This window comes from Rattus norvegicus, chromosome 7 (genome assembly GCF_021556685.1).
Source record: "Rattus norvegicus strain SHRSP/BbbUtx chromosome 7, alternate assembly SHRSP_T2T, whole genome shotgun sequence".
Taxonomy (NCBI): domain Eukaryota; kingdom Metazoa; phylum Chordata; class Mammalia; order Rodentia; family Muridae; genus Rattus; species Rattus norvegicus.
In genome coordinates, this window is record NC_141540.1 from 120,223,280 (window position 1) to 120,478,695 (window position 255,416).

Consider the following 255,416-nt stretch of genomic DNA (forward strand, 5'->3'; position numbering starts at 1 on the left):
TTGTAATGACAACAATAAAAGGACTGGCTCTAAACCTTGTACTTTTAAACTTTTTTGACAAATAAATTCTATACCCAAACAAAGATGATTTAAGCTTAGTTACCAAATGAGATTATGACTGTACAATTCAATCTAGCTGTTAAATTACAACCAATTTTAAATTCCTCATAAAAACAACTTTAGAATAACCACTTTCAGCCCCAACAAAGTCCAGGGAATTAGGGCGACAACTCCTCTATAACTTCTTCAAGCTGTACATGGGCGTTGAGATATCCTTGGGCGTAGGGAGGTAGGAAGAATGAAGCAAATGCTGTAGCCGATGTGTCTGGCTGGACCCAGCTGAAAGTCCTTGAGACCAGGAATCCAAGTGGGCACACTCTGTAACATATAACTCTCAAGACAAACATTTAGAATCGAGATATCTTTTAGTTTGATTCTCCTGAATAAATTTTTCAGGTGGCCTACCTCTATCAAATCTGATCAGTATGACTCTGTGAGGTTTCCAGAGCCTGATAACACTTTTTAAAAGCACAAAGACAAAAATCTTTCTCCCAAAATACTGTGTTCCTTAGTCTGAAACCAGAAAGGCTTGTATCTTGCACTCTCTCCCAGAGTAATAATTTAACCATAAAACTCAAAGTCACACCCATCATGAAGACTAAACAATTTTTTAAAAATGAAGTAAGCTAAACAATGAGCCTGATAGGCTTTTGTACTTTGTGATATCAGGAAATTAACCCAAAATTCCCGTGGAGCCCACGTTAAGAGAATCCGAGCTTCCTGTTGTGTTAACTATCAAAAGTAACCACAAACCCTCGCTAGCCGGCATCAACGAGCCATATGGTCTTTAGCGGGGTAATTCATAAAACAAACCAAATACTTTCTATCAATTCCAATATCAATAAGGAACATATCAAACCAGGACTTTAACCCAAAATATCTCAATCTGTCAAGCTCTCTACCTGGAGCCACATATTTTTATTTAACCTCAATAATTTCTATAATATATGTCTGCATTCACTCTCCCTGGTGTTACAGACAATTATCACAACTCTCTACTTGGAGTTAGTGACCAATTTTTCCCTATCTAAGTTCCGAACCATAGATGAAAATCCCCACGTGATTCAGGTAATCTCTTTACTCTCTTTAAAACAAACTTAAACACCTTCTATCAATTCTAAAACCAATAAGCAACTTAAAAATCAGGACTTTAGCCCAAAATATATCCATCTGTTAAGCTCTCTACCCGGAGCCACATATTTTTATTTAACCTTAATAACTTCTATAATACATGTCTGCATTCACTCTCCCCCTGATTCAGGTAATCTCTTTACTCTCTTCTTTCTAAAAACAAATTTAATCACCTTTTAATAATACCTATAATTAAGAAGTAGCTTGTCTAACTAGGATTTCAACCCAGAATTCTCGTGGAGCCCAAATTAAAAAGAATATGAGTATCCTGAAAGACTTTCTAAACAAATTTCTTTAAAAAGCAGCTTTTAATCTTTAACTCTCTGAGCTGCCATTACATATCACACAGCAGGGGACCGACAGTCTGCCAGCCCAGGCTGCTTCCCCTCTCTTTGTTTGAATTCCCGCCCTTAAGATATCACATGACTTAAGATGGCGCTGGCCTCCTCTTGGAAAATAAAAACTTTCTCTCAACTCTTAAAATTACTAGTGGATTCTTGCCCATCACATTGGTTCTCCATCTGTTGTTGTAAAAATATATAAAATAGAAAGGTATAGGTGTCTTTTACCTTGCTGGGTCCTGCACCAAGGTGCCCAACGTATCTGCTAGATATCTTGGCGGAACACATCCCAACTCCTCAGTGGCCCAGAGTCTCCTGCCGCCACACACTTTCCTATACTCAAACCATCACATAAAAGAACACACAATAATCTTTGACCCAATTGATAAGATATAATTGCCCACTTAAACATACAAAGCCTGGTACCATCCATCCCTTAGGAACATTGATAACAACCTGTAAATACACAGAGCAGAATCTTAACATCACCTGCCATGGCTTCTCACCTTCTCCTCTCTTGACACTTAGGTTTTTAATGTCTGTCTGTTTGTCTTTATGTTTTGGAGACAGGTCTCACTGTATAGCTTTGACTGTCCTGGAACTTGATGTAGACCCGCCTGTCTTCAGACTCACAGAAAGGCACTTACCTCTGCTGCCACTGAGCCCTGATGACTTCACCCTGTTTGGGATGAGTCAGGACTCATGGCTACTGCTTCCACCTTTCTTTGCAGAGCATGTATTCCCGTGTGCCTGAGTGCCAGGTCACCACCTACTATTATGTTGGTTTTGCATATTTAATGATGCGTCGATACCAGGATGCTATCCGCGTCTTTGCCAACATCCTCCTGTACATCCAGAGGACCAAGAGTATGTTCCAGAGGACCACATACAAGTATGAAATGGTAAGAGAAGTCTGTCTCACCAGGCAGCCCACTGCTCAGCACCTGTGCCAACAGTTCTCCATAAACACCACCCAAAATTTGCTACTCTTAAACTACCTCACTTCAGTACAGTTTAAATTGGGTATATTTGTGGGATATGTGGTAATTAGATTTTAAAAAGAGAGATAGAAATCAGAGCTGGGTTTGCTGACACAAACCTTCAATCTTAATCTTTGTGTATGGGAAGCGGAGACAGGTGTATCTTTAAGTTTGAGGCTAACCTGGTCTACAGAGTGAGTTCCAGGACAGCCAGGGCTATGTAGAGAGACCCTGTCTCAAAAGAAAATCTTAGTGTTTCTCATCCTTAACTATTTATCATTTGTTTGTGTTGAAAACTTTCAACCTGTCCTTTGAGTTCGTAGGTTTGGTTTTTAGTTTTTCAAGACAGATTTCTTTGTGTAGTCTTGGCTGTCCTAGATCTTGCTCTGTAGACCAGTCTGGCCTCAAACTCAGATCCGCCTGTCTCCCGAGGGCTGGGATTAAAGGTGTGCTCCACCACCACCCAGGTCTCCTAGATCTTTGTAGCTATAAAGTGATATAAAATAGTGCCCTGCTGTGCTGTAGATAGACTCGGTAATTTCTTTTCGGTCTTTTATAAGCTTCTTCTCTGAACACCCCCGCCTGCCTTCTCCCTTCTAGAGCCGTCACAGGGGCTGTTGTTTAGGAACTCCATTGATGGCTGTGGCCTGCTACTGTCTCCCTGTTCACAGCAGCTCAGGCTCTGGGGTTACGGGAACACCACCCCTGCCTGTTCTGTCTTTTTAAAACAGTGTGATGTTGTTTCTAATCATTTGATTTTCATGCATGTGTGCAAAGTATCTTCATGTTCTCTCCCTACTCCTCCCTCTTAACTCCTCCCAGACCCCAACCCTCTTAACTCTGTATCTTTTGTTTACTTAATTTTTATTTTATTACTCGTTTCTATTTCATAGCCCAGGGAGTAGTTGTGCTCCCACATGCTCATGGGTGTGGAGACACTGAAAACTGGCCCTCAGAAGCCATCAGCCGCTAAAGGCCCCTCAGCCAGGGGTGTGGGCTGTTGAGCTCCTCCCTGATCCATGGAGGAATGTTGACTGGCAGCAAACCACAGTTGCTGTCAGTTCATGCACAGGGACCCTGCCATGGGACACTACTGTGCTCCAGAGCCCTTACAATCTCTCTGACCCCCCTCCTCCGTGGTCTTGGGTGAAGGGGGTGTGATACAGATGCTCCATTTGTGGCCGAGCAGTTCACAAACATTCCTCTGGATTCACTTGAGAGTTTCTTAGTTAGCTGCCCTCCATTCTACACTGGGACTTCTTTGATAGAGTTGGTTAGATACAGATTTAGAGGGCATGGATGCTATGTCCATTTAGCAAACTAATAGTAGCTGGTTCACCATTGGGGCTTATTGGCCTCCCCACTGTGGGTTCTTTGCCACTGTTGCTCCTATGGGTATATATTGCCATACTGGTCATTATTTTAGCTTAGGAGACTTGAGCTTCTTTCTCTGTGTGTGGACCGGTTGCAAGGGCCAGGGGGCTTAAACTCAGGGTCTAGTGCTTGTTAGATCAGCAATGCGTCATTGAGCCACATTCCCTGGCCCACGCCCAAATTATTTTGAGAGAAGGTCTCAGCTAAGTTCCCCAGACTAACCTTATACTCAACTCTGTTGCCCTAGCAGACCTTGAACTCGTGGTCCTCACTTCCTTAACCACTGGAGTAGCTAAGATGAAAAGCCTGTGTCCTTCAGCGGGACTCTTTAGTTCCTGCCTGGCTAAGCATTTCTCACCATGACATTTACCTTAGATTGCTAACAGTTTTGTGATACGGGCCATTTAGAAGGTTTGTGGCTGAGCTTGATGGTAGAGCCCTTGCCTAGCATGATCAAAGTCTGGGAATTCAGTTCTCAGCACTGAAAATAAACATTATCTGAAGCAGTGAGTAGGGGGATGGCCTGAGGGTACTGGCCCAGTAGATCTGTAGAGTAGTATAGGCTGTGGTGTTTCTGGCTTTGGTAGTCCTCTGTTATCCAAGTAAAGGGTTTTCTTTGCTGTCCACATCAGAGATTTTTACTAACTTAATCTTAGTGAGTATTTTAGAATTGGCTTTCCAGTAATGTGAGGCCAACTGGTAGGGCCTTGGGGAGGAGTCTAGAGACAACCAAAGATGACTTAGCGCTGGGTGGGAGCTTGGGGGTCGGTGTTGCAGGCTGTCAGGAGAATGCAGTGACTGGTGCGTGCAAGGCAACAGGAGTCACTATGCTGTGTGCGGGTGAGGGCCAGCAGGTCCGTGGAGGGACTCAGGAAGTGTGTGTGTTTGACTTCTCCCAGATTAACAAGCAGAATGAGCAGATGCATGCTCTGTTGGCCATTGCTCTCACCATGTACCCCATGAGGATTGATGAGAGCATACACCTCCAGCTGCGGGAGAAATATGGCGACAAGATGCTGCGCATGCAGAAGGGCGACCCCCAGGTCTATGAGGAACTTTTCAGCTATGCCTGCCCCAAGTTCCTGTCGCCTGTGGTGCCTAACTACGACAACGTGCATCCTAACTACCACAAAGAGCCCTTCCTGCAGCAGCTGAAGGTGTTTTCTGATGAAGTGCAGCAGCAGGCCCAGCTCTCCACCATCCGCAGCTTCCTCAAGCTCTACACCACCATGCCTGTGGCCAAGCTGGCTGGCTTCCTGGACCTCACAGAGCAGGAGTTCCGCATCCAACTGCTTGTCTTCAAGCACAAGATGAAGAACCTGGTGTGGACCAGTGGCATTTCTGCCCTAGATGGCGAATTCCAGTCGGCCTCGGAGGTGGACTTCTACATTGATAAGGTATGGTATCCCTGGACCAGCAACCCTCTGCTTACCCTCTCAAAGGTGTGAATGATAGATACCCTTACATCAGAAGGGAGTAGGTTAGGAGTGAGTAGTGGGAACAGGGAAAGGGTGGTGGGAGACGAGAGCACACACCTCAGTTGCAGGAGGAATACAAGGACTTGATGTTATGCATGCAGAAGGGTGATCCCAGGTCTGTGACACCTTTTTAGCTATGCCTGGCACAAGTTCCTGTTGCCTGTGGTTTTTAACTGTGGCAGTACGTCCTGCTGGTTACTGGCATAGGATGGTATGGCTTTGTTTAGACAGTGAAGTTCAAGCTGTGACAGAGTTTAGCATTGGCTGTGAGGGAACATTCAACACTCTGACTGTGTGTACTCCATTCATCTGTGACTGCCCTGAGGCATGGGCGACATGCCACCTCCCCTCACCTCCTGCGGCCATTCTTCTGCAGTTCATCTGCTCTGCTGTTGATGGGCTTATGTGTGGTTTTGGATTGTTTTTGTTTGGTTGGTTTTTTTTTTTTTTTTTTTTTTTCCTTTTTATTTTCCCCCGCAGCTGGGGACCGAACCCAGGGCCTTGTGGTTTTGGATTATTAAGTAAGGGCATATGGGCTTTTTTGAGAGATGGATGGGGTTTTGAACTTAGTATCCTTCTCCTCAGCCTCCCTCCTGCTGGGATCATACATGTCTGTCATTGTTATGTACATCCGCCACTGTCTGCTTTAAGTAAGGCTTTTGTAGTTAGCTATCAGTAGTCTGTAATGCATTTGTGTATATGTCTGGGTATATGTCGAGTTCTTTCTAAAGTATTAACATGGCAGTGGCTTCCTTGGGACAGGAAGTAGGATGAAGAATAGTGTTTTCTTCCTGTGACACTTTGTCAAAGCCAGACATTCTAGTGTCCTATTTAGTAAGAACACGAAAGTGAGTTTTTGTTTGTTTTGTTGGTGCTGACTGCTGTGCTGAGCCTGTGTGTGTTAGGCAAGTCTACCCTTTGCCATATTCCCAGCCCTGTTTTTCATTTCATTTTGTGAAATTGCCCAGGCAGGCCTTGAACTTGGGTCTTCCGAGGTCTGTGCCACTGTACCTGTTATTTGACTACTTTTCTATGGCTGTGACGGCACCATCACATCAGCAAGGCTGCTATGAAAGCACTTAGTTTGGAGCCCTCTCAGCAGGAGCGTGGTGCCAGCGCAGTAGTGGGGAGCTCACATCTGACTCTTGGGCGTGAAGCAGTGGGAGGGAGGGTACGTGCTTACCTGGGAATGGTACGGACTTTTGAACCAGCCCACTCCTGGTTTCACACCTACTGCAAGGCACATCTCTTAATTCTTCCCAAAGGGATACACCAACTAGAGACCCAGTGTTCAAATAGATGAGCCTATGTGGCCATTTTCAGTCAAAACACCACTGTAGTTTTCATTCATATTTTTCTCAGAAGCACAAAACAGTGAACATTTTATATGTCAACTATTGCAGTCTGTCTCCCTCACCATTTATTTCACTTGATGTATTTTATTTATGTGTGTGGGGGTCATAGGAGCGTATACATGTGGGGGTCAGAGGAGTGTATACGTGTGGGGGTCACAGGAGCGTATACATGTGGAGGTCAGAGGAATAAAGCTAAGCAGCAGGCCCCCACCCCCACCCCCTTCCCTCAACACTATCCCTAGTTCTGAGGGTAGCACTGTAGATGTTAACATTGACACCATTGGGCTTTGCAGTTAAGTGGCTTCACACTAGGTGGCCCTCTCTTGCGTCCCTAACCTCCCGTCACCACTCCCGCTTTTCCCACAGGACATGATCCACATCGCAGACACCAAAGTTGCCCGACGCTATGGGGATTTCTTCATCCGGCAGATCCACAAGTTTGAAGAGGTAAGACGCCTGAGAGTTACCTGTAAGCCTGAAGGTGGAAATGGTGCTTTAAATTCTTCCTCAGCTTTAAGAAACTCGAGATTGGCCCTTTAACTCTCTAAGCTCGTCTGGCTGGCAGCTTGGGAGCGAGCGGATTGGGCCCAGGAACTGCTGTGTCAGCCCTTTCTAGGGTATCCTTCCAAGATCTTGGTCTGTGGGTGGCCCTTCGAGGGGTGCTGCTCTGCTTGCCCTTCTTGGTATTTCCTAATAAGGGTGGATTTGCTGCTGTGCTCCTCCTTCCCCACTTGGGGTGTTCGCCCGCTCAGACAGGTCTGGCCAGTGTCTGGAGGCTGGAGGGCTGGAAACTGTGTTTGACAGACCCGGTGCTCCTCTGTCTTGCCCTAGGAACTGTCTTGTCTGTTGGGCCAAAGAACACAAAATTGTGAGGCTCCCTCTTGTCTACCTCTGAGCCTTGTCCTGGTACCTGGTATCCTCCAACAGAGGCCATGCTCCTTCAGTGTTTTGACAGTTGGGCATTGTTTTTAACCCTCTAGTTGCTAGGCAGTGAGAGGGGACTATCTTCTAGGAAGAAGAGGTTGAAGCTCAAATAATCCAGCCACACCAACCCTGTCCTGTCTATTAAATGGGCAAAGCAGTCTAGGCTGTGGGTTTGCCAAGTGAAGGCAGGAAGAAAGACCGTAACTGCTTTGAGATCTAAGACTGCCTTTTCCAGGACTCAGAGGGGCTGCTGGGAGTCTGGTTTCTTATTGGACACACCGTTGGGATAGGTACCAAAGATTCCATATCTAATTTAGCTTTACTTTCCCACGTAGCTTAATCGAACCCTGAAGAAGATGGGACAGAGGCCCTGAAGATGCTCATACACAAGTCAAGAACCTATTTTGATATTATAGATGGGAAGTATTCTTGTCACCAAGAAGCCTTACCTAAGTCAGCCAGCAGCTGAATTGAAACTTGTTCAAATCAAGGACTGGATGTTTTAAGACGCTCTCAGTAAAGGGTCTCTGTCGGAGCTGGGTGTGTGGTCTCATTATTACCGGCAGATCTGTGCTCTGGCAACAGTCCCGGTTCCTGTGTATCCTGCTCTCCTGGTGCATCAGACAGTGTGCAAACGGAATTCCTTTAGTCCTGTGTTCATAACACACTTCATGCTTTATAGAACATTTGCATGTCCTGTGTCTGTCTTGTGCCCCACGAGTCCCATGAGATTTAAATGACCTGCCAGAATTTGCATAGCACCTTAGTGGTGGGTGCCGTGTCCTGGGGCATCTCTTACTGTCTGTCAGGAATCGTGCAGAAAGGGCTCGGACGTGTGTAACCGTTACAGCTCAGGCTTTGTGCCCCTTCACATTTTCTTGTTTAGAAACTGGATTCTGAACTGATTTTATTAGTTCTTCTGTCCAGATTAGTACCTGCTGCCAGACAGAGTTGGACTTCCTCTGCGGATACATTGTAAAATCTTATATGTGGTGGAGGCGGTGTTTGAGACAGGGCTTTGTATCCTAGGATGACCTCACACATAATCCTGCTGTCTCAGTTTTCATACTAGGAGTATAGATTTTTCATTGTGGAGTTTTTGGGGGAAGGAGCTCTTACAAAGCTTTATTTTATGCATATAGGTGTTTACATATGTCTGTGTACCATGTGTACAGTACCTGCAGAAGCCAGAAAAGGTCATCAAATCCCTCTTCACTGCTGAGCCATCTCTCCAGACCTTTTTTGGCTTATTGAAACAGAGTCTTGATATGTGGGCCAGCAAAGTAGCCCAGAATGGTCTGCCTTGCAGTCATGCTTCTTGGTAACTTCTGGTGGTTAGCAAGCGCTAGAGCTCCCTTCCTGGGTGTTAATGATGTATGTGTTGCCTTGGTGCCTTGCCTTGTGATGCAGTGCCTGAGTTTGGTGCCTGGTGCAGAAGGTGACTGTAGGACAGCTTGTGCTTTCTGAGTCAAGGGTAGGAACGGGCAGGATGCTGTTTGTACCCATTTGTTGCCTGGCAAACAGTGCATGCTCACTTGTTTACCCTCCCCTGCATTTGGAATTCATAAGCACTTCTCCTTCTCCCACTGATCTGCCTAATTCCTGCAAACTATTAATGTAACCTTATGCGGAAGGAGGTCTACGTGGACGGGTTAGGATCTTGGTCATCCGGATGGGCTCTGATCCAGTGACAGGGATCTCACAAGAGGCACAGGCATTGGAGTTCCTCAGCAGAGAGCTTTCTCCTGAAGAGCTGACCTCCATCTTGATTTCGGGGTTTTGGCTTCCAGAACAGTGTGATTTCTGCTCTAAGCCTCCAAGTGTGTTGCGATTTGGTACAGCAGCCCTGAGGACACTGTAAGACTTAGTGAGAGGATGGGGTCCTTTTTCCACAAGGAAACTGACCAGGTGCCACTAGGCAAGGAAGAGGTCCATGTATGGAGAAATCAGATCCTGTCTTTGGAGCTTAAACTTTGACAGGGTGATAAATTATGCTTACCATGAACGATGATATTACCTATGGGGAATTATGGACAATTCTGCAAGGATAGTTTTGACCCAGGTAATGGTAGCACATGTCTATAATCCACACACTTGGGAGGCTGAATGTGGTGGGTCAGTGACAGTTCGAGACTACCTTGCATTTTTGACAAGATGAGGTGACACAGTGGATAGGGGGTCCCTTTGAGCAGATATTACAGACGCCTGGGGAAGTGTTGACCTGCAGAGGAAACAAAGGCGCCGAGACCAGAGCACATTTGATGCTGAGGGAATGCAGAAGGAAGCCACTTGGTGCAGATGTGTCAAGTGGGAAGCCAGAGACTGCAGGGTCTGTCGGTGGTGATGAGGGGACACAGCCTGAGTGGGGCTGGACAGGTGCCCCATCAGAGAGGTAACAGCTCTTTGCCAGTTCCAGAGCTAAAGGGTGGAGTTCAGAGATAAACCCAGGTCAGCCCAGTCTTAAAGACGGTTGTTGTCCTGGGACCCAGCCCCACTTCCCAAAGGAAAAAGACCAAGCGCATTCTCAAAACAAGAGAAACATCCAAGCTCTTGTAAAGCCCTTGAGAATTCTCCAGGCTCTTTATCCGTGACTTCGCAGGAGCCTTGGACTGGAGTGAGGATCTGCCAGGCTCTGGACTCCCCATCTTCCTGTCCAGGGCTGGGGGAGGGGCTGTGCTCTGATTCCTAAGTATCTCCTGCTGTTGCTCCAGCAGCCCTGGCATTGGGCAAAGGTGTGTGAAAAGTGAAGTCCCCTGGGCTAATCTTTTCCCCAGTTGTTTTTAAAATTCAGCTGTAGGACCGTGCATGGTGGCATAGGCCTTTAATTGTATCACTTGGGGACCCCCCACCCCCAAATTTTTAAAAATGTTTTAAAGTTGCCAGATGGTGATGGCTCGCCCCTTTAATCTCAGCACTTGAGAGGTAGAGGCAGGTGGATTTTCTAAGTTAAGACTAGCCTGGTTTACAGAGCAAGTTCCAGGACAGCCAGGGCTACACAGGGAAACCTTACCTCAAAAAAAAAAAAAATACATTTTAAAAATTATATTTGCCAGGGAGGCACCTGTGTAGGATGTTAGCTGGGATAGCACCTACCATATAGGTGCTGGGATTGAAGTTTTCAGGTAAGTGGCAAGTACTTTGCACACAGTCTCTTGGGTCAGCCTGACAGCAAGGACTACACAGAGAAATCCTGTCATACAAGCAACAAAAATAAACACAGCCCCTGGGCTAACACCGGAGTTGCAAGTTTTTTCTTTCCTTTCTCACACTGGATCAGGGGCCTGGTAATTAAGACAGCTCAGTGATTAAGAGCAAATACTGTCTTGCAGAGGATCTGGGTTCAATTCCCAGCACCCATATCTAGTGGCTCAAAACTCCCTGTAAGTCGGATTCCAGGGGAACCCTGGCCACCTGCAGGCACAAGTTACATAAAAGCTACGAGTCTCATGCATGTACATAAATAAAACTGGTCCAGTTGAGGGGTTTTTCCAGATCAGCTGTAGGCTGTCTGGCATTGCTTCCTGGCCCCCAGCTTTCCTGACGCAGGGTCACACACGCTGTGTGTCTGACTCCAGGTCAGCCCAGTGGCTGTCCGCCCTTGGCAGCCAGCAGCTCTGGTGTGGGGCAGGCACAGCTGAACTCTGCCTGGCACAGGGAGGAATGCAGTGAGCTGAGCAGCTGCTCCCAACATGCAGGGGCTTGGTTCTGCCTTGCCCGGAGCAGAGCGAGCTGCCTCAGAATCCTTCCGTACATGGCCAGAGCAAGTGCCTTGTTATCAGGGAATGAGAGTTCTGGGTGGAGCTGCTCACCAGAAGGTTCTGAATCAGTAAGAGAAGGCAGCGTAGAAGAGTGTGGTGGTGGCCAGACTTGAGGTTTAAGCCCTGCCTGTCTCTAGCTGTGATGACAGCCCAGGTTACTGTTCACTGCCATAGTTTCTCATCTATAAAATGGGAAAGGCACCTGCTTTACGATTGTGCTGATGAGCAAATTACATAAAAGTTCTTAGAGCGGCCCTCACTGTGTAATTAGGGAATGAAAGCCATTATTAGTGTCTTGTGGACCTGACAGTCATAGACTAGGCAGAAAGGTCATGTGTGCAACAGCCTGGCAGTGTCCTGGCAGAGCAGGGACCCGAGGCCTCCAAACACCACCTAAGGGCTTTTTCTAGTCTGCTTCTCCAAGGACCAGATGGAGGACCAGGCATGAGCATAGCACACGAGGGGCCTTAGGGGGACTCTGGGTTCCACTTCCTGCAGTAAAGGAACGCCGGTGCAGGGGCCAGTTCACCAAGAGGCTGAGGCACTCGCTGGAACAGCCCAGCAGTAGGCACAGAAAAATTCAGGGAAGTCCGGTGTTACAGGGGACAGGATTAGACTGTAGGGGCTGCTAGGTGGGAGAAGCTCAGTTTCCTGACTCACAGTGAGGTGATAATGGATCAGGTGAGGCAGGGTTAGCCAGCAGGGGAAGTGAGGAAAGAGCCTGTGTAAGCCTAGCAAGGTGCCAAGAGTGGAACAAAATGGAGATGAGGAGCCAATAGCTGGGATTAGGATCCGGAGCACTAGATGCTGCCCCACCCGAGGCGACTGGAGCTGGCCCCTTGGCCCACTAAGAGACTCCTCAGCAGCCTCTGAAGGCCTTGGGGAGCCTTCAGGCCTCGTTGTTTCTCCTTTTTTTCTTCCCTCACTCTCTGCCTCTTCCACATTGTACAGTGACCCTAACGTAAGAGTTAACACACCATTATCAGGCTGAGTGACTGGTGTGGCTAAGGCCTGCATAGAGTGTAGAGCCATAGGACAAGAGCCATAAAGCCGTGGCTAGAGATTGTAAGCTTGCCTGCTCGATCAGAGGCTGAGCCCTTCCACCCAGCCTGCACTGCACACAGGTCAGGACTGGCCTTCCGGGATTCTCAGAGGTTCCAGGAAGCAGCCGACAGGGAGGCAGGGGACCCAGCCAATGTCAAGGCTCAAAACCTGACCAGCAATTTCCTGAGGTTTTGCAGAAGGAGGCGGGGATGGGAACCAGGAGTGTCTCCCTGCCGGCTCTCTGTTCCCGTCAGGCTGCTCATCTCTGGCTCCACCCTACCCCTGGCCAGGTTCTTCTCTCCCTAATCCACCACCCAACCTCCAAAATGGGAGTTGGTGAATCCTGAAAGGTGGCTTCCTCCTCTGATCAAAGCTGGGAACTCAAGGAACCTCCAGGATCCCCGGCCCCTTCAAACTTGTGCATTCACATTGCAGAGCCTCTTGCTCCCCAACCCTTGGCCTTTCTATTAGCTCCTGATTCCAGGGAAGGTAACATAGCTGTGTGTGTCCCTCATATCCCTCCAGTTAACTGGTGTCCTGGGTAACCAGGGCTGAAACCCACCCTAACTCCTGGATCTTGGACAGAAAAGTGTCATTTTTTGTTTGTGACAGGAAGAGATACTGGCTCCATGCTGTACAGAGGCAGGCAGTTAGGAAGCAAATGAACCCTTTCCTGTGTGTGACAGCCCTTTCCTTGTCATCTGGTCCCGAGAGAGGCCATCTTCCTGTGTCAGGAAGGCTCGGAAACCGTCTCCGCTCTGCCCGCCTTTGACTTAGAGGGGCAGGTTGTACTGAGAGGGAGAGGGCTCCCCTGTACGGCTGGAGCAGTAAGAGAACTTGCCAGGCACACAGTGCTAAGTCAAGTCCTTTGATTCATTCTCCTCCAGGTAAATTTTGTCCTATCTGCTGCATACACAGGTCTGTCTCCTAGGGCCGTCCATACTGGCCCAAAGGGCAAATAGTGCCATTAGTAGATATTACTGCTGAAAGCGGGGAAAAGAAGCTACCAGAAAGCCTGAGTTGGAGGTGTAGGGGATGTCTGTCCAGGCTTGACCTTTGACATCTTAAGGCAAGGCCTCTGTAAATGGCGCATCTCAGGGTGGCTTTTGTTCACAGCATTCTGGAAGCTAAATCTGAATGTGACAACAAGCTATGCAGCTATGCAGTTATGCAGCTATGCAGTAGGGACTTGGACACTGTCTGCTGTGGTCTACCAGGAATACTTTTTTTTTTTTTTCTCCTTGGGTAACCCTGGCTATCCTAAAACTCTCTCCATAGGCCAGGCCAGCCTCAAACTCACAGATCTTTTGCCTCTGCCTTTTAAGTGCTGGGATTAAATCGTGTGCGCCGCCACCACCCGGCTATGATGAATTTCATGATGACATTTTCATGGTTCTGTGTGAAGTATTCTGGTCATATTCACCCTCATCACCCTCTTTTGTCTGCCACCCAACTCCTGGTCACCTTCCCAGCCTCCAACTTGTCCCCTTCTATTTGGTATATGTGTCTGTAACCCTGTGAGCTTGAGTCGGGTTATTTATATGAGCTTATGTAAGGGTTAACATCCCAGAACATGGACCCCCTCACCAATGGCCACACCTCTGAAAACTTCCAATAGCTCCCCAAGGATGCGACTGCTGACGGTCTCTGACCCCAGTACTGCATGTTAGTGACAGAAATGAGTGCAGTTTTTGGATTACACTTGAGGCCCCGTGAAGTTTACTTGCGTATTTAGCATCTCTGTCCAATGGGTAAACTCCTGTGTACAAAGAAACAAAACAAAACAGTGTGGGCGGCCACTGAAATGCACCTTTGGGGTTGACCCTTAGTCTCCTGCAGAAGTGAGAGGACCCTCAAGTTCTTCACCCATTTTCCCATCATAGTCTCATCTTTGTGTGACAGTTTCCTGTGACCGCTTGCAGATCTGCCTTGCACACAAGCTGTCAGTTCCTCCAGGGTAGGCATGTGGACATTCCTGTCTGAACTCAGCATGAACACCCCCTTTGAGGCCCTTGTCATTCTGAGGGTACGTTCTGTGAGAAGAGCTGAAGGCCTGGCTTTAGTCTGGGCCTGTCAGAGATAGCTTCAGGGAGAGGTGGCATCTGGGCCAGATCTGAGAGACCAGATACAGTTTAGGAGAGCAGCAATGGGCATCTCAGAACAACTTGCAGCCTCAGCGGCAGTCTGCTGCATAGGAGACAGTTGGGCTCCCTTTAGGAGCACCCTTGTGCCCCTGAACAAATATCTTTTCCTTTTGCTCTGCTCAGAATGTCAGGGGAGCTTGGTAAATTACTGTGGTGGCCTGTTGGGTCTTTCAGTCAGTTCTCTGACTCGGGCGGTCCCAGATAACAAAGCATGCTCAGTGACAGACAGCACAGGGTCCTCTCTTCTCCCCAGAGCTTAGTTCTAGAATGTCGTAGGTAGGAGCAGGCTGATCTGGGAGACTAGGCCTATCTGGCATTCCAGGGTTCAGGCTTCCTCAGGGTAGCAAGTGTCCTAGCCAATCCTGGGCTGTAGCCCAGGAGGATGGTGAAGAGGGAGAAAACTGCCATCCTGCCCCCCGGGCATCCCCCATGCCTGCTGCTGGCCCCAACCCTGCCCTGCCCCAGCCTCTACAAGGCTCCCATTGTCTATTGCTGTGTCAGGCTGACCCCGGGGAGCAGCTCAGAGGCTGAGGGACAGCTTGGGTGGAAAAATTGAGGATCACACCAGAAGCAGCCATGGAACTTGGGGAATCCTAAGGCTAAGAATCTGGAATCTGAGGGTCAGGGGCCCTTAGAGAATGCAGTAGTATCGGTGGTCCGGCTCCAATCTCAATCTCAATCTCTCTCTCTCTCTCTCTCTCTCTCTCTCTCTCTCTCTCTCTCTCTCTCTCTCTCTCTCTCCTCCCCCAATCTCTGTTTCTTATAAAGCTGTGTTTGCTCCTGAGTTACCCATCTTCTCAGTGATTTGCTGAGTGGGTAGATTTGTGCTTCCTTGTTTGGGGCTGACTTTATTTTTCCCATCAGAGCCTAGGCACTGGGAGTGTTGTGTTTGAGTAGAGTGAGGTCCAGGGCGAATCCTCACCAATAGTTATAGCAACCGTGTAAAAATGCCTGCTTTCCTCCCAAGGGAGGTTAACCGAAAGCAGTGCTCTATTGATATGAAAAGGTTAAGATGACATTTTCGTGTGTGTGTGTGTGTGTGTGTGCGCGCGCGTGTGTGTGTGCGTTGTGTCCATGTGGGTTTGTGTGTCTTGGAAGGTGCTCATTCACATGGCTACAAGGCCAGAGGTTGATATTGAATATCTTTCCTGGCCACTCTCTACATCGTTGTATTCATTTAGTCTGTGGATTGGGTATACATGCTACAGCACAGGTGTGGACACCAGGACAACTCAAGAGAGTCCGTTCTCTCCTTCTACCGAGTGGGGCTCAGGGATTGAACTCAGGGAACCAGGCTTGGTAGCAAGTGCTTTTATCCACGGAGTCATCTCCCTGGCTCTACCATATCTATCATCTTTCTGTCATCTGTCTGACACAGTGTCTCTACATAGCTCTGGCTGTCCTGGAACTCATAGAGGTGGTCCTACCTCTGCCTCCTGAGTGCTGGGATTAAAGGTGTGCATCACCACGCACACACCCATCTTATTTTAGACAGGGTCTCTCCCTGACTTTGGGTAAGCTGGTTGAGCGCTAGGGATCTCCCTGTCTCTACCCACATTAGTGTTGTTACAGGCACCTGGCTCTTTGTTAACTTGGGAGTCTTGAACACAGGCTCCCCTGCGTCAGTATCCAGCACTTAACCTAGTCTGAGTCTCAGGATGTAGTTCAGTCTGGCTGTGAATTTGCATTCCTCCAGCCTTAGCCTCCCACACAGCTAGAACTGTGCCCAGCTTCCCATGGCATCTTTTGAAGCCACTGTGTGTATCTGTATCATCCAGCTGGGCTGAAATGTAATCTGAACAACAACTGGCTCGTTTCCAGAGCCTTGTCTTAGTGAGCACTGAAGATCACTGTGTGTTCGCACTGGAGCTCCTGGAGCATCACATCTGGAAGTCAGTCCTAGAAATCGACCAGCTGTCTCACAGGTGGAGCTCCCTTCCCTTTTACTCATGCTGACGCTGAGCCTTACACAGGTGGCATTTTACCCAACGTCTTCCAGGAAGTCACAGCCAAGAGAGCAGTTGGTATGTATCTATGCCAGACAGGTACCTGTTCCCACACCTAGAAACACACAAATCTTTGGCTCCAAGATGGGAAGAACCCCGGGCCTTTGAGTGGCCACATTATCTTGTGGATAGAGGTTTAGAGACCAGAGGCTCCTGGGTGCCAATAATGTTTTTGTGTTTTTTAGATGAGGTCTCACTGTGTAGCCCTAGGTGGCCTGAAACTCACAGAGATCTGCCTGCCTCTTCTCCCAGGTTGCTCCTGAGCCATCTCTAAGATCTAACAGGTGGTTCCTTCTTGAGGGGCGGGGGAGGATGAGAGACTGGGATTGGGCCTAAGGCCTTCTGATTGTTAGGCATGAGTTCTGCCTTTGATTTACCATCTGCAGTCCACCCATCTCCATTTTTATCTCTCTGAATCTCACCTTGACACGTGTGTGAAAATAAATGGGAGCTCTGGGAACTAGGTTATTAGTTCATTCCTTCTCACCAGCATTTAGTAAATGCTCTCCTCTCCCAAGCTCCGTGGGGTTTGGCTGTTGTTTCTGGCGGTTAGTTTTCACTGCCAACATACGAGCGCCTGGCAGAGATACATCTGGGCCCATCTGCGAGAGCCAGGAAGATGTGCCTTGAATGTAGGTGATACCATCTGTCTTAGGCATGGTCTACTGCTGAAGAGACACCACGACCTAGGTAACTGACAGGAGAAAGCATTTAACTGGGGGCTTACAACTTCAGAGGATTTTTGCATGATTATCACGGCACTGGAGCAATGGCCAAGAGCTTACATCTGACCCACAAGCAGGAGACAGAGAAAATGAGAGTTTGGGCCTGGCGTGGGCTTTTGAAACCTAAAAGCCAACCCTTGATGACATACTTCCTCTAACAAGGCCACACTCCCAAATCCTTCCTAAATAATTCCACTAACTAGGAACCAAACGTTCTAAAATGTGAGTCTATGGGGGGCATTCTCATTAAAATATCATGCCATCCCATATAGTCCAGGGCTGTTTGAAAAGGAAAAAGTGAAGCTGGGGAGATGGCTCAGTGGGTAAGAGCATTTACTGTACAAGCATGAGGGCCTGAATCTGAATCACCAGCAGCACGGGAAACTCCAAGTGTCGCCACAGGTGCCTGTAACCTTAAATGCTATGGAGACAGGAAGATGACTAGAATTTGCTGGTTGCCAGCTTAGCTCCAGAATAAGGAAAAGGCCCGGTCTCTGAAGAATATGGTGGAAAGTGACAGAGCAGAGCACTGACAGCCTCCCCTGGCCTCGGTGTACATGTGTGCACATACTTGTGCATTATACACCACACAGACAAAAACCAACAGAAACCAGCAAAGCACCTGCACCATCACTCTCCTGGTCAGGATGCAATGGTAGCAACTCCTCATGTTCCTGAAGTCATGCCTCCCCTGCTGTGATGGGCTGTACCATCATACTACGAACTAACCAATGTCCGCCCTTCCTTCCTTAAGCTGCTAGAGGAGAAAAAAAAAAAGGAAGAAAGAATGGAGAACACACGGTTGTAGCTTTTAAAACCTCATTCCTATCACCCTTCAGAGCCCTTCTATGGAGCAGGTTGGCTGGCAGAATGACAAGTGGAAGGCACAGCCCCAAGTTCCTGCCTGGGTCAGCCACAAACTGGTTGACTCTGGCTCTTTCTCTTCCCATTGCTCACTCTCTTACACCCTCCCCGCCCCCCTTTTTGAATCTGGAAATATAACTCAGTGTCTTGCACATGCTGGGCAAACATGATAGCAGGGAGCTGCATTCCCAGGCTCAGTGATTGACATGAAAAATAAGATAATGGGGCTCATCTGGTAGAATATAGACACACAGGGTCCTGGATTCACTCTCTAGTACAGTAGAAATAAAACATGCATACATAAATATCAAAAGTGCTAGCGAGGTGTGGAAGCTCACACCTTTAAGCCCAGTGTAGCAGAGGCAGACAGAGGTAGGCGGAGCTCTGAGGCCAGCCCGGTCAAAAAAAAAAAAAAAAAAAAAGTGCTAAAGACCCTGAGTCCTAACCCTGAATCATGGGTTTACCTTGACTTTGCTGGGGAGGCCAGACCTACCTATCTGTCTGTGGTTCCTGAACCTCACCTGCAGACAGGGACTCTACAGTGCATTTTTACCACCACTATCACACATGGTTACCCACAAACCAGAGATGCAGGCAGAGCAAAGATTACTGTCCCCACCTTACAGGGCGGAAATTGGGGCTCACTGGGGTGAGGTATCTGGCCTGCAGTCACATAGCCCTGGTCATGCTGGTCCATCCTTCATGACCCAGCAAGCTGACTCAGGTAATGGGTTTTTGAAGCCACAGATGGCTGTTGGGTACCAAGGGCTGAGCCGTGTAAACTATTATTAAAGCAATGGAGAGATCAAGGTCAGGTGAACGGCAATGTAACCCAAAGGCAGCCCTTTGGGACAGCAGTACAACCATTTCTGGGGTTTTAAATATGTTGGACAGGGTTTTGCTACGTAGCTTAGGCTGACCCCTTCCCCCCCAGAATCAAGATCCTTCTGGGTTTTTAGTGAGAATCCTGGGTGATGTTTGAGGCTGAAGAAGCTAGTTTCAAGATCAGTGCCTGGAACCCTGATTCCACAAGGGACCTCGCAGGAGGTGGGAGTGAAGGCAAATCGTTAGCCTTTTAGCTACAGATTTACTCAGAGGTGTGAGGCTGGCCCATGTCCCCTCAGGCCTGTACTGTGAAATGTGATTCTGTGGGCTTTGAGGAAGCAGAATTCAACCTCTTCCTTTGGTAATTGACCCCAGAGGTCCAAGTGACAAGTCAGGTATATAAGTTTCAATCCGGGGTTGGGGATTTAGCTCAGTGGTAGAGCGATTGCTTAGGAAGCGCAAGGCCCTGGGTTCGGTCCCCAGCTCCGAAAAAAAGAACCAAAAAAAAAAAAAAAAAAAAGTTTCAATCCATCTCACAGAGTACTAGTATCAGTGATTTAACTCATGGGAGTCAGGCATACATACTTTTTTTCTGGAGCTGGGGACCGAACCCAGGGCCTTGTGCTTGCTAGGCAAGCGCTCTACCACTGAGCTAAATCCCCAACCCCATACCTTACTTTTTTAAAGATAAATTTTGTATGTCTGCATACCACATGCAGGCAGTGCTCGTGGAATCAGAGAAAGTCAGACCCCCAGAACTGGAGTTACTGTGATGTTTGCTAACCGACGGAAAATCCAACCCAGCAGACACAAGAGCAGCAAGTGCTCTTTAACAGCTCCATACATTTATTTTTGTGTCCATATGTGTGTTTACGGTTGTGGAGGCATTGTGTGCCATGACACTTGCGTGGAGGTCAGAGGTCAACTTCTGGGGAGTTGGCTCTCTTTCCATCATGTGAGTCTAGACAACTGAATTTAGATCAGCAAGTTTGGCCTTTACCTGATGAGCTATCTTACCATTTATTCGGAGACAGGGTCTCTATAACCCTGGTTGTCCTGGAACTCACTATATATATCCAGGCTGGCCTCCAAGGTCCAGAGGTTCACCTGACTCTTCAGATGTTGGGATTAAAGCCATACCAGGCTCCAGTTTACTTCTGAGACTGTTTTACATTGTAGCTCAGGCTGGCCTGGTACTACATAACTGAGGCTATCCTCAAACTTAGGCAAAGGGTTCTTCCTCCCTCAGTATAAAACTAGAAGGCCCTATCTTCATTTTCAAGATATGAAACTATAGGGGCTGGACAGATGGCTTAGTGGTTAAGAGCACCGACTGCTCTTCCAGAGGTCCTGAGTTCAACTCCCAGCAACCACATGGTGGCTCACAACCATCTGTAATGAGATCTGATGCCCTCTTCTGGTGTGTCCGAAGACAGTGACAGTGTACTATATAATAAATAAACCTTTTTTTAAAAAAAAGATAGGAAACTATAATTCAAGGTGACACAAGATCACATGGCTGGGGAGTGAGGGAATCAGGGTTTGAGCCTGGGTTGACAGACCTCCAAAATCCCGTTCCAGATGACTAAGACCCTGTTCATTCCCTCAGGGGGGAGCAGTAGATTCTCCTACAAGCTACACTCAGGTCAGAGTGATGTCACCATCTCTGCAGCTGATTCATCATCCTGGGCTTAGTTAGGAGAGGCCTCTGGGGGAGGGGTCTACTGGTGAGCTCTTGAAGAAACCAGCAAACCAGGCGATGAAGCAGAGGAGCTTTCAAAGTGAGCTGTGGCCAGAACACACCATTAGATAGAGTCATCTGTTTCTACGTCCTTTCAGCAAGGGCCCAGCCCATCGCAATTCTATTAAGTTGAAGGGACAGGGCCCTAGAAGGGTATGTGCGCACGAGATCCCCTGGTTTACCCAGAAAAGGGGAACCAGAAAGGACCAGCTTGGTTGTGGGGTCTCCAGCCCGTCACTACATACCTCTCTGGACTGGTGGTAGTAAAGGGATTTGGGTCCCCTAGGCTGATGGTAATAAAGGTTTTTGGGTCCCCCTGGGCAGGCCGTGGGGGGAGGGGCGGGCGATCGAGGTGGTGGGGCATGGAAAGAAGCTGCTGGCCATCTCGAGGTTTGAGATCTGTGGGAAAAATGCCTCGACTTTCAGACCAGGCGTGGGTGTGGTTCAGAGAAGTGAGGAGAATCTGAAGGTTCTTAAGGGTGAGCTTGAGACTGGAGTGTCCCGCCTCTTGGGGTAGGAGGGCCTGGGGAGCCGGCGGGGTGGCGTTGGGGAGGGGCTAGCCAGTAAGGAGTTGTCCCATCTTCCCAGAGGGGCTCTCCACGGGACGGGTTGACTCGGTCTGGAGGAGAGAGAGGGGCTATGTGGGGCGTCCGCCCTTCCGGGGAAAGGGGCTCGACGGCGGGGGCGTGGTCGCAGGGTGGGGCCCCATCCTCCTCGCGCTCCCCCGCGACGCGGGCCGGCAGGGGCGGGGACGGAGGCGGTGGGCGCCCATGGCCGGCCCACAATGAGGACAGCGGGCCGCGGTGAGTAAGCGGCGGCCGGCCGGGCCGGGCCACGCGGGGCGGAGGCTGCGCGGGCAGGTCGGGGCAGGCTGGCCGGGCGGGGTCGGGAGCCGAGTCCGCAGCCCTAGTCGCGCCGGAGCCGAGCGAGGACACCGAGGCCCCGCCCCGGCCGCCGGTGGCGCCCCGACCTCCGAGCGGCGCCGCAGACACAGCCGGAAACTGGCCCCGCCGGAGCCCGAGCGCCAGCCTAGTGCCACCTGACCCCGAGTGGGAGCCACACGAACCGCAGCCCGAGTCCGAGTCCCAGTCCGGGCCGTCCGAGCCCGGCCTGCCATGGCGGGGCCGCGGGGCGCGCTCCTGGCCTGGTGTCGCCGCCAGTGCGAGGGCTACCGCGGCGTGGACATCCGCGACCTGAGCAGCTCCTTCCGGGACGGCCTGGCTTTCTGCGCCATCCTGCACCGGCACCGGCCCGACCTGCTGTGAGTGCCCGGGGCGCGCGAGCGAGCACGCGGGGCTGGGGACCGCCGCCCCCCTCAGTGACGCGGTGGCACACGCCGCCTTGAGAGGTCCGGGACCTCATACCCGCCGCCTCTGAACGCGGAGCAGGGCCACCAAGACCCCAAGACCGTGCACCCCTTCCCCTACCTCGGGCCACTGGTGACAGGCTCTGACCTCTAAGAGGGAACTCTGACCTCTCCTTAGGGACGTCCCTACTCTAGGCTCCAGCAGACATACTGAGCTTCTCTTCCTCCATTGGCGTCAGAGCATAGTACTCCCAAACTTGGTTGTAGGAGATGAGAATATGCCACTCCCCCACTTAGGCTTCCTCTGAGTTCGAGCTGGTGTGAGCTGGGTGCTCTGGGAGTCTGTCTTCTTTCCAATAGGAATTTACATCTGTAAGGGCACCTACCGGAAGGGTCCTCAGGAAGAATGCTGCTCCAGATCACTTCCTACCTGAGAAGCTTGCGGGCCTCAGCTTTATTCAGTTCCCCATCCTTCCCTCCCCTAGGAGCCTAACCCCATTCCTTCTCTATATAAGCGTCTGTAAGTCCCATATTTTGTGGGACTCCCGTGGGAATATGGGTCATTAGTTTTAATTCTCTCTTCAGCTGTTTTGCCATTTACATTTAAAGTGCAAAGAACCTAGAGGGATGGAGGAGGGAGGCTTCTGTAAGGCGCTTTGGGCAGATAACTCTGTAGGGCACTAACCTACTATTTGTGGCACAGGGTTCCTAGATAAATAGCTGTCAGGTGACTGTGGATACCTGACTTCCCCAAACCACGTCGACTAGGAATCTGTCGAGGTGTATACCCCCATGGCTTTGCTGTTCACAGTGGGGCACAAAGATGGGCAGAGAATGGGAGCCAGGCAGGGGAAAACTAGTACAGTTCATAGTCGCCAATCTGTAGCTTCCAGCTGAAAAGTGGGCCCCAGCTGCTCCGAAGGGTCTCCCCAGAAAACGTATCCAGACCCACAGAACAACCAAGGTGGTCTGACTTCTAGTCAGCTTTCTTCCCTTAGCCCCGGAACCTCTTTCTTTCATTCGTTCATTTATTTCTTCATAAAACTGAGAGCAGCGGTTCATCTGGTGCTGTCTTCCTTTTGCTCCAGGTTTCAGTAGAAAATCTCATAAATCAAATACAACAGTTGGTACTGTTTTATTTACAACCCCCTGGGAGGGCTCCTCCAACTCTCAGAACCATCTCTCCCCCTTCCTGCTCCCTTGCCCCAGGCTTGTTTCCGTAGGAGGACAGGGTGTGTGGGAAGGCCCTGAAAGGATTGCCCAACTCTAACTTGGTTTGCTGTGTTCAGTGGTCCAGTGTCTAGGGGTCCAGGAAGATAGGGTTTTGGTCATGTGGATGCAGAAGGGAGCCAGGTTTTACAGCCACGGTACCCAGTGCTAACAGACGAGGGTTGTGGGGCTCGGACCTTGAGCTTACAGTAATGGAGGAGGATGCTGGGCTTGGCCCTGCCTTGGAGGTGAGGCTCAGTGGTCTTCTGGTTTTGCTGGGAACTAACCCTAAGGGGGAGGTCAGGATGAGCCTCAAGGGAGGAGAGTTGGTGTCAGGCTGCTTGGTGCTGAACCCCGGGCTCTAAGTGCTAGCTACCGGGTGCTAATGTTTAAGCTCTGGAGAAAATCATTGGTTCTCTGGGCATCTGGAAGGTGGGGTTGATAAGAAGACCTACCTCAGCCCTGTGGTGAGGGTTTTAAGTGAGATAATAAGCATTTAACTGTAACCACTAGAAGAGGTGCTATTAGGTGGTGAGGGGTGGGAAGGACTGTTTAGCCCCTTAGCTAGTAAACAAGTATGTTTAGAGTCACTTCCACACAGGGTTGGGGATTTAGCTCAGTGGTAGAGCGCTTGCCTAGCAACCGCAAGGCCCTGGGTTCAGTCCCCAGCTCCAAGAAAAAAAAAAAAAAAGAAAGAAAAAAAAGAAAAAAAAATTTGCTTCCACACGCTGGAGTTGGCAGTGGAGATCTCAGCCAACAAGGTACAAATCTACAATCTAGCAGGGAGGTGGCTCAAGCCTTTAATCCTGGACCTTGGGAGGCAGAGGCAGGCGGATCTCTGAGTTCCAGGCTAGACTGGTCTACAGAGTTCCAGGACAGCCAGAGCTACACAGAGAAACCTTGTCTTGAGAAACAGCAACAGTACAATGCCAGCTTACTGTAACACACATGTGAGCCTAGGGGACACTTCCTAAGGAAAAGGCAAAAGACAAGAGAAGCCTCAAGGCCCCACCTGAGGACTTTCAAAACCTGCAGGTATCCAAAGAGGCAAGTGTGAAGCCATGTTTCCTCCCAAGCAGACATCTAGACCAAATCCAGTTGTCCATTTACTTAGGGAGGCTGGGGCCTAGACCATGCTCATTACATGAGAGGCCAGGTCCCTCCTACAGCACAGAGAAGAGAATTATCTGTCCTGTATGTATGCATTATTTGTTAGAGATGTGCATGCTAGGCAAGCTCGCAGTCCCTGAATGATACCCTCAGCACTTAAGGGCAGATCTGTGTAAGAGCAGAGGTTGGGTGAAAGCCAAAGCCATTTGACAAAGTGGTTCAGGGCTCTGAGGCTGCTGGTGCTGGCCCAGGCCTCAGTGTGAGTGTGTGTGTGTGTGTGTGTGTGTGTGTGTGTGTGTGTGTGTGTGTGCTGTGTTGGCGAGGGGCCCTTCTCTCCTCCAGGATTTTCTAAATCCCTGTGAGATCAGAGTCCATGTGGCATTCATTTCTGTGCTTTTGTTGCCTCCAGAGTCAAAGGGAACTTTCTCAACCTCTGGAAGTTCTCTGAAAAGAAAGATCTGTGTTATCCAAACCCAGATGTCATTTAGGGATAGGGATGGAGTGGAAGGAATTGAGGGAAAAGAAGGTGTAATATTGTGTGTGTTTATGCGTGTTTGTGTGTGTGTGTGTGTGTGTGTGTGTGTGTGTGTGTGTGTGTGTGAGTGTGATGATATTCTACCTTTTTTTTAAATACTGAGACGAGAGGCTGGCTAATCTGGCTATGTTGACTGTCTACCGCATCAGGGATCCGGATTACTAGCATGTGCCACCATGCCTGCATTTTTCATGGTGCTGGGGCTTGAACTGAGGTCCTCAGGTTTGTGTGGCAAGTGCTTCACACACCTCCCCAGTAAGCTGCCTCCCCAGTCCCAGTTACCACAGTTTAACAGTTATTGCTCTGTATTCTTTCAACAAGCATGCGCAAGATCACTTCCTAAACACCCAGAAGCAATGGGGACAAGCTGTGAACCAGCTTTCTAGGGACACTGCTGAGGAAACCAGATTGAACCTTCCAGACAAGTTACCGTGATCTCATTGGTTTTGGAGTACCCCCTTCCCCCCTTCCATGTTGGGTACCAGGAAACTGAGGCAAAGGGTTCAGCAGTGGCAAAGCTTGCACACTTTGCTGTATCTAGGAGACCTTTGCCATTCTCAGATCCTGCTGGCCCTCACTGCAGCCTGGGAGCAGGGGCTGAGGCTCCCCTGAGTTTCCAGGGCAGCGGAGGCTGGTAGGGTTCCTGACCTGCCCACAGCCAGTCACACAGTCAAACAAGCCCACAGGTGTCCTACCTGCGCATGCTCCAGCCCACTGGTTTCCACAGATGGGTGAAGCTAGCAGGCACCCGTGTTTCCCACACCAGTTTGTGGATGTGTCTTGCCACCGCTTACCTGCCCCACTTCAGAAGCTTCGAAACCCCTTACGAGGGAAGTAGGGATGCCTATCTACTGTAAGGAAGCTGTCCCCAAGAGCAAGCATCTCAGCTGACTACCAGGTCTGGATTATGTCCCTTTCTACTCTGTTTCTAACTTCTATTTGGGCCCCACTAAGAAACATGTAGGCCTGGGGGCCATAGCGGCACATGCCTTTAATCCCAGCACTCTGAAGGCAGTTCGAGGCCGGCCTGGTCTGCAGAGGGAGTTCCAGGACAGCAAGGGCTACACAGGAAACCCTGCCTCAAAACAAACAAACAAACAAACCCAATCAAACAAACTAAAAACCCCACGTGGAGGGGCCTAAGAGTTTGCTCAATTCTCAGCACCCATGTGTCTGTAACTCTAGTCCCAAGGAACCCAGTGCCCTCTTCTGACCTTCTTGAGCACCAGGCATGCACAGAGGCACAGACACGCATGCTGTGAAAACTCATACATTAGGTAAATAAACAAGAAGATATATCCACACACATACACACAAAATAAATATATACTATAAGCTTAATGAAACAAACAAAACAGAAAAGGAAATATTCCTCTTGGAGTTAGGTGGGGTTTCAGGTTTTCTGCTAGGTGTGGCGTGTGTGTCTGTGACATTCAGAGGACGTTCCAAAGGCACAGGCTTGCAGAGCTGGCTGGCTTCCCCTCTTGAACCTCAGCACCTTCTGTAAAGTAGGGTGAATGTCTGTCAGATGAGTTGCTGTGACCTTCAGACCTACATGGGCATGCTTGGTTGGTCTTTTTTTGCCACTGACTGAGAAAGCCTCCTGTGGAAGCTTCGCTTGAGCCCACCCCTTCTCAGTGATTTCCCAGGCCTTGCTTGGGTGCCTCCAAGGGCTCAGTCTCCTCTACTTAGAGCTGACAGCTCTGCAAGTCTGGGCAGGGAGTCTACAGGTTCCTGAGGTCAAGCTCCCACCTCCTTTCTGACCCCGCCCCTGCTTCCTGACCCCGCCCTCACGCCTATCATGACTCTTGACTGTTCTCTTGTCTCTTGCAGTGACTTCCAATCTCTCTCCAAGGAAAATGTCTTCGAGAATAACCGATTGGTGAGTCCTCACACAGATTGAAGCAACTGTGGTGTGGTGGGAGAGGGTAGGGGTCTCTCGGGGGCCGCTGCATTTAGTGAGGGGGCTGGTGCAGGTCCTAGAGGAGACCCTGGTTCTCCTCCTTCCTCACCTCTTCCCCTGGATGTCCTTCCCTGAAGCGGCAGAGCTCTCCTTCAGGCCACCACGTGGGGATGATACCTTTGTCACCCTGTCCCCATTATAGTGAGCTGGGACTAGTCTGAAGTATTCACTAACACTGCCATCTCTGTCCTCTCTTCCCTGCGGCTGCTCCTGTTTCCCCCTTTGCACCTAACTTCACCCTAGGCCTTTGAAGTGGCTGAAAAGGAACTGGGCATCCCTGCTCTCCTGGACCCCAATGACATGGTCTCCATGAGTGTCCCTGACTGTCTCAGCATCATGACTTATGTGTCCCAGTACTACAACCACTTCACCAGTTCTGGCCAAGGTGAGAGGGGACCCAGCCCTTCAGGGAGGCTGCCTTGAGCTGTTTACTTCTTTTCCGAACAGTAAAGAAATGGCCAGGAGACAGCCTGTCATTGAGTCACTGACAGTGGGTTCCCTAGTTCACATATTTATTGCATTAAGCAAGCGATGGTTTAGGTAACCTGCTCACACCTGTAATCTCCACCCTTGGGAGGCTGAAGCAGAGGGATCACCTCAAGTTTGAGGCCAGCCTGGGCCACAGAACCAAACCCTATCTGCTTTGCCTGGATAGGGGAGACAAGCACTAAGCCCAGGTGAGCTCATCTGTGAGTTCACCTCTCCTCACCCACTGCACTTCCTGTCTGCCGTTTCCTGTCCTCACACTTTCCACAGCTTTTTCTTCCTGCCACGCTGGTCTCTTCTTCTGTGCTGTTGCACAGCGCTGTTGCAGAGCCTGCCTCCTCAGCTTGAGAATTAGACACTGGAGGAGTGCGTCCAGGAGGGGAAGACTTCCTTTCTGTTCTGGTCAGGTTCTGAGTGTCCCGGGACAGTGTGGGACTCCCCTCTGCATAGGGGAAGTGAGTCCAAAGAAGGGGAATTGAAGAGGTCAGGAACCCAGCACAAAAGCTGAGGGGCAGGGCTGAGGATCTGGGTGTCCTGAGTCCTGCACTGGGCAGGTGCTGCCACTGGGCTCTCAGTAGCCTCACATGGGCCATGTTTCCTGTATCTGCTCCGTGTGGGGAACATCCAGTCTGTCTCTTTAAATGGGGTGGGGCTAGAGAGATGGCTCAATGGTTAGGAGTACAGTCTGCTCTTTCAGAGGACCCAGCACCCACATGCACGTGGAGGCCCACAGCTATGTGTGGATGCTTTCTTTTGACCTCTACAAGCATCAGACATGAACAGACACACAGGCATACATAATAAAATAATAAAAACATATTCTTTAAAAAGGCTGAGGATGACGGCACAGGCTTATATACCAGCTCAGAGGAGGCAGTGACAGGCTGGTCTCTGTGAGTTCAAGGACAGCCTGCTCTGCAAAAGGAGTTCTGGGCCCGCCAGGCTGCATTGTGAGACCTTGTCTCAAAAAAATGAAAGAAATAAAATACAAAAGAACAAACAAAGCAACATGTTGCAGGGGCTGGGAATGTACCTCAGTTGGCAGAATGTGTGCTCGTATGCATAAGACTCTTCCGTCCACAGTACCACAGAAACTAGTGATGGCTGCTCACACAGCAGTAATCCCAGCATTTGGAGACGGACACAGGAAGGTCAGAAGTTCAAAATCCCGTCAGCTGCACAGCCTGGGAGACATGAGATCTTGCCTTTAAAAAAAATCAGGGGTTGGGGATTTAGCTCAGTGGTAGAGCGCTTGCCTAGCAAGTGCAAGGCCCTGGGTTCGGTCCCCAGCTCTGAAAAAAAAAAAGAAAAAAGAAAAAAAAATCAAATCAGATCAGGTTTTTGAGCTGGCACTACTACCCAGGCTGATGACTGAGTTCAATCCTGGAATCCACATGGTGGAAGGAGAGAACTGACTACCGAATATGCCTCTGACCTCCACCTATACACCATAGCTCTTTCAAGCCCTGGCCACCCCTCCACCCCAAGTAAATAAATATAAAAGTGTTATGTGAAAGAATAAATTAAGGGCTGAAGAGATGTCTCAGCGGTTAACAAAGACTGGGTTCAGTTCCCGGCACTTCGGCCAGGCAACTCCCAAGTGCCTATGACTCTACGGGCATTGCACTCCTGTGCACAAACCTACGTGTAGACGCATACACATATTCAAAACAGGAAACCGTAAAGTCTTAAGTAATTGGGTACACAAACGGGGATGCATATGCTGACTTAGGCATAGATCTGCATGTGCAGAGGACAACTGCACTGGGAGACCCCACAGTCACTGGTGGCACGGAGATAAGAGCGTAGGCTCAGAATTTTCCCTTCACTTCTTTAGTCTGTGAGGAACGTGAGCCTCCATTTCCCCTTTGTGATAGGGTTGCGCACAGAGCCCACCTCGCACGCACGGTTGCTCTGAGGAGTAAAAGGGCTTTGTGGAGAGCGTGTGTGCCTTGTTGTTTAGGAGTCGGGATTTGTTGTTCACTTGTCTCCGGCCTGGGTGGCACAGTTTCGTGACTGACTTTGATGGTTATATTGGATGGACGCCCATCGTAACAGAGGAGCACCGTGTCTGTACACTTAGCTTGCATAACAGTCAGGAACCACGGAAGGACTGTGACCCTGATCATTTCCCAGGCTGCTCTGCTCCCTTGCCTTTGCCCCACCCCTTTCAAATGGGCTCTCCATGTAGCCCAGACTGGCCTGAAACCTCGGCTGCTTCTTTTTCAGTCTTCTGAGGCAGGGCTACAGATGACTGTAGTCACGTTTGTCACTTTATTCCCCCCAGTGGTCTTTGTGGACAACCATGGATCTCTTGTAAGCCCTTCCTTCCTAGAGGGCCCTTCCTAGACCTGCTTGCAAGGTTGGGCTATGCTGTGAGGTTTCATTGATAAAGGTACAGTTTGTATCTTTTATGTCAGTCAACCCCTAGACACTAACCCTTTTTATCCCATTTGCCACTGCCGTGGTGTGTTCCAACCCTAGAGGCTGTTCTCTTCCCCAGATGGCCCTGTGTTGTACTTTCTCTCTGTGTGTGTGTGTGTGTGTGTGTATGGTATATGGCCAGTTCTTTCCTGTCTGTACAGTAGCTGCTGCCGTGTGCTCCAGGAGCCTCTTCTGGGGAGCACACAGAATATACTATGTATGTACAACCCAGGGCCTTACACAATGTAAGTAAGCACCCTAGTACTGAGCTGTTGTTCCAGCCACCATCTTCCTCCTTCCCCTGCAGACCATCTCTGTCTGTACAACTGTTGCCCTAGCACCGGGCACTTTCTCAGGCTTTTAGAGTCCTTGCTGTGTGCCAGGCACTGTGTTGTTTTTTGGGAAGAGAGGAAGTTTCAGAGACTGTTGTATCATGCTGGAGGAAGGGAAAGAAAGCCTTTAGTAGTACATTTCTCAGGAGCTGAATGGAAGGCAGAGTGTACTGGGGAGAGCAGGCTGCTCTCCTCTGGTCTGGGAGGGCCTTTGCAGTGGGATTTGAAGTGAGCAGCAGACAGCCTAGGCAGCTGTGACGATCTGAGGAGGCACATGGCAGGCCAAAGCAGAATGGGTCTGTGCTTCTGGGGAACTGGGAGGAAGAGACCTCTCCAAGAGAACCTTGGCAGGGAGCTGTCTAGGCTGCTGAGTTTCCAAACTCTGTCACAGGACTCACAATAAGATGAGCATTTCAGCCAGGCATGAAAGGGGCAGAGGCAGGCAGATCTCTGAGAGTTCAAAGCCAGGCTAGTCTACTGAATGAAATCCAGGTCAGAGTTATATCGTGAGACCCTATCTCAATAAAATGAAACAAAACAAAAAAATAAATACATTCTCCGCCAAACTCCCAAATTCACACACGTGTGTGAGTGACACAAGATTTAGGAATCACTCCTTCCCCGTCTAACACGATGGCCTTTGTCTTGAGCAGATGTTTCTCTCCTGTTCCATTGCTCAGCTAAATGTCACCTGCTTTGTCCTTGCAGGGTGCCGTTAAGGCCTGGGACTAGGGGTTTGCTGAATGTGTTACCGCAGATCTCCGTAAGGAACTTGTATTCAATTGAATTGTATTATCATCGTTATAAATATTTGTTTTGTATGTATATGTGTGTGCTTGATGTGTGTCTGTATATCATGTGTGTTTAGTAGCCTGCAGGAGACCAGAAGGGCATTGGATCCCTTGGAACTGGAGTTACAGGTGGTGGTGAGCGGTCATGTGTGTGCACAAACTCAAGCCAGGTCTTCTGTAAGAGCACTTAGCCTCTAAGTCACCTCTCTAGCCTGTTATCATCATCAATATTATTATTATTATTATTATTATTATTATTATTATTATTATTATTATTATTATTTTGGGGTTTTTTTGGAGACAGGGTTTCTCTGTGTAGCCCTGGCTGCCTTAGAACTCACTTTGTAGATCAGGCTGACTTTGAACTCAAGAGATCCTCCCATCTCTGTCTCCCAAATGCTGGGATTAAAAGCGTGCACCACCACTACCACCGATAATTGACTCTTAAAATTACCACACAGGGACCATTTTGTGATACACACTTCTCAAGAAATTCAAGGTTGGGTTTCGTTTTACTCCTTGGGTACAGGAGGTTCACAACTGACAGAGCTGATGGAAGAGGGAGATGGTCTGGGGAAAGCCCTGTGTGTGTGGGAGTTTCCTCTGACTCCAGGCCACATCTCTCACTTGGAGATAGGCAGGTGACTGTTGGAAGTAGGCCACTTCCTTCAGGTCAGGCTTCATCCCTTTGCCTCAGTGCGAAGAAAGCTGGGGGCGCCTGGCCTGCTGCACCCATGCCCTGCACAGTGGGAACCCCTGGCTCCATTTTAGGGGGGACTCAGCTGGGCTGAGCGTGTGGCTTGCCTGGCACATGGCTTCAGAATGAAAGTGTTCTCTGCTCTGTTACATGGAGTCTTGTTGCAGCCAGCGCTCTGCCCAGAGGGGGTGGCTGTAGACTTTGGGAGGGTTGACTCCTCCCTGGGCTTTGCTTCTGTGCCTGCCTCAGGGTCTTCCCTGTCTTGTAGCTGCTGCCTCACCACCCAAACCAGGAAAGGACCCAGCAGCCCCCTCCCCCACATCCACATCACCTGCTGTGCAGCCAGGAGAGGAGGCTCAGGTAGGCAGACTTCTTGGGTGGAAGAGTAGGTGAGGGGCACAGGGTCATGACAGTGACCATTGTGGGAGGAAGTTGGTTGGCTCTGAGGATATTCAGAGGGTGTTCCCTGTTCTTGTCCTGTTGGTTCCCAGGGCCAGGGCGCTAGCCCGCCAGCCCTATTTTGTGGCAGGGAACCCGAATGTTTTCCCTAGAGTTTGAGTGAGTCAGGTTCAGTAATGGAATGGACAGAGCTCATGCTGCCCTTGCTGTCATGGGACTATCAGGAGGTTTGTTAACAATGACACACAGTGATAGGAATATTCCCTGTACTCTGTGGGGTCTGAGGTTTGAACCACTCAGGGAGAGTTCACGAAGGCTCCCCCACAGCAGGCCACAGTCTCTCAGGCCCTGTTGTCCAGACAGGAAACATTGGCTCAGCGAGGTATGGCCCTTTGTCCAAGGTCACTCAGTAAAATTGCTAGTCCCACCTCCAAAGGGCATCAGCTTTTCACAAGCTTTAGAGAGAATGCCCAGAGAAGCTGATGGAGGACCAAGGGCCAGAGGCCACCCAGAGGAAAGGAGGGTTGGCTAGAACAGCTACCAGGAGGGACTGTACACTGAGAGTTGCCTTCCCTGGGGCAGGGGCCCTTCCTTGGAAGCCGGAAGTCTGGCCTTCTCTGTTTCCTTACTTGGGATGTTAAACAAGTCACCCTTTTCTGGGCTTTGGCTACCTCATGTGGCAGAAGGTGACAGTCTCCTGTCCTCTGCTCCTCCTAGGACCCTAATCTTCATGTGGTAGCACCATGGAGCGTGATGTACATTTGAGGGACACAGCTGTGATGGGGATGGGAAGGGGACAACAGAAGCAATATGGCTGGTGACTGTACCCCATTCCCTGCAGGGTGATGACCTCTCCCCAGACAGCCTGTCCGAGCAGGGCAAACCGCAGCCCCCCAGCAGTGCATGCGCAGCCTGTGGGCAGAGGGTGCACCTGGTGCAGCGGTACTTGGCGGAGGGCAGGCTCTACCACCGGCACTGCTTCCGGTGAGTGCTATGGGCGGGGAGGGCAGGCTCTACCACCGGCACTGCTTCGGGTGAGTGCTATGGGCGGGGCATGTCTCCCCAGCACCTGGGAGGGTGCTCCCTCGGGGTCAGCACCCACTATACCCGGTTTATGGCTGAGTGCTCAGCCTGTCCTCACCTTATTTATAGAGGGACAAACTATGTCTTAGAAGAAGAAGGCCTGCCCAGTCACTGGCTCTCCCTCCAGGTCTCAATTTTGAAGATTTATCTATTTGTGTGCATGTGTATATGACTGTGGGAGCCTCTGCCATGGGTGTGTGGATGCCCTTGGAGGCCAGCTGGAGTTACAGGCAGTTGTAAGCTGCCCGGTGTGGGAGCTCAGGACCACACTCTGGTCCTCTGTAAGAGCAACAGGTGCCCACAGATGCTGAGTCGCCTCTTCAGCCACAGCCTTTTCTGAGGTGCTGAGGCTTGAACCCAGGCCCACACCTGAGCTAGGCAAGCCTCCCAGCACAGAGCTTTGTGCCCAGTCCCGACATTGTTAGAGCTCAGGGCTCAGGACTTGTGCCTGCATTCTCTCCAGCCCCCCCTTTTTTTATTAAATTTATTTTTATATGAGTATGCTATAGCCATCAACAGACACACCAGAAGAGGGCATGGGATCCCATCACAAATGGTTGTGAGCCACCATGTGGTTGCTGGGAACTGAACTCAGGACCTCTGGAGAGCAGTCAGTGCTCTTAACTGCTGAGCCATCTCTCCAGCCCTTGTGCTGCATTCTCAGTGCTCCTGAATTAACTACCTGGTGCTCACAAAAGGATATGCACCCTACTCTGTTGAAAGACAAAGGACTTTAATTTAAGTGATTTTTCTGGGATTGCCAGTTTGTTTGGTTTTGTGGTGCTAGGACCTGAGCCCAGTCTTGTGCCTGGTGAGCAAGCAAGCACTCAACCACTGAGCTACACTCCCAGGATAAGGATTTACTTTTTTCTTTTTTCTGTTTTTCAGTCAGAGCCTCATTATGTAGCCCAGGCTAGCCTGGAACTGGTATTTTCTGGCCTCAATCTCCAAAGTGCTATGATAAAGGTGTGCATAACCTTGTGGGGTGGCACATGCCTTTAATCCCAGCACTCAAGAGGCAGAGGCAGGCACATCTCTGTGAGTTTGAGGCTAGCCTAGTCTACATAGTGAGTTACAGGACAGGTAGGGCCACATAGTGAGACCTTGTCTCACTTTAAAAACAACAACACCACCAACAAAAAACCCACCAGAATTGTTCATCACCATACCTGACTTTTAAAAAATGCATTTGACGGGCTGAAGAGAAGGGTTGGCAGTTAAGAAAGTGGCTGCTCTTTCAGGGGCTCAGGTTCTACCCCAGCATCCACACGGTAGCTCTCAACCTTCTCTAATCTAGTTCCAGGGGATCTGATAACTTCTTTTGGCCTCCTCTGGCACCAGGCATGCATGTAGGCAAAACAGTCAGTCCTACACATAAAATAAATAAATCTTAATAAGTAAATTTGCATGATGTTAATAGATATAAATTTATGGCGGGAAACTTGTGCAGTAAATGGGTAGCCTGTACAAGAGCTTCCTGCAGATACATTGTATTTTATTCTAATATGTATGTATTCATTAAAAACAATCCAGCCTGAGACTGGGGTGTGACTAGGATCCTAGAGCACTTACCTAGTATTTATAAGACACTGGGTTCTGTCCCCAAATCAATAAACCTGTGCTGTGGCCCAGGACAGCAGGCGGCTTTAACAATTTTTGAGGCCCTGGCCACAGTCCCCAGCCCTAAAAAACAAATCAAGCAAAAACTTCACCAAAACAAACCTGGTAGGTGGAAAGCCAGGCTGACTTCCTGAGTCACTGGTTGGTGGCATTGTCCCCTGGGCCGCCATCACCTCTTCCCCTTTCAGTACAAGCGGGTTTCACAATTCCTCTTGCTAATTTGACATGGTTTATTGTTCCCCTCTAATGCTAACAGTTGCCCTGGTTGTTTTTTTTTTTTTTTTTTTTCTGGGAAGTGAGGGTTTGGAGCCAGGAAGGGTCTGGTAGGTGAAGGAGGGAGTGAGGGAATAACTCTGGTCTCTGAAAGAGGGCTTACCCAGGGCCCAGCTGGCCTGCCCTGCTCAGGGAACACCTGCCCTGTCCTCTGCAGATGTCGGCAGTGCTCCAGCACGTTGGTCCCAGGCTCTTACAGTAGTGGGCCCGAGGAAGGCACCTTTGTGTGTGCAGAACGCTGCACCAGGCTGGGGCTGGGAGGCCGGTCAGGAACTAGGCCCCTTTCACTGCAAAAGCAACAGCCGGCGGCGGCAGCAGAAGCCAAGGATGGAGAGGATAGTGACCTGAGCAAGAGCGTGGTTGTGGTGGCCGCTGAGGCAGATGGGCTCCAGGCCAGCTCTGAGGTACAGCCCCACACCCTGACCAAGCCACCTCTTCCCAGCAAGCCCCAGGAGCTGGCCAGTCCCCCTGTTAGCAGGCCCACACCTGCCCCCAGGAAGGCTTCTGAGAGTTCAGCCTTAACGCCTCCAACACCGCGGCCTCGGTCTAGCCTGCAGCAAGATGGCATGGTGGAGCAGAGTGTCAGCGGTGACCTTGTTAACGGTGAGTGACTGAGTGACGGTGCAGTGTTCCAGCTTGTGGGCATGTAAATAGCCAGGAATGTTGTCAGCATGCCCCCTTTGTTAAAGATTTATTTTAAACTCTGTGTGTGTGTGTGTGTGTGTGTGCGCGCGCGCGCGCGCGCGCGCGCGCGCGTGCGCATGTGCACGCTTGTGAGTGTAGGTGCCTATCACGTCCAGAAGCAGGGCGCACATTGGATCCCTGGAGCTGGGGTTATGGGTTGTTGTAAGCTGGTATGGGATGTGGGTGTTGGGAACTGAACTCAGGTTCTCAGGAAAAGCAGCAAGTGCTCTTGGCTACTGAGGCATCTCTCCAGCCCTGTGAACTGCTTTTTGAGCCAGTACCTGTTTGTGCTGTGTGATTCCATTACCTGTTAGCCACCTTGTGCTTTTTTATGCCACTGTCTCCAAACTGGTACAGCTCAAACCACAGGGCACCCGCCACTGTCCCTGTGCCTGTTGTTTCTGTCTTGTGGTTTGGAGTGTGGAAGTGTACACACATGTGTCCTCAGTGTCTCTGAGACTGAGTATTCAGGTCAGTCATGTTTCCTGGCTTGTCCCCAGGCTCGCCCCAGGTGCCTTCTACTCCCATCATGTCTGTCTGGTATCTGTCCAGGGCAGTGGTTTTCATTCTGTGGGTGCCAAACCCACCCTCTCACAGGAAGGTCGCCTACAATCATCAGAAAAGACAGATAATTACATTATGATTTATAACAGCAACAAAATTAAGTAGCAATAAAAATAATTTTATGGCTGGAGATCTCCACACCATGAGGAACTGTATTAAAGGATTGCAGCCTTAGGAAGATTGAGAACCACTGGTCTAACCAGCTAAGGGTCTGGGGAGGGGAGTGGGGTCAGGTGGTCTCCTGAGTTTCTCTGGACTGCAGTGGAAACTTGTGGCCTCCTGTCTGCAGAGTATTCTTAGATGACCTCCATGTATGGTGTGAGCTCATGGGGTCACACTCTGGAAATTGAGATACACTGAGCATTCCTTATCAGTCAGACAAGGCAGTGAAGGCGCAAGGGAGAGAGCACCCGGGGACTTGTGCCAGAACATTCTGTGTGCTTGAATCTGCTCAGCACTTTTGGAGGTTGGCCTAGGTTTGGATACTGGGGACACAGATAATGTTTGGATCTTCTTGCACTCTTTTGGAGGAACCGGTGTCTGAGGGTGACAGGCACGGGCAGACACACTGCTGGGGTGGATGGAAGCAGGAATCAAGGGAGGCTTCTAGGTGAAGGTGGCACCTGTGTAGATACCCTAGTATAGAGGAAGTGACTGAGGGGATTTGGCTTGGGACGTAGCTAACATGCAGTCGGGCCTGCCAGAGGCCTGGCCACAGCCTCTGACTGATCATTCACCCATTCACCTTCCATATTGTCTAATCTCCCTGAGAGCTGGGCAGGGAGGGGCTGTGGTCACACTGGTCTGTGACCTGCCAGGTAGGTCACAGCACCCGAGCTGCTATGAAGGCCTGACTAACTGTCCTTTCGTATCTAGGAAGACTACAGGAACTGCCTGTTCCCAAGCCAAGAGGGACACCCAAGCTGTCAGAGAGGTATGCTGGCCCCCTAAAGGCCTCAGTGGGGGTGGAGGTATTTCTAGTTCCAGAAAGGACTTCCTAGGCCCACAAGGAGGCTCTTGTGTGGCTGAGGAAGGAAGGCCACATCCTTGACATGTGCTCCAGGTGGAGATAGCCACCTGGAGAGTTACTTCACCTCCGAAAGCCTGTGCTTCATGCATGACATGGGAGTCTAGGCCTCATTCATAGAGTCCAGAAAGCCCGGGAAAGCTTAGCTGTTGTGTCTGACTCTCTGCTACCCCACTGTGGGGAGGACTTGCTTCGGATGAGAGCTGTCCTCATCAGGATGGCTGCCCTGAGAGGGGCTACAGCGTCCTCCTGGTGAACATTTGTATAGCCCCTGATGTGTGACCATACTCAGGGGCAGGATGTAGAACTCACTGGACCCTAACCATGGCCCCGTGAGACAGGGAATGTTAGTAATGTCTCCATGGGACAGATGAGCCTGAGGCACAGGGTGACATCATTAAATGTCACTCAGTCCCATTTTGGGGGCTAGATTAACAGTGGCACTGTGGTTGAAGATTTGTCTTCTCTGGACCTCAGGGTGCCCTATTGGAATGTGGGTGTTGTAACCCATTTCAGCTTTGTGCTTGGCCTGGCCCTGGGGCTGGGCTTGGGAGAATAGAGGGCTCAGCTTCTCTTCCCCACACTTGCCTTGGCCTCCCTCTAGGATGACAGCACCAAGGAAGGACCCCCCCTGGATCACATTGGTACAGACAGAGCCAAAGAAGAAGCCAGCCCCACTGCCCCCCAGCAGTGGTCCTGGGCCACTGAGTCAGGCCAGCAGGCAGGTGGAGAACGGAGGCCTGGAGGAAAAGACCCAGAAAAGCCCAGCAGCTGAGCCAGAGCCCAAGCCCTACAACCCCTTTGAGGAGGAAGAGGAAGAAGAAGAAGCGTCTGTCCCAGCAGTACCCAGCCCTGCCCCAGCCCCACCAGAGACCACCCCCAAGTCCCTGCACCCCTGGTACAACATCACCCCCACCAGCAGCCCCAAGACAAAGAAGCGCCCTGCCCCCAAAGCACCCAGTGCTTCCCCACTTGGTGAGTGCAGGGAGCTTCCTTTCCTGTGTGTACACTGTGGGGTACATGGTCTGCCATCTCATCCTAGAGCAGGCCAGGAGAGGGACGGCACTGCTGCCACATCACAGGGAACGCTGAAGCACTGGAGGCAGAGTTTGCACCCCAGCTTTAAGGCTTCCTGTTAGGCTAATTCAGTGAGGCAGTGGAGGGGGGAGTCAGGGAGGTGCATGGCATGGCTTCTGAAAGGTACGAGGTGGGGGTTAACTTGAACCTTGCCTCTCTGGGTCTCTGTCTCTCCAGCCATTGAACAGCGTGGCTCCTACTTGGCTATTTGGTCTCCTAATGCGTGGTAGAGGTCAGCTCCTGCCTCTCCTTGCCTAGTAGTCACTTTGGCACGGCACACCATGTATCTGAGCTTTACCTCGGATTTGTCTTAAGCTCTTGGTCCCCTTCCCACCCCTAGACTGTGGCTGCCCTTTTTTTTTTTCTTTTTCTTTTTCTTTTTTCTTTTTTTTTTTGGAGCTGGGGACCGAAACCAGGGCCTTGTGCTCGCTAGGCAAGCGCTCTACCACTGAGCTAAATCCCCAACCCCTGTGGCTGCCTTTTAAAGCTCAGTGAGACCAAGTGCCTGTTAGGAGCAATTACAGGCAAATGCTCTCACGGTCTGAGTCCCCTTGCTAGGTGGGTTTGGGGTAATGGGGGCATGAGCTCCGAAGTTGGACAAAAACAGGTCCAAAGATGACCCTAGCTAGGGAGAATTCTTCCCTGAGTCTGCATCTTCACCTGGGAAGTATGCTGATGGCTGTGGAGGTGTGGCCATGCCATCTGCAGGAGCAGAAAGCCACACCTGGCAGTGCCTGGCCCAGCACCGGCTGCAGCAAGGGTTACCCCTCCCTCTACTGGTGTCTTCCTTCCAGGCTCTGTTCCAGAGGCCCAGGCCACCCTTACTCTTCTTGCCTTCCTTGTACTAGAGTCTCCACCTGCCCCAGCGCTTGCTTTAGAGCAGTCTTAGGAACGGGAGGATCATGGGGCAGGCTAGAGGCAGCTGTCAAGCTGGATGAGAGGTTAGGTTAGGGCCAAACATGGTGGTGGCGCACACCTTTAATCTGAGCACTCAGGAGGCAGAGGCAGGCAGGTCTCTGAGTTCAGGGCCAGCCTGGTCTGCAGAGGGAGTTCCAGGACAGCCAGGTCTACACTTAGATATGCCACAAGGAAGCACACTAGAGCATCGGGGGATACAAGGTGGGGTCTGAAGGAGTGCCTTTGTAACATAGGTCCTGACAGGAGTTTGGTGTTCTCTGGCCTCTTAGCCCTCCAGATGGGGAAAAGCTTGGTGTTCAGGGAGCAGGATGTGTTGGGTCAGGACAGAAGTCCTGTTCACCGCTTGATCTTGCTGGTTTACTTGTTTGAACAGTTCTCCACGCCTCCCGCCTATCACACTCAGAACCTCCTTCAGCAACGCCGTCACCAGCCCTCAGTGTGGAGAGTCTGTCATCCGAGAGTTCCAGTCACACTGCCAATACAGAGCCTTCGGAGCCACCTGCCGTGCCTAAGAGCTCCTCGGATCCTGCTGTGCACGTGCCTGGCACCCCTGGCACATCTGCGAACTCTGTCACCCCCTCAGCCCACTCTTCCCTATCGTCTTCTGGGGAGCTAGGGCAGCCTAGTGGTGAACAAATGCCACAGGCCAGGACAAGGGGCAGCCCAGGTACCCACTCCACCAAGCCCTTCAGTGGTGCCACCCCCACGCCCTTCTTGTTGGCTGGAGATCAGAAGAGCCCTGCACCTCCCATGGGGAGCTCTTCACCACAGATGCTGATCAAGGTGAGTGCTTCCTGGGGGACAAGAGCAGCCTTCCTTCCAGCCAGTGGATGTGCGTCTCCTCACAGGGCAAGGGTGCCTATCTTCCTGCTTGAGTGGGCACACCATCATGTGAGATACAGATGTGCGTGTTCACCCCTCTGTCTCACTGCTCACCAGTTGGTTTACTAACACGGTGGGATCGGTCCACCCTCCGCCCGTCAGCCACACCTCATCTACCCCTGCACTCACTGGCTTCGCTGATGCCATGCCTTGAGCATACTACATTAGGATGCTGTCCTTGTCCTCTCCGGGACCCAGTCTACACAAGGTGACAGGCATATGATTGCTCTAGAATGTAATCTTGAGTGAAGCACAAACAGGAAAGACAACTCCTTCAGTAGAGACAGCACCTCTCGCTGACCACCTCCTGTGTGTGTAGGCTCCTGAGGACACAGGTCTCTGTTCTTGAGGGGCCCATGGTGTGGTTGGCAAGTTTTGAAGTGACTCCCGTTTGTAGCCACACTGCTTTGTAGGAGCCGAGGTGAGCCCCCATCAGTTTCAAGGGTGCAGGACCTCCTGGGCTCCTTTTTTATGGGCCCAACCCTTTATGGGCCCTTGCTGGTCTCTGTCTCCTGTCAACATGAAGTGGGCGTGAGGAGGATCTCCTGGCTCCTCTCTCGGCATCTGGGTTCTGTAGTTCTAGGCTCATTTGTTTCTCAGAACCTGGGCTTGTCCAGTCTTATACATATTGTGGCTCTACAACACATGTAAGGCGGCTGTCTTTGTAGCTGGCATTGATGGCCCACTTTTTCTATATGCCTGGCCCTCTCTGGGCCACATCCACTCATGCAGGCTCTGCCGCCTGCTATTGACGTCGAGGAGGCCTGCTTCTAATAATAAGCCACTGAGCATGCCAAGTTTCCAGACTGGTCTGAAGAGCGTCTTGGTGGTGGCAAGTGGAGTGCTAGGGGAGCTTTAAGTACCCTCCCAAGACCATTATTCATAGATTTTCGTGTTTATTTTAAATTCTGTGTATCTATGGGTGGGTTTATGCATGAGAGTGCAGTGCCGATGGTAGCCAGCAGGGGCGGCGGCGTGTCTGATCTCCAAGAGCTAGAGTGACAGGTGTTTGTTAGCCATCTGATGTGGGTGCTGGAACCCTGACTTTGGTCTTCTGGAAGAGCAGTATGTGCTCTTAGCTATTAAGCCATCTGTGCAGCCTACCCAGCTCCATTTGTACTGCAAGCATGGGCTGTATGGAAGGCTGCCTTGAGGCTGTTCTGCAGCTTAAAATGCCTGGAAGGGCTCAGAGGCCTTGTGCTTGGCTGGACTGCCTTTGGGTGTTGATACTACAGAGAGAGAGAGAAGGCAGAACCCCAGGGGTGCTCCTAAGGAACCCAATCCCACCCCTGAGAGTAGGAGAGAATATCAAAAGCAGTTGGAGTGGGAAATGGGGGTTATAGGTGACCACAGTGTCTCTGTCCCTAGGTGGGAAGCTGCTCCTCCATGATGCTGCTGGGCCCTTGGGAACATAACCCCTCTGAAACATAGCTCAGCTGTAAAGGGGCAAGCAACAAGTGAGGCTTTATGTGTGTTTGGTACCAGGTCTAGAACCCAAGGCTTTGTGTTTGTTAGCTCTCTCTCTCTCTCTCTCTCTCTCTCTCTCTTTTTTTTTTTTAAGATTTATTTTATTTATTATATATAAGTACACTGTAGCTGTCTTCAGATACACCAGAAGAGGGCATCAGATCGCTTTACAGATGGTTGTGAGCCACCATGTGGTTGCTGGGAATTGAACTCATGACCTCTGGAAGAGCAGTCGGGTGCTCTTAACCGCTGAGCCATCTCTCCAGCCCATCTCTCTTTTTTTTTTAAAGATTTATTTTATGTATATGAGTACACTGTAGCTGTCTTCAGACACACCAGAAGAAGGCATCAGATCCCATTACAGATGGTTGTGAGCCACCATGTGGTTGCTGGGAATTGAACTCAGGACCTCTGGAAGAGCAGTCAGTGCTCTTAACCACTGAGCCATCTCTCTAGCCCTCTTTTATTTTTTTTCTGGTTTTTTTTTTAAACTATTTAATTAAGTGGCGGTGCTCAAACACTCAAGAGGCCGAGGTAGGTGGATCTCTGTGAGTTCAAGGGCAGCCTGGTCTACAGAGTGAGTTCCAGGACAGCCAGGGCTACACAGAGAAACCCTGTCTCGGAAAACCAAATCAACAAACTACCTTCCTTTAGCTCTGCATTTTGGACAGTCCCACACACATGACACGCATGTTTATGGGAGCAGTGGGTGGGAGTCTGTGTCTAACAGTTCAGTTTATTTTAGTTCCCCACCCTCTAATCTCTGCTCAATCTTTCAGCCCCAGCTCCTGCATTCAGACGAAGGGTTTTTTTTATTTTTCCCACCATGTAGACCTGGCTGGCCTAGAACTTACAGTGATCTGCCTGCCTTTGCTTCTGCCTCTCTGCCTCTCTGCCCCTCTCCCCCTCTGCCCCTCTCCCCCTCTGCCCCTCTGCCCCTCTGCCTCTTCTCTCTCCCTCCCCTTTCTCCCACCTCTCTCCCTCTTCCCCGACCCCAGTCTCTCTGCTCGGCCACCACATCTGGCTCAGACAGAGCCGATTCACCCAGCCATGCCCTTGAGCAGACAGCCATGTGAGGTGTGAGAGCTCATTGGGGAGCAGTCTGGATGAGCAGACAGCCATGTGAGGTGTGAGAGCTCATTGGGGAGCAGTCTGGATGAGCAGACAGCCATGTGAGGTGTGAGAGCTCATTGGGGAGCAATCTGGATGAGCAGACAGCCATGTGAGGTGTGAGAGCTCATTGGGGGAGCAGTCTGGACGTGGAACTGGAGCTGAATGAGTGTGGAAAGATGGAGCTTGGGAGGTTCTGTTCTTGCCTGACCCTCCCTCCTGCCACTTGTGTCCTGACCTGCTTTCCATAGTCCTGTATGATCACACTTCTCTGATTGAACTGTCTCTCATGCCTACTTTTAGTCTTCCTGCAAGGAGAATCCTTTCAACCGGAAACCATCTCCCTCCACATCTCCAACTGTAAGGAAGGCCACCAAAGGAGCCAAGCCTGTGAGGCCACCTGCCCCTGGACATGGCTTTCCACTAATCAAGCGCAAGGTGCCAGCAGAGGGACCCTAAAACCCATCTGGCCTAGGCCCAGCACCCTCCCCTCAGCAGCTTTTGGCTTCTGGGACCTGTGAATGGCCCAATAGGAAGGCTGACCCGAGCCCAGGGATCCTGCTATCCAGGAGCAGTGGGTGGGTGTTTGTGTGTAACAGTTCAAGTGCAGAGCGTAACCGTGGGAGAAACTTGTGCTTCTCAGAAGGGAGCTTCCGGGCTTCTCCCTAACCTGTTCCACTAGCTCACTGCCCAACAAAGAAACCCCTCCTGAGTGACAGGGCAGGGGAGGCTTCCCTCTGGAGCAAGGACTTACTTGAACCTCTCATGGGGAGTTTGTCAGACCTTGACTTGGAGGGTTCATGGCCATCCCCACTCCTCACACCCGTGGTGCTTTCTTGTCCTGCAACTTTGGGACAGGACCTGGGTTCCTAGAGCCTGCAGTGCTAGGGGACCCTGTGAGCTGGAGGAGAGCCGGTGGAGGGGACAGCCACCGCTCTTTAAGTGACCAGAACATTACTGGGCAGGTCCAGGCTGACCAGTATATTCCTGAAGAGGACATCTATGGTGAGATGGACAGTATTGAGCGCCAGCTGGATGCCCTGGAGCACAGCGGAGTTCTGTTGGAGGAGAAGCTGCGTGGTGGAGCCAATGGTGAGGGAGCTGCCAAGAGGAGCTGGCTGAGGGTTGTGGGTTGAGGGGAGCCCCTCCACCTGGGAGTGCGGAGCTGTGAGGGATGCCAGCTCTGGCCTTAGTGGGGTTCTGGCTTCCAGAAGGCAGCGAGGACGACATGCTGGTGGACTGGTTCAAGCTCATTCACGAGAAGCATCTACTAGTGCGGCGAGAGTCGGAGCTCATTTATGTGTGAGTCCTGACTGCCCTGCCTGCTTCCCGCCGGGTCTGAGGGGAACTGGGAATTTGTGCCGTCTGCCATGGCGGCACTGCCTGCAGATGAGCGTTCACTGCCTCTTCATCCCACCCTTCAGCTTCAAGCAGCAGAACCTGGAGCATCGCCAGGCTGATGTGGAGTTTGAACTCCGGTGCCTTCTCAATAAGCCAGGTGAGCCTGGGACCCAAAGATCCAGGAGACCCTTGCCAGCCTGGGCCACAGGAGCCTGCCTTTAAAACTAGGGAGGTTGCTTCCTAAGTGCTCTGGAACTAGCTCTGTAGGCCAGGCTGGCCTCAAACTCACAGAGATCTACCTGCCTTTGTCTCCTGAGTGCTGGGATTAAAGGTGTGCACCACCACTATCCAGCCTCCAAATCTGATTCTTAGAATCCACGTATTTTTGACTCTGGGCATGGCAGGAACCTCGGGTGTGCTGAGGGTTGAGGGCTGAGCTGGGAAATGGAGTGGAAGAGTGCTTGACTTGTCTGTGGTTGTGGCATGTACTGAGCCATAGCTGCTGGCAGAGATCACAGAGCCATGGAAGGATGCAGCGCTCTGACGTCTTTCCTATGTGCTGATGTCATCAACCGTCACTGCCATTTTAGAGCTGAGGTTATAGAAGACCAGGACCAGAGCCCGGGCTTTTTCCTCATTTATGTAGGAGATGCTAGCTCTGTCTGCCCATGCCTGCCCCACACCAGTTCTTACTGACTCTGTGAATGAAGTATTGCCTTTTCATTAACTTGGGCACTTGGAAGGCTGGGATGGCCCCAAGTCACAGAATGTCCTTGGCTTCCTTTGCCAACTGTGAGTCACTTTCACCTCAGCAGGAGGCTGGGAGTGTGGCCACCTCTCAGGAGCCTGGTGTAACTAGAGTGAGTATGACCGGCAGCCCCAAGGCTGTGGCTACACACCCTGCCCTAGTCAGCTTGCCCCTGATGCTGCTTTTGAAGATTAGGCTAGTTTATGGGACCCTGAGGGAGATGGGCCCATAGATGCCACAAAAGGCCACCATGTGAGAGGTCAGGCTGCTTGGGTTCAATGACTTTGTCTGGGTAATGCTGGCAAAAGGCTTAGTTTTCTAAAACTTCAATTTCCCTGCACGTAGACTAGGAGCTCAACCTACCCAGGCTCCAGGGGTGAGGACACAGGAGAATTGGAATTTGGGTAGTGGCTGTGAAGCCATTTGCTGTCCCCAGGATTGGGCTGGGTTTCCTGTCCCTCAAGGTGAAGTGGGAATGGGGTAGTTCCTGGTAGCTTAACACATGAGTGGCACCAGATATGGGCACCCAGCCTTGCAGGCCCTGAGGGTGGTCCTATTGAGACATCAAGCATCAAGAGGCCTGGAAGAGGGAAGAATCTGGAGGGTGGCAAGTGTTAGTGACACCAGGGGGCCCATTGTCCCTCCGTTTGCCCTCCTCCATGGCCGTGGGGGCACATTCCGCTTTGTGACTTGGACTGAACTGCTTCTGCAGGTGGACTCCTGGGAGTTCCTTGTCCTCCCTGTGCTTGTTCACTCAAGCCAGTCCCATGTTGCTTTCCACAGGAAGCCACCCTTTGAGCATTGCTGGCCCTGCAGGGTGTCCTTAGATGGTATTTGGTGGGCACCCTGGGCCTGCATGGTGTCTTTGACCTTTGTGTTTTGTGGGCAGGAAGCTCTTGAGCATTTTTGGCTCTGCAGGGCATCACTTGAAGGGTATTTGGTGGGCAGCCAAGTGTTCTTCGTTTTTCCCTAGGCCTACCTTCATTTCCCTACCAGCTTGTAAGTGGCACTCTGGGTCCTTCTCTTAATCTCACAGCAAGGATGGCCTGCTGTCTTCCGGGACTCAGGATGTGTGTGCTGTCCCTGTGAAGAGGTTCCCACCACTTACCCTGGTTTTCTCCCTTGGCAGAGAAGGACTGGACAGACGACGATCGGGCCAGAGAGAAGGTGCTGATGCAGGAGCTCATGACCCTCATCGAACAGCGCGATGCCATTGTCAACTGCCTGGACGAGGACCGGCAGAGGTGCCACACCTGGGATCCTGTTGGGGGAGCAGCTTCCTGGTAGAGCCTAGGAGGGCACTTGCCTCATCTCGCCCTGTCCTGTGGGGTCTGGAGCTTGGAAGGGACTCACAGATAACCTGGTTCCTTCCTGTGGTAGACACTTAGCTTCTCTTTTTTACCCAGGGAAGAAGAGGAAGACAAGATGTTGGAAACTATGATCAAGAAGAAAGGTGAGGGGGTTGGGGATTTAGCTCAGTGGTAGAGCGCTTGCCTAGGAAGCGCAAGGCCCTGGGTTCGGTCCCCAGCTCCGGAAAAAAAAAAAAAAAAAAAAGAAGAAAGGTGAGGCTCCCCTGAGGAGGGGCCAGCACTTGCTTGTGAGCTGCAGCTTGTATTTGCAGCAAGCAGCCCCATGGGATGCTTGGCTGTAAAGCAAACTCCCAGCCCTCTGGAGCAAGGGAGGCCAGTCCTTGCCAGGTTTTGAGGGTAGCCAGGGGATTCCTTTGTGTCCACAGGACAACTGTGGTTTAGCAGGGGTCCTATGCCCTCTGCTCTGCAAGCTGACTTGGGGGTCTAGGAACCCGGAGCCTGTTCAGGATCAGAGTATCTGTCGTGGCTAAAGGATGCATCCCTGAGAGCTGGGGCTTGGGGCTTGACCTCAGTTCCATCCGTGACTCACTGTGCCCTTGTGGCCATGTGGCTGAGGCTAGAGCCAGACTGGCTCCTGGTCCCAGCTTGGGCACATGAGCTTTGTGATGGCACCTCTTTCCAGTGTGGCTGGGGGTTACAGAGTTGACTATATGAAGTGCCAGCCTGAGCTTAGGCACCTGTAAGCAGCACAGTTAGTGTTGGTTCCTTTCAAAGGCATACGTTTTACTTGGGAAACTGAGGTTGAGGCATATGGTTTCTGAGGTGTCTCGGTGAAAGGATGGCCTGGAGCCCTTGATGGTTGCATACCTGCTCAGTGACACTGGCCACTGCCCATCCTATCCAGGTGCTTCCATCCCTTCCTATCTGAGTCTTTGTTCTTTGCTTCAGATTTCCAAAGAGAGGCAGAGTCTGACAGTAAGAAGAAGGGCAAGTTCAAGACCATGAAGGTGCTGAAGCTTCTGGGAAACAAGCGAGATGCCAAGAGCAAGGCCCCTACGGGCAAGAGCTGACAGCCAAGGAAGCTGCCTTCCTTTCCTCTCCTGGATCCTGGAGGCCAGAGCAGCACTCTGCTGCCCCTGGACCTGCCAAGGGGGACAGTGACCTTGGGAAGGAGTCTCTGGGTGACCTTTGCCCTCCTCAGGGGTCTCCAGCTGGTCTGGGCTAAAGATTTTTCCCTCTTCCCTGTGTCCCAGACAGCTGTGACTTTGCCCTGACTCCAGATGCTGTGATGTGCCTGGGGACAAGCAGGGATGCAGGCTCCAGGCAGAGGCAGTGGCTCTCCTTGTTGCTCTCTGAACCAGGCCAGATGGGGTCGTCATCAGTCCTGCTCACAGCAGGCCCTGGCTTAGGGCTTGCATACCTTGCAGCAGGCCAGCAGCAAGGTTGGCTGCCTCGCTGCTTCCTTCCGCCCTGACCCTTGGCCCACCTTCCTGTCTAGTGCAGATGCCCTTGAGACTCTGTCACCTCACCCTGGAGCTTTATTTATGAAGTCTCAAGTCCAGCCCTTGAGTGAGTGCTCTGTGTAGTGTCAGAAGGGAATGGACTGATGACAGTTGTTTCCTCCCCCTCATCTCCCTCCATCTGTGGAAATCCTCATCTACTACACAGGGACCTCTGCTGGCTGTGCTGGGGCCGTGACTCAGGTCAGCCTAGGAAGGTGTGCTTTGGCTGGAGGTTCTCTAATTCAGGCTTTCTGCCCACTCTATGCCCAGGGGATGGGCCCATTCCTTTTTTGTGGTTGGTGCAGCCTGTCTTTTCTGTTGTCTCTTCACTCTGAGGTCTGCTAGCCACTCACCACTGAGTGAAGTGATGGGATGCCTCTTTTTGCTGTGGACTGTGCTAGGCAGCTTATGGTCCAAGCACTGTTCTTACACTCGCAGACTTCAGAGTTCCTCCCTCTGTGCATCCTGGGAAGGAACTCACTATATCTCAGTTGCCGGTGCCCTACAGCCTTGGGCACAGCCACATCTGTGCCCTCTTGCTTGTCTGAGCTGTCCACTCAGTTGAGAACCTGACCCATGTAGCCTTTGGTGGTCTCTCCAGATGCATCTGCTGTCCTAGAGCCAAGGCCACCACCTCAGAGGTCTTTCACAGGAGCCTTATGACTCAGTTGCTATAACCCAAGAGGGCTCTACCAGGCTGTTTCACTGTCAAGGAAAGTTCATATCTCAGTGGAACAGAACAACCTTTCTCATAGTCACCTGTGTTCTGTGAGCATGGGCCCAGGGTTGCCAGATCTTGCCCATTTTTTTCAGAAGAAACTCAGAATCCAGTTCTCCTACAGGTGTAAGTTGTAAATGTTGACATCAAAGTTGAGTTTCTCATTGTGGACTACACTTGTCCTGGGTTTTCCATTGCGCTAGGCCTGTAAATTTGAAAGCTTGTCCCTACTAATTGAATGCTCATCTGCTGGCTACTGCATAGACCAGTTTATTCTATGACAAGGACACAGGTCATATGTTCTATTGGAATTATGGGGAACGTCCAGCAGGAGCAGGAAATATTTTCATTTATGGGATAGGAAAATGACAATATTGGTGAAGGTCAGGCTGCTCAGGGTCAACCGCCTAAAGGAAGGACACTGATGTGCAGTGTACCACCTGGGATGCAGGTGGTGCACCTGGTGGGGAGTGGGTGTACCAGCTGGGGAGCAGGTGGGGTGCCAAGTATCGAGAAGGGCTGCTTTCCTTGTCAGGTGCTGCTTGACCTTCAGGCTGAGGCCTCAGGGGCCCTGGAAAGGAACTGTGGCATCTGCCAGGGCCCTTTTGCATAGGGCCTTCTCTTTTGCATTTTTCCCAGTCTTTGGATGCCATCCCCGTGACCTTTGCCCTGAGTGGGCTGCTCTGCAGTTAATTACTTGAGTATCTTGGTGAACATGAGTTTTCACACCGTAGTCCTGAAGGTTAGCACTGGTTGCAGGCTGCTTATGAACCTTGTTAACCCTTTCTTCTGGAAATTTGCAAACAGCCATTAGACTCCACCTGTGCTGGACAGATTCTGAATCTGAACAAATAAGCAGTACCCTGGGGAAACAAGGTGCACATGTCACGGCCAAGTGAAATGTGTTTATTGGCCAGTTAATCATTGTGGTTAAACATTTGCCTAAGACTACAAGGCGGCAAAGACTTAGATCCTAAGGAAGGAAAGAATCATGTTCACTTTTAGGTTCAGAAAGGCAGAACAGAGCACCTGAGGCCAGCTGTGACATCAGAAAAGCCGGAGAGAGGGTGCCCTCAGGCACACGTCCAAGGTGGTGAGCCTGAGCTTCACCATGGTGTGCCTGGGCCTTTCCCTAGAAAGGCTTCAGTACAGTAGCTGGGACATGGACATCCCACTGAGGCTCTGCATCCCTGGGCAGCGTCTAGGGTACTGTCTCATGCCCCAGGACAGTGCCATATCATGATCTGGCATGGCCTGTGTGGGTGGACAGGCCTGGGAGGTGACACTGCAGAGTGAAGGGCTCCGGTTCTGGCTGTTGTGCTAGGTTGGCAGTCTCACTGGGCGAGCCCGCCCTAGTCTTGGTCTAAGTGGTGGTGAGGGCCTTCCGAAGCTCCTTGCTCCTCCTGCGATCAATGTCCTCCATTTCCCGGAGTTTCTGCAAAGAGCCGCCAGGAAGAGCTGTGGTCATGGCAGGATGCCTGAGATGCCACCTATCCTTGAGGCCTGGGTTCCTCCCATTTGACTCTACTCTTCCCCTCTTTGGTGGCCTCTCCTACCTGGGAGATTTCAGCCAGGATGATTCCTCGGTATTGCTTGCCCTGTCCCAGAGCCTCCATGGCAGCCAAGAATTCTTTCCTGTCCTGGATTTCCTTCACCACTGCACAGAGGGGAGGGGCCATCATGTGCACAGGGCAGTGTGACTAGAGTGCACAGGGTCTCAGGCAGTGCATGGTCTCTGAGGGAGACTGGGTGTCTATCAAGCCATGTTGCTCTTGTTAGCCCCAGCAGTTCTACACCACACACTACACAACACACACACACACACACACACACACACACACACACACACACACACACTAGCTCACGTTCGTCAAACCGGTCCAGCTCAGGAGCTGGGTCTTCTTGCTGCACGTGGGGAACCTTTTTCCGTTCCTCCATGTCCTTCCCAGTGGCAAAGATATTTTGGAGTCTTCGTTTCTCCTTCTCCAGATCTCCTGTGGGGCCCAGAAATGATCTTGCTAAGTAAGGTACAGAGCAAGGCCTGCTCCCTTGTTCCCATTAGCGGCTGTGTGCACTGTGGGTATCTGGGTTGTGAGGAGTGGGCCTCTCCAGATCCCGCTCTTCACTGGCTGTTCCTGAGCAGAACTTGTTAGGCTAGCAGTGGAAACAACCAAGAAAAGGCACCAGTGCAAAGCTAATGGGTAACCCAGAAACCAGGCCTCTGAAATGACCTGTGTGTAGGAACTGTGGGGATGTTAGTGGGTCTGGGCCAAAGGCAATGTTAGAGGAGGAGGGGCTCCCCAATGTGGCCTCAAATGCAGGCAGATGAACTTGAGGGAACAGGAGGATAAGCAGCTCACAGCCACATGTCCCTCTGGGATTGGGAAAACTGGATTAATTTGAAGGAAGTTCTAGGAAGATAAAGGGGGCCACCTGCCTGGTTTCCTGCCAGAGTTTGTTACTAGCTCGTTTGAATGATACTGTGTGTCCTGGGCTGATGTGACCCCAGAAGAGAGCTCTACGGTCACCACTTACTGGTGGCCTGAGGCTTGAATTGCTCACGACTGTATGCCCCATTGGCTTGACACAAGCTGGCGGGCCTGAGGTGAGTGTGGGTAGCCAGGATGGGAGGCAGGTAGATGGCTGCAGCTGATTTCTTGGAGGGAGAGTCCCTCTGGCTGGATGTCGGGTTGCACTGCAGGGGTAGAGGGGCTCCTCCTGGGAAAAAAAAAGAGCAAGTGGGAGCACCTGTTTGGCTTGCTTTCAGAGAAATAAGGTAGCTGCCAGAAGCCAAACAGTGTAGACAGTCTCCAAATCCGTCCAGGCCCGCTCCTCTGAAAGCTATAGTAACAATTAGGTGGTTGCTCCTTGTTCTTGAAGCTTCTAAAACATCCAAGGATTGATCGTTTGGTATGTACACATACGGTTCTTACACTGGATCATACCCTATGGTCAGTAACAGATCCTTTCACTTAGCAATTTATCACGGCCAGCTTCCTGTAAGCACATGCACAGGTAACTTATTTTTCATAGCTGTGTACTAGTTGTAAAAACGTTACATTATTTATTCAGCTAGTCCACTTCTGGACATTCTGGTTGTCCCTGGTATTTTGTTTCTTTTTTGTTGGCTGGATTTTTACTACTTCTGACAATGCTGCAATAAACATTCTTATACACTGAAGCTTCAGCATGGCCCTCTATTTCTGTTTCTTTTTCTATTTGTGTGTGTGTGTGTGTGTGTGTGTGTGTGTGTGTGTGTGTGTGTGTAATATGTATACAGATTTCAACCCATTTGATACAGCATTATTTTGGAGATCAAAGGACAACTTTCAATAATCAGTTCTCTCCAACCAAGTTTGTCCCAGGGATGGAGCTCCGGTTGTTAAACTTTGTAGCAAGCATGATTTACCCATCTCACCAGCCCAGTGTTTTGGGTTTTTCCTTTTCTTTAAGGCAGGGTCTCTATCCAGACTGGCCTCCCAACTCCTATGAAGCTAGAGAGGACCTTAAACTTTTGATCTTCCTGCCTTTGCCTTCCAAGTACATGGATGACAGCTATGGACAGCCACACTTTTTTTTTTTTTTTTTAATAATAGCTACCATTTATTGAGCACCTACTCTATTATGTGCCAGGCACTGTGCTAGGCACTTTTCGTACAATATCTAATTTAAATCCTCACAACAACCCTGTGAGGTAGGTATTATTATCATCATTTTACATATGGGAGGACTGAGGCTCCAGAGAGGTTAAATAACTCTATTACACAATCAAAAATGATAGAGCTGGAAATCAAGCCCAAACCAACCTGACTCCAAATCCCATGCTCTGTAATGTAAGGAAGGGAGAGGAACAGCTGAACTTCAGAGTGTCTGAGTATAAGGGTGTGAGATGCTGACTAAGCCCGTGTAGGTGTGGCTTGTAATGAAGGTCACAAGGGCAGGAATTCGAGAGGAATAATACTTGGCTGGGGACATATGGACAAGCCTGGGGAGATGTCCAGTGGGGAATAAAAACAGATCTAAAGAGAGGGGAAGCTGGGGTGGGAGATCCAGATTTAGAAGTGGCCAGCATATCAACAGCTTAAGAAGAGAGTGGCTGACCCTATGGGGGAAAGGGGGGAAGAAAGGGACATGAGCCAAAGGCAGGATAATGGGAGCACTGGTGAGGGATTCTCAAGAGAACAGGAAAAGGCAGAGTCAGAGAGAACTGAAGACAGCGAAGATCAAGTCATGCTTCTAACATAGCCCTTTGTTCATTAAAGTCCCTGGAAATATGTTAAATGAATGTCAAAATATCCCTACCTCAGGTTGCCCCCAAACCTGGGCTAAGGACATCTTGATGGGGGAGACATTTGCTGGGGCATGCTAGGCAAGCACTACACAGCTATTTCCTCAGACAGCCACACTTTTATGTGGTGCCAGGGATGCAATCTAATGCCTGTGTGTAAGAGGCAAGGGGTCTCTCTACCAGCTGAGCCAGAACTTCAGCCTACATGTTAGTGTTTGTCAGGGAAGTTCCTGTAAAAAGGTAACAGTGGGGGAAAACCATGAAGAGGTGCTGGGGGTGTGTGTGCCCAGGTAACTAGGCAGCAGCCAAGAGGCGAGCGGGGATTAGAAAACACTTCTGAAGCTTCTGGAAGGATGGTTTTTATTCTGCAATGTAGGAGGCCATGGGAAGGTGTGGGGAAGGGTTACCTCTCTGGGTTGCTGTTCAAAGTCTCATTCATGGCCAAGGAAAACAGTTGTTCATTTTTCACCCAGCATTGGTGGGGAGCTGGGCCCGGGTAGTGACAGATGGGATGAGTGGTTAGGGCATGGATATAGCTTATGGGCTCAACAACTGCTGCTTCCTACGTGCCTGCCCCTCACCGACCTGAGAAGATGCCTTGTTCTCAGGTGATCAGCTCCAGCTCTAGCTCTTCCTTGGGTGCGGACTCAGCAACTAGTTATGGCTGCCATGATGCTAGGTGTTCAGGTGAAGGAGAGGGGTTTGTTGTCCTGAACCAAGCTCCAGAACAACTTAGGGTTTTTGTTTTGTGGTTTGGTTTAGTTGTTTTTTTTTTTTTTTTTTTTTTTTTTTTTAAAGATTTATTTATTTATTATATGTAAGTACACTGTAGCTGTCTTCAGATACACCAGAAGAGGGCATCGGATCTCTTTACAGATGGTTGTGAGCCACCATGTGGTTGCTGGGAATTGAACTCATGACCTCTGGAAGAGCAGTCGGGGGCTCTTAACCACTGAGCCATCTCTCCAGCCCCCCCCCTTTTTTTTTTTTTTTCTTTTTTGGTTCTTTTTTTTTTTTTTTCCGGAGCTGGGGACCGAACCCAGGGCCTTGTGCTTCCTAGGTAAGCGCTCTACCACTGAGCTAAATCCCCAGCCCCAGTTTAGTTGTTTTCTTGTTTTCGTGGTTGTTTGTTTTTGAGACCAGGTTTCTTTAACAACGGTAGGTTTTAGTTAAAGAGAGGCAGAGTGAATCCCCGGGGCAGCAGCCAAAGCTATGAAGCTTCAAGGAAGATTTGTCTCTTAAGGTTTATTTGGTTTTGTTTTATGTGTATGAGTGCTTGCATAGATGGATGTATGTTGTGTGCATGCCCGGTGTCCATAGGCGGATCTCTGAGACCAGCTTGATCTACAGAGCAGATCCTAGGACAGATAGAGCTACACAGAGAAACCCTGTCTTGAAAAACAAAAATGTATTTTTAGTTATGTGTGTATACACCATATACATACATATATACATACATACATATGTACGTACATACACACATACGCCTGTGTGTCTGTGAACCACAGTGCCCAGTGAGGACATAAGCTGGAGTTTTTGGTGACTGAGTCACCCTACACGGGAGCTGAGAACCAAACTCAGATCTTCTACAAGAACAGTACCTGCTCCTATCTTAACCCCTGAGCCATCTCTCCAGCCTGCCTCACTCTCTCCAACCCTTTTTGTTTTTTTGAGACAACCTTTTTTTCTTTATTTATTTATTTATTTTTTTGGTCTTCCATTTTTGTGTTTGAGACAGGGTTTCTCTCTCTGTGTAGCCTGGCTGCCCTGGAACTCACTCTGTTACCAGGCTGGTCTCAAACTCAAGAGATCCACCTGCCCCTGCCTCCCAAGTGCTGGACCACCACCATCGCCGGCACCCAAGCCTTTTTTGTGTAGTCATGGTTGGCCTAGACCTTGCTAAACAAACTCCCACTGCAATAAACTCCCACCTTTATATAGAGGAGCATTGAAAACCTATCCCTGAGCTGTGCACAGTGGCACACACTGTTAATCCAAGTACTTGGGAGGCAGAGGCAGGCAGATCTCCTAAGAGATCTGTTTGAGGCCTGCCTGGTTTATAAAGTTCCAGGACAGCCAGGGCTACACAGAGAAACCCTGTCTCAAATATAAATAAATAAATAAATAAATAAATAAATAAATAATCCCTGGTTCTGGGGTTGGGGATTTAGCTCAGTGGTAGAGCGCTTGCCTAGAAAGCGCAAGGCCCTGGGTTCAGTCCCCAGCTCCGAAAAAACCAAAAAAAAAAAAAAAATCCCTGGTTCCTCTCCCCAGAAAGTCTCTTGAGTGAGAGTGACTGTCCTTACTTTTCATGGTGTCCATGATATGGCGTTGCTGGAAGTTTGTCAGTTTGGACTCCTTCATCATCACTGCAAAAATAAAGCCATCTTTGAGTTCCGGAGCTTCAGCAGGCACCCTCCCCTGACCATGACCCACCCCTGCAATGCCCCACTGTAGCACTGTCTCCTCAGCTCTGCACCGAGCTCTCCCACTCCTCTGCCTACTTCATCTTCTCCAGAGTGCATGCCACTTCTGGTTTTTTCCTTTTCTTGTATTTATTCATTTGTTTTCTACCTTTTTATTTATTGGTTTATTTATAGACATAGTCTCACTATGGTCATAACTTGGTATATACATTGGGCAGCCTCACACACACGTCCACCCACCTCTTTCTCAGAATCAACGACATGAGCAGCTTTTCTTCCCTTAAGAGAGAGAGAGAGAGGGGTTGGGGATTTAGCTCAGTGGTAGAGCACTTGCCTAGCAAGAGGAAGGCCCTGGGTTCGGTCCCCAGCTCCGAAAAAAAAGAAAAAAGAAAAAGAGAGAGAGAGAGAGTGAGAGAGAGAGAGAGAGAGACAGAGAGAGAGCGCGTGTGTGAATGTATGTGTGTATGGGTGTCTGTGAAGGCCAGAAAAAAGGCACTGAATCATAGGAAGCTAGAGTTATAGACTGTTTTGGCCCACCTGACATGGTTGTAGGGAATTGAACTTGGGTCCTTGAGACTAGCAGTCAGTGCTCTTAATCTCTGAGCCATCTCTCCAACCCTTATATTAAGGATAGGTTCTTACTATATTATACAGACTCGCTTTTCTTGGGCTCAGGCGATCCTCCCAAGTAGTAAGCTTGCATAGCTTTATATCTGCCTAAGACAAACACACACTTTTTTGGTGACTGGCTAACATGGGTGCTGGGGACTGAACTTTCAAAGAGTAGTAAATGCTCTTAACCACTGAGCCATCTCTCCAACTGTAACATACACACTTATTTTGGCGTGTGGTGTGCTGGGACTGAAATCCAGACTTCACATCTGCCTAGAATATACTCTATCACTGAGTGACACCCCAGCTCTATAATTTTCTATTGTTAATTTTTCTTGTTACCCTCCTGTACTATTAGCTCTATAAGAGCAAGAATTGGCTTTCGCAATCCTCTCAACACTCTATTCCGAATACCTAGGACAATATCCAAATCATATATTGGCTTTTTAGTCGTTGAATAATTAAATGCATGCAGGTTCATTCACATAGCAGAGTCTGGAGCTACAATTGTGTGCGGAAGCTGGCTCGTTCTTTGCCTGGTGGCATTCACCATTTAGAAGATGATAGCTGGGACACTAAACACCTGTAAGACTATATATTATGCTAAACCCGGTGAAGGGAGTTGAATGTGGTACTGTGAAGGTCCTACTGTGGTGGGAAGGAGATAGGCTTCATTGAAAGTGCACGTAAAAGATGAGCTAACCATTCCAAAATTCTCCATCTCTGGCCTTTGATTCTCCCCAGAACCCTTCTGAATCCCAAGCTCTTAAGGGAAAACCGCACCGCTCAAGTCTTTGGTCCGCTAATGCACTAACCTCTGAGAAGCTCACAGGTCCCCGGCGTGTAAGCGGCTTGCTTACGGCAGCGGTGGAACCCGGTTCCGTTTGCCACTGCGTCCACCCTCTCCTGTGAAGCCATGGGAGGGTTCTAGGAGGGAGAGAAGGAATGACCAGCCCTCTTCCCGCGTCGCAGACAGACCTCTCATCGCTAGCAACCTAGGAGACTGAGAAGCTGGTGCTCGACCCCTCGGCTCCGGACAGCGCGGTGACCACAGTCCTTATCCTGACGGTCTAGGGCGGAGCGCTCACCATCAGCGATGACCCGGGCGTGACAGAGCCTTCCTCACGGAAATCCTCCGGGGAGCCAGAGTGTGAGCGTCCTCACCAAGCACTCCTTATTACCATGGTAACTAGCAGACACGCCCCCACGCACGCGCATTAGCGCTCGCGATCGACTGCCTCCCGGAAGTGATTGCGCCTAGGTCACGGCGCAAGCGCAAACCACACGTGTTGCCGCAAGGGGCTGAAGCGCGCGTTTCTCTGCTCTGCGACCCGGACCGGCCAGTGAGGAGAAGGTATCATGTCAGACAACGAAGACAAGTGAGCGCGGGCCACGGAGGGACGGAGGTTGTGGTGCAAGCCGGGCTCCTGGAGTACAGGCTAGTGGGTCGGTGGGGCGAAGTCTTCAGAACTTATTACCTCGCGGAGCAGTGGGGACAGTGGGCAGAGATTTCGTCCGTGTAGCCCCTGCCCACCGAGCGCTCCCTTTCTGGAAGTGAATGCCAGTGGTGTAGCTTGCGTAGTCGTGGAAGTAGGGAGGAAAGAGCAACCCAGAGAATGGCCTGGAAGGCTGGGAGCAGACGCGGACTTGGACTAGGTGAGATAGTAGCAAAGGTGGCCAGAAGTGGGAGTGGACTCTGGAGAGCTTGAAGTTTAGTGTTGTTTGAGACAAAGTCTCACTCTGAAACCCAGGCTGGCCGGGGATTCATGATGTAGCTAAGACTAGCTTTGAATTTGCTACAGTCTTTTGCTTCAGCTTCCCAAGTGTTGGTATGTCTGGTATGTGCTACCAGACCCAGCTGGATTATAGACATATTTTTATTTTATTTATTTGGAGAACAAATATAACCATATATCAGGTGGTTCGAACTTAGAGATCCATCTACCTCTGCCTTCCAAGTGATGGGTATTTTTGTTCTTTTTTGAGACAGAGTCTCTCTACATAGTCCTAGCTGTTCTGAAAGTCAGTGTGTAGATTAGGCTGTCCTCAAACTTACAGAGATCTGCCTGCCTTTACCTCCTGAGCACTGGATTACAGGCGTGTGCCACCATGCCTGGCTCCTGATATATTTTAAAGATAGAACCTAAGGGATTCCCTGATGGGCTGGCTGTATGTGTTAGGTCAAAAGATAAACTATGGTAGTCCAGCTATATCAGTAGTATAGATGTATCAGTCAGAACTCAGAGGCTGGGTGTGGTGGCTCACAGGTATAATCCTAGCACTTGGGAGAGGCTAAGGCAGGAGAATTGCCATGAACTAGATGTCAATCTGTGCTAAATAGTGAGTCTCAGGCCAGCCAGAGTTACATAGTATTCAGGAAAACTGACTTCAACACAAGCAGACAAAACACAGGCAAAAATGCAATGAAAGCAGAGATGGCAGTGCTGACCAGGGCAGAGTGCCACCAGAGAAGAGATGGCTAGTTAGTGACTGAGGGAAGAGAACCCAGAAAAGGAGCCCCTTCCCCAGAGTGGGAAGCAGGAGGAAGGAGCCCGGTGTGCTGGCTGTCGGATGAATGTCTGTGGCAAGGGTTCAGCACTGTAATGATCGTTAGTGAAGCTGGGAGTGGTGCAAGTGTTTGGTCCCAGCACTCAGGGCAGACAGGGGCAGAGGGATCTCTGAGTTCAAGGCCAGCCTGGTTATGGAGTGAATTCCAGGACAGCCAGGCAGCACAGAGAGACACTTTGGGAGGGCTGGGTTAATCGGTGAGCACACAAAGGGTGGCTTTGGAGCTTGAGGGTGTGTTGAAAGTCTTACTGAGGCGAGAATATGACAGGGAAGAGAAGAATTGGCAACAGTGGGTTTGGCAGCTTCCTCATACATTTTGTGCCACAGGAGGCTGATGGAATGGCTCAGTGGTAAAGGTGTTTTTGCTGCACAAGTAGAAGGAGAGAACAGGAAAGGTTGTCCTGGTGGTGTATGTGGACCCGGTAACTGGAGGCCATGAAAATGGCAGTGTTGTCTTGGCCTTACGTTTGTTTGTTTTGTTTGTTTTCTCCACCATAAGGGAATATGGAATTAGACTGTAGCAGGAAGAGAAAGAGAATAATGATTGGTTGGCTGGTTAGTTGGTTGGTTTTTTTGTTGGTTTATTTGTTTTTTGTTTTTTTTGTTTTTTTTTTTTTTTTTTTTGGTTCTTTTTTTCGGAGCTGGGGACCGAACCCAGGGCCTTGCGCTTCCTAGGTAAGCGCTCTACCACTGAGCTAAATCCCCAGCCCCGGTTTATTTGTTTTTAAAAGAGGCCGGTGATGCTGGTAGTGTGTTGGTCCTGAGAAGGCTGGGGATTTCATGCATGCTGTATATACACTCTACTTTTGAGTTACAAAAGTAACTCCAGTCCTGGAGTAAACTTCATTTGCCTTTGCTCTTGAGACAGAATCTTACTATGTAGCCCAGGTGGAGTTCAAACTCCTAGTTCTCTTACTTCCACTTTCCAAGTGCTAGGCATACTGGAGTGTGCCACCACACCATCAGATTTCTATTTCTCTTCTTACGATAGGCTGACGAGAGGGATGGCTTAGAGGTTGTCAACACTTGCCAATTTTCCAGGGAGCAAAACCTTCATTCCCAGCACCAGGTAGAACAACTCCAGCTTCAGGGAATCTCACCCTTTTCCGGCTTCCACAGGCACTTGTGTGTGTGTACACTCAAACTTACACAAGATAAACATTGAACAGTCTCCAGACCAGAAAAGTATCCATTTACATGCTGACTAGAATAGTTCACAAAGAGGGAAACCACAACAAACGAGTCCTAGCAAAATGTAGGGACATATGGGACAAAATTGGAGACATAAAGTGACCCACCAAAGTTTGGTTCCCTTGTTGGGGATTTGTCAGTTCCACGTCCGTCTGTCCATCATAGCTGAGACAGTAGGCTGTGTCTCTGCTTCTGGCCAGTGATGCCCTAACCACTGGTTTCTTCTGGCAGTTTCGATGGCGATGACTTTGATGACGTGGAGGAGGACGAAGGGCTTGACGACTTGGAAAATGCTGAGGAGGTCAGTAGCGAGCTCCAGCCTTGGCCCTGCAGCCGGGGACACCGAGGGATGAGCAGTGCTCACCAAGAGCTCTCGCTGCCCTTTTCCCAGGAGTGAGCTTCCACAGATCCGCTCTGGGCCTTCTGAGTGTCACCTCAACTAGGTCTCGGGATTATTGTGTCTTATTATGTATGATTTGTTGTTGTTGGTTTTTGGGACTTGTTCTCAGTAGATAGCCTGGAGTTTACTATTTAAGCCAGGCTGACTTGTAGGTCACGAGAAACCAGCCATCCTCTGCCACCCGAGTGGTAGGATTAAAGGCAGCCCAGGCAGAGGTAACTTTGGTTTTATTCACCACTGTATCCTAGCACTTACAGTACAGTTTGGCATACAGTAAGCACTCAACAAATAGTTACTTTTTTTAATGTGTATCTTTATGCACATGCATGTGTGCCATGTGTCTGTGTATGCAGGCACACTTACCTGTGCAGCACACATGGAGGTCAGAGGTCACTACCAGGCATGGTCCTCTATCGTTGTCCATCTTATTTTTCAAGACAGGATCTGTCTAAACTTGGAGCTCAGCTAGACTGTCAGCCAGCAGGCCCTAGAAACCCTTCTGTCTCTACTACTAGTTCTGTGTGTATGGGCACACACTGTTACAGCATGGAGACTGAGATCCAAATTTGGGCAGTAAGCATTTTACTCTCTGAGACAAACCCTAACCTAATTCTTGGTTTTAGGATCATGTAAACTCGTCCTGGGCTGTGCACCTTCCTGCCAGCAGCCATTGCTCTAAGCTTTTGTTTTCTTTGCTAGTTCCTAGCTCTGCTGTCAGAAACTCTTTGCTTTGTGCCTCGGCATCTGTGCTAGTCTGGCCAGATTATTATTACTGTTACTGTGTGCACAAGAGCTGCAGGAGATGGGACCCAGGGCCTTATGTGTTCTCTGTCTCTATCCTGAACAGAGCAGAGTCCAGCGGGCTGTGCTCAGTATGGGTTTGACTCTTTCTCATTTACCATGACTGTTCTCGTCACTTGACCCATTGACTCATTTGCCATATGAAAGATCAGGTGTTTGTCCTGAGCTTCTGGTTCAGGGTGTGCTCATCACGTAAAGGGCCAACCTTTCGGGCAAGGCAACTGGTTCTATAGTTCTGAACACAGTCATCTTTAGTGCTAGCTCGGAGATTTTGGTCAGGTCAGCTAACTTAAAGCTCCTGGTAGGGACCACAATCCTCGCCTTACAAGTTGGTAAAAATTAAGAAGTAGTGTGTAGGGTGTTAGTGAGTGGTTGCACCATCCATGACACCCAGAAAGGACTGATGGTGGTGGGGAGTGTCTGCGTCATTGTCTTCCTACCTGATCCAAAACTTACCCTAAGATTTCCCCTCATTGTTTGTTTGGTATCCAGGAGGGTCAGGAAAATGTTGAGATTCTCCCATCTGGTGAACGACCGCAGGCCAACCAGAAGCGTATCACCACTCCATACATGACCAAGTACGAGCGAGCCCGAGTGCTGGGCACCCGGGCTCTCCAGATTGCGTAAGTGTTACCCGTTGGCCGTCTTCTGGGTCAGCCACAGTGAGCCCCAGGCTTCTGGTCCTGCCCAGTCCCGGTGTGGCAGAGCTTGTGATGTGCTTTAGGTAGCCTATGGTGTAATGTAAGAAATAGACTTGAAAAGTGACAGTAAAAGCCCTGGTCAGGCCTGGTGGCACAGACCTGTGATTGAAGACACTCAGGAGACAGGAACAGGAGGATTGTGGGTTCATAGGCCCACCTGAACTACAGAGTGAGTTCAAGGCTAGTCTGGGCAACCAGCAAGATGATGCCCCAAGGTAAAGAATGAAAAAAGGTCTGGGGTGGAGCTCAGGTAGGGGTCTGCCCAGCTCATGTGATTACCTGAGTTCAGATAATTCCTGTCAGTTGGTCAAACAAAATAAGAGTGAATTCAGGCAGGGTTCCAATAGCCCCTTCAGGCTTATGCTTGTGTTGGGGAGACTGGCCAGCCCAGCGAAGTGAGCAGGGCCCTTCACTTGGGAAAGCCTAGGAGCAGCAGGCTTCTGGGTTCTAGGACATTGAGTAGCATTTTCTGTTTTCCTAAATTTGGGTGGTAGGCAGGTTGTTGCTATAAAATTATAAAAAATGACACTTGTTCTGGTTCCTGCGAGTTCCCACTCCCGAGGATCCGCACACTCTAGCTGTTTCTCTGTTACCGCTTTCACACACCGTCCCCTTGGTGGTTGTTACCACGCATGAGACTTACATAGTGTTCTGCAGGCTTTGCTAGCATGGCCTCACACCATGCTAGCCCCAAGCATTCTATAGACTAACACAGCTTCCTGTCACAAACTGTTCACACTCCCAACACCCAGTGAAATCATTACTCAGCAAATTGGAACCCAACAACCAGATTTATGTGTTAAATGCTCAATGTACAATACATCTACACAATTGACTTACAACCAATTGATAATGTATAATTGTCCACCTAGACACATAAAGCCCTGTTCACATCCATCCCTTAACAATATACATAATGGACTGGAGAGATGGCTCAGCGGTTAAGAGCACTGTCTGCTCTTCCAGAGGTCCTGAGTTCAATTCCCAGCAACCACATGGTGGCTCACAACCATCTGTAATGGGATCTGATGCCCTCTTCTGTGTGTCTGAAGACAGTTACAGGGTACTCATATAAATAAAATAAATCTTAAAAAAAAAAAAAGAAACAAAAAAACCGGGGTTGGGGATTTAGCTCAGTGGTAGAGCGCTTGCCTAGCAAGCGCAAGGCCCTGGGTTCGTCCCCAGCTCTGAAAAAAAAAAAAAAAGAAGAAAAGAAAGAAAAAAACCAATATTCATAACAACCTGTAAATGTGCAGAGAGGAATCTTAACATCTTCCTCCATGTTCTCCTGGCTCCTCTCTTTCTCTTGCTCCAGTCTCCTCTTCTCTCTAAAACTTCTCCTGCCTATCCTTCCTTCTCGTCCAATGACAGGCCTCGTTCTGTCTTGTACCTGCCTTCACCTGTATGACATCATCGTACAGCAGATAGGCTCAGCCCATCCAGTGATTGCTATAACCTCAGAGGAGGCAGAGTGTTAATGGAACTCTAGTGGGAGACCCAAGCTTGATCGAAACTGCTGACTCCTCACATGTTGGTATGTGGAATGGTGGGTGCTTCAGGATGGACGAAGGAGAAAGAAAAGGACAGCAGTGGAGCATTCTCCCACAGGGCACGTGGAGGCCAACTTGTTGGGGAGGCATAGTGTTGTGTACATCCCCTCATAGCGGTTCATACCGCCCTGGGTAAAGGGTTTTATGTGTAGACAAGGTCCTCAGTCATTTCTCAGCTATAGACCTTTCTCCGGCGCCCTCTTCTGGCCTCTGTGGGCATCCACACACTTGTGGCCTAGCCGCATAAACACAAGCATACCTAAGTGAAAATAAAAACATTTTAAACTCTTCACACACAAGATAAATACAGTCTTGTTTCAAAGGGCTGAGAGAAGTTAAAAGAATGTCCTGTTCTTAAAGGGAAACTGAGTCACAGCCACCTGTAACTAACTTCAGCTTCAGAGTCTGAACCTTCTGGCTCCATTCCTGCACACACCCCAACATAGACACACGAATACAAGTATTTTTTAAAATTGTAATAAATAAATAAAACTAGTAAAAGATGTCAGTAAACCTACAGGGACAGGTTCAAAACTGACTCGTGTCTGATAAGCCAGTGTGGAACACTCACAGGAGTGAGGCGTCCTGACAACTCAGTCTAAGCCAACTGGATGGTCATACTCTGTGGGAGTAAGATGGATCCTGCTTAGTCCGGGCTTTAGTGTTCCTTCCCCTAGGGAGCCCATGCCCTCTGTTCAAGCACAGCCAGGCTGGATTCTGTACACTGAGGCCTGGGCTGTACCTTTGCTTAGGGGCTGAATGAAATGCCATCTTGGATAGCTTTTGGCGAGTCCAGCCTGGCCTGCGTGCGCCACCTGCTGGCTGATGTCACTCACCTCATCTTCACTGGATGATGGTGACATGTTTATTTTAGTAGCTGCAGCACAAGACAGTCACTTCAAAGCCTGCGCTTGCATGTCTGTGGGGCACTGATGAGCGATGCCCTTCAGTTACTGCTGTGATGTGAGGAGAGAGTGGACACGGCCGGTCAGGTCAATGGTTACTTATGTAAAGCACTCTGTGTATGTATGGCAAACTAAACAGGACCTTACATGTTTTACTGCTGAGCTATACGTCAAGTTTTGGGGACATTTCATTATGTCAGAAAAGACATTTGGTTTCTGCTCTTTGGAAAATTTCAGGATTTTAGGATTAGCAGAGACCAGAATATTTAGTCACAAACTAATAAATGTCAGTCTCAAGGTGGTCCCCAGAGTCACCCAGGTACCTCTGAAGGTATAATTCTCAGACCCCCTCATGAGCTGAGGGATTCTGTCTGGATCAGCAGTTAAGAGCACTTGGTGCTCTTGTATCCAGTGTCCTCCAAAGGCACTGGAAACCTCCATGTAAGCAAAACACCCATACACATAAGAAAATCATTGGTCTTTTATGGCCTGGAGAAGGCACTGGCCCTTGATTTTGGATGCTTGTTCGTAAGTCTGAATCTATTGGCGTCAGGCTGTCCAGGGTTATTAGAAGCGTCTGTCTGCAGGAGACAGGCCTGGAGTTGATGTGCCCTTGTTTGCCATTGGAAGTTTTGCTTGGACCAAGCATTAGCTGGGGCCTGGGCCCTCATAGTGGATCATGTGTGGTTCTGGGCCACCAGACAGATGTTCATAGTCTGGTGTGGACAGTAGTATGGTGGCTTTGATGCCAAGAAACGCATGTTTAACTCACCGGGGGCACAGAAGACAGATTCCCAAGGCTCAATGGTTGAGAGCACAGACTGCTCTTCCAGAGGTCCTGAGTTCAATTCCCAGCAACCACGTGGCAGCTCACAACCATCTGTAATGGGATCCGATGGGACACTCTTCTGGTGTGTCTGAAGAGAGCAACAGAGTGCTCACATAAAAAAAAAAAAAATTAAGTATATCTTTAAATAAAAAAAAGGAGACAGAGGTGGGTGAGGACAGAGAGTAGAAATGAAAGGGATCTGTGCCTGTTGTCCATGTTGTGACAGAAGTCCAGAGGACAGGCTTCTGGCTTAGTACATTTGGCTCACAGTCCTGGAGCTTAGAAGGTTCAAGAACATGGCAACTCACCTGTGGGGCCTCAAGCTGCATCGTAATATGGCAGAGTGCTGTTATTTGGTAGAACTGAGCAACCTTGCTAGCTTGGATTTCTCTTCCTTTAATAAAGCCACTTAGGCTATCATGGTGGTCACACCTTTGTGGCTTTCTTTCTTTTTTTTTTTTTTTTTAATTTTTTTTTAATTTATTTATTATATATAAGTACACTGTAGCTGTCTTCAGACACACCAGAATAGGGCATCGGATCTCATTATAGATGGTTGTGAACCACCATATGGTTGCTGGGATTTGAACTCAGGACCTCTGGAAGAGCAGACAGTGCTCTTAACCACTGAGCCATCTCTCCAGCCCCTTTGTGGCTTTCTAAGAGCTCCTTCTCCAATACCGTCGTCATCTTAATTTGGGGGACACTTAACCATAACCTAGGGGAGGCATGGAAGTTTGTTCTGGCTTGAATGAGGGGCCAGGCTGGAAGAGTGTCACTCTTCTGGGGGTGTTGCTATGCAGGGCCTTCTCTGATGGGGTATGACATGCAGATGACTTCAGTATGTTACCTGGGACATATCCCAGCACAGTGGTGAGGAGCAGACCTTGGCTCTGCCTACGTGACCTGGGGCAGGACACCTTTTATATTGGATAGTTTATGTATTTACATTTCAAATGTTATCCCTTCTATGAAGATGTTCCCACTCCCACCGCAACACCCTGGCATTCCTGTACACTAGAGCTTCACCTTTCTGTACCTAGTTTCCATGATAGTAAAGTGGAAGTCAAAGTAGGCCTCTCCCACTGAGGCAGAGGTCATGGCAGGTAGCTGTCAGTGTCTGGCGTGCAGAGCCTGTCTGCTATCTGGTTTTTGTCATTGTTTCCCCAGTGAGGTAGGGATCTCTTCTTCAATTTTAGAAGAGGCTGTTGGGATGTGGAGAGAAATTCGGTGACTTGTGCTTACAGGCACAGTTTAAATCCAGTCTGCCAGCCTTCCCTCTGCTCAGTGGTGGCTCCCTGAACACTGCTGCCACCAGGCCTGCCTGTCCAGGTGACCTTGCTAGATGAGGATCAGGACAGCAGATCCACCTTCTCTGAGCCTTGTCTGCTGTCTCTCCAATCTTTCTCTGTCTCTGCAGGATGTGTGCCCCAGTAATGGTGGAGCTGGAGGGGGAGACAGACCCTTTGCTCATCGCCATGAAGGAACTCAAGTAAGTCTGCCCCTCCTTCAGAGTATCTCGGGCCTCTTTAGACCTGTGGCTCATGCATGGCCAGCCCCCGGGAGCCAAGGGAGGGCATTTCTGTGACACGTGCTACTACCACCTGTTCTCTGCTGGGAGCCAGGGCACCAGCTCTCACTTCATTCGACTTCTCCCCACACAGGGCCCGGAAGATCCCCATCATCATTCGCCGTTACCTGCCAGATGGAAGCTATGAGGATTGGGGCGTGGATGAGCTCATCATCAGCGACTGAGCAGAGCTGTCAGGCTGTGCCAGGCACCATCTCTATGCCCATTTTATACATGTAAATAATAAACTTCACTCTTCACACCCCCTCTGCCCCTGTTGCCTGCATGCTGACACCTGCTGCTTTCTTGTTCCTGCCCTACTACAGGATGGGCATACATTGAGGTGACCCTGTGACTGTTAGCTCTTTCTAAAGCACCAGGGCCCCCATCCCATCCCTCCATCTCTCCCCATGCACCAGAGCAAAAGCTGCTGCAGGGAGACACCTCAGCTGCCTTCTCAGCAGACAGATGAGTCTTTGTGCCCAGGGAGCTGGTTGCCACGGAAACCCCCAATTTCCTTTCCAGTGGGGACTGGCTGCAGGGGCTTCTCCCTTCTCAGGAGTATCACAGAGCAGGTTTCATCAAGCCAGCCATTGTTCCTAGGGACCTGCCTTGAGCTCTTATCGAGGACTCAGATCCCCTTTCAGGAGCGGTGCTTTAGCAGGAAGCGTGGGGGTGCAGTGATCCCCCACTGTCCCCAGGCAGAGCCCTGTTGGGCAAGGCAGCAACTGCAGCCCTATCACCACTCTGTCCCAGGCCAGTGCCACTCAGTGCCCCCATGGCCTACCTTTCTGATCTACTACCTTGTGCCCTCTGCTCCTCAGACCTGAGTTTGAGTCCCTCTCCTGCCTCAGTGGGCCCTCTTGTGCATCCTGCCTCCCACCTCAGGAAGTTCCTTTCATATCCTGGGGTAGAGTCAGGGATGGTAGGGCACACCTGTATTCCCAGTATTGTGGAGGTGGAGGCAGGAGGTTTGCAGTGAGTTCAAGGTCAGCCTGAGCTACATGAGACCTTGTTTTAAGATTTTTTTTTTTTTTTTTTTTAGAAAAGAAGGTAACCCTGGACACCCACATAGTTGGAAGGAAGAATGGCTTTTGAGTGGCTCAGCCTGACCTCTGGCCCACTGCAACTCTCAGGAGACATGGTGTGCCACATGGGATTGGGCACCCTGGTCAGGGTGGAAGGAGGAGTGGCCACAGTAATAGGAGGGGTGCTTGCTGCTCTGGATAAGGGTTAATTCTGGGAGTCATAGACTTCGCACCCCTACCACCCTCCTCCAAGCCTTTGGAATCCTTTAATCAAGTTGGGTGCTGAAATTTCAGCTCTGAAATGCCGCCTTTGTGCTGGCATCCAGGCAGCCGCCCCAGAGTGCGGGGGTCACTTTCTCGGCCCCATTTCTCTAAATGGTGTCTTTGTTCCCTGCTGGGCTGCTCAGTATCAGATGTGATTAAGGGAGATGAAGCTTGGATGGGGGGGGGAGTTAACCCTTAGGGGATAGGGTGCAGGGAGATGGGAGAAGTGGGTGCTTTTCCTCTGACCTTCCTCTGAATTCTGCTCTTCTTGGGCAGCCCCTTGTTGACCTGGCAGGCCTGGGGTTGTCTCCTGTGGGATATGTTGTCACCTGCCAACATTGTAAAGTCTCCCATCTCCTTAGGTTTATGGTCATCTTGTCAGTCATTTAAAAACACCTGATACCAGAGCTGCTGCTATGCCAGAGCACATCCCAGCCTGTGTTGAAGGGATGAACAACCTAACTGGCTTCCATTTCGTCTTCCCCCCATGGCCATTTTCCTGCAGCCTACACCAGTGGTGATGACCTGGGCGATCTCATGAGGTAGTGGGTCCCTCTATTTTTGGGGCCCCTCCATCTTGTCAGCTCTGTTTAAAGTTCCCCCTTGGAGCAGGAGTCCCATAGACTGGAAATGGAAACATGTCCTGCTTTTCAGTAGAGGGACAAGTAAGGGTCCCCATGAAAGGCTGGTATGAGGTCACTTCGTATCTTACAGTGTTGGTGTCATAGATGGAAACCTGCAGCCAGGAGTGGGTCTTAGGAGTCGGTATTGTCAAATCAAATGAAAAAATATAGACTTTTATGGTATCTGGTCTGGTAGGTCAAGAGACTGCCTCAGCCCTGGTTTTACCCAGGGAGTTGGCAATCTCCTGACACCTGTGATGGGTGAAGGACACATTCCACGTGTGAGGAAGAGAGCTGATGTGGAGGGGCACTCAGGGTAGTGGCTCCCCTTTCACTTATGAGTGACTTCAGTGAAGATACTCAGATGTGTAGGTGTATTTACTTGGACCCCAGCTCACGGAAGGCCAGACACCAAGATTTAGCAGAGGTGGAGGAGTGGGTCAGATTCAACAGATAATCTATTAAAGATCAATAAAACACAAAAACAGTGTCTGTGTGGTTCACGTGGTCCGCTGCTGCATCAGATACTGTTGAGAAGAGCAGGGGCTTCAGATACCAAGCTTCGAGGCAGCCAGCATTGGGGCAGGCGGTGAGAGAGCTTATGGGTTGTGGGGTTAAGATGGAATCGTAAAGTGCCCATCTCCCATGGGCCGATGGGGATGGAGGGACGGTGTGGAGCAGTGGGGCCTAGAAAGCAGCTCGGGACAAACTGTTAGGCACCAGCTTCCCGAAAGCATCAGACAGCGAGAGCTATTCCCTCAGGCCAAAGGATGGGTACCCCAGGGAAAGGGAGCAACGGGGAACACACTAAGAACTTTGTTACTATGGGAACGTCCAGCTGTTGGCACTTCCTCAGTACAGCTTGATAGAGATTCCCCCTGACTTTGGTGGTGTGAGCTTGGCAGTGGCATAGGCCATGGCCCCTAATAAGGACAAACAGGGAGCACAGTGGATGGGGCTTGGCTTAGACTGAAACAATCTGCTGCTCTGGTGGCTCAGCTAGATGCTGGCATGGGCGGTTTCTCCCCCTACCCTCTCTGAGTGTGTGTGTCTGTGAGGCATCTGACTGTGTTGGGGGAGGTGATGGGTGGAGGTGTGCAGCCACAGAAGGTCCATCCATACCCATACATTCTATAGAACCAGGCCTGACCGCTCACCTCAGGAACAAGGGAGACTAATCCACTGCTCCTTTTTGAAAAGCTGTCCCTGAGTTCCTGGCCCACTCCCCTCTGTCACATGACAAGAGTGGCTACAGTGAGCTGAGCAGAAGGTTGGAGTTAGAGCTGGACCTGAAAGGAGTGGGTAGCCCCCATGGTGGCTTTCTTCTGAGGCTTAGACCCTAGACGTAGGTCCACCCATCAGGAGGCTGGTTGCCCTGACTTCCTTCACTGTCCACATGTCCTTAGGGGGAAAAGATCCTAAGGAATCTCTCACTTTTGCACTCTGCTAGCTGCTTGTGGAGAACCTTTGAGGAAGCATAGGAAGGGGTAAGAGACCAAGAGACAGGCCAGGTCAGGCCACCAAGCAGGCAACCAGAAGCTTTGATTTTATTACTTGGAGTGCTTAATGCAAGTTAATTGGGGCTGGAGTAGCTAGAGGGATGGGAACATGGTGACTGTGGAGATAAAGGGGCAGCGATGTGTTACGTGTGGACTGGGCTGCAGACAGGAGATGGGGAGACAGAGCTACGTACTTTATTAAGATATCGCTGGAGCAAAGGGTGCGAGGCAAAGGTAGACTGTACATGGAAGGGGTTTAGTGTCCAGCCTGCTGCCAGCAACCCAGGTACTGGGCTCTGGGGCTAGGGCCCGTGCAGTGCTAACTGAGGCTGACAGAAGGCGAGAGGAAGGCTGGACACCTCTGATTCTTTCCTGGAGCCCCTGCCTCCTCACCTGGGGTGGGCCTTGAGGAGTGGAGGTCGTGGGGAAGAACATGAGGACTCTCCTCAGTTAGGTGAGGGATGAGGTTACTAATGCAGAACTGGATCTGGGGACCTCGGCCAGTTCCCATTCAGGTGAGGAGGGGGGTGAAAGGATCAGAGTGTCCATTGAGTGTCCCACCCTGCTCTTCACAAAGCTGTTCAAAGCTGTCCTCAGTGAGTCCTTAGTGACAGGACAGAGCCAGCTCCAGGCTTTGAAGCAGGTCCCTAGGCAGCCTAGCTTTTAGGCACAGTGACACAGTGGCACACAGGCCCTTGAGCCCCTTGCTCTCCCAGGAGAGAACAGGAGCAGTGAGGTTTCCCACCCTACCCTTTTCTGCCTCCCTGAAGGACTTGAGAACGACTTCTCAGGTCCTGGGATAGAGGGTTATTTCTGGGGATGGGTGGCCCCTCACCCTCAGTCTGGGATGGCCACCAAACTCCTCCTTTGCCAGCTCAGTCAGGGCTTGGCCTCCCGAGCCAGGGTGGGTGGAGGTCATCAGGGCAGGAGCTGGCAGAAGCCTGCCTGCTGCTGTCAGCCTCTGCAGCCTCCTCCACTGCCACTGCTGGGCATGAGGCTGATGAGGAGCAGGGCACACAGGCTGGGGGAAGGGGCCCTGGGCCACGTGGGCACCAATGGTGACAGGGCCCCTCTAAGGTCGGGATAGAGTCGTATATACTGGCTGTTCCCAGTGTGTGGGACTGTGGGACTGGGGCCCTGAGGGGCTGGGGTCAGAGATGGCCGTGTAGAGGGGCCGCTGAGAGGGGCCCATGTAGGAAAAAGCTGAGTAGAGGCCAGAGGCCTGGCCTGCGTGGCCATAATAGGGTCCTGAGGGCTGATGGTCAGAGTAGTCAAACTGGGGGCGTGAGATGGAGGGGAAGGCGGAGCCGTAGTGGGGCAGACTGAGGGAGGTGTAGGCGATCTGGGAAGTGGACGGCTGGTCGGTGTAGTGTGGGGGTCCCTGGGGCCCTGTGGTCTCTGTCTTCACCTGGGCTTTGGCATCCACAGCAGGGGGCGAGACCGTGGGCAGAGCCACACCTGGTGGCTTGGAGATCCAGGCAGAGTGTCCACTGGCCACAGCCAGGGCACTGCTCAGCCCGTAGCCAGCTGCCGAGTAGCTGCCCACGTGGCCTGGGTGCCCATTGGGCGGCAGGTATTGGTCCAGCTCAGTCACATCAAAGGTCTCCATGTTGGACATTACCTCATGGCTGATCTCCCCGATGTCCACATTGCCGAAGTCGATGTGGGGCTTCCCGCCCTCCCCCAAGGAGCGCCCATCCCTTTTGGGATCTGCCTTGCCGGACTGCAGCTCTGTCTTTGGGGTGGTTGGAGGGGTAGGAGGGCCATGGCTCTGGCCTAGGTAGGAGAAAGGGGAAAAGAGTGAGCAGGTTAGAGGCAAGTGGGCCCTAGAAGGTCTTACGACCCATCTCCAGGCAACAGGATGCTGACCTGAGGCCTCCTGTTTCCCGTTCATGATGCTTAACACTCTGGGCCATCATCCTGGGCCCTGCCTATTCTTCAGAATACCCTTGACATCTGTTGGTGACTCTCCCTTCCTAGCGCAGCCTGGCCTGTTCACTTTGGACTGTTAATCTCTTACCATGTCCAAACAGCACTGTGTCCTCTTCAATGCAACCTCAAGCCTCCTACTCCTTGCCCTGCCAGCCCTTTCTCAAGGGGGAACTTAGACTACTGCCCCCATTTCGTTGTTAACACACATCTCAGTAAATGCTCAGGGCACTGCTAAGTGCCAGGCAGTATGCCAGATGCTGGGAATACATGGAAATAAATTTGGATCCTGGCTCTAAAAGCTTGCAGCCATGGAGAGATAAGAGGCCCACGGGGCTCTCGAGCAGAACATGCTATATGGGGGAACATGCAAAGGACTGTGGAAACTAGAGAAGGAAGCTAACCATTGTCCCAGGGATTTGGGGAAGTCTCAATAGGTGCGTCTGAATGTCCCAGAGGCTGTGAAGAAGGGATTATGTGTGAGGAAGGTGGCTAGACTGAGGATCCCATCACAGAGACACAAACCCATGGCACTGTGAGGCTAGCAGCTGCTGGAGGCCTCCAACATCACACCAAGGCAGTGTACAGCCCTTCCCCGGCCAAGAACTCTGAGCTTCAGGAAACCTTCCTAGGCCTGGGTTTTGGCGCTGCCATTTACTCTGTGACTCTTAGGCAAACCCTTGACCTCCTAAGCAGTTTGTTATTAAAACAGAGATGAGTCCAAGAAACCCACACACTGCATCCTGGAGAGCTCACACATTGTATCTTGGGGAACCCACACACAGCATCCTGGGGGGCCCATACACTGACTCTTGGGGAGCCCACACTGCATCTTGGGGAGCACTCCTTAATTACAGTCTAGAGTGGGATGTCTCCTGGAGACACTTTTGGACAGGTAGGAGCTAAGCCTTAAGCTTCTCATATACGTTTCTTCCTATATGTCATTCATTTGATCCCCCCTCTGTTCCCCCCTATAGACAGTAGGCTCCTGAGCTAGGGACCATCTTCTCTTGGTGGGCTCTGGGGTCCTGTCCAGTTGGTGCCTGAGGAAAAGTAGGACTTAGCTTGCCTTCTGATGGCAGAGCTCTCTGCTCATGAGGAACACAATTGGTGCACCCAACAAGCCAACCGCAAATCCTGGGGTCCAACCATCTGGCCTCAGATGACTACTGTGGAGCAAGCTCCTCTTTCCAGTCCCTCATCTACAGGACGGTGGAGGTCAGACCTAAGCTGCTGAACCATAGTGTCTTAGGCTGAGTGGTTGGCTAGCGGAAGGAATCGGTACACACAAGGAAACCAGCCTGTGCCTGGTACACTGAGTGCTCAATGCCAGCTCATGTCCTTAATGAGAAGAAAACATGAGTGGACCACGTTTGGCCCCTCTCCCACGTTTGATCCCTCCCTACTCTGTCTCTCTGTCTGTCTGTCTGTTTTTCTGTTTTGTTTGTTTGTTTGTTTGTTTGTTTCCTCTTTCAAGACTAGCTACCCTGGAACTTACTCTGTAGACCAGGCTGGCCTCGAACTCAGAGATCTGCCCACCTCCTGCCTCTCCCTCTGCTTCCTACCTCTGTCCCCTATGTGCTGGTCCTATGATTAAAGGTGTGCACAGACACCTCCTGCCAAACCCTTCTGGCCTTGGTTTTGCTTTGTTTCTTTGTCTGTTGGCTTTTGCTTCTGTTCTGTTTGGTTGTCACTCATCTCTCAAGAGCACCCTCTGCCCTTACCCTGTAACTACTCTGGTCTCTTCTCACCTCATGGCCACCATGGCTCTCTGAACTGGCTTTCTCCACCCAGCATCACGTCCCCACAACCACCATAAGGCACCAGAGTTCCCCCACTGAGCTCTGGGTTCTGTACCCCAGCTACGGTAACTACACCCCTGGCCAACCTTTCCTAGGTCACAGCTCAGGCTAGACCACTCTCCATCACCTGGCTTCTTCCAGCACACTGGACAGAACCCAGCACTCACCTGAGGGGTGCTCTGGGTTCCCATCTGACATGGGGGAGCCTTCTTCTGGGTGCCGGTGGTCCAGGTGGGCACTCTTGTAGTGAGCCTGGATAGCAGCAGCCCCTCCTTGGTCGGTCTCCCCGCCTGGGCACTCTGCCTCCCCCTGGGCTGCCTTCCCATTCTTCCGCCGCCGAGGTTGGTACTTGTAGTCCGGATGGTCTTTTTTGTGCTGCATCCGGAGCCGCTCGGCCTCCTCAATGAAGGGGCGCTTGTCACTCTCGTTCAGCAACCTGAGGGGTGGAGGACACCAGAGCCAGTGAGAGTACTGTAACAACTGGGTGAGCTTCCCTCTGAGTTCCTGGGATAGGGGATCCAGAGAGCAGGACCAAAGTAAGGCTGTGCCCTGTGGTTAGCACCCAGAAAATGCCAGACAAAGGAGCCTCAGCCTGAGATGGTCATGATCCCTGCCCCTCACCTTTCGATGGCTGGAGGGCACCAGGGGCCAGCCCCTAAGCACTAAGTCAAAGAGGAGTTGCGAGGGGCAGGTTTCAGTTGAGGGTAGGGAACTGTTCCTGTCACTGAAGCTTTCTGTGAGTAGAACTGGCTGCCTCCTTGGAGGATGGGCTCCCTGTAGTGGAGGTGTGAGGAGAGAAGTAGATGGCTGGGGAGGGACCAGTCTCTGTTACTTACTAGCTGTATGCCAGACTGCGCATGTTACTTCTCTAAGTCCGAGTTTCCTCACCTAAAACAGGAGGATGATAACACCTACCTCCCTGGGTGTGGGGTCGCCAGGAATATGTATATATCAATGTCTGGGGAGGGGGAAGCCTGGAGAAAATAGGTGCTACTCTAATGGCGCTTGGAAAGGAGTTGCATAAGAAAGCCCAGGGATGACTCCTCAACTCTAGAAATTTTAGTACTAAGGACTGAAGGTTTTAGGTGTGAGTCCCCTTCAGTATGGTGGGGAGCAGTGTCTGCAGAGAGATGATCCTGTACCTGGGACCTGGGAATGACAGGACAGAGGAAGCTTGAGTCTGGGACAGCCTGTGGCATGAAGACCCTCATGGTAGTGCCTCCACCCGTCCAACTGCAGCTCCAGGTCAAAGTTGGAGGGTGGACGGGGGTAAGACTGGCCTGCCCCCGGGTAAGAAAGACAGGGTGTGGTGCCATAAACAGGGGACAGAACAGATTCATAGATTTTAGACACAGGAATCACTAGTCCACTTTGGTGTTCTCTTTCTCCTCAAGTCCCTTCAGCACACCCAATTGGTGCTCTCTTCTCCTAGGCAACGGAAGACCAAGCCCCCTCTCCGGGCTGGTTATGCCAGGCACTGTCTACCCAGTAGTAGCATTCCTTTGCAGCTTAGCCTCCTGGTCTGCCCTGCACCCACCCAGCATTCCCCAGAGGACCCTCTAGCTGAGCCAGACTCCTTAGGGTCAGTGCACTTTCAGGACAGATGGAGAACCCAAGGCTAGACCTGAGAAAGAACCACATAGTAGAAGGGAGGATTCTGCCTGCATGAGCTCCCGCACAGATGCTCCAGATGTGGCTAGAGACACTGGACACTCTCCCCTATCGTTCTCAGTGTCTCCTGCCTGGCTGACAACCGGAAATCGCCAAGAAAATGGTAAGGGATGCAGGAGAAGACTACACATGCCAGAGCAGGAAGATCACAAAGGTGAACCCCAGCGTCACCTCCCAAGCTGCACTGTACCCAACCAGCCCTAACAGAAACCTTCTGGGGATGCTGGGGTGCCAACCCCAATCTTTGCCCCTCCATGCCCACTCCGCGCAGGTCTCCTCATCCACTCCAGGCCTTGCCCACAGCCAAGCTTCACTCCTGTGCAAGTCCTCGAATTCACGGCCCTCCTCCTCCTTAGCTACCCCTCCCCCCAGTTCAGTCCTTATTTGCTCCAACCTCTTGGTTTGGAATGGTGGATGGAGAGAGGAGGGTGGTTTCCAGCCCCATGGGCAGCTCCTGGTGGGACACTATTGTAAGTGTCCTCCTGTCAAGCCAACAGCACAAGATGACTGGGCAAGAGCCTGTGAGACTTAGGGCAGGGGAGGCCAGATGTGCCCCTTTTAGGAGGAGCTCCAGCCTCAACCTCCTTCTAGTTTCTTGGCTCACACTATGCTTCCCACACCAGTTAAACAGCATTGAACATCCCATGGCTCAGTATCTGATGGTTCCTCCCCAGACGGCATCTAAGGTTAGTGTGCCAAGAGCCACTCAGGGCCTGTGTTCAAGTCCACTGATTACCAGCTCAGGCAGAGCTCAGGAAACAGGTCAGTCTGTTTTCCAGCGCTGTTGACCCATTTACACTCCTGATGTCCTTGGAGTCATGAGCTTGGGACAACTGTGTTTAGAGCCCTGGAGCAACTGGCCAGCCACATTCAAGTGTCTCCAAGGACCCCTCATCCAGGGCTCAGGTAGCCACCATCTGTTGGCACAGCCTTAGCTCCTTGGCATTGTTTTGCCATCTCCCATCCCTGGGGCTGGATCCTTGGCCAGAAGGCTCTGCTGCCTTCCCTGCCCCTTGTGGTCTGAGTAGTAGCTAGAGGGGGACTCAGGAAGTGGAACTGGGGCAGAGGCAGTGGGGGGGATTCATTAAACTCTTGGCAACAGACGGTGGAGGGAGAGCGGGGTCCATCTCTCAGTGCTCTGGGATACACCTAGATGGACCTTGGGCAAAGGAGCGAACTGCCTGCCACTGCTGTTCTTGGGCAGAGCCGGACTCTGAGTTCATAGCCGGCCATCCAGCCACTGCCTGTCAGAGTTGAGGGCCGAGAGGGCTGGGGGAGGGGCGCCAGACCTTCAACAATCACGTGGCCAGTCCAGACCAGGAGGCTGCTCACCAATCTCTCTGTTCTTAGGGAACCAACTGCTCCTTCTATGCTTCAAGCCTTTGGTCTTCATACTGGGCCAGCAAAGTGGAAGGAGCCAGTTCCTCTCACAGACCCCCATGTCTCCTCAAGTATGGAGCCCTCCATTCTCCTGTCCTCTGCTTAGCCCCACCACTCCAGAGAGTAAAGTGTGACCCAAAGCGTCCACTAGGGATGATATGGGGATAACCTCTGAGAAGGCTGGTGACTGGACTCTGGGTCTGACTCTGTCACTGACTGACCCAGGCCATGTCTCTCTTTCTTGGGCCTTTCTCCTGGACAGTCTAGTAGGGAGTCAGGTGACCTCAGCAGTCTAGCATCTGCTGGAGTCCTTGTTTCTTTTGGACCTGGCTGAGGGTGCCTGCCGTGGGTAGGGTGCCCCACATATCTGTGACCGGGCCAGGAGAGCATGAGGGTCAAAGCTGCTCCCTGGGAAAATGTTGCCATAGAGCCTTGAGGTCAGCCTGGGCAGCCTGGGGCTCTGAGGGACCCTGGCATGAAGCAGGCTTCCTCCTGGCTAGGGTGCTCAGTTCCAGTTCTTGAGCATAGGGAAGAGGTTGCTCAACCATTGGGTGGAGCCCAGGGAGGGAAGATGGCGCTGGTGAAAGTGGAAAGTAGAGAGTAGCTTGGTAGCTCAGAGACACAGCTGGAGGGGAAGGCCTTCTTTTCCTGTGTCCTCTCCTGAGGATAAAGAAGCCCTCAGTCTAGAGGCTGGGGTCAGGAAGGTTCCCCGGGACAGCTGAACAGGAGATCCCATGGTAGCAGGGAACCAAGTTCTTCCCACTCCACTTTCTCTGGATTCCTTGTTTTCCTTGCAGAGCCCCCCTCACCCCCACTGAAGCTCTCCATCTGGTTGCTTCCGTTTCCCAGCATCTACAGCTAGACCAGCTCTTTCCCAAAGCTTTCCCCAAACTCCCGACCCCACAAACGGGTGGCAGCGGCACACTGTGAATGTGGGATTGAGTGGAGGTCTGGTGAGAAGCTTCCCTCCGTGAAGCCCTCTCTGCCCACCACCCACAGAATTCCAACCACAAGGGGGCGCCTTCCCGCCCGCCGTCCCAGGATGGGGAGGCCCAGCCTAGGCCGCCGGGGTTCTGAGTTCCAGAGCGGGCAGCTAGAGGAGCCCCCACAGGGGCACTTTGAGTAGCTGGGTGGGTGAGATCCCTAAATCTGTCTTCTAAAGAGACCAAAGTTCTATAGGTTGGCCTTCCCTGGAAGAGAGGGCTGGGCGATTCTGTTCTGGGGTCCCAGGCTAGCCCTAATGCCTATGAAACTAGGACCTACAGGGGTGGGGAGGGGCGTTGGGGCGGGGCAGGGCTCACCTCCAGAGCTTGCCCAGCGTCTTGCTGAGCTCAGCATTGTGGAGGTGCGGGTACTGGTCGGCTAACTTTCTGCGTGCCGCCTGTGCCCACACCATAAAGGCGTTCATGGGCCGTTTGACGTGCGGCTTGCTCTTGCTGGCACCGTTGACCCGCACGGGCATGGGCACCAGCGTCCAGTCGTAGCCGCTGAGCACCTGGCTGACCGCCTCGCGGATGCACACCGGGAACTTGTCATCGTCTGCCTCGCCGTCCTGCTGTTCCTTCTTGACCTTGCCCAATTCGCCGGGCCCTGGGCTGGCTCGCAGGCCTGAGCCACCGCCGCCGCCGTCGGGTCCCAGCGACGGCGCGCTGCTTGGGGACAGGCAGCGAGGTTCCTCCGAGCCCACGGGGCTCAGCTCCACCTCTGATAGGTCTTGCTCCTCGGCCATGTCGCTCCCGGCCGCCGCCGCTTCGGCCGCCTCCCCCGGGCCCGCCGCCGGGGTCCTCGTGAAGAGCCCAACGCCCACCTAGACGGGAAGGAGGGCGCAATGGAGAGGCGCTGTGCGCCACCCTGGGCACACGGGTGCAGCCCCGAGGTGGCGGCTCTCCCTGCCTGCGCTAAACCCACTCGGGCCTGGGCCCGTGCACATGCCAGACCCTAGGTGGGTGCGTCCCGCCTTCACGTCTTCCCACCCCCTGATCCCAACGGTCTTTAGGTGTGGGTGGTTTTTTTTTTTTTTTCGTTTTTCCTCTTAAACCTCCTTTTGGGTGGAGGTTTGTTGATGGAAAGGAAGAAAAACGGACCCTTTATTCGGCTCTAATCTGGGCCCCTGGAATTTCCCACCTTTTCGCTCACCTCTCCTTCCCCTCATCTGTCCTGACAGTCTAGGGGAGCAGGGTGGGGGACCCATGCCTGCCTGTGGGGTGTCAGACTCTCCCATCACAAAGCAGGGGTAACCCAGACCCCCTGTTGGCAGTCCGGGCCCAGGGGACCAGTGCGCACTCACCTCCTCCGACCTCTCCTCCAGTCTGGGGCTCGTCCTGAGGAAGTGGAAAACCGTGTCCCAAGGTGTGCGGTCCAGCTCGGGGCTGGGGAGTGACGCTGATGGACTGGGAGGGAGGGGCTGGGGGGCCCTGAGCCTCAGGCCACTGCCTTGTCTGGACGGAGCCTGAATCCTCACCACCAAACACCCTGGCTGGACAGCCCGAGACTGACTGAGCGACTGAGCCGCTGCAGACGGCTGGGGAAGGAAGGAGGGGGAGGGGAGGGGGAAAGGAGGGAGGGAAGGGCAGAAGGTGGAGCCTCCAGCGCTGCCTTCATCCCCAACACCCAGGACGCCTCCACTCTGCCCAACCCCCTCCCCCCCCCCAACCCCAGTCCTGCGGCCTGCACTGCTGCCTAGGCCGGTCTCCCTGTACTAAGCTTGGGTTTGGGCATCTGGTGTGAGAGCGTGGGTATTTTAGGTCTGGAAGGGAGAGATACAGGTGGCATAGTCAGAACCTGTTGCCTGGGACCCTGACCACTGCTCTGGGTGGTGGCACAGGCAGTTGACAAAGGACTAGAGGGAGGCATGAGGAGAGGGAGTAACTTGAAAGGGTTGCGGCCTGTGTTACTTCATTTAAGAAATCCTACTGAGTCCCACTGTGTGCTAGACACCGCTGGCTGCCGTTGGTCTCAGACCCTCGCCCCCTCCGGTCCTCTCCAACAGTCGACCCAAAGCCCCCCTCCCCGTGGGGGAGGACAGTCGATGGACAACCTTTGTCCAGTACACATGCCCCAGATTCAATCTGTGATCCCTTCTCTCTAAGATACTAGCATCCAGAAGGCTGACTGGCCCAGGGTAGAGACACAGGAGGCTGAGGTAGGGTGGGAGTGGGTACTCTTCAAGAAGGGTGAGGAGGACATTGGGTTGGGGGGAGGGGTCTCACTTCCATGCTGAGCTCTTCCTCTCCTGGGAAAGGGTCTCAGCCCTGGATGTAGTGAAGTCCCTCAGTCACTCTTCCCCACTGAGAAAAGACCCCCTCCCCCTTTTCTGCCCTTCAAGGCTATTCTATGTTCTTCCTCCCGTTGCCCGAGGGCTCCTATCCTTGGTCTCACCTCTACAGTCTAGTGTCCCTTTCTCTTCTTTTTTTTTTTTTTTTTTGGTCTTTTTTTCCGGAGCTGGGGACCGAACCCAGGGCCTTGCGCTTCCTAGGCAAGCGCTCTACCACTGAGCTAAATCCCCAGCCCCATCCCTTTCTCTTCTTAGCGAAGGCAGCCTTTCCTTTGAGTGGCTAGGCGGAACTGGGGTGCCCACGGAGGGACAAACAGAGGAGCATGGGTTACACCACTGACAATGTGTGGCTTCTCTGTCCCTTTTAGCCAGGCAAGGCCCTAGGCCCACACTAAACAGGTACTTTCTGGAGTCCGGTTGGAATTGGGGTCTGGAGAATCAAGGCCTCATGATTGGGAAGGCCTCAGGGTGGATAGTGGGACACAAAGAGATAGTCACACAGGGCAAAGGCATGTCGAGGGGGTGGCAGACATTGGTAACACACACTCACACATGCTCACACACACACAACCAGCCAGACAATTGGGCCAGTGTGTCTGGGGCTGCAGAGCCCAGTGAATTAGGAGTTTGATAAGGGTTTTCTCTTTCTCTCGCTCGCTGGCCTTGGACAATCTCCCCCCAGTTTTCCTCGACGCCACCCCCGGCGCTGCCAACCCTCCTCCCCCCGCCTCCCTTCTCTTCCCTGTGCCCAGACTCTTGTTCGGGGCCTTGAAACAGTGAGCTGTCTTTGTTCGAAATACAGGTGAACGGCAATCATGTGATTAACACACACACACACATAAAAAGCTTTTTAACAGCGCCCGCCCGGCCTCAGAACCGCCCGGAGAGAAGCCGCCTTGGATGGACAGAGGGACGGAGCGGCGAGCATCCGGCCAGTCGTGCCCCGGCTCCCCTGCAGCGGTCTCCAACTGCTGTCTGCCGTCTGCCCGCTGCCCGCCTGCCTGGCATCTCTCTCCCGGTGGGTCCCTGTTCATCCCTCCACTCTTTAGTCCCTCCTCTTGGAGGGAAGGTCCTCTCTGCTCTCTGTGTGTCTGTGGCTGAGCCTGAGACCCCTGGGGCATGGAGGAATGCTGTGGGGGAGGGGGAGTGGTCCCAGGGTTAGGAAGCTGGGCAGGAGTGGTGGTCTTACAGCTGGTCCCCTCTCTAGTCTCCTGCCACTAGCCTCTTAGGCCCAGCTGCCAGAAAGGGGTGTGTGAAGGGGTGTCTATAAAGGACCACACCTGCTTTGTGCTCTCTCCTTGTCTCTCCTCCACTCTGCACATAGGTTCTCCTGTGTGCTGTGCTTGGTTGGACCCTGCCTACCTACCTGCTGAGGGGTGGCACTGAGGCAGGAAGGCCTCTGGAGGGCTGGGGGAAGGATTGTGTGTTGGTTTAGGGCTTCCCACTGTGAACAAGTCAAGGGTGAGCAGCAGGCTGGCAATCCCTGTGCCTTTTGCCTTGTTTTGGGCTTTAGGGACCAGTTTTCTCCAGAAGGGGAAGGTAAACCCTCCCTGCCTCCATTTTCTTTGCAGAATGGAGAGATAGCAAAGCGCTCGCCCGTGTGCGAGCACGTGTGTGTGTGTGTGTGTGTGTGTGTGTGTGTGTGTGTGTGTGTGTGTGTGACATCAGACCTTGGAGACATCTGGGTGACCAGGAGGACCAGAACTGCGAACTACCATCTTCTTTCCCAACCGGCAGCTAGAGGGAGGGGCTGTTTAACCCTCCATTCCTGACTATCCCAGGGATGCTTGTGACCCCATGCCCCACACCCTATCAAAGCTGCCCTGAGAGGAGGGCTCCTCCCCACCATGTGTGAGGGGAGGTGCTGGTGTTTGTTCCCCAGCAGAAGGCCAAGGCCTGAGTGTGGTGGAATCCAGGCTTCCTGCCACAGGCAGAAAGAGGGCTAATGACGGAGCTTCCAGGGTCCAGCTCAGGGTTCGAGATAGTCTCAAATTCCCTCAGAAGATGGCCCTTGGGATGAGGAGGGGACCTGAAATCTTCCAGTCAGATTCAAAGCTCACTGGGTGATACAGTCAGGCAGAGTCACCTCAGGTCAACTGTACCCTGGGGTGCTATCCTGCCTGGCAGCAGGCTCCACCTATGGTCCTCAACCCAAGTCCAGTCTTCTCATCTGTCACATGGTAGAGGAATGTCTTCCCTGCCAGCCTTAGAGGATATACAGAGAGTGGGAAACTGGATGCTTGGAAGTCAGGGGTCTTGAGAGAGGATGGTTCCAGGAAAGTTTGAGCCTTTGCCTGAGCCTCAGTTTTCTTGTGTGGTTGTCTATCTTTGGGGTCTCCTCATTAGGACAGGGGAAGGACAAGATGAGGGGACACAAGGAGAGCATTTATCACCTCTGATCACAGAGGTGTAGACCACATCTGGAATCCCCACTCCCTCTCATTCATTGTCCCAGGTCTGTACCCTGGGGGCGGGGGCAAGCTTGCAGATTCTCAGTCGGGAGGGGCCTGAGGGTCTCTGCATTACTGCTGGCTTTGTTTCCTGGCACCTGCTCAGGGCTGGTCTCAGGCTTGGAATCACTTACAGAGGACTCACTATGCAGCCTCAGCTGGCCTTGAACTCTCCACCCCCTACCTTAGCCTCCCAAGTAGCTAGGATTACAGACAGGTGTGCACCGCCTCATCGGCAGTGTGGAGTTAAAACAAATGTTGAAAGTCAATTCTATCCCAGACTGGCCCATTTAGAGTGAATTTCTGGAAGGGAGAGGCATGCACACTTTGTTTCTATCTTTCCAATTCCTTTGGCAGACTTTGGTTTTCTTCTGGGGGTTCCCTGGAGCTCCAAGGTTGGGAAGAGCCTCCTGCCAGATCCAAAATTGCTGAGAAAACTGGACAGGTCTATGACACTGGGCCAGAGGGCCAGTAACCAAACGCATAGGTTATATTGAGATGTCCAGGGAGTTTGAGTGCATGGCAGGGGAAGGGCTGTGGGAGGCAGAGGCTGAGGGCTAGAAGTCGAGTAGTCCTGGTATCCAAGCACCCCTTGGAGCCTCAGCTTGCTCTTGGAAGTGTCTGGGGGTGAGTGTGTGTACCTTTGAATAGCTTCTAGACCACTCCATCTCGGTAAGGCTGTGTCTTCTTCCATTTAGGTTTAGTGGTTAATGATGTGGTGTCGGGGAGAGTCTGCCATTCACATTCATGTGACCCTGGGCAGATTACTCTAGGAATGCTGGGACTTGGTTTTGTCTGGACAGCATTGGCAATTTCACACGTTTACTATCTATATCTGTAAAGTGCGTGTATAAGAGAGGGAGCGAATAATGCATGTGCACATCGTTGGTAATCGCAGTAAGTGTTCACTAGAGAAAATAATAGGAGGTGTTGGTCTGATGCCGAGAGACACGGCCACGGCGTCTCTCTCTTCATTCCCACTGCACAGGCACTGACTGGTCTGCGGACCCACCTTCAGAAATTAGAGGCTCTGTTTGCTTTTGTAATGTCAGGGAATGAGGAGTGGGAGCCAGGGCCAAGAGACTCCCACACACCAGACAAGCACCCCTATCCAGCCCTCAATCCTGGGAACCTCTCAGAGGCCTCTCAAATCCCAGCTTCAGACCTGTGAGGAAGCCTCCACTCTGCACCTCTATACCAGATGCATCCAGAGCCTCTGGAACTACAGAGGGGAGGGTGAACCTGCCTAGCTCGGGGGCCTTCAGATGCTTGACTCTACTCTCCCTACAAACCCTCTGCCTGAATCTGGCATCCTTATTCTCCAGGGAAACTGAGGCACAGAGATTCTGAGGGAGGGGCCTATGCTCAACCGATTAGTTCTGAAAGGCTCCTAATTGAGGCCTGGGGTTTAACTTCTCCAGTCAAGCACCCCATGGCTGTAGGCTGCTCCTAGACTCTAGGCATAACCACAGGGCCTATACTTTCTTCGCTCCTGCTGAACTGGACTATTGACTATGCCCACCCAGCCCTCGCATTGGCCTCTCCTGCCATCTGACTGTTCCAGGGCTAGTCCTTGCATGCAGCCCAGCTGAGAGACATCTTCTGGTCACCCCTCCACCCCCATTTCTCTCCTTCCTTCCTCCAGTGGAGAAGTGTGTCGATGTTGATGTGTATGTGTGCTTCCCGTGTCTGCTCTTCTGGCCCAGCTTGGTGGCCATCCTGTCATCACTTCCTGTTGCAGCCCTCTGAGGGCAGGGTTTGTTGGTCTTGGTTGCCCTACAGCCCAGCATGTCCCTCTGTGCTGGTCCTTAAGTTTGGTTGCTAGTCAGGAAGAGAAAGAAAGGGAGGCTGGAGCAGGCAGGCAGGGCTTCCTGGAGGTGGAGGGCCAGTGTTCTGAGGCAGGAGTATATTCCAAGACCTGGCTCAACGGGGGCTCTGGCACCGCCCTGTTTCAGTTCTGAGCTGGAGGCCATTCCAGAGGCCCAAACCTTCCTTCTTCCAACCCCACCCTCTCCGGGAACAAGGAAGTTGGGGCTGGTGCCCAGTGCTGCCTGGGGCAGCCTGGCCTCTGCCCCCTTCTTAGAAGCCCTCAGACGGAGACTGCCCGTTCCTGTCGTCAGACTCAGCTGCCCAAAAGCCCTTCCTGCTTTCTGCCCCGAGCGGCACAGTTGCTATGGCCTTTTGTGACTGCCTTCTGTGCAGGGCAGGGCATGGGTCCAGGAGCTGGGCCAGGAGGTGATGGGGCAAGGCCTGACATTGGAGTTCCGGGTCTGTTCAACTAAACCAGCCTAGAACCCCAGAACTGGGCATAGCCAAGGTCTCCATGAATTGTCTAGACTGGACACATATCCCTGGCTACCTGCCTCCCTCTCTGGGCCTTAGTTCCCCATTTGTAAAATGAGGGGTAGGTAAGATTTATCTTAGAGCATTGATAGCCCATGTCCTGTTTCAAAACAGAAGGCCAGTGCCCAGCCCAGTGCCTGTCCCTTGTGCTCCACGTCTCTGGTCCATCCTGAGGGTCAGGGTCATGGGCAGACTGTACACTCTCCTACAGTTGTGGAACAAGTGTCTGTCTGTCTGCCTGACTTTCTGACGGGGTTTTTCTGTGTAGCCCTGGCTGTCCTAGAACTCACTCTGTAGACCAGGCTGGCCTCAGACTCAGGGATTCTCCGGCCTCTCCCTCCCAAGTGCTGGGATTATAGGTGTGTGCCACCACACACACAGCGATGTGCTTCTAAGGATGTGTGGAAAGTTCCAGGACCCAGGGTTAAGGAATCACCTTTTGCTTGAAATGTGAACCCTTCATTTTTTGTTTTTGTTTTTGAGACAGGTTCTCACTATATCGTTCTGGTTGTGCTGGAACTCAACTGTGTATAGACCAGGCTGGCCTTGAAATTGCAGAGGAACCCTCTCCTTGTTTTCTCTACGTAGCCTTGGCTAGTCCAGGATTTGCTTGCTAGGTAGCCTAGGCTGGTCTTGAACTCACTGTCTCCTGTTTCAGCCTCTTGAGTGCTGAGGTTACAGGCACATACCACAGCTCACCACTGGTGGTCTTTCTCCTTATTAACCACTGTTTGGTGGGTGATAATCTCATCATTCCAGAGAGAACAGATTGCCGAGGGTGTCCTTGGAGGCACCTCAGTTCCTGAGGAAGATGTGGCTTTCCCCAGTTCTGCCTGGTTTGACATGGGCTGGGTGGCTACCCGGTGTCAGGCCTTGTCCACAGGGCTTGAGCCCCTCCTGTCTTCAGAGTCTTCACTTTTCCGTAATTGCATCTTTTCTCCCTCAGGCTTCTTTCCTCTGACTGAACTCCGAACCCTTCCTGCTTCCTGTTCTCCTCCTGTCCATCCTCCCTCTCAAGAGTAGAGGGAGAAGGGCTGGGATCTCAGCTCCCCCATCCCTACAAAGAGGTCTCAGCCCCTGGACCTCAATCCACCCCTGCCCTTGGTCTCTCTTACAGCCAAGTCCAACCTCCCGTCCCACAGGCCAGCCTGTCTCCTGATGCCTGCTCTGCTCATTCACTCACAGGGCCTATCTCTTCTGGTTGTGACCTCACAGCTAGGTTCTGTTCCCCTCCCCTGTGGGGCTGCATGGTGGAGATCCGAAGTGAAAGAGGGAATCCCCTGTAGGCGTGGTGGTCGTCTGGGGGCCTGGGAAAGCCTGAGCTGGCACCCAAAGTGCACAGCTGTGGGTGTGAATTCTGCTCCCCTATTTATCTGTGCTTTCTCAGCAAGTGGCTTAAGGACTCTGTCTCTTTAAACTACCTTCTAGGCTGAGGTTAAGACCAAAGCAGATTAGCACAGCCCTTGGATCATGGTAGGGCCTATCAGTGGCAGTCACTCTTAGGGCCTATCAGTGGCAGTCACTTTTGCTAGTTCCTGCCACAGGTGACCTCTGATTTGAGTTTCACAGTGGTCCCTACTGCTTGACCTGTCAAAGTGCTTCCTCTGGTGTCCCTGTGTCGGTTAATCAGGACAGAGCGAGGGTGAGTCACAACCCAGTGAACCACACTGAAAGGGCAGCAGGTAACAAAGGTCATGTGATTGTCTGGTTTGGGGACTGGACATCAGTGTGAGACTTTTGCCACCAGGTCTTCTGAGGACATACCCAAGGGCTCTCTGCTGTGTATAGGGTAAGGGAAGAACTTACAGATTTACTGGGAATTGTATTCCCAATAAATTCACTCACTCATTCATTCATTCACTCATCCATCCATTCATTCATTCACTCATTCATTCATTTATTTGTTCATTCACTCACTCATTCATTCATTCATTTGCAGATCCCCAGATACTTTCTAGGCAACAAGATACTGATGTGCATGGTAAAGGTGAAGACAGAGGAAAGGTGTGGAGCAGAGGACATGGTTGTGGACACAGGGCTCTTCGTACAGGGTAGGCTACATGTGGCCACCGGAGGTTTCAGTCTTTCTAGTGCTAGTTGTCAGCAGTCTGAGGCAGACGACTGACGGCCATCCTGGGACTCCTTGACACTTTTCTCAGTCACCCAGGGTCCTACCCAAGACAAGACTGGCTGTGAATAGGCCCTGGGTGCTTGCTCAGTGTTTTTTCTTCTTGTTCTCACATGGTTTACCTCTGTCCCCCAGAAGTGAAAGTGGGGTGATCAGACAGAGTTTTTGGTATGTGTGTCACTTTGATGATGATGGCACTCCGTAACAAGAAAGGGAGCTGAGAGGAGTAGAAGTGTGGGCACCAGAGTCAGAGCGTCCAGAGCCCAGCCTTTGTCCCACTTCCCAGGTCAGGTGACCCAATCTCCCTGTGCCTTGATCTTCTCATCCGTAAACGGAGGATGACGACACCTGCTGTATGAGACTATCGAAAAGGTTGGACAGGAAGGAGGAACAGCAAGTACTCTGCACCGTGTTGGGACAAACCTGGACGGGGTTTGCCTCCTCTGGGTCACATGGGCTGTGGGTTAGTGTCCGGCATTCACCAGGCACAGCAGCCGATGGCTGTAGACCTTGGCCATCGTGTCCCTTCCCGAGTGAAGAGGCCCTAAGTCCAGAGCAGGGTCTTTGGGACAGACCTAGGAGGTGTACGTGCATACAAACAAGGAGCAGTGCTTCACAGGGAGTGACCAACCGAAGCTTCCGCCCGCCCACCCACCCAGGCCTGCGTTCTGGTTTCTTGTCTCACCCCCCTCCCCCACTCCCAACTCCCAAAGAGTCAGAGTGTCAGTGTCCATTTGGAGCTTAGATCAGAGTCTAGTCCTGGGCACTTTTTCTTGGCAGGTGCAGTGGGAGGAACTGTCCACTAAGGTCCCAACTCCTGCTGGGTGAGCCTTGGAGAAGAGAGCTGGCCTTGGTGGGTGGATCCCTTCCTTTGTGCAAGGAGAGGGGCGCCTTCTGACAGCCCTGGGGACTCTGTCCCTTACAGCACTAGAAAGCGTCAGGATCCACAGGGAAAGGCATATATTTGGTTCCCTCTCTCACTGCCGTTTCAGGGCTTGGTGCGGAAGTGTTTGCTGAGCTCGCTGGCCATGGAGATAGCTCACTAAAAATCCTCCTCTTCCTCCCTCCCTCTCCTGCAGGCCTGTTCCTCGGTGTGGATCATGCTAGTCCCGCCAACCCAGTGGGGCAGGACCCACATGTGCCCTCCCTGGTGGGTCCTTGCTTAGGGCTCAGCATAAATGGTCAGGTCCTCAGACAGGACCCCTGGTCCTCCAGGAGCAGCATGGCACATCTGACTTTCCCTTTGTGGCACATTGCAACTTCTGTTTGGGCATTTATTGCACTTATTGCCCTCCCTACGTGGCCCATATTTCCCCGGGAGAGCAGTTTTATGGGGGAGGGGTGGGAACGAAATTAGTCACTAAATAAAGCCTCGGGGAAGCCAGGAGGAGACCTAGGCTTCTCCCAGTCCTATAGTGAGGCAGCTGATTTGGGTCTTAAGATCTTTTCCTGGAGCTGGGGCCCTGGAATGGAGCTTAGTTTACTGGGGAACCAGGCCCCTGGTATCTAAACAAGGGGAGGAGGGAATAGAGATCTGAGCTGCTGCCCCCCTCCCCCTCAGGCAGTCAGGAAGGACAGGGCAGATCTGTCAGCCTCAGATGCCACCCACCCCCCCCAGGGAACCCAGCCCTGAACCCAAGGAGTCAGGGCAAGAGGGGGGGACAGGAAGCCCCCTGTGTCTTCCCCTCCTCCCTCCTGTCCCGCCCTCCACCCCCATTCTGGTGAAAGCTTGCAGCCCCAGGCCTTGGCACTCTGAAGACGTGGGTGGGGATGGGGGGGGGGTGCATGACAGAAATCCTATTCCTACCCAAATTGTTCCTCTCTGAGTTTTTGGGTGGCTACTGCCCTAGCAGCCCCTGGAGTTGTGCCTGATCCTTGAAATAGAGGGCGGGAGGGAAGCACAGTGGGCACCGCCCCCTGGAGCCCACCCTGCAGGAAGAAGTAAAAGCCTACAAGCTTCCCTGGGAGGTCAAGACCTGTTGGGAATTGCTCTGTGATCTCAGGTGGGCACAACTCTTCTCTGGCCACTGCTCCCAAGGTGGCCCAAAACCTGGTGTCACAACCGTCTCTCTGGGGAACTTGTAAATGTAGATACCCAGGCCCTACGTGGAGTTGCAGATTTGGATAGAACTCTGTAGTTTAAAAAGCTCAGCTCTAGTTGGGGATTTAGCTCAGTGGTAGAGCACTTGCCTAGCAAGCACAAGGCCCTGGGTTCGGTCCCCAGCTCCGAAAAAAGAATAATAATAAAAAGCTCAGCTCTGAAGATATTTTGGGAAGCATACTGCTTTCAAAGTCCCCCTCCCCAGCCTCAAAACTTCCACCGCGGGCCCAGGTCCTTCCCCTGGGTTGTCTGGGACAGGGACTGGCTGCAGTAACTTACTACCTGGGTGGTCAGGTACTTCCTCAGGCTGCAGTAGCAGTTGCTGTCTGTCCTGAGAGGTCCGGGCTCTGCCTGAAACTGTCAACTGTCTCTAACTTCCTCTCCTTAGACTCTCTTTCTCTCGACTCTGTCTCCATTTTCTTTCTGTTTTGATTTTCTGCTGCTCTTATTTTGACTTTATATTTTATTCTCTCTCTCTCTCTCTCTCTCTCTCTCTGTAGACAGTCTTTCTGTTATGTAACTGTAGGCTGTCCTGGACCACCTAAGTAGATCAGGCTGGGCTGGAACTCACAGAGATCTGCCTGCCTCTGCCTCCTGATCAAAGGTGCTCACTACCTCTCTTTTTCCCCCTTTCTTAGTGGTCAGTCTCAGGCCTAAGGTTATCTCTCTCTGTGCCTCTCTTTATCCATGTCTCATTCCCTTCAAGGTTTCTCTCTCTCTCTCTGGTGACATTTCCACCCCCTCCCTCCCTCAGGCTCTTCTGTTTTCTCCTCACCTCTCTCTGTCTTTATCTGTTTTTCTCTGTCTCTTTCTCAGTGTTTCTCTAGGGTGGAGGTGGGGCTTCCCGAGGGTTAGAGAGCACTGGGAAAACAACATCAACAACATCAACAACAACAATGACACAACCATGGAGAGAGGTGACAGTCTGGCCAGATCAAGGTTTCTGTGAAGGATGCTAGCGAGAGCAGGCCTCAGGGTTGGAGCTGTCTCCGGGTCTGGCCTCCAAGCCCTTCCTTCCTGGCTCCAGCCTGTGTTTCCACCTTGCTTCTCTCCAGACTACCTACCTGTGTGCCCTGGTTCACCCGGCCCTCTCTTGGCCTGAGCCCAGCACCAAGCTGCCTTTTCCCACTTCCAGCTCCACTACCCACCTTTGTCCCCTTTGCTGGCTGTCCTGGTCCCCCACAGCACTACTGTCTGCTGGTGGCAGGACACAGGCAGGGAGGAAGGACCTGTCTGGATGGACCTGGGGTTGGAAGATTCAGGCCTGTTAACAAGCAGAGGTCAGAGATACTGACAGAGGGGCAGGTGTCCCCACTCTTCCTGAGTGCGCACAGGCTGACTTGCTCAGGGGCCCACAGCCAGGCCTACAGATCCAGGAGAGTTGCAGAGAGAAGGCAGGCCAGAGAGTGTGGTAGGAGGAAGGAGAGGCCCTGTCCCTGGTAACTGTGCTGTTCACTTGCAGAGGGGAGGGGGCCGTGTTCTTCCCTCTCTGGGCCTCAGTTTCTCCATACAATACAGATAGCAATGGCTAACTGAGGTGGCATTGGAAGCCCGGCTCTCTTCCAGCCTCTCTTCGAAGCCTTTATTCACAGAGTAATTCCTGTTCCCTCCTCAGACTGCCCTGTACAAGCTTAGAGGATCCAAATGGCAGGGCAGTATCTCTCCCTAGCACCCATGCAGTTCTGGTGTGTTTCTTATTTAATCCAGTCAGAGCTATTTTTTTGTGAAGGGCCTTTTGGGGCCTGGTGGGAGGGGGATAGTACCCCCTGGCCCTGAGGAGACTGAGGACCTTGTACCTGGGTGTGACTATAGAGACCTTCTGTCCACAAGGCCTGTGGGAATTTTGGGTATAGAGCAGGGGTCCAGCTCTCAGACAGGCTGGGCTGGTTCTCCTTTCTCAACCTGGGACTTGATTGCAGAAGCTGTGGGCTGGAAGTAGCTACTGTCCTCGAAGTCCCCGGGTCTACTCTGGTCCCTGCTAGTCTTTGGTGAGAGACAAGCAGAGGCACAGTCGGGAGAAGGGTTAAGTCAGGAACTCTTGGGATGGCTCTGACCATTCCCTCCAGGAGGGAACAAGGGCCCCATTCTCTGTGTGGGAATTAATAGCAAGAAGTCGACTGGGGTGTCATTCAAGCCCTGATCAGCTCCCAGAGGAATTCGAGAGAGAGAGAGAGAGAGAGAGAGAGAGAGAGAGAGAGAGAGAGAGAGAGAAGCAAATGGAGGCTTGAGGCACAGATATCAAGAGAAGTGCATGAGGGCCTGTGGGTCACAGTACCCCTGGCATGTGGCTATAATTCCCTAGGACAGATTTTGTCTCCAAAGACATCTATGTCCCCACACAGTAGGGAGACCTGGTCTTGCCATCCCTCACCAAGGGGTCCCCCTCTCTTTTATCATTCCCAGATGGCTGGACTCCCCATAGGCTGCTGCTCCCACTTTTTGGGAACATCCACTTGTCCCTATCGCTGCTTAGAGGTCCTAGGGTTCCTGTGGAAGGCCAGCCTGTGCTCCTGTGCTCCTGGGCTTTCCCCTATGTCCTAGACCCAGGATCTCCTCTGAGCCAGCTCCATGGTCAGCTCAGACACATCCCACCAGGTGACTTCAGGCTCCTTTAGTTGCCTGCATGGGAGGGGAGCACGGGAGAGCTCAGTGAACACAGGGGACAGAGTTCATTAGCTGCTGAGACAAGCTTTCCAATGTCACCCACAGCCTGCTTGTGGTTGAGGACCAGCAGCCCCCAGAGTCATCTGAAATGTCACAGCCAGATGCAGGCCTTGGAGTGGCTCCAGGCCACACTTCTGGTTTTGTGGGCACATACACAGAGGCCTGGAAGGGCGCTAACTTGTTCTGGGTTAGAACTGAGCTGGAGTTGGCCCAGGCCGTCTGTCTCCAGATTGGTGTCTTGACACCCTGTGTGGAGTCTCACCAAATACAGTGCAGAACACCTGGCTGTCTGAGTCAGACATCTATCCCATCTCTGGATTTGTGACTCACAGTGGCCGAATCACCCTTAGTAGGCAGCTTTATTTTGGGGAAAAATGAGACGTAACAGACGTGAAACCCTAGTGGAGAGAGCCACTGTGTGTTTCTTTGTTTCTCTTTCTCTCCCTCCCTACCTCCCCTTTCTCTTTCTGTCTTCTCTCTCTCTCTCTCTCTCTCTCTCTCTCTCTCTCTCTCTCTCTCTCTCTCCCTCCTCCTCCTCCTCCTCTTCTTCCTCCTCCTCCTCCTCCTCCTCCTCCTCCTCTTCCTCCTCCTCTTCTTCCTCCTCCTCCTCCTCCTCCTCCTCCTCCTCCTCCTCCTCCTCCTCCTCCTCCTCCTCCTTCTTCTTTTTTTGGTGCAGGGGATAGGGAAAGAACAGGAAAGAACAGGGTCTCTCCCTCTTAACCAGGTCAGTCTCCAGCTCGCAGAGCTCCAGGTCTGGGCTTCCACAGTGTTGGGATTAAAGGCCTGCCTGTGCCACCATGCCTGACTGGCTGTTGTATGCCAGCAAGCCCATGTTACTCGGATTGAAACGATATATTTAATAGTTTATTTGGTGCTAGGGGTCAAAGCCAGGGCCTTGTGCCTTTGAGGCAAATTCTCTACTACCCAGTGCTAGCTCAGGCCCTGGCTCAGGACTACTGTAGTTCTTGGGAGTCTGGGCAGTGCCCAGTACCCTTGAGCTAGAAGGCTTGCTGTGAGCATCGTTTGGCTGCCTGCAATTACACCCGCACACTCAGCGCCTGGAGTCCCATTGGTTCCTCAGCTGCAGTTTTGATGGGGTGAGGTTCCTGGTGCCCTGAGCTCAATGTCAGTGTTCGATGACCCACCATGTTCTTTCCTCTCTGATGGCCTATAGTATGGCAGAGAGCCAGGGAACAGGACCCTGTGTGGCACAAGTGGCACCTTGGTCACCATGGGGACCGGTGCAAGGGAAGCCTGATTGCATCCTCAAAGTGTGCCAGAGTCTGGAGAGGGGAACTCCGTGCAGCACCAAGAGGTAAGCAGAATATACCAACCTTTGTGCACTGGGCTGGGTATACGTTACCTGTCCAGGAGTTTTAACAAAATTCTTGATAAAACCAATGTAAGGAGGAAGCGTTTATTTGGGCTCCTACTTGGAGGGTACCGCCCATAATGGAGGGGACTCACGGCCACAGAAAGCGCAACTCAGTGGGCGATATTTCATCCACAGTCAGGAAGAAGATAAACGCTGCTCTCTCTGCCTCTCTCATTTTTATTATGTATGTGTGTGTACACACACGTGCACATAGATGCCCGTAGAGGCCAGAGGAGGGTATATGCAGGGGCAGTTACAGGCAGTTGTGAGCTGCCAGATGTGGGTGCTAGGAACTGAGTTGGGGTCCTCTGTGAGAGCAACAAGCTGAGCCATCCCTCCAGGCCTTCTTTTCTTCTTACTCAGTCCAGCCGATAGAATGGCACCACCCACATTCAGGGTGGGTCTTCCCACCTCAGTCTGATCTAGAGCATTCCTCAGAGACTTGTCTTCTCATAGTTCTAGATGCTGCCAACCTGACGGTAAATATTAGCCATCCAGGGCAGGGAGGCTGGACGCCTGCAGCCACACTCACGGCTGCTGCCAGGAGCCCGATGGACCTGGGTAGTTCCTTATTCTTTGTCAGGGTGGGAAGGAGTCAATGAAGATGATCAGCGAAGAATCGACTTTCCTTTCACAAATTGTGTGTCGAGGTTCACAAAGATGGATGAGTATAAAGGGCCACTTTGGGATTTTTCATTAAATAACTGGCCCAGTAGCCTTTAGAGGAATCCCCAATGGCAGCCTCAAAGGTAGACAGCAAGTGGGTCTGGCCTCTTCCAAGCTCCTCCACTCCCAAACTCTGTGTAGGAACAAGGCACTAACGAGAGATGTGGATTGCACAGGGCTGAAGGGTGGGTATACTCAGTGTTTCCTGCTCAGCTTGGAGCTGTGGTGTTTTTGATCCCTAGGGGAACACAGGCCACAGGACAATCTAAGGGAGGTTTACAAGTTCCCATCATGCCTCGATGCTGGCCCTTCTTGAGAGACCCTGAAGCTTTGGTCTTCATATGCTGTTTTCCCAGTGGGAACTCTGAGAATGTAAGATTGATTGGTGCTGCTGAGCTAGCCCAGATGCTGGCAAGATGGGAGTGTATGGAGCCGGGGAAGTCTGGGTCGCAGTGGGAGCTGAGAACAGGGAAGGAGTGATGGATGCCTGGTGGCTGTCTCAGGTAGGGTTGCTGAGAAAGATCAGAAAAGCCGGGACCACACAGTTTTGTGTAATGGTCAAACTCACCCTGTAGTACCTTTCTTCTTAGGCCCATCCTTATCTATAAACTAGGGGTGATGGAACTTACCCATAAGGCTCAAGGGGGCTGGCTTGTTCTGGCCACTGTGCTCCAAGTCATGCTCAGAGAGCTTCAGAAAGAAGTGCTCGCTAGTGATCTGGATGTGTCTCTGTGTGACTTTGTGCACATCTGGATGTGTCTGTGTGTAGCTGCCTGACAGCAAAATGCACAGCAGGTGGTGCAGTCTGAGCCAGTGTGAGCTGGTGTGTGCGTGTCTACCTACATGTGTCCATCTGCGTCTTCAGGTTCATAGCAACTTTGTTGCCAGAAAACTGTTCTAGAATCTTCCTTTTTCTCACTCCATCTGTCAGGGACCAAGGAAATTGGACTACGGCTTCCCATTTCCAGCATAATTAATTTTCTTCTCAAATGGTTTCTCTGCTTAACGGTTTTTTGTTTTTGTTTTTGTTTTTTCTTTTCTTTTTTTCGGAGCTGGGGACCAAACCCAGGGCCTTGTGCTTGCTAGGCAAGCGCTCTACCACTGAGCTAAATCCCCAACCCCAACGTTTTTTGTTTTTTTTTTAAATTTATTTATTTTATGTATATGAGTACACTGTAGCTGTCTTCAGACACACAGAAGAGGGCATCAGATCCTATTACAGATGGTTGTGAGCCACCATGTGGTTACTGGGAATTGAACTCAGGACCTCTGGAAGAGCAGTCAGTGCTCTTAACCACTGAGCCATCTCTCCAGCCCTGCTTAACGTTTTTTGACTGTGTATTATTTTGAGTGTATTTATTTGGTTTAAAAGTTCTTATCTATCTATCTGTCTGTCTGTCTGTCTATCTATCTATCTATCTATCTATCTATCTATCTATCTATCTACCTATCATGTATGTATGTGTACCTACCTGGTATGTGCGGGTGCCCATAGTGGTAGAGAGCATCGGATCCCCTGAAGCTGGAATTATAGGCAGTTGTGAGCTATCTGATGCGGGTACTAGGAACCCAGATCCTCAAGCAAGAGCAGTGCTTAACCCCTGAGCCATCTTCCCAGCCCTTACTTATGCCTTTATATCTTTGTTATATTTAGCTTCTGACTTTATTAAATTCCTGTTTCTTGCTCTTTGGCAAATAGATGTCTGAAGGAGAAGGAGGGATAAAACTAACTGTAGCCATGGGTTACTGCCTTGATGGACATGCTGACGGCCAGTGTTGTCTAGTGTCCTAGGGACTGTCAGAGGCATTCGAGCAACAGTGCATCCTGTTTCCATTCTCTCTGCCCATGTCTTCCTGTCTGCCTGGTGAGCTGTCCACCCTGAGCTGTGGCTCCAGAACCTACCTTCTTTATAGTGTGCCTTTCTATTCTCCTGCTGTTGGTGATGGTGGTGGTGGTGGTGGTGGCGGCGGCGGCGGTGGTGGTGGTGATGTGTGTGTGTGTGTGTGTGTGTGTGTGTGTGTGTGTGTGTGTGTGTGTGTTGTGTGATATGTGCACATGTGTGGTTATGGGGGCCTGAGGTCAACATCCACCTTATGTTAAGATAGCATCTTTCATTGAAACTGGAGCTCACTGATTCAGTCAGACAGGCTGGCCCGCAGGCTCCAGGCTTCCTTCTTCTGTCTTCCTCCCCGGTGCTGAGATCACTGCTGCTCCTGATTTTGATATGGGTGCTGGGGACTTGAACTCAGGTCCTCATGCTTGCATGGTAAGCACTGACTGACAGCTAACTCCCAGCTCTAGGGCTTTGGACATTCTGACATGGCTGTTTCTGTGTCCTGTGCCTGGCTTGTCTTTTTCCCTTTGCGTGGAGACCAGGAAGGGCGATTCTCCCTGTTGTTCTTACAGCTTGAGACTGACGTAGGCAAGGGCAAAGCTTCACCTCTGGCTGCCTGTAAGGACCTGGCTGTAGATAACCAGGTATGACTGGGCACCGTGATCAGGTGACCCAGCCTGGCAGTCTTCCGGCTGAAAGCCAGTGGCCAGGGCTGGACTTCAGTCAGCACAGCAGCAAGATGGAGCTGCAGCCTGGCTTCTGGGGTCATTGTGAGGTATGGGACCCAGAAAACCTCCCTTCCACAGATAGTTCTTGGAACCTACTATGTACTATGTACGTGCTCTCAAGCTCTCAGGTGAAGTAGAACGATTCAAATCGTACCCAAAGGAATCAAACAAAAAAACCCAAATCATCTTCTTGGGAGGAGGGCAATCCTGGGGATGGAGCCTGAGGCCTGGCATGTGCTGGCTGGCCAAACACCCTCTTTTGAGACAATTAGTAAATTGCCCGGGCTAGCTTTGAACTTGTAGTCCTTCTGCCTCAGCCTCCCAAGTAGTTGGACTCTACTGAACCGTCACGCAGGGCTACAGATCGACTGTTTTCATACTCTGCTCTGAGGAACCTGAGCAAGGAGAGGAGTCCTAAGCAGAAAGAAGGCCAGCCAAAGCCATGGGTGAAGGGACTGAGGCAGGCCCCTCTGAGATGTAGGCACTTGACCGAAGACCTGAAACTTCTCAGGCCGTCAGACACAGGGTGCCTCGGAAAGAACATCCCAGGCAGACAAACAGTAGGTGCAGGTGACCCAGAGGGCGATGGTGCTGGGGTGTTCTAGGGACAGCAGAGGCCAGTGTGACTGGAGCCAAGAGAGGGAGAGCCTACAGTGGCCATAGAGCTCTGAGGTCACCAGATAGACACGGCACAGATCTGCCTTTGCTCTGAGGACAGCGGGTGGTAGACAGTTGGAGCCCAGGAGAGATATGGTGGGATCTATATTGTCAAGGGTGTGGCTGGTCTGTGATGGTGAGAAGCACCCAAGGGGGGCCTGGAAGAGACTTCTGGGGATAAGTTAGAAGAGTGGGTGGTAAGCTCATCTGCTGTCCCTGCACTCGGGCAAAGGCAAGAAGATCCCACCAGTTCATGGCTAGCCTGGACTACATGAGGTCAGCCTGAGCTACACTTTGATATCCTAATACCCTGATTGGGTTTGTGAGTTAGTTTTTCTAGCTTACAAAATACTTCTTTTTTTAATGTCTTTTTTTTTCTCGAAAATAATTTTTTTTTCAGTTAATATATTCTGCAAAACCCTCCCCCAACAAGAACCATTCCTTCCCCTTAGGCAATGCTGCACTCTACCACTGAGCCACACTCCACACCTTAGAAATTACTCTTCTTCGTGGCTCCACTAAAGCATTGTTGACACACGAGGATCTCAGGCTTTGACACATGCCAAACCCCAAACGTAAAACCACTGCCACAAACTCGACCCAGTTTCCTTCCTAGCAATCTCTCCCTCCAACACTACCCCATCCCCAGGGAGCCACTGATGGGCCTGGTCCACTGTGGCTTAATCTGCATCTTCTAGAATCTTCTCACGGGACCCACAATATGTGCTTTCGGGGAGCAGAGCGCCTGGCTTCTTCGTCCAGCATTTTGAGCCCCGTCACTGCTGCTGTGTGCGAGGGCTCCTTTTCATTGTGCAAGAGCTCCCTGCCGTATGGATAGACCATAATTTGTTTATCCATCTGTCTGTTGAAGGACGTTTGGGCTGCTTCCAGATTTGAGCTTATTACAAATAAAACCACTATGAACATTCGTGTTCTCATTATATAGACTTTTGCTTCTCTTCTTGTAGGTAAACACCTAGGAGTGTGGTGTCTGGGTCAGAGGGTATGTCTATATAACTTTGTAAGAACTTTTTTTTTTTTTTTGGTTGTATTTTACAAAGTGGCTGCACTGCCTGGTGTCCCTACCAGCAGAGTGTGAGAGTGTCCAGCATCTCTCCACACTGGATGATACTTGCAGTGGCCACTTTACTCAAGGTTCCTTGATCTGATAAACAGGCAGTGGCCTCAGCATGGTTCTAGTTGGCTTTCCGCGTAATGAATCATGTTCTGGGGTCTCTTGCATTTATCTGACTCATGTCCTCTTTCTTGAATTATCTATAGGTCTTTTATCCACTAAAAGAAATAGGATTGGGGTTGGGGATTTAGCTCAGTGGTAGAGTGCTTGCCTAGCAAGCGCAAGGCCCTGGGTTCGGTCCCCAGCTCCGGAAAAAAAGAAAAAAAAAAAAAAAGAAATAGGATTGTGGGTCCTGGGGGTGTGGCTTAGTTGACAGAGTGCTTGCCTAGGGTGCACAAGGCCATTGCTCCATCCTCAGAGAGAGACATAAATGAGATGTGTTCTGGCACGATTATAGCCCCAGCAGTTGGGAGGTGGGAGTGGAAAGGTCAGGAAACACAAGGTCACCTTCTGCTACACGGAGTTCAAGATTAGCCAGGGATACATGAGACCACGCCTCAAAATAGAAACCAACAGGAGCTGGTAAAGAGGCTTGCAGTCCTGGGAACCCATGAAAAGAGCCAGATGGGGCACACATCTGTCACCCAGCACTTCTACAGTAAGATGGGAGGTAGAAACAGAAGAATCAGCGGGGAGCTCAGGGGCTAACTACAGCAGCCTGTGAGAAGCCTTGCCTCAGAAAGATAGAAGGAAAGAGATGGTTTGCAAAACTTAGCCTCTCACCCTTACACATGTGCCTGGCCTGTGTACGCCCCTTGCCCCCGTGCTAGTGCATGTGTGCACACACAGGGACATTTAAAACATGATTAATGAGGGATGGAGAGATGGCTCTGTGATTAAGAACACTTGCTGTGGGTTGGGGATTTAGCTCAGTGGTAGAGCGCTTGCCTAGCAAACGCAAGGCCCTGGGTTCAGTCCCCAGCTCCAAAAAAAAAAAAAAAAGAAAGAAAGAAAGAAAAAAGAAAAAAAAAAAGAACACTTGCTGTTTGGGCAGAGGACCTCGGTTTGATTCCTAGCACCCACATGATGGCTCACAACCATCCTTAACCCCAGTTCCAGGGGATCCAACGGGCACACACAAGGTACACACACGTGCATGCAGGCAAAATATTTACTTACAGAAAGCAAAATAAATATAAAAAATTAAAAATAAAAATAGGGATATTTGTGTTCTTGAGTTTCAACAATTCCTTATATATGTATTTTTTTTCCTTTTTCTTTTTTTCGGAGCTGGGGACCGAATCCAGGACTTGTGCTTGCTAGGCAAGCGCTCTACCACTGAGCTAAATCCCCAACCCCTATATATGTATTTTTATTACAGATCTTTATTACCTGTGCAACTTACAATTATTTCTCTGTCTCTGGGTTGTCTTCAATTTAAAAATTTTTATTAGGCCAGGTGTGGTGGCGCAGACCTTTATCCCCAGTACTCAAGGCAGAGGCAAGAGGATCTCTGTGAGTTCGAGGTTAGCCTGGTCTACATCATCAATTCCAGGCCAGCCAGGGCTACACCCTGAAACCCTATTTCAAAAAGTAAAACATTTTGATTAAGTGTATGTCGACGTCTTTTCATCTGAAGGTGTCCTTTCAAGCATGATAGGGTTTTTGCTTGTCGTTTTTCCCTTTTATGCACCATATACTTAATGTATCTAGAAACTCTTTGCTTAAGGTCTCAGATTTTCTCTTGTTTGAAGCTCAGCAGTTTCAGATGTGCTGTTTATGCCCGTGACCTACTCGGAGACTTTTCTTGTATACGATGTCAGATACGGTTGCTTTCTCTGGTGCCGTTTTGTGAGTAGCTAGGTCCGCAAACACTATTGTCCTTTCCCCAGTGATTCTCTCCCTCTCCCTCTCCCTCTCCCTCTCCCTCTCCCTCTCCCTCTCCCTCTCCCTCTCCCTCTCCCTCTCCCTCTCCCTCTCCCTCTCCCTCTCCCTCTCCCTCTCCCTCTCCCTCGCCCTCGCCCTCGCCCTCGCCCTCGCCCTCTCCCTCTCCCTCTCCTCCCTCTCCCTCTCCCTCTCCTCCCTCTCCCTCTCCCTCTCCCTCTCCCTCTCCCTCTCCCTCTCCCTCTCCCTCTCCCTCTCCCTCTCCCTCTCCCTCTCCCTCTCCCTCTCCCTCTCCCTCTCCCTTTCCCTCTCTGTCTCTCTCTAAAAGGCAATTGAAGCACCTGTCCTGGTTTGCCTTCTGTTGCTGTGATAAACTCCATGACCAAAAGCACTTTGGGGAGGAAAGGGTTTGTTTCATCTAACAGCCCATCATGAAGGGTACGTAAGGCAGGAACTGAAACAGAGGTCTTGGAGGAGTGCTGCTTACTGGCTTGCTTCCCATAGTTTGCTCGACCTGCTTTGTTACACACCCAAGGACCACTTGGCAGGCATAGCACCGCCCATTGTAGGCTGACCCCTCCCACATCAATCATTAATCAAGAATAAAACAAAGCCTTGTGTATGGGCCAATCTAATGGAGGCATTTTCTCAGTTGAGGCTCCTCCACCTGATATCCCTGGATTTTAGCAAGTTAACAAAAAAACAAAAACAAAAAACAGAAACAGGGCTGGAGAGATGGATCGGCAGTTAAGAACACTGATTGGTCTTTCAGAGGTCCTGAGTTCAAATCTTAGAACCCACATGGTGGCTCACAACCATCTGTAATGAAATCTGATGCTCTCTTTTGGTGTGTCTGAAGATAGCTACAGTGTACTCATATACACTAAATAAATAAACAATTAAAAAAATTAAAAACAAAACAAATAAAAAACCCAAAAAAACCCAACCAGCATAATACTTTACTTATTTAGAGAGAGAGAGAGAGAGAGAGAGAGAGAAAGAGAGAGAGAGAGAGAGAGAGAGAGAGAGAGAGAGAGTGCGCGCACGCGCATGTGTTTGTGTTTTGGTACATGTGTGTAATAACGCATATATACAAGTCAGAAAACAACATGTGGGAGTCAGTTTTCTCCTCTTACTATGTGGGCTCTGGGAACTAAATTCTTGCCGTCAGATTCGGTGGCAGGCATCTCCACCTGCTGAGACGTCCCACTGGCCCTGCTGTGAACATTTGTTGAAAAGTAGTTGACTATATGAATTTATTCTTATGACTTATGAGTTTATTTGTCCACTGATCTGCTTCTTTTGTCTTGTCTTGTTTTTTGTTTTAATTTTTTGAGACAGGGTTTTTCTCTGTGTATCTCTGGCTGTCTGGCCTCGAACTCTCGGAGATCTGCCTGCCTCTGCCTCTGCCTCCTTAGCACTGAAATTAAACGTGTCCGCCATCACTGCCTGGCTGAATTTTTTCTTTTTAATGTAATGCCACACTACTGGGATGACTGCCGTCTTGTCTCCCTGGTGATCGATCAGGTGATCTAAGTCCATGTGTGTAGAGGACAGAGGTGACCTTGGGTTCTAGTACCTGCCTTCTCCCTTGTTTGAGTCTCCTTTGCCACTGCCTACACTAGGTTAGCCAGCCCTTGAGCTTCCGGGGATTGTCTGGACTGCCTCCATCTCTCAGTAGAAGCCCTGGATCCAGGCTTCATGGTCTACTGTACTACGTGGGCTCTGGGGTCCACACTTAGGCTGACAAACTTGCATGGCAAGTGCCCTACCCACTGAGCCATACCACGGACCCCTTGCTGGGTTCTTATTGGGACTGGAATTGGCTTAAATCTGTTGAACAGTTTTTAGGGACTTGATGTCTTAGAAATATGGAATCTGTTGATCTAGGAATGCCATAGGCCTTCTCAGTGGTTTGTTTTTCAATTTCTCTCACCAATATTGTAAAGGATTCCATGGTAGGTATTCACATCTTCTGCTACATTTATCTGTAAGCCTTTGCTTTTTAAAAAATTATTCACTTAGGGCTGCAGAGATGGCTCAGGGGTTAAGAGCACCGGTTGCTTTTCCAGAGGTCCTGAGTTCAATTCCCAGCACTGACACGGTGGCTCACAGCCATCTGTAACTCAGATCTCAGGGGATCCAACACGCACATGGCACTCAGACCCACCTGTAGGCAGAATACCCATTCACATAAAAGAAAGGTTAAAAAATGTTTAAAAACGTATTCATTTATGTGTAGGCACAACACAGTGCACATGTGGAGGTCAGAGGGCAACTTAGAGGAGTCAGGTCTTTTGTTTTTGCCATGTGGGTCCCAGGGATCAAACTTAAGTCGTCAGCCTTGTGCTTTTCGGCTGAGCCATCTTTCTTGCCTATATTTTCATGTCATTTTAACTGGTAAGTTTTCTTGCTTTCATTTTTTAAAAATTTTTATTATTTTATGTAGATGGGTGCTTTCTCTGTGTGTATGTCTTTGTACAGATGTGTGCCTGGTTCCCACTGAGGCCAGAAGGGAGTTTCAGACACACACACACACACACACACACACACACACACACACACACACACACACACCAAGCACACACATGCACCAAAACTGGAGTTATGGACAGTTGTGAGCTGCCATCTGGTTGCTGGGATTTGAACTCAGACCCCGTGAAAGAGTAGCTAGTACTCTTAACCACTGAGCCATCTCTCCAACCACCAGCTTTTATGTTTTAGTTTGGCCAAAAGTTAAGTTACAGAAAGAGCGTGTAAGGACATTCTTTAAAAAAAAAAAAATCCCTAAATCCCAGATTTCTGTGATGTTAATAGTCTCCCCCCGACATACACCCATGTCAGGGTTTCACTATGTAGCACTGGACTGAAACTTACTTTATAGACCAGGCTAGCCCCAGGACCAGTTCAAGGTTATTCTTTTTTTCCCCCTTTTCTTTTTTTTCCGGAGCTGGGGACTGAACCCAGGGCCTTGCGCTTGCTAGGCAAGCACTCTACCACTGAGCTAAATCCCCAACCCCTCAAGGTTATTCTTAACTGCATAGCACATTTAAGGCCAGCCTGGGCTACATGAGAACTTATCTTTAAAAAAGAGTAAGAAAGAAAGGGAGGGAGGGAGGGAGGAAGGAAGGAAGAAAAGAGGAGGAAGTGAAGGAAAAAGGGAGGGAAGAAGGGAGAAGGGGAGGAGAGGGAGAGAAGGAGGGAGAGAGGGATGGAGGGAAAAAGAAATTAACACTGGTGCAGAATGAATTACTAACTTCATATTTCCTTAGTCTTTCTATTAGTGTCCTTCTCTCCCTCCCTCCCTCCCTCCTTCCTTCCTCCCTCTCTGCCTCCCTCCCTCCCTCCTTCCTTCTTCCCTCTCTGCCTCCCTCCCTCCCTGCCTCCCTCCCTCCCTCCTCCTTTCCTCCCTCTCTGCCTCCCTCTATCTTTCCCTCACTCCTTCCCTTTCTTCAGGACACAAGCCAGAATCCCACCCTGCTTCCAGTGGTTACATGTCCTTAGTCCCCCTAGTCTGCTGACCCTTCCTCCAGACCTTTCTCTAGTGTGTCCTGACTTTGACATGTTTGTTGAACACTTTGTAGCTCGATCTTTATTTTTTCATGGTGTTTTTTTCTCTCATCGGGTGGAAGGTGTGGATTTGGCACCACCGAGGCAGATTGCATGGCTGAGGTCTTGGAATCTTCGGGGTCGTCCCATAGTCTTGGAGGATATGTAATAACTGTCAAGTTTCCATTGTGATGTAAACCAGCCATAGCCAGGATGGTGCACACCAGGCTTGTCTCCAGCAAAGACTCCGCTTTCATGGGAACTGCTCCTTTCCCAGCAAAGCAGGATGTGTGGCCACCTTTCTCCACCACCCGTTTCTCACTCCCTGCCCCTTGTTACTTATAGTGAGAGTTTAGCCATTTGCTTAATTTCCCCATTATTGCTGTGAATTTGTGTGCGCATGTGAGGAGGCCAGAGGACAACTTGAGGGAGCTGTTTTTCTCCTTTACCACGTGGGTTCTGGGTATCAAACTCAGACCATCAGGCTTAGCACCTTTACCCCAGGAGCCATCTTCTTGGCCCCCGTTTGTCTAAATCTTAATATAATATAAGATGGTGTCAAAATAGCTGACTCAGATTCTTGTCTGAAACAAACTTATCATCTATCAGACGGTGTGCATAGCTCCTTTTGCCTTTAGTCCCCAGTATCAGGGCAAAAACAGCACTGTTCAGGTCAGCACCCCACTTCCCATCATTCTGTGTCACTATGATGTACATTTAGAATACAAATTTATCCCCACGGATTACATATTTGGTGATCCTGTTTAAGATTCATCTTTATTTTTATTTATATGTTTGTCTGTGGGTCTGTCACATGAGTGCAGCGCCCACGGAGGCCAGAAGAGGGAGTCAGATTGCCCTGGAAATGAAATTAGAGACACTGGTGAAGTGCCCAACCAGGGTGCTAGGGACAAACTCAGATCCTCAGCAAGAACCTAGTTTCTGATTGTTGGCAGCATATAGACATAGAAGTGACTTCTGTATACTGACCTTGCTAAGCAAACTTATTATGTGTTTAGGTTTTTCCATATAACTGTCTGTGAACAGCGTCTTTTTTTTTTTTTCCTTTCCACTTGCCTGCCTTTTACTTCATTTCCTAGACTTACTCCACGGGCTTCCCCTTTAATGCCGAATGGAAGTGAGGGCAGACATCCCAGGGTGTGGTGAAGGTAGAGATCCCAGAGTTACTAAAGGGTTGGGGGTTCAGTGGCAGCAGCAGTGATGGGGAAGGTGAGCTGTATAGGAGACAGAGGGTGTTTGCGGGATTGCCAATGGGCCCCTTCTCAGCACAGACAAGAAGAGACTGACCTCCTGAGCTTCCCTTCTGTACTTTAGGGAGGGGGCTAAGAGGGCCTTATGGATAATTTCCACAAGTCCACTTGGACCTCTGCCTGAAGGAGTTCTCAGCATTTCTCTTTTCTTCCAATCCAGATGCCTTCCCAAATCCATTGAGTCAGGGAGAAGAGTCCCAACTGACCGGGTTGCTATCAGGTCAGTTGTGCGTCTCAGCTCAGGTATCTGTCTGTGGGGAGCGTGAGGAAGGCAGGGTATCTGTGAGACTCCAACTATAGCCACAACCCACTGAACCTCACATGCCTGGTTTGCAGCCACTCTGTCCATCATTCTAAGCACCCTGTGGTGGCTACTAGAACCCCTGTCTTGCTAACTGTGGAGACCTCTCCAGTCCCTGAGGCCCGGAACAGGGAGGCACTGGGAACAGTCTGCTGTTCTCTGACTCTTGCCTCCTCTGCTCAGACATCACCTGTCTTGGAACCCTGCCCTGCTACCCTTCCCACTCCCTGCCCAGTGCCAGCAGTGCCAGGGCCACTTCCCTAGGTTTCCGCTCACTCATAACCTGTCTCCTCCCAGATTAGGGACTCTATCTCACTCCTCCTCGAGAGGCGCACAGTCAGGACACAGTGCACAGTCAGGACACACTCAGCAACCACTGTTGCTGCCAAATGCACAGTGAAATGACAATGTCCAGTGCCATCTTGTCAACCTAATGTGGGGGTCACTAAGAAGACCTCCTCCAATGAGACTGTCACTTGGGAAAGGATGAAGCCTGGCCCAAAGGCATCTTGGAACCCATGCCTCCCTATATTATACTCTGCCACCAGCCGGCCCCAGGATGCTCCAGGAAGTGCTGTGCATGACACCCGCCCCCAGGCACCACCTCTCAGAGAAGGGACCATTGTCTCCGAAGGGTTAACGAGGGATGCAAGGAAGGGGCCCTTTAACCATGATGCCCTCTGACCTTTCATAAATCAGAGGGGCTGGGGGCTAGGGGCTGCTTGGCAGGACTTGGTGGGGTGGGGACTTAGAAGCAGCTGCGCGCGACGTTGACATTGTTCCCACCATTCTGAGTGCAACAAATCCCTCTATTGTGTTCCTGGTTTATCTGGTTCCTCTTGTTTATGAGCAGGGCTCCTTTGGCAGTGGTTCCAGCCCTGGGCGGGTGGAAAGAGTGCTGGCACGCACTGAGGGGGGAGGGGCAGGAGGGGGCGCTGTCAATGCTTGCATTGTCCCTGGGCTTTTTGTTTCTACTGTAATGACATGTTGAGAGAGAGAGAGAGAGAGAGAGAGAGAGAGAGAGAGAGAGAGAGAGAGAACGAACTAGCTGGTTGGGGAGGGGAAAGAACAGCGAAGAGCCCTGGTGTGGATTGATATCTGGGACTAGGCGGATGTGTAGGCAGCTGGGCAGCAGGGCTTCGTGGAGCCAGGGAAGGAGGCCTGGGGGGCATGAGGCTTGGGGGGTCAGCCAGACCCCCCTCGACACCCCAGCCTCTGCTGCCTGGCACCAGGTCCCCCCACCATCCTCCAGTTCTCCTGAGGCAGCTGGAGTGGAGCTAGTGCCAGAGTTGGGGGTCTGCATTCCGATATGGCCCTGCCAGTCTGTGCCGCCTGGGCAGCTGGCTTCGCCTCTCATTTCTCTGTGTCTAAGGTCTGCAGAATGGGCAGTGCCAGGAGTGTGAGCCTGCCTGGCCTTCTGGAAATGGAAGGGTTCCTTCCTAGTCCTGGGGCTGCACTTCTGAGTCCAGGCCGAGGCAGAAACACATGCTGGGACAGAGCTCCAAACTGCCCCCAGAATGACAATACTAAATGCCAGCTTGGCTCTGTGGGCCTTGTCTCCCATCTGGTCCTTGGATGGAGGTGAGGTGAGGGGAAAGGGAGGAGTCTGCAGTGTGAGGGGCTGAGCCCATGGCTTCTAGGTGGCTCCTGAGTCACCTCACCTCCAGTGTCAAGCCCCAGCCCCAGCTAGCTATCTAGCTGTGTGAGTTCATGCTGTCTGAAGGAGACATGGAGCCCCTGGACCTCTCTGAGCTGGAGGGGCCTCTGAGGCTATCGGCCAGTGTGTGTGGCCTTCTCTGTAACCCCAGCCAGGAAGTCACCTGCCTGTGCTGGCCCATCTCCATGACATAGTGAGCACTCCTCACTCAGCTTGCTCTGTCTTTGGTTGGAAGACTTTGGGGGAAGTTCTTTTCCACTTCTGCCTCAGGAACCACAGAGAGCAAGCTAAGGCTCTCTGAGACTCCAGCTCTTCCAACCTGTAAAGCGCGGACAGTTGCCCCTGCTGCCGTTACAAGGCCATGTGCGGATCTGTGGAAAGTTCAAGATCTCCGAAGATCCTGGGCTAGGAGCTTGCTGCCCTGGGACTAGTTGAGATCTTTCACTGGTGGAGGGATACGTCACACACCTGTTTGTGTGATGCTGGAAGTAGAACCCAGTATTTTAGGACCTGCTAAGGGTTAGGGTAAAGGCCATGTATAGCCAGGAAGAGGGCTTGGGGCTCAAGCTGTGGCTAATCAGGGCTTAGCCTAGGATCAGGATCAGGGCTTAGTCAAGCATTAGGATCATAGCTTAGGGTATATAGCTAGGGTCAGTGCTCGGTCTGTAGCTGGGGGGGGGGGGGAGGTCACTGTAGGAAAGATTCAGGTTCCTCTCAACATCAGGCTTGGATCAGGCTAAAGGTCCTGTCCAGGCCCAGGATGAGGGGACTGTAGGGTATGGAAAAAGGTTCAGTTGATAGTCTTTGTCAGAGACAGGGTGAGGATTTGATCTAGAGTTAGGATAATGGTTCAGGCTAGGTTAAAGGCTCAGTCTATGACCAAGGAAAGTATTCATTTTTGACTCGGGATTAGGGTTCATGTCTGTCACCAAGATCAAGGCTGGTAAGTGTTCACTTTGGGTTTAAGGTCAGGCTGGAGGCTAGGGTCAGGGCCAGGGTCAGGCTGGGGTAAAGGCCTCTGGCAATCACCCAGCTTTGATGGACGATCTATAGCCACTGTCAAGGGCTCTGTCTGTGGCTGGCCTGGGGCCAGGACTCAGCTGCGATGTGGGTCAGGACCCTGTCTGGGACTGTCTGTGAAGAAATCCTTGGGGGTTGGGAAACATGGCTAACACAGAGTGGCTGGGGAGGGTGGAGCGGAAGTGGCTGGATCAGAAACAGAAGGGGAGTTGAGGAACATCTGGCCATGTGTGATGTGGGCAGGTTGCCGTGAAGGCATGTTGATACCTTCTCCATTTGTTATCCTGAGCTCTGGGCACTGCAAACATCTGACCATGTGCAGACATGCTGGTAGGAGGTTGTATACATGTGTGCATGTGGGCGTGTGTGTGTGTGTGTGTGTGTGTGTGTGTGTGTGTGTGTGTGTGCTAGGAAACCGTCCCTGTGATGCTACTTCTGAGTCTGGGGTGATGGTGACTAAACTGCTGTTACGGGCATATTGTGATGCAGGCAGTTCAGGATAAAGGCACATCAATGCCTTCTCATCCATCATCCTGAGCTCTGGGTACCACTTCTTCAGCCTGTAGGGTCTGCATCCCACAAGGGTCCTGGCCTTCCCATATGACTGGGGTCTGAGTCTTGCACAACTGTCAGCTGAGAGCCTGTGATGACTGACTGGGAGCTGGAGATGCTCCAAGATCAAAAACAGCCCCAAGGCCTAACAAGGACCAGCTCAGAGGTGGCTGGGCAGGGTAACTGTCAGGTTAGAGATCAGTCACAGTTTTGTGTACCACATACCTTTGGGCTTTTCTCCTATACCACAGAAGAAACTCTGGTTACAGGCACATGACCAAGACAGGCAGAGAGAGTTCTAATCCGAGGGCATGGAGGATGGTGGGGGCCCCCCAACCCACATCTTCAGATGCTTTCTAAGAAGCACATGGGGGGGTTGGGGATTTAGCTCAGTGGTAGAGCGCTTGCCTAGCAACCGCAAGGCCCTGGGTTCGGTCCCCAGCTCCGAAAAAAAAAGAAAAAAAAAAAAAAAAAAAAGAAGCACATGGGGACTCTGCTTGTAGCACAGTTAGTAAAGTGCTTACCAAGCATGCATGAAGCCCTAAACTGGATCCCCAGAATGAAAATAGGCAGGATGGTATATACCCATAATCCTAGCACTTGGGAAGTAGATGCTAGAGGCTCAAAATCTAGGACATTTTTTACTATTTAGGGAGTTTGAGGCTAGCCTGGGCTACATGAGATCCTGTCTCAGAAAAACTCAACAGAGGTCTGTAGTATGAGATAGTTTCATGACTCTCCCTCACTCAGCTCGGTTTCCCTTGACACCACTGTCAGGGTTTTCTGGTTCTTTACCATTGCCTCTGTTCATGGGCTATGTAGGTAAGGATGCCCCCCTGAAGACCTGGTCACTGTTACATTTTTCTTCTCTCCTTGCCCATCCTCCAGACCTTTTGCTTTTGGTATGAATGTCACCATACTTACAATGTCAGGGCCCAAAGGGACCCAAGAGCTTTCCAAGTCTCTCATGCTTGACTTCACTTGCTGGGTGTCTAAGGTATACTGATTCTCCGCTGAGCAGCCAGTCCGCCGAAGGGAAGTCCTGCACGGGCCTGTCCTCGGTAACATCACTGCTTGGGGAGCCACTAACAAGGGAAGGCCTGGGCTCACAGGTTATCCAGCTGGGGGAAGGCCTCAGGAAGAGTTTGAGGTGTAGAAGTGGAGTTATGGGCCAGGTACATGTTAGCTGAGGTTAGGCCCTGGATTTGCTGTTTGATGTGGTGGTCCTGAGGAGCCCTTCCTCAAGGAAGAATGAGAGGCCCCGCAGGAAGCAACTAGTGGCCAACAGCACAGTTCTGAGTTAGATCCAGTGGGACTGAGCCCTGGTTCCGGTGCCTCCTAGGCCTGTTACCAGGGAGGAGCTATCAGGCTCTGCATGAGGTACAACTGTAAGGGGCCTGGGACGATGAAAGGCTCACAGCTCCTGTGGAATGGAGATATTTAACAACATTGCAGGATGTCTGTCCTAAAATGGCTTGAGCTGCTGTCTCAGATTTGTCCCTCTGTATCTCCTGCTTGGTAAGAACGAGGAACACATACCCCAGAGTACAGAGACCTCACTAACAGAAGCTATTTAGCTCCTGAGCTTGGAAAGCAAGAGCAAGATGCCACAGGGCTGGGAGAGAAGGCTCTCAGTTCTGCTTTGAGAGGAACTGGTTTTGAGTCCTGACATCCACATGACATCTCATAGCTACTTGTAACTTCAGTTCTAGGGGAGCCGACCGTGCCTTAAGCTTCCATAGACACCAGACAGGTATGTGCCTTGTGGATACTCAAGCAGGCAAAAGGACCTATATACATAAATAATAAATTAGAAATGCCAGCTCAGGGCTGGAGAGATGGCTCAGTAGTTAAGAGCACTGACTGCTCTTCCAGAGGTCCTGAGTTCAATTCCCAGCAACCACATGGTGGCTCACAACCATCTGTAATGGGATCTGATGCCCTCTTCTGGTTTGTCAGCAACAGAATGCTCAAAACATTAAATAAATAAATCTTAAAAAAAAAAAAAGAAATTCCAGCTCAGATGCCAGCTTTTTGATTTGTTGTGGCGCTGAGGGTTGAACCCAGGGTCTCCCACATGCTAGGAGCAATCAATCTCTACCACCGACCCATGCTCCAGCCCTCAGGTGCCAGCTCCCTTAGGGAAGCCATAGCTGCAGTTTGCTTAAGTTCTGAGGGCTGGACCAAAAGCATGTCACAGAACCTCTCTTCGGGTCTATTTGGTTCTCAGGCTAGATCCTTTCCTTTATTTCCAACTTATTGACTTTTTTTTTCTTTTTGAGATAGAGTTTTCCTGTATATCCCAGGCTTTCCTGGAACTTGCCATGTAGACCAAGCTGGCCTCAAACTCAGAGATCCACCTACTTCTGCCTCCCGAGTGCTGGGATTAAAGGCATGCACCACCACTGCCTGGCATTCTTTAAGTCAAAGGTCAGTTCTATATTACACGTTCGCAGAATAAAAACTTTACGATAGCGACAGAAAAGGAGAAAATGATAAAAAGAGCAGTGGGCCATCATGTGTCCCTCTGTGGGGCCCCCACCTTTTCTGAAGATTCTGCGCTATCATGGGGGTGGTGAGAGGGAGAGAAGCTGCCTGGCGAGGGACCCAGGCACACCTGTAGTCTCCCTCCACTGTGCACCCACTCTACCTGGCGGTGCTGGGTGTGGGGTGACAAGTCTGGGATGTCTATCAGGACAGACCTTCGGTCACAACAGGCTACAAAGCAAGAATGCTTTCCTAAAATCTATAGAAGCGCGCTGGGCTATAGCCCGGGTTGATAGAGAGCTTACTCAGAGTGCAGAAAGCCATGCACTGTGCAAAGCAGGTTTACTGACACAAACTTGTAATAGCACTAGGGTCGGGGGAGGCTGGAAAAGCTGAAATTTAAGGTCATCCTCTGCTACATATGACTTTGAAACCAGCCAAGGTCTATATGGGACCCTGTGTCAAACAAAGAAAAGCCATGAATGGGGTTGGGGATTTGGCTCAGTGGTAGAGTGCTTGCCTAGCAAGCGCAAGGCCCTGGGTTCGGTCCCCAGCTCCGAAAAAAAAAAAAAAAAAAAAAAAAAAAAAAAAAAAAAGAAGAAGAAGAAGAAGAAGAAGAAGAAGAAGAAGAAAAACCATGAATGACTTTCTTCTAGAACTATCTAGGATTGTTATCTCTCCAGAAATGCTTTAGGGGCTGGATACAGTTTAGCATGTGTGAGACCCTGGATTTAATCAATCCCTCAGTGCGCGCGCTCGCGTGCGCGCGCACACACACACACACACACACACACACACGTGTGTATTTAACCATCTCAACCATTTTGGGGTTAGTGGCACTAACTGCATTCACACAGCGCAACTGTTTCCACGCTCCGTCTCCAGAACCCTCTCATCTTTCTGCATTGCTAAGCACTAACTCTCCAAGCCACCCTCAGCTCCCTAGTAACTGCCACTGTCCTTCGCCTCTGAGCTTGATCTCCCCAAGTCTGTTACTTAAGTGGAGTCTCTGTTTCTGTCTTCTTTCACTTAGCATACATCTTTAAGGGTCACTCGTGTCTTAGCATGTGTCTTCCTGTGTGCTTGTGTGCACACAAATGTCACAGTGCTCATGGGGTGCTGGTTCTGTCCTGCTTCCTTTCTCCGGGTCCCAGGAGTGGAACCCAGGTCATCAGGACTGAATGGCAAGGACTTCCATGTGCTGGCCATTCCCTTGCCTCCCTGCCTCTCTCTTGTGGTGAGTAGTTCGAGGTCCATTGTGGTGCAGACCATACTCGGTTTACTCATTTGCTGTCTATGGGCTCTGGGTTGATCCATTATTTGGCTGTGTGAGACAACCTGCCAGGAACAGGGCCAGTCTGGTATCCATGACTCTCTGCTTTCCGTTTCTGTGCCGTTTTATTTATTTATTTATTTTTCTATTCTCTTTTTCGGAGCTGGGGATCGAACCCAGGGCCTTGTGCTTGCTAGGCAAGCGCTCTACCACTGAGCCAAATCCCCAACCCCTTCTGTGCCGTTTTATAGAGGGATCATTGACAAGTTTTCCTGTGGCCTCAGCTCCACACCCGAGGACTGCATTCTCTGCCTGAGAGAACAACACAACAATCGTGTGGGGTGGCGGACCAATGCAGTTAGGTACTTGGTGACTACCTGAGGATCCCTGAGAAGTTCGGGTCCTTCACACCCTTGACACTTGGAGGCTCAGCTGGTGTCCCTTCCCAAGAGGGTCCCTCCATGACCACACATGTATACGTGCTCTAACAGCACTCCCCTGTGTGCTCACAGCATACATATTCCACGTACATTTTCCAGTCCTTCCCACCCAGAAACTCACCACTGGGCATGCAATCTAATTGCAGGACTGAGATAGGATCATACATGCACGTATGCATGTACCCAAAATTTACTACATGTACATGCTCCCATGCATGTGTGTACATATGCATTCACAGGCATGAGCACCCACAGAGGAGCACACAGCCACATGCAAATCATAGCACACACACAGGGGCATAGGTACAGAACTTCACACACTTGTATGCAACCACAGTACTCACGTACACACCTCCTTCACAGTCATCCCCACACTCACACCTATTCCTTGGCTTTGTTTGTTTGTTTGTTTGTTTGTTTTTTTGAGACAGGGTTTCTCCGTGTAGCCCTAGCTGCCCTGGAAGTCACTGTGTAGACCAGGCTGGCCTCAAACTCAGAGATCTGCCTGCCTCTGCATCCCAAGTGCTGGGATCGAAGCCCTGTGCCACCACCCCTGGCTATTCCTTATCTTTTTAAAATCACACTTGAAGCATGGTGTGGTGACACGCACCTTTAATCTTTGCATGCGGGAGGCAGAGCAGATCTCTTTGAGTTTGAGGCCAGCCTGGTCTACACAGTGAGTTCCAGGCCAGCCAAGACTTCTTAGAGAGATCCTGAGGCCAAAATAAATTCATAATTAAGATTAAAATAAATAAAATGCATTTATTTATTTGCAGAGAGAGAGAGAGAGAGAGAGAGAGAGAGAGAGAAATATCAGAGGACAATTTAGGAGTCTGTTCTCTCTGTCTACCATGTGGGTGTCAGAGACCAAACTCTAGTTGTGAGGCTTGGGAGGCAGAAGCCTTTATCCGCTGAGTCATCTCACCAGCCTCTCATCCGCATACCCTTCAAACCATTTTTTTAGATTTATTTATTTTACGTGTTTGAGTATTTTGCTTGTGTGTATGTCCAGCATTTGCATCTAACAACTACCACAGGCCTCAGCAACAGATTGGACCATCCAGCGTCTTCTGCTCACAGGCCTGTTAGGTGTCTCACCACCCTGAGGCACACAAAGAATCTGCTGGGCTCACAGAGCTGAACCCTCTTTGGAGGCCATCTGGGTAGTTTTGCCCATAGAAAACTCACTTCCCCAAGATGGTGGGTGAGACCCCCAGGGTGCGCCTGTCTTGTTTGTCCCCCATAGGCTGGACTCAGAAATGTTCTATGGATACTACAGAATCAGCATCTGAGGTGCTGGTCTCAAGAGTGGCTGTTAGGAGCCATACCGGGCTGCCCCTCCTCCCACTCTCAAGGCCTGAACCCTTCTTTGGGGAAGACCTCCTCTATATTGGCTCCCCTGGATTTGGGGTGCTTGCTTTGGGTCTGTATCTGGGGCCTCTCCCAGTGGGGCTTTTTGTTGTCATTTGCTTCTCTGTCTGCCTCATAGGAGTGTGAGCTCCTTGGGACATAACTAGGCTCTGTTCGCTGTTGGGAGCTTAGCAATGGCAGCAGGGTCAGCAGAGAGCTGGTTCCTGGAGCACACTGTATAGTTCTGGAACGGTCTCCTTACCTGAACTCCTTTAGTTCCTGATCAAGGTGACCTTCCTGCTGCCCTTAGGGCAGAACTCAGGGAGGATTCCTATCAGGGCCTCAGCCCCAACCTCTACCTCCCCCTGGGCCGGCCAGCCATTAGACTGACTCTGTCTGACAGACTGACAGCCATCTGATAAACTGACAGACTAACAGACAGACTGACAGCCAGCCATCTGAGGCTGACTCCAGGCTGGACAGGAGGCTTGGTGGGCCTCCTGTAGGTAGCCTGGTCAACCTTCTAGCTCAGAGTGGACAAAAAGCTAAGCCTTTCATGCCTGGGCCAGTTGGCTTGGCTGACCATGGGTACTCTCAGTCCCTTCCCTCAAGTGGGGACAAAACAGATAGAGTAGTCCCAGGGACCTCCTCTGCCACAGGCCAGTGTTCCTCAGTGCAGTATGAGGAAGGTAACGGTACCACCTCTCTCAGCCTCAGTTTCTCTCTCTGTAATACAGGAGTGGATTGTCTCCCTAACCGCAAGACCCTCTCCAGCTGTGCCCTTCTGTGACTGAGAGTCTGAGAGCAGAGGCAGGAAGGCAAGACGGCCCCTCTTTCTCCACCTCCTCTCCCTGTCCCCCAGGGTCACCCCAAAGCCGCCCCTCCCCAGCTCCCTGGGACTTCCCTGCAGCTGCAGACTGGGGAGACAATCGGGTGCTTTAGAGAAATACATTTTTGGGCTAATTTGCCATGCATAAGTGTTTCTCTTACCCTTTAAAGGCAGAGAACAAAGAGACCTTTCTGTGCCCGGGCAGGCTGCTAGGAAGGGGACCGCAGCTGTACGGGCTGTCGACCCTCCCTCCCTCCATCCCTGTAAGCATCCCAGCACACAGCCCCCGTGTCCCCCCGCCCCCAAGAGGGACAGCCTGGACTTTCCCAGCCTCCCCCAGTTGCCCAGCCGGGCCCAGCCCCCTCCCACCAGCTGCCCCAGGCAAGAGGGAAAGTGTGCGTGGGTGGCGACTGGGTGGGGAGGGGCACAAGGAGAGAAAGCCATTCTCTACGTGGTTGGTGATGGTGGCAGCTACGCTTCTTGGTGGTGCTGGTCTGCTGGTGTGTTGGTGGTGTCAGGTGACTCATTAGCATTGAGGAGATGCGGTAGTTGCTTCATTCATTCACTCACTCACTCACTCACTCATTCATTCAATTTGTCGGAGTTTCCTTCAGTGTAGATCTGTCTGCTAGTGATAATGGTGAAGCTAACCTGATTCCAGTGCTTCTAAAATAAACAAAGGCCCAGAGCTTGAAGATATGGCATCCTGTGTGGAGCGGGAGCTCCTGTGCACAGTGATGGGCAACAGGGCCAAGGTCAGCTCACTTGTCTCTGCTTCTTTCCTGGGTAGTGATTCTCTTGAGGTTGTGGGGTCCACACGGACCCTCCCCGACCATGGTGCACAACACTCAGTGAGCATTTAATTGTTCAGCAGCTTCTTCAGTTGTTCTCATCTCTGTCCTCTGGACTCCTTGTATCACCTGTCACCACTCTCCTTCCTCCCCCGTCAGCGCTTGGTCCCTCATCTGCCTTGTTTCCCTGGTCCACCCTGAAGCATGTGCGCATGCGTAGTAGGTTCACACAGCAGCCATGAGACCCCTGCCCCCTTCCCCCGTCTATCTCAGCTCATCTTTGCGAATCTCTCAGTCCTAGCACAGACAAGGACTAAGGACTATGGATGCCACCCCCTCTAGCCTCATAAGGCCAGCTGCTAATGTTTACTGTAGGGCAGACACCTGTCAGCCCGCTGCATCACAGTGCCGGCTCTGTGGGGCCCCTGTGCTCTGCCACTGTGTTACCCAGAGGACAGCGGGGCTAGAGGGAAGTTTGGAGCTGCCTAGAAGCATCCTCTTTGTGGGAAGGAGGTGTCAGACATCAGACCCTGAACCACTGCTTCTGCATACACCAGGAGCCTGTGTGAGCAGCCCCTCCCTAGAGCTTGTCTGTTTGACATCCTGCAGCTTGCTCTGGGTGCTCTGTCTTCCCCCAGGCCTGCATTCTCTGATCCCCATGCACAATAGGACAGGAGCAGACCACAGGAAAGCTCTGGAGAAAAGAACCGAGCAGGGTGTGTCTGTCTCCCTCCTGCTGTGGCGCTGCTCTGTAGCCTTAGACTCTAGGATTTCATGTCCCTTGAGTGGGGCTGGGGAGGTAGGCTGTATAACCCTGGCTTTATCTCCAGGACTGTATAAACCAGGTGTGGTGACACATACCTAGACGGCCGGGGCGGGGCGGGGGGGATTTTCTAGAAGTTCAAGGACCAGTGACATGACTCGTTGGTGACGACAGTTGCAGCTAAGCCTGAAAACCTGAGTTCTATCCCCAGGACACCCCGTGATGGAATGAGAGAACGAATTCCAAGTGTCTGACTTCCACACCTGTGCCAAGGCACACATATCCTCTTGTTTGCTTTTGCGCTCTCTCTCTCTCTCTCTCTCTCTCTCTCTCTCTCTCTCTCTCTCTCTCTCTCTCTCTCTCTCTCTCTCTCTCTCTCTCTCTCTCTCTCTCTGTGTGTGTGTGTCTCCTGACCCTCCTGTCCACATTCCAGATGCAGGAGGCTGTGCCTTCGCGCAGATGTGCCATTGCGCATGTGCAGTGTGCAGCTGGCTCTGCCTGTGCATGGATCGGAGAGGATGGCGTCTGCACGGCCATCATATTTTATCTGTGGCTGAGGAGGAAGAGGCACATCTTCCCTTACACACTTCTGCTCACACGCATGTGCACACCAGACATCCTCCTCGGTAGCACGGATGGAGCAGCGTGCATCTATTCCGTGGGTTGGGTGGGTGTGATTCAGAGGAACGCCCACTGTGACCGCCATCTAAATGGGGACTCTGCTAGTCAGCCACCAGACTGCAAGTGCCGGCCATGGTATTCCAGGCCACTGATGGGCACTTAAGGGTGCTGTGTCCATACTAGGGAGCTAGAGAGGCTGGACTTGAGGGGTACAGTCTCTGCCCCTTCAGGACACATAATCAAAGAAAAGAAAGCACCCTGAAAAATCTCTGGGGAAGTCTGTAGAGTGAGGGTAAAGGCAGCAAGGGTTGGAGCTTGGGGAAAGAGACTGAGGCAGAGGGGCTGATTAGGAGGAAGAGAGGTGGTGACTGGAGAGATGGATCAGTGGATAGAGCACCTGTTGCTCCTGCAGAGGACCTGGGTTCAATTCCCAACACCTACATGGTAACTTACAACCATTAGTAACTCTAGTTCCAGGGGGTCCAATGCCCTCTTCCGACCCCCACAGGCACCAGGCATACGCATGGTGCACAGACACACGCAGGCAAAAGACTCATACACATTAATAAATGAAAATAAATAAATAAGCAAAATTTTAAAAAGGTAACAGGAGAGGTGTCCTTGCAGGCCCTTTTGGTAAGAGTGGTGGGCTCCTGCCCAAGTTTAGTTTATGCAGGGGAAAAGCTAGGTGTGGTGGCCCCAGAACTCAGGAGGCCGAGGAAGGGGGATTGCTTAGTTCAAATCCAGCCTGGGCTGCATCGTTAAGACCTTGTCTTTAAATCAAATCAAAACCAAGGGCTAAAATCAAAGAGAACTCTGGTTAGACCTCTAAGCTCAGAGAAAATCTGAAACAGAAAAGAGTCAAGGCCCAGGGAGGGAGGACGAAGCCTGGGGTGATGAGAGGCAACTGGTCACCTCCGAGCCTATCAGGCACCAGGCTGAAGACTCGGCCTCACACAGGCTCTGTCTTAGGGGTCTGGAACCCAGGGGATGACAGCTGGGTAAGCATTACCCAGTGCACGAAGGTAAGGATCAGACGCAGACAGTGGGAAAGAATGTTCCAGGAGGTAGCGTCTGGGTGGGGTTTTGAAGGATGTAGAGGAGTTGCGGACCCTGACCAGGGAGTGGGGAACTGGTTTCCATACAACACGGGCAGGTTGTGTCGGCTCCTTGGCTCCTGTTTTTTTGGTTTTTTGTTTGTTTGTTTGTTTTTGTTTTCATTTTTGCCAAGATCAAAATCAACACTCAATCTGTGTTCCGAGACTGGGCAGCATGGGATCATCAGTAGGCCTCCTTTTGCCTCCCCTGTGCTGAGGTGGGAGCTTGAATTCCGTTTCCCAGATCCCTCCTGGCTCCAGAGCCTCAATCTAACCCTCTTTATGTTCTATCAGCAAATGACCCAGGGCCCCTCAGCCCTCAGCAAGTGCCACCTCCTCCTGTGTGGCTTAGACCAAGGCATGAAGTTCAACGCAAACTCACAACAGTGGCCTCCTGCCTTGGGCTGGCCTGCAAATCCCTGGGGAAAGTTTGGGTCCTTAACACACAAGGATGTCTGGGTCCAGGACTCAGTGAGCTTGACAGGAATAAGACAGCCTCTAGGGAGCCAGGCAAAGGCCCTGAGGCAACCAGGTGGTAGAGAGCAGAGAGGTAGATGTGGATTTTTACAGTGTTAAAAACTCCCTTCATGTGATTGGGGATTTAGCTCAGTGGTAGAGCGCTTGCCTAGCAAGCGCAAGGCCCTGCGTTCAGTCCTCAGCTCTCGAAAAAAAACAAAAAAACAAAACAAAAAAAAAAATCCAAAAAATTCCCTTCAGCCTGTGTCAAACTTCCGAGAAGGTTTAGAAGGGCCGGGTGAGAGAGCGGATGTGAGCTTCCTGCCTCTCCAGAGTTGTAGGGTGTAGTTTCTAAGTCAGTGTGGTACCCAGCCCTCCTTCTGCCCTGCTTTTGGCTCACTCCAGGGGGGCACACAGATAGCAGCTAGGGTGGGCTCTCTCTGGTCTGTCTGAGACCCTGACCTACTTTCTAGCTTGAACTTGGTAACAGTGTGCTGGGAGTCAGGTGTTCTTCATCCCACGGTCAGGGTTGGGTGACACCACTGGAGGAGAGAAGGTAATACCACATAGGGGAAGGGCTAGGGGCAGGGTGGGCTGAGCTGCCCAGGGATAAGGGGAAGGCCTCCCCGCACTCTTAGCTCATTTGTGGGACAAATCAGTCACCAGTCACCAGTCAAGGGGTGGGGCCCGCAGGCATGTGAAGTGAGATCCTTGAAGGCAGTCAGAGGTAGGGAGAGTCATAAGAGACTCCCCAGGAAAGGACACCAGGCCACCCAGGCCTGAACCTACCAGTGATGATGTATCTGTGGGCCTTAGGTCATCTGGCATTGCCCCTCCCTCACATCCTGGGAAAAGCCCTGGTCTAAAGGGCATGGCTCTAACATGGCCTCCAGTCAGCATGATCTTTCTCAGGCTCATTATCAGGGACAATACTTGGATTTTTTTTTTTTTAGTATAGTACTTTATTGTCAGGTAGATTTTATTTTTGTTTAAAATTTTAAAGCATTTTTTATTATTTATTTATATATTTGGAGGGGCATCCAGAGAGACCAGAGAGAGTACGTGACCCTCTGGAACTGCAGTCGCAGGCAGTTGTGCACTGCCCCACGTGGGTGCTGAAAACTGAACTCAGGGCCTCTGGAAGGGCAGAAAGCTGAGCCTTCTCTCCTGACCTTTTGTTCCCCATCTCTTACCCAAGACGGGGTTTCTCCATGTAGCCTTGGCTGTCTCAGAACTCATTCTGTAGACCAGACTGACCTCGAACTCAGAGATCCACCTGCCTCTGCCTTCTGAGCATTGGATTAAAGGCGTGTGCCACCACTGCCTGGCCCTTTGATTTTTAAGCAGTATCTGGTAGAAGAGTCCACTAGTAGAAGAATCCCTGTGTGCCACAACACAAAGTCTGCAAAGGGTGACGTTTGACCTCATTTGACCGATTGCCTTATCACCCCACACACAGTTTTCTGTGTGCATGCTCACACACTACACGTCATATACTCTTTCTTAACTGCTTGTTGAAGGGCGGGGGCCGAAATAAGTCTTTATCTCCGAGGACTTAGCGTGTTCCTTTAAGAGAGGATGTTCTTTTACCTAATTACAACGGGATTATCAAACATCAGGAAACCAGCATTGTGTCTTTATAATCTCCATGTCTCGGTTTTATTAACCATCGTTTATTTTATTAGTGTCCTTTACAACACAGCTGCTTGGACGGACCTTGTAGGACGGCTGCAAGGGTTAAGTAAGATGTCCTTGACAGCAGAGCCTGTCCGGAACAGAGTTGACACTATTGCTCCTTGCTGCCCTTCCTGTCACCCTTATCCTTCCCCAAGGTCCCTACCATGCCTGTGGGCACTCCTAAGGTCCAGAGAGGACTGTGGCTATGTCCATGTCCCCTATAGGACATCACACTCCTGAGAGTGAGGAGTGAGTTTCATCCCCTTCTGGGTTCCCCCAGCTCAGCATGATGACTTTGATAAGTTCCCAGCTTTAAGCTCTGTTAAGTCAAGCTCCTGGTCCCAGGCCCTCCATAGGTATCCCGGCTGGTGGCTGCTCCTTCCTTGTGTGGGATGTGGATAGCTTCTAGAGTTGATTCTAGCCCCAAAATATCCATGTTCCAAGCCTGTGTCACCATCCTGCCCCCAAACAAGCCCCCGCCACTTCCTTGTGCATCAATGGCCCCACTGTTCTGGAATGATCCAGGCATGAAGTTTCAGAGTCACTCTTGACTCAGCCAACTCCTCCAGTCACACATTTTTCCCCGAAGCCATTGTTCATATCCACCAACCCCTTCCCAGGGCCCTGGATCCCTTGTGCTTGGACTCTGGTCTGAAGTCTGGATGCTTCTGTCTACTTTCTAAATGGCCAGCCCTAGCAGAGCTCCAGGGGGTCTGTGCTGGGCCCTCCAAGAAACAGCAGTTCCCTGGTAGGAAGTGATTTAATACCCAGGAGCACAGCCCCCCCCCCCCACCTCTTATCAAAGAGCCCTGCTGTACCTTGGAGGCTGAGGCTCCGGAGAGGTTGGGGACGCTGCCTACTGTGATAAAACCTGGATGGGGGAGAGGAAGGGAAAGGGGGGAGGAGAAGAGGTGGGGAGGGGAGGGGGAGGAGGAAGCCCTAAGGACTGTGTGTAGGACAGCACATTGAGCTTTGACCTTTCAAGAATGTCCTTGTCTCCCAAGCTTGATCCTGCCCACCATCATCCATTGCCACTGCTCTTGCCCTCTGCTCAACTCCCTTGGGCCCTGCCCTTGGTCAGACACAGGGCAAGGACCCAGTTAGGTGATGTCCCACTGACTCTATCCACACTGCACACACACACAAGGGACAGCAGGTGCCACTCTGGAATCTGGACCTTGGCAGAGGACAGCGGAACTGGGCCTAGAAGGATGAGCAAGATTCCATCTTGAGCCAGAGTTGGGCAGCAGAAGGGCAGTGGGTTAGCAGGGCCTTGGAAATGTTTCTGGGTGGTTAAGCTAGGAGGCGTGAGGTGGCCAAACTGGGGCACAGTGAAGCAAGGCTGAGAAGGGCTTGTGGACTAAGGGGCTTCTGATTAGAAACATGGGGTCTTAGGGACCCTTCCTGCAGCCCATAACTCCTGTCTCCTTTTTTTTTTTTTTTTTTTTTTTTTTTTTGGTTCTTTTTTTCGGAGCTGGGGACCGAACCCAGGGCCCTGCGCTTCCTAGGTAAGCGCTCTACCACTGAGCTAAATCCCCAGCCCCAACTCCTGTCTTCTAAATGGGATCTGTGAAAGCAGCAGGGGGCCAGCTCAGCACTTGCTACTCTGTACAGAGCCACAGAAAAGGACACAGGCAGGGTGGCTGTCTGTCTCTGGAAGAAGCCAGGTAGGGCATTTCTCTGAGACTAGAGGGTCGGCGGTAAGTAAGGAACAGGTTCAAGCCCAGTGCCTCAAGTTCCTTTGGGGAGGACGGACTGGGTGATAGGACTAGCTGTCGGGTATCCTGGGAAAGAGCCACAGTGCCCACGGGGCCTCGCCAAAGCAAACCAAGCTGTGCTGGCTCTGCCTTCCTGTGCTGGGGGGTGAAGAGGGGAGGGTGTCTGGCCCTGGGGAACGGGAGGAACCGAGTGGCGGATTTATGTTTCCACTTGATTTCCTCGGTTGTTTTCCAAACGTAGCGGTATCCTGAGGGGCGGGGTGGAGGCGGAGAAGCTACCGGAAGGCGCCGTAGCCCCACTGCTGCCTGCCCACCATGTGACTTGGCTGACGACAGCACTGCGTGGAAGGGCCTAGAGGCTTCCGTCCTGGGCTGCTGGACAAGTGGGTGACGTTGATCAAGGCACTGGGCTCACACGGGCCGCGCCCCGCGTGATCTGTTGTCTCCAGGCAGGCTGCCCCACTTGGGTCGATTCTTTGATCCCGTGAGTTAAGAATGACCATGATCGTGGCTGACTCCGGGTCTCAGGGTCATCCTGGGGGCCAGGTACCTAAATAGGCCTGGGGTGTACATAGCTGCCTCTGTCTCTCTAGCTTCCTCTTCCCTCTCCAGCGGCTCCCTAAGCTCTTTCCTACCTCCTGATTGTGGTGGGCCCACCATTGTGAGTCTTGCTCCATTCCAGCTGGGGTCTTTCTTGCCTTTTTGAGCTCTATGCTCTGTCACTGCCTCAGCGGTGGCTTTGCCTTCTCCGACTTCCCGTTTTTCCTCAGGATCTGCTCTGTTGAGGGGTAGTGGATCAATCCCATTCTCCCCTGAGTGACAGAAACACACACACACACACACACACACACACACACACACACACACACACACACACACACACAGGGTTGGTTGGTAGGAGACAAGGCCTGGGGCAGGTAGTGGAGGCAGGGAACCGTTCAAAGAGGCTGGCCTCTCTCCCAGTCCTATTTACAATCTCCATCCTTATAGCAGCTGTGCAGCCTGGGACGTTGCTCTGAGCCTCAGTTTCTCCTTCTGAAAAATGAAAAGAATAATAGTTCCTTCCCTTTGGGATGGAAGCCTGCTTCCTGGACACCTGGAAGAGCTCTTGTCAGTGAATCAGGGTAAATCACAGAAATCTCACTTCCAGGGAAGCAGAGGCCGCGGGGCACTGGAGCTTTAACAAAAAACAAAAAACAAAAAACAAAAACAAAAAAAACCCCACTGATTTATTTATTTATTTATGTATTTATTTATTGAGACACAGTCTCACTGACGTTTCTAATTAATTAATTAATTTTTTTCCCTTGCAGTGCTTCCTATATGCCAGGTCAGGGCGTAACACAGGAGCCAGTCTCACCCCAGAAGGATATTATTTTACTGAACAATCTCTAAGGAAGGCGCCATATGGCCTCTAGTCCACCAATGAGAGAATAAAGACTTGCAAGGCCAGGGCTTACTCAAAGTTGTGTTTCCATTAGGATGTAGACAAGAGTCTTTTTACTGCCTGGTCCTCCCTCCTTGCCCCTGTGAGTCCTCACCCCCTCCCTAATCTCTGCCCCTCTCCCCGCCCCCAGCCTTCCTGTCTGCTGCTTCTCCGTCTCTGTCTCTCAATGTGTCCTGCTCGGCCTGTGGCAGGAATCTGTCCACCTGCTGGATTGCTTTCTGAATTGTGCACATGAGCCCTTCCACTCTTTCTATCCACAGCCTTCCTTGTCCTGGGCTCTTGTCTTGACACCACCCTAAGGCCTTGGAGAGGCCTTTCGTGTCTGTCTGCAGACAGACAAGGATTCCAAGACTGGGGCCTGCCCCAGGGCCCCAAGGGTCCCCAGTACCTCCCCACCACCTATGGCTTCAGGTCCTCTGACTCTTGGTGAGGGCCTTGCATTTTGCTGCTAATGCCTGGTTCTGCCACAGCAGTGCTAGCCCAGTAGATCACTGAGTAATGCTATCTTTCCAACTGAGTGACCTCCCTCTGCCCTCTGAGAAATGAATTCACATTCTCTCTCTCCCTTCCTCTCTCTCCCTCTCTTTCTCTGAGACAGAGTCTCATTACTATGAAGTCCTGGCTGTCCTGGAACTTACTACGCAGACCAGGCTGGTCTTGAACTCAGATCCACCTGCTTCTGACTCCCCAGGGTTGGTATTAAAGGTGTGTGCCACCACTGCCTAAGATGAATTTTCTTTTTAAATGTGCCCACAAATCCACTGAATATGAAGCCTCAGGAGGTCAGCAGTGCCAGCCTGAGATAGATTGGAGGCCCAGCATTCAAACTCAGCTTTTGTGGGTCATTTGTGCCACAGCAGAATGGGACTTAGGGGGCGGGTATCCTTAGAAACAGTCCAAAGGAGGGGCTTCATGCGATGTAGCCAAGGCATCGTAGGTGAGACTTGCCTTCTATTAGAGGTGTGTTCAAGGGTCCTGTTGACCACCACCAGTGAGCTCACCTTGCACACCTCTCTAGTAAGAACGATTCCCACTCTTGGCACATAATAGATATTGCAGAAGCATTAAGTGCAAGAATTGGACGATAGTCAGAGGGACAGCCACTAAGGAGGGGCCTTGCAGGGCATCTCCAAAGGTATAGCTTCTACGCTCGAGACCTCCTGTGAAGCCTTACCCAGTGACAGCCAGAGTCCTTGTTTCAATGCAGCTCAGAACACACCAGCCCCTGCTCCAAACTTTGGTAGACCCTGACATCTTCCCTTCCTTTGACTCCACAGCTGGGCTCCAGACCCTAAGTATTTGACTTCCACTCCCTCATCTCCCTGGCTCTCTCTGCTCCAGCCCCACTGGCATTCTGCCTGTTCCTAAGCTCGGCAACACATTCCCTCTTGAGGCCTTGGCATGTGTTGATCTCTGTCTGGAACATTCTTCTATGAAATATTCCTCTTTCTTTCCCTCAGAATCTTAGTTCGGTGTCACACTGTTGTTGCGGGGGTGTCTCCTCACTCTTCGCCTTCTCCTCTACCTTCTTCTTGACAGGGTCGGGCACTTACTCTGTAGCCCAGGCTGGCCTCAAACTTGAGATCCTCCTACCTCAGCCTTGGAGTACTGAGATCATAGGCACATGCTATCACATCTACGGAGATCCTGTTTCTCCCACTATCCTGCTTCACACACCACAGAGCTTAAGACACCGTGATCTTAGCCCATAGGTCCGTCTATTGTCCCCGTCCCTCATGTGAACATTAGATTTGTGAAGGCAAAGGCAGTGCCCTTGTCCACTGTAGCCCCTGGGCTGGAACAGTGCAGAGGACACAGCCAGTACTCCATCAGTGTTTGAGGGAGGGAGGAGACTGAAGGAAAGAGTGGGAATGGGGCAAGAAGGCATAGATAAGGGAGGAGGGGAGAGGAGAGAAAAGGACTTTTTAGTGTCCCTTGCTCTGTTATCAGATGTGGCTTCTAGATGTCTGAGCACCAAGACTACTGCACAGAAGGTGGGTAGAAAGAGCTGCACTGTGGGTAAAGGAATTCAGTTAGATTTGAAGAACTTTCTAAAACAGTGCAAAGATGGGAGGAACTTTGTCAGGGAGAAATACGTTTCCTGTCAGCAAGATGTCCGGAAGCCCAACAGCCTTGGAGCTCTGGGTGGGACCAGCTATGGGGCCTGAACCCAGGAGATGTAAGGAATTGGGGGGTTCCCCAGAAGTTGGGGCAGGTGAGGCCCTGGAACTTGAAGGCCCTTATGGCTCATCCGGCCAGGCCTAGGCAGGTAGAAGCCCGTCTGTGGCTCATCCCCAGGCCAGAACTGCTGGGATTTGGCCAAGCGGCCATGTTGAGAGTCTGGTCCTGACTCTACAAAGCTGGGCTGGGGCAACACAGGAAGTCCCACTGCTCTCTAGCTCCATAGGCCCCTCCAGCTCTAGCCTCTCCTCACCTCCCACAGTGGCCTCAGGCCCCTGTGCCCGCGCCCATGGGGTTAAATCTCTCCCTGTCTCTCTCTGCTCCAAGTTGTTTTCCAAGCGAGGCAGAGAATGGTTCTCTTGTTACCAACATGGCTTCTGGGCATTGGGTAATGCGCTCCCTCTTCTCCCTGCCCCTGTCACAAAGGGACCTTTTGTTCCTCTCCCGGCCCCTCTCTCCGGCTCTTCTCTGCCCCCCACCCACCCCAAGTCCCTCCTCCCCACGCCTCCTGCCCTACTCTGTGTGCACCCCTGGGCTGTGAGGAGTGACCGTGGCCTGGCTGTGGTGCCCTCCCTCTCCCAAGGCGCCTTGGGAGGAGAAAGGGCCTTGGCGGACGCGGCGGCCATTTTGAAAACTGTCCTTCTAGGCTGTCCGCGGCTCCTCTGAGGTTGCCAGGATTGAGGAAGCCACTCCGGGAGAGCCTTGGGGTTGATGTCCTGTGGCCTACTTTCTGTCTCCAGGCTGAAATGGGACCTTCCTCTCCCAAGCTCCCAGCCCAGGCTGTGTCTCTACACTGAGACAAGACACCTTTCAGCTAGCCATCTTAAATCTACACGGCAGCTTCCTGAGGTGAGGAAGTTGCTGTCGTGGGAGGTGGAGACCAGGGCTCAAAGGGTAAATGTTGTGAGACCTCTGTGAGCAGGTGCTGCAGTTGGGGCCAAGTCACAGGCGTTACGCAGCAGACCCCTCCAGAGAGGACCAAAATCAACTCACCAGAACTTTATAAAATAAAACAGTGTGTCTGAGATGGGATGTCAGGAAGCCAGTCAGACAATGAAGCGTCTGCTCTCTGGAAAGTTTTTGCCACCATCCCCTCCCACAGTCACCCTTCGGAACAGTCAGGGAAGGACTGATGATATCATTTTTTTAAATGAGGAAACTGAGTCACAGGGAAGCTACACAATCGACTCTTACAGCTCACCCCACTGACTCCAGTCCACTTGCTTTGCCTTGCCCATCCCAAAAGGGCCCAGAGTCTGGAAGGAGAAACATTTAGGCAGCTCACAGTCACCTGGCCATGTCTAAAGTCACAGAAGCCACCACTCTGAGGAGGCCGGGCTCAGCCACAGAACAATCAGTGACCCTCCATCTTACCCATAGCACATTCACAGGCTGGGAGTATGTGTGTGTCCGTCCTAGGAAGGCAGAGGGAGAGTGAGGAGAGACCCTGTGTTGAACAATGCCCCCTCCCACACATACAACCCAACCCCCACCCCACCCCTCATCCCCCACCCCTGGCTGGCCCTCAAAGAGGAAAGAGATATCTCAAATGCAGCCAGTGAGGGTGCCTGGACACACTGATGGCTCCTACTTCTGTCTGCAGTAGAGGGAGAAAGACTTCCTGGAGGAGGTGACCACGATCAGATCTAAGTGAGGGGGTTTAGAGGTCAGGAACATGGAGAAGTTGACGCTGGGGAGAGGCAGGAAAGGAGATGGTGAATGGTGTGTGGGAGGGAGGGGTCAGCACTGTGCCTGTGTGCCGTAGTGGAGTGTGGCAGAGAAAATGAGAGGGCAGAGATGAGTTGCCATGTGAGTCCAGAGGATCCATGGTGGCCCCTGAGGAGACACATGGACCTTGAGGGCACAAGAGTACTTACTTGCTTATTGATTGATTGATGAGTCTATGTAGCCTCAGCTGCCCTGGAACTCTCTCTATAGACCAGGCTGGCCTCTAGCTCACAGAGACCCGTTTGCCCCTGCTTCCTGAGTACCGGGATCAAAGGTGTGCGCCACTAAGTTTAACTACTCACTGAGCTTAAAGAATCATATTCATTTTGTGTTCTAGAAAGATCTCTGCCCTGTGGGCTAGGTCCATGCCAGCCTGGCTCTTGTTGGGATTCCAGTACTTAGGCCAGTGCCCAGCATAGAGCAAAGGTTTTAAATCAGTGTGTGGTACAGGCAGGACCCATTGAGGCAACGACTCTCTCTAGCTGGGGCACCGAGGCCTCAGTCTCTTCATGGGTAAAATGGGGTGACAGTGCCTGCCTTGAAGGCATGTTGCAGTGGTTAGAGGTTTATCTCCGTGTCCTGTGTATGGCCTGTACCCCTCAAATCGTATGGGGTGTTCTTTGGGGGATGTGGAGACAGGGACCCTGATTAGGGGTTGATCAGTGACAGAGATCATGACAACAATTATGACTACTAAGAAGTAAGCTTTTTTGGGGCTGGAGAGATGGCTCAGCGGTTAAGAGCACCAACTGCTCTTCCAGAGGTCCTGAGTTCAATTCCCAGCAACCACATGGTGGCTCACAACCATCTGTAATGAGATCTGATGCCCTCTTCTGGTGTGTCTGAAGACAGATACAGTGTACGCATATACATTAAATAAATAAATAAATAAATCTTTAAAAAAAAAGAAGTAAGCTTTTTCATTAGCCCCCTAAACAAGCAATGAAGGCTTTCTTTTCCTGCTATGTCAGGAAAATGAGGCTCAAGGAGGAACTCTGACTTGTCCAAGGTGCATCCACCTCTGAGTGGTGGACGGGGTTCACTGGATGCTGGCTCTTGTCACCATGGTGATAAGGATGCGTGAGAGAGGAAGAGCAGACAGTGGACCAGATGATGTGCAGCAGGGGCAGGGGGCAGATGTAACACTGGGAAGGTAGCAAGAACACCCTAACCCCACTGTTTCTGGTAGAGGATAATTCTATCTTATAGCAGGGCTTAGCAGGACAGACAGGTTTGAATGCTGTGAACATGTATGTGAGGAGAGGCTATGAGGTCTGAGGTCTCACAGAGCAAGCTTGAGGCTGGGAAAAGAGTCAGGCAAGATGAAGGCTCCCCATCCTAAGGTAGGGAGAGGGAGACGTGTGAGAAGGGTGCAGGTCCCTTGGGGCATGGAAAAAAGGAGGGAAGGATGCCGCTGGCTAGCTACACTTCCACTGGAGATCAGAGAGGTCAGGTGGCCAGGAAGATGGCCCAGAAATACAGGGAAAGAGCTTCAAAGAAAAAGGCCTGGGTGGTGGACCTTCCCCAGAGCAGAGATGGGTATATTTTGGAAAGAGACTTGCTGATGGCATCTGGGGCAGTGCCAACTCTTGGGCACAGGAGAGGGATGTACGACCACAGTCTAGGGGCATTGTTCTCTACAGAGAGAAAAGAGGGCGCGGAAGGAGAGAGGCTCACGGTGCAGGTGGGAGAGCTGACCACCGAGTGGCTTGGAGGGGAAGGGAATTCTCCAGCAGGCAGGAGAGCCAGGGAGGGAGGGTCTGGAGACAGGAGCCATTTGTTGGTTGGAGAGGGGAGGCTGAAGGCTCCTGTTCAGCGCCTTTCACTCTGCAGTTGTAGTCAGGGTGCATAGAGCTTAGGGTGCGCTGAGAGCTGGGTGCATAGAGTTTGGGGTGCGCTGAGAGCTGGTATCTCCAGGTCTAGAAAGGGGAGCAGCTAAGCTGTCTTTTTTTCTTTCTAGGTGCTAGCTGCATTCCTGGCCTGGAAGCAATGAGCCCGTCCTACCCCTGTGTCACTCTGGATGGTTTTGCAGAGGTGCCTCACCTGATCCTGGGTAGATGACATCACCCTACAGTGTGGGTATCAGTGGGAACAAGGGCTACGAAGCTCCAGAGGGGTTAGGTGATCCCCAATTACTCCCCCGCTTGTGTGTATGAACCCTCTTGCTCTTCCACTATGAGGCTGCAAGGCTGTCACCTGCCATGACATGGAGCACATAGTAGGACTTCAAGCATGTTTGCCCTGTACTTGTCTGCTCTTGACTGACTTCAAAGCCCTGTCCCCTGATTGTCCATACGGCCACCTTACTCAACAGAAATATTCCTGTTGGAGAAAGACAGGGCCCCCTGCTGGTCTGAAGGGGATGGGGGAGGATTGATCTCCCCACTATCCAAACCAGACACTTTATCTCTAGGGAACCACCAGGCACCTCCCCAGACCACTCATACCTTCTGTCACAGACATCAATCATCCTTGCTGCTCAGTTCCCTTGACTGGAGCAGCAGGATGGGAGGCCTCTCTCAAGCTGCCAGTAGCAGGAGGATCTGGACCTGGGAATGTGTGGATGGGTGAGGGCTTGTTGAGTTAGGCTTACTTGCCCCAATTTTTGCTGGGTCCTTTCATGGCAGGCTGTAGGATCACCATATGACAAATAGGACACATCTGGCACAACTGCGAGGTGGGGCTGCTTCCCAGAAGACCCTGTGCTAGCCTATCTCTGTGGTGACTTGTTTCCAGGGGAGGCTGCCCTTGACAGCGCTCCCTTAGTGAAGAGGCGTCTGTACAGATCTATGCCCAAAGATGCTGTTGCAGCGTGCGTAAAAACAAAAGCAGGCTATGGCCTTAACATTCAGGAACAGAGGAGGGGGACTGGAGGCAGATCACCGTCACATAACAGGACGCAATGTGGCGGTAAAAATGACATTCATGCAGAGTTTTAGTGATGTGGGGAGAAGTGTCTTTGGTGTAAGCTTGTGTGAAAACCCAGGATAAGCAGATATATGGATTCACATAGCTTCAACAAGGAGCAGTGAAGAAACCCAACGGAGTCCACTGCGTGAACTCAGCTGGATTGCAGCATATGTAGAAAGGAAACAGGGTGCGCTAGGAGAGAAAACAGGACAGGTGGAGGAGATGACTCAGTCAGCAAAGTGCTTGCTGTGCAGGTCTGAGGACATGAGTTCAATTCCCACTCCAGCACGAAAGAGGTGAACACAGGTGGATCATGCACTCATGGGAAGCCAGCCTAGAAAACTTGTCCTAGGCCGGTGAGAATCCCTGTCTCAGAAATAAGTCGGAGAGCGCCCAAGGACTGACCCTGGGGGTTGTCCCGCAGCCACCGCCCGCATGCTTGTATGTGTGCATTACCTGGGGAAAGCAGGGAGAGTGTGTAAACATGCTCGCACACATGAAATCATCTTTAAAATGTAATCGAAAGCTGGAGAGATGCTTCTGTGTTGTAGAAATATTTAATCCCAATCTGGGGTTTTTACCTGCCTTTGACCACTTAGTTTTTGGATAGTGTTTTGTTTTGTTTTTCTTTTCTTTTTTTCCGGAGCTGGGGACCGAACCCAGGGCCTTGCGTTTACTAGGCAAGCGCTCTACCACTGAGCTAAATCCCCAACCCCCATCTTTATGTTTGTAATAAGCCTTAATTAGCACTAGAGTCGGGCAGGTATTTAACCTCTACGTTATGTCTATATTTTTGCCAATATTTTTATTATGTAATTTGTCATGTTTTGTCTGGGCTGCTCTTAACTCCAATTAGCCAATCCCCTTGGCCATCTTTTTAAAGATTTTTTTAACCTGTGGTGGCTGTTTTTTTTAATTTATCTTACTTGTGAGGGGATTCTATTTACAGTTAGACCCAGCCTCTGTAAGAATTTTGTAAAGACTTCTGCAGAACCCTGTCTGTGATTAAGTATTTGCTGCTCTTGCAGAAGACCAGAGTTATTCCAATTCTGGGGGATCTGATCCCCATCTTCTGGCCTCCTCAGACACCCACATGCACATGCATAGACACACAGACACACAAACATCTTTCTGAAAGATTTATTTATGCATAGGGGTGCTCTATTTGCATGTGTGCCTGCATGTCAGAATTGGGCATCGAATCCATCACAGATGGCCATGAGTGACCATGTGGGTGCTGGGAATTGAACTCAGGACCTCTGGAAGGGCAGTCATTGCTCTTAACTGCTGAGCCATCTCTCCACCCATGTATACACACACACACACACACACACACACACACACACACACACACATATTGTGGGGGTGTGTGTATGTGTGTGTGTGTATGTATGTGGATGTGTGTGTGTGGTTGTGTGTGGATGTGTATAATATATATATATTTTTTTTTAAAATATCTGGAAAGACAACAGAAGAAAATGGACCTTGTTATTCTTGGGGAGCGGAGGGTGGGACTTAATACCTTATTTACTGACATAGGGTCTCACTGTGTAGCTCTTCTGGCCAGCCTGGAGCTCTAGGTAGACCAGGCTGACTTTGACCTTATGGCAATCCTCCTGGCTTTGCCTCCTGGGTGCTAGGGTGACAGTTGTGTCACCCTGCTTAGTTGAGTTTATGTATTTTTATTACATTTTACATTATGTGTGTGGATACGTGTGGATGTGTGTGTGTATGTTTGTGTATGTGTGTGTGTGTTTTGGGGGGTGTGTTTGGGTGTGTGTGTGTGTGTGGATGTGTGTAGGTGTATGCAGATGTGTGTGGATATGTGCAGATGTGCCTTACTTGTAGCCTGTAGGCCCCTTGAGAGTGATGAGCTTGGTCACTTCTCCTTTGCCTTCCTGGCACTAGTCTCAGCTGGCATATGCAATAGGAAGTCACAGGACCTGGTCATGTCTCTTAGCGTGGAAATCATACCTCATGTCCTTCCCCACCCCCACCCTATGAGCTGGCCATTATCAGGACAATGTTGAGGGCTCAGTGGTCCAGAAGACAGACATGGCTGGCGTGGGACAGGCTCAGTGTGTGTATGTGTTGGGGTAGGTGGCTGAGGCTAGATGAGACCTTGGCTGGCTCCCTCCTCAGACCCTGGCTTCTCCACATCCCTGTAGCCCATGGTGGTGGGGAATGAGTATCTGGGAGGTGGAGGACGTTGTGTACTGTATCTGGGACCTTGGCAGAGCAGACCCTGCCAGAGAAGACATCCCTGTGTCCCCACAGTGTGCAATGACCTGAAGGTAATTAAAGGCCAGCAAGGACGCTCCCCTCCAAGGAGGATGGATGGGAAAGGGGAGGGGTCCCCTGGGGCTAAAAATGCTCAGATGCTGCCACTGACAAGCTGAGCTACCCACAGCCCCCAGCACAATGCCGTCATTAACCCCTGACCCTGGCCCCTACTTAGCCACTTCCTCTGCAGGCGGAGGGAGGGCAGGATTCCATCCTGATTCTCTTTTCAGTAAGGTTTGGAGGGGGTCACAGCTCTGTAGGCTCCTCTAGAGCTTGGGTCACAGGCTCTCTAGCTTCATAGCTGCTTAGAGTTTGAGCGGGAGAGGGCATCTCACACTTTGGTACCCGCAGGAGCATTCATGGGGCTGAGTCCTTCAAGCCAGAGCAGTATGAGAGGCAAGATTGGAAAAACTGGAAACAGAGACAGACAGGGAGGTCATAGAAGCTTTTCTTGTCCTTTCCATAGTCCATTCAAAGGCACGCAGAGAACAAGCCTACTGTGAAATGAGATGTCTGGTCCTCCAACATTACGCTCCTAAATAAAATGTAACACAGATCCAGCCAGGCAGAGGACATACACATCCTAGAAATTCGAGCCTGGCTTAGTACTCGGAATCTGTCGACACAGCTCATTATTGAATGAATGAACTCAGGGGGTGATCCCACAGCCATCCTAGTCCCAGGCACAGGTTTCAGCAGCTCTCTGGGATGAACTCTCTCAGACCAGAGGCTGGGGTGGACAAGGAGCCTCTGAGCTGGGAAGGGTCATTGCTGACGCCCGTCACAGGCGTAGTGTGCAAGGTGGCAAGAGACTCACCCGTTACACTCAGACTCCTTGCACTGGACACTCGTTCGTGCGTCTGTTCCTCTTGTAGCTGAGCTCCCAGCCAAGGCACTTAGCCCGTACAGTGAACTTCCAGAACAAAACAAAATTTCAGGCATAGGCGAGGAGGATGCAAACTGATGTTCAAGAACTACCATTGCCTACACAGAAACCCAAAATAGTCCATAGACAAATGGCGAGAGCTGAAACTTACCCAAGATGCACGTCCATTAATGCAATAGAAAAGACTGCTGCTGCTGCTGCTGAGATGGCTCAGGTGTCAAGGGTTCAAGCCCCAGAATTTGAATGATAGAAGAAAAGGACAGATTCCTACAGCTAGCCCTTTGACTTTCATACCTGGCACACATGCGCAAGCGTGCGTTCACGCGCGCGCATGCACACACACACACAAACACACACACAATGTCATACACACTCACATACACTCACACACAAACATACACACAGTCTCATACACACATACACTCACACACACACAAACACACATACACACAGTCTTATACACACAGTCACATGCACACACTCGTGCACAGTCTCATACACATACACTTGCACACACTCTCACACTCAAACACACACATGCACACGCAGTCTCATACACACAATCTCATACACAAACTCACACACTTATACACACACTCTCATATATACACTCACACACACACACTCATTCATTCACACACTCTCACATACGCTCACACAAACACACTTACACACTTGCATACACAGTCTTATACACACACATACTCATACACACACTGCAGGCCTTTGAAAACTTATGTATGAGCGTGTTCTGTTTACATGTATGAATGTGCATGTGCCTGGTGCCTTCAGAGGCCAGAGAGGGTGTTGGGTTCCTTCAGACTGGAGTTGCAGATGGTTGGGAATCACTATGAGGGTGCTGGAAAATTAACTCTAGTAACCACTGAGCCACCTCTCTAGCCTGCTAATATTTTTCTTTAAGTTGCAGAGCCAGGTTTAGTGGGACACACCTGTAACTCAGGGGCACTCAGGAGGCAGAGGAAGGAGGCTGGAGACAGTGCTCAGGGATTAAGAATGCTGGCCACCCTCCCAGAGGACCCAGGTTTGATTCCTAGCACCTACATGGAGGCTTACAACTGTCTGTAACTTCAGTCCTAGGGGATCCAATGCCCTCTTGAGTCTCTGAACATTGCACAGACATATTACATATTTGCAAGCAAAGGACTCATACATGTAAGATTCTAAAATGAAGAGGGGGGAGGCAGAAATTTGAGGATTGTAAGTTCTAGGACAGCCTGGATACCTAGCTTCTGGCCAGTCTGGGCTCCATAGTGAATGTCTTTTTCTTTTTCTTTTTTTTTTTTTAAGTAGCAATCAAAACAACAAACCCATGAAGGGCAGCTACAGCACGGGTGAAGTTTGAAAATATGCTCAATGAGAGAAGGCAGCTACAAAAGGACACACATTATTCCAGTTCTGTGAAATTCCACAGCAGGTAAAAACAATGGGACCACAAGATTGCGGCAACTACTCGAGGGGGCTAGGAAGTGGGTGTGGGTGGGGAAATGGTTTTGGGGGTAAATAAAAGTTATTTTGGAATTAAACAGTGGTGAAGGCTGTATAACCTTGCAAAGGTCCCAGTGGCACTGGGTGGATACACTAGACGTGTGTAGTGTGAATCATATCTGATTTAAAAATGATTGCATGTAACATCAAAGGCAACAATAAAATTTCCTTCCTTCTCTCTTCCTTGTTGTTTGTTTGTTGTTTTTGTTTTTGTTTTTTGAGACAGGGTCTTACAGTGTATCCCTGGCTGCCCTGGAGCTCACAAAGTACTTCTGCCTCAGCCTCCTGAGAACGGGGATTACAAGGGTGTGTCAGCCTTGCTGGCTCTAAAAAATATGATTTAAAAAAATCTTCCACTTATAATAACACAATTAAATATAATAAAAGATTTACAATGTTCATTTTAAAATGTTTACTGGTTTCTTTTTTAAAATTAAAAACTTAGAGCTGGTGAGAGGGCTCTGTGGATAACCATGCTTGGCACACAAGCCTGAGAAGCAGAATGTGACCTCTGGATCCCCAGAGGAAGGGCAGACCTGTTCCTTAAAACTGTTCCTGACTGCATGAGTGAGCCTGCACACACACACACACACACACACACACACACACACATGCATACACACGTACACACACTCACACTCACACACATGCACATACACATATACACATACACACTTACATACTCACACATACACAGTCACACACACATGCATATACACATACACACATATACACATACACACTTACATACACATACACAGTCTCACACACACATACACTCACACACATGCACATACACACTCACACATGCACACATACACATACACACACATGCACACATACACATACACACACATGCACACATACACGCACACACATACACACACATATATTCATACACATACACACATGCACACACACACATATACACACACATACACACATATACACATACACACATACACACACACACACATACACACACACAGAGCTCTTGTGAAGGACTTGAGTTTCATTCTCTGCACCTATGTTGAGAGAGGGTCTGTGACTCCAGTTCCAGGAGATCTGATGCATCTGCACTCATGTGCACATACCGCCCCTCATATACAGTAGTTAAAAATAATAATACTGGTGCCCCCATAGGGGAGGGGCACAGAGCTGACAGGACTGACTGAAAACAGAAGAGGGGCATTGGTGGAACCTGGCTTTGGTTTTTGGTTTTCCATGTTTGAGACTTCCCTTAAGAAATGAAAGACCATGGTGGTGAATCCCAGCACTTGGGAGGCAAAGGCAAGTGTATCTCTGTGAGTTCGAGGTCAGCCTGGTCTACAGAGTGAGTTTCAGGACAGCCAGGGCTACACAGAGAAACCCTGTCTTGAAAAGCCAAAAGAAAAAGAAAAAAAGTGAGAGAAAGAAAAATCAATGCCCTGAGGCAGCTGCTAACTCAAAGGGAAAGACATCTACTCAGTTCAACACAATCAATCATGAAAGCCGGCAAGAGCCCCAGACACCCTGAAGGGGAGTGGGGCCTTGCCTGCCTAGCCCCCAACCTTAGCCTACAGTGCCACTTCAGGCCAGGGGGCTCCCTGGAGTACCAACAGGTGGCACAAGGCTGTGGCCAGGGGGCACTGCAGGGAGCTGACAAGGAGCGTCACCTGTCATTGCTGGAGCATCCCTCAGAGGTCTTGCTCGCTCACAGCACCCCAAGCCTGTGTCACCCGTCAGGTCACAGCTGGAGAGAGGGCCCGAGGTCTTCTGGCTTTTGTCCTAGGCTCTTTCCAAAGTAGACCCCAAGCCAGATGGCTGATTCAGAATTTCTGGGTGCAGAATTGGGTGCTCAGTGTCTGCTTGGGAAAGAACTTCTCACTGGAGTTTGGAAGAGGAAAGGAGACAGAAAGGAAGAAAGAGAGATTGAAGAAGACAGGGAGGACATAGGAGGGAGGAGGAAAGAGGAAAGAAAAGTAGGGAGGAGGAGGGAGAAGGAGTGAGGAGGAGGGAGGGGCTGTCTGAGACCTAGTCCTCCGTGGCTTGTAGGGTTGGGGAACAATCAGACACTGTCTCTCCTCCACCCCCTGGGCTGCCACTGGCTTTCATCACTGACCTAACCCAGAGGGCAGAGCACTGTGGGGATGGGGCAGGAGGCAGAGGAAGGTCATAGGTCAGCCTTTGCATGCTGAGCTGGATCAGGAATAGAGCTACTTAGGGAATGGCTGGGGGAGGGGGTGCTCTGGGGCCCCTGTGAGGTACACCCATCCCACTGCGGGTGTAGTCAGCAACGGAAGGCAATGGTTGGGAACAGTCGCCCTACACTTTAAAGTGGTGGGATCTGTAGTTTCTTCTTTATGCAAACAGGCCTGTTGGGAACACTAGGAGTTCGAGTTGGAGATGGAGGGTGATTTGAATAGGCTAGGCTCCAGGCTCTGGGAGCTTGCAATATGGTAGAATGTAGACCGAGGAAGCTGATCAGTAAGCAAGCGTGTGCACGCACACGCACACACACGCACACGCACGCACACACACACACACACAAAATCACAAACTTCCACATGCGAACACACAGGGGCCTGCTGGCCTCCTGGAATTATGTCAGCCCAAAAAGTGTTGGTGTGCATTTGCCACAGACTGTTGGTTCTCTGCCCACTGCCTCCTTGCCAGCATCTCCAACATCTCCTCAGAGACCATGAGGATGGAATCAATCACCTTTCCTACCATGTTAACCCCAGAATTATCTCTAAGCTGCTATTTCCTTTCGTCTGGCTGGCACTCCTGCTTACTCCAAAGAGCTCCTCAGCATCCAACTGTTTCCTTCATTGTGTGTTCTCTTGGCAGGGCTTGGTAAAGTGTTCAATTAAATATTCATAAAATGAACTTAGGAATGAGTGAGTGGGTCAGACTCACCTGACTTCTTGACCTTCTCTGTAGCCTTGAATGCCATGGGCATGGCAAAGAGTGAGGAGTGTAGGCCTTGTGCTGGATCACAGCAGCAGCTGAGGCAGGGAGGGTCAGGCACAGCCTAGCATTCAAATGACCAGCCTCACCCACTGTCCACACACTGGAGACTCAGGCTCTGCCATCTGCCCTGAGTCAGCAGGCGGTGACCCCAGCACGGCTATTTTGGCATCCTTAGGCAGTAGTACTGAAATCAGCCACCAGGTGGCAGCACGTCCTCAGGAAAAGGATGTGTGAAGGCAGTGGGGCTGGGGTTGAATCTGATGCTGGGACCCGGAGAGACCAGGCCCAGAATGGGAGAACGAAATGTGGATGTGTTTTGTAAGTGATCTCTTTCACACAGATGGCAGAGGGTTCATTGCGCTCCACAGGAAAACCGTGTGGTCCAACCATTCAAAGGGCAACGCTTAACACTGGACTGCGGCTCCAGTATTAGGGAGGAAATGCTGGGCCACTGCTGTTGGGGTCACTTCTCCTCAAAGATGTCCCCCCCAGGAACCCCTTGTGGCCACTCCAGTCCTCTCCTGCAGGTCCCATAGAGAACCATGTCAGTTTCTACGAGCATTTTACTCCAGGTCAGACAGATGCTTGGCTCTGGGGCAGATCCAAGGGCAGAGTAGGGCTTTTTGCCCTTTGGAAAGACAAGTGCTCACTTTGCCATTAGAATCTTTTTCTACCAGAGACCTAAACAAAGGTCCCAACCAGCCCTCCTTGCTCAGCTGGAACTGGGTTCTAGGCTGGGTGGTCTGACACACTTGTCCTCACACTGAAGCACAGTGTGGGCCATATTTCATACAGGTATTGGCTGTGAAGCATTCACTGCCGTTTGTCACGATGACACCCGCTGATGGGTTCCTAGCATCTGTGTAATCTATGGGAATCCCACGGTCAGTGAAGGAACCCAGGAAGCTCTGAAAGAGGTGGGGGAAGCACTTCATAACGTGCCAGGACATGATCTCTAAGCTGCTATTGTTATCGTGGTTATCGGTTTACACTACTGATGATCACACAGGGCCTCACACAGGTTGTGTAAGAGCTCCACCACCAAGTCACATCACCAGACTTTTAAGCCCCATTATAAAGGGGGAAGAAAGGTGGTGGCGCGGGGCTGGGGATTTAGCTCAGTGGTAGAGCGCTTACCTAGGAAGCGCAAGGCCCCTGGGTTCGGTCCCCAGCTCCGAAAAAAAAGAACCAAAAAAAAAAAAAAAAAAAAAAAAAAAAAGAAAGGTGGTGGCGCACACCTTTAATCCCCGTACTCAGACAGCAAAATCAAAGTTGATCTGAGTTTGAGGCCAGCCTGGTTTATAGATGGGGTTCTAGGACAGCCAGGGCTACACAGAAAAACCCTGTCTCAAAAAAAACAAAAACAAACAAACCAAACAAAAAAGCAGGGTGTGTGTGTGTGTGTGTGTGTGTGTGTGTGTGTGTGTGTGTGCTTTCCAGAAAAAGAACAAGAACATAGGTCTTGACTCAGGGACACCATGAAGGGATGTTGTAGGACAACACGTCATAGATCACAAATGATCCAGTCAGATGACTACTATCGCCAGAACTCAGAGAGACTGTGAACTGGAGCTATCTGGGAAAGCTTCCTGAGCTCGGCGACCTGGCGACCAAAGTGGGGAGAACGGCACAAGCATCTTGCACGAGCTTCTTGCACTTAACTAAGGAGAGGAACCTGGTGCTGGAGAGATGGCTCATCAGGTAAGAGCACTGACTGCTCTTCCAGAGTTCCTGAGTTCAAATCCCAGCAGCCACATGGTAGCTCACAACCATCTGTAAAGAGATCCGATGCCCTCTTCTGGTGTGTCTGAAGACAGCTACAGTGTACTGATATATAATAAATAAATCTTAAAAAAAAAAGAGGGGGGCCTGGTTCAGCTTGAGAGTTAGTGGTTTAAAGAACACTCTAACCCCATCCTCTTACTCTTGACCTTAACAAACACTTGCTGGATGGGGCCATTTTCCTCATTTTATTCTTCAGGATGTAGAGTTAGCTGTTGGCCTGCTTCAAATTCCCTGGTGTGAGCCAGGCCTCAGCCAGGTGTCAGCTGGCCTGAGTGTGAGCTAGGGTTTTGGGGGTGGCAGGAGGTAAGGAAGCCCAGAGTTGGGTCCCCAGATCCACAAACACCACCGAGGAGGCGGAGGCGGGAAGTCAGCTTGGGATACATGAGATCCTAATTCAAAAACCAAACACTCCAGCTGCAAAAAGAGCTTGGGGAAAGCAACTCGTGGCTCTGACACTGGGGCGGTGCTTCTCAGAGCCCTCTCCCCACCTACACAGAGTAGCTGGCAGGACCTCTGCCTCACACCCAGGTGAAAATGAGCATCTCTGACAGTGGTCTGAGTTGCAGAGCAGTGAGCACAGGAGATGTGGTTGTCATGCTGAGACTTAGCTCAGCTCCCTGCAGGCCTTGGGAGGGCTTCTTTAGGATATGTGGCACCCCTGTGGAGGGCTCTGTGAACACCAAGGAAGCAAGGTGTCAATCAGGAGAGGCAAGGTAGCAGTTTGGTCCAAAGTAACTCAGTAGCCAGTATTGGTTCAAACTTTTGAGTCCCTAACCCTGTGTAGTTTATTTGGGGCATATTTAAGCACAGCACAATTTAATGAAAAGTTTCCTGGTGGGCTGGAGAGATGGCTCAGCGGTTAAGAGCACCCAACTACTCTTCCAGAGGTCCTGAGTTCAATTCCCAGCAACCACATGGTGGCTCACAACCATCTGTAAAGAGATCCGATGCCCTCTTCTGGTGTATCTGAAGACAGCTACAGTGTACTTATATATAATAAATGAATAAAAAAAGTTTCCTGGTGATAATTAACTTGATAGTGTGCACATCAAAGCTCAAGACACGACTACATTGAAACTCTTTGTAAAGTACAAGTGGTATCTTCCATAAAGATTTGGTCTACAGATTTACTGGGAAAAGTAGGTCAAGATAAGGGTTGGGGAAGTATACAGTGTGGTCTTGACCATGCAGACAGAGCTATTACCCAGCTATTAACCACATCTGTTCCCAGCCTTCTAGGCAGAAAACGGGTTATATATCTTATCATTAAGTGACAATCCTGTGATTAGCATTCCTGGTTCCCCTAGTGATTATCTATGAGCACCAGGGGCCTCCGTGCCTCCTCCACACTCCGCCCCCAGCTGAGGAAGGACACTGGTCCCACTCTGCCTAAATGAGGTGGTTGCTAGCACCGTGGTCCCTGGAGGGTCATTCTCTTGCAGTGAACCCATTGGACATAATCATTGGCACCGGAAGTTGGTAAGAAGATAAGATTGGAGCTCCCGAGCTGGGAAGCACTGATGGTGTTTGTTGAGCCTCAGGAACATGGGGCCGTATCTTCAATAGAACTCCAGGGCCCTTGGGACTAAGGAAGGAGGTTTGGTGTGAGAGATTCTTTGCCAAAAAAACTTTTACTGGATGGTAATGTTTGTGGGGGAAAGACGTCAAATCTGAAAGAGGCAAAATTCACAGCTCCGAATTTAGCGCAGATGTTCAAAGATCCCAGACTGGCGGAAGGGGTCTCAGGGCCAAGATCTGGATCTTACACCAACTGTTATTATGTCTGAAAAAAGTTACTCCCTTTCTCAGATACTTAATTTCTTTCTTTGTGAGACTGGGATTTAGCGGGAACCTTACAGCACTAACTAAAGCTTTGTAGTGGAGGAGACACAGGTTTTTCTTAGGAAGCGGTATTGAAAATATGAAAACCAAGGTCTTGAGGTTTGCAATTCACTGAACTTTCACTAGCCCCAGGATGCTTCCGTTGCCCCGGCAACCGCCCGGCTGAGTGGTCCCCAGAGTGTCGCTAAGGAAGCTGGGAAGAGCTCTGTCCTCTCCAAGATGGCGGCAACGACAAGGGCGGGGTCCGGAGCCGCCAGCAAGTCTAAACCTTTTCCTCCTTTTCCTTTTTTTCATACTAACGGCGAGCTTCCATCAACACTTGTTCTTTTTCCTGGTTCAGAGAGTCCCGGAGCAGAGACAGAAGGGGTGCCCGCAGGGATTGGGGCAAATACCCAAGGGGAGAGGCGGGACTTCCGCGTCCAACCGGAAGTGACGCGACAGTCGCGGTCGCCGCCAGGTGGAACGGCAGGTGGGTTCAGGTGCCAGCCTGGCCCGGGCCTGGCTGTGGGACGGACTCTCTCGGTGAGCGACTGAAGCGGCTCCCAAGGGTCTGGAGACCGTGGGGCGGGCTCCAGAATCCGAGCCCATCGCCCTGGCCTGGGGTCCTCCCCTGTACCAAGTAAGAATCACCTACCCCCACACCCCCACGCCGCGCCCTTCCAGCCTGAGGCTCCCTCTCCCAGTCTAGAGGGGAGGGGACCAGAGGCCGGCTGTCCGGGTGGGGGAGGGGTGGGAGCTTGGGGCTGGCATCTGGGCATTTCAGTTCCCTGAAGCCCTGTGCTCTTTTCTCCGTCAGACCCAGTTTCCTATTCCCCTCCCGAACTGGGCAGTTAGCCAGTCGGCCCCAGCTCTCGGAACCATGTTTGCAGACTTAGACTATGACATCGAGGAGGATAAATTGTGAGTATATTCTTTCCCAAGACCTGAGAACTGAGGACCCAGTTCCCTCGTGTCCTTGGGTGCCCTGGCTCCACACATTCTTTCTTTTTAGTGTACGGGAGTAGAAATGGTCCCAGACATCCCAGTAGTAGATCACTTGTAGGGGGTTGTGACAGGTTAACAGATAACACGACTTGGGCCATGTGAACCCTGAAGGCATTATCCAGGTAATGCTAGGGTGGTCTGGGAAGGTGTTCCAAAGCAGGTAACAGAGCCAGGTTGCAAAAGCTGCATGGAATGCCACCATCAGACCTTCCTCCCAGCACAGGTGATTAGTAATCAGAAATCATATTTGTCTGACCCTTAGAAAGAATGAGCCATCTCCTGGCCTTGTGTGTCGTTAGTCCTTAATAAGAGGTGGGTAGCCGTTGGTTGTTAGGAAATTGGTCTTCAGTAACCAAGCTGACATCTGAACCTGTTCACCACAAGACAGCCTAAGTTGTATTGTGAGTGCTGGGGTGTCTGAGCAGGAAGATGGCTGGAAGATAGTTGAGTAACCTTCTAAAGGAAGGGGGTTGTCATGTCCTGCAAGTACCTGAGAAAGGTTACAAAAAGTTTCCTTGGAGTTTAGTCTCACTGCAGATTTTTGGCAACCCTGGCTTTGACCCCACCACTGACTCTTGAGCAGTTCTGGTACAAATTGCTCTTTCTGGATGAGAAAGGAAGAGGCTACTTTATATAGGTTGTTGGAGCTTTTCTGGACATGGGACCCTGCTCCTTCCAGTCAGCGTTTGACCAGAATTCACTGTCACTTGCTTCTCTTCCCAGAGGAATCCCCACTGTGCCCGGGAAGGTCACCCTGCAGAAGGATGCTCAGAACCTGATTGGCATCAGCATCGGAGGAGGGGCCCAGTACTGTCCTTGTCTCTACATTGTCCAGGTATGAGACATACGTTGGAGGTCAGGGTAAGGTCCTGGGTGGAGTGTCGCACCTCCCTTCGTGAGCATGTCAGAAAGAGGTTCATTTCTCCACTCCGAAAAAACACTAGCTCCAGAGGCTGGGAGAGGGCTGAGTCAGTAAAGTGCTTGCCATGTAAACTTGAGTAGCGGGGTTCACGTCCAGGCACCTGCGTAAAACACTGATGAGCTGGGTGTTCTTTCTTGTAACCATAGTACTGGGGAGGTGGCCACAGGTGGCCCTAGGCCACCTAACTTAATAGGTGAGTTTGAGGTGACAGATTTCCTGCGCACACCCCTGCCGCCCAACAAAAAGGTGGTTAGTACCTGAGGAATGAAAGCAAAGAGTGGCTGTCCTGCACACACATATGCATACATACATGCATACATGCATGTGCATACATACATAGTATATACGTACATTTGCATACATAAATGCACACAGACACATACCTGCATTTGCCAACAGATAAAGGTCGATCTTGTTTCTTTAAAATTTTACGATTGCATTTGCATGCGTGTGCTTGATGTGTGTATATGAGTGTGTATATGTGAGTGTGGGCTCACTCTTATCAGTCACACACTGGTCAGAGGACAGCCCTCAAAAGTCAGTTTCCTCCTGTGAGACCCCACATTTGAAATCAGGCCATCGGGCTTGCATGGTCGACACTTTACCCCGCCAAGCCATCTTACCTGCCCTGCCTGAGGTCTGGTCTTAGCAACACTGCCCGGTGCTCTTGAGTAGGGATGGTCCCCACTTCCTTTTCTACCTGTTCTTCCCTCCCAGCTTGTTCTGATCTGGCTACCTGGCAGACGCTTGTCGGCCTCACACTGAAGTTAGTGCTGGTTACTGCCTGGTGTGTAACATACTCAGTAAAAATGTCTCAAATGAGTTTTGTTTGCTGAAGGGGGAAGGCTGTGAGATAACAATGTCTCTGTTGGGTGTGGTAGCATCACACCTACAGTCTCTACACTTGGGAGGTGGCAGCGGGGAAGGTCAGCAATTCAGAGACCTGCTGGGCTACACAGTGAGTTTGATACCAATGTGGGCTGCTGGAGACCCTGTCTCAGCAAACAGACAAGCAGAGTAGTAGCCCAAGGTTTGTATGTGAATGGCCCTGAGTACCAGTGAGTTTCTTAATCACTCTGGGCCTCAGTTTGCTTATGTGGTAAGTGAGGATTTAAAAATAGGTAACCCAGGTTTGATTCCCAGCATCCACATCAGACAGTTCACAACCACCTGTAAGTCAAGTTCCATGGGATCTGATGCCCTCTTTGGCCTCCTGCCCCTGCATGCATACAGTGCACAAATGTTTACTCATATACATTACATACATAGACATGAAATTATAAAATTAAATATTGAAAACCTCTATGGAGCTACAGGAGACCCCATTTCAAAAGAAACAAAACCAAGTAAACTAATGAAATGAAATATGTAAGCACAAATATCTTTGCATTCTTGGGAAAACGGAGCGGAATGGCAGTGGGGCCAGGTGCTTCCCAGGTGGCAGCTGTGATGGTTCCCTGGCAGCTGTGCCTTTCCCAGCTGCCGTGCTTGGGAGAGGGGAGCAACTTGATGGTTTCTGCTGAGGGAGCTGCCCTGGTCATCTGTCCACTGCAGTGCACGAGTTTGGCAGCTCTGCCACAAGTCGGGCAGCTTTGTCATGAGGCCTACTTCACCAGGTGCCTGGCCAGTCAGGGGCATTTCTGTAGCCTTGAAGGATCCAGACTATCCCCTCTTGGAACACCCAGCCGAGCAGGCCTCAGGAGCAGACAAGGCACTTCGTCTCTGGGTAGATCATCTGCCCTGACCTCTACCTTTGAGGGTGATTAGGTCTCCTCTGCCCCAGGAGACATAGAGAGACTTCCCTGGGTCCCCTGAGGTCACTTACCTGCTCAGCCTCTGTGCCATTCGACTCCACGTCATGTGTTCACTGCCGAGGAGCGTGGCTATTGAACTGCACCCTAGCATGATGGTGTCTCTTCTGTTTGCGCATAGCAAGTCAAGTGCACAAGGTCTGTGTCCGTCAGCAGCCCCTGCCTCCATCTCACCCTGCTCAGATTTGCACTTGCATGTAAATATCCATGCAGAACAGAGGCATCAGATCCCTCTGAAGTTGAACTCACAGGCGTTGGTTGGTTTCTGGGTTGGTGGGTGCTGGGAACTAACTTGGGTCTTTTGCAAGAACAGGATGCTCTTAATGGCTGAGCCATCTCTCCAGGCCTCCTGTCTTGCTTGTTTTCTTACTTTATCACTCATTCTTAGTTCAGGAGATAGAGAGCTCACTCAGCTCTTTTCTAAGACCACAGTTCTCCCTAATATCCTATCTCCTCATTACTGTCTTGACTCAGTATTAGCATCACAGGTGACATCTGTGAAAACTTTTCTAAGGCTCTGGTCAGCTCTATGGAGGCTTAGGAATAAAGAAGGGACAGAAGCAAGCCCCAACCTTCTCCAGCACTTGTGCTGGATTTTCTAATGAACTAGTGTCTTTGTTTTTTAACATATTTATCTTTATGTGTATGGGTATTTTGCCTGCATGTATATCTGAGCATGATTGCGTGCCCGGTACCTGGGGAGACCAGAAGAGGGCATCAGAGCCCTGGGACTGTGGTTACAGATAGTTGAAAAACCACCATGTAGGTGCTGCGATTCAAACCCAGGTCCCCCAGAAGAACAGCCAGTGCCCTTAACAGCTGAGCCATCTCTTTAGCCCTGAATTGGTGACCTTTGTTCTTGACTTTTGTGTGTGTGTGTGAGACAGGGTCTTATGTAGCCTGGGCTGGCCTTGAACTACTGACCCTGATCCTCTAGCTTCTCCCTCCCAAGTGTTAGCCTTACCAGTATGCGTGCTGCCATGCTCAACCCCGGACTTTTTTCTTGGCATCACTTCTTGTTACTTTCTTTGGTATTTCCTGCTATTTCTTTGGTATTTCCTGCTATTTGCCCTTGTGTGATCTTGTTTTCTCAGACTTTTGTCATCTGTCCTCAGTCTAACCCCCTTGGGGACCTCTGCTCGTCATTTTTTGTCATTTCTCGTCTCCAGGGCCCCCACTTGGTACATTTGGGAGCCCTCCTTTTTCTTTCTCGTCAGTGTTGTTCCCTTATTCCTCAAAGTTAACATGATCCCAAGCTCAGGAGTGAAGGGCAAAGGGGTGGAATGGCTCAGTGGGTAGGGTGGGTGCCCACTGAGGCCCTGGGTCTGTCCCCTACACTTAAAAAATAATAGTAGGTTTGGAAATAAATTTCAATTACAAATTTTGAAAATGCTTATATTTTAGATTAATTTACTTTGTGTTGAATGCTTTGACAGCATGTTTGTCTGTATACCATATCCATGCCCAGTGTTCATGGAGGTTAGAAGAGGGCATCAGATACTGGAGTGACAATGGTTTGAGCCACCACATGGGTACCAGGAACTAAACTCAGATCTTCTGCAGGTATAGGAAGTATTCTTAACCACTGAGTCCACTTTCTACTCCTAATTTTTATTCCTTAAATAAAGATTTTTAGGCTGAGCTTGGTGTTGCACACCTTTAATCCCAGCACTTGGGAGGCAGAGGCAGGAGGATTGTGAGTTCAAGACCATCTTGGTCTTTATCGTGAATTATAGGACCTATGCTCCTTTATGTACTGAGCATCTGTCTCACGGGCCATGGTTAGAAGTTTGATTTATCATTCCCTTCTCCACTGTCATTAGCATGATCATTCCATTCTCATTGGGACCTTTGCACACATGTGACTTATCCTATCCCTCAAGCCTTTGAGAAACTGGTCGTCCCTGCATCTCAGGTGTCACAAACCCTGTGCTGGGTCCTCAGAAAGTGGCCTTTGGAAACGGAAACTGGGTGTGAACTCACTACCTCCCTCCCCCCAGCTCCAGCATCTCCCATGTGGTCCTCTCTGCCTCTGGCTTGGACTGTTCTAGGGACTCTTGTAAGTGGAATCGGGGTTTATTTTGCTTAGTGTGAGCTTAGAGTTCACCGTGTTGTAGTTTCCTTTTGCCCTATTTTGAGGTAGGTTTTCGTGTTCCTGCCTGTGGGTGGTGCTTTTCCCAGGCTGACCTTTGTCCTTCGAATGTTCCCAGCACTCCTGTCAGTCACTTGTCCACACGTGCACAGGTTTATTTCTAGATTTCTAGTTCCCTCTGCCAGTGCCACACTGTTTTAATGGCATTAGCTTGGTAGGGACATTTGAAATCAAGAAGTGTGAGCCTTCTAGCTTTTTTTTTTTTTTCCTTAGATTATTTTGGCCTTTCAGAGTTCCTTGATTTTCTGTATGAATCTTAGGATTTAGATTTTTAGAATTTTTCTACCTATGAAAATGTCCCTGGGATTTTGTCAGGAGCTCACTGCGTCTGCAGGTTGCAGTGGGTAGGACTGATAACTTTCACACCTTCTTGGGTGAGAGTACGGACCCTTGTGTTCAGGGCTGTGGCCAGATGCCTGAGAGAACAGTTAAGGGGGAGGTTTATCTTGGCTGCTGTCACAGCTTTCCGTCCATCAGTGCAGGGAGCATGTGGCTGAGCAGTCACATCAGAGGAACCTAGAGAACAGGAACATGGGTGTACTGTACTGGCTGCCTTTCTCCTTCCCCTGTCCAGGTTCCCACGTACGGGATGCCTCCTTTAGTGGGAAGAACCTCTCAGACACACAGAGGACCTTGGGGTTCCCTTGGTGCCCTCTTCTGGCCTGCAGTCACATATGCAGGCAGAATGCTGTACATAGAATAAATAAATAAATCTTTAAATAAAAAAAAAAAAGAAGAAGAGAGCTCAAGGCAGCCCTAGCAAGAACTTCCTAGGAAAGCACATCCCTGGCCCTGCTGTCTGGTGTCATCCACACAATGCTGGTTTGTAAACGTATCCATAAAAGATCCATCCACCCACCCCACCCATCCATCCATCCATCTATCTTAATGACTTCAACAGGGATGCATGGACGTTTTCAAAGAAGCCTGACCATTGGAGGGAGATAGAACTGGGATTCCTGCAGGCAAATCCTAAGAGTGCAGTGTGAGGGTCACGCTGAAGATGCACTGGAAACACCAGATGTTAAAGAGACCAAAGTATGGAGTATCTGCTGATGATAGATACAGGGAGGAAGAAAGGGAAGTCCTGTGGGTATAAATGGTGAGGCCATAGGGCAAGGCTGCCCAAGCCCCGTGGAGTGATATGCCACCATATGCCAGACACCAGCCACAGAGCAGCAGGCACTAACGTTCCCACTGCTTATTTATTGCATCTCCCTATGTCTGCGTCTCCTTCATAGAATAGGGTGTTTACTGTGGGATAGTGTAGCTCAGGAGCATGGGAACATGACTTTTATTCAATGTTAAAGAAGCTCACAGTTAAGGGCTTGCCTTTCATCTCAGAAGAAACTTTGAACTTGGGTTGTTTTGTTTTTAAGAACATTGAACGGTCCCCAGCTCCGAAAAAAAGAACCAAAAAAAAAAAAAAAAAAAAAAAAGAACATTGAAGCCGGGCAGTGGTGATGCACACTTTTAGTCCCAGCACTGGGAAGACAGAGGTAGGTGATCTCTCTGAGTTTGAGGCCAGTCTGTCTATAGACTGAGTTCCAGGATAGCCAGGACACTACACAGAGAAAGTCTTTAAAAAGAAAAACAAGGGCAAATACCCACATGTGTGTGTATGTGTGCGTGTGTGTGTATACATATGTATGTATATATATTTGCACATACCTAGAATCCCAACACTGGGAGATAAATAAAGGTGGGGCAAGTGGTTGCTGGAATTGAACTCATGACCTCTGGAAGAGCAGTCAGTGCTCTTAACCGCTGAGCCATCTCTCCAGCCCTTGAGCTCTCTTCTTAAGCAAAACTTTTCAAATGAGTTAAACCTTTATACTCCTGAGCCTGCCATGGATGGCCACTTAGGTGTTACTCTTGCTGTGAAAAAAACACCATGACCAAAGCAACTTGGGGAGGACAGTAGGGCAGGAACCTGGAGGCAGGAGCTGATGCAGAGGCCATGGAGGAATGCTGCTTACTGGATTGTTTCCCCTGACTTGCTCAGCTTGCTTTCTTATAGAACCCAGGACCACCAACCCAGGGATGGCACCACCCACAACGGCCTGGGCCCTCCCATATCTATCACGAATTAAGAAAATGCCTTCCAGCAGTGGTTCTAAACCTTCCTATAACCCTTTAATATAGTTCCTCATGTTGTAGTGACCCCCAACCATAAAATTGTTTTGTTGCTACTTCATAACTGTAAGTTTTCTACTGTTATGAATTGTAATGTAAATATAAATATACAAGATGCAGGTTATCTGATGTGCAACCCCCAAAGGGTTGTCGAGCATAGGCTGAGAGTTGTTACCTACAGGCTTACCAACAGCCCACCGATCTGGAGGCATTTTCTCAGGGAGTTGAGGTTCTCTCTTTTCAGAAAGTTCTGCCTCATGTCAAGTTGACATAGACCAGCTAGTACAGCTGGGGTCCAGCCAATACCCTAGACGTCACCAAAGCACCCTTCCTAGCTTCCCAACTAACTGTTCAATGGCATAACCTTTCTTTTTAGTTTTATCTTAATTAGTTGGGTTGTTTGTTTGTTTGCTTGTTTGTTTTTTAGTATAGAATAGAGTCTATTCAGGGCATGGGGAGGGGAGTTGAGAGGGTGGTAGAGACAGAGGAAGGCAGAGAGAGTAGAGAGGGGAGTACAGGCCGACATGAGCACGTGGAGAGAGGGATGACAAGACTGGGGAGAGGGGAGTGGGATGAGAAGACAGAGTGAGAGCAAGAGGGCAAGAGCAGTTTGTTTATTTTGAGACAGGTTCTATCTGTGTAGTTCTGGCTGAGCTGGTCACAGATACTCACCTGCCTCTGACTCCGTGTTTATGTTAAAGGCATATGCCACCACGCCCAGCTTAGTGACAGAATCATTTAAGTGCCAGTTTATTTTCTGGACAATTATATTTTCCAGACCCTCCTGCTCTGCAGTTAAGTTTTTACCATAAATCTGACTAACATGGCCAGTGACATTCCCAAGCTGGCTGGAAAATTCAGCCTCTAGGGGAAGTCCGTCCACCTCCTGAAGCTCAGCCTGCAGAGTCTCAGGACACAGAACAAATCTGGGTAAACTCTTTCCCAGAATGCAGTATGGTCTGCCTTGGTCACATCTGAAGCAGTGTTTGCTGTCCATAGGGCAGTCTGTCGTCCCAAGCTCTCACCAGGACTGTCCCCTGGGATAAGTTTACCACATCTGGGGTTCCTCTAGCCTGCACCTCCCAACTTTTCTAATTTCTCCTGCAGAGCACGCTTAGTCTTTCTTAGTCATGGCAATGACTTTCCTCCCTGGACCTGTTTTCTGCGTTGGGTGAAGTCACTGTAGTGACAGCATCTTCAAAGCTCTCATTTGATTCTGTCAGATTGCCCACATTCAGGGCAGGCTTCTTCACTTAAAACATTCTCTCAGGAAATATCTTCACCGACATACTTGAGGTGCTTCACCAGGCTCTCTCCTCATGCTGACAGTCAAAACCAGCCACCACTAGCTTCCCTCCATCTGCTTATGTCAGCTTTCTCTCAGCAGTGTGCCAGAGTTCCCATTGGCCACCCCCAGCACTGCCTGCAGTGTTTGTAATGTGATCGGAAGGCTGATAAATGTTACCTTCACTCATCTTCCCTTGTAACACTGTAAACTAACATGAAGTATCCTTTAGACATGGCTTTTTTAGAAGATTGAGAAACTAGAGGTGACTCAGGAGCCAGACATGGTGGCTCAGCATGTTATTGGGAGGCTGAGGCAGGAAGTTTGCTATTTCAAGGCTAACCTGGGCTACAAAGTCAGACCCTGTCTCAAAACCAGCTGAGAGGCATAGAATGACTGCTGGTTAGTTCGATGTTTCTGTAGTTCCTCTGATCCAGTGTGTGCTACTCCATTTGTGTGTGTGAGCCCTGTGTCTGTGTGCCCCCAGCCTCTGTGTGTGAGCCCTATGTCTGTGTGTAAACCCTAGGTCTGCGTGCCCCCTGCATTTATGTATAGATATATGGCTCTGTATGCCCCTGCATCTGTTTGGACCCCATGTCTGTCTATATGAACCCCATTTCTGTGTGTGCCCCCTGCATCTGTGCATGGATCCCGAGTCTGTGCGTGGATCCCGTGTCTTGCGTGGATCCCGAGTCTGTGTGTGCGCTCCACAGCCAGCTTCTCTTTGCTGTTATCACTGAACAGTTCATCTTTGACAGAAACGCCATCTCACAGCCAGTGAGCACAAGTACCATTGAAGGAACTAATTAAAGGGCTCACAGGCATTAGGGGCCTTGCTCAGAGTAACCCTAGGCTGTTCACTGGAGACCAAAGTAGGTGCTAGAATTATTAAACACTGCCAGAAAGCCCAAGAAGTAGTAACAGTAAGGGCAGCTATGAGAGCTGTGAGGACCACTGGGTTCCTATTGGGAAAGTCTCAGCTTTGGCATTCACAGCTTGTCTTCTGTCCCCTTCCCAAGAATGGGGAGATTTCCTCTTGCCTTTGCTGGCACTACCTGAGGTAGAGGAGGGCCTGCTTAGGTCAAAAGTCCCACTCCATTGTCCCCTGCTTCTTACACACCTGCAGGTATTTGATAACACGCCTGCAGCCTTGGACGGCACTGTGGCAGCTGGTGATGAGATCACTGGGGTCAATGGCCGATCAATCAAAGGAAAAACCAAGGTAGAGGTGGCGAAGATGATTCAGGAGGTGAAGGTAAGAGGGTTATAGGAGCAGCTGGAAGCTTGCTCTGGAGTGTGAGACCCAGGCTGTCAGGTCCCTGCTGAGCCACCCAGGCTGTCAGGGGCCTAGCAGGCTTCGGGTTCACTGCCTGTTACTTATATAGTAGTATGAGGGACACTCCAGTTTCCTGGACCCCTGGGTCCCTCTGAGCTCCCAGAGATGCTGAACACTCAGGTGAGCTGTGATGTCCCTGCTTGGGGCTGCAGAGGCACTAGATGCCAACAGTGACTTCACTAGGTCAGTGGACTCTAGTGACCACAGCTGGACCATGTTTGCCCTAGATTATTGTGGGAGGGACTTCAGGCTCTGCAGAACCCTGAGCTCAGGCATTTCTGGTCCAGATGCAGCCCACATCCTTCCACCTGCTCGTTCCCCATCCTGGATTTTCCACTGAAACCCTTGCTCTGAGTCCTTGTCCCTCACAAAGGAAGCATGGTCTACTTGCCATCCTTGGCAGTTCAGCCACAGGAGACCTTTGGGAAAACTGCGAAGAGAGCCACATGAGGGGTTGCAAAGCCACAGAGGATAGGCAGTCCCACAGTCAAGTGTGGGGTTCAGCTTGTGTAGCCTTGGGCCCAGAGCCTGAGACCCCAAATCCTGGCCAGGCCAGTACCCTCTCCTTCCTATTGGCACCATCCAAGGCTCTAGGACCAGCCCTTACTATCCCCTGCCATGTATTTATTTGTGTGTATGTGCACATGTGCGTGTGTATTGGAGTTTGGATTTATTTTATGTGCATTTTGTTTGGAAGTACACATGTGCACCACCACTTGTACTTGATGTCCTCAGAGGTCACAAGAGATTATCAGATCTCCTGGCTTGGAGTTCCAAATGGTTGTGAAGCACAGTGTGGGCGCTGAGACCTGAACCCAGGTCATACACAGGAGCAGCAAGTGATGGCTCTCAACCACTGAGCCGTCATCCTTCAGCCCCACGATTCCCTTCCCCCTTCCACTCAGACAGGCATTGCTCTGGCTTCCTCACACTCTTATCCTGTTCCCAGTCATCTGGGTACTTAGTCCTCACTGAGAACTAAGGGGTTACCTCTGTAGCTCCTCCTAGTGTCCCTTAGGCACCAGACAGACCAAGGAAGGGCTCAGAGCTCAGGACTACGCCTGACTGACTGTGTTGGTTCACTTGTCTGTGCTGTGGGTGTAAATTTTCAGTCCAAGTTTGCTGTGAGTAAATTCAGTCCCAATCTCAGAGGCCATAGGATCGCAGAGACGAGAGTGACTGACCATGCTGGCCTCCCATGTGCAGCTGCCCTTTCCTGAGCAGTCACTAGAACATGGACTAAGTGAATCCCCAAATCACTCTACTTCCCCTGAGAAGCCCTGCTCCTTTCCTTCTGGTTGGTGTACTAGAGCCAGACATGTAGAAAGTAGTTTCTGGGGGGCTGGAGCTAGGGGCCACTGTCCTGATTGTGTCTGTGCTGCTCTTGTAGGGGGAGGTGACCATCCATTACAACAAGCTGCAGGCGGACCCTAAGCAGGGCATGTCCCTGGACATTGGTAAGACAGGCCAGAGCAGCCATGTGCCAGGGGCTCTGGCTCTTTCTGTCCAAGCTGATCCAAAGGCTGGGAGGAGCCAGGTGCTCTCCTTGTAGCTACCCACAGGCCCCTGGCCCTGCATGCTCACTGCCCTGTATTTTACACCCTCCACTACCAGACGTTGACCTGTGTGTCATGTCCAATTTTAATCCCCCTCCTCCATGGCCTCTCCTACTGTGTACTTTTGGGAAGACGTGGTGCAAACTGGACCTTATAATGTGTGTCTCAGGTAGAGTTTTATTGCTGTGAAGAGACACCAGGACCAAAGCAACTTTTATAAAGGCCAACATTTAATTGGGGCTGGCTTACAGTTTTAGAGGTTTAGTCCATTATCATGGCAGGAAGCATGGCAACATCCAGGCAGGCATGGTGCAGGAGGAGTGGAGAGTTCTATATCTTGATCTGCAGGCAGCAGGAGGATGTACCACACTGGGCATAGCTTGAGCATAAGAGACCTCCAAGACTGTCCCTACAGTGACACACCTCCTTCAACAAGGCCACACTTCCTCATAGTGGGTCAAGCATTCAAACACATGTTTTTGGGGGCCATACCTGTTCAGACCATCACAGTGTGCAAAGTGTGAGACCTGTGGCTTGGCATTCTGGCAGAACATCCAGATAAACCCATAGTCACCTACAGCCCACAGCCCTTTAGGATAGAGACTGAGGACAACAAATGAGCTCACGATGGTTTTTCTGTGTGGCCCTGGCTGTCCTAGAACTCGCTCTGTAGACCAGGCTGACAGTGAACTCAGAGATCCCCCTGCCTTTGCCTCTTGAGTTCTGGGATTAAAGGCGTGTGCCATCTCCCTGGTCTTATATTCTTGTTATTGAGCGCTTTGATTCCAGCTACGGACCTGTTCCAAGATCTTAGCTGGTTACATGAAGTGACCAGCCAGTGGTACTTAGTGGTACCTCTACTCTGAAGTGACTAGCTGGAGAGCCCTTACCTTGGCATAGATCACCTCATGCTGGTTGGAAGAGAGGAGGGATGAGGCCTTCTCTGTCTGGCCTGTGTGCCAGTGCTGGGCATGCACAAGCTCTGGGTTCTCACTGACAGCAGCAGCAGAGAGCAGCTCTCAGCCTCTGTGCTGAGCACTGCATGTTTACCTCAGCTCCTCTGAGTGGAGGGTGACTAGGACAAGTAGCCCCAGATAGACTGCTGTGAGCCTTTGCTTCCTAACTGCTCCAAGCACCAAGCCTAGGTTTGCCTTCTTCCACCTACCGGCACACTCAGTGAGGCAGCTGTGATGGGGTTTGGCCTAGATGGCCTGGCTAGCAGCAGACTCATTGGCCCTTTCTCCTGCCCCAGTGTTGAAGAAAGTCAAGCACCGGCTGGTAGAAAACATGAGTTCAGGCACAGCTGATGCCCTGGGTCTAAGCCGTGCCATCCTGTGTAATGGTAAGTCCTCCTTCCACCCACTAGCTCAGTCCGCCATCAAGCTGATGGGCCTGATAGTGTCCGTCTGCCTCAATGTGGACGGCCAGGTCACACCTCTGTCCCTGGGATCCTCTTCAGCTCCCCAAGAGCTACTACAACTGTCAGCTGTGAGCTATTAGGTCACCACCAAGGGGTGGGGGCAACACAGACTTGGGCGGATAGGGGCTCCCTTCCAGCTTGGATGCTGGCCAGCGTCAGCCCCACTGCACTGCCTGCATGCTCCCTGTATAGCACACACACGTTCTGCTCAGTGCTGTACACCTCAGTCTTGCTCTTAACCAGGAGGTGGCGCTGCTGTCCTTGTCACCACTCTGCCTGTGCAGAGAAGCCATGTGCAGGCAAGGCACTTTACGCACGAACTCGATGTCTCCCTGGAGGCTGATGGAACTCGTAGTCCTGCTCCTGCCATCGCCAGCCTATGCTTATAAATAGCAGTGCTATGCATGTACGCGGGCGAGATAAAAATACCCATATAAACTGTGGGCTCAGCTGGGCACATGGTCTTTATTGGCTGGGAGAATGGGGGTGGGGCCTGAGCATGTTCCAAATAGGGTACAAAGTGGCGGCTGCTATTTTCAGCCTCATGGTGCCTATAAATCCTTGTTACTGTAGTCACCGTGCATTGAGATGAAATTAGAACTGGTTGTTGTTTCCCCAGAACCTTGCAATTTCCCTAGCTGTAAATAGGATTTCTAAAACTGAAGCTGTCATGATGTCCCATGACCCAGCTAAAAACAACTGCCTGCTGGCCACGTGCTTATGCTCCAGGGAGCCAGGACATAGAGGCCGTGGGCCACAACAGCCTCCTGAAGACCTGTGAGGTGTGTGTACACACACACACACACACACCTCTCCCATTCCTAGCCCTTCACACAGCAGGTTTTTCAGCCCAGAGGGAAAAAGCCTCTGCCTCTGCCTGTGTGAAGTCCCTCTCCTCCCCTCCTGCTTAAAAGACCCTGCCTAAAACTCCACTCAAAAGTGCACCAAAGCCCAGAGAGCAGGACTCTGCTTAGACAGGCATGGCTGCATAACTTTAGGCCAGCTGTCCTACCCCTTATCCCTCAGCTTTCTCTATAGGCTAGGCAAAGTGGTCCTTGCCCCCAAGGTGCAAGCTGGAGAAGAGCCAGTGGTTATCAGGGACCTTAAGTGTTCCTTGCACACAGAAGGGTGACTCAGTGTGACTGCAGGTGCTCTTAGACCAGTACCTGGTCTGGGCAGGGCCTAGAGGCCCTCACTATCTTGTGAGAGGTGTATGTACTTCATCCCCACAGGTGGGGATATACTCAGAGTTGGGGAGGTCCTCTGCTGCACTTGGAGCCCCACATGACTCCCCAGACATAGGATGAGGAGTTTAATTTTAGTTGGGCGTGTTAATTAGGTGAGCCCAAAGGGGTTTTTGATTGCTGGGCCTCAACACTTTGGGCCTTGGGGAGGGAAGAGACCTTGGCTAGCTTTAGGAGTGTAAGCCAATGGTTTTTAGAAAGGCGGAGGGAATGGGGGATAGGCAAGGCCCACCAGAGCCTCTTCCTGGCATCCCCTCTCCCAGCTGGCCTCTGCAGGGCTGTTGTCCTCCCTTGGCTTGCTGAGCCCACAGACGCCCCTGTCCTTGGCCTCCACAGATGGGTTGGTAAAGCGGCTGGAGGAGCTGGAGCGCACTGCCGAGCTGTACAAAGGTAGGTAGGGGTCTCAGCCAAGAAGTACCTGGTGTTGGTCTGCTCTGGGGAGCCCTGTCTTAGAGAGTGGCAGTGAGGCAGGGGATCTACCTAGAAAGCTTGGAGAACAGTAAAGGTATCAGGTGCCCCTTCAAATTTCTGCACTGCCAGAGAGAGCCCCTAAGAGACTGTCATACATAATCCCAGTTGCCTGTCACGTGGGATCCACAAAGGGGGCCAACTCAGCCCTCATCCCTAGGCATTGGGGAAAAGCCTGTGGACCTAATGCTCAATGGGAACCTCAAGTAGGTTGCAAGCTCAGTGTGATCTCTGACTTGGGTCTTTGTCTTCTGTCATGTGGATCTCTTCCCACAGGAATGACGGAGCACACCAAGAATCTCCTACGGGCCTTTTATGAGCTGTCACAGACTCACCGGGGTAATGGCATCCCCAGACATGCCACGTGGTCCTGCAAACCCCTGTCCCTCAAGACTCAGTAGCACCTAACAGTGAGGTGTGGCCAGCTTCTTCTCTGAGCCCTTCTCATCCCCACACCAAGGCCAGCACTCAGACCTAGTCTGATGCTGGGTGTGGCGGTGACCATGAAGCACCTGGTCCGGGTGGCCTTAGGATGCCCCATCTCACTGCTATTTACAGTGCAGTCACCTCTCTTTGAGTCTGGTCTCTTCAGCCCTATTTATAGGTCAGGAGAGGACAGGAAGTGGGCCTAGAGCTCATGGTGCAGAGCTGGCATTCAGACCCAGGTGTCTGGATTTCTCAGCCTGCTGCTCTGCTCTTGACTAGCATGAACACCTTAGATTTCCACTCAGCCTTTTGTCTAGTCACTTTGAAGGAACAAAAACCAGCTCCTGGGAAAGCCTAGAAGGAGAATGGGGCTCCTTGCAAGTGTGGCCCAAGTGTATCGGAAATAGAACCCTTCAGATGTAGACCCCAAAAGACCTTGGTTTGCTGCTGGCCAGGCCCCTGTCCTGCTACCCAGCAAACCCCTGGCTTCTCTCTGGGTTGAGTGAGGGTTTCAAGGCAAACTTGTCATGCAGCTTTTGGGGACGTGTTCTCTGTGATTGGGGTGCGGGAGCCGCAGCCAGCAGCAAGTGAAGCATTTGTGAAGTTTGCTGACGCACACCGCAGCATTGAGAAGTTCGGCATTCGGCTACTGAAAACCATCAAACCGGTGGGTCTCTCAGAGTGCAGCATGCCCCATTGGCCAAGGAGGAGCGATAGCTTAGCACAGGAGTGGTTCTGGGCTGGAGTCAGGTACCAGATGCAGACACTAGCTTTGTCACCTCTATGGCCATCCATTCATCAGTCACTGCTGTCCTGGGTCCCTGTTGAACTTAGGACTGGTTTGCAAACTTTTCTGTTGCTGTTCACAATACGTCCTTGACTGGACAGTCTTCTAACCTTGACCCATGCCCTTTGGCTCATGCCTACGTCCACTGGAAGGGATGACACATCGGTGCCATTTGTCCCAACCTCCCAGATGCTGACGGATCTGAACACGTACCTCAATAAGGCCATCCCTGATACACGCCTCACCATCAAGAAGTACCTGGATGTGAAGTTTGAGTACTTGGTGAGTGTACTGCCCTGTCTGGCCAGCTGAGGTGAGCCCACCCTGGAGGCCAGCCCTGAGGCCAGCAGGCAGGCTGGGCCCAGACATGAGCTGAGTCAGGCCTGTGAGATTAAAGGCCTGACTAGAGAATCAGGGGAGCCTAGACTCTGTGTCCACACCAAGGAGCTCCAGACTGCCTACAGCCCGGAGCACTGGCGCACTCCAGTTCTCTATGGTTTCTAGCAGCAGCTCAGACTGGGTTTAGGAAAAGGATGTTTTGAGTCCTAGATGATCTGTTGCTCAAAGGAGCTAAAAAAATGATCTGTTGAGGGTTCAGGCTTTTTGCTCTAGCTCTTCTTAGAGTCTTGACTTGTAGGCCTATACACAGCATGTCTTCAAGGGGCTGCCATGCCCTGTTGTCCAGCCAGCACCACCACACAGTACCGTGGGTTTGGGTTTTGGTCTTGAGATAGAACCCTACCTAGGCCTTATGTATGCTAGGCCAGTGCTGTCCCTCTGAACCACACCCTCCAGTCCTCAGAGACTTGAATCTTAATTGCTTTTGAATTTCTCAAGCCTTCAGGCCTTTGCACCCTCCCAGAGGAGTTCTCATAGCCCTGATGCCCCTTTACAGGGCCTCCATCCATGCTTCCAGCCTTTCTCTGGTGGTCCTGACCCTGGTGGCCTATGTGGTTGCTCTCGGTGTGAGCTGAGGGCATAGGGAGGCATGGCAGGGGGAGCTGGAAACTTGGACGAGTGCAGGAAGCTTGGCTGCTGACTTCCTGGCCTCTCCCATCCCATCCCATACAGTCATACTGTCTGAAGGTGAAGGAGATGGACGACGAGGAGTACAGCTGCATTGTGAGTACCAGACGGGCCCGCGGTGGTGTTAGGATGGCTTCGGGTGCCCACGTTTCCCCAACTGCCTCAGAAGGCCTGGGACTGTCACAGGTGGTGGGTATGGCAGGCATCCTGGGGCTTTAGCTGGACTGTAGTTTGGGGCTATCAGCTTATTCTCCCAGTTCCTCTGACTCGGAGTACCAGTTAGTTGGCCATGAGGTAATTTCCTGGATCTGCTTTAGGTCAGGTACCCCAAGTTTGTGAGGGAAAAAGCTAACAGCTTGCTTCTGAGCTCTGCTTTGATTTTAGAAAGAAAAGAGTTGGGCTTATTTACTTTATTGTGTGTGTGAGTGTTTTGCCTGGTGTGTGTGTATGGTGACTGTGACGGTCAGAAGAGGGGTTGTCGGAACTAAAACGACAGAGAGTTGGGCAGAACCCTGTGGGCACTGGTAACTGAACCCAGGCTGCTACAAGAGCAGTGACTATTCTTAGCCACTCTCCAGCCCTGGCTGTTTTTTAGTTTTTGTTCATTTGTTTCTGTTTTGTTGTGTTTGCAGTCAGGGTCCATCCTTTGACCAATATTCATTTATTTCATGTGAGCTGTGTTCGTGTTTCTGTGGTTGATTTTTCTCCCTCCAAAGTTACTGCTTTGAGCTTCTGTCCATCACTGGCATCTGAAAGCCCATTGTGGTATAGCTGTGAGCTGGGCCAGCCTACAGCCTTCCAGCCCCATCTGTCCCTGGGAGGCCCAGGTCCACCCAAGGGCGCTGACAAGCTTGCCTGCCCCAGGCCCTAGGAGAGCCGCTATACCGAGTGAGCACAGGCAACTATGAGTACCGCCTTATCCTGCGCTGCCGCCAGGAGGCTCGAGCCCGCTTCTCCCAGATGCGCAAGGATGTGCTGGAGAAGATGGAGCTGCTGGACCAGAAGCACGGTGAGGGCTGCGTGTGGGGCTCTGTTGCCCATGCTACCCTAGGTGGTCCTTTGCTGGCACTTAGCCCCAGGGTGGGTGCCATTCCCTCCCTAAATCAGAGATGAGGCCCAGAGAGAGTCTCCCTGAGATCCCAAGACTAGGCCCTGGCAGGAGCCCACCTATAGCCTGGCTGGGTTGGGGGCAGGGCTTGGGTCCATGATCTGCTCACTCAGGAAACCTTTGTTTCCTGAGCTAAGAGTTTGGAGGACTTAAGTGGCCAATTGGGCCAGGCCAGGAAGCCTTTGGCTGCGCCCCTTTCTACCCTTCTTAGGCCTGGGGCCCAGGAAGTGTCCCAACAGGAAGGCCAAACCAGTTCCAGGTCTTTCCTAAGAGGAAGCAGTCATAGTCACTGGGCCTGTCTGCTCACCTCCTGCCCCAGTCCAGGACATCGTGTTCCAGCTGCAGCGCTTCGTGTCTACCATGTCCAAGTACTATAATGACTGCTATGCGGTGCTGCGGGACGCCGACGTCTTCCCCATCGAGGTGGACCTGGCACACACCACTCTAGCCTACGGCCCTAACCAGGGCGGCTTTACCGATGGCGAAGATGAGGAGGAGGAGGAGGAGGACGGGGCAGCTAGGGAAGTGTCCAAGGACGCACGTGGGGCCACTGGGCCTACAGACAAGGGCGGAAGCTGGTGTGACTCCTGAGTGCCCCCCTCAAGTGGACCTGGGGGCAGGGTAGTGGGAGGACCGCAGTGGGAGTGGGGCCGGGCCACTGTAGGACAGCGAAGGCATATAGTGGCGCATAAAAGCCTGCTGGCTCGGGGCGCCTGCCTCCCTGCTCCTCTGTCCTTGAACAGTGAACCCAGCCTGCAGCCTGGGACCTGGACTCTAGCCCCCATCCTTCCTTCCCACCTCCCAGCTAGAGGGAGAGCTGGGCCTTGGACAGAAAGAGAAGGGGCTGGAGCAGGCAGAGCACAGGACCTGTCCCTGTCCCTGTGAGCACCTCGGTGGTGCCACGCCTGCAGGGAATGGGAGCTGGGTGGACATCCGAGGCTGTGACCAGTGTACCAGGGCGGCCCCCTGAGTCCATGTGCACACCTCGGCAGCCTATATTTATTTGTTTCTGGCTTAGCCTCAAGGGCTGGAAGCTGGGCCTGTATTGAATAAACAGAAACCCAGACAGAATGGATGGGCTCCTCGCAATGGCTCAGACCCTTTGTAGCCAAATCTCAGCTGCCTCCTGGGTCATGCAGGAGGATGGGACACAAAGCTTAGGCAATTCCCTCTGTGTCCATCACTCACCTCTAGCAGTGCCTATAGGAGCAGCTCTGGGGTCCAGAGGCTCGGGGCAGCATCCTGCTCAGAACCAGACATTGTGAGAACAGTGGGAGCTGCAGCTTGAGTCTGGGTCCTGAAACCTTGACTGTGACCTTCCAGTGTCATCAAGCACTCTCAACCCTTCCCTGTTCTGGTTTTACAATAAGCCTTTGGGCAAGGAGGCAGAACAGATACTGGTCTGGGTCATACGGGGCTGGCTGGGGAGCCCAGGGGTGCAAGGGAGATGTTGACAGACATTTTTGTTTTGTCTGCCTGGCTGTGTGTGTGTGTAGCACATACTGCAGTCCTACTCTGAAGTGCCCCTTAGGACAGGGGATGGCCATCTTGAGACCACACAGGGGCAAGGAATATGTGAGGTGGCAGGGTCCCAAATGGAAATGCTCCTTTGCTTGTAGTTTTGGGCTGCACGCCTGAAGAAAGGATCCAAGGGTCATCCAGTGGGTAAGCTTGGGACCCAGTAGTGATCCCTGTGTAACCCTGGGTGGATTTCTACCCTACTTGTATGTCAGTTGGCCTGCCTAAAGCATGGATAAATTCTACCTCGTTAGGTGGTTAGAGTCAATAAGGTAACATAAAGAGATCACAATAGGGCTCGTAAGTACTGTTAAGTGCTCAGACATGACGCTGTCCCTTCTGGAGTTGGGGAGCCATTGTCATTGACTGGATTCCCCAAACCTTCCTGCCACTTGGATAGAAAATGAGGCCCAACTGGGACCGGTAGCTGGGAAGGGCCATTTGTGAGAGGGACTCTGCTGAGGTCCCCTAGCTAGATAGGATAGTGAGAGGAGTTTCACCACATGGGTCAAAGTGCAAGTGTTAGGTGTGGTAGCGGATGCTGGCACTTGGGTGGCCAAAGCAGAATCTCTGAGAATCCCTGGGGTGGAGAGCAGGCTGCCCACAACCGTGTTCTGACCAACAGAGAGGGCTCTTGATCCTGGCTCACTATAGGGCTCACTATATTCTCTAGAGGGGTGACTGCTCAGGGCAGTGAGGGGACATGCACACCTTGAGAGCCTCCAGATTTACCTGCTGACCACCCAGCTCCCATGCTGTCTGGAGTTGACTCTGAAGCCTCTGCTGCTGACCATGCCCATGGACGCTGTGCTTCTCATGCACACAGCAGCCAGATGTGCTTTAACACGAAGCATCTGCTCCTGGTAATTCTGCCTGGGACCCCCACCCCCAGTTCCTGCTGAAGCTCAGGGAGTCTTGGGAGACCCTTCAGACTCTTACCCCTCCCCTGACTCAAGGGGTCTAAGCCCGGTCGAGGTGGCACAGGAACAGAATATATCTTTTAGGGGGCTTTTATCAATGTGTGCTCCTGGCAGCCCCCAGCAGCTTCACTGTGAACAGGGCCTAACAGATTGGGTGCCCAAGGGACCACCCCAGGCTGGTTCCCCACGTACCAGGCCCTCAGAGAGGAAGCCACATTTTCAAGCGTTTTGGCCATGTGCCTCATGGCCACCTACAGACTTGTGACTCAGGTCAGGCACTGCCTCCTCCTCTGGTTCTGGGGACCCAGCCCTGGGGCTCAGCACCTCCAGAGCTTCCAGGCTGCCAGGCTCTTCAGTGCTGGCAGGCATTGGCTCAGAGTCCCTCTCAGCCTCCACGTCCTCTGTGTCGCTGGTTCCTCCCTCAGCAGATGGACCTGGTGGGATGTCCTTAGAGCAGCGCTGGCAGCAGTATGTGGTAACTGCCATGAAGACTCCTGCCAAGACCACCTCAGAACCAGCAAGGTAGAAGATGATCTCATAGTTCTTCAGAGCATCCACCAGGCGGCCTAGAGAAGTGGGCTGTCAAAACCTGTCAAGGTCCGCTACACTATTTTGATGGGGCTTACTAGTGACCCATATGCCCTGTCACTCTAGCTCTGGGACTACAACTCAGGCTAAGCTTCCGAATCTAACCCCCTCCCAGGCCCCACCTCTCATAAATAAGGACTTCGTGCTGCTTGAGAAGGACATGACCAAGGGCTGTCTAGACTGCTGTTAGTGTGCGTTGAGACCTCTGGCTTTTCCATCCACTCCCACTGTGGGTGGTGCCTGGTTGGAGGAGGAGCTATGGAGGAAGTTCACCAACCAGGCTTTCCAGCAAGGGGCCCTTCCTTAACCCTTCGTTCTTGGGAGTTATCTAAAAGGTTTCCAATCCACTTAATAAGTCCCAGGTACCAGGCTTTGCCACCTCTCCTAAGGTGCGCACCGGCAGAAGGCGGTCCTATGAGCACAGCCACGGCCTCCACGAGCAGCACTAGGCCCAAGGCACTAGGGAAGCGGGGCGCACCCACGGTCGCCATGAGCACCTCAAATTGCAGCGCGCCCACCATGCCATAGGAGAGGCCGAAGGCGATGCAGAAAGCCACAAGGGTGCCGTAGGAGCGCGCACGAGCGCTAATCAGGTCCGTGAGCCCATTGGCCAACAAGGCCAGGCTGAAGAGATAGGGGACGTGGGGTCTCAGTCGCCCCAGGCCCGCCAAAGCACCACACGCTGGCCGTGCCACGATGTCCACGAAGCCCACGATAGACAACAAGAAGGCGGCCTCGGCATCAGGCACACCCGCGTCCTTGGCGTAGTTCACCAGCAGGATAGCCGGCACAAAGAGCCCGAGCGCCATCAGGAACTTGGTAACCATGTATACCATGAAAGTGCGGTCAGTGCACACTGCCAAGTCCAGCAGCTGCCTGTGGCGAGCCCGGCCACCGGGGGGCGCAGGGTCTGGGCGCGGCTGGGGTCCAGGGGGCGGACGCATGACAGCCCCACAGGCGCAACAGTGCAGCAGGAGACCGCCAAACAGCAGGAAGCCGCCGCGCCAGCCAAAGCGCTCCCCCAGCAGCTGGCCGAGAGGCGACAGCGTGGACAGAAACACCGGGCTGCCTGCTGCTGCCAGCCCGTTGGCCAGGGGCCGTCGCCGCTCGAAGTAGAGCCCCAGCATGATGAGCGACGGCTGGAAGTTGAGAGCCAGGCCCAGGCCTGCGGGCGAGGCGACGTGGCTGGGGTGCCCCTCCTAGTCCCAGCTGCTATTCCGGGCTGGGCCCCCCCACCCCGACAAGGAGGATGGGCCCGAGCCCCGGATGCTGAGCCAGGCGACTCGGGGGTCGTCCCTTTGTGGGAAACTGGGCACTTAACAGCAGGGACCCCCAACCTGCACCCACACCCCTGCAGTGGAGAACCCTGGGTACCCTCACCTGTGAGTACCCCAGCCGTCAGGTACAGCTCCAGGAGGCGCGAGGCAAAGGAAGCCAGAATCATGCCCGCTGAAGCCAGCAGTCCACCAGCCAGCATCACTGGGCGACAGCCAAAGCGCGTCACGAGGATGCTGGACAAGGGGCCTGTGGGCAGCTCAGAGTCACCATCCTGATTGGACCAATCTCCCCTCCAGAAAATGCGCCAGGCCTTGTACTTCTGAGGCCTGAAAGACCTTGAAGTAGTTATTCCTCCTCATCCCCTTCAGAAACAGAGGACAGCGTTTGGTTGAGGTCACACAGCTTGTCTAGTCAAACAGGGTGGTGTCCTCTTTGTGTGTGTGTGTGTGTGTGTGTGTGTGTGTGTGTGTGTGTGTGTGTGTGTTGGGCTGTGTTGTGGCGACTCATCCCTTGCCCCTCTTGAGAACACACAACCAAAGTAGGAAGAATGGCGTCTACTCCATTCTCTGGGTGTCCCCAGGCTACCAACCTCTTGAAGGCTCCCATCCACTCAACCACCAAACTTCAGCATTAAGGCCATAGGGACCTGGAATGCTTCTCCAGGGTAATATAGTCCAGTGTGGGTCTGTTGGCAGGGATGGATCCCCCAGCCCCCCCAGGGCAGCAAAAGGAGTGTGGCTCCATTTTGGTCGATGTGCACTACCCACTCTTTCCTAGGGCTGGGGCTTCCTTCCACAAGCTAGCCAGGGGAATGGGGGTACCTCTCTAGACTCTAGCTTCCCAACCCCATGATGGACCCAGGGGTCTGGGGGGAGTGCTGACCCGTGCCGTAGAGCATAGCCAGCATGATGGAAGACACCCAGGCTGTGTCACTGTAACCTGCCCCGAAGTCGCGCTTGAGCTCTCGGAAGAAGACGCTCACAGCCTTAGGGAAGCCATAGGCGAAGCCAGTGATCACGAAGCAGGCGCCCAGTACCACCCAGCCCCAGCCACCATCTGGAGGACCAGCACCCCGCCGCGGGCCGCCAGCACCCATTGCCTCTGCTTCTGCTGGGGAAGAGGGGGACAAAAGGCAGTGGTAGGTGCTGTAGGGGAACGGATTGAGAAAGAGGAACAGCCTGAGACACCCACTGAACCTTTTCAGGTTCATAGAGCCAGCAAGGTAGGAAGGTCACCCCAAGTCTTCTGACCTTCCTGCAAAGGCCTGTGAAGGCTGAATGGAGACTTGACTTTGAGGTTTCCTCACCAGGGCTCCTCTCCTCTGGGGACCTAGTGACAGCAGGAGCAGAGGTGTAGTGAGTGCCAGAGCCCAGCAGCTATTCTGGACCCCAAGTGTGCTACCTCTTGTTCCTAATGTTTCCTAAGACCAGGGATAACTTGTGATTAAAACAACGGGGGAATAGTTGCTTTGCCCCAGCCTGCTTTCATCCATTTTGAAACCAGTTCTGGACGGAGTTTGCCCTGTAACTTGGACAAGTCCTCTCTTCTGGCTGAGCCTCAGTTTCTACACTAGTAGAATGGCCTTTGTACTCCAGCCTGAAACCTTGGGGGGATTGGAGGGTGGGGTCTCAACCCCACGAGGGAGGTGGGAACCTTGCAGGGACCTCTGAGAGAGAGACCTGAGCCCCAGCTGTTCCCAACATAGGGCCTCCATCCCTGGGCAGGGGGATTCCACATCTTACTGCGTCCCCCACAGGTGGGGAGGGTGTAAGCCCTAAACCTCTTCCCAGGAACACCTAGGACTCTGCCCTCCTCCAGGTCCAGGTTCTGACTTTCCTTGCTGCCCACCCCACCCACCCACCACATGACTGAACAAGAGCTGGTCCCTGTCAGCCCTCACCACACACTCACCTGGACCTGACTCTGGATTTAGGGTTGAACCTCACATCTCCTGAGGCCTTCGGGAGGGGCAGCCTCTAGCTCTGAGAGTGTCCAACAGCCTTGACTCTGGTGGCTGCACTCCTGTTGACAACTCCTTCCTCAAGCCTGGGGCTTAGAGTCCCCTCATTCCACCCCTGCTAAGAAGCTTTGACCAGGAAGGGAACTGGGCCCAAGTGACCTTGAGTCAGCAGGGCTGACACAGTGGGACAAGGAGACACACACACCCCTTCTCTCCCTGGCTCCCAATGGGGCATAAAAACCCTGCCTTGGGGAAGGGGTCATAATTTGGGGCTGGGGGCACAGTAGTTCCCTGGAGAGACCCAGCCTGTCAAGTCACTTCAGTGTACTCTTGTGCCCACCCTGCCTCATCCCCCGCCTCCACCACATTCCAGGAGGGGCTCCTGACTTCCCTTGGATAAGGCTAATCCAGGCTTGAGCCTGGCTGTGAGGGAAGGGCTGGAACAAAGGGTGCTGTGTCCGAGGTCAGCTAAGAGGAACAGGCACCATTTCTTGGGATACCATTTAGAGATGGGGTAATGAGGGTGAAGGGCTTAATATAACCTTAAAGACTGCTCGGAAAAGGGGGGTCCTGAGGGGCTATTCTGAGATTCCCTTCTCCCCAGGAGTCTTAGGGTTTCTATTCCTGCACAAAACATCATGATCAAGAACTGACCCCTTGTCAACTTGACACACAAACACATCACTATTAGGCCTCAACCCTTATTTTCTTTTTCATCCCTAAGATCTAAATAACATTTAAAAGTCCCAGTCTTTACAAATTGTTACATATTAAATTTTCAATCCTTTTAAAATATCCAATCTCTTAGAATTCAAAGTCTTCTTACAGTTCAAAGTCTCAACTGTGGGCTCCACTAAAATACTTTCTTACTTCAAGAGGGGAAAATATCAGGGCACAGTCAAAAGTGAAATCAAACTCTAATTGTCCAATGTCTGGGATCCACTCATGATCTTTTGGCCTCCTCCAAGGGCTTGGGTCACTTCTCCAGCTCTGCCCTTTGTAGCACACACCTTGTTTTAGGCTCCAGATGCCACTGCTGCTGCTGATCTTGGTGGTCATCTCATGGTACTGACGTCTCCAAAACACTGCTGTCTTCTGCTGCAGCTAGGCTTCACCAACAGCCTGTCACAGGCTCTCTTCATGGTGCCAAGTCTCAACTCCTTTGCATGACCCCTTCAGTCCTGGCCCTTCAACTGACACTGAGGCTGCACCCTCACGAATGGCCTTCCATGGCCTCTCACAGTGCCAAGCCTCAGCTGTTCTTCATGACCCCTTCATGCCTTCAAAACCAGTGCCACCTGGGTGACTCTTACACATTACCAAGTCCACTGCAGCCTGAGGTACAACCTTGGCTATCTCTGGAACGCAGCCTCTTTGTGCTCTCAGAAAACACTTCCCAGATGATTTCACCTCAATGGTGTTGGTCTCTTCTTAATCACTGCTAATTTCTTAGCTCCAGCCAGCATCAATAGTTCCAGTAACACAAAGGTTTGCTTTAGGAGTTCTGGTATCTTGTTAATCACAGCTGATTCTTCAACCCCAGCTAACCAAAACCACAGAATCATCACAATCAGAACAACATGGGCCTGACAAGAGTCTTTAATCTTCCCTCTGAAATTTCACAAGCCAGGCCTCCATCTTCTGCACTGTTCTCAACATTATCTTCCAAACTCCTACAGAAAATCCCACAGAGCTCTTAACATCCAATGGCTCTTCTAGCCCAAAGTTCCACAGTCCTCCCCGAAACACCATCAGGTTGTCACAGGAATACCCCACTATGCTGGTACCAATTTGCCTTAGTCAGGGTTTCTATTCCTACACAAACATCATGACCAAGAAGCAAGTTGAGGAGAAAAAGCTTTATTCAGCTCACACTTCCACATTGCTGTTCATCATCAAAGGAAGTCAGGACTGGAACTCAAACAGGTCAGGAAGCTGATGCAGAGGCCATGGAGGGATTTTTTTTTTTTTTTTTTTGTTTTTTTTTTTCTCGGAGCTGGGGACCGAACCCAGGGCCTTGCGCTTGCTAGGCAAGTGCTCTACCGCTGAGCTAAATCCCCAGCCCCTGAGGGATGTTTCTTACTGGCTTGCTTCCCCTGGCTTGCTCAGCTTGCTCTCTTATAGAACCCAAGACACCAGCCCAGAGATGGTACCACCCACCATGGGCTGGGCCCTCCTGGATTGATCACTAATTGACAAAATGCCTTACAGCTGGGTTTCATGGCGGCATTCCCACAACTGAGGCTCCTTTCTCTGTGATAACTCCAGCTTGTGTCAAGTGGACACACACAACCATCCAGTACACCAGGGGATCCCCACCTCCAAGACTTTGTCCCCAAATCAGACACCTCCACTCTCACTGTGCCTACTTCCTTTATTCTTATCGTTTACAAAAGTTAAGCAGGGGTGCAGCTGGGACAGAGGTGGGAGAAGGGGTGCTTCCTATCGGGGCACAGGCAGAAAGAAGATGGAAGGCAAGATGCTGGGTCCCTGGAAGAGTCTTTGGGTCCCAGAAACAACCAGCTGCTTTGTGCCTCCACCCACTTCTGCCTGCTCCATGTTGCAAGCCCAAGCCTCAGAGAGATCCTGGGCTGGGGCAGAGGGGTAAGAATGGTCCCCTGGGTTGGCGCCTGGCATCTCAGATCCACTGCTGCTGCTGTCGGCTGGAATAGCTCTGGGTGGGTGTGCTGGGCCACCTCAGGCCCCAGTGGAGAGCTTCGCCTCAGCGGATGAGGGGTGCTGAGCGGTCGTTGGTGACAGTGGGACGCAGCTTCACGGTGGCAAAGGGATTGGTACCCCTGTGGGGGATAGGCTGGGGTGAGGGGGCTGATCCCCACTGGCTCAGGGCCTAGGGAGAGTGGCCAGGCAGCTGGCCAGGCGGCTGCTTCTTGCCGCCCTACTGCTTTGAGTCACCTGCTCCCGTCTGGCCTCCTGCCCACTGGACTCACCGTGGAAAGAGCTCTGGGGGGTTCTGTTCCCAGGACATAAGTTTCTGCACGAAGGGAGGGCAGGTTCAGGGGCGAAGGGAAGATGGGTCCCACCACTCACCCCAGGAGAGCACAGAACTGGGAGGTAGAGGCCCTGCAGGCCCAGATTTGAGAACACTGTGCAGCCAAAAGTCTGGTGCCATAGTTGAGAGAGCTCTAGGCTTTGCCCAGTGCCATGGCCTGAGGCTTACCACCCCGTGGTCCCAGCCCACTCCTTCACCACCACTTCCCTCCCATCCCCCTGAGAGGAGTGGTCAAGGTCTCCCTTGCTGGGCTACTCCATAGGTCTGGCCAGGCCGAGGACAGGTGGGGCTGACCTTGACGTCGGTGGCTGCCCCCATGCTGCCCACACTGCTGCGCCTGTTGGGCAAGGGCGGGGGTGCGGGGCTGGGGGCACGGCTTGGGACACGGCTCGGGGTCCGGGATCGGGACTGACTATCCCAGTAGTCTGATGATGCTGCGGGATTGCCTGGCCGGTCCAAGAGGTCATCAAGGCTGTGGCTGCCCCGGAGGGGGTAGGACCTGAGTCAGAGAAAGCAGGCAGGCCTGGTGCCCCCCTCCCACTTGCTGGGCCTGAGGCTGGGGAGCAGGGACCGTGAAGGGGCCCTGACAGGAGGCACAGTGAGCTATACAGACGCCATCATTCAGAGATGGGAGACCTGGGCCATAGTCCTCCCGAGACCCATTAGATTATCTCATAGATAGTCCTCCTGGAGGGGAGAGGCGGGGATGCCCATGGGGCCCCACCCCACCCCACCAACTAAGGTACCTGGAAGGCAGTTCATTCATTGGGCTCATGGGGGCCATGGAGTTCATGGGGGCCACAGGGTTCATGGGATTCATTGGCATCTCCTCCAAAGGTTTCACATAGGCCTCAGGGAACCAGCCACTCCTGTAGGACAGACACCAAAGGCCCCCTGAGCCACAGTGGCTTTCCTAGTAGTCTGGGCCTAACAGAACCTGTGGCACTTAGTGTCATGTCCCACTAGGGACTGAGGCACCTGGGAGAGGAGGAGTTGGAGTCTAAGACAGCAGGCTGTCCAGGGTCATCCAGTGACGCCCTCAGCCATGGGCCTCTGGCTATTTGTCTGACTCAGTGCTCAGCACCAGTTTGGAGCGGGTCTGGGCTAGTGGGGTTGCACAGTTGATGAGGGACCCCAGCCACCAGTCTTGATACTCCTTACTCTTTCAGAAAGCTCATGGACAGCAGATGTTGGGAGAATACTCTCCAATGAGTACTCCTCATCCAAAAGTGACTGACATGCAAGCCAGGCCCAGTGAGGAGACACTCGCCCTAACCTCCACCCTGCTGGTGGGTAGGACAGTAACCAAGTAGGTTTTGTGCCAGGCTCAGCATGGCACCAGTTGCAATGAGTCTTGACTTTTACCCTTAACTGGAAGCTATGTTTCCTCTCTTAGGCCCCACCTCTGCTCACCCACCCATAACTCACCTGGATGGCTACCCACGGATCTCCTCCAGTATATCCACTGGGGCACTGGTCACCCATCAGTCTACCACCTATCTAGTCAATGCTCCCTTAGTACTACAGATAGTCACACCCGCATCCTATGCTGTCCCTACCACCCGCTTTCTCTGTCTTCTACTCGACTTCCACCCGGACCCCACACGACCCCCGCCTCAGCCCTCCACCACCTGTCTGTTTATCGTTCACCACTCCCAGACTCCTGTAGGAGTGTTCCCAGTGGTCACCTCTTGGCCCTTCAGGGTTCATGTATTGGCCTCTATTGAAGTAGAGTTGCAGACTGAGCCACACCCTGTCCCCTCCTGCAGAAACCAGAGCCCCGCATACTCTTTAGTGGGCCACCAGTCCCACACTGTACTCCAGGTTGTGTGTAGACTCCGAGGTGTCTGCTTCTCCCGCCTTCACATTAGGTGTAGAAAAGCCCGAGTGAGTTCTTCAGGGCTGTGAGCTATTCAATGTCTGCAGGGAGGGTCTTTCCCTCCATCTCTATCCCAGCTCCGGCACAGGAGGGCGCAGAGGGGCGCACAGAAGGCATGAAGGCAGGGGTTTTGCTGAGCCCCTCACTTCTGAGAGCCCGCCGCCCATCCATCCTGTCTGCCCTCCTATGTGACTCATCTCAGCTCTAGGAGCGGCTGAGTAAACTGAGGCGGGCAGAAGATGGAGAAGGGAAGGCCTGGAACCTCAGTGGAGCGCAGACCCTGGGGCTCCACTCACGCGGACGAGCCCTCCAGCTTGCCGTAGAGCCAGCCGTTCTGAGCCTCGGGCACCAGCACTTCAACTACGTCTCCAGCCGAGAAGCGCAGCAGCGTGTGGTTGGCACCCTCCGAGTGGGAGACCAGGGCGCGGACTCTCCTGGCGCCGCCGCCGCCCAGGCGCTCGCCGAAGGAATTAGACCGGGAGCGCTGGGTATTGCTAGCATAGAGCGAGGCTGCGGGGATGAGAGTAGAAGTTGCCAGCAGTTTATCCTCCAACCTTCCTGCTGAAGCCCAACCCACAGCCCCTTCCCAGCCCGCCCCTTGCACCCTTGGGTGCTAGGTACCCACAGGCCGACGGCGTCCGGGGCAGCGATCGGCGGTCTGGCTCCAATTGGGACGCGGACCTCGCCTCGGAGGGCTCGGGGCCGTAGGAGCCGGAGCCGTGCCGGCTGCGGGGGGAGCCGTACTCTCCCAGGGGTCTCGGGGGCTGCGAGGGGAAAGGGCAGGGGGTGGGGCGGGAGGGGCGGAGCCTCGCTAGCCCCGCCCCCAACCCCAGTCCCAGGCGTCGGCGTAAGGGTTGGGGACACGGTGGGGCCACCACAAGGGCGCAGAGGCGACCCCCCGGCGCCAGGACGCGAGGGGCGCGGCGTAGAGCGGGAGCGCAGGGGGCGGCGGGCTCCAGGCGCAGGGCGGCGGCGCCCAGGGCCCAGAGAAGGGCGGCGGGGGCGCGAAGGGCGGCGGGGGCGGCCAGGGCCTCACCATGTCCAGCCGGGTGGGCGTCAGGCGGCCCGAGGGGTAGGGCGGCCCCAGCGCGGGGCCCAGCAACCCCGGGGAGTGGGCACGCGACGGACTGCGGCTGGCCTCTGACTGCTCCTTCCATAGCAGCACGCGGTTCTGCAGCATCCCTCGGGCCTGGAGGGAGACACTGAGTCAAGTGTGGCTCGCAGACCCCGGGGCCCTGCATGTGTGACATCTTGGGGATTCCTTAAGACACCCCACCCCTTATTCCAGAGCCCGCCTTTCAGGTGAAAAAGGCCCGCACCCCAGGCCTTGCAGAGGCAGCTGGGGCAGCCCAGATCTGTTGCGGTGAACCACACCCACTGAGTTTTGCCCACCCTTCCCTGGCCCATTCCTAACTATGAAAATCATGGGCCTGTCAGGCTCTGGGCTTTAGAGGGGGCCATGGCCCTTCAACATGCACGCATCTCTCTGGGTCCTAAACTGAGCAAGCTGCATGTTTTATCTATAAAAAGGGGCGAAGTGGGAAGTTTGAGCAAAGCAAAGTGTCTAAGCCGCATGTGGGTCTCCGGACCAAGTGGCTAGTTAGATGAGCCTGACGACTGTCGAGCTCTGGCTTCAAGAAGACTGCCCCGTTAATAAAGCAGAGAGATCAATCAATGAAGACATCTGCCTTTATTTCCTTGACGTCTCTTTTTTTTTTTTTTTTTTTTTTCCCCGGAGCTGGGGACCGAACCCAGGGCCATGCGCTCCCTAGGCAAGCGCTCTACCGCTGAGCTAAATCCCCAACCCCTCTTTGGCGTCTCTTAAGTGGTCCCATCACTACCTCAGTCTTACAGAAGATGCTGAGGGTCAGAGAGATCGGTGACAGTCTCACAGCAGCAGAGGTGCCTCCTAGGGTCACCTTTCAAGGATTTCTCCTTGGCAGCTGGAGCTGCTGCTGCTGGCAAATTCTGAGCAGTCTCCCACTGCAGTGATCACAGACCCTGGGTTGTGGGAGCAGCTGGTCCAGCAGGCCTGGGTGGACTCCATGTTTCCCTGCAGCCCGTAATTAGCGGAGGCTCTCAGAGAGGAGCTTCAGGTGTGGCTGGCACATCAGGCCTTGCCTGATGTTTGAGAGCCCTTGGCCAGGACTAAAACACCAAAGCTGGTCTGGAAGAACTTACTTTTCTAAGCCCTGCCCAGCCCTGTTAAACAGCACCCAGGGAGAGACAGAATGGAACTGGAGTTCCAAAACCAGAGAAGACGCCATGCAAGAATCTAAGAATATACACAGCTCCCCCTGAAAAGGGACCCCAACTCCTTGGCAGGCTTTTAAGGTTTTTTAATAACAAAGAGGATGAGGCTGAAAGGAAAAAGGAGACCATGGAAAGAATCGGAAAATGCCATACCAGCTTTCAATTCCTGGTAGAAACTCTCAACAAAATCCAGTCTAAGCCGCCACCCACTGTCCCCAGGAAGCAGGGTCAGCCCCCTGGTCCTCGCTTTTGATGCAATCAAATTGGCCATTGGGCTGGGGCCACTGGAAGATGGATTCTAGGTTGGATCATAACTGATGCCCTCCCCACAACTTCTGTCAAGATTCTTCTTCCGATGTCTTGGTCAAATGGAGGGGCCTGAGTTCTTGGCCTCCAACCAAATCTGATCTCAGCTTGTCTAAATTCAGGAGAATGGTATAGCGGCTGGTAGAAAGATCCCTTTCATATTGAACACAGAGGCCGCTGTCTCCTTACTCACTAAGTGGCATGGGCTAGCCCAAACCACTAACCTAACAATAGCAGGAGCCTCAGGCATTCCCCATAATCCACCATGTACCCCTTACTTCGTCTGCCAGCTTGACAACACACCCCTTACCCACTCCTACCCTGATGACTCAACACCCACTCTCACTGTTAGGCCAGGGTCTCTCATCTAAGCTTAAGGCTTCCATATTCCTCTCTCCCCTGAGAATGTTCACCATTTTCCTCCTTAGCCTGCACTCAGGTAACATCCCCACCCAAAACCAGACCTCTACCCAAAGCCATTTTGCCTTCCGTCAATCCTCTCTCTAGTCTGGGACACCTGAAATCCCTCAATAACTAACTATCACGGTCCTGTCTTTCTAACCTAGAGAGACCCTCTGCCTTTGTCGTCCAGGACCAATATCCTGTCACCCCCACCACTCGCTGTGGTTGTAAGCCTACCCTTACGTGACTACTGCAAGCAGCCCCTTTAACCTCCACTAACTAAAGCCCAATGGCACTTAGCACGAGGTCCAGGACCTGGAAACTCAACTAGGCCATTGTTCACTCTGTCTCCATGGTCACTAACCCGCACACACTCTCTCTTCCACCCTCTCCTCTGCTGCTTTCTTTTCTATATACCCTACACCCGGAACCCCACTCTGCATTTCCAGCAACTCTTTATGAAGCCACTCTTGCCCCTCCCAATCCTTCTCTTCTTCCAAAAACTTAAGCATGTTTGCCCAGATACCTCTGTGAGCACCTCCAGACCTACAGGGTCCCTCTGTCTCTTTTAGTGCTAACAAGGACAAGGCCTTGCACTATTCTGCCAAAGCGTGGGGGACATATAACTTCAATAGCCAATTGCTCCAATTAGACATGGCTACCAGACACTCTGTCTCCAGGCACTTGTCACAGCGGCACTGCTTGTCCCCAAGGCAAACAAAAACCTCACTTCTCAGCCCCTTCACATCCTCATCAGCCACCGTCCCTTCCCGATGCTGCCCTCATCCAGCTTCTCCATGCCTACCTGTTAGATCCCGACCATGTATCTGAGCCATGCCCACCCCTCAACCCCACCACACTGCTCCCCAGGAGCCCCTCCATGTCCTCAGATAGCCCTCACTCTTTTTTTTTTTTTTTTTTTTTTGGTTCTTTTTTTTCGGAGCTGGGGACCGAACCCAGGGCCTTGCGCTTCCTAGGCAAGCGCTCTACCACTGAGCTAAATCCCCAACCCCCTAGATAGCCCTCACTCTTGCTCTGAGACGCTCTACCTCTCTTCTAACCCTTTGCTCACAGGGCCCCGACTGATACGACTAAATGTCCTCAAGAAGAGCCCTGCAAAAATGTCATTTTGCTCCTGGACTCGTGCCTTGTGGCTGCCTCCAGACAGGACATGTCCCTCACGAAACGTAGCAGTGGTCGTGCAGGCATTTACTGCATTGATTTTGCTAGTCTAGGGACATAGGCAGGGGCACACAGGCACAAAGAGTCAATTCATTTCCTGGATGGGGGGCAAAAGACTGACATTGATTTGTGAGTTAACCATTACAAAAAACAAAACAAGGGGGCTGGGGATTTAGCTCAGTGGTAGAGCGCTTACCTAGGAAGCGCAAGGCCCTGGGTTCGGTCCCCAGCTCCGAAAAAAAGAACCAAAAAAAAAAAAAAAAAACAAAAAACAAAAAACAAAACAAAACAAACAAAACACAATACCTCTATAACAATTTCCGATTGGGATAAATGTCCCCTCCATACTTAGAGTTGTCTCTAAAGGCCAAAAACATTTCTGCTTCTGTGAGCACAAACAAGTTAGACCCTGAGCGCCCCAGCCTGCCAACTCACTCCCGGGATGGGGACCCCACAATCACAGTCACTGCTTCTTTAACCCCAACATCCATCTCATAAAAAATGATCCAGGTCAGCCATGCCTCGCTGTCCATGGCTGACCCAGAGCTGGGGAAGGGTTTCTGAACCTGTCTGAGAGCCAGCCAAATGACACATACCAGGCAGTCATACCCACCCTAATGCAAACCAACCTCCCAATAGATGACTCCCGCCTAGCTTATATCAGTGAGGTTGTGCACAACCAGAAGCAAATTGTACCCAATTGGTTCCTATGGTAAGGGCATCAAACAGGACTTGTTTTGCCTGTCGGGATGGCACTGAACAGTTGCTACCCTGAAGGGCGATGTGCCACTGTCTTCCTCAAACTAGGCTTGGATGTTCTCCCAGGGGATAACGTTTATCAATATCTTATCTATAAGAGCAGGAGAAAGACAAGCCTCAGGCTACTCCTGTACTCCTAGAGGGCCATCAATGATACGACAGGGCCAACCCTATCGGATGAAGGAAGACCTGAGCCTGGTACAACAAAGCATCATCACCCAACAAAATCAACTAGATTCCCTGGCTCCAGCGGTCCTCCAAAACCACAGAGGACTATGCTTAAGGAGTGCGGAAAGGAGGCGTCTGTGCCTTCCTAGCAGAAGGATGCTGTTTTCGTGTGAACCAATAGAGAGAACGCTCAACAACGATCAGAAAGAGTCAAACACAGAGAAAGACTAGACCATACTTTCAGAAGGACACCTGACTGCTTGGGGACCATGGATTACTACCTTGCAAGCCAATCACTGTGCCTGTGCTAACTTTACTCCTGGGTCCCTGCCCTTACAGCTGTCTCACCAAGCTCCTCCAACAGACACTGCAAGCTTTCACCACTCGGAGGGTCACAGGATTCTTCATGGGGGAAAACTATCAACCCTATCCCATATGAAAGGGACATTAACAACATAGTCCTGAGACCTTTGACCCTCCCCTCCCCACCAGCTGGAAGAAGCACTCCCCCATAGAAAATCAGTGTGGGGGCTGGGGATTTAGCTCAGCGGTAGAGCGCTTGCCTAGCGAGCGCAAGGCCCTGGGTTCGGTCCCCAGCTCCGAAAAAGAGAAAGAAAAAAAAAAAAAAAAGAATAGAAAATCAGTGTGACCCCTTCCCATTCTCTTTAGCCTTCCAGAGTTGGAACCTGTTGAATAATATCCTTGGGTCAGGAGGAAGTGAGTCTGTCTGCCTCTCTGCCTCACTTTTCTGACACTCCAAGAGTCAGATCTGGGTGTCCCACATCCCAGGTGGGACAGAGGACAGGCTTTCTGCTGTCTGTGCACGGAGGATGTTGGTTTGATTCACACATAGCTCCCTCCTGAGCAGCACGTAGTTGGAGGTTGGAGGTCAGCTGTTCCAGACACAGGCAGAAAGCGACTTCCTCCCAAAGGCGAAATGCAGTGGCCACCAAGCAGGGAAACGACACCTTGTTTTTAGCATTTGGGGAAATGCAAACTGACACACAGATGCCACCTCCTGCCACAGAGGATGGCTGTGGTGGTTTGAATATGCATGGCCCATGGGAGGTGGCACTATCTGGAGACGTGGCCTTGTTAGAGGAAGTGTGTCACTGTGTAGGTGAGCTTGAGGGCTCCTAGTGCTCAAACTCTGCCCAGAACAGAAGAGACCCTCTTCCTGCCTTTGGATCAAGATGTAGAACCCTAGGTTCCTGCAGCACCATGTTGGCCTGGATGCTGCCCTGCTTCCTGCCATGATGACAATGGACTGAGCCTCTGAAACTGTAAGCCAGCCTCAATTAAATGTTGTCCTTTATAAGAGTTGCTGTGGTCATGGTGTCTGCTCACACCAATAAAACCCTAAGACAATGGCTAAAAGCAAAAATGGCTGTAATAAGGGGCAGGGGAGGGTATAGAGAGCACAAACTGTCAATTGACAGGTGAAAAGGTGTAGCACTTAGGACAAGAATCTGGAAGTTTCTCAAATGGTTAAATGTGACATTATCATAGGGCCAGGCAGTCCCATAGCTGAATACCCACGGGAAATGAAAACCTGCCACACACTGGCTCTATTAAGGATGTTTCAAACGGCCTTCTCCCCACAGCGTCCAGCGGGGATTGGACATCCAGACAATATGAGCCAATTCTGCAGGGAAAGGAAAGCCAGTAACAAAGGCCCCATATCCAATGACTCCTTTGATATCAAAGCCCAAAATGGGCAACTCTCCTGAGACAGGACGTGATCAGGGATCATGCAGAGCGAGGACCAGCTGGGGAGTGGCAGCAGGGGACTGGGCTGGGTGCTACAAATGATTGTGGTGACGGTGTGTACTGTACATCTAACTAAAAACTGCCAGTCATCTGTGGGGAGCAGGGAGGAAGGCTATAGCATCCCTTGAGAGAATATAAGAAGTGATGTATCCTTGACAGTGGAAATGACAGAGAGGGCAGCACGAGGACCATACGGTGACTCAACCCGGCTGACAAGAATGACGGGTGAGGGAGAGAAGGACAAGCACGGTGCACAGTCAGTTCAGGTCAACTGGAAGGTACATCCCAGACCAGTGGTTCTCAACCTTTCTAATGATGTAACCCATTAATACGGTTCCTTATAATGTGGTGATCCCCAGACATAAAGTTATTTTTGCTGTTACTTCATAACTGTAATTTTGCTACTGCTAGGAATCACAATGTACATAAATATCTACATTTTCCAATTGTCTTAGGCGACCCCTGTGAAAAGATCAGTCAACCTCAAAGGGGTCATGACCCACAGGTTGAGAACCCCCACCCTAGATGTAGCAGGCATCAGCTTGAACGGGGGCAGTGGAATTCCGATTTAGGAGTTACTGGTATCCATCTCGGTAGTCTCTGTCTGCATGAATGAAGACAGCCCTGCCTGGGCTCAGTCCCTAGCACCGCATGACCCTATGTATAGTGGAGCATGCCTGTCACCCCAACACTTGGAGATAGAGGTAGGAGGGTCAGAGGTCAAAGCTCAACTCTAACTACTCAGTGAGTTAGAAGCCAATGTGGGCTGGATGAGACCCTGCCAGAAGGAAAAAAGAGGAGGAAGGCCAGAAAGAAGGAAAAGGAAAGGAGAAAAGAAAGAAGGAAGAGGTAACAACAACAACAACAACAATATAATCACAGATTGTCAAACCGGTCCAAAGCCAGAACCGAGTCCATATGTTGTTAACAGAAATTCATACATAAAGAGAAACAAGAACAGTGTTAAAATCACAGCACGATTAAAAGCATAAACCCAGACTAAGAACTATCAAGCAGAAAAAAGATGATATTTATGGAAAAGGTCCAATAGTCCGAAGCCCCAATGCACAAAACAACATGATAAGTAAATACAGAAATCAAACGTATTAGAAATCCAACAGAATTGAGAAAATCGAACTGTTCTGCGGACGGCGCAAAGCTTCAAAGAGTTCGCTTAGACAACAAAATTAATGTCTAATTATTGAACAAACCTATCACTGAATATAAAGAGGGTGGGCAAATGCATTCCAGACTTTTTTAAATGGGGGACAGCAAAATGACCCTTTTAAAGGAGATTGAGGCAAAGGCCTAAGGATCTGAGTTGGATTCCTGGAAGCCAATAAAAGTTGAAAGGGAGGGGTTGGAGATTTAGCTCAGTGGTAGAGCGCTTGCCTAGCAAGCGCAAGGCCCTGGATTCGGTCCCCAGCTCCAAAAAAAAAGAAAAGAAAAAAGAAAAAAGAAAAAAAAGTTGAAAGGGAGAACCAATTTCACAGAGTTTTCCTCTGACCTAATTAAATAAAGGACTTGTATTTGAATGCATAAATATGTGTATGATGCCAAGCAAATCATGAATTAAGAATACATGCAAATGAACACAGAAACAGTGTTGCGAGATTCATTTCCACTCCATAAAGAAAGCAAAGGGGTAGAAAGGAGCATCCCGCTTCCGCCGTACAACTGACTCGGGAGGGCGTGGCTTGCTCTCCCCAGCCCCACTCACCCGGCCCAAGAACTGCAGGAAGGTGTTGGACAGCAGCAGGTGCTTCTCAGCCAGGAAGCGGTAGCGCCGCTTCTCTTCCAGTTCCGCTGCGCGCTTGCTTTCGGACACGAAGGCCTGCATCTGTGCGTGCAGCCGGTTCACACTCTCCTGGGGGCAGGAGGAGAAGATTCTGGCTGGGGGCCTGAGCCCTTCGGACTCAGATGTCCCTTCTCCAGCCCTCCCCTGAACGCGCGGTTTGCATTCACCCTGTGACCCACTGGCCTGGGTACCATGGCAGTCTGGTAACCTGCACAGGGGCTTGCAGAGGTTGCCATAGAGAGGACGGACGGTTTATGGAAACAGGAATGGGAGGATGAGTGATGCTCTCCTTGAAGCGGGATTCGGGAGGGGGAGACTGGAGCGCATTAAAAAGCTCTAAAGGAAGCGGAGGTTGAATCTTCGGTTTGGATCCCAGAGACAGAGGCCGGGATGGAAGCTGGGAGTGACCTTGGCAGGAACTGAATGCTTCTTTCTAGGCACGCTGCGGGTGGAACCTTTTTTGCTACCTGTTCAAGCTCAGCGGGGCCAATGGTCCCATCTTCTCAGTAAGGCTGAGGAAGGGAAGCCTGCTGAGGGTGGCCATTGGTGACCAGCTGTGCTCCTCACAACTGTGCTTATTTTGGGTGGAGCAGCTCGCAAGGGTCCTAGGTTTCCCCAGAGACCTGTCCCCAGCCCCTCACACTTTCATACCTTCATCTCCCGTGCGTTCTTGTCTCTCTTGCGTTCCATGCGCCATAGCTCAGACATGCACTTCTCCAGGTTGGCCGCTCGGTGGCGATACTCAATCTCGTAGTGCTGACAGCTATCCTGGGGTAGGGCAGAGACACACAGGGGAGCCCCACATTAAAAAAGTCAGGGCTCGGGCTTGGGGACTTAGCTCAGTGGTAGAGCGCTTGCCTAACAAGCGCAAGGCCCTGGGTTCGGTCCCCAGCTCCGAAAAAAAAAAAAAAAAAAAAAAAGAACAGTCGGGGCTACAGAGAAACCTTGTCTCAGAAATGGACAGGGAAAAACTAAGCAGCCCGGATGGTACTATGTATAACCCGGAGCAGGTAGATGCTTGGCTGTGTGGCCCTCTGTTGCAAGGGGTGTGTGTGTCCTGCCTGGGAGGGGCTGGGGTAGAGGGACAGACTTACTTTGATGAACTGCATGTCCAGCTTGGTGTTCTTCTCCATGTGCTGAAGCAGGTCTCCATGGAATGTCTGTACCTGAGTGGAGCACAGGATGGGTGACCAGGGTGCCCTTTGACCCAGACCCCAACAGTTTTCTTGTTATCACAGTGTTGCCCATCTCAAAAAGAAAAAAAAAAAGAATCCAAATTATATATACACATATATATATAATATATATACATATTTATATATGAGTTGCTTTCCTTCTGCTTCCAATTTGCTTTGTGACTTTGAGCTAGTTGCTATGCCACTCTGGGCCTCAGCTTCCCTAGGGCTGCTCTGTCTGAAGAGTTCTGATGCTGTGGGCTGGGTAAGGTCCTGGCACGTCCCTATACCTTCTATCAGCTTCCCTGAGGCTTCATGATGCCGGGGAGGAGTCTGTGGGAACCAGATTACCCCCGTCCCTCTGCCACGCTCACTCTGACAGCTGTGCATGACTTTCCTGTATCCTTCCTTCCCCTGTGTGAGGCTTCCTGCTGGACCCTTTCCCTGGGGCTAAGATACCACATGGAAAAGGGATGCTGGGAACGTCCCCACATGCAGAGAGTTAGCATATTGGAACAAGCTAAAGGTTCTTTATGGTTGCTCCCAACAACTTGTCGTGGCTGGTCTACCGGGGGCCTTGAGGTTCCCTTTTGTACCAGTTTAGCCCTTGAACCACACCTACCCCCTCCAGCCTGTGCCTGGGGAATGCTTATAAGAACAAGAAATAGGGGGCTGGAGAGATGGCTCAGTGGTTAGGAGCACTGACTGCTCTTCCAGAGGTCCTGAGTTCAATTCCCAGCAACCACATGGTGGCTCACAACCATCTGTAAAGAGATCCGATGCCCTCTTCTGGTGTGTCTGAAGACAGTTACAGTGTGTTTATATATAATAAATGAATAAATCTTTAAAAAAAAAAAGAACAAGAAATAGAACTGTGGATCATTCTAGAACCTCAGGCGAGTGTTCCTGCGGGCGGGACTACTGGTCAGGTGGAGAGCGCCTTACACCTAACATCTTTATCCACCCTGCTCTCCTCCTGACCCTGACTCACACCAAAGAGACACTCTAGGGTTTCTGGACAGACACATCTGTGTTCCTACACACCCCTATCCTCAGCACAACCAGCCCAATAGAAACCTCAGGGCTTAGGGAAGGTATGGGGTTGGGCAGACCCTGAAACCAAGGCCACTCTGTGACGACAGCATCAGTAAAGACAGTGAATGGTAGAAATGTAGAAATAGGGCTGGAGAGATGGCTCAGAGGTTAAGAGCACCGAGTGTTCTTCCCGAGGTCCTGAGTTCAAATCCCAGCAACCACATGGTGGCTCACAACCATCTGTAATGAAATCTGATGCCCTCTTCTGGTGTGTCTGAAGACAGCTACAATGTACTCATATATAATAAATAAATAAAATATTAAAAAAAAAGAGAGAAGGATAAGCTACCAAAAAAAAAAAAAAAAAAGAAATGTAGAAATAGCTTTGAACCCTGTGGAAAGTCACGGAATATTTTAAATGTACCAAACTAACAAACTGGCCATGCTTAGGACACTTTAACTGGGAGAGCTTGCCTGTGGAGACCGTGACACAGGAAGCCATAGAGCTTCACAAGTGGGCATGAGTGGGAACAGAGCAGCTTGCCCTGACAGTCTGGCTGCAGAAGTCCCTTAGCATGTCCCTCAAGTACAGCCTGTGAGGCCCTCAGTGCAGCGGCAAAGCTGAGTCTATTTTCTTCACTGCTTATGTGGGCTTTGCCTGTGTTCTCACGTCTTAGAATCTGTGGAGGGCAGTGTAGCTCTCTGTTTTCTGTCCTGCATGAACCGAGGCACAAATGCCATGGACGAGGACAATAGATCCGGAGATCAACCCCTCCCAAAGGCACAGAAGACATGGGCTAACTCATCAGATGGGGGTCAAGTGCCACAGGGTGCAGGAAAGTCTCCCTCAGGCTGAAGTGGTCCTTCAAAGAGACTGAGCTGAAGCAAAGGTGCTCGATACAGAACTACCTGTCATCAGCAGGTGGCTTGGGACACACCACACACACACACACACACACACACACACACACACACACATACACAGAGAGAGAGAGAGACAGAGACAGAGACAGACACAGAGACACAGAGAGAGAGACAGAGACAGAGACAGAGAGAGACACAGAGAGAGACACAGAGAGAGACACAGAGACACACACAGAGAGAGAGACAGAAACAGAGACAGAGACAGAGAGAGACACAGAGAGAGAGAGAGACAGAGACAGACACAGAGAGAGACACAGAGACACAGAGAGACAGAGAGACAGAGACAGAGAGAGACACAGAGAGAGAGAGAGACAGACAGACAGAGAGAGACAGAGAAAGAGACAGAGACAGACAGAGACAGACACAGAGAGACACAGACACACACACACACACACACACACACACACACACACACACACACAGAATCACCATTTCCCCTTCCAGGGCAGGCTGAGGGATTCCTTCTCAGGGCACACTCATGGCATAAGAGAACCCTGTAAAGTCCTCAGAGAAAGGCACAGGAAACTGAGGCCAGCTGCCCAGCAACGAAGCCCTGTGAGGACCAGCAGTTCATGGAGACTCTTGTCATCGAAGTCAGGAGCTGCCCTGCCTTTCTTCACAGTGCTGGGCGTCAAACCCAGAGCCTGGCACGTGCTAAGCTGGCTCTACCCCTGAGGTGCATCCTCAGCTTGATAAGGCGCCTTTTTTTTTTTTATTCTTTTTTTCGGAGCTGGGGACCGAACCCAGGGCCTTGCGCTTGCTAGGCAAGTGCTCTACCACTGAGCTAAATCCCCAACCCCATGGCGCCTTTTGAAAGCTGCCTCCCTCAATGGAACAAGCCTACCTCATGCCCTTCTGTGTCCCGGCTCAGCCACCACCCCAACAGCATGCTTTCTCAATCCTCCAATGACAGTGACCCCGCAACACATTCCGTGTCAGTCTGGGGACTCATCATTCCACACAACTGACACTCGCTTTCCCTCAGATGCCTCCCCTCAGCTCTGCTTAGTCTTCTTCCTCTTCCTGGTAAAGTGGCCTCCTGACTCCGGAAGTGTAGGCTGTGGGGCTCTGCTTCTGCTGCACCTCGGGAAGTGACTTTTGAAAATTCCCAGACACACAGCTCAGACCGCATCTCAGCAGGACTGACTTTCTAGCCCTCATAGTCCATGCTAACAAGCACCTCCACTGCCAGCACCCCTGTTGGTCAAGGTCAGCAGTTCTTAACCTGTGGGTTGTGACCCCTTCAGGGTCGCCCATTAAATATTCTATATATCAGATATTTACATTATGATTCATAGCAGCGGGAAAACGACAGTTATGAAATGGCAACTAAGTGATTTTATGGTTGCGGGGGTCACCACAACATGAGGAACTGCATTGAAGGGTCGCAGCAATGGGAAGGACGAGAACCGCTGGTCTAGTTGGTCAGCTGGTCATCGACCTCAACTGCTCCCTCTCACATCTGCCCTCACCTTTCAGAGAATCCCGACGGCTCTCTCTTCAGTCTGTTCTCTCCCAAGCACCAGCCACCGCCCAGTCACCCCTTCCCCGACCACATCACCCCTCCCCAAGGGATTGCAACTGTCCCCTGCTGTCTTCTGCTTCTGTCCTTCCCTGTACTAAAGATCTTAGTATGACAGTCACACGCATCCTATTGGAATATAAACCAAGCAATAAACCACTGAGGTTGATTTTCGAGACGGGGTCTTGCTATGTTTCCCAGGCTATCATTGAACTCAAAATTCTCCTGCCTTAGCTTCTGGGGTGTTATGATTACAGGTATGCACCACTTCGCCCTGCTGATCAAGGAACAGTTGGAAAATGGAGTTGGTAATGCAGTTTACAATGACTTCAAATGCATCAAATAGGGCTGTGGGGATGGCTCAGTGGGTGAAGCTCTTGCTGTGCAAGTCTGAGGACCTGAGTCGAATCCTTAGAACCCATGTAAAGCAGTATGGAGTAGCACAGGGAATCCCAGCGGTCCTTGGCTAGAGGGAAGGGAGAGACGGGAGAATTCCTGGAAGCTCACAGACCAGTTAGCCTGGTGTAGAACAACAAAAAAGACACATCTCAAATAAGGTAGAAGGCAAGGACCGAGACCTGAGGTTGTCCTCTGACTTCCACAACTATGCACACATCCATATACCATGCCCACAACCCATGAAGACTTCAGATCATCTGATAAGCAGGAACTCACCTATCCTAGGATGTGTAACACAGCTAGGCTGAAAAATAATACAACATTACTTAGAAAACTAAAGGAGGGCTCGAGCCTAGGGGTGATCTGAAGATACATGGTTAAGGTGACCCCCAAAGCTATCCCTGTTAAATTCCAGTAGGCTTTCCTGAAGAAACTGACAAGCTGACTCCATGATTTCTAAATAAATGGGAAAGGTCTTGGCAAGCAAATGATTTCAACAAAGAGAAACCAAGTTCTTAGCCCACCTGCTCTTGGTGCTCATGTCAGCTACATGGTTGGGTCGATTTGGAACAGTCCTACAGACAGAACGTCAGCAAGGAACAGAGCAAGGGACAGACATGGCCCCCATGTACCACTATAGACCAGAGCAAGAGCCCAAACCATGTGCCACTGGTCAGTTTCCAGCCAAGATGGCTGAAGGAAACTTTTCCAATGGTGTTGGGATATCTGCTTATCCATGGTGTGTGTGCATGTGGTATGTGTGTGTGTATGTGTGTGCGTGTAGTGTGTGTGTGTATGATGTGTGTGTGGTATGTGTGCATGTGGTATGTGTGGTGTGTGTGTATGTATGTGTGTGTGTATATGTGTGTGGTATGTGTGCATGTGGTATGTGTGTGTATGTGTACGTGTGCATGTAGTGTATGTGGTGTGTGTGTAGTGTGTGTGTATATATGTGTGTGTATGATGTGTGTATGTGGTATGTGTGTTTGCATGTGTGTGTGGTGTGTGGAGTGTGTGAGGTGTGAGTGTGTGTGGGGTGTGTGTGTATATGTGTGTGTATGTATGTGTGTGTGCATGTGTGTGTGTATATGTGTGTGGTATGTGTGCATGTGGTATGTGTGTGTATGTGTATGTGTGCATGTAGTGTATGTGGTGTGTGTGTAGTGTGTGTGTATATATGTGTGTGTATGATGTGTGTATGTGGTATGTGTGTTTGCATGTGTGTGTGGTATGTGGAGTGTGTGAGTGTGTGTGTATATGTGTGTGTGTGTGTGTATGTGTGTGTGCATGTGTGTGTGTGTGCATGTGTGCCTGTGTGGTTCTTAGCATAAATATAGTAGTTCCCATTCATCTGGAACTCGAGTTCTAGGGGATGAGACTCCCTCCTTTGGCCCGCACAGGCATTGCCCACAAGTACACATATAGGTAAGCAATCACACATACAAAATAAATGATTTTCTAAAGACTACTGTATGTATGTAAATCCTTGTGATCCAGCATCATACTACCTATCCTGACTGGTTTGGAACTCACTCTGTAGACCAGGCTGGCCTTGAACTCACCGAGATCTGAGTGCCTCTGCCTTCTGAGTGCTGGGAGTAAAGGTGTCCTACCATCTGACCCAGTGAATGGAGGGGCCAGGAGGATGGCTCAGTGGTAGAGGACTGGTTGCTCTCCCATAGTACCTGGGTTCATTTCCAAGTACCCACATAGGGGTTCACAGACATTTCTAACTCTGGTCTCAGGATACCTGACACCTTCCTCTGGCTTCCATGAAGACAAAACACCCATACACACTAAATAAAGGACAATGAACAGACACTCAGCTGTGACACCAATAAAGCACGATATTGGCCAGCGTGTCACTGTAGATAATCAGTAGTGGCTCAGTGGCATGCATACCTTGCAGGTGACCAACAGCTATTTAAGTGGACTTAAGACCTCTCAACAAGAGGAAAATCATGCCAGGTACCGAGATCTCGCCAACTATTCAGAGCCAGTGAAGCCATCTTGGAGGAGGATCTCCAGCCACCACTTTACTCAGCCAGGATAACCCCTAACTATACTCTAAACATTTGTCCTAATACCCACATGTAAGTGTGGCCCTCAGCCCTCGTCAAGGACACTCCTCTTCCACAGAGACCATCACAGAAAACCACACCCAATGCAGAGCTGTGCAGCCCAGTCCCAGCAGCTACTCTACAAAATAACTCCTACAGCTAAGGCCCAGAGAGCACTGTGGAAGAGGAGACAGAAAGAGGGTCAGAGCCGGGGTAGCTCAGTGGTAGAGCGCTTGCCTAGCAAGCGCAAGGCCCTGGGTTCAGTCCCCAGCTCCAGAAAAAAAAAGAATAAGAACTGGGGCTGGAGAGATGGCTCAGTGGTTAAGAGCACCCGACTGCTCTTCCAGAGGTCCTGAGTTCAATTCCCAGCAACCACATGGTGGCTCACAACCACCTGTAATGGGATCCAATGACCTCTTCTGGTGTGTCTGAAGACAGCGACAGTGTACTCATACACATAAAATAAATAATTCTTAAAAAAAAAAAAAGGGAAAAGGACAGACAGACAAGCTAAGGGTGGGAAGAAGTGGGTTGGGGATTTAGCTCAGTGGTAGAGCACTTGCCTAGCAAGCACAAGGCCCTGGGTTCGGTCCCCAGCTCCGGGAAAAAAAAAAAAGAAAAAAGAAAAGAAAAGAAAAGAAAAGAAAAGAAAAGAGTGGGAAGAAGTACTCACTGTATCTAACACCTGGCAAAGGACTCCTACTTTGATTATACGAAGAACTCCTAATAGCCGGATATGTTGGTATTCTCCTGCAATCTTAGCACAGCCAGGGCTACATAGTGAGACCTTGTCTTTAAAAAACAAGTTCACAATAATGCTAAACAGACGCTCCCAGAAGAGGACAGGCAGATGACCAGCGAGCCCATCCCAGTCACAGCCATCCAGGGCACCAAACAAAGCCACACACAGTGTGTAGCATTCCATACCCAGGAAGACAAAGCAAAATACAACACCGTCGGCAGAGCAGAACGGTGCTGGCTCACCACGGTGGGAGTCAGAGCTTAAAACCCCAGACACTCCTTCCTTCAGTGTTCCCCACGAAACTAAGCATATGTCAGAACCCTGACCTGAAGATTTCACTCCCAGCTGCCCAGCAGAAGTGAGAGCGCAGGCCCACAAAGGATGTCCGCAAGTTCTCAGTGGTTTTCTTCCTGACAGCTCAGAGCTAACAGCTGTCAGCTGGAAGGAAACCGCCTAGCACTCCGGGGCTGGATAGACAGAATGTGGGTGCTCACACAGCAGAGTCTGTGACAGAATAAAGCACCTGTACACGTGACGCACGAAATTATATGGTAATATAAAGCAGCAAATGATCACGTAATAGTAGCATGGAACTGGGTGGCCTGGGGCTGTGTTGGTGGCCCTAGTCTGACTCTAGTTATTAAACAGTGTTTAAACAAAACAAGGGCTGGAGAGATGGCTCAGTGGTTAGAGCACTGACTGCTCTTCCAGAGGTCCTGAGTTCAATTCCCAGCAACCACATGGTGGCTCGCAACCATCTGTAATGGGATCAGATGCCCTCTTCTGGTGTGTCTGAGGACAGAAACAGTGTACTCACATATAATAAATAAATAAATCTTTAAAAACAAAACAACAGGGGTTGGGGATTTAGCTCAGTGGTAGAGCGCTTGCCTAGCAAGCACAAGGCCCTGGGTTCGGTCCCCAGCTCCGAAAAAAAAGAAAAAAACCCAAACAACAACAACAACAACAAAAAAAAACAAAGACCCAGTAAACATCCATTACCCAAGAGGAAGAGACTAAAGACAGGCTTTGAAGGTCTAACATACAGATAAGGAGATAAGGGGAGTCTCTGAAGAAACAATACAAAAAAAAAAAAAAGGCAAAATAATTCCAAAAACATTACTCAAGGCAACTACTTAAAATTAAAAAATAAATTTGAAGGGCTAGAGAGGTTGCTCAGTGGTTAAGAACACTGACTGCTCTTCCAAAGAACCTGGGTTCAATTCCCAGCACCGCCATGGCAGCTCACGGCTGTCGCTAACCCCTGTCCCATGGGATCTGAGACCCTCATGCAGACATCCATGCACGCAAGACACCAATGCACATAATAAATAAAAATAAGCAAATTATTTAAAAAATAAACGTGAAGTTATATGGGGCTGGAGAGATGGCACTCGCTCTCTACATGCTAGGACTTGACTTCAAATTCCTGTGTGTGTCTGCAATTGCTCGGGGGTTGGGGGAAGGGTGCAGGGGGCGGTGTAGAGAGAGGCAGGTTCCACGAGCATACAGTCTAGGCAGCCTGTCCAAAACAGCAAGCTTGTGGCTCAGAGACAGACCTGGTCCCAAGATAACAAGGCAGCAACAGAGGGAGCCACTGACATCACACTCTGGCCTTTTGTGACCATGATGGCCACGAATCACTATACACAAAACAAGAGACATCAGAGAAGACGAGGAAGAAGAAAGAGGATGGAGAGATGGCTCAGCAGATAAGAGTACTCACTACTCCTGCAAAGGAACGGAGTTCGGTTCCCAGCATCCACACGGAGGCTCAAAACTATCTAAAATTCCAGGTCCAAAGACGCCCTCTTCTGGGCTCCATGGGCATTGCACACACAGTATACAGACACACATGAAGGCAGAATGCTCATATGCATAAAATAAAGTAAGAAAAAAAATTAAAAGTACAGCTGAGGCTGGAGGGATGGCTCTGTGGTTGGGAGCAGTGGCTGCTCTTCCAGAGGACCTGGGTTCAGTTTCCAGCACCCACAAGGCAGCTCACTCGAACAAACATACAGGCAAAACACCAATGCTCATAAAATAAAACAAAGTTAGTTTAGAAAAAGAAAGAAAGAGTGCATGTCAGGTGTGGGTTAAGAGGGAACATGCCTGCCTCTTAACTATGAGGGCCTGAGCTCCGATTCCCTGCACACACATAAAATTGGGCACAGTGGCATGTCCTTGTAACCCTACAGGTGGGGGTTGGAGACAGGAGGATGCCTGGTGCTCACTACCGCCCGATCTAGCTGAACTGGTGAGCTCCAGCCTCAGTAAGAAACTGTTTTAAAGACTAAGGGGAAGACACGTGAGTTGGGCTTTGCTCCACTACACAGAGGCGTTTGCGTGTACACGTGTGTGCCCTGAAACCTAAAAACATCAGAGCCCAAAGCAGTGTGGGGCTACGGGGAGACAGCACTGACTCCCACCTCTATAGCAGCGATGGAAGGAAGGGGTCAGGCCAGAGTGCCTGGACCCACTGCACAGCATGGGAGCCGACAAACTCCCAGGATTCAGTCTAAAGGGCACACACAGGAGCAGGAGGTCCAGCCCTCCCTGGCTAAAGATCTTCCACAGAGATAACCACTGCTCACAGAGATAACCACTGCTCAGGACTGAACTATCCACAGGAGGCCGCTGACCCTGACAGCCGAGGCGGTGGAGGAATGCTCCCTGATCTCGGTGAGTTTGCTAAGAGTTTGGTTCCTAGCATCCATGTGGGGTGACTCACAACCACCGCTCACTCCAGCTCCAAGGGATCTGATTAGGGCTGGAGAGGTGGCTCAGTCTTTATGAACACACACTGCTCTTGCAGAGGACCTGAGTTGTGTTCCCAGTGCCCACATCAGACGGCTCTCTATGGCAACAGCAGAGGAACTGCCCGGAGCTGGGGTGGGGGAGGAGAGGCCGAGTTCTAGACTTGAGAGGCTTGGCTGGGCCATCCTGTTGTCACCCCCCTCATGAGACACTCAGTGCTAGCATGCTTAGTGAGAGCTGCTTTTTTTATTTTTAATTCTATTTGGAAAAGGTTTTTTTTTTTTCCTTTAATTTAAGCAAGAGTTTTCTTCACTCAAAAAGCTGCTAATAGTGCCACTCTCAGAAACCAATGACCACCTGTGGCCCTGTTACTGGGTCATCTTCTGCTGGTCTTGCTGCCTGCTGCCTGCTGCAGCCGGTGTCCCTATCCCAGGGGGACATCCCCAGTTCCCCAAGGCCTGCCTCAGCAGCCCTTTCCTGGGTATGGCTTGTGCTTGCAACCCCCAAACATCCCTGTCCTTTTATCTTTTGCTCCATGGCAAAGTTTCAATTTACTGTGGGGACACATGGTCGCTGGCCATTAGCTTGGTCTGGCCCCTCTGTGGAAAGGTGAGGTTTCTGTCGTTATCTCAGCCATTCCCAACAGCACCAGGCAGGAGTCTGTATGGACCAGAGAACCAAAGGAAGAGCCCGTGGTGCTGTTCTACTTGGTGTAGCTCTGGCTGGGGGCCCTGTCTAGTTGTCACAGCCAAGATGTTGGTGCCTGGAGAGGCAGCTCTCCTTACAGAGTGGGCCTGGGTGACATTTGTCCCTGCCCAGCCCAAGTGAACACAGGAGCACAGAGAGCCAAGTTCCATAACCAACAACCAAGTTCAAGAAGGTGCTAGGGGCTTGGTACTGTGCCACCAAGTATCTGTGAAGTCCTGGTGTCAGTAGTGTTTGTCATGTGTAGCACCATATATATTTCCATCGGAAAAGCCAGTCTCTGTGTCAGGGAGAGCACCCTAACTTCCAGCCCCTCTTAAGATGGAAAGCAGGAACTGTCCGTCAAAATTCCCATCTGAGTCTTCTGAGGTCCCTTCATCACCAGGCTATGCCCATCTCTTCACCCTGCCTGCCCTGGGGCTATGGTCTGCTTCTTCCTGCTGCTACACACTCTGGGAAGCTCTCCATCCATCCAGCCTTGTTCTCTTCCACATCTGAGGAAGCCCTGCCTAGAGCCTCTACCGGACCTGGAGCTACAGAGCAGAGAGGACACACCCCAGCCTTGCTGGTCCTGGATCAGAGAGGAGCAGGCACTGGCAAGTTAAAATTTCATTAGCCCAGCTCAGGAACCCAGAGCTCAGCCTTCCAGAAAATGGTTCCTTAAGAGTGTCTCATGTAGCCCAGGGTAGCCCCAAACTTGCAGCTGAGGATGACCTCAAATTTCTGGTCCTTCTGCCTCTGCTTCCTCAGTGCTAGGAGTCAGGTTTAGGCTGACAAGCCTATCTTAGGCAGCACTGGGATCGAACCCAGGGTCTCCTGTGTGCTAGACAAGGCCTTTCTACCAACCTAGTTACATCCCCAGCCCTAGTAAACTGCTTCAACGTATTGATTCGCTCCACACATCCCCCCACCCCCGAGAGTTCTACCAAGGGAATATTGTTCTCTCCATTTTTTCTTTTTTTTTTTTTTTTTTTTTTTTGGTTCTTTTTTTTTTCGGAGCTGGGGACCGAACCCAGGGCCTTGCGCTTCCTAGGTAAGCGCTCTACCACTGAGCTAAATCCCCAGCCCCTCCATTTTTTCTTTTTAGATAGGTAAACTGAGGTCCAGAGTCCAAGGGTTGCAAAGCCAGTGAGTGGTGGAGCCAGGTTCCGAGCCTGAATAGCTTCCTGTCTTCAATCTCATGTGCTGGGAGCAAACAGAAGCATCTGCTGGTGACCAGAAGCTGAGGTGGGGGTGGGGGTGGAGGTGGAGGCTGAGTTGGGGGTTGGGGGTCAGGGACACCTGTGCCAGACTGTGGGAGGAAGGGCTGGGGAGCCCTGGGGCCATGAGAACAGCAGGATGGCAGCCCATGACCACACCTGCTAAGGGCCAGCTGCTCAGGGAGCAGGGCTGGGACCCGGGGTGTGGACAGGACCGCTGGGTGTGCCAACCTGAGGCCTTTGCTGAGGCACCTGCATTGGCTCCCAATGGCAATGAAGGTGTGGTTGCTCTTGTGCTTATAGTGGCCTTCAGATCCCAGGGGCTGCAACTAGGGAGATGGGAGGAGTTGGGGTGGGGAGGGGCAGTGCCCTGGGCCTGCTGTAATGGACCTTGGTCCCCTTAGCTTCCCCACTCATTGTAGAATGGTGGGCAATGATGCCTGAACCCTGAGCCTCGGCTCTTGGACAAAATGGGACAGAAAAGGTGGCAGCAGCTAGGCCTGCTGAGGCCTCATCAGGTCAACCTGTTTCCATGTTACCAAGGCCAGTGAAGCCCAAGAGGTTCCCCTCGATGTGGGTCTGAGAGAGTGAGCTGGTGTCTCTTCTCTCTCTCTCTCTCACTCTCTCTCTCTCTCTCTCATATGCATGATGCATGTGTAGGTACACATGTGTGTGTACATGTGTGTGTTTACATATGTGAAAGCTACAGGGTCTTTGTTCAAGACAGGGTCTCTCACTGACTTGCAGCTCACTGATTCACAGGACTATCTGGCCCGCAAGCCTAGGACCCTCCCTTCTCTGTGGCCCCAGAGCTGAGGTTGTGGGCATGTGCCACCATGCCTGGATTTCTGCATCAGTGCTGGGGATCTGACCACAGGCCCCTGTGCTTACAGAGCAAGCACTTTACCTCCTGATCTGATCTCCCAGCCCCTGGGCCTTCTTTCTTGAACTGCGGCCCATCTGCTTGAGTGATTCTGGCCCCGGGGCCTGATACTCACCACCACTTCCAGGTCTGAGTTCAAGTGCCGCTGAGTGTCTGACATCTGAACCAAGATCTCCCCTGGAAGCAAGAGGGGTTCCCTTTAGTATGGAGAGCCTGCTCCACCTGCTTTCCTCTGGGCAGAAGCCAGCCAGCTTGGGACATTCCCAGCTAGATTGGAGACCAAAGTCCAAGGATTTCCCATATGGTTCTCTGACTTGGTGACTCTGGTCTACAGGAAGGGGTAGGGAAGAGCTGGTGTACAAGCAGCAGAGATGGGGCTCCTAGCACTGGCCACAGGCTGAGGTAGAGGCTTTAGGGAGGAGGTATAGACAGTAGGAAGTCGTAGTAAACCCTACAGTGGGCCACACAGGCCCTAGGTCTGAGGAGACAATAAGAACACAGGAAGCTGGTGGGGGTGGCCCATGCCTTTAATCCCAGCACTCAGGAGGCAGAGTCAGGCAGATCTCTGAGTGTGGGCCCAGCCTGGTCTACCAAGTGAGGTCCAGGATAGCCAGGGCTACACAGAGAAACCCTGTCTGGAAAAACAGAATAACAAAAATAAAACAGTAAAACCCAAGAGAAGGGCCTAGACCTGGGACAGGAGTGGGAGGCTTTGGGGGGGGGGGCAGTCACCTCACCCAGAATCTGTGATGTGGAGCTCTGGAGGGCCTGCTCCCCAATCTTCTGGATGGCGCTGAAATACACCTCAGCTGCCTCAGACAGAGCTGCAGGAGAGGTCAAAGGTCAGGCCTAGTACTCAATCTGGGTTACCCTGATTGTGCAGAAGAGACACCGAGGTGATGGAACGGGGAGAGGAACCCTTGGGTGATGTCCAATACTGCCAGAGAATAAAGGGACACCTGCCCGGTCTGCTGATGAGGAAGACCTTCCATGTGTCTCCTGTGGGAGAGCTGCGAGTCGTTGTGCCCATGAAGGAGTGTGAAGATCTGATGTTGTAAAGCTAGTGGAAGGATACACAGCGAGGGGCGGGCGTGTGGACAGCATCTCCAGCTCTAGGCGTGCGTGGGGCAAGGGCGGGGTGTGGGACCCGGGGCTGAGGGTGAGCCCAGCAGTTAGTAAGGAATGCTGGGCTATGGCTACAGCCCCCGTGAGGGCAGGGCTTGAGTACCGGGGTAGACTCACCATGAAAGGCCCGGAGGTAGTTGTTACCCAGGTACACCAGATTCTCCAGGGCGGGATTAAACTGCTCCATGATGCTCTGGACCCGAGGACAAGGGGTGCCGACCATGGTGGTGGAAGAAGAACAGATGGACAGAAGCTCCTGGCCCTGTGAGGACCCCCTAACCCTTGGGGTTACCAGAATCCTGGCTCCTTCCTACAGAGGCCTGAGAGATATCTTCAGGGAGCCAATCCTAAGTCAGGTGTCCCTCACAGCCAGCTTATGTCGCACACCTGCCTCAGAGAGGTTTGGTCCCTTCTGACATGGTGCACCTCGGAGTTCTCTTGGCCTCACTGGTTGAACCATGCCCACCTATCTGCTGCCACCCCACTGGGCACAGCTCAGCTGTCCTGTGTCCAGGCCTCACCAGAATAGATACCTGTTGACGTCACCCCACATCTCAAAAAGACTCCCAGGGGTCCACCATGTGGCTGGGTTACCACCCTGGGCTGTGGTCAGCTGGTAGGGGACACTCTGGGCAGTGGAAGTAACCCCCACACCTCGAACTGGGCCTTGACTCCAATCCCGGCTGCACCTCTTCTTCCCTTGGTGACCTTGTGCAAACTGTTTAACCTCTGTGGGCTCAGTTTCTCATCTATCCAACAGGCTGGCTACTTCCTACCTCATGGGTGTGGGGGTGTAAAGCATGCATCGGGAAGGAAGGCTCTTGGATCTAATTCCCGAGGATCCCCAACCCCACACCTACACTTTAGCTCAGCCTGGGCTCTCCCTCTGTCCCGAAGCCAGCCTAGGAGAACTGCCGGCTGTGGTCCATGAGCTCACCTTGTAGATGGCCATGGTGGACCTATAGAACTGGTCCATTTCGGGGGCCATGGAAGTGGTGCTGGCACTGAGGAGACAGGTGGCTATAACCTGGCTGGGAGTACTCAGGCCCGGTGCTCTGGACAGGCGGCAGGCAGCGAGGAGGCTGGAGCGTAGGCCCCTGCAGATGGAGTGCAGTCTGGGAGGAGGTGGCTGCTTAATTATTCACCAGCCAGGGGGGAATGACAATGTGATCTGGGGCGTAACCAGACCCTGTGGGGAAGGCATCCTGTGACGCAGGCAGGCTCCTGTGACCTGCCCCTCAATTATTTACCCTCTGGGCGCAGACTGGTGGGCATGTGTGGATGAGCCAGTTTCCCAGGATGCCTCCTACCCAAGGCTCCATGCCTGGGAGCCCCTGTCCTGTTATTTGTCCTATATGGGTCCTGTCCACCCTACAGGTCTGGAACACACACCCTCTTGCCAGAGCAAGCCGACACACCCTGGAGGGAAACCATATGGAAGACACCTCTGCTCTGACAGGCCTCATCTCTGCTTGGGACCCAACGCCTCGAGGGGGTCCCTGCCACCTAGCCCCTGCCTCCCCTGTCCTGGGGATGGAACCCAGGACCTCATACTCTCCGGGCAAGTACTTGACCACTGAGTTGTTGCTCCAAATGGCAGCAAGGATGACGTGAACACAAGTCCCACAGACTTGGGCATCACTGCCCAGCTCTAGGGGCCCCATAGGTCTCCCTGGGCAGATGAGCCAGGCACTATCTCTGCTTCTCTATTGTCCTGTTACATCAGGGTCAGAGAGAGGTTGCCCTGGTCATGTCTGCGGGAGCGGGGCTGGGAACAGCACATCCGTACGTGGCACACATTGCACAGGTGAACTTGAGTGTAAAACCGTTTATTTCACAGTTGAGGTGGCCTTGAGCCCCTCCCCACTCTCCTTCCAGAGAAGAGCATGTGCACAGGATTGACCTTTGGGAGCTAGGAGCGCTCCTTGTGGGGCGGCTGCAGGGTGGAGAGGCTGCAGGTGCGAGGGGCAAAGTCGAATGGCGGAATGGCGCTGGGTTTCATTAGCCTGGATTTCACCTGATGACGGGGTGGAACCCCATTTCTCTAATCCCTGACATCAGGAAGTGGGAGAGGGGGTGGGCAGCAGTGGCCAGGGAGCCTGGGAGGGCCCTCTGGGCACACTGGCCCCTTAGTGTTGATCTCTGATATATGGGGTAGTAGATGGAATCAGTTGTCCTTCATAGTCAGGGGAAGGGGCCGAGGGAACTCTGGGCTTTCAGCCTGGAGTAGTAAAGTGCGGATGGATCAGGAGAGGTGCCTCATGGGGAACCTGTTTGCTCCGAGCCCTAGTCTCAGATGGACATGGAGCGGCAGGCCAGCCTGGCCCGCAGTGTGCCAGGCGGCCCGGCGCACTCCTGCCAGCAGGGCCGGGCTCAGGGAGATAGCAGCAGCTGGACAAGCTTCTGGAACTCCTCCCGGTGCTCATAGATGTAGACCTCGGTCTCCCAGAGGGCGTTGACCAGCACTGCATCACTGACCTCGTCCAGCATGATGTCTGAGCCTAGCTGGGGGTTCAGCCTGTGTGGGGAAAGGAGGAGACAGTCACCTGGAATGAGTCACGCCAGCCTGGATGTGGACAGGAGTTTGGGCTAGGGAACGGAAGACCATCGGTGGCTGGCAGGTGTGTACCCATGAGTCTCATCAGATCATGGTGGGCACAGGCCTCTGTCGGTGACATGTGGGTTGGTGGGTCTCGCCTGGGTGGAGTCAGGCTATGCCTGAACCTTACCTGAAGTACTGGATACCGACCATCTCACACCAGGCCCGGGCACGATCCACAGCCCGCCCATCTGGATCTGTGCACTGGAGGGAAGCCGTCTCAGTAAGGCCAGGTCACGGTGCCCTGGTACCTACCCTCTGGGCTCTGGGCCCTAGGCATTTATTAGCAAAGTGACTTTGCCTAAGTCCACCTCTCTGGGCCCCAGTGACTGGCCTAGCTGTTCAGAGTCCATCCAGGATCACTGAGTAAGGGCTATGACAGGGCCCCTCTCCCCCTTACAGATTTTGTCCATTTGCATTCTGGCCTTCCATATAGCTGCATGCAGTAAGGAATCTGCGGTCAAAGGAGGTTCCACTGTGGAACCTGGTCAGCCTGGAGCCTGAGGCTAGACTGTCACCTAGTGCTGGCTGATGGGTGGACACAGCAGTGTGTGGAGGCCTTGGTCAGAAGTGGAGACCCCAAGAGAGGAAGCCCCAGGGAAGGACACCAACTCACACAGTCCACCACCATCTTGCCCAGTTCCTTGGCTCCAAAAACAGTCTTGGCCAGTTCCCAAGGGTTGCTGGGACGAAAGACATCTACACAGGTTACAGGCACTTGAGGGGACTTTCCTGTCCCCAGAGACACGACTATGGAGAGTTTCTTCACCTTGTTGCCCTGGCCCTGGGATGAGCAGGAAAGGATAGTCAGAGAAGACTTCGCGCAGGTAGGGATAGGAGTCAGAGAGAGGCTTGGCTGGGTGCAGGGCTGAGGGGCAGAAACAAGGCCTTGGAGCGGGAGTACAGGCAGATTCCAATCCTGGCCAGGCCCTGCAGCTGCTCCCTGGGAGAACTGGGGTGGGCATCACAACCACTTCCTGGGACAGGAGAGGGCCTGCTGGGCCACATGGCAGGGACTAGACACTGAGGCTGAGCCGACTAGGGGTGGCCTTACACTTGCTCAACCAGCCCTGCTGCCAATTTGCTGGGTGACCTTGATGGAATCCCCTCCCACTTGGGACCCCAGCTCCTCATCCTAATAGCTTCAACCTAGACTGCACATGTCTCAGGCTGCTTGGACTCCTCAGAATGCCCACTGGGACTTTCATGACTGTGGAAGCCAGCAGTGCACACTGGTCATATGCCTTTCAAGTATGGCACAGGCATAGGACCCTGAGTCCCCAGGGCACCAACATGGACACTGTCACTAGCTGAAGATTAGAAAGCTGAGGCAGGATCAGATTGCCCACCTCCCCTGACACATGGGCCTTGTCACCCTGCTCTAACAACTTGGGTGAGGGCCACTGCCTGTCCTGGGTTCACTGCGGCTGCACTGCCTTGAACCCAGGGGCCTCAGGATAGTTCCAAGCTCAGGAGCCCTTCCCCAGTTCCCAACCGTCTCACACAGGCCCTCCTCCTCCTGCCTCTGCAGGGTGCTCTCCCGGAACTGACACGCCCAGGAGAGTTCTACGTGTGGAGTCTTCAAGTAGGATGTAAGTTCTGCAGGGCAAGGGTGTGTCCCAGCTGGGTAGCATAGCCTATGCAGTGGCTCCTGGACTAGTAGCAGGTGCCGGCCATTGATCTCAGACTTCTGTATACTCAGCATGCATGGGACCTCAAAATTCTTCTAGCAGGGACACGGCCCATCAGATGGACCCCTCAGGAGATATGATTGCTGCTGAGTGTTGAACAGGCAAGAATATCAAAGCTGTTCTCATCCACGGTGTGTGGTCATGTCCAAACCGTGACTTGAGAAGACTCTCACCTTGCGGATCATATCCTGATTGTACTCATGGATTTCAGTCATGGCATCCAGTGTGGGGTTGTTGGCCAGCAGCCCACCATCCAAGAAGCGTCCATTGGGCCGGAAATAGGTTGGGGCTGCCCCACTGCTCCGGGCTGCCCGCCATACTAACTGGTCTAGGGGTGGAGAAGGGGAGTAGCTCAATGACATAAGGCCTGTCCCTTCAGATCTCAGGGTGGGTAGGGAAGTTCAGGAAGAAGGGGAACTAGGAAGTCCCTGGAACCAGGACCCACAAGGCCTTGCTGCTGGGTTGCTATCCCGATGAAAGGCTGTGTGTCACTGTGGATGTCCAGGGGCCCCTTGAGCTCTCTGAGGCCTGACAGGCTCCAATGGCACCCGCCCTTAGCCAACTAAGACCAGGGAAGTGATGTGGGTGGGGAGGGCGTCTAGTGCTTTGTCTGTACTCTCCAGCCCCAGGGCTCCAGTCCTTCCACCAACTCGCACAGTGCTGACCTGCAGGCTGGGTGGGCGGCTTCAGGTTAATGTTTGGGGTACAGCGAGGTTCCCGAACGGCCTCTGGGGCGTCGTAATTCCGGAAGAGGTGGAGCTCTGCTGGCTGCCGGTCTGACAGTGTCCCTGTCAGCATCACCCTGTAGAGAGCAAAGGAGGAGAGCTGGTCCAGCCACCCATCATCTCTTCAGCAGGCTCATGCCCTAGCCCTGTTCTAAACGGACTCTTCCCTGGCTGGCCCGTCACAGGCATCTCTGTAGACTGGGCAGCCTCTTGAAGGGAACTGGGCCAACCCTGCCCTATCTACTGACAGAATTTCCTTCTATCCTATAACCCCATTCAGGAAATTCACCCCAGGAGGTTACCAGGGCAAGAGCAGGCTGCACAGAGCCACTGGGGGCAGCATCTGTTGTTAAAATAGATGACCAGCAACACCAATGTCCATCAGCTTGGCAGTTGCTATAGAGCTGTGGCACCTTACTCTGAGGGTGCTGTGTGACTGAAGAAAAGCTAAGGTGGCACTTACTTGGGGGACAGTGCCTTCAGCCTGCTGCGTTATTTAAAAACAAACGGAGAGATGTAACTACTCACCTGAGTAGAGACCAACCCTGGAAGTTCCCTGGGAGGAGTGGGCAGATTGCAGCTCCATGATACTGGGGTGGGGGTGGGGGTGGGGTGGGGTGTGCTTCCCACTGTGACCTTTGACACCTTCCTTTATGTCTTCTTTCTACTATCCTTTCAAGAGCCCATTAAAAAGTCATACCCCTCCAACCCCCAGAGAAAGCTCAGCAGTCAAGACACTTCCTGTTCTTTCAGAGGACCTGAGTTCAATTTTCAGAACCCACATGATGGCTTACAACCATCAGTAACTCTAGACCCAGAGAATCTGACGCCCTCTTTTGGCCTCTGCAGGCACCAGGCGTGTCTACATGCACAGACGCGCATGCAGAAAGAGCACTCATAAACAAAATAACTGTGTGAAGAAGGTTCCTCCTAACCCCGTGACACCAAGAGCCTGGGCACAGACCCTTGAGAATTAGCGTGTGTTCAGATCCTTGCACAGTCCAGGTTACTGTGAGCAGCAGCTAGCCACCCTGTGTAACTAGTTCTAACTGGATCAGCAGCCCAACACACGTGTCGGTGAATGATGAGAATCGAACCTGGGTCCTCTGGAAGACTGGATAGTGCTCTAACCACTGGGTCATCCCCCAGATCCTGGTTTTAATCTTTTGTTGTTGTTTTGTTTTGTTTTTGAGACAGGGTTTCTCTGTGGAGCCCAGGCTGTCCTGGAACTCACTCTGTAGACCAGGCTGGCCTGGAACTCAGAGATTCCCCCTGCCTCTGCCTCCAGGAGATACAAGTGCTCTAGTTTCAGTGCACCCTGGGACTCTGGTGCACATGCCCCCTCAGCGGTGCAGCAACACACATACTCAAATATCAAAAATGAATCTGCTTTACAAAACCCAAACTGTCAGACCTTGCAAGCAGGTTAAACTGTTGGTAGCCTCAAACAGGCCACTGTGGGAGTCTTCAAGAGAATCAGCAAACACTAAACTCAGGCTTCTAAAGTCAGGGTTTTCAAGCATGCTTTGTCACACTAGATAATTTCACATTTTCAGAAATATTTTTTTCTTTTCTTTTTTCGGAGCTGGGGACCGAACCCAGGGCCTTGCGCTTGCTAGGCAAGTGCTCTACCACTGAGCTAAATCCCCAACCCCCAGTTTTTAGAAATATTAGTCCTGTGGGTTTTTTTTTTTTTTGTGTGTCTTTCTAAAGATGGCTTTAAAATACAGGAAAATGTCTGGGTGTGTAGTTCAGTGGTAGAGTGCTTGCCTAGTTGAACGAAGATCTAGTTCAACTTCCAGCACCACCTTAAAGCTTTGAAATCTCACAGGCCCAAAATCTCAGCAGTAGGGACAGGAAGGTCCAGGGCCAAAGTCATCCTTAACTGTCTACCAAGGCTAGGGCCAGTCTGGGCTATATGAAATGATGCCTCAAGATAAAACCAACCAACGAACCCAGAAAACTAATGATAAATGGGGACCTGAGCTGTTGAATGTCTCTTGTTCTCCACAGTGTAATACTCCTAGTCAAGCTGGGCCTCTTAAGTTAAGCACGCACTAAACACACATGGAAAAGGAGTACGTGAGTTTTGAAGAATTGGAGGAGACTCAAACTCTAAACTCAAATTTTTAAACTGTGGAGGAAGAGGGGAATATGAAACCAAAAGACAGCAAAAGAACTGCCTGTCTAGGAGCTGTGTGACCTGAATGAGTATGGCCTCCATAGCTCAGGTATTTAAATCCTTGGTCCCCAGTTGGAAGACTGTTTTCAAAGATTAGGGGGTGTGGTCTTGTTGGAGGAGGTGTCACTGGGGGTGGACTCTGAGGTTCCAAAAGGCCGTGCTGAGTCTCATCCCTCACTCTTTTTGCCTGTAGAACAGGATGTAAGCTCTCAGCTACTGCTCTAGCACCAGGCCTGCCACCTTGTGGACCATGTGCTTCCTGACATGATGGTCATGGGCTACACCCTCTTAAATGATGCCAGCCCTAATTAAATGCTTCCTTTTATAAGTTGCTCTGGTCATTGTGTCTCTCACAACAGATGAGAAAGTTAGACAGCAGATAAAGGTTCTCTCCCATCCTGTAGACCAACTGCTCTCCCCACTGACTTCTCTGCTGTACAGAAACTCTCTATTTTCATGCAGTCCCATCTGTTGATACTTGGGGCTAGTTCCTGTGCTGTTGGTAAAAGTTCTTACCCATTCCAGTATCTTGAGGGGTATCCCCTGTGTTTTCTGCCAGAAGATTCAGTATTCCAAGTTTTAAGTTACAGTATTTGGTTCACCTTGAATGGATTTTTGTATAAGATAAAAGATAAGAATCTAATTTCATCTTGCAGGTGGATATCTAGTTTTCCCAGTACCACTCATTAACAGGCTGTCTTTTCTTCTGAAGCATGTTTTTGCCACCTTTGTCAAAAATAAAATAGCTTGCTGTTTGGTTTCTGAGTCCTCTGTTCTGCTCTACTGCTCACTTTTACAGCACACCAGGCTGCCTTTATCACTGTGGCTCTAGCACAATTTGAGGCACTGTCCAACCTCCAGCAGTGCCCTCACTCCCTACAACCGCTGTGGCTATTCATGGTCTTCTGTGAGTCTATAAATTCTCCATTTGTCTCTTCTAAAACTGCTGAACATGACATTGGAATTTTGAGAGGTCCTGCACTAAGTTTATTAAGTCAAGTTTGGCGGTTTGGACATTTTCACAAATTAGTTCTCCCAATCTAAGACTATGGACTGTCTTTCTCCCACCTTGTATCTTCACTGCTTTCCTTTTCAATATCTCAAAATTTTCATTGTAAGCATCTTTCTCTTCTTTGATTAGATATATTCCTAAATACTTTCTTTTTACAGTTATTCTGAATGGAATATTTCTCCTAATTTATTTCTCTGAGGGTGCACTGTTCACATAAATAAAGGCTACTATTTTTTAATTGATTTTGTATCTGCAATTTTACTGTGTTTATTAGGTCTAAGAGTTCCAGTCAACTCAGTGGGGTCTTTTAAGTGAACAACTGTGTTGTCTGTAAGTAGGGATAGTTTGACTTCTTCCCTTGCTGTTGTTTTCTCTCTTATGTCTTTCTCCTGTCTAGTTGCTGTGGGAGAGGGGGCAGGAGAGGGGACATCCTCATCTCGCTCTTGAGTTTAGAGGAAGACGAACGGTGGCCTCATTACAGATAAACACACTAGACTTAGGAAAGAAACAGCCGTGTCCAACAGAGCAACTCAGCAGACCCTCAGAAGTGACAAAGGGAAGGAAAAGAAATATCAATGATCCAGCAAGACAGAACACCACCAAACAAACTTACAGGAAACAGAAAAACCCACTTCTATAGTAACCTTAACTGGAAACAGCCCCAAAACATCCCTGAAATCATACATACCGATGGACTGGATCAAAAAACAAGAACCAGCCAGGTATGGTGCTGCACACCTTTAATCCCAGCACTTGGGAGGCTGGGGCAGTCAGATCTCTGTTTGAGGCCAGCCTGGTCTACAGAGTGAATTTAGGACAGCTCTGTCTCAAGAAACAAACAAACAAACAAAAAAACAAACAAAACCAAAACAAGAACCAACTATATGCTATCACCAAGAAACCCACTTAGCCAGTAAGTCCAAGGCCTAATACCAAAGGGTGGGAAACAAACCACCAAGAACACGGTGTGTAAACCAGCAGGGGTGGTTATCCTGCTGCCAACAAAGAAAACCAAACCAGAACTAACTAGACGTGATAAGAAGAGACACTATATATTAATGAGAGGAACAGTTCATCACGAGGGTACGATTGTTAGTACTTATGGGTCAAACATTAGAGCCCCCAATTGCATAAACAAATAAAAGACCACACGGGTCCTGAGATAACAGTGGAGACTTCAATGTTCCGCTCTCATATTCAAGCTAGGTCTCCTAAGCTTAAAACAGATAAAAATATACTGTGTCTCTGGGGCACTGCAGACCTGGCCCAGCAGAGATGCCTGATCCTGGCCATGGGGTAGGTGTCAGCTAGGCCAAGCATATGCACCCCTCTTACCTGGCACACAGGAGGGCTATGTGTTCAAGGCTTGATTAACTGAACGAGCCAAGACTTGTAAGTGCCAAGGGCTAAGAATCAGCACATGGTAGAAATTTGGACCTCAGTTCTCTACCTGGCTAGTTCTTGTTTCTTGATCCAGTCCATCGTTATGTTACTATAGAAGGGGATTTTTCTGTTTCCTGTAAGTTTGGTGGTGGACTGTCTTGCTCTATCCTCCAGCCCAGTGCATGAGGACCAAGGACCAACTCCTCTGAGTCACACCCCTTCCCCCTTTTCCAGCTTTATCTGGAGGCTGGAGCACTCTGCTTCGTCCTGGACAGCTCTCTTGGGTACTGGCCTCTCAGTCTTCTTGCTCACGTGACTTTCTTTTAGCCCCATGGTGTCCGTGAGAACAAGTCTGTAAAGTACCCTGACAATATCCCATGAAGGGTGAGAGGTCATGAGACCTGCCAAAGTCACCCAGCTGGCTTGGAGAAAGGAGGCCCCACTCTCTCCAGGAAGCTCCAGGTTCGGGCCCCTCCCAGTGCCCTCCTCCCCATGCATGTGACAGTCTCCCCATGTTCTCAGGAGGAGCCCCTCATCTAGATGGGATGAGGTGCTGTCCTGCTCCTCAGAGATGGGCAGAGCAGGAAGAGGGAATATGGCTTACTTGGGTTTCTTGACATCTGTCATCTTGGTGTGCTCCCCAAACTCACGCTTCAGGAACTCCTCCAGGGGCCCAGACTCATAGGGCCGTGAGCCCCGAAACACCTCATCCTTCATACGGAAGTACACGCCACGCATATAGGCCATGGATTTACCTAGGGGAAGAGATGAGGAGCTGGGGAGACCCCAGGATGATGTACAGGTCCCCAGGGAAGACAGCATGCTAAGCACCCACAAGCTTCCATGGCAGCACTCACAGGAGGTAGTGGAGGAAGGGTAATCTGCCAAAGGGCTAACGGAGGGGCTTCCAGGCCCTTCTATGAAGCCGACCCACACAGGCAGAAAGCCCCATCTCAGGATTCTCTATCTAATTTGGTATTACTAAAAAGGGCCTTGAAGATAGAAAATTGTACAAAGGCTGGTCCCAGCTCCCTGTCATCATAAAAGAACAGCACTGTCCTCTGAGCCTGTAGGCCAGACAGGTTATGGGGAAGGAGATATCCAGTCATATTATAAGTTCCCTAGGGTCTGGGGTGTGCAAACAGAGGGACCTGATGAAGCAGGACTTGTGCCTGTCTGAGGCTGAACTAAGCAGCTTTTTCCTCTCCTGCCACAGCTCTGCCAATCTGAAGATAGGCTGGGACCTCTGCCCACTCTGCAGGAAGCAGACCCCATACCCTGTGGGCAGAGTAGGTCCTGAGGTAGTTCTCTCACAGGAGGCTGGAAGGGACTCCGGGCCTCTGATATCAGGGGAGAGCAGGGCTGACTCCCCGAGGCCAGCACTAGCTCTGGTCTGATGTTCAGTGTGATCTTCTCTGGCCCTCAGACTCCCATGTGCTCACCCCACACGACTAGGATGACAATGCCACACAAAAGAACCATTTGACAGTCGACTGCCACTGATGACAATCTCGCCTGCAACTTTCAATGGGGTAGATGTCCAGAGCCCCACAGGAAATGGTTCCTGACAGCTTCTGGGGAAGCCTGTAGGCTGACCTCACAGCCTCATCCTAGGGCCCAGCAGATGCCCAGATGTCACTATCTTACCAGGAGCTTTCTGAAGCCATGCCTCAGCTCTGACCTCAGACCCAGAGCCCACAAGCTCTCATGCTACCCTGAGGGTGGAGGAAGGGGTCTCCAAGGCTTTGAATCACCAGGATCCCCATTTCAGCAGATACTTTAGAAAACACGGAACCTGGTCATCCGCCAGGCAAGGGATGCCATTTGGGGAGGTGGAGACCAGGGACAAGGCCTACTGGGATGCAACTGAGCCCAACTCTAGGAATGTCCAACCAGCCAGCAATACACAGCTCAATCCCTCCCCGGAGGAGCTGTCAGGCCACCTGGATGGCAGCACTGGCCCTCCATGGCAACCTCAGTTAACCAAGTGCTGCAAATCTGCAAAGCTACATGAAAGGAGGCAGGTTGGTGGCTGTGAGGTGACGGCCTGAGACTCCCACAGATGTGTCTGTGGCTCTGGCATCCTCTGATTGTCTCCAGAAATGTCTGTTCCATCCACCGGAGCAGCAGCCAGCAGGGTCTGTGGCACTGCCTTTCAGGAGCGCGTGCTTGGAGGTGGATGAAGACCATGGATACATAACAGCCTCCTAACTTACTCCGCCATGTATGGGCAGCTGGCCAGCCCTACCCATCCCACAATGCCCCAGGGCTATGCTCACTGTGTAGAATGGCCAGGGCCAGGATGCCGCCTGTGCTGGTTCCTGCCACCCAGTCGAAGAGGTCCTTGGTAGCCACACCTGAGGCCTTCTCAATGGCAATGAGAAGCTGGATGATGACCAGGCCCTTCACGCCCCCTCCGTCCAAGCAGAGCAGGTGGTCATGGCTGCAGTGAGGACAGCAGTGGGCCAAGAGGGTGTCATGATGGCTCTCTTAGCCTGGCCTGAGTGCCCTGAGCTTGTATACAGCAGGTATACATGAACAAAGCAACAGAGCCTGTGAGGAGCCTACTAGCAGGCCAAGGCAGGGGAGAAGAAAGCTTCAAGTGTGCAGAGACAAGATGGCTGGGGCCAGATAGAGATCAGGGTAGGGACTGGGGTGGGGGGGGGGGTAAGGACTGGGATGAGGAGAGGGTAGGAGGCAAAGCCAGAAGTCAAGTGAGGAGCAGGGTCAGGGGCAGTGAGTCAGCTGCAGGCCTGACCCAAGGCCTGTAGGAAGTAAATAGGAAAGAGAAAGAAGGGCTGGTTCCCTCCAGCAGGGTCAGGGATCACTCCTCAAGAGAGATCAGGGAAGGAAGTGGCAGGGAGGCAGGGAAGTCTGTGATGAGACCAGGGGAAGGGCAGCTAGCATTAGCTCACTTCACACCAGAGCCCCTCAGAGGAGGCTACACTCTACTGTCCTTATTATCTTGGTAAGAGGGTCAGAAGTCAGGGGCATGGTATAAAGTCGCATATGCTTAGTTTCTGAGTCACACACTAGGGGGCTTATCCAACCTCTACGAATGCAGTCATAAACTGAGTTGAAGCATAAGTGTGTGATTTTGTTGTTACACAATCACATGGTTCTTGTGCATGACCCCTGTAGATGACAATGTCATGACCCAATGTGAAAAGGTTGTACATTCCTGTTAGAACCTGCCCGGTCCACCCTAGTTCCAAAGATGGCAGAAAATGCAATGGTGCCAGGCCTTTATGGATGTGTCCTGGGGATACTCGTACGCTCAACCCTTCCTTTTAAGCTCATTTCTCACCTCAGTTTTATGATTTTGTTATGTTTTTGGTTTTATGAGACGATCCTCCTTCCCCAGTCACTAGAGTGCTGAGGTTTACAAACCACTGCCAAATGTGACCATTGGCTTTAACTGTCAGCTTGACACAACTGAGAATCACCTGAGAAGAGTCTCCACTGGGTTAGCTGCTCAGATCTGTAGGGGAGGAGGAGCCCAGCCCTCTGTGGGCAGCACCATCCCTTAGGGAGTGAGTCTTGAACTCTATACAAGTGGCAAAATCAAGCTAAGCACAAGCAAGTTGAGCATGCACACTCTAATTTCTCTGGGCTCTTGAATGAGGATGCAATGTGACTAGTTTGTTTGAAATTCCTGCCTTGACTCCTCGCAGTGGTGGACTGTAATCTAGAATTAGACCATGAAACAAAACTCCTTTCTCCCCTAAGATGACTTGTCTGTTTTACTTCAGCAGCATCAAAAAAACAAAACAAAACAAAAACAAAAACAAAACAAACAAACAAAAAACAAAAAACAAAAAAACAAAAAAACAACCCCCCCCCAAAAAAACTAGGTACCCACCCAGTGCCAGCAGGACTGGCTGGAGCAGCTGTCCCAGCCCCAAATTCCCTGGCCTGCTGCCCTCCAAGGCACTGTCCTTTGCTTGTGCTCCACCTCTGGACACAAAGCCCCAGGACAGGGCGGCTGGGCTCTGCATGGCACTGCATGTCAACAGGCATGAGGGGGAGCCAGTGAAGCAGGCCCATGTGACGCTCCTTTAGGAGTCTCTAAACTAGACATGTGGTCACTCAGTGAACTCGGAGAGCAGCAGGGGCAGCAGCACAGATGAGGGAAGTCTGGACAACCCTGGTCAGAAGGGCTTGAGGAAACAGGCAAGACTCAGCTATAGGCTTGGCCAGAGCAAGGTTAGCCTGTGACTGAAGCTCTCATTCCCCTGTGGGTCCTCAGGATCTCCTAACTCCTCACATGCCAGCCCAGCAGGCACACCCTGCCTACTAGAGAATCCACCTTTTCCTCTTCTTCTGGTCAGGGCTAGTCCTCTCCCCTGGGGTACAGCTGCTCTGCCTGGGCCTCTGTGGACGTTCATGCATATGTACAGACATACGGAATGATGTATGGTTGCAGGAGGCACTGTGGAAGCAAGAGCCAGGATGTTAAAGGAGTAGGTGTGTTTCCGGGTCATGTGTAAGCAGTGACCATGGAAAGAAGGGGGCTTGTGGGCCACAGGAGCAGCAGCTGTGGCTGATGATGGTCGTGATTTCTCTGAGGGCCTGCAGTGAACCTTGGAAGGCCTGGCAGAGCCTTCACTCTAACTCACCCTGTGTCACCTCACCTCTCAGACTGGAAATCTGTTGTTCCTCCCAGGAAGGCCTCCAGCAAGAGGGAACCAAGAGTGGATAACAGTCTGTGATAACAAAGGGAGGCTGTGGAGATGGCAAGTCCTTGTCATGGCCACCAGGAGCACTGGGCAGCGCTTGCCAAGGCCTGTGCCTCAAGAGCAAGACTTGGAAGTACTCAATGGTGGTGGGGCCTAGGAATTAGGATCCTGACAGGGATATTAATGCTATGCTAGGAGTGGGTTCTGGCCCCTAGCACCAGAAAGGAATTCTCTACCAGTCTAGTAACTCAGGTTCATAGCCAAGCCCACACCTGCATATCTCCTGACTTCTGTTCATTTTTTCCTGTAAGTTGTAACACTGTCCAAAGTAGTGACAGAGCAAGAGATTTGTGGAAACCAGAATACAGATATAGATATCGTGTATCGTGTGTGTGTGTGTGTGTGTGTGTGTGTGTGTGTGTGTGTGTGCGCGCGCACACACGCTATCCCAGCATTTTCTCTTAATGCAGGCAAGGGTTGGACCCAGGGTACAAGACCTATGGCTGGGTGTTTCCCCTGGTAGGACCTGGTGACCATGAGAGGACCCAGTCTCCATCACTCTGTCCGCCTCCCAATCCCACGTCTTACCCAGGAAATACCACCTGGGAAGAAGTGACCATGGAGGGAGGAAGGTGGGTAAGGAAACCAGCAGCAGCGAGAAACAGATGCAGATACCTCTCTCCAGAAGGGATTCAGGCTACCTTCTCCCCACAAATAGCAGTTAAGGAAAGACAATGAAACCACACTGCTATAAGCCCAAGCTCATCCAGCTGCACGGCCCTGTGCTGGGACAGAGGGGACATCATCTGCCCCTAAGGAGTTGTCACAGGCTCCAAAGGCTTGGGCCTCCACCATGATGGCTAGGAGGAGCTCCCAGCACAGGGTGGGGACGAGGGAAAGCCCGCTGAGGGCCTCGGGTCTAACACACCAGGCTGGTCCTCACCCCACATACCTTCGCTTCTCATCCCTCATGGAGCTCAGGATGAACGCTGGCTTCCGGGCTCGGGAGACGGGCATGAGGTCCTGAAGCTCTGTGGGAATAGGGCAGGTTATCCTGAGGCCAGCAGCTCTCTTCCCAAGACCCTGTGGGTCTCTAGAGAAACAGAACTGTGTCCCCCCGTGGGGTGCATCTCCCCATGGTGGGTCCTATCCATCTATGTCCCCACCATCTGCCTCCAGCCCCAGGATAAAGCTGAGCTAGGGTGTCACAGGCCTGCTAGGCAAAGGTGAGCTGGGATGAGGGAGACCACTGCTTTGGGAAGGCCTCCCTACTTACCTAGCTAGCTCTCAGATACTCATACATCTGCTCCTATGACCCTGCTTGACCTCCCAAGTGTGTCTTGTGGTCTGTCAAAGCCATGCTGCTGACAGCCACCACACATGCCTTGACCACAGTCCACAGACCTCAAAAGGACTTTATTATTGAGGACACTACTCAGGGCCAAACTCCATGGATGAGGGGAAGCATCCCAGTTGTCCATACCTCGGACCTCCCTTCTCTTTGTCCCAGGTCTAAACACTTCCTCCATGCCTCTGGGCTCATATCCACCCATCTGCCCATCTGGTCCTCTGTGTACTTCCTCCCAACCCTTGCCCCCGCATAGCTGGGTTGACAGCCACTGTGCAGAGACTAGAGGCAGCGAGGCAGGAAGGTACCAGCAGTGGCTCCCGCAGCAGGCACATGCCACAGAGCAGACAAGGTACACATGCAGGAAACTGACCAGCAAGGCAGCTGATGGTGCCAGGGACAGACAGGTATAGGGAAGGTGCCTAGGCCTGGGTGTGCAGCTCGAGAAAGGGTGGAGGTGGGGGACTAGAACTACAGTGGGACAAGGCAGGCTCAGCAGCTTCTTTAGGCACAGGCATTACCCATTCACCGCCACACCCCAGGCCTACCATCCAGCCTGGTTTGAGTGACTGCCTGCCTGTAAAACGGAGAGAGAAAGATGGTGTGCTGGGGGATTTTAGCTTCTTGGTCCTCCAGAGTTCTAGGCCTGGCTAGGTTGGCTTGGCAGGAGAGGCCTGGCTTGGGGTCTCTACCTCCACAGTTAGTGAAGTTTGGCTGGTTAAGACTCAATCTGTTTAGGGACTCTAACTTCCAAGCATCGTAGGTCCCTGAGTGGGCCGGGACACCAAAGACCCTGAACAGACCCCATCTACTCTGGAACTGTCTTTAAGGGCTTTAGTGACACACAGGGGTTAAGGTTGACTGCTTGGTCACCTTAAAAGCCTGTAGGAAACTAAAGGAGCCAGCAGGGGGCGTATCAAGGCTCTTGTTAGACAGATGCAAACAGTGTGAGAGTTAAAGTCAGTGGCCAGGCAGCTCCCTCACTACTCACCCTTCCTCTCAGGGAAGCAGAGGCTGTGACAACGCTCACCTGAGAGGTGTCATGGGAAATGACCCCCTGAGCATGTCCAGAGCATTTGCTCAGGGATGATGGACCATGGAACCTCACCCAGTGACCCAGTGGGCATCAGGAGCCGTGGGTCTTTTGGTTGCCTACACTGGCTAGTAACGCTTGGCTCTCCTCCCTTCAACTACTGCAGCCTGAAGCCCTGTTCCTTTCAGTGGGGGCTCCTGGGAGTCAAAGCCCAGACACAGCTGGGGAGGAGGGAGGGCAAGCAGCAGCCTACCTAGGTTGTTTAAGCTGATCGTTGGAGGCTGAGTTCTGTCCAGGGAGAAGAAGGGGTGAGGTCCAGCTGCAGAGCTCTGCTCCGTGGAGACCCCTTGTATGAATGGGAAGTGGTAGTCGGCCCCCACCGTTTTCAGCAGAGTCAAGAGCGCCTTCCTGGTAATCACTTGTCAGGGTTTGGGAAGGAGAGATGGCACAGGGCAGACATATTGTCAACATCAAGTGAGGCTCTCCTCACACATGGTCCCTATCTAGCACATGGTGACCCGGCTGGGTGAGTGACTACTGACTGGGGTGTTAACAGGTCAGCTACATTAAAGCAGCCTCCTGGCACCAGGGAAGGGGCTGAGGACTGGGGGATACAGCAGGAGGAGGCCAGAGTCACAGGCTCAGTTCTGTCTTTCCTTCTACACCAGCTGAGATTCAAAGCTCCTAACTCCATGGTTGGCAGTTCTCAAAAATGACAAAAGCCAGAGCTGGAGAGATGGCTCAGTGGCTAAGAGCACTGACTGCTCTTCCAGAGGTCCTGAGTTCAATTCCCAGAAACCACATGGGATCTGTAATGAGATCTGATTCCTTCTTCTGGTGTGTCTGAAGATGGTGACAGTGTGTTCATAAACATAAATAACTTTTCTTCTTCTTCTTCTTTTTCTTCTTCTCTTTTTTTTTTTTTTTTTGGAGCTGGGGACCGAACCCAGGGCCTTGCGCTTGCTAGGCAAGCACTCTACAACTGAGCTAAATCCCCAACCCCATAAATAACTCTTAGAAAAAAAAAAAAAAAAAAAAAAAAAAAAAGCTGTCTCTTTCGGAGTCCCAGAGGATGAGCCAGCCAATGGCACTAACCCTACTGTACAGAGGCGAACAGGGAAGGACGCCATGACTAGCAGCAGTACCTTTGCTGGCATCCTTGGACTTTATGTCTTTTCTATAGGGTTGGTTCTGAACCCAGGGCTGGGCACAGCTGGAGAAGGGAGGTGAAGAGAGAGAAGAGGGGAGGGAAGAGAGAGAAGAGAGGAGAGGAGAGGAGGGGAGAGGAGAGGAGAGAGAAGGGCCCATTTAGGTTGTTTAGGTGGAGGTGAGGCTAAGCTCTCTGTTGGGAAAAGGGGTCAAACAATCAGGGCCACACCCACACTGACCCCGCACTCCTTCAAGCTCTCCAGAGGCAATCAGTGGATGGGGCAGCAGTGCGCATGCGACTCTGTGCAGGCCCCCAGCAGGTATGAAGCATGGGCACGTGTGGCATGCATGGCGCATGCAATGGCATATGCTTGTTCTGCTGCTGCAGACCTGACCCAGCCCACCCTCACCCTGAGCACCATGCCCAGCAAGCCCTCGATGGGCCTGCATCTACTGTGCCGAGCCGTCCATGGGGAAGAAGATTCCCTCCCATAAGCTGCAGAAGCTCCTGGCCACTCAGCTGGAGCAGCTGGGCCAGTGTGACATCTACAGTTGGGACGCCCTCCTTGGTCTCAATGCCCTCCCTGAAACTCTGGCACCAGATTGCAGAGTACATACGCTTGCTGATCTTGGAAGCTATGAATGCAGGAGTCTCCCCAAAGTCATTCGGGGTGTCTACTTCTGCCCCAAATACAATGAGGGCTTTGACCATCTCCATGTTATCTTTCTGTTGGGAATGGAAAGTGAGAAAAGTAAGCAATTCCCTGAGACCCCACCCACAGCTAGCCACAGGGCCTCCTGACTGCCAATGAATGGTGCTTGAAGACTGGTGCCTCCCAAGACCTCCAGAGCATCCCTCTGTCCTTCCACGGGTCCTTAATGTAGCTGACCGCTTCCTTCTGTCTCAGGGTCCCTCCTGTACTCTCATCTGGGACTAAGAGGACAGCACGTTGTGCTCTCTTCTCTAACTAAGATCAGACTGCTGTCTCGTCACACCACAGAAGCGTTAAGGGCTGGTGGTCTCCTAACAAAGAGGCTGTGCCATGCACTTTGGGCTGATGATGTAGCAGTTGGGGAAAGGAGAGTGAGCGTGAGCTGAGTTCTGTCTCTCTTGTTCCTCCCACACCCCCACCATGGAGCAGTTGGGGAGCTGGGGGAGCCAGCACAGGGGCCATGTGCTGCAGGCTCACCGACATGGCCAGATGCAGTGGTGTGTTCCCATGCTCTCCTCGGGCACCTGCGTTGGCCCCATAGGTCAGCAGCACCATGACACAGTCAAAGCGGTTGCGCGTCACCGCCACGTGCAGGGCTGTGTTCCCCGAGGCACTTGTGCTGTCCACGTCACAGCCCCTCTTCAGAAGCATTCGGGCCATCTGGGGACACAGACCAGGTGGGTGCTCAGGCCGCAGCCCCCTGAGCAGTCCTCCAGTAGGAGCAAAGAGAAGTCCAGAAGCAGCCCCAGTTCTGGGAGTGACCCTAGACCTTAACCCACACACACCAGCTCCCCAGGAACTGAGTGACAGTTAGGTGAAGACTGATCTAGAAGCTCGTGGCCCTTTCCTAGAGCTGCAAAGGCTTCTCCAGGCCCCGTCCCACAAGCACCAACTCCCTGATGTATCCATGGGATGTGTTCCGGGTCTTTCATGGTATACTGGCTCACTCTGAACTGAGACAGTGGGGAGGACAGTGCTGAGCCCAAAGCCCCACCAATCCTCCTGCAGTCTGAGCCTGGATCAGTCACTGCGGCCCCAGCATCCCAGCCCTCACATTGTCATACCTCACAGATGTTTCAATGAAGGAAGACATCTGAACAAGCTGGTGCCCCACAGGGGTAGAGGTCTTACCCTCTTGTCTGTCATATATAAGTATGACCAGTGTGTCACACTTTTCAGGAGGACAGAGCCACTGAGGGGCTTCAGGAGAAACCTCAGCCTACGTGGCCACCAGGCTCTTTGGGGGCTGCATTGCCCAGTGGCCATATCACTATTGTCACCTTCTTCCTATGAGGCACAATTCTCCACCATCTGAAGCCAGGCAGCAGGACCCCCAGTCACAGAAGAAGTAAAGAAATCAAGGCCACTAGCTACTGAGCAGCAGGACTTCAGTTCTTCCTGGGCTTGTCTGTCCATACACCCTTGTGAGACTTGTCCCCAGGTGCCACTATCTTCCCCCCAGGAGTCTCCTCTGGGCCTGTCCTGCCCCTCAGCTGCTGGCTCTGCCTACCTCAGCGTTCTTGGCCCAGTGGAGCGGGCTGGCTCCATAGCGAGGATCCTTGCTGTGGATCTGGTTACTGTCCATGCTGATAATCATTTCAGCACACCTGAGGAGAGGCAGGGCAGGACAGTGAGGGGACACTGCACTAGCCATGGCTTGGGGCTTGTCCTACTGATTAGGGAGGTTACAATACAACCAGCTGGCCTGACATAGACTTTTTAGATTGCACGTGTGTGTGTGTGTGTGTGTGTGTGTGTGTGTGTGTGTGTGTGTGTGTAACACACACACACACACACACGGTAAATATAACTAAACAAATTATATTAAAGTAAAAAACGACAAATCAAATGAGAACAAAATAAGAAGTCAACCTATATGCTGGGGTAAAAATCGAAAACTAAGGTCAAGTGTGACTGGCATTGTGTTTGTAATCCCAACATTGAGGATGCTGAGACAGCAGGATTTCAATTTTAGGTCGGCCTAGAGTACATAGCACAAGCCTCTCTCAAAAAGAGTGAGGTAGGAATGGAGGGGTTGGTTTCCTGGCCCTGGGAACTTCACTTTATAGATTCAAATAGCTATTTCTCCAAAGAAGACAAAAGTGGCCACTGGGTCTCGGACAAGCTGTTCAACCTCGTAACCAACAGGGAAATGCAGACCCAAACCTCTGAGATCCCATCTCCAACTGTGAGAGCAGACATGGTGCTGGGAAAGAGATGCGCCCCAACACTGCAGTCTGCAGTACGAGAGGGCTGAAGGCAGGCAGGGCTCCTCTCATTCACCCCTCAAGGCCAGTGCTTAGCACAGAGCCAGCGTGAGAACCAAGTGACCCATTCCTTTACTCACTCCAGACCGTCCTGCTGGGCAGCAATCTGCAGTATTTTACCTCTTTGATTCTCTTCCAACACAAATGGAGAACTCCCTGGGCCCTGAGAACTCACGGCAGAGTAGAGAATAGTCCTGGACTCCCTAAGACAGAGCCTGGTACCCACCTCCTGTGGGCTGTCAGCTGGGAAGAAGCAATGTGCTAGACACATGGGGTCTTGGGCCACCATGGCATCCCTGGCCCTTAGCACGCATGGCGGCTGAGTACTGCAGACCTGCCAAGCCTCAACTCTGCATCAGACTTGAGAACTGGCACATAAGAGTAGGGGCACAAAGGCTCATGGTCAGAAACGTGGGTGCTTTAGTGCAAAACACTAAAGGTCTGTTCTTTGCACAGTGTTTGTGGACTTGGGTGTGAAGCCATCACAAGAGTATCAGGAGCTTTCTTCAGACCAATGCCCTTGGCCAGTTACCTGAGGAGGCTTGAGGAACCAGGGCCTAGTCCCTGGCCCTGCAGGGTGCTGGGGGTCATGTGTGGTGAGGCTTACCCCTTCTGGGAAAACTTCATGGCTGTGTGGATGGGGAAGCCACCGGGCCCCATGATGTTGCAGCGGGCATTGCAGAGCAGCAGGACACGCACCATCTCCTGCTTCCCCATCTGGCAGGCCAGGTGCAGCGGCGTCAGCCCTTGGTTGTTCACCTGGTTCAGGCCGGCTGAGGCATTCTTTCCTAGGAGCTGACAGGACAACACGGGTAAGCACCTGCCTCGCTTCTCTAACCTCCAGGGGACATCTTCCTCTGGACGCCAAAAGGGAATAACACTTGCCTGTGAGCATAGGGGAACAAAAGAAAGATTGTAAGAAAGCCTGACCAGTGAGGTCAGTGTGTGGGTGTGGAGCTGGCCTAACTGTGGCTCAAATGAACACTTCTGAGAGATCTTCACCCAGGCACACACCTGCAATGGTGGTACTGGGGAGGCTGAGGCAGAAGGTTCAGAGTTCAGAGCTAGTCTAGACTACATAGCAAATTCCAGGCCAGCCTAAGCTACATGAGGCCCTGTATAAGAACAACAAAAAAAGCCTTAGGTTTTCTAGATGGAGTGTTTCTTGCTACCCACCAGTGTCCTGTCCTCGTTAGTTCTGTCAATTGACATAGCATAGAATCCTGTGGGAAGAGAAGCCTCAGCTGAGGATGGTGTGGTCATGCTAGCCTGGGGGCATGTCTGTGAGGGACTGTCTTGGTTACTAATTGATGCAGGATAGCCACGCCCACGGTGGGAGGTACCATCTCTAGGTAGGTGAACTTACACCTAGCTAAGCCAAGCCTGAGGAGCAAAAGAGCAAGCCAGAGAGCAGCAGTCCTTTAAGATTTCTACCTCAGTTCTTGGTGAGTTCTAGCCCTGACTTTCCTCAACGACAGATTGTGATCTAGAAATGTAGATCGTCTAAGTTCTTTCTCCCCTCAGTTGCTGTTGGTTAGAGTGTTTTATTGCAGCAACAGAAAAAGAATGGGAGCACTGTCAGTCCTGCAGAGTATCTTTCTGTATGCAGGGATTATATTTTCAATAGAAGGACTGAACAGGGCCCAGTGGCACACGTGAGTTTCTGAGTCCAGTTCCTGTACTTTCCTTCCTGCCTATCCAAACCCTAGGTCCTTGTGTCTTTTGTATGAAATGGTTATTTTGCAAAGAGCCCACACAAACCCTCTGATGCACTCTGTTAATGGGACCTGCTGTCTCCCAGGTTGGACGTGAACTGCCTTGCATCCTAGGTAGCTGGGATGACATTCTGCATGCCTCACCGTGGCTGCAATCATCTCTAGATGACCTCTAACACCCAATGTAATGCAAACACTAGATCAACAGTAACGAGGGAAGTTTGTCTATACACAGATATAACTTCCCTATAGGTACTAAACTCCCCCCACAGGCACCAAGAGAGCCACTGCACTAGCAAGAAGTTGAAAGGCTTCTGTCCATTCACTTAGGCTCACTGACAGCTCACTGGGTATAGCTGTGACTTGAGGAAGGCTGTGACCCAGCAGTGGAGAAGGGGCCTGCCAACATGGGGGAGCCTAGGTCAGCCCACCCCGGGCCCAGCTTGGTGGCCCTCAGTGGCCACATTTCTTCCCTCTACTGAACCTCAGTTTCTTGTGTGAAGAAAAGACAGCAGTGCTCTGACCCAGGGGAGCATTCTGAGAATTGACTAGAATACAACCACTTAGTGCAGGCACAAGCCAGCATAGTCAGAGGACGGGTGTGATACATGACCACTGGTCAGGAATACCCTCCTCCTCCAGGCAGCACTAGACTGCTCGGCACTGGACAGAGATCTGTTTTCTAGGACAACCCTGATGCTAAGCAGAGAGGAGAGAAGGAGCAGGTCAACTATCTCACTCTGGATAATGAAGCACAAGCTGAGGGTGTCTTTCCCTTCTACGGTGGCTTTTCAACAGCATCTCTCCATCTACTCAACCATAATCTAAAAACACCTTCTGGGGCTGGAGAGATGGCTCAGTGCGGAAGTGCACTGGTGGCTCTTCCAGAGGGCAGAGGTTTGAATCCCAGCACGCTCACATGGCTTACAAGCAGCTGCTCCACTCCAGCCCCGGGAGATTGGTCACCCTCTTCTGGCCTCTGAGGGCACTGCACATATGGTATGCACAGGCATAAATGCAAACAAAACACTGCCCCCACACGAATACATTTGAAAAAATTAAAATGCTTTCTATCCTAGTACCGAGTGTGAAGTGGAAACCTCTGGTTTCCTTGGAAAGTCAGTTATGTCAAATAATGTTTGGCTGGGGATGCAGGTGAAAGGATGTTTTGCTAAAGCAAACGCATGAAAGGACACATGATGTTAAGAAGGAATATGTATGGCCCAACAGACAGTGGATGGTGCTGGCTGGTATTGGTCCACCTTGTCATTCTTTACTGGTCATCGCTTGTAGTGACTTCATAGAAAAAAATGAACCAAAACCTCTGGTGGTATTCTGGCTGTTTCTTGACACTTCTGCAGACTTGGGCTGACTGGCAGAGTGAAGTGGAAGTTTCTGGATATGTCAGCTCATACAGACACACATGGAGTTTTTCTGAGGCAAGGCCTTGGAGGACACATGATGTTTGGAGGAGTATAAATAGGACAGTGACCATGGGCTTGCATAGCTAGCTTTGCAACACTTCATTGATCGTGTGTCTTTGTCGTCGCTGATCTTCAGTTGAGAGAGGTACGACAGAGAACTCCTGGAGTCCCTGCTTGTCCTGGTCACTCCTGCTGACTTGTGCCAATGTTTGTGCTAGGTCGTGCCACCGCTACTGACTCATGTTTGCTACCCTGACACTACTGACCTGGACTGCTGGTGTCCTGACAACTAGAGACTCAAATCGCCCAACAAACTACTTCTGAACAGCACACAGCTGAGCCTCCTGGCTCCCTCTGATCTACCTACTGCTGCTGATTCATGAGTGGTGTTTGCGAGTGGACTGAGCCGCTGCTGCTGTCCCTGCCGCCGCTGCCACGACTGCTGCCGCTGCGATTCATGTGAACTGAATGAACAGCTGATATCCTGACAGTACAGATTGGACTTGGTCCAAAGAACTATTTCTAAACAAGTGCACTTCTCCTATATCCTAATAACCTTTCTTTTCCAGTCCCTCTGGTGGGTGGTGGGCTAGAAGGGAGGTTAAAGCATTTACGAACCCTTATTAAAGCAGGCTTTGGAACACTGAAGCCTATAGGAGTGCCTCTGGCACAAACCCCTACACCAGCTGGGGCAATCTGAGTGCCCACAAATTAGGTCAAGTCTCACTGCACCATAAGCCCTCCAGGCAGGGGCTGACCTGATGCACCCAGCCCAGGGGCTAGCTCTGGGTAGCTGCTGAGCTCCATGCCTGACTAGAATTTCTGTGGAGGTCAACTCACTGAGTTGGAGAACTTCTGTAGCCAAATACACATCTCCCTCCAACTGTCGCAGGGTGGGGGATGGAGTTGTGGGGTGACAAAGGAATTTAGGCTCAGGAATCGAGGATGGATGAGGGAGAAGACCCAGAAAGACTCATGAACTTGAGGTCCCAAGTCTAGGTTCCAGCACAAGGAGGTGCTTGGTTGCTCAGTCCCCGGCCAGCACCCAACACTCACCTGTAGCACCTGGGGATTGTCCCCTTGCACAGCATAATGGAAGGCGGTCTCTCCTTTGTTGTCAGTGACATCCATCTGGGCGTGGCAGTACTGTACCAACTCCACCAGAATCTCACTGTCACCCTTGCGGCAGGCCAGATGTAGTGGGGTACAGCCCTCCTCATTCTCTGTGCTGTTGGCGCAGCTGTTGAAGGGTGGGGGGGCAGTGAAAGGTAAGTGACAGGCAGGGGACCAAAGGCAGGGATGCAGAGAAGCCAGAGTGCAGGGGCAGAGTACGTGTCTGCAGGTTCTGGCATGATTCAATTCAGGCTGCAGGGCATTCTAACCACCTATGGGGAGATGTACCCTAGGGCCATGCCAGCATGAGGGGACAAGAGGATGACAATACGTGACACAGAGAAAAGGCACAAAGGACAGAAACTTCAGTGTTGTGAGCAATGCACTGAACTTCTGTGCTTCAGATTATAAGATGGGACACCTTGGTCAGATCTGGCTCACAGGTTGTTTTTGTCTTTTTAAATAAGGTCTTGTTCTGTAGACTCACTGATCTGCCCACCTCTGCCTCCCAAGTGCTGGGACTAAAGGCATGAGCCACCATGCCCAGCTTGGCGAGGTGAGCTAGAGTCCAGGGACTGAGCAGAGGAGTATGGAGCAGTCAGCCAGTGACTTGCAAACACAGCCACGGTGACCTCTTTGGGGAATTTGCTGATACAGCATTGGGTGGATGGATATAAAAGAGTTCAGAAAAGCTACCAGAAAAACAGCAGAGCTTGGGAAGGAGCTTATGACTGAGCCCCTCGTCAGCCCTCTCCTCTGAATAGCCTCTCTCTGAGATGACTGAGTAGTTAAAAGAATGCACTTCCTTCTGATTTCAGTTCTCAGGTTATTAAGCCATTGCCATGCTTTCCGTTTCTCACCAGGCCATGGGAAGAACAAGGGCCAGGTGTGGGGACTCCGGTCCAGCATGCAGCATGTGTGCTCCACAGGGCTGACCGACAGCCAGCACCACACCCAGCAGCCTCGGCCCTGGCCCCCATGCAGCATGCACACTCACCCGACTGCTCACCTGATGATGCGGCTGTGATGGAAACACTCCCGAATGCCAAGTTCCACGGCCAGGTGCGTCACTGTCCAGCTGGGGTGGTTCCGAATGAGGTCCGTCAGGTGCTGCAGCACCTCCACATGCAGGACCTGCACAGAGCTCTCATAGAACGGTGGCAGCTGGGAGGAATACTGCTGGAAGTTCACCAGGGCGTCTGCCTCTGACTCCAGTTGGAAGAGTCTGCCACCAGGAGAGAGGCCACTCAGGTGAGTCATGGAGGACAGAACCTGGGTCAGCTCAGAGGCAGTGCCTAGCATAACCAGACAGCATCTCCCAAACGGGCTACCCTCTGCCTGAGGCTGCAGGCTGATCCCCTTGTTCCAATACCACCCTCAAAAATGGGGCTCATGGGGCTGGAGAGATGGCTCAGTGGTTTAGAGTACTGACTGCTCTTCCAGAGGTCCAGAGTTCAAATCCCAGCAGCCACATGGTGGCTCACAAACATCTGTAATGAGAGCTGATGCCTTCTTCTGGTGTGTCTGAGAACAGCTACAGTGTACTTATATATAATAAATGAATCTTTTAAAAAAAATGGAGTTCACTTTGGACTTACTTGTGCTTGAGATGTTTCATCTGGTGATTTTATATCTTATTTAATGAAAGCTATGGACATGAAAGCCACATCATAGTCCCTCCTAATTTGATTGTCACATCCAGGAGCCTCACTTTCAAACTCTGGCTCTTTGTATATGGTCAGAATTGAATAAGTGTATTTAGCCCAGATGGCCAGCTATAGAATACTGTGGGTTACAGCTCAGCTATCTATGCAGTGACTATTACACAGCCATCAAAGTAGTTTAAAGGGATAGGGACGGGCTGGCAAAATGACCCAATGGCTAACGGTATCAGCTGCCACCTGAGTTCAATCCCAAGGACCCACATAGAAGAAAGGAGCTGACTCCCCAAGGTGCTCTCTGATCTCTTCTCTACACTAGGGCATGGGCACATACAAAATAAGTAAAACATAATGAATTTTTAAAAAAGAGGGAGATGTTTATTTTGTAACGTGGAAAAAGCAGGATATAAATAATATATAACCCAAAGTGATTTCAGCTATGCACAACAGGCAGTGAGGGGATGTACCAAAATTTGTACAGAAGGAGAATAAACCTAACAATACTATCCACTTCTCTTCTTTCTAAACGTCTCAGTGAGCACATGCACTCTTCTCCTAGTCAGAAAACAAAGTCTGTTTATCTCAAAAGAGTTGGGTTGGAGTCCAGTTGCTAAGAAACTGCTGTGTGACTTTGGTAAGCCTCTCCCCATCTCTGAGCCTCCTGTGAAACTTGAGACAAAGACTGAGGGCACTAAGGGGTGGTAGGAATTCACGAAGCCAGACACACACTGTGGCCTGCAGTCCTCATCATGACTCTCAACCATCTGGGCTTTGTTGCGCACCTATAGAGGTGCAGAAGCTGCTGCCCCTGGTCCAGACAGGGCTGAGAGAAGGCTGGTCCGCTGCAGCCAGCCTGTCCATGCCGGACAAGGTTTTCACCAGAGCAACTGGAGGAACAAACCCAGTGTGGACGCCCTGCTCTTCAGAGTGTCTGTTCCTATGGGGAGGGCAGCGACAGGGAGTCCTTAGAAGAGTAGGAGGCAATAAATGCTATGAAGACACCAGCAGCAGCACAGAGCATGGGGAGAGGAAAACTGGGCCTCAGCCCTGGTACGTTTGGCTTTTTCTCCTCCTGTCCATCAGATGCTGCTGGTGCGGCACCACACGGCACAGCACGAAAGCAGGAGTGAGCTGGGCGCTCACGTTTGGCTACTCCCTTATGTGTTCTATTTAGAATGGCATCTGTCATGGAAGAGGGTACAAAGTTCAGTGTCATCGTAAGCTACAAGACAAGCATGAGGCCAGCCTGGGGTACATGAGACACCGTCTTTAAAAAGCTCAAGTCAAGGCTCTATAGTCTATAGACCAGACAGTGTTGAAGAGAAAACTAGCAAACGGGAAGAGAAGTTTGCAGGAAATAGGCAGAATCAAGTGTGCAGAGACAATTAAAAAGGGGAAATACAGGAAGGCGAGGAAGAAGCATAAACCATCAGGAGGGCACCAGATGCAGATAGGAAAAAACTAGATGGATGTCTTCTTTGAAAGGTTAATGTCGGGGCTGGGGATTTAGCTCAGTGGTAGAGCGCTTACCTAGGAAGCGCAAGGCCCTGGGTTCGGTCCCCAGCTCCGAAAAAAAGAACCAAAAAAAAAAAAAAGCCCTAATGTTTTGGGGTTGGGGATTTAGCTCAGTGGTAGAGCACTTGCCTAGGAAGCGCAAGGCCCTGGGTTCGGTCCCCAGCTCCGAAAAAAAGAACCAAAAAAAAAAAAAAAAAAAAAAAGAAAGGTTAATGTCTACAAACTTTCCAAAATGAGTTTTCAAAAAAGTTCTCCTGGGCCTCCTCTGGGTCTATCTCCCTATAAAACCCCCAAAAACTTAAGTGCCAAAGCTGGGTGTGATGGCACATGCCAATAATCCCAGCATTCTGAAGGCCGATGCAGGGGATTGCTGTGAGTGTAAGACCAGAACAGACCTCATAGTAAGGTTCACGGCAACAGTCTGAGAGTCTGCCTCAGAAAATAAGGTAAAGTAAAAATAAGGCAGGCAAGATGGCTCAGTGGGTAAAGGTGCTTGCTGCCAAGGCTGAGGATCCGAGTTTGATCCCCAGAACTCACACAGTTGAAGGAAGGAAGTGATTCCAGAAAATTGTCTTCCTATGCACACACAAATCTTTTTTGGAAAAACATTTTCTTATTTTATTTATTTGTAAGTGTACATGTGCAAATGTGGATAGCAGGGATTGAACTCACATTGTCAGGCTTGGTGGAAAGGGCCTTTGCCTACTGAGTCATCTCACTGGCCCATAAATAAACCTTAAAAAAACAAAGTCCCAATCCACACCTACTATCAGGTGTAGACTATAAAGCAGGGTCCCAAGCCACCAGGATCAGCTTGCTCTGCTCTGTGACCTGACTGTCTACATGCTTTATCATTACAACAAGCAGACGCAGAGCTGTCCCACTGTCTTCACAGAGGCCTGAAGACACTGGAAGATTCTACATTTCTCTCAGGACCTGGCTAGCATGCCACTGGGAGCTGGAGCCATGGTTGAGGACTCTGGGCCCTTGATGAACTCACAGCCAAGCGCTAGCACCAAGTGGCCAGGCTAAGAGACTTCCGAAGAGAGAAGTGCAGTCCAGTCAGGCCAGCAGGTGCCCCACAGAGAAGTGAGCCCTTGACGCTGAGCTCTGCTCAGCTCACAGACTTTTAGGCTAAATGAATCAGTGCTGTCTTAGGTCACTAAGCTCTGGGTGCTTTGTTACAGTAACTGGCAGTGAGGCACAGGAGAGCAGAAACTGATGTGTGCACAGATGCAAGGAAGTGCTCAACATGGTGGGGGGTAACCACAGTGTGACAGCTGCTTGTCACACAGAAGCCAAGAGTAACACAATGACAGAGAAGAAAGAACATGAATCTGAGGGAAACTTCTGCCCAGTGAACTCAAAAACAAAGGACGATCCAAGGAAGATGGAGAGAAAAGCCTTTAAGAGCTCTTGGTGCTCTGGAAGAAGACCAGAGTTCAGTTCCCAGCACCCACCCATGTAGGGTACATCATAAATGCCTGTAACTCCAGCTCTCGGGGAATCTGACACCATCTTCTGGCCTCTGCAGGCATGCTTGTGCACACACACATACATGCGTGCACGCGTACACACAAGTGAATATTAAAAAATAACACCCAGGCATGGTGACACACACCTTAAATCCCTGCACTCAGGATATGAGCCAGACGGATCTCTAACTTTGAGACCAGCCCGGTCCATACAGTGAGTTCTAGAACAGCTAAAGCTACACAGTGAGACCCTGTGTCAGAAAAACAAAGCTAAATAAATAAAAAAAAGTAGAGAAGACCACCAAAAATTGCAAAAGCATAGGTAGAAAGGGCTGGACTCATGAACGTGTGTAATATACATTCATAGTTTCTACAGGCATCAGGCATACACATGACCTGTGTGCAGGCAAAATATTCATACGCATACAAAGATAAAAGTAATACTAACATCTTTAACAGGTAACTATGTTAAATGCCTGAGAGATGGGCAGGTACATCACTGAAGAAGATGCCCAAGTGCCTCATCACTGCCGAAAGGGGCTGTACTGTAACCAAGTCAACACGCAGTAAGATTATAGTGGTGCTCCACGAGACACTCAGGGACGGACTCACGCGTTTTGCACTAACAATATAAAGTGTCAGGATATACAGCAACAGAACTCTTACTCACCGTTGGTAGGAACATATGCAATCATTACCTACCAAGGCTGTCATGGCCTTTGATCCACCAGCACTCCTGGGGACAGGACAGACAGGAAGGCACACATACATGCACACAGCAAATACAAGAGAGATTACACGTCCATCAACTAGATAATATGTAACTAAACAGTGACATGCGGTCACGTGCTGCTTGACAACAGGACTGCATTCTGAGAAATGTGTGGTCAAGATGTGAGTGTTGGGCATGGTAGTGTATTAATCCTGGTTCTTGGGAGACAAAGGTAGCAGTTCTGTGAGTTCGAGGCCAGTGTGATCTACAGAGTTAGTTCCAGGACAGCAGGGTACATAATGAGACCATGTCTGAAAAAAAGAAAAGGTTGTGTGAGGAACACAAAGCACTGAACATGGTAGTCAGGCTGAGGCTGAGGCTGAGGCCGAGGTTGCTGTCATTCTCTGGTGAAAGGAGCTCTGGGTACAGCATACAGCATGTTGTTAGCATGTCTGCATGTTCCTTAAAGACACAGACCATGAGTGTCCTCTCACAGGGCCCACTGGCCCCAGGCCCAGAGCTCCTGTGAACAGGTGGATGATGGGATTGTCAGACAGAAGAACAAGCAGAAAGAGAATGGATATAAATCTCAACGTCAGTCAGCCCAGCTCCACCACACCCTCAATATGAAGGCTTGTTTCTGCCATCTCTCCTTCTCCCACTCTGCCTGGCCCTGGAGTTCTGCCCTGACCTTCTAGAACCAAGAAGCCCCATCGTGCCTAGTGCCAGCCCTTACACACCAGCTATCCAAACCCTGACCCCTATACAACAGTCACACCACCCAGTTGAAATCACCCCGGTGGGTCCTTTTCAGCTTCCCCATCCTTCGTCCTTCCTACCCTCTCTAGGCATGAAGCCTCAGGAAATGACCCACGCTCTTCTCCCAGCTCCACCCTCCAGTAATAGGACTTCCAGGCAGAACACCAGGGAAGCCAAGGACGGAGGGAATGAAACAAGGAGTGCAGTGCGTGTCCCACTGACCATTACCTACCGGAAGCCACTCTGTGGGTTCCTAGGGCTGACCAGGACACAGTCCCAGGTACGATTGGAAGCATTCTGCAACAGGATCAGCTGCCCTTCCTCTCGAACACGTTCACTTGAGGCATAGTCAGCCAAGGACACCTCCTTTACCCGGAATGGGTTTGAGAACAAGTTGGTGACACTACTGAGGGTGTTAACGAGGCGTCCAAAGAACTGCATCCTATGTGGGACAGGTAGGCGACCCAGCCTGCCCCTGTGCTCTGGAAGGAAATGAGGCCTCTGGTCAGTTGGATGCAGTCTCCCATACCCACCTCACAGGCGTCCTGCACAGGCACTCTGTCATCACCACGGGCTCTGTGCCCTGATTCTGGACTAGCAAGAACCTGCAAGGGAGAGAACAGCCCCAGTGGAATAGCAGGCCTCATGGAAAGCTCGAGAGCCCTCAGGCCCAGGCCAGGGACCACTCCCTGACCAGGACTGACTGAGGACTAGTGTTGACAGTAGGACAGTGGTCATGAATGTAGTGTTTGCAGCAAAGCCTGGCCAAGTGGACAACTTCTCACCATGCAAGTCAGAGCTGACATTCTGGAGACAGCAGTACTGACCACGAGCAGGCCCACTCCACAAGAAGAGCCCAGGGCCCCTCACTATGACATACCAGAATGCACCATACCATGGGGGGAGGGGAAAGGGAGCAACTGTCTCGCTACACCCTTTTATTGGTTTCAAACAGATCTCTGAAAATGGCCACAGAAATGGGTTCTCGGGATGAAAGGGAACATGTAGGCTGACAGGCCAAGCATGCATTTGGGGACTGGCATGTATAGAGACATATGTGAATGTCTACAGGTACTTGTGGAGCCAGGGTCACCTGCAGGTATCTCAGGTGCTCTCCACCTTGTTTATGGGACAGGATCTCTCAGGGACCTGGAACTTACCAAGTAGACGAGACTGGCTGACCAGCAAGCCCCCAGGCAGTACCCTGTCTGCCTCCCCAGCACTGAGATCCACTGTGCATGCCACCGTGTCCAGCCCTGTACATGGATGTTGGGACAGAACCTCACACCACAATGACTGAGCTACCTCCTTAGCACCCACCCGAGAAAGAGGATTTTTTTTTTTAATACAGATTAAGTCAGAGTTCCTGCTATAAAAATTGTCTCCCTGAGGGCTGGGGATTTAGCTCAGTGGTAGAGCGCTTGCCTAGCAAGCACAAGGCCCTGGGTTCAGTCCCCAGCTCCGAAAAAAAGAAAAAAAAAAGAAAAGAAAAAAAAACTGTCTCCCAGGGTTGGGGATTTAGCTCAGTGGTAGAGCACTTGCCTAGCAAGCACAAGGCCCTGGGTTCAGTCCCCAGCTCCGAAAAAACAAAAAAACAAAAAAAAAAAAGAAAGAAAAGAAAAAATCCAGTTTAGACTGGAGCCGTAGACTATGTGCTTATGTGTATTGGGGATGGAACCCAGAACTCCACATTCATTAGCCTATAGCCCCAGCCCCAGAGTTAAGAAAACTGTGTTCTCTTGGGTTTCCAGAAAGAACACTGCCTTCCCCAAAGGCCACCCTCTACCTCTGAGTCAGCATGTCACCTGTTGGAGGATAGGTTAGACAGCACAGACAGAGCCCAGGAGTATGGATGCCCCAAGGGACATGGCACCTGCGTGGACACTAGTTCTCAGTCTTGTTCTGCTCTGGCCCAAGGTAGGAAAAGAGGACTAACCTTGGTGATGGAATAGAGACAAGTCAAGAGGCCTTCGGAGTAAGCTAAAAACAGAGCGGGGGTCACCCATGACACCACCTCAGGGTTGCCCTTTCCAGTTTCAGCAGCTGTAGTCTGAAAGCATTCCCAGAGCATTCCAGAAATAAGTTAACTTATTAGTTATAAACATTATGCTTTCCCAAAAACATGGTGAATCTTAAACCAGCCTGCTGGGTCTCATCTGGGTGGATGTGCATGTCTCTTCCTAGGAAGTCCACACCACACACATGGCCTGTTCGTCACCTAGCAGCCTGCTTCATTATCAGATGGTTATGGTGGGTGACCCTTGTGTTACTTAACAATGGCATCTAGGGCTGACACTGTGCTTGTGTAGCACAGACCAGAGTTTGCACACCCTAGCACTGCATTGACAGGCCATGGAGATGGATACCTGGAATCCCAGGACCACTACAGGGGTGGGGTTCAAGGGCATCTTGGTCTGCAAAGTGAGTTCGGGGCTAGCCTGGTACCTGAAAGACAGTACTGTTTTAAATGTTGGTTATCTTTACTTAACTACTTCCCCCATTTTTACAAATAAGAAAACTAAGATTTAGAGAATATGGTTGCATCACTCTGGAAACATCCTAGAGCTTTGGAAGTCATTGCTTTTCTGACAATAGTGAGATATGGTAGGGAAGAATGGAAGTCAAGTCTTCTTTAACACAGGCATAGCCAAGTATGGTAGCCACACCTGGAATACCAGACTCAAGAGGCAAATAAAGGGGGCCAGCCCAGGCTATATGGCAAGTTCAGGCCAGTTTTGACTGAGTGAGACCTTGTCCTGACAAGATAGGCAGGGTCGGAGAGATGGCTCAGAAGTTAGGAGCATTGGCTGCCCTTCCAGAGGACCTAGATTTAGTTCCCCAAACCCACACGGCAGCTCATAATCATCCGAATCTCCAGTTCCAGAGGATCCGGTGCCCTCTCCTGACCTCCGCAGATAGCAGGTATTCACGTGGTGTACAGGCACACATGCAGGCAAAATACCCATATACAGAAAAGACAAATAAATGAATCTTAAAAATGGTGAGACATGGGGCTTGATAAGATGATAAGAAAAAAATTACACATTCTTATAGGTGGGACTGAATTCAAACAAACAAACAAACAAACAAACAAACAAAAAACAGTTGCTACTGTGTCAGAAATAGAACAGTGTAGAACAAAAGTCACGGGTTGGGGATTTAGCTCAGTGGTAGAGCACTTGCCTAGCAAGCACAAGGCCCTGGGTTCGATCCCCAGCTCCGAAAAAAAAAGAAAAAAGAAAAAAAAAAAGTCACAGCTGGGCATGGTGGTGCAAGCCTTTAACTCCAGCACTCAGGAGACAGACAGGTGGATCTCTGTGAGTTCAAGAATAGCCAGCCTGGTCTACATAGTGAGTTTCACGATAGCCAGGGCTACAAAGAGAGACCCTGTCTCAAAACACAACAACAACAAAACCCAAAGACCACAAAATAGCAGATCCAGAGGGTGAATCCATCTAAACAGACAATACAAGGTTATGATCAAAAATAAGACCACCAGGTAGCAAGGTAGCTTGGCACATTAAAGTGCTTGCAGCCATGCCTGACAACCTTAAGTGATCCTTGAGACTCACAGGAGGTAGGAGAGAGATGACTTATGTTGTCTTCTGGCCTCCACACATGTTCCATAACGCACACAGCACACACACATGCACTGACAATGGTAAAATGTAATATAAATCATACACACTCATTACAGAGTTAATTGGCTTTGGATATCTTTGGGGATCTATCCCATGACCTCACAAACACAAAACAAATACTCTACCAGGCTATATGGCCAGCCTCAGTCAGGATTTTTGGCTGAAAATATAGAAGAGGGTCCTGCCCCTCCTCCCCAGACAGACAAGCGCTCATGTGTGCGCGTGCACGAGTGTGTACACACACACACACACACACACACACACACACACACACACACACACACCTGTTGAGGTTTGGTCTTGCTGTCTACTGTAATGCTAAGTGCTGTCCTGGAGTCTGGGCATAGACCTGTGACCCTGCCCCCAAGCTATTTCTGATTGGTAGACAGAGATGCCAACAGCCAATAGCTAGGCAGAAGAGACATAGGTGGGGTTTAGGATTCCCCTGGCTAGGGGTCAGAGAACCTGGAGGAAGAAGGTGGAGGAAGAAAAGAAGCCTCCGTGGGTTATGTGAGCCATAAAAATGTAGCCCTGAGGGTTGGGGATTTAGCTCAGTGGTAGAGCGCTTGCCTAGCAAGTGCAAGACCCTGGGTTCGCTCCTCAGCTCCGGGGAGGGGGGGGGACGGGGACCAAGGGGATGGGGACCTTGGGGGGGGGGGGAATGTAGCCCTGAGGGCTGGCCAACTGGAGTTAGGTGCAGCCCAGATGAAACACAGTAACTGATAACTGGGTTATGGATAGGAAAATAGATGCTAACGGCATAGAGGGTAGATATCTGCCCAGCCCTTGTGCTGTTTAAGGCTTATTGTAGACATAAAGGTTGTGTGTGTCTTTTATCTGGGGTAGAAACTCAGCTTGGGATTAAAATTTTCTACAACATACACAAGTGAGTGTGTAATGTTGAAGTGTGTGTGCTGTATGAGGCAGTAGCAGGAATGAGTGCCATGGCCCCTCCATTCTTCCGTCATGTGGGTGTCAAGAATCAAACTCGAGTTGTCAGGCTTGGCATCAAATGCCTTTACCCACTGAGATGTCCTACTGTCCCCCAACATTCTCACAGGGTATGATGGCTCATACTGAGGATCCAGCCCTCGGGAATCTAAAGCAGATGGCCACAGGACTGAGGCCAGTCTAGTCTCACAGTGAGCTCTAGAATACAGTGGACTTGTCTTATGTAACAAAAACCTTTCCTTTCATACCTCAGCAAGTACTGTGTGTGCCATTGGGATATGTGTGTGTTCAGATGCGCGCGCGAGTGTGTGTGTGTGTGTGTGTGTGTGTGTGTGTGCACGCATGCATGTGCATGGAGGCCAGAGGTCAACCTCAGCTGCCATTGCCCAGGATTTTGAGATACGGCCTCCTCAGTGGCTCTTAACTAATTAGGTTGTAATTCTAATGCAAGTTCTCTGGACTTCTCCAGCTCCAGAATCATAAGCACAGATCGGCACTGAGGATTGAACTCAGGTCCTCCTGCTTGTGAGATCCACTCTTTACCGACTAAACTATTCTAAGTGACTGTCAGCCTGGGCATGACACCTCCCTCAGCCCTATCCTGGAAGATTTTCCCAAGCTCATATCACTTCTGCACAGCCATCCCTGTGACTTCGAGTAGGAAGAAGCTAAGGGACACAAAGGCAGAGTGACATTCCCAAGGTCACACAGCTGACAGAGATGAGTGCTACACCCCAAGGTGAGCAGCTCTAGAGTCTAAGCTTCTTCAGAAGGCTCCCAAGGTCTCACCTAGTGCCAAGCATGGCTCAGTTCCTCAGTTCAAGATTCTTGTGATGAAAGTTAACTGAGTAAGTATTTCGCACAATCTTCTTTAAAAAAAAAAAAAAAAAAGACTGGCAAAAGGGAAAAGGCAGTTACCACATAAGCCTGGAAACCTGAGTTCAATTCCTAGAACCCATGTTAAGGAGGAATGAACCTCTGGCCTCCGCACGCGCACCATAGCATTCTGCCACCCGCCTCCCAACACAAATAAAAAAGTAAATTTAATCCAAAACTGAAAGAGACATAGATAAAAGAAGCATACCAGGATATCTGGAGGAGACGAAGGTCCTAGTTACATGAGTAATACTGTTGCTTTTCTTGATTTTCCAAATGGCACACGAAATTACTATGGTTTTATAGAAAGCAGCTGTAGGCTGAGCCCTGGGCAGTGCAGTTTTATGCAGATTTGCCAGAGGCCAGGCCAGATGCAGAGAAGTGCTCTGGGGAATGGAGGAGGGTGCACCAAGAGCCTCACTGGTTTAGACCCACTTGTCAGTGGGACCAGCAACCTCCCTTAGAGGAAGGTCCTCACCCCAGCACCCTCTGGTAGAGACTGTCCCATCGTTGAACGGCCTGGCTTCTATCCAGCCTCCTGGGGCTAGAGTGATACAGGATGTGATACAGTAACTAAGGAAAAGGCAGTCACCAGCCCACTGTGACACACCAACAGCAGCCATTGTTCTCTTTACGTGGAAGGGGGAAATGAACTCTGTGGACCCACAGGCCACATCCTGGAACAAGGATGGTGGGGCCAGGCAGGAATGCTACAAAGCATCTGTGTGTGCCAATTTCTTGCCATCCTGTCCCTGCCATCTCTGCTGGGTCTTTCCAGTCTAGCTACAGGGCAGAACTTGGGCTAGGAACAAGCTGCCATCAGTTTTCATGTCCCTATAGCATCTGTCTTCTACTGCTGTCAGCTGTCACCACTGCTCCAAACTAGAGCTGGCTCCTTGGTGAGGTCATCTGACACAAATCGCCTGTTTCCAGCCACAGGTGCCATGACTGAAAAGGAACAAGCCCAAACTATCTATGGTGACGGTGCCAGTGATGACCCTTCACTCAGCATAAGGTCGAGATCTGTGGCTTCTCCCCTTATCCCTGTAACCCACTCCCTGTCAGGGACCCAGTGTGCCTCTTTGGTTTGTTTCTGAGAGACAGATGGTGTCTGTGGGCATCTAAGGCTCTCCTGGAAGAACTGAAGACAGGAAGACCAGAGACGAGTATATTCACATTGGTGACAGAGAGATTACATCCAGGGAGGGCCTCAAATGACAAACTACAGGAATACACTCTGGCCACCAAAAAGACAACCAAACAAGAACCTGGGAGGGACCATGGAAGGATCTGCAGTGAGTCCCCGGGAAGGGCTACTTAGGTCCTTGAGGGCCAGGGCTGGGCTCTGCTCAGAGTATACAGTCCCTGGGGAAGGATATTGGAGGGCAGGACACTCTCAAGAAAGACAGAGGCAGCCGAGGGGGATGGAGAGGCCCTCCTGGCACACACAGCAGAGGTCCCAGCTGGAAGGACAGAGGCATGCATGGCCACCATAGGCAATCACTGTCATCTGGACTGGCTGAGGGAGCTCTGCATCCATGTCAGCCTGAAGGGCCTCGGGCAGGTCTCAGGGGTTACTCCTCTCACTCCTTGGGTCACTCTCTGGCAAGGCTGCCAGGCTGCCTTCCCTCCTCACTTTTGGATAGTTTCAGGTAGAAGCTGCTTGGTGGGAGCCATGATCCATCTGGTCCATCCTATGGGACCCAGAATGCCTTCCCTGCTTAGGAGAGCCCTCTGTCCCCCATTCTTCAGTCCACTATCACTCTAAAGGCAAAGTAAGCACTGGACAGGCCCCTCCCTACAAGCTGGCACTCAACACATTTCTTAATGGAGGTGTATGAGTCTAGGTCCTGGTCTACTACCAGAGGAGCTACACATGGCTCCTCTGTGCCTGTCTAGCACACAGACTACAAAATGATTGACAATATCTCCCTATAGAACGACAGTACCTCCCTGCTGAGTCTGTATGCCCTGTGGATCTCCAATACTTCAGAAAGCCCAAACTCTAGAGCACATGTCAGAACTCCCAGAAGAGGTCCAGCCTGCACTCCACTGACCCTGACCCACTCAGGCCCCTGACCCCACTCTTGTCATCCAGTCCCAACAATACCTCCCAGACAGGCGACATATGTGCCTCAGTGTCCCTAGGGGCTCCTGCACCTTCACTCCCTGGCCTGCAGCATCACTCCTACCCCCACTTAACATCTCTTTCATGATAGACAAGGGGCGTGCATTCAAATAAACCTTTCTGGTCTCTCAAGAGCCAATTTGGGGGTCACTTCCTCCAGAAAGCTTTTGTTTTCCCTCAGCCTTTCTCCTTGGCAACCATACTCCATGGGGTCCCTCACAAAGGACCATGACACTGCTCTGATTCCTCAGAGAGCATGGTATCCATTTCCAGCAGCTGTTTGATGTACGTGAACAAATCAATGGACGGATTGGGACAGGTCAGTGAACGTCTGTGAGCCGCCAGCCGGCGTCCCTGAAGCAAGTGGACAGGGAATCCCCTCTCCTGAACATCAGGCTCTCACTCCACAAAGCAAGGCGGGTGAGCCCAGCCTACCGGCTTTCAATCCGAGGACCAGCTGCTCCCCCACCAGGACACCCCTCCTCCAGCATGCTGGGTTTGGGGAGTGCCAGTGGGTGCTGGGCTGGTTGGTTCCTCCTGGGAAAATCAGCTTCACCGCATGGCACCAATATACAAACTCCTTTTTATCATTTTTTTAGTGATAGAGCCGAATCCACCTGACACAGACAACCATGGAGGAAGGAGAAACAGGCCAGAACATCTGAGCCGATCTCAGGTGATGGCTGTAGATCCAGAAGCATGCCCAAAAACACAGAACTGCCCGCTGATTCCTATGGCCTGTCTCAGGATTAGATCACATTACGGGGACGTCACCCTCCTGAGCAGCTGATACCTATCACCATCCACCTCACCCCACCCCACCCTCATGGCTGCAGGCTGAGGACCTGAGGTCCAACCCAAGTACAAGGCCCTGCTGTCACTCTGGACTTCCTGCAGCTTTTATACCTGTTCCGGCTGCTCAGGGGTGCATGCCTCCACCCACCACACTTACTCCTGTACACACACACACATGCAAATGCAGTGTTCAGGCAACTCCTTCCACAGAACCTTAGTGATTACTCTCTACTGGGTGGACACGAAAGCCCTCTTAAGCCACCAAACTCACATTTAACAAGACAAGTAACCCCTAGGGAGGGGAAATGCCCTAGGCACCGAGCCAACAGGAGGAGCCCTTAAATGTCTCATGACTGGTGTCACTGTAGGGCACAGATCCCCTGACTTCTGACGGGGCATAGGAAGAAAGCTAGGGAAAGCATCTGCCGTATGACCAATGGAATTCAGCAAAACGGCACAATGAACGGTGCCTGGCATTTTCCCTTGGCATAGCTATCTAGGGGCCGATCACTGAGCACTGCCACTGCCCTCAGAACTGGAGAGACGGCTAGAAGTTAAGAGCAGTTGATGTTCTTGAAGAGGACCAGGGTTCAATTTCCAGTACCTACACAACAACCCCACACCCTTTTTAACTCCAGGTCTGCGTGAACCCACACCACTCTACCCCCCAACACACATACACACTAGAGATGCCTGGAGTGTACATAGATCCGAGAAAAACATTCATATGTATAAAATAAAAATAATCTTTTCTAGAAAAATAAATTGGGGGCCGTCTACACTGAAAATCTATCCTCAAACTTATTAGCATGCCCCTGGCAAGGGAGGTCACTGGCCTCCCGTGCTAAGTGGGAATGATAGGTAGGCCCTAGCTACATCAATATTTGCTCAGTGGAAAATGAGTGGAGAGTAAAGGTAACAGAAATAAAAGGGTCTGGTTGTCAGGGTGATTAATAAACACTGAAAACATGAACAAAGGGGACTGCTCTTCCACCTTTCTCGCTCTCTCCCTACCCCCAGCTTCCAGCCCTTTCCATTCTGCCTATGACACAGGATAATAATGACCTGGCAAAACTGGGAGCTTGTACAAGGCCACACTGGTCACCAAGCTTTGTCTTCATCTTCTCATTCACATACTGAGCCTCAAGGCAGCCATTAGGTGTGCACAAAATATGGTCCTATCTGGCACAGTGAGAAAACAGACCTGAAGGGAGCATGGCCTCCAAGCTCCAGAACCAGGAAGGCTGAGTCCAGAACAAAACACTGCACTGGCCCAAGGGTGGAGCTTCAACGACGCCAAACCAAACCAGCCCAATCCTGTCCGGCTGGCAAGAGGGCAGGTGAGGAAACGAACTTTAGAGGAAGGATTGGTATTTGTTTGGGATCATGTGAATAGCCCATTACAATTACAGGCACAGATTCATAAACCCTTGTGCCCTCCCTGTCGCACTCACACCCAATCCCCAGTCACATAGTCACCTGGGTCACAGGCTCCCTGCCACCAGCTTCCAGGTCATCTGTGGGAGCTAGAGGTGAACCCAGGACTGGACGCTAGAAAACACGTGGGAGCAGAAGAAACGCGGAGGCACAAGATAAGCAGAGAGTTAGAAATGGGGGTTGGGGGGTGGGCATAAAGGGAGGGACGCAGGAAACAGGTGGTGTTGGGGGGGAAATCGGGCAATGAGGCAGAAAATCAGGGCCACTCAGAAGCGCAGAGGGAGGAGCTGGGGACAGTGGACCGTCCAGGGTGAAAGTCGGGCAATGATTGGGGGATGGGTTGATTTAGGAAGTTAGGGAAACTGAGGGCGGCAACGGAGAAGAATCCGGTCACCGGATGGGAGTTGGGGACGCCAGGGGATCAAAGGACAGAACACTCAAGGAGGCCAGATAAGAGTCAACGGAGGACATGCCTCAGAGTCGCGGACACGAGGGCGGTCCTAAGCAGGGTCCAGGTGACGACATCCAAGACAGGGGTACCCGGAAGGTTTGGCAAAGGCCGTAAGGCCCCGCCCCCCCGCGCCGTCACTCACCTCAGCTTACTCAGCACTTCTCAGCACTCCTAACTTCCGCAAACAAACGCGCCCCGACCACGTGACGACACCACGGCTCTCCACCAATCCACCGAGCCCCTAAGGCAGGCAAAGGCTGTGGCTCGGCCCTCAAGCACTGGCCTCTCACGCGGTCAGCCGCCGCCATCTTCTTCAACTGCCCAATGGAAGCCGCTTCTGTTGCCAGGGGGGCGGTCGGGTTTCCGACTGGAGCCAATCCTGCGTGGCTAATGGCGGCCATGTCTGCATCGGGCGGAAGTTTCTCGTGAGGGCAATTTGGCTGACATGCTGATAAGGGGCAGGAGGCTGGTCCTGTCGCCCTCTGACCTCAAGGAACCCAGGATGGCCTGGACTCTGAACTTTTTGTTTATAAAAACACTGGAAGTTTTGTAAAAAAAAAAAAAAAAAAAACTGGAAGATAATAAGAAAGGAAGAAGCCAATAAAGCCACAGGACATAACTGGGAAGAACCTGCTTCGATGTTGCCGATTGCAAATAAAAATATGGAATTAATGGTTAGGTTGAAATAAGACAAAACAAAAAAATTTTATGTTTGCGTGCGTGCGTGCATGCGTGCGTGCGTGTGCATGTGCATGTGCGGTGGGTAGAAGCCAGAGGTCAGCGTTGGGTTTTTCTCTGTAGACTTGGCTGGCCTTGAACTCAGAGATCCACCTGGCTCTGCCCTTGAGTTCTGGAATTAAAGCTATGTGACACAACCTTATTTTTTTTTTGGTTTTTTTTTTTTTTTTTTTTTTTTTTCCGGAGCTGGGGACCGAACCCAGGGCCTTGCGCTTCCTAGGTAAGCGCTCTACCACTGTCTACCACTGAGCTAAATCCCCAGCTCACAACCTTATTTTTTGAGATAGGATCTCTCACTGAACTTGGAGCTCACCCACTGAGCTAGCCTAACTGGCCATGGAACCCCAGGAGTCTTCTTGTTTCCTCTTTCCCAGCTCTCTGGTCATTGTGACAGCTTCACAAGCGCTTTTCCAACTGAGGTATCTACCCAGCACCTAAACAAACCAAGGAGCAAGTGATAAAATTGCATTTGTCTACCAACTCTACCTCAAGATCTCAGGCAATTCTGCACGTATGGCAACTATACATGTACAATCCCATCATTTGGATTCTGGACTGGAAGATCAGGAGTTCAAACTCAGCCACAGTCCCAACCTGACACCCTGTCTCTCAATAAATAAATGAATGTCTGGAGAAATCTTAGCACTTTTAGTAGGAATTTAGTCAAATGACCTCTGTGAGCCTGAGAAGTAGCCATGGTCACATCTGGGAATAGGTGATTGTCACTGAGAATACCCTTGTACCTAACTATCATGGAATTTCAATCGATGGCAATTAAAATTAATAACTCTGGGGCTGGTGAGATGGTTCCTCGGTTAAGAGCACTCACTGGCTGTTCCAGAGGTCTTTAGTTCAATTCCAGCAACCACATGGCAGCTCACAACCATCTGTAAAGGGATCTAATGTTCTCTCCTGGCTTGCAGGTATGCATGCACCCAGAGCACTTGTACAATAAGTAGATAGATAGATAGATAGATAGATAGATAGATAGATAGATAGATAGATAGATAGTAAATACATGGTCAATAATGCTGATATTAAGGACTGCTGGAGAAAAGCCAGGAGCCTGGGTTTGGTGATTCATTTGCTTTGGACTAAGCTGGTCTCTACCCCTTCTCCAGCCTACCACTTTCAGTTGAACCTTTACTTCCTTTAATGAGCCTTGAGCTAGGGGCCTAACTAGATCTCCCCAGGCTGTTCTCTCTCTGTCCAAATGGAAAGTGCAGTTCCTGATGCTCTTCCTAGTCTCTCCACAGACACAAATGCCCAGTTGCCAGGCAACCAGTGCAACCACCTCTAGATTTGGTTAAGAACCTACACAGGTTGCTGGGGGCAATGGCATACACCTGTAATCTTAACCACTAGAGAGGGAAGGGAACAGTTTCACAAATTCAGAGCCAGCCTGGGCTACATAGCAAGACTTTGTCTGAAAAATATAAGTAAAAGAATAAATAAGAGGGGCACCCAGGGGTGGAGGGAAGCAGCAATCAGGCTGTAAAATGGATAAGTAAATAAATTTTTAAAAAGAATAAATAAGGGGATCTACACAGGTTAATGAAACCAATTGCAGTTATTAATGACTGTGTAGAGCTTTACCAAGGAGAGAGTGGCTTCACTGCCATCATCCATGGAAAATGAAGTTAGTGGGTAATGTCCCCACTGTGCAGAGAAGCTGTCCCTTAAGCTAAGGAATCTGAGAAAAAGATTAAGATTTTTCTCAATGAACATACTTTGTCCTTCCCCCTACCCCCAAAAGAAGTTAGGGAGGATAACGGCTCTCGGGAAGCCCACAAAAGCCCACCCAGTACCAGAGAAGTAAACAAGGTAAGTTCCATTCATGAGCAAACCCCACCCCAAGTTCAGAATGTCAGGTTTGAACGCACTGCTGCACAACCGAGTCTGAAACAGAGGCACCTGAGTCTGTAGGACGGGAAACACTCAGACATCCCGGAAACACAGTCAGACAGCACAACCTCAATGGCAAAGTGTCCTTCCTGTTGGTACTTCCGGCTAATGCATGACAACCCTAAGAAAGGGAACATGGGATCATTTGGAGTGAGCACGACAGAAACGCAAAGGGTGGAGCCGCTCAAGGCAGCTCGCTCCATGTCACTTCAGCAGTGTCTTGAATGGGAATAGCACCACAGGTCAAAGGGCATCTCCTGGGCGGGAGGGATGACGGACGCAGAGGATGAGGGCACTTGATGCTCTTGCAGAAGACCAGAGTTCTGCTCCCAGCACCCACATCCGGTGACTCACAACCACCTGCAAGTCCAGTTTCCGGGGATCCAGCACCCTCTTCTGGCCTCTGCAATCACCCTCACATTTGTGCACACACATCCTCCACCCACAGACACATACATAGAAAATAAAAGAAAAATTCTCCCAAGGGCTGTACTCAGCCCTGCAGCCTAAGCACCACAGAGTTTCCCCAGGAGCCCAGAGGTCACAGTAGACTGAGGTCCCTCCCTTGAAGAAGCAGACAGAAATTAACCATATATTAATAGAGCAAGCTTACACTTCCTGTTTCCATGGTTACACCTCTGAAGAGGAATTAAGGTATCTTCCACACTTTGTAGACAGAGACTCCGAGGAGACGAATCTGGTCAAAGTTGCATGTCAGTGAGAGACAGCAGCGGGGCCTGTCTTGTGTTTTCATCCACCACATGCCAGGCAATGTTCTCGGTGCTGACAAAACTGCAGCTAATAAACCACCAATGCCCCAGTCCTGGTGGTAGTGGCACCCTGGCCCGAGAAGATAGGTGTTCTAGTTTGCTTTCCCAGGACTGTAACGGGAGAAACAAGTTTATTTTGCTTATAGCTCTCAGGTCACACCACATCACCGAGAGAAGCCAGGGTACTCACTCAAGGCAGGAACCTGGAGGCAGGACCTGAAGCAGGAGCCATGGACTTGGCTTGCACAGTATGCTTTCATACACAACCCAGGCTCATGGGGTGGCACCACCCACAGTCCCACATCAATCATTATTCAACAAAATGACCTCACAGACTTGCCAACAGGTCAATCTGATAGAGACAATTCCATGAGGGTTCTCTCCTCCGGAACGACTCTAGCTTTTGTCAAGTCCACAGAACTGGTCATCAAAGCAGGCAATAAGCAAGACATAGTAGTGAAAGGCAGTGTGCTTAAAGTCTTTGCTCACATTGTCCCAGGATCAGCAGCCTCCTGTCAACAGGGCAGTGGCTATAGGGCAGGCCCTGGAGTCAGGGCCTCGGAGCCGCCTGCATCAACCTGAGAAATGTTTTTTTAGAGAGCCGTATTCAAGGGAAACCAGTATTCTTGACTTTGCCCCAGGGGGAAAAATTCAGAATGAGCTATTATGAAGTAGAATTGGGGTTTATTCAGAGGAAATTGTAGGACAGTTCTGCATAGGTGTTGGGGAGAGAGGGCAAACTTAGCAACAGGATAGCAAGCTGGGCATGGAGGCACACAGCTTTAGGCCCAGTACTTGGGAGGAAGGGGCAAGTAGATCTCTGAGAGTTCGAGGTCTACAGAGTGGGTTGCAGGACTACTTAGTGAGACCTTGTGAAAGAAAAGGGGGACAAAGACAGATAGAGGGGGACAGGTGTAGTATACACACAAATATGGCTATAATTTTTTAAATTTTATTTCTGTATGTATGTATGTATGTATGTATGTATGTATGTATGTATGTATGTGAGTACACTGTAGCTCTCTTCAGACACACCAGAAGAGGGCATTGAATCCCATCACAGATGGTTGTGAGCCACCATGTGGTTGCTGGGAAATGAACTCAGAACCTCTGGAAGAGCAGTCAGTGCTCTTAACCACTGAGCCATCTCCCCAGCCCTGGCAGTAATTTCTTAAGGGAGAGCTGCTCCCAAGTGTCCTAGCACATGTAGTGTTTTTTTACTGTGTGTGATCCTATGTGTCTGCACAGGACTGCTAGTGAACAAATGTGGATATCAGAAGACAACCTTGGCTCTCAATCCTCCATTTCCACCTTTAAATCATGCTCTCCGGGCTATAAAGATAGCTCACACGGCAGTTAAAGGTACATACTATGTACTCCCAGAGGACAGCACCCACATCAGACTCCTCACAACACCTGTAACTCCAGCTCCAGGGGAGTCCTGCTCCGTTGTCCTCTCTAGGCTCCTGCACTCATACCTACACACAAAGACACTCATGGGTTGGAGAGATGACTCAGTGGTTAAGAGCACTGACTGCTCTTCCAGAGGTCCTGAGTTCAATTCCCAGCAACCACATGGTGGCTCACAACCATCCGTAATGGTATCTGAAGCCCTCTTCTGGTGTCTGAAGACAGGGACAGTGTACTTATATATAATAAATAAATAAATCTTTAAAAAAAAGAGACACGGGCTGGAGAGATGGCTCAGTGGTTAAGAGCACTGACTGCTCTTCCAAAGGTCCTGAGTTCAAATCCCAGCAACCACATGGTGGCTCACAACAATCTGTAATGAGATCTGATGCCCTCTTCTGATGTGTCTGAAGACAGCTACAGTGTACTGATATATAATAAATGAATAAATCTTTAAAAAAAAAAAGAGACACTCATATACCTATTAAAAAGGACATAAATAAATTTTTTTTTTTTGGTTCTTTTTTTCGGAGCTGGGGACCGAACCCAGGGCCTTGCGCTTCCTAGGTAAGCGCTCTACCACTGAGCTAAATCCCCAGCCCCAATTTTTTTTTTTTTTTTTAAAAACCTCTTTCAGGGGCTGAGGAGATGGCTCCATGGTTAAGAGAACTGACTGCTCTTCCAGAGGTCCTGGGTTCAATTCTCAGCACTCACATGGTTGTTCACAGCCATCTGTAATGAGACCCGATGCCCTCTTCTGGCATGCAGGTGTACTTGCAGACAGAGCACCCATACAGAAAATACATAAAAAATAAAATTTAAAGAACTCTTTGTTCACTGTCTGTGTCAGGCTAGCTGGCCCGTAAACTTTCAAAGACTCCCCTGGCTCCTCCACTAATCACAGCATAGGAGAGCTGGGATTACAGATGAGATTTAAAAGACTTTAGGGACCTGAACTCAAGGCTTCAAACTTGCATGGCTCCCACTGAAGTATCCCTCTTTATGAGTGGAATCAAAGGACGGCTCTGTAGGAACTTTGGACAGGATTGCAACCCCATAAAATAAAACCACGGGTCAAAAGAGTTTTTGTGAGAGCTCATATTCTGTCCTGTAGCCTTAAGCTTTAAGCAGGATTAATTGCTATCACTGAATGGAAAAAAAAGAAATAAAAAGGAAGGACATGACTGCCCCTCAGTCTATTGTAGATAAAAGGAAGAGTAGAGGTGAAGACTGGGCCACCCAGGAGTGTCCAGAGTGGATAAGACCTGATTGAGCTGCGTTTGAGGAGAAGGGGGTGGGAGAAAAGCTAGAGAGAGGAACCAGGTGCAGTAGCCAAGAGGGCAAGAGGTAAAAATAAAGTGGGGTGTACTGGCTGGTTTTGTGTTTCAAATTGATACAAGCTGAAGTTATCACGGAGAAAGGAGCCTCCATTGAGGAAATGCTTCCATGAGACCCAGCCCTAAGGCATTTTCTCAATTAGTGATCAAGGGGGAGGACCCAGCCCATTTTGGGTGGTGCCATCCCTGGGCTGGTGTCTTGGGTTCTATAATAAAGCAGGCTGAGCAAGCCAGGAGAAGCAAGCCAGTAAGTAACATCCCTCCCTGGCCTCTGCATCAGCTCCTGCTTCCTGCCCTGCCTGAATTCCCATCCTGACTTCCTTTGCTGATGAACAGCGATGTGGAAGTGTAAGCTGATGGAGTTGATGATCCTCATATGGCAAGAGATTTCTTCCATGTTTTGCCTCGGTGTTCCTGGTCTTGCCATCCTGTCTTAAACAGACCCCAAATGTAGGCTCTAGGACTGGGAGTTTTCTGAGATCAGCAGGTGGTGAGGGCTGGTTTATCCTTAAGACAATATGGAAGTGATGCGGATATCAGAGAGGTATGAGTCAGCTAAAACATGGTACGTGGGTGGGGCTATGACTCAGCACAAAATGGCTGATAGCGAATGTCCAGGGAACCTCAAAGTAAACAGTGATATAATCTGTTATATAATTATTCTTGGCCGAGCGCCTCTTGTGTGATTTTGTATAAACACGGCCTTAAGGTCAGAGCTCTTATTAATCCTTCACTTTGGCCTTTGTCAGCCTGCCTGTGTGAATTTGCTTTTAGGTTTGGGTATCTACCTCTATACAACCTGTGTACTACTGGTCTGTGTGCACTGGCATATGTCTGGGTGCCTGCCGGCTGTTGCCTGGCTAATTACTTTGACCTGTATGAATAAACTATGTCTTCTCTGCCTATGGTTCCTCACAGTCCCTTCGACCTCTCAGCTCCTGTGACTTTCTTCTTTTCCTGGCATGAGAGTGTGGATCTCACAGCAGGCCAAGGACATGAACCTTCCACTTGCTGCGTTTTGAATATTTTTATATTTATATAAAAAGTTGGCCAGCCAGATGTGGTAGACATTACTTTTAGTCCCAGGACTCAGAGGCAAAGGCAGGAAGGCTGAACACTGGAGAGCAGCCTTGGCCACACAGCTAGACTCTTTCACCGTTCTCACTGGGAAGATCTCTGTAAATGGGCAGGAGAGGTTGGGAAAGTATTTAGTGTCTTACAGATGACACGTACGAGGGAGTCAAATCTGGGAAGAGACACAGGGGAGGGTACCAGTATATATTTCTTTTCCCTGCTGTGGCAGGAATCTAGCCCAGACCTTTGTGGCTGGGCTATGAAAGTGCTCTGCCACCAAGCCATGCCCCCAAACCCTGAAGCTTTTAGAGTGGCTGGAATGACCTCACTGAGAAGAGAGACTGCAGGAGCCAGGCTTACCTGGGGAAGAATACCCCAGATGAAGGGGACATGGAGGCAAAAGCCCCTCACCAGGTTTCCAAGAGAAACAAAGAGGCTATTGTGGCTGGAACAGAGTGAGCAGGGTGGTGGTGATGGGGATGGTGGTAGTGATGGTGGTGGTGGTGGTGATGGTGGTGGTGGTGGTGGTGATAGTGGTGATGGTGGTGATGGTGGTGGTGATGGGGATGGTGGTGGTGGTGGTGAGAGTGGTGGTGGGAGTGGTGGTGGGAGTGGTGGTGATGGTGCTGGTGGTAGTGATGGTGATGGTGGTGGTGGTGGTGATGGGGATGGTGGTGGTGGTGGTGGAGGTTTTGGTGGTGGTGGTGGTAGTGGTAATGGTGGTCATGGTGGTGGTGGTGGTGGAGGTTTTGGTGGTGGTGGTCGTGGTGTAGTAATGAGGGTGTCAAACCCATAAGAGTTACCGAGTATCTTTGGTTTACACTCCCAAGGCCATAGGGAGCCGTGGCAGGATTCATAGCAGAGAAGTAGCCCTGATGGAACTTACATTTTAACAGCAAAAAAACAGTGCTAAGAGAACAGGCTGTAAAAGCAAGGCGGCAGCCAGGAGGCTGCTGGGAAGACAGTGGTGTGTCAATAACCCACTTAATCATCTGAGCAAGAGAGTCGCCAGTCTGGGTTGGTATTCGGATAAAAGTCGTGAGGTGAAGGAAGGTCATAGCTCAAAGGCGCCCATCCTTCCTGTGGGAAGCTCCATGAGGTGCCCCGAGATCAGAAGTGAGCATGCCGTCCTACGGTCACCTGTTTCTGCAAAGCTTTAGGGGATCCCAGACACATCAACTGTTTACAGGTTAGGCAAGGAAGAGCATTCTAGTGGGAAGGAACCGTGGAGGAGGAGAGCTAAGGCCAGCATCTTGACATGGACTGGGGCTAAGCTGGCTAGAAGCACGTGCATGAACTACTGAGCAGACCAACGGGGTCAGCTGGGGTCTAGACTACTGGCTGTGGCTGTGGCATTGTTCTGCAGGCAGTGGTAGGATTGCTTATGCAGAAAAGCAGTGTGGAAAACCCTCTAGCTGTATAAAGGATGCCGTTGGGGGGAGGGGCAGTGTAGAGGCCAGAGGCAGCTGTGTGTGGTTAGGCTAATTCTGTGGTTTCTAAGGGGGCGCTGCGGCTGTGTCCTTCTGTTCTCAGGAAGGAAGCAGCAGCCACATGCACTCCCATCCTGAGGGGAAAACCTGGCCCTGGTCAGGAAAGGTGGGATTTCCCACGGTGGAGACCCTTGCCCACATGCTCAGCATGTGACAGGGTCACCTGGCTGGTTTCCCTTTGTTCTCAAATGTAAATCTATTGGGGCTGACACATTCAGAGGCTCATGGATCCAGGTACCAAAACCAGACTCAGAGCTCCAAGCACTCCACTCAGAGGGCTCTCTTCTGAGTGGCCTGGCACTCGGCAAGTGGTGAAATCCTGGGTTTTCACCGGGAACTACCAGTACAGTCAACAGTCACGGCCAGCTGGTGTTGTAGCTCCCCAGCAGAGGGTATGGAGACTTCTAACAGAGATTAGTGTCACGGTTTGGGGGTGGGGGTGGGGGTTGTTTGTTTTTGTCCTTTTCAAGGCAGGGTTTCTCTGTTGAACTTAAGCCTGGTTCTGCCTCCCAGCCCCATGTTCCCAGAAATGAGGCTCAGACTCAAAATACATTTACAAATACCTTGAAAAGATAGCTAGACTCTTCTCTGACTAGAATCATAACTCAAGAGCACCCATTTATTTTGACCTACATTCTGTCACGTGGCTGTTTGCCTGTGCTTAGGTACCGGTCTCTTCACATCTCGCTGGGGCCCATCTCACTGCGCCTGGCTCTATCCCAGAGTTTTTTCTCCTTCCAGATGTCCCACCTCCTATTGCCTGCCTAAGCCATAGGCCAGGGCCTTTTTAATTGCATCCGTACAATACATAAGATATTCTTTTACATTCTAGCCCTGGCTGAAACTCTTTCTGTAGACCAGGCTGGCCTTCATTTTTTTTTTTTTTTTTTTCGGAGCTGGGGACCGAACCCAGGGCCTTGCGCTTCCTAGGCAAGTGCTCTACCACTGAGCCAAATCCCCAACCCCCAGGCTGGCCTTCAACTCAGAGATCTGCCTGCCTCTGAGTGCTGGGATTAAAGACCTGTGCCACTGGGGCTGGGGATTTAGCTCAGTGGTAGAGCGCTTACCTAGGAAGCGCAAGGCCCTGGGTTCGGTCCCCAGCTCCGAAAAAAAGAACCAAAAAAAAAAAAAAAAAAAAAGACCTGTGCCACCACCGCCAGGCAGATTGGTTCTTAAGACTTGACTGGTCCTTCTTCTATGGACAAGATGGCACTGCCTCTACTCTTCAGCTCTTACTGCTTTGGATGATCTCCTTGGTGTTATTGGTGTCACAGCCACTGCCACCATCTTCTTAGTGTTCCCAGCCCAACCCACTGAGCACACGAAAAATAATCCCAAGTAGTCAAGGAAAAGTCAGCTAAAGACAATGCTTTCTCCTCACGTGCATGTGTGTGTGTGTGTATGTATGTGTGTATGTATGTGTGTGTGGTGTGTGTGTGTGTATGTGTGTGTGGTGTGTGTGTATGGTGTGTGTGTATATATGTGTGTGTGGTGTGTGTGTATATATGTGTGTGTGGTGTGTGTGTATGGTGTATGTGTATATATGTGTGTGTGGTGTGTGTGTATATGTATGTGTGTGTGGTGTGTGTGGTGTGTGTGTGTATGTATGTATGTATGTGTGTGTGTGTAAAGTGTTTTCATCAATTGTAGCATACTGCTTCACGCAACTAAAAGATTATATTTACACCAACCACAGGCTTTCTGCCTCTAACAACCAAGGCTATGGTAATACTATCATTACAAAGAGGTTTGAGAGAGCCTGTTGGTCCACGTTGGGGTCTCCACTGTATATCTTAGCAACAAGACATTGGTAAAGCTGAGCAGGCCCTCTCTAGGTGGAATCCGCGTGTCCTGAACTTCTGAGCCTGCAGCACTCCCAGCAATGAGTTTTCTGTTTGTAAATTACCCAGTCTAAGGCATTATGCGATCATAGCATGAAAGGACTCAGATGGTGCGTGTGAAAACTTGGTCAAAATCGTGAGCTGGTGGACTGGGTGAGGACTCAGTGGGCAGAAGCAGTGGCTGAAAGTGAGCAAGGAGCCAGAAGCCATGTGAAAAGCCTGCTGTAGCCATGTGCTACCACAACCTAAGCCCTGGGCAGGGAACAGGCGAAGACTAGGGGACTGCAGGTCGGCAGCCTAGCTACAGGTTTAGGCTCAGTCTTAAGGGAATAGAGTGAAGAGCGAGAGCAGGATGCCTGGTATCTTCCTCTGGCCTCCATGGACTTGCAGGTACACTACACACATACACACACACACACACACACACACACACACACACACATGCACATATTCACACACCAACACCCCAACATGCACACATGAATACACACAGACACACACACACATAAAAACACATGCACACACGTAAACACACATATCCACACATGAGCACATACACAAGAAAATACACACACAGGCACACATACCATGAAATTATAATGGACCGTATTTTAGATTATATCAGGCGGGACAGGCAGGGGACAGATACTGTTGTTCTAAAGAGCCCCTCAATTTCATTGGCTCATTCTAACGTTACTTCTCAGTTCAACGGGAGGATGGATGGGACCTCTTGTTATTGCTACCACTTAGAGTTCAGGCTGAGGGGTACTCATGGTCACCATGGCAAGGGATGAACAGCTGGCACAGCCAAGCCTAGCTCGTAAAACTACGGCTCAGAAGTGACGTGACTCTTGCAATTCAGGGGCCCATGAAAGCCATGTAGCCACATCGAACTTGAAGTGGAAATGAAACAGAAAGAACCTAGAAAACCTGTGACTCTCTCACCAGAGCTCAGGATGATCAACAAGGCAGCAGGTTGTGTTTGGTTTGTGCTGACAAAGACCTCTGTTCTCGATCAACTGTTAGTCATGGTTTAGTCAGGCTTTGGACAGGTTTCTCAAACCATATGCAAATGAACTTGAGGTGACGATACAATCATTTCTAGATACTCCATCAGAAGACGATGAGAAAAGATGGGCAATCTGATTAGATGGAAAGAAGCAAGTGCTGGGTGTGGCGACACATGCCTGAAATCCAGCACTCAGGTGGATGCAGGAAGGTTGCAAGTTGCAAGGCCAACCTGGGCTACATAGTGAGCCGACTAAGCTGTATTGTAAGACCTTGGAAAAGAGGACAAGGAAAGGAAGAGGGAAGCAGAGAAAAGAAGGGAAGGAGAGCGTTAAAAGGGAAGGGGAAGAAGGGAAAGGAGGGAGGGAGAGAAAGGAAGAAAGAGCTCAGAATGAGTCAGAATTTTGGATTATAAGCTACAAAAACCCACCTTGAATTAGTCTAAGGAAATTGCCACCAAGTAACCAGAGAATCTTTCAGAATCCAAGAAGAAAGGAGTGAGAAGAGTACATAGGCAACAGTATAGTGATACTGCCATGATATATAGCCTATGACAGTGCAACAACCTGCCACAGTGGGGTAACCTGGAGCAGTGGGGTAACCTAGGACAGTGGGGTAACCTGGGACAGAGCAACAACCTGCAACAGTGAGATAACCTGGGACAGTAGGGTAACCTGGGGCAGTGGGATAATCTGCCACAGTGGGGTAACTTAGGACAGTGAGGTAACCTAGAGCAGTGGGGTAACCTAGGACAGTGGGGTAACCTGGGACAGAGCAACAACCTGCAACAGTGAGATAACCTGGGACAGTAGGGTAACCTGGGGCAGTGGGATAATCTGCCACAGTGGGGTAACCTAGGACAGTAGGGTAACCTGGGGCAGTGGGGTAACCTGGGGCAGTGGGGTAACCTGGGACAGTACTGTAACCTGGGGCAGTGGGGTAACCTAGGACAGTGGGATAACCTGGGACAGTGGGGTAACCTGGGACAGTGGGGTAACCTGGGACAGTGGGGTAACCTTTGACAGTGTAGTAATGCAGGACCCTATTTGGTTTCATCCACTGCTGTTGTGTAATGCTTATGGCAGCTTAGCTCCCTAAGCTTACGTACTTTGCACACACAGGCATCTCCAGACAATGTGGACCCCACCTGTGCACACACATGTAGTTACTAAACAAAATGTGTTTGAAAAGGAAGAGAAGGCTGCAGCCCCAAACAGCCCATGAGACAGTCATGGGAACATGGATGTGAGAAAGTCCTACCTGGAGGGAGTTGGGGCTTCAGATCTGAGCCCCTTCCCACTGGGATCTGGGAAACTGCTGAGAAAAGCATCATCCGAGCTAGTGATTGAGAGACAAAGGGGCCAGGAGGACACATCAAATGGGGAACTAAAAGCATGGGAGGGCAGAAGAGCCTGGGGCTGCAGCCCAGGGGCAAGAGGAGAACTGAGATGTAGGGCACTTCAGATCCAGTAAGTGGAGGGGACCCTAGAAGGCTCTCACTTCATGTTGTATCTGGAGGGGACCATAGAAGGCTTTGATCTGCAGAGCAGCCAGGCTATGCTGAGCTTTTCAGATATTTCCCCAATCCTTTGCAGAGTCTTGGAGTGTGGAGGACAGGCAGGTGTCTGTGGCAGTTGTCCTGGGGAGAGACAGCTTGGCTGGAAGGGAAGCCATCGCCAAGGAAAGGGAATGAGAAGACAGACATGAAGGTGATGTGAGATCATCCGAAGCGAGAGTCACTGCTTAGCTGTGGGAGTTGAGGCTGGGATGGATTAGACAAGTGACCTGCTTTCTCGCTGAAATGGCTGGAGAAGGGGGTGTCACTAAGCTGCTCGGAACAGGACAGGAGCACAGACCGTAAAACATGGCGCTGAGAACTACTGTGACAAGATTGAGCTGTGCATGGCATGAAGGGCAGGGGATGCCGATGTGGCCTGAAAGACAAGTGAGGCAGATACTGGGGAGTCACCAGCCTAGGATGACACCCAAAACCAGGGTGAGGTTCAAAAGCCCTGGGGAGAAGAGAGAGGGCGAAGGTCAGAACTCTGAGACCTAATTGGAAAGGGGTGGGAGGGTAGGAAAGAGTCAGGGGTGGGGTTGGACCAGTGATGGCGACTTGAAAGCTAAGGAGGAAAGAGAGAAGGCAGGGACAGTACACAAGGTTGCCAAGGGTGTCACTGGCCATGGCTGGAGGTGGACTCTAGGTACAGAAACAAAGAGATGTCTGGTGCCTCTCAGCAAGAGCCTATTATAGGACAGCACTGGCTAGGTTGGAGGAAGGGACTGAGATGCCTAGAGGTGTGGCCAATAAGATGGGGTGTGGGCTGAAGGGAGGGAGGAGAGATAGGAAAATGTAACTGCTAGGGTGAAATGGACTGTGCTGTGGGCATAAGGGCCCAGAAAGTGGACAGGTGGACATGTGGGTATGGGGTATGAGGTGGTTTGCTTAGCAGCTTGGTGGCACTATTAGGAGGTGTAGCCTTGTTGGAGTAGGTGTGGCCTTGTTGGAGGAATTGTTCCACTTGGAAGAGATCTTTGAGACCCTTTTCCTAGCTTCCTGGAAAACAGTCTCCTGCTGGCTGCCTTTGGATCAAGATATAGAACACTCAGCTTCTTCTCCAGCCCAATGTCTGCCTGGTCGTTGTCATGTTACCCACCATGATAATACCCATGATTCCTTTCCCACAGCCTCAATTCTATGTCCTCTGCTGTGGCCCCGAAATAACATTGAACCTCTGAAACTGTAGCCAGCTTCAATTAAATGTTTTCCTTTATAAGAGTTGCCTTGGTCTTGGTGTCTTTTCACAGCAAGGAAACCCTAACTGTGACAGGGTATGACAAGCTGTACCTTCTGCAAGGGCCTGGGTGGATGAATGACAGGGAGAGGGTGGGGCCAGCCTGAAGACTGAAGGTGGAGTTTGTGGGAAGGTAGAGTAAGAGATGGAGTATCATAAGGGGTTGGGATCTATAAGAAGCCTCCAGATGTCTGAGAGAGCTGTGATACTTCAGGGGATGATGCTGTCTAATCCCAACTGCTGCTGGAGCAGCTGTGGCAGTGATGGTGGGTTCTCTTTTGAGCCCAGTGACATGGCAGTCAGAAAAGCCCAGCTAATGAAGGCTGGGTCATGGTTGCAATATTCCAATATGGTGAGAACTAGGCAAGGGGGCAGCTTGCCTAGTGCAGGCTGCCAGGTCTGTTCCCACAGTCTCAAGCCCAAAATGTTCCCACACCTGAAACAGTTTAATTGCTATCACGGTGTCACCATTAGCACCTGATCTTTGGTGATACAGGTGCACTTAGGCAGGCTGGGGACATATATAGTTCAGCTGGGAGAGGGCATGCACAAGACTCTGAGCTTGATTCCCAGTACTGCATAACCAAGCAAGGTGACATATGCCTGTGACACTAGCACTCGGAAGGTGGAGGTTGGAGGATCAGAAATTCAAGATCATTCTTGGCTACATGGGGAGTTTAAGACCATCTTAGGATAGAGAAGACCCAGTACAAAAAAAGAACACACACACACACACACACACACACACACACACACACACACACACAAACAGATGCATTCAAAATATGGCACAAGTGGCTTAAGGGTATGTGCAGAAGATGCACGTGAACTACAAATGAATGTTGCCTTCAATCTTGGGCATTATGCTCAAAGTATCTTTTGAATATATGCAAATATCACCAGACTTGAAATTCAAAGTGCTTCCTGTCTCCAGCATGTTAGATAAGAGCATGCATTGCCATTGTCAGAGGAAGAAACCTTTTAGAAAGGAAGATGAAGGGTAAGAAGGAGACCAATAAGAAAGTAAAAGGCACAGTAGAGTCCCTTACCCATGATTCCTTTCCCACAGCCTCATTTCTATGTCCTCTGCTGTGGTTCTGAAATAGTAACATTTGTCTGGCCTCAGGAGAAATGATGTGGAGAAGCCACATTACATAACTCTTTTAATCCCTGTGACAATGACAACTGTTCTACTTTTATCATTATCTACTGTTGCTAATCTTTAAAAATTCGTTTTAAGGGTTGGGGATTTAGCTCAGCGGTAGAGCGCTTGCTTAGCAAGCACAAGGCCCTGGGTTCTGTCCCCAATTCCGAAAAAAAGAAAAAGAAAAAAAATTTCGTTTTAATTGTGTGTGTGTGTGTGTGTGTGTGTGTATGTGTGTGTGCACATGCATGCAGTGTGCTTGGAGGCCAGAAGAGGGCGTCAGATCTCCAGAGCTAGAGTTACAGGCTGTTGTAAGTTGACTGATGGGGGTGATGGGAATCAAGCTGAGTTCCTCTGCAAAACCACTCTTAACTTCTGAGCCATCTCTCTAGCCCCTGCCACTATTTTTTTTTTGTTTTTTTTTTTTACTATGCCTAATTTATAAATTACATTTCGTCACAACTGGCTATGATGTATAGAAACAGATTTGAGGTTCAGTACTGTCCACAATTCCAAACATCCAATGGGGGACACCTCCCTAGCAGAGCCCCATAGGAGACAGTTCAGCCCTGCCCTTGACTTAGCCCCAAGAACAGGTCCCCTCTGGCAAGAACCAGCTGGTAAATTTTTACAAGCGGCTGATACCTAACTGTGAAGACAGAGAGTTGGCCGAGTGGGACTAGGGACTTACTCATTACACATGGGGAACCAGAAATCCCCACTTCCTGGCTTTGTTAGTCTGCCTGTGGTTCTGAGATGGTAAGTTTTTGTGCTTCTCAGTGGGGAGTCTTTGTGAGAAAGAGAAACAGAACTTTGAATACATTGACATGCTTTAAGGACTGGAGAGATGGCTCAGCAGTTAAGAGCACTGGCTGCTCTTCCAGGGGAGGCAGGGGATGTAGCTTAGTTGGTAGACACTTGCCTAGTCTGCACAAAGTCCTGGGTTTGATCCCCAGCAGGGTGTGGGGGCACACACTTGTAATCCCAGCACCAAGGAAGTAGAGGCCAGAGAATTAGAAGTTGATCGTTGGGCTGGGGAGATGGCTCAGCGGTTAAGAGCACTGACTACTCTTCTAGAGGTCCTGAGTTCAACTCCCAGCAACCACATGGTGGCTCACAACCGTCTGTAATGGGATCTCATATCCTCTTCTGGTGTCTAAGACAGCTACAGGGTACTTATATATAAAATAAATAAATCTTTAAATATAAAAGAAGTTGATAGCGCTTGCCTAGCAAGCACAAGGCCCTGGGTTCAGTCCCCAGCTCTGGAAAAAAAAAAAAAAAAAAAAAGGGCAGCTAAAAGAAGTTGATCATTCTCAGACATAAAAAAGTTTGAGGTCAGCCTGGGCAACATGAGATTTTGACTCAAAGTAAAAGAAAGAAAGAGTTAGTTACAGAAACTATGAGAATAGGCTTCAGGCAGAGTGCAGTGCTGGCATAAAGGAAGTGTCCCATTAAGGGCACAATCATCATCATTAATTGTCATCAATTACCAGCAGCAAGAAATGTGTGAAACTAGTGGCTGGTGGAAGCATTTGGAGCACTACCAAGTGTCGGAAGGTTCTAGAAGGAATCCCTTTTGGCATTACTTCCACTTGACAGAGGGACCCATGGAAATGTGCATGACGGCCCAGTGCTGAATGGATGTTCTGATGCTGAACGGGACCAGGACATCCAAATGACATCAGCTCATGGGGACTGGAAATCAAACCAGAGACCAGGTCCCACACTCTCAGTCTGCAGGAGTAAACTGAGACTTAGAAAAAATGAATAGCACCTCCTGACCTAGACCAAGGTCAGTCAGAAGCCACTTCCTTTGCCGTGAGCCAGACTCTCAAGGGTACAAGGTTGGGCAGTCGTCACTTTGACTCTAGCAGACAAATGGGGGAATAGCTGGGCCAGGGACAGTTCTGTAGGGCTGTGTAGCAGAAGGTAACTCTCTCTCTCTCTCTCTCTCTCTCTCTCTCTCTCTCTCTCTAGATACTGGCAACAAGGTACCTCCCTGCATGATGAGGTATCCTGGCAGGGTGAGACCACACCCAACTTGGTGTGACTAAAGTCACTCACCGTGGGATAAGTAGGTTTCTCAGAGGGAGTGTCCTAGCAGGCCTCATCAGCCTCTCACCCAATATTATTGATTTTCTATTACATAATAAGCATGGTGGGAAGGCTTATAGATGTGAGTACATGAAACTATTCCCCAGCCCACGAAGCAGGCACTGTTACTAGGCCAGCATGCAGAGCAGAGAGGGTCAGCTGTGAGGGGCAGCCCAGAACCCAACTCTACACCTATCTTGATGGTCTACAAGTTTCTATTATGATATAGCTCAAACTTAAAGAAAATTTACAAGCTTAATTTATCTTATGATTGTCAACAAGAGCCCCCAAACGTTGGCATTTTTTGAGCAAAGTTTGTTGGATTACATTCCCTTTTATCTGTCTTCTGTGATAAGGCTCTCACAACAAAAGGTGACATCTTCCATGGCTTCAGAGCTGAAACCCATGTCCTCGCCACACCTCACACCAGAAGTCAAGGGACAAAGCTACCACAGGGTGGGTTTCTCCGGAGGCCTCACTACTGGGCTTATGTCTTCCCAGATGTTTCTCTGTGTTGGGGACCCCTGGCTCTCCCTGTGTATTAACATTCCCACTTCTTCTAAGGACTGAAATCAGTTGGCCGGGGTCTATACTAAAGACCTTATTTTAACTTATGAGTTTCTAAAACTCTTACCGAGGGCCTGGAGAGAAGGTACTTCACTGATATTTCAGAGGACACAGTAACAACAGAGAAACTCACAACCAACCGAAACTCCATTTCTGGGGAATCTGATGCCCTGTCTGATGTCTAAGGGCCCTGTGTGCAAACACGCATATGCAAGCAAACATTCATGCACAAAAAATAAAATAAAATAAAATAATTTTTTTTTAAATTCTTTTTTTTGGAGCTGGGGACCGAACTCAGGGCCTTGTGCTTGCTAGGCAAGTGCTCTACCACTGAGCTAAATCCCCAACCCCATAAATGTATTTTTTAAAAAGTCTTCATTTGGGGTTGGGGATTTAGCTCAGCGGTAGAGTGCTTGCCTAGCAAGTGCAAGGCCCTGGGTTCGGTCCCCAGCTCTGAAAAAAAGAAAAAAGAAAAAAAAAAAAAGAAAACACACCACAGGCTTGCCTGGTGAAGGCATTTTCCATTAAGGTTCTCTCTTTCCAACTGATTCTAGCTTGTGTCAAGTTGACCTAAAAGTATCTAGCACAGACTAACAGACTTTTTATGTTTGTATCTCGGTGTCTTCAGAGAAACCAATGATGCGAGTTCCTTTTACCTAGATGTCACAAGTGTTTCCTAAAATCACGAACAGTCTCCTACAGCATCACGGAACAACATCTCAACGGGGAAATGGACAAGGCTTATACTACGAGAACAGGGTCTTGTCTGCTAGGAGCTATCATGCCCTTCGGTTCTCCCATTTGCCCCACTACTGGTGTATTAGCTTGGATCACTTAGGGAAGGCTGAGTCTGCCGCGGTTCTCCATTGTAGAGTTACATGTTCTTCCCATAGTTAATAATTAACTCTTTCAAGCCAGCGAGAAAGCTCGGCATGGAAAAGAAGTGCTTTCTGTGGCAGCCTGATGACCAGAGGTCTTCTGACCTTCTCTCTCTCTCTCACACACACACGTAATGAATAAAATAAAAACATAAAAATAATAGTTAATAGTTTTCTTGTGGAATCACCTTGAAACTATGAGAATTTTTAAGACCTATCTTTTTTTTTTTTTTTTTTTTTTTTGGTTCTTTTTTTTGGAGCTGGGGACTGAACCCAGGGCCTTGCGCTTCCTAGGCAAGCACTCTACCACTGAGCTAAATCCCCAACCCTAAGACCTATCTTTTATATCTTTGATTACGTGTACATGTGTGTGACTGTGTGTATATGTGTGTCTGTGTGTGTCTGTGTGTGCCATGTGGAGTCAGCACTCTGCTTTGACATCAGGTGGATTCTGGAGGACGGAACTCTCGCTGTCAAACTTGCATCCTTGGGTGACAAGTATCTACCTGCTGAGTCATTGTGACTGGCTCTAAGTATGTGAATATCTCACTTCTTGTCAAACACACACACCTGCAGATGATCCCTGTTTAAGTGTCTTATTACAATGGGGTGACTTCATGGTCGTCCTCTAGGGCCATTCTCTTGTTCTCTCTTGAGACAAAAAAAAAAAAAAAAAAAAAAGGAAGAAAAAGAAAGGAAAAGAAAAGGTGGCCTTCCCCCCCTTTTGTCTCTTTATTTCTAGCAGTGTGAACACTCCATTCAGACTGTTTAAATGCTGAAGGTGCCCCAGAGTTAGGCAGTGGAAGTGGCCTCAGGCCAGATCTTACAGGAATGAGGATCAACAGAGAGTAACCTGAGCAGGCCTGTGCCCTAACAGTGACCACAGTGACTATGACTTTCCTTCCTGTGGGGGCTATCAGGGGGGATGGAGGTGACACCCTCAGAGGGGACGGAGGTGACACCCTCAGTCATCTCCCCTTTCATCCCAAGTGAGTAAGAACCCTGAGGTCCCGGGTCTGGTAGCCTCATTTCATC

The 255,416-nt window shown here is 50.9% G+C and overlaps 9 protein-coding genes and 3 long non-coding RNA genes across 72 annotated transcripts in view; 5 read left to right on the top strand and 7 right to left on the bottom strand.

Moving 5' to 3' along the window:
• The window catches only part of Eif3l (eukaryotic translation initiation factor 3, subunit L), a 20,511-nt gene extending 12,333 nt beyond the window's left edge, over positions 1 to 8,178 (top strand). Inside the window, 4 exon segments of the mRNA NM_001034134.2 lie at positions 2,264 to 2,434; positions 4,786 to 5,283; positions 7,086 to 7,166; positions 7,979 to 8,178. Of these exon segments, the coding sequence (NP_001029306.2) occupies positions 2,264 to 2,434; positions 4,786 to 5,283; positions 7,086 to 7,166; positions 7,979 to 8,017 (789 nt within the window). The 3' untranslated portion in view covers positions 8,018 to 8,178.
• Positions 8,179 to 21,312: 13,134 nt separating this feature from the next.
• On the top strand, positions 21,313 to 51,507 carry Micall1 (MICAL-like 1). Its single transcript, NM_001419632.1, is given in 16 exon segments — positions 21,313 to 22,011; positions 26,744 to 26,792; positions 27,117 to 27,258; positions 31,872 to 31,963; positions 32,844 to 32,986; positions 35,136 to 35,581; positions 37,103 to 37,160; positions 37,858 to 38,228; positions 39,622 to 40,031; positions 43,011 to 43,145; positions 43,673 to 43,799; positions 43,919 to 44,009; positions 44,132 to 44,205; positions 45,926 to 46,040; positions 46,203 to 46,249; positions 47,055 to 51,507. Coding segments are annotated over 16 exon segments (2,568 nt in total). The 5' UTR covers positions 21,313 to 21,865; the 3' UTR covers positions 47,177 to 51,507.
• C7h22orf23 (similar to human chromosome 22 open reading frame 23) lies at positions 49,212 to 56,843 on the bottom strand. Of its 2 annotated transcripts, XM_087557448.1 has the most exons (7): positions 56,741 to 56,843; positions 56,468 to 56,579; positions 54,921 to 54,983; positions 50,862 to 51,044; positions 50,192 to 50,320; positions 49,883 to 49,983; positions 49,212 to 49,761 (listed from the first exon to the last, which is right to left on the bottom strand). In XM_087557448.1, the coding sequence occupies exons 1-7, from the start codon at positions 56,741 to 56,743 to the stop codon at positions 49,690 to 49,692; spliced, it is 663 nt and encodes a 220-aa protein (XP_087413574.1). In that variant the 5' UTR covers positions 56,744 to 56,843; the 3' UTR covers positions 49,212 to 49,689.
• Positions 56,844 to 56,934: 91 nt separating this feature from the next.
• Polr2f (RNA polymerase II, I and III subunit F) lies at positions 56,935 to 68,567 on the top strand. Of its 3 annotated transcripts, XR_015624402.1 has the most exons (7): positions 56,935 to 57,031; positions 59,643 to 59,712; positions 61,105 to 61,235; positions 66,018 to 66,089; positions 66,262 to 66,403; positions 67,213 to 67,311; positions 67,822 to 68,567. XR_015624402.1 is itself a non-coding variant. In NM_031335.3 (5 exon segments), coding segments are annotated over 5 exon segments (384 nt in total). In that variant the 5' UTR covers positions 56,967 to 57,011; the 3' UTR covers positions 66,353 to 66,393.
• Positions 68,568 to 69,606: 1,039 nt separating this feature from the next.
• Sox10 (SRY-box transcription factor 10) lies at positions 69,607 to 78,865 on the bottom strand. Its single transcript, NM_019193.3, is given in 4 exon segments — positions 69,607 to 71,357; positions 73,480 to 73,748; positions 77,665 to 78,170; positions 78,651 to 78,865. Coding segments are annotated over 3 exon segments (1,401 nt in total). The 5' UTR covers positions 78,093 to 78,170; positions 78,651 to 78,865; the 3' UTR covers positions 69,607 to 70,653.
• A 1,644-nt stretch (positions 78,866 to 80,509) lies between these two features.
• On the top strand, positions 80,510 to 134,745 carry LOC120093688 (uncharacterized). 9 transcript variants are annotated; one of them, XR_015625758.1, is made up of 5 exons: positions 121,753 to 121,879; positions 125,764 to 125,872; positions 128,712 to 128,826; positions 134,139 to 134,265; positions 134,563 to 134,745. It is a non-coding gene; the product is annotated as an uncharacterized LOC120093688 (long non-coding RNA). The 9 variants fall into 9 exon arrangements; XR_015625759.1 differs by having other exon boundaries at positions 134,142 to 134,265; XR_015625756.1 differs by lacking the exons at positions 121,753 to 121,879; positions 125,764 to 125,872 and adding an exon at positions 80,510 to 80,655.
• Positions 134,746 to 141,345: 6,600 nt separating this feature from the next.
• On the top strand, positions 141,346 to 160,663 carry Pick1 (protein interacting with PRKCA 1). 7 transcript variants are annotated; one of them, NM_053460.2, is given in 13 exon segments: positions 141,346 to 141,534; positions 141,712 to 141,815; positions 142,623 to 142,734; positions 151,332 to 151,460; positions 152,932 to 152,998; positions 154,350 to 154,439; positions 156,098 to 156,151; positions 156,506 to 156,568; positions 157,189 to 157,322; positions 157,632 to 157,724; positions 158,514 to 158,564; positions 159,333 to 159,477; positions 159,896 to 160,663. In NM_053460.2, coding segments are annotated over 12 exon segments (1,251 nt in total). In that variant the 5' UTR covers positions 141,346 to 141,534; positions 141,712 to 141,774; the 3' UTR covers positions 160,168 to 160,663.
• On the bottom strand, positions 142,633 to 143,608 carry LOC134479937 (uncharacterized). Its single transcript, XR_015624904.1, has 2 exons — positions 143,445 to 143,608; positions 142,633 to 142,921 (listed from the first exon to the last, which is right to left on the bottom strand). It is a non-coding gene; the product is annotated as an uncharacterized LOC134479937 (long non-coding RNA).
• A 1,425-nt stretch (positions 160,664 to 162,088) lies between the features above and the next one.
• Slc16a8 (solute carrier family 16 member 8) lies at positions 162,089 to 165,909 on the bottom strand. The gene is given in 6 exon segments (NM_031744.2): positions 162,089 to 162,580; positions 163,000 to 163,767; positions 163,983 to 164,126; positions 164,763 to 164,990; positions 165,131 to 165,209; positions 165,792 to 165,909. Coding segments are annotated over 4 exon segments (1,473 nt in total). The 5' UTR covers positions 164,977 to 164,990; positions 165,131 to 165,209; positions 165,792 to 165,909; the 3' UTR covers positions 162,089 to 162,233.
• Positions 165,910 to 168,194: 2,285 nt separating this feature from the next.
• Positions 168,195 to 195,031, bottom strand: Baiap2l2 (BAR/IMD domain containing adaptor protein 2 like 2). 11 transcript variants are annotated; one of them, XR_015624382.1, is made up of 14 exons: positions 194,831 to 195,003; positions 194,011 to 194,086; positions 193,506 to 193,592; positions 192,884 to 192,945; positions 180,462 to 180,533; positions 180,019 to 180,135; positions 179,290 to 179,436; positions 171,766 to 171,918; positions 171,355 to 171,493; positions 170,539 to 171,239; positions 169,597 to 169,719; positions 169,145 to 169,328; positions 168,789 to 168,832; positions 168,195 to 168,638 (listed from the first exon to the last, which is right to left on the bottom strand). XR_015624382.1 is itself a non-coding variant. In XM_087559064.1 (14 exons), the coding sequence occupies exons 1-14, from the start codon at positions 194,879 to 194,881 to the stop codon at positions 168,563 to 168,565; spliced, it is 1,545 nt and encodes a 514-aa protein (XP_087415190.1). In that variant the 5' UTR covers positions 194,882 to 195,003; the 3' UTR covers positions 168,195 to 168,562. The 11 variants fall into 11 exon arrangements, 7 of the variants coding, with proteins under 7 accessions (XP_087415190.1, XP_087415193.1, XP_087415194.1 ...); XR_015624381.1 differs by having other exon boundaries at positions 169,145 to 169,349; XM_087559064.1 differs by having other exon boundaries at positions 171,026 to 171,239.
• A 675-nt stretch (positions 195,032 to 195,706) lies between these two features.
• Positions 195,707 to 235,646, bottom strand: Pla2g6 (phospholipase A2 group VI). 34 transcript variants are annotated; one of them, XR_015624150.1, is made up of 19 exons: positions 235,470 to 235,646; positions 225,281 to 225,530; positions 219,936 to 220,151; positions 218,870 to 219,053; positions 215,282 to 215,469; positions 213,918 to 214,014; positions 212,885 to 213,067; positions 212,313 to 212,421; positions 210,799 to 210,963; positions 210,061 to 210,089; positions 209,117 to 209,195; positions 208,120 to 208,191; positions 205,765 to 205,928; positions 204,090 to 204,240; positions 198,849 to 198,985; positions 198,357 to 198,511; positions 197,109 to 197,276; positions 196,623 to 196,696; positions 195,707 to 196,411 (listed from the first exon to the last, which is right to left on the bottom strand). XR_015624150.1 is itself a non-coding variant. In XM_087557639.1 (19 exons), the coding sequence occupies exons 3-19, from the start codon at positions 225,487 to 225,489 to the stop codon at positions 196,267 to 196,269; spliced, it is 2,496 nt and encodes an 831-aa protein (XP_087413765.1). In that variant the 5' UTR covers positions 225,490 to 225,530; positions 234,919 to 234,990; positions 235,470 to 235,646; the 3' UTR covers positions 195,707 to 196,266.
• Positions 235,647 to 235,739: 93 nt separating this feature from the next.
• Positions 235,740 to 236,707, bottom strand: LOC148004879 (uncharacterized). The gene is made up of 2 exons (XR_015625764.1): positions 236,336 to 236,707; positions 235,740 to 236,203 (listed from the first exon to the last, which is right to left on the bottom strand). It is a non-coding gene; the product is annotated as an uncharacterized LOC148004879 (long non-coding RNA).
• Between the last annotated feature and the right edge of the window lie 18,709 nt (positions 236,708 to 255,416).

Bases quoted from the DNA above. Each gene is read 5' to 3' on its own strand.
- C7h22orf23 (XM_087557448.1), bottom strand. The intron at 49,984-50,191 runs GTGAGCTAGTGT...CCCTCTGTGCAG, and splicing joins GCTGGACCGGTTTGACGAAC to TGGTGAAGGAAATCCAGGAC. The intron at 49,762-49,882 runs GTAGGAGAGGCC...GGCTCTTTGCAG, and splicing joins TCCTGGCTGAAATCTCCCAG to AAACTCCGGGAAATGGAGGA.
- Pick1 (XM_087559311.1), top strand. From the start codon at position 141,775: ATGTTTGCAGACTTAGACTATGACATCGAGGAGGATAAATT. The intron at 152,999-154,349 runs GTAAGACAGGCC...CTCCTGCCCCAG, and splicing joins GGGCATGTCCCTGGACATTG to TGTTGAAGAAAGTCAAGCAC. The intron at 154,440-156,097 runs GTAAGTCCTCCT...TGGCCTCCACAG, and splicing joins CCGTGCCATCCTGTGTAATG to ATGGGTTGGTAAAGCGGCTG.
- Baiap2l2 (NM_001402152.1), bottom strand. From the start codon at position 183,390: ATGCTGTTGGGGTGGTGGCTGAGCCGGGACACAGAAGGGCATGAG. The intron at 171,494-171,765 runs GTGAGGCCCTGG...TTCCCCTCGCAG, and splicing joins CGCCCACCCGGCTGGACATG to CCCCCGAGACCCCTGGGAGA. The intron at 169,720-171,025 runs GTGAGTGGAGCC...TCTGTCCTACAG, and splicing joins AAGCTGGAGGGCTCGTCCGC to GAGTGGCTGGTTCCCTGAGG.
- Pla2g6 (XM_087557635.1), bottom strand. From the start codon at position 227,054: ATGGGTGACCCCCGCTCTGTTTTTAGCTTACTCCGAAGGCCTCTTGAC. The intron at 215,470-218,869 runs GTGAGTGTTGGG...TTGTCCTGTCAG, and splicing joins ACAATCCCCAGGTGCTACAG to CTCCTAGGAAAGAATGCCTC. The intron at 213,068-213,917 runs GTAGGCAGAGCC...CTGTGTCCCCAG, and splicing joins ACTGGGCCAAGAACGCTGAG to ATGGCCCGAATGCTTCTGAA.